Source organism: Electrona antarctica (assembly GCF_951216825.1).
Source record: "Electrona antarctica genome assembly, chromosome: 3".
Classification (NCBI taxonomy): domain Eukaryota; kingdom Metazoa; phylum Chordata; class Actinopteri; order Myctophiformes; family Myctophidae; genus Electrona; species Electrona antarctica.
In genome coordinates this window covers 18769541-19013333 of record NC_136808.1, presented here as the reverse complement: position 1 = coordinate 19013333, position 243793 = coordinate 18769541, and the positions used below count along the sequence as shown (strand labels likewise).

At 41.9% G+C, this 243793-nt stretch overlaps 10 protein-coding genes and 1 pseudogene across 18 annotated transcripts in view; 6 read left to right on the top strand and 5 right to left on the bottom strand.

Moving 5' to 3' along the window:
- Positions 1 to 333: 333 nt before the first annotated feature.
- Positions 334 to 8049, bottom strand: LOC306920933 (uncharacterized protein). Of its 3 annotated transcripts, none has more exons than XM_079497925.1 (7): positions 7914 to 8049; positions 6718 to 6857; positions 5463 to 5619; positions 4914 to 5097; positions 4633 to 4699; positions 4428 to 4541; positions 334 to 2218 (listed from the first exon to the last, which is right to left on the bottom strand). In XM_079497925.1, exons 2-7 carry the CDS (start codon positions 6762 to 6764, stop codon positions 1831 to 1833), a joined length of 957 nt encoding a protein of 318 aa, XP_079354051.1. In that variant the 5' UTR covers positions 6765 to 6857; positions 7914 to 8049; the 3' UTR covers positions 334 to 1830. The 3 variants fall into 3 exon arrangements, with proteins under 3 accessions (XP_079354051.1, XP_079354050.1, XP_079354052.1); XM_079497924.1 differs by lacking the exon at positions 7914 to 8049 and adding an exon at positions 7568 to 7829; XM_079497926.1 differs by lacking the exon at positions 7914 to 8049 and adding an exon at positions 7039 to 7057.
- Positions 8050 to 9370: 1321 nt separating this feature from the next.
- On the top strand, positions 9371 to 10738 carry LOC306920092 (26S proteasome non-ATPase regulatory subunit 12-like; the record flags this gene model as incomplete). The annotated part of the gene is made up of 1 exon (XM_079496717.1): positions 9371 to 10738. The coding sequence occupies one exon, from the start codon at positions 9371 to 9373 to the stop codon at positions 10736 to 10738; it is 1368 nt and encodes a 455-aa protein (XP_079352843.1).
- Positions 10739 to 11629: 891 nt separating this feature from the next.
- Positions 11630 to 12295, bottom strand: LOC306919674 (GDP-fucose transporter 1-like; the record flags this gene model as incomplete). The annotated part of the gene is made up of 2 exons (XM_079496229.1): positions 12115 to 12295; positions 11630 to 11975 (listed from the first exon to the last, which is right to left on the bottom strand). Exon 2 carries the CDS (start codon positions 11942 to 11944, stop codon positions 11630 to 11632), a length of 315 nt encoding a protein of 104 aa, XP_079352355.1. The 5' UTR covers positions 11945 to 11975; positions 12115 to 12295.
- Positions 12296 to 14667: 2372 nt separating this feature from the next.
- On the bottom strand, positions 14668 to 22392 carry LOC306920426 (uncharacterized protein). 3 transcript variants are annotated; one of them, XM_079497172.1, is made up of 7 exons: positions 22257 to 22392; positions 21052 to 21191; positions 19797 to 19953; positions 19248 to 19431; positions 18967 to 19033; positions 18762 to 18875; positions 14668 to 16552 (listed from the first exon to the last, which is right to left on the bottom strand). In XM_079497172.1, the coding sequence occupies exons 2-7, from the start codon at positions 21096 to 21098 to the stop codon at positions 16165 to 16167; spliced, it is 957 nt and encodes a 318-aa protein (XP_079353298.1). In that variant the 5' UTR covers positions 21099 to 21191; positions 22257 to 22392; the 3' UTR covers positions 14668 to 16164. The 3 variants fall into 3 exon arrangements, with proteins under 3 accessions (XP_079353298.1, XP_079353297.1, XP_079353299.1); XM_079497171.1 differs by lacking the exon at positions 22257 to 22392 and adding an exon at positions 21905 to 22153; XM_079497173.1 differs by lacking the exon at positions 22257 to 22392 and adding an exon at positions 21376 to 21394.
- Positions 22393 to 23725: 1333 nt separating this feature from the next.
- LOC306920416 (26S proteasome non-ATPase regulatory subunit 12-like) lies at positions 23726 to 25093 on the top strand (the record flags this gene model as incomplete). Its single annotated transcript, XM_079497166.1, has 1 exon — positions 23726 to 25093. The coding sequence occupies one exon, from the start codon at positions 23726 to 23728 to the stop codon at positions 25091 to 25093; it is 1368 nt and encodes a 455-aa protein (XP_079353292.1).
- Positions 25094 to 27815: 2722 nt separating this feature from the next.
- On the top strand, positions 27816 to 58014 carry ext2 (exostosin glycosyltransferase 2). Its single transcript, XM_079497179.1, has 15 exons — positions 27816 to 27968; positions 32706 to 33048; positions 33166 to 33389; positions 33943 to 34032; positions 35259 to 35375; positions 35932 to 36127; positions 36962 to 37101; positions 37307 to 37400; positions 43188 to 43319; positions 47949 to 48138; positions 53063 to 53229; positions 53958 to 54101; positions 54857 to 54985; positions 55572 to 55654; positions 56114 to 58014. The coding sequence occupies exons 2-15, from the start codon at positions 32734 to 32736 to the stop codon at positions 56250 to 56252; spliced, it is 2160 nt and encodes a 719-aa protein (XP_079353305.1). The 5' UTR covers positions 27816 to 27968; positions 32706 to 32733; the 3' UTR covers positions 56253 to 58014.
- A 3507-nt stretch (positions 58015 to 61521) lies between these two features.
- Positions 61522 to 80611, bottom strand: LOC306920382 (homeobox protein aristaless-like 4; annotated as a pseudogene). Its single transcript has 3 exons — positions 80272 to 80611; positions 64095 to 64223; positions 61522 to 61842 (listed from the first exon to the last, which is right to left on the bottom strand). The product of its transcript is annotated as a homeobox protein aristaless-like 4 (transcript).
- Positions 71391 to 125769, top strand: LOC306920383 (uncharacterized protein). Its single transcript, XM_079497126.1, has 5 exons — positions 71391 to 71511; positions 108807 to 108918; positions 113364 to 113465; positions 125397 to 125451; positions 125575 to 125769. Exons 1-5 carry the CDS (start codon positions 71477 to 71479, stop codon positions 125733 to 125735), a joined length of 465 nt encoding a protein of 154 aa, XP_079353252.1. The 5' UTR covers positions 71391 to 71476; the 3' UTR covers positions 125736 to 125769.
- A 9709-nt stretch (positions 125770 to 135478) lies between these two features.
- Positions 135479 to 157222, top strand: caprin1a (cell cycle associated protein 1a). Of its 3 annotated transcripts, XM_079497732.1 has the most exons (18): positions 135479 to 135654; positions 138849 to 138983; positions 139175 to 139237; positions 140914 to 141000; positions 141948 to 142189; positions 143427 to 143509; positions 143899 to 144057; positions 144916 to 144968; positions 147208 to 147291; positions 147399 to 147566; positions 148072 to 148183; positions 148638 to 148699; positions 148955 to 149041; positions 149307 to 149438; positions 155055 to 155214; positions 155641 to 155829; positions 156063 to 156169; positions 156577 to 157222. In XM_079497732.1, exons 2-18 carry the CDS (start codon positions 138849 to 138851, stop codon positions 156661 to 156663), a joined length of 2010 nt encoding a protein of 669 aa, XP_079353858.1. In that variant the 5' UTR covers positions 135479 to 135654; the 3' UTR covers positions 156664 to 157222. The 3 variants fall into 3 exon arrangements, with proteins under 3 accessions (XP_079353858.1, XP_079353860.1, XP_079353859.1); XM_079497734.1 differs by lacking the exon at positions 149307 to 149438; XM_079497733.1 differs by lacking the exon at positions 156063 to 156169.
- A 1482-nt stretch (positions 157223 to 158704) lies between these two features.
- On the bottom strand, positions 158705 to 172399 carry nucb2a (nucleobindin 2a). 2 transcript variants are annotated; one of them, XM_079497757.1, is made up of 13 exons: positions 172260 to 172399; positions 171776 to 171919; positions 171408 to 171515; positions 170304 to 170436; positions 165833 to 165936; positions 164316 to 164501; positions 163607 to 163697; positions 163445 to 163503; positions 163251 to 163343; positions 163051 to 163140; positions 162761 to 162931; positions 161490 to 161550; positions 158705 to 160528 (listed from the first exon to the last, which is right to left on the bottom strand). In XM_079497757.1, exons 2-13 carry the CDS (start codon positions 171917 to 171919, stop codon positions 160335 to 160337), a joined length of 1434 nt encoding a protein of 477 aa, XP_079353883.1. In that variant the 5' UTR covers positions 172260 to 172399; the 3' UTR covers positions 158705 to 160334. The 2 variants fall into 2 exon arrangements, with proteins under 2 accessions (XP_079353883.1, XP_079353884.1); XM_079497758.1 differs by lacking the exon at positions 172260 to 172399 and adding an exon at positions 172084 to 172195.
- An 8018-nt stretch (positions 172400 to 180417) lies between these two features.
- plekha7b (pleckstrin homology domain containing, family A member 7b) overlaps positions 180418 to 243793 on the top strand; it is a gene marked incomplete at its 3' end in the record, with an annotated part of 142727 nt that continues 79351 nt past the window's right edge. The window contains exons 1-3 of the mRNA XM_079497735.1: positions 180418 to 180548; positions 180681 to 180757; positions 180866 to 180923. Coding sequence (XP_079353861.1) covers positions 180466 to 180548; positions 180681 to 180757; positions 180866 to 180923 — 218 coding nt within the window. The 5' untranslated portion in view covers positions 180418 to 180465. The remainder of the gene's footprint in view (positions 180549 to 180680; positions 180758 to 180865; positions 180924 to 243793) is intronic.

The window sequence follows — 243793 nt, the reverse complement described above, 5'->3', positions numbered from 1 at the left end:
AACCGAGTTAACGGTGCCTTCGGCCTGGTGGAGACAATATAGAGGCTAACTCTCCAGTGTTTACGCAGCCTGGACAAGTACACAACATAAAGCTATTTAACAATTATTTTAACGAAAGAAAATCACTTAACCACTTACTTTCACTTCGACTTGAACAATTTTTAATTGTTTAAGCTAGTTTTGTTTGGAACATAACCTAATTTACTCTTGGCTGCTGCTTTCAGAAGCAGCAGTTTCTGTCATGAGTTTCAGCCACTGTAAATTCTGGCAAAATGAAGGCTCTACAGTTATGCAAATAGTTACGCCTGGCTGCCACAATAAAACCTGTTCACCAATAATGCATTTTTTTCTTTAGCAACACCTGGTGGCATGAGGGATCTATCCTCCTAAAACGGTCATGGTGGGGACCTGCCACGGGTTTTGGGGGTCCCCAGATGACAGTAAAATGACAATGTAAGGAAAAAATAATAAATTAAATCGAATCCGCGACATGCCGTCAGGCTACATTAGAGCTACAGTATAGGCTCTAATGTAAATGTAGGGAAGTCAAGTATTTGCTATTTCCGCCTATAATAAGGCCTTATATAAAAGGCTGCTGGTTCACAATAAAACCAAATATTGCCATACTGCTTACTTAGGGCATGGGTTTTCAACAGGTGGTCTGTGAAGGTATTGCCTGTGGACCCTGACCATGCATTTAGTAATGTAGGATTTTTTGTATTTTTCTTTCCACTAGTGTGAAGTGTGAAACTGGTGAATGACCTGGTGACCTATGATGACCGTCCAATTTACTGACAAGTTGGAGGTCAAGAAATTCAACAGAAAAGGGGAGTTGGAATCTCAAGATGGGGAAGTGCACCGGATGGATTGTCTGGTTGAGTCATTATTATTAGGAAAATATTAGTAGTCAATGGACCATTGGTTGAGAAACAGTGGGGTGTATTCGGTATTTAAGTCCGACGTCATTTTGTAGTCCTACGTTACGTCCGGGTCCAAGTGGCACCAGCTCCCGTCCGCAACTCATTGTAAATAGCAATATCTAAACATGTGAATCTTTTTACAATGACGTTATTTTTCAGAAAGGAAGCCATTGAGCGTTAAAATGGGTCTTAATGCTTCCAACTCGAGTAGAATTATTAATGTTCTGTACAACAAGTTTCCATGACAAAGAAAATATATGATGTGGAGACAATAAAGACTTTATTATTGAAGGTGGTAACACAATATTTCGGGGGCATATTTAGAATGTGTGCAGGGTTGAGTACGTTGAATCTATAGTTTGCATTAATACGATCTCTAATGGAGGATTTAGTTGACACAATGAAATAAAATGGCGATGGTATTCAGTGTGGGGCATAGACAGTCTGTCACAGCCAGATTTGGGAGACCAGTAGCTTTGTTGTTGCAAGGAAAGCGGTAAAATGAGACTTTTGTTTTAGTCTCAGATTTAGTCCGACGGAGGGACACAGTATAACTCTATGGGGACACAAAAGCGACACAAAAGTAGGACCCGGAAGTATCTCTGGAGGGGGCACTTACGTCACGGCTAAAATACTGAATACACATGGGATGCATAGCAAGTGTTACAAAAGCATTGCTTATTGCTGGCCCACAATAACCTCCCTGACCTGGCGGAAATATCTCTGTTTCTCATTAGTAACGCTTATAAACAAATTAACAAAAAGATTATCTTTTCAGATGTACACGTATGTTTCTCCTCACAGGGATCCAGAAGACACCAAAAAAAAATAAAAAAATAAAAATAAAACCTGAATGATCTCACAAGCTCTCTACTCGTACTTCTCGATCGTACTTCTCTTGTACAATGCCTTAGCAAATAACTCTCTGAAACTCTCCCTCTTTGCTGCATTTCGTTTGGGTGGGGATGTTGTCAACTGGTAGCCTGATTATCAGACGGGATCTTTGGGCTGGATCCAGGCTAGTCAACTGGATGGTTCTGTCATAGGTTAGAGAAGTGGGGATGGGGATCACCACAAAGTATTCATCATTAGACCCTTCCTCCTCAATGCACTTAGGTTTGCTACTTGAGCTGATGCTGCTAGTTGGTTCATGGCTGTCACTGTAAAGGCCGCTGTCATCTAAGCGTGGCTGCTTGGTGAGACTCCTGTCTTGACCAACGTCTCTGAACAGGTTTCCGTTGCTCTTCCTTGCAGTCGTCCTCCCCCTTTTAAAGGCCACCGTACACCACTTAAGGTTTCTAGAATTAGAGTGACAAGTTGGTATTTAGTTCTGTTCCAAGAACACCATTTTACTTTTGCTTTGTTTGTACATGTTTGTCCGATATTGGTGAATATATATCCTAATATTGGTACATCAAAATTGTAAACTCAAGAGTAGAATACCGGTAGTTAATACCACAAGTACAAAAAAGGTTCAGGGTTCCGAAAGGGGCTAGGCGTATAGTCATACACCTAGCCCCTTTCGGAACCCTGAACCTTTTTTGTATTTGAGACTCTTGAGATGATGGTATCCAGGCCAGGGTTCCTTGAATGTTAATGCCTTCTCTCAGTTACCCACTGGTACCACTCTCTGGTCACGTTCAAATATAACGTCTCTAAAGTTGTGCATAGAGATTTCAAAGATACTCTGTCTGAATTGCATTAGGGTCTGTGTAGAAACGTGTCGGTGCTAATTGGCATTGCCATTAAACATGTTTAATCCATATTATAAAATGTAGCTTTGCTATGTCTCGTGCTCCATGTCCTGCCTCCTCTGTCTTGTGATTGGCTGGACAAAGTGCATCTAGCCACTGACAAGACAGGGGAGCCGGGGCATTGAGCGCGGTAGAATCAAAACCCTATCAAAGGATAACTAACTACGCACATCAACTTCATGTAGAGGAGGTAGAGCACTCAGCACACAGACCAAAATAATGGAAAACTAGAAAAAGTGCCCTTCTGGGCACAGGTCTCCACCAGGAGGATAGGAGTGTGTGTGATGTTTCGCAAAATGTTTAGGAGTAATATAAACATCTTTGTGTTTGTTTGTTTTTTGCAACAATTTTCTTCATTTTGTTGAGGAAATGCAGAGCCAGATCACTCATAGCATCTCTGAGGATAGAATTCTGGATGAGCAGGACATTTGCAGCATTTCGTACGAAACGGACCACTCCTGAAAACTTTGGAAGGCAATCTTAGCCAATCAGTGTAGAATCAGAGAAATCCAACAGACTCGTCTTGATCACATGACTACAGAGATCATGTGTACGGATTTGCGACAATTTTGGATGAAATCTGTGTTTTGCAGAAATCGGCCTCATGGTGGCACTATAACCGGCAGATGTGGCGGGATGCAGGGAAAATGTTTTTCCATGGCCTCTAGGGTTATATGTACAGTTATAGGTAAAAACAGGAATTGCCCTGTTATAGCACCACCGTGAGGCTGATTTGGAAAAAGATTAGTGGCATGTCGTCCTGGGCATAGTGGAAATGTTTGTGTATAATTTCACGGAAATTGCACACTATGTTTGTGATTTGTGGCATTTTGTTCGAAACAGACCAATCATGTGAGCTTTGGAAGCCAATCTTAGCCAATCAGGATGGAAGATGGGAAATGGTGCAGATCCGTGTTGATCACATGACTATGGAGATATTGTATACCAAATTGTGTGATGCATGGATAAAATGTGTACGAGTAATCTACAGAAATGTGTTTTGCCAAAATCGGCCTCATGGTGACGTGGAGATTAGCTGGTAAGGGACGGACGGACACAGTGCAAAACATACTCTCCCCATGCCGTCGGCCTGGTGGAGACAAATATTTATTTTAGGCAATGTAACGTTTCTATGCACTGTGGATCTTCTTCAGGTCTTTAAAAACAAACAACAGAGCTTGAAGAAGATCCACAGTGGATCAAAATTTTTGTCAAAAAGTATTTTTCCATATTTTCCATAAGTCTGTGGACTTTTTATGTTTGTCTTATTCATGCCCCCCAGCATTTTTAAAAGCATGTACTGAAACTGAGAAATATAAAAAAACATTATGTGTGTTTGTTACCCATTTAGGAAAGTGTGTTATCTGGAACAGTTTGTTTGTCTGTCTCTACTGTTTCATACTGAACATATAGAATCCCATATTTGTTCTTGTTAAAGGAGAATTCCGGATTAACCATTTTCTTACTGATGTTATTATCTAAGTGGTACAGGTGAAAAATTACATAACTCCATCCAGAGTGCACTACAGCACCAAAAGCTTATTTTGATCGCTTGAAAATGCTTTTTCTACATATCTGTCTTTCATACTGACCAAATATACTGCAGTGTTTTGTCCCAAATGGGCTTCCGTAAAAAAGGTGAAAGAGCCCGAGTAAAAAGACCCAGTGCACATGCTGTGAGCTGTGGTGCGCTCTGAATGGACTATTCCATTCTTCACCTGTTGCAGGTTCACACATACTATAGACATCATACCTCTTTAGGAAAGTGTGTGGTCTGGCACAGGTTGGTTGTTCCTTCTCTCCCGTCTGCTGTTTCTCTCTGAATATCAAACACTTTTTGATGTGGTGGTCCAGCTCCCAAGGTGTCCTGGAAAAAAGTTAATAAAGCTGCTGACGATGAACCAGAAATCGACCAACACCAATCCCATCCCACACTTATTTCTAGTGCACATACTTACAATTTCAATTTCAGTACGCTCCGCTTTTTCTGCAGGACCCACTGGTCACATGTCAATGAAGTAGGATCTGGTGAAGAAATCAGAGCCCAATTTAACACCATGTAATTCATACAAAACTACACACTTTTTTGTCGACAGGCTGGTGTAAACCCAAAACATTCCAGACACTTTAGTATAAACGGCAGAGAAAATGGCCCAACAAAACTTTTACCACTATTTGGCTGAGGTTGTCCCCAGCATTCTAATATAATACTGGGCAAAACAGTGCTCATCAAAGTCACCATTATCCAATAGTTTGTTTTTGAGCCGACGTTTCATCTTGGCTGTTTTGTACAACTTTTGGCACTCAGAACACAGGTCCAGCGGGGGACCCTGCATCATAGAGGAGGAAGCTTGTAGCAGTTGCTCTCCAGTGTCAACCACCACCGTTGTTGCGTCTAGCAAGTCCCTGGTCCCAAGTGTCACCTTTGAAAGAGAACATGTGATGTGTTGATTCATTATTGTCTGCCTGTAAAATTACATTAAGATAAAAACTTAGTGCTTACATCTATGAAAAGACAATAAAAAAACACTTTTACCCCCATTTTAATATTTTATTAGTTTGGCTATTCTAACATTGATTTACTAGCTCTTGTCATATTGAAGGCTTGTAAATCGGCTATTTCCCCAAACATTTGAAAAGAATCTTGCAAAACTTTGGACTAAATTTGTAAATGTTTAACACAAACCTTGACAAAATCTTTTCAGAACCACTGTTATATCCTAGCAGGACCTCTATTGCTGGATTTCTCTCTCATCTGCCACTCTACAATCCATTCCTTTCTTCTCACCTTGACTTTCTTCCTCCCACTTCTTCTCAGCTCTCCTCTGTCTGTATTCCTCTTTCCTTCTCTCTTCTTCTCTTCTGTCTCTTTGTGTTTCCGCATGTACTTGGCGATAAGTTTGGGACAGTTCAGGTGTTCTTCTCGTTCCCACGTGTTGTCCTCACTGCACACACGAAAACAGTACTCTTATAGAAACCAAGTTTCATCTAGATCCCGGTTTGGGTGATATCAACCATTATTTAACATTTGCGGATGACATAGGTATACGCAATTATGCAGACAATGTGTCCCAATTTTAACCACTTTCAACCTGGTGTCCCTAATTTGGGGACTGACTCCCTATCTTCAAATGAATGCAGTGACTGAGTCTGATTAGTCCAGGGCTGAGTGTGTATGGAAGTTTGACTCAGGATTTACTACAAATATTGGTAATTTAAATACCAATAAACTATTTTGTGAAATGTTTTATTTTATTTTACTGACTGTAAGAGCCATGAAATGGTTTGGTTATGTTGACTATACATTGGTCAATGAAATGAGTAGGCTGTCACTGGTGTTAATGTGGATGATTGACGGGCATAGGGGCGGACCCAAGGTTACCTTTAACATCACCTGTTCACTTGCTGTGGACACAGAGAGAGAGGGGGTGTGTGGGACGCCATACCTTTTGTTGACCGCTTTATTTTGCTTTATTTCATTTACGTTGATTCTATGGTTACTTTTGCCTTATGTTTCGAGCACCCTTATGAGTTTTACACTGCTTTAATAAACCCCTTAAACGCAGTTCTTGGTCCCATCGAATTCCTTTGTATGCGGAGCGGAGCGCGTCTGACAATAAGTCCCATTATGATCGCCTCTCAGCGATTTATAGTTTAATCTCATGTAGTCGCTTTACACTGACTGTATTAAAAATACATACTCATTAATTATTTTCAAGGACTTTGGCAAAGGTCAAGAGGCCTAGTCTCTAAAATGATGAAATTCCAGGCCTGACCGCAATCTCTCGAAATCCATCAACAGCGATCACAGGACGTTCACGAGATCTGATGTTCATGTGGAGTGCCTGTGCCCACCTGGGCGACTGGAAGGGTGTACCATTTTGTACTATTGCGAGGCATGGAATTGGCTATCTTGACAATATATCAAGGAACTTTGCTTATGCAGTGTATTGTGTATTGAGTGGGTCGATAAGACAGGAAGGAGTTTGTTCCACACAGAGATAGTGCTTATCATGTGAGGAGAAAAGGAGGCTTGGACTCACTCTGAGAAACCTTTCCATTTGAGGAGGTATTTCACCCTTCCATTCATCACCTGTCGATCCAACACCTCCTCCACCACATATTCCTCCTCCAGCTTCTTTGCAGCTGTGGTCGCCAGCTTGGCTATGTGGTGTCAGCACCTCTAATGGACAGGAGAGGGAAGTACCGTTTGAAATTGTTGCAGCGTGACTGTTAGCCGCAATTTGGAACACTATATATTATTGTTTTTAATGGGTTGAATCTAGAGTTGCAGCAACACCAATCATTGACAGCCCATACATCCAAACAGAAAAGTGTCTGATTGTATCAAACGTTAAACTCACCATTATCGCAGCTGTACAAAAAGCTCTTTCTATCTGCAAAGTCTTTGTTTCATAAAAATCCACCAAATGTGATGAGCTACTTTCTGTCAAGAAATTCTGTGCAGGTGATTATGTGTTGGAGTTTGGAAGTGCTCATTTTCAACAAGCGCTTTCCAAACTCAAACAGTTTGAAAAATGATCACCTCATTCACCTGCATGGAATGTATTGACAAGACATAGCTCATAACATGTCTATGGTGGATTTGTATTAAACAAACGCTTTGCAGATAGAAAGGATAATTCAAGCTTTTTGTACAGGTGCAATGTTGGTACAATCAGATACGACTTTTCTGTTTGGACGTATGGGCTGTCAATGGCTGGTGTTGCAACTCTAGATTTAACCCAAAATATGTAGTGTTGCAAATTGCGGCTACGTGACTACCGTATGTTCCAGTTGCATTTAAGAACATTTTAATACCAATTAGAGTGGAATATATAAGACCAATTTCACCAGTGATAAAAGAATGACTGGAAATGTAAAGTCTCTTACAGTAATTGCTTAATGGAGGTCAAACTTGAGTTCATTCAGCACTTCAAAAGCTTAAAAATAATAAGTTGACACTGAATTTTACACAAAATCTAACTAGAATATGTTGATGTCTTGACAGAGACAAAGGGATCATAAAACCAAGCAATCCATACAGGTACAATATTGGCAAGTGTGTCGTCATATACTATGCTAACGCTAACTAATTAGTTGCTTGTGTGTAAGCTTGAGCTAACTAGGGTTTGTTTACTAAATCGAATGTCCGCATTCAGAGTCGCTGCCCCGGAAGCTATTAGCTCAATGACCCGGAAACTCCACATGTGAAAACAAAAACATTACATCCACCTACCGGATTGTTAAGGTGGTTGCACCATGGGTTGCACCCTCTATGGGTTGCACAGAGGGGCTCCACCGGTTCAATTTTAATGCACGCGGCGCGTCTCCGTCAACGCAACGCAACGCGGGCAGTGGAGCCACCCTTCATTGATTAAAAAGGGAACATTCCGGTTGCACACTGCATGGACGCGTTTTTCGGAAAACCGATGGAGAAACGCCGCTAAAAATCCGAAAAACGCGCTCTGTGTGCTTAACCTGTCAGGTTAACTTGAACTAGTAATCCTAGAACAAGTGATTCTCTCTCTCTCTCTCTCTCTCTCTGCATACACACGCACCACGCACGACTACAAGTTAAACCTGTATGGCTACAATAACTAAATCAAGAGCAAGCAACGAATTACATTTGGAACTTTGATTGATCGATTGAATGAACACTTTTAGACAGAAATGTGAAAACAACAAGAGTGGGCCTGTCAAATCCTTTTCTAAAAGGATACCACCAAAAAATTTGGGTCCTATATGTATTCAATTCATAAACAACTTTCTGCCCAATCATTGGTTGATATTTTTCTTTCTTTTTTGCAAGGTTGTCATGCTGATTTGCTGAAGATGTGATGATCTATACCGGCTACTTCAGAAAAGCAAGCAAGTGTATTTTTACAGCAGCAGGCAAAGCCACTGGACTGTTGAGTCCAAACCCCATATCTGTAAGAAAGCAAGTAGGCCTACTACCCCTGTGATTTTAACAAATAGGAACATGTATTCATTTCAGTTTAAAGGGCTACACATAGTGACCAGTTACAACTCAGTCTTTAGACTCTGTGTCACTTATGTAGGCCTACCGTATTTTATTTTTTAATCCTATTTTCCTCACACATTTGTCACAAACCCCTGGTTGAGAAATCCACATGACACTCTTTTGCCTTTGGCTTTGTGTGTCTGTCCATATTTGTGACTTTCCAAGCAACATTTGAAGGCTGACCACACTTCTCTCTTTGTTGACGGTTTATTCTGGTGAACATAGAGTCACCTTTCGGGCAAAACATACATTCCCCAGCAGTGGCCGAACGGATTGCGGAGCGGTCTTGATACCGGAAGGTCGCCCGTTCGAATCAGCGGTCCGACACGTTAAAATTACCACCGCTGAAGTGCCCTTGAACAAGGCATTGAACCACTACGATGAAATGTGTTCTATGAGCAGGGCCTGGCTGGAAACAAGTTCTTGAGCTTAGCCCAGATACCCTGGGTAAATATAGTAATAATTTCATTTCATTTCATAGCAGCCCTTGCAAATGGAAACCTGTTGCACACGGCAACGGTTTAAAGTTTTGGTCAGTCCATATAAGGTGTTGTAGGCCTTTAAGTTGACTTCATCAGAGGACCACCTAAAGAGAAAGGCATGGACAAGAGACACAGAGAGTAAGGTATATAAAGAGAGAGAGTTGACATATTTACTATTCAAATTTCACCATGTCTGAGGGGCGATCAGAGCGGTCCGATGGGACGATGGTAAAGATGGAGGTGGACTACAGTTCAACTGTAGACCAGAGGCTCCCTGAATGCGAGACAATGGCTAAAGAGGGCCGCCTGCAGGATGCTGTCGAAAGCTTGCTGTCACTGGAGAAACAAACCAGGACAGCATCAGACTTGATGTCCACCACCAGAATTATGGTAGCAGTAGTCCAGATGTGTTATGAAGCTAAAGACTGGGAACGTCTCAACGACAACATCATTCTGCTCTCCAAACGAAGGAGCCAACTTAAACAGGCTGTTGCTAAAATGGTCCAAGAATGTTGCAAATATGTGAACGCAGTAACTGACATCATCATCAAGCGGAGACTCATTGATACTCTGCGTGACGTGACTGCTGGCAAGATCTATGTAGAGATTGAAAGGGCCAGGCTGACAAAAACCCTAGCTACTATGAAGGAGCAGAATGGAGATGTCAAAGAAGCAGCTGCTATCCTCCAAGAGCTGCAGGTGGAGACATATGGCTCCCTGGAAAAGAAAGAGAAGGTGGAGTTTATCTTGGAACAGATGCGGCTGTGCATTGCTGTGAAGGACTATATCCGTACCCAAATCATCAGCAAGAAGATAAACACCAAGTTCTTCCAGGAGGAAGGCAGTGAAGAGATGAAGATGAAGTTCTACAACCTTATGATTCAGGTGGACCAGTACGAGGGATCCTATCTGTCCATCTGTAAACATTACCTGGCCATCTATAACACGCCTTGCATCTTAGAGAACAACTCCAAGTGGCAACATGCCCTGAAGAGTGTCGTGCTGTACGTCATCCTTGCTCCACACGACAATGAACAATCCGACCTTGTGCACAGAATCAACAGAGACAAGAAATTGGAAGAGATACCTAAATACATGGACCTCCTGAAGCAGTTCACCACTATGGAGTTGATGCACTGGACATCACTAGTGGAGAACTATGGCAAGGAGCTGAGGGAAGGCTCTCGCGACAGCCATGCCACAGGTGTTTTCTCCTACTCTGAGGAGGGTGAGAAACGGTGGAAGGATCTGAAAAACAGAGTGGTACAGCACAACATCAGAATAATGGCCAAATATTACATTAAGATCACAATGAAGAGAATGGTTGGACTCCTTGATCTCTCTGTCGATGAACTGGAGGAGTTCCTCTCCAACCTGGTCGTAAACAAGACCATTTACGCCAAGGTGGACCGGCTGGCTGGCATCATCAACTTCCAGAGGCCCAGAGACCCCAACAACCTGCTCAATGATTGGTCCCACAATCTCAGCTGCCTCATGTCACTGGTCAATAAAACCACGCATCTCATTGCCAAGGAGGAGATGATCCATAACCTGTAGTAAAAATAAATGGAGAAAAAAGAAAAGAAAAATATGGGATAATATGGCATGGCTTTCCTGTGGATTTCTGATGTCATCTATATTTGGAGTTCATATCCATCTCCAAATATGGTTTTATGGCAGGACGTTGGATCTGACATTATGAATAGTGGGAAAATATTCAAAAAGGGGGAAAAAACTATACAATCTAATATTGGAACAACTGGAGCAAGCAGTTCAAAGTTCAAGGTTGTACTTTATTGTTACATCTTGAGTACAGGTACATAAGCTTAAAACTTATTTTTGTTTGGCTTCCTTCAGACAATGCAGCAGCATAGATAACATCAAACATCAATCAAGCACAGAAAACAAAGGGATGAAATAAAGAGTGCAAGAAAGAGCAAAAGAGAATGCATTTGACAGACAAACTTTTTGAGGGGCGCTAGCCCCTCCTTTGCCCAGCTTTGTGTGTTTGTACCACGGACATGATTTGATTGGCTGAGAACGGAATGTGATGTATGATTATGTATGATGATGTATAAGACTTGCAATCTTGCAAACCACTGAACCCGATCAGCATCATATTTCTTGTGCAAGTAGCCAGGAAGTATCTCCCCAAATGTCTGCTCTCGCAGACACTCGCAGGAGGAACTAGAAAAAGTGCCCTTCTGGGCACAGGTCTCCACCAGGAGGATAGGACTGTGTGAGATGTTTGGCAAAATGTTTAGGAGTATAATATAAACATGTTTTTTTGTTTGTTAGTTTTTTGCAACAATTTTCTTAATTTTGTTGAGGAAATGCAGAGCCAGATCACTCATAGCATGAGGATAGAATTCTGGAGGAGCAGGTCATGTGCAGCATTTTGTACAAAACGGGCCACTCCTGAAAACTTTGGAAGGCAATCTTAGCCAATCAGTGTAGAATCTGCAGCACCTCCCGGGACGTCTTCAGGTCGAAGCGGACCGAGGGGAAGTCGATGAGCCCCGGACACAGCGCGGACAGCAGCTGCATGGCCCAGCACAGCGCCACGGTCACCAGACACTGGAAGAACGTGACGAACAGCGGCGCGTCCAGCTCGTGGTTGTCCAGCAGGTAGTTGTTGAGGAACACCATGGTGATGGAGATGAACCAGTACAGCGCCACCACCACGCCGATCTTCACGGCTCTGAAGACGAAAGTCTCCCCATCGGGTTGCTCCGTGGAGCCGGAGGAGCCGCTCAGAGCCATTCTGAGGATGTTGGAGCGCTTCAGTTGGATCCTGTTCATGACAGAGAGATGTTGTGTGTGTGTGTGGTATAGATTTAGAACGCTTACATTCAAGCACGACGTTAAACGCTACATCTGACTTCAGTCACAACAACACTGACTTGAGTTAACACTTCCGCGAACAAACGTACCAAGGATGGGTCGATGACGTCCCACAAAGACACCCATCGTGTCAAGCGTTTAATAATATACCGGTATTATCAATAATAAGATATTCTTACAGCTTACAGGGATCAGGGATGCAACATTTGGCAGAACTTGAAAATTTTTGTTCTAGCGTCGTGATTAAACCATGATCAGATGAAAGTTGAAACACGGGACAACTAACTTCCATTAAATGACGCTAGGTTATGACATCACTGATACATCCTTCCGAAAAGGAATACTTACTTCCCCGTCTAGTGCCCATATAATTATAAAGGGGTCTGCCACAAAGGAAGGCGTATATCATATGTCTATGAGGTCACTCACACGTTTCAGGCAACGATGGTTTGATTGATTGATTGATTGATTTATTAACAGTTTGCAGAATTACAGTACATTTCAAGTACAACTCAATACACAAAACTGATGAGGAAATCATCATAGGAGGTAAAAAAGGGGGGGAAAACATATACAGTGAAGGGGGAAAGGGTGGGTGGGGGATTCAGATTTTACGGGGGCCAGTTTCGAATTGCAGCCGTCCGTAGGTGCCATTTGAGAGCAGTTTTGAAGGAGTCAAGGGATTCGCATGTCTTAATGACTGTTGGTAGGGCGTTCCACATTTTGGTGGCATAGGAGCGGAATTAATTTAGTCCATTGTCGGGAGCCAGGTGGGCATGCTTTATAAACACCATATTTTAGTGATTGCGACCCATGTCAAAATGTCAAATAATCGGTTCAGCGCATAGTCGTAGGCTCAATTTGACACAGTCAGTAGATCCCGTGATCTTTTGTGGCCAGATGTAATTTCTTGGAGTGTAGTAGGACTATAGTAAATAATAAATGTTCAATATACTCCTTGGTCTGCGCTTAAAAAAAAAGGGGGGGGGGTGTTTCTGTTTTATACATATAGTTTAGAATTGACTAGTAAACTAATACTATTAGGCCTTCTATAATAATTACGAACTCAGCATTATCAAAATCACATTCACCCTAGCCTTGGTCCAGTGCGTCAGCGAGTTAGTGAGTCAAGTGAGAGACTGGACCAGGGCTACATTCACCCCACCAACCAATTAATAGTTAATTTGGACTTGCCTGGTTATTTGAGCCCTGAGGTGCTGCCACGCGATATGCACTGCTGCCACTTTGAATGTCAGTAGCACAAAGGAAGTAATGTGGTGTGATTGTATTTATTGTACTCCTCCCATCACGTAAGGCTACTTTAACACAAAACCTGATTTTCCTGATATTCAACATCAGTTCCACCAGCAGATGGCGGAACAAAAGGTTAAAGCTCTATATTCTGATATATTCTATTGAGTCTCTTTAATAAAAATAAAATACATTTTCAGGTAGGTGACAACATTTCAGCCAATCAGGAGAGAGCAGAGTACCCATTTATTACCTTCATTTTTTATAGTGCTGCAGTTCCAATTTTGTTTAATCTGTATCCTGCATGTCTGAGTTCTCTATCTTGATTGGATAATATTGGTATCCCGACCTGAACATGCATTTTCTGTTTAATAAAGAGCTGGAGAGACATGGAGACTTACTGAACACACACTCTGTATAGCAATGAGTATTTAATTAAATTCTAACTTTACTCCAGACACACAGGGCAGGGGGTACAAATAAAGTACAAACTAGATAAAGTGCCCCTCGGGGCACAGGTCTCCACCAGGCCAGGTCAGGTTGTGGCCTCCTCGTGGCACTATAATAGGTCAAATGTGAAAAGGGTGCCATTTCTTTTTACGCCTTGGATGGCAATTGGATGATTTGAGGCATATTGTTCCAAAAATGTGTTTTGCAAAAATCCACCTGTTGGTGGCGCTATAACAGGCCAATGTGAAAAGGGTGGGGTATATTCCTCAGCCTAGTAGGAAAGTCTGTGAAAGATTTCACGTAAATTGCACGCTGCGTTCATGATTTGAGGCTTTTTGTTCAAAACAGGCCAATCCTGCAAACTTTGAAAGCCAATGTTAGCCAATTTGGATGGAATCTGAAATATCGGACAGATCCGGCTTGAACACATGACTATAGAAATTGTGTGTAACGATTTGCGGGATTTTTGGACCTAATCTGGAGTAATATAAAAAAATGTGTTTTTCAAAAGTCGGCCTCCTGGTGGCGCTATAACAAACCGTTCTTGAAAACTTGGGGCAGAGGTTCGTTGTTGGCATCCAGGGAGTGTATGTGCAAAATTTGGCATCAACCGAGTTAACGGTGCCTTCGGCCTGGTGGAGACAATATAGAGGCTAACTCTCCAGTGTTTACGCAGCCTGGACAAGTACACAACATAAAGCTATTTAACAATTATTTTAACGAAAGAAAATCACTTAACCACTTACTTTCACTTCGACTTGAACAATTTTTAATTGTTTAAGCTAGTTTTGTTTGGAACATAACCTAATTTACTCTTGGCTGCTGCTTTCAGAAGCAGCAGTTTCTGTCATGAGTTTCAGCCACTGTAAATTCTGGCAAAATGAAGGCTCTACAGTTATGCAAATAGTTACGCCTGGCTGCCACAATAAAACCTGTTCACCAATAATGCATTTTTTTCTTTAGCAACACCTGGTGGCATGAGGGATCTATCCTCCTAAAACGGTCATGGTGGGGACCTGCCACGGGTTTTGGGGGTCCCCAGATGACAGTAAAATGACAATGTAAGGAAAAAATAATAAATTAAATCGAATCCGCGACATGCCGTCAGGCTACATTAGAGCTACAGTATAGGCTCTAATGTAAATGTAGGGAAGTCAAGTATTTGCTATTTCCGCCTATAATAAGGCCTTATATAAAAGGCTGCTGGTTCACAATAAAACCAAATATTGCCATACTGCTTACTTAGGGCATGGGTTTTCAACAGGTGGTCTGTGAAGGTATTGCCTGTGGACCCTGACCATGCATTTAGTAATGTAGGATTTTTTGTATTTTTCTTTCCACTAGTGTGAAGTGTGAAACTGGTGAATGACCTGGTGACCTATGATGACCGTCCAATTTACTGACAAGTTGGAGGTCAAGAAATTCAACAGAAAAGGGGAGTTGGAATCTCAAGATGGGGAAGTGCACCGGATGGATTGTCTGGTTGAGTCATTATTATTAGGAAAATATTAGTAGTCAATGGACCATTGGTTGAGAAACAGTGGGGTGTATTCGGTATTTAAGTCCGACGTCATTTTGTAGTCCTACGTTACGTCCGGGTCCAAGTGGCACCAGCTCCCGTCCGCAACTCATTGTAAATAGCAATATCTAAACATGTGAATCTTTTTACAATGACGTTATTTTTCAGAAAGGAAGCCATTGAGCGTTAAAATGGGTCTTAATGCTTCCAACTCGAGTAGAATTATTAATGTTCTGTACAACAAGTTTCCATGACAAAGAAAATATATGATGTGGAGACAATAAAGACTTTATTATTGAAGGTGGTAACACAATATTTCGGGGGCATATTTAGAATGTGTGCAGGGTTGAGTACGTTGAATCTATAGTTTGCATTAATACGATCTCTAATGGAGGATTTAGTTGACACAATGAAATAAAATGGCGATGGTATTCAGTGTGGGGCATAGACAGTCTGTCACAGCCAGATTTGGGAGACCAGTAGCTTTGTTGTTGCAAGGAAAGCGGTAAAATGAGACTTTTGTTTTAGTCTCAGATTTAGTCCGACGGAGGGACACAGTATAACTCTATGGGGACACAAAAGCGACACAAAAGTAGGACCCGGAAGTATCTCTGGAGGGGGCACTTACGTCACGGCTAAAATACTGAATACACATGGGATGCATAGCAAGTGTTACAAAAGCATTGCTTATTGCTGGCCCACAATAACCTCCCTGACCTGGCGGAAATATCTCTGTTTCTCATTAGTAACGCTTATAAACAAATTAACAAAAAGATTATCTTTTCAGATGTACACGTATGTTTCTCCTCACAGGGATCCAGAAGACACCAAAAAAAAATAAAAAAATAAAAATAAAACCTGAATGATCTCACAAGCTCTCTACTCGTACTTCTCGATCGTACTTCTCTTGTACAATGCCTTAGCAAATAACTCTCTGAAACTCTCCCTCTTTGCTGCATTTCGTTTGGGTGGGGATGTTGTCAACTGGTAGCCTGATTATCAGACGGGATCTTTGGGCTGGATCCAGGCTAGTCAACTGGATGGTTCTGTCATAGGTTAGAGAAGTGGGGATGGGGATCACCACAAAGTATTCATCATTAGACCCTTCCTCCTCAATGCACTTAGGTTTGCTACTTGAGCTGATGCTGCTAGTTGGTTCATGGCTGTCACTGTAAAGGCCGCTGTCATCTAAGCGTGGCTGCTTGGTGAGACTCCTGTCTTGACCAACGTCTCTGAACAGGTTTCCGTTGCTCTTCCTTGCAGTCGTCCTCCCCCTTTTAAAGGCCACCGTACACCACTTAAGGTTTCTAGAATTAGAGTGACAAGTTGGTATTTAGTTCTGTTCCAAGAACACCATTTTACTTTTGCTTTGTTTGTACATGTTTGTCCGATATTGGTGAATATATATCCTAATATTGGTACATCAAAATTGTAAACTCAAGAGTAGAATACCGGTAGTTAATACCACAAGTACAAAAAAGGTTCAGGGTTCCGAAAGGGGCTAGGCGTATAGTCATACACCTAGCCCCTTTCGGAACCCTGAACCTTTTTTGTATTTGAGACTCTTGAGATGATGGTATCCAGGCCAGGGTTCCTTGAATGTTAATGCCTTCTCTCAGTTACCCACTGGTACCACTCTCTGGTCACGTTCAAATATAACGTCTCTAAAGTTGTGCAGAGAGATTTCAAAGATACTCTGTCTGAATTGCATTAGGGTCTGTGTAGAAACGTGTCGGTGCTAATTGGCATTGCCATTAAACATGTTTAATCCATATTATAAAATGTAGCTTTGCTATGTCTCGTGCTCCATGTCCTGCCTCCTCTGTCTTGTGATTGGCTGGACAAAGTGCATCTAGCCACTGACAAGACAGGGGAGCCGGGGCATTGAGCGCGGTAGAATCAAAACCCTATCAAAGGATAACTAACTACGCACATCAACTTCATGTAGAGGAGGTAGAGCACTCAGCACACAGACCAAAATAATGGAAAACTAGAAAAAGTGCCCTTCTGGGCACAGGTCTCCACCAGGAGGATAGGAGTGTGTGTGATGTTTCGCAAAATGTTTAGGAGTAATATAAACATCTTTGTGTTTGTTTGTTTTTTGCAACAATTTTCTTCATTTTGTTGAGGAAATGCAGAGCCAGATCACTCATAGCATCTCTGAGGATAGAATTCTGGATGAGCAGGACATTTGCAGCATTTCGTACGAAACGGACCACTCCTGAAAACTTTGGAAGGCAATCTTAGCCAATCAGTGTAGAATCAGAGAAATCCAACAGACTCGTCTTGATCACATGACTACAGAGATCATGTGTACGGATTTGCGACAATTTTGGATGAAATCTGTGTTTTGCAGAAATCGGCCTCATGGTGGCACTATAACCGGCAGATGTGGCGGGATGCAGGGAAAATGTTTTTCCATGGCCTCTAGGGTTATATGTACAGTTATAGGTAAAAACAGGAATTGCCCTGTTATAGCACCACCGTGAGGCTGATTTGGAAAAAGATTAGTGGCATGTCGTCCTGGGCATAGTGGAAATGTTTGTGTATAATTTCACGGAAATTGCACACTATGTTTGTGATTTGTGGCATTTTGTTCGAAACAGACCAATCATGTGAGCTTTGGAAGCCAATCTTAGCCAATCAGGATGGAAGATGGGAAATGGTGCAGATCCGTGTTGATCACATGACTATGGAGATATTGTATACCAAATTGTGTGATGCATGGATAAAATGTGTACGAGTAATCTACAGAAATGTGTTTTGCCAAAATCGGCCTCATGGTGACGTGGAGATTAGCTGGTAAGGGACGGACGGACACAGTGCAAAACATACTCTCCTCATGCCGTCGGCCTGGTGGAGACAAATATTTATTTTAGGCAATGTAACGTTTCTATGCACTGTGGATCTTCTTCAGGTCTTTAAAAACAAACAACAGAGCTTGAAGAAGATCCACAGTGGATCAAAATTTTTGTCAAAAAGTATTTTTCCATATTTTCCATAAGTCTGTGGACTTTTTATGTTTGTCTTATTCATGCCCCCCAGCATTTTTAAAAGCATGTACTGAAACTGAGAAATATAAAAAAACATTATGTGTGTTTGTTACCCATTTAGGAAAGTGTGTTATCTGGAACAGTTTGTTTGTCTGTCTCTACTGTTTCATACTGAACATATAGAATCCCATATTTGTTCTTGTTAAAGGAGAATTCCGGATTAACCATTTTCTTACTGATGTTATTATCTAAGTGGTACAGGTGAAAAATTACATAACTCCATCCAGAGTGCACTACAGCACCAAAAGCTTATTTTGATCGCTTGAAAATGCTTTTTCTACATATCTGTCTTTCATACTGACCAAATATACTGCAGTGTTTTGTCCCAAATGGGCTTCCGTAAAAAAGGTGAAAGAGCCCGAGTAAAAAGACCCAGTGCACATGCTGTGAGCTGTGGTGCGCTCTGAATGGACTATTCCATTCTTCACCTGTTGCAGGTTCACACATACTATAGACATCATACCTCTTTAGGAAAGTGTGTGGTCTGGCACAGGTTGGTTGTTCCTTCTCTCCCGTCTGCTGTTTCTCTCTGAATATCAAACACTTTTTGATGTGGTGGTCCAGCTCCCAAGGTGTCCTGGAAAAAAGTTAATAAAGCTGCTGACGATGAACCAGAAATCGACCAACACCAATCCCATCCCACACTTATTTCTAGTGCACATACTTACAATTTCAATTTCAGTACGCTCCGCTTTTTCTGCAGGACCCACTGGTCACATGTCAATGAAGTAGGATCTGGTGAAGAAATCAGAGCCCAATTTAACACCATGTAATTCATACAAAACTACACACTTTTTTGTCGACAGGCTGGTGTAAACCCAAAACATTCCAGACACTTTAGTATAAACGGCAGAGAAAATGGCCCAACAAAACTTTTACCACTATTTGGCTGAGGTTGTCCCCAGCATTCTAATATAATACTGGGCAAAACAGTGCTCATCAAAGTCACCATTATCCAATAGTTTGTTTTTGAGCCGACGTTTCATCTTGGCTGTTTTGTACAACTTTTGGCACTCAGAACACAGGTCCAGCGGGGGACCCTGCATCATAGAGGAGGAAGCTTGTAGCAGTTGCTCTCCAGTGTCAACCACCACCGTTGTTGCGTCTAGCAAGTCCCTGGTCCCAAGTGTCACCTTTGAAAGAGAACATGTGATGTGTTGATTCATTATTGTCTGCCTGTAAAATTACATTAAGATAAAAACTTAGTGCTTACATCTATGAAAAGACAATAAAAAAACACTTTTACCCCCATTTTAATATTTTATTAGTTTGGCTATTCTAACATTGATTTACTAGCTCTTGTCATATTGAAGGCTTGTAAATCGGCTATTTCCCCAAACATTTGAAAAGAATCTTGCAAAACTTTGGACTAAATTTGTAAATGTTTAACACAAACCTTGACAAAATCTTTTCAGAACCACTGTTATATCCTAGCAGGACCTCTATTGCTGGATTTCTCTCTCATCTGCCACTCTACAATCCATTCCTTTCTTCTCACCTTGACTTTCTTCCTCCCACTTCTTCTCAGCTCTCCTCTGTCTGTATTCCTCTTTCCTTCTCTCTTCTTCTCTTCTGTCTCTTTGTGTTTCCGCATGTACTTGGCGATAAGTTTGGGACAGTTCAGGTGTTCTTCTCGTTCCCACGTGTTGTCCTCACTGCACACACGAAAACAGTACTCTTATAGAAACCAAGTTTCATCTAGATCCCGGTTTGGGTGATATCAACCATTATTTAACATTTGCGGATGACATAGGTATACGCAATTATGCAGACAATGTGTCCCAATTTTAACCACTTTCAACCTGGTGTCCCTAATTTGGGGACTGACTCCCTATCTTCAAATGAATGCAGTGACTGAGTCTGATTAGTCCAGGGCTGAGTGTGTATGGAAGTTTGACTCAGGATTTACTACAAATATTGGTAATTTAAATACCAATAAACTATTTTGTGAAATGTTTTATTTTATTTTACTGACTGTAAGAGCCATGAAATGGTTTGGTTATGTTGACTATACATTGGTCAATGAAATGAGTAGGCTGTCACTGGTGTTAATGTGGATGATTGACGGGCATAGGGGCGGACCCAAGGTTACCTTTAACATCACCTGTTCACTTGCTGTGGACACAGAGAGAGAGGGGGTGTGTGGGACGCCATACCTTTTGTTGACCGCTTTATTTTGCTTTATTTCATTTACGTTGATTCTATGGTTACTTTTGCCTTATGTTTCGAGCACCCTTATGAGTTTTACACTGCTTTAATAAACCCCTTAAACGCAGTTCTTGGTCCCATCGAATTCCTTTGTATGCGGAGCGGAGCGCGTCTGACAATAAGTCCCATTATGATCGCCTCTCAGCGATTTATAGTTTAATCTCATGTAGTCGCTTTACACTGACTGTATTAAAAATACATACTCATTAATTATTTTCAAGGACTTTGGCAAAGGTCAAGAGGCCTAGTCTCTAAAATGATGAAATTCCAGGCCTGACCGCAATCTCTCGAAATCCATCAACAGCGATCACAGGACGTTCACGAGATCTGATGTTCATGTGGAGTGCCTGTGCCCACCTGGGCGACTGGAAGGGTGTACCATTTTGTACTATTGCGAGGCATGGAATTGGCTATCTTGACAATATATCAAGGAACTTTGCTTATGCAGTGTATTGTGTATTGAGTGGGTCGATAAGACAGGAAGGAGTTTGTTCCACACAGAGATAGTGCTTATCATGTGAGGAGAAAAGGAGGCTTGGACTCACTCTGAGAAACCTTTCCATTTGAGGAGGTATTTCACCCTTCCATTCATCACCTGTCGATCCAACACCTCCTCCACCACATATTCCTCCTCCAGCTTCTTTGCAGCTGTGGTCGCCAGCTTGGCTATGTGGTGTCAGCACCTCTAATGGACAGGAGAGGGAAGTACCGTTTGAAATTGTTGCAGCGTGACTGTTAGCCGCAATTTGGAACACTATATATTATTGTTTTTTTTAATGGGTTGAATCTAGAGTTGCAGCAACACCAATCATTGACAGCCCATACATCCAAACAGAAAAGTGTCTGATTGTATCAAACGTTAAACTCACCATTATCGCAGCTGTACAAAAAGCTCTTTCTATCTGCAAAGTCTTTGTTTCATAAAAATCCACCAAATGTGATGAGCTACTTTCTGTCAAGAAATTCTGTGCAGGTGATTATGTGTTGGAGTTTGGAAGTGCTCATTTTCAACAAGCGCTTTCCAAACTCAAACAGTTTGAAAAATGATCACCTCATTCACCTGCATGGAATGTATTGACAAGACATAGCTCATAACATGTCTATGGTGGATTTGTATTAAACAAACGCTTTGCAGATAGAAAGGATAATTCAAGCTTTTTGTACAGGTGCAATGTTGGTACAATCAGATACGACTTTTCTGTTTGGACGTATGGGCTGTCAATGGCTGGTGTTGCAACTCTAGATTTAACCCAAAATATGTAGTGTTGCAAATTGCGGCTACGTGACTACCGTATGTTCCAGTTGCATTTAAGAACATTTTAATACCAATTAGAGTGGAATATATAAGACCAATTTCACCAGTGATAAAAGAATGACTGGAAATGTAAAGTCTCTTACAGTAATTGCTTAATGGAGGTCAAACTTGAGTTCATTCAGCACTTCAAAAGCTTAAAAATAATAAGTTGACACTGAATTTTACACAAAATCTAACTAGAATATGTTGATGTCTTGACAGAGACAAAGGGATCATAAAACCAAGCAATCCATACAGGTACAATATTGGCAAGTGTGTCGTCATATACTATAATAACGCTAACGCTAACTAATTAGTTGCTTGTGTGTAAGCTTGAGCTAACTAGGGTTTGTTTACTAAATCGAATGTCCGCATTCAGAGTCGCTGCCCCGGAAGCTATTAGCTCAATGACCCGGAAACTCCACATGTGAAAACAAAAACATTACATCCACCTACCGGATTGTTAAGGTGGTTGCACCATGGGTTGCACCCTCTATGGGTTGCACAGAGGGGCTCCACCGGTTCAATTTTAATGCACGCGGCGCGTCTCCGTCAACGCAACGCAACGCGGGCAGTGGAGCCACCCTTCATTGATTAAAAAGGGAACATTCCGGTTGCACACTGCATGGACGCGTTTTTCGGAAAACCGATGGAGAAACGCCGCTAAAAATCCGAAAAACGCGCTCTGTGTGCTTAACCTGTCAGGTTAACTTGAACTAGTAATCCTAGAACAAGTGATTCTCTCTCTCTCTCTCTCTCTCTCTCTCTCTCTCTCTGCATACACACGCACCACGCACGACTACAAGTTAAACCTGTATGGCTACAATAACTAAATCAAGAGCAAGCAACGAATTACATTTGGAACTTTGATTGATCGATTGAATGAACACTTTTAGACAGAAATGTGAAAACAACAAGAGTGGGCCTGTCAAATCCTTTTCTAAAAGGACACCACCAAAAAATTTGGGTCCTATATGTATTCAATTCATAAACAACTTTCTGCCCAATCATTGGTTGATATTTTTCTTTCTTTTTTGCAAGGTTGTCATGCTGATTTGCTGAAGATGTGATGATCTATACCGGCTACTTCAGAAAAGCAAGCAAGTGTATTTTTACAGCAGCAGGCAAAGCCACTGGACTGTTGAGTCCAAACCCCATATCTGTAAGAAAGCAAGTAGGCCTACTACCCCTGTGATTTTAACAAATAGGAACATGTATTCATTTCAGTTTAAAGGGCTACACATAGTGACCAGTTACAACTCAGTCTTTAGACTCTGTGTCACTTATGTAGGCCTACCGTATTTTATTTTTTAATCCTATTTTCCTCACACATTTGTCACAAACCCCTGGTTGAGAAATCCACATGACACTCTTTTGCCTTTGGCTTTGTGTGTCTGTCCATATTTGTGACTTTCCAAGCAACATTTGAAGGCTGACCACACTTCTCTCTTTGTTGACGGTTTATTCTGGTGAACATAGAGTCACCTTTCGGGCAAAACATACATTCCCCAGCAGTGGCCGAACGGATTGCGGAGCGGTCTTGATACCGGAAGGTCGCCCGTTCGAATCAGCGGTCCGACACGTTAAAATTACCACCGCTGAAGTGCCCTTGAACAAGGCATTGAACCACTACGATGAAATGTGTTCTATGAGCAGGGCCTGGCTGGAAACAAGTTCTTGAGCTTAGCCCAGATACCCTGGGTAAATATAGTAATAATTTCATTTCATTTCATAGCAGCCCTTGCAAATGGAAACCTGTTGCACACGGCAACGGTTTAAAGTTTTGGTCAGTCCATATAAGGTGTTGTAGGCCTTTAAGTTGACTTCATCAGAGGACCACCTAAAGAGAAAGGCATGGACAAGAGACACAGAGAGTAAGGTATATAAAGAGAGAGAGTTGACATATTTACTATTCAAATTTCACCATGTCTGAGGGGCGATCAGAGCGGTCCGATGGGACGATGGTAAAGATGGAGGTGGACTACAGTTCAACTGTAGACCAGAGGCTCCCTGAATGCGAGACAATGGCTAAAGAGGGCCGCCTGCAGGATGCTGTCGAAAGCTTGCTGTCACTGGAGAAACAAACCAGGACAGCATCAGACTTGATGTCCACCACCAGAATTATGGTAGCAGTAGTCCAGATGTGTTATGAAGCTAAAGACTGGGAACGTCTCAACGACAACATCATTCTGCTCTCCAAACGAAGGAGCCAACTTAAACAGGCTGTTGCTAAAATGGTCCAAGAATGTTGCAAATATGTGAACGCAGTAACTGACATCATCATCAAGCGGAGACTCATTGATACTCTGCGTGACGTGACTGCTGGCAAGATCTATGTAGAGATTGAAAGGGCCAGGCTGACAAAAACCCTAGCTACTATGAAGGAGCAGAATGGAGATGTCAAAGAAGCAGCTGCTATCCTCCAAGAGCTGCAGGTGGAGACATATGGCTCCCTGGAAAAGAAAGAGAAGGTGGAGTTTATCTTGGAACAGATGCGGCTGTGCATTGCTGTGAAGGACTATATCCGTACCCAAATCATCAGCAAGAAGATAAACACCAAGTTCTTCCAGGAGGAAGGCAGTGAAGAGATGAAGATGAAGTTCTACAACCTTATGATTCAGGTGGACCAGTACGAGGGATCCTATCTGTCCATCTGTAAACATTACCTGGCCATCTATAACACGCCTTGCATCTTAGAGAACAACTCCAAGTGGCAACATGCCCTGAAGAGTGTCGTGCTGTACGTCATCCTTGCTCCACACGACAATGAACAATCCGACCTTGTGCACAGAATCAACAGAGACAAGAAATTGGAAGAGATACCTAAATACATGGACCTCCTGAAGCAGTTCACCACTATGGAGTTGATGCACTGGACATCACTAGTGGAGAACTATGGCAAGGAGCTGAGGGAAGGCTCTCGCGACAGCCATGCCACAGGTGTTTTCTCCTACTCTGAGGAGGGTGAGAAACGGTGGAAGGATCTGAAAAACAGAGTGGTACAGCACAACATCAGAATAATGGCCAAATATTACATTAAGATCACAATGAAGAGAATGGTTGGACTCCTTGATCTCTCTGTCGATGAACTGGAGGAGTTCCTCTCCAACCTGGTCGTAAACAAGACCATTTACGCCAAGGTGGACCGGCTGGCTGGCATCATCAACTTCCAGAGGCCCAGAGACCCCAACAACCTGCTCAATGATTGGTCCCACAATCTCAGCTGCCTCATGTCACTGGTCAATAAAACCACGCATCTCATTGCCAAGGAGGAGATGATCCATAACCTGTAGTAAAAATAAATGGAGAAAAAAGAAAAGAAAAATATGGGATAATATGGCATGGCTTTCCTGTGGATTTCTGATGTCATCTATATTTGGAGTTCATATCCATCTCCAAATATGGTTTTATGGCAGGACGTTGGATCTGACATTATGAATAGTGGGAAAATATTCAAAAAGGGGGAAAAAACTATACAATCTAATATTGGAACAACTGGAGCAAGCAGTTCAAAGTTCAAGGTTGTACTTTATTGTTACATCTTGAGTACAGGTACATAAGCTTAAAACTTATTTTTGTTTGGCTTCCTTCAGACAATGCAGCAGCATAGATAACATCAAACATCAATCAAGCACAGAAAACAAAGGGATGAAATAAAGAGTGCAAGAAAGAGCAAAAGAGAATGCATTTGACAGACAAACTTTTTGAGGGGCGCTAGCCCCTCCTTTGCCCAGCTTTGTGTGTTTGTACCACGGACATGATTTGATTGGCTGAGAACGGAATGTGATGTATGATTATGTATGATGATGTATAAGACTTGCAATCTTGCAAACCACTGAACCCGATCAGCATCATATTTCTTGTGCAAGTAGCCTGGAAGTATCTCCCCAAATGTCTGCTCTCGCAGACACTCGCAGGAGGAACTAGAAAAAGTGCCCTTCTGGGCACAGGTCTCCACCAGGAGGATAGGACTGTGTGAGATGTTTGGCAAAATGTTTAGGAGTATAATATAAACATGTTTTTTTGTTTGTTAGTTTTTTGCAACAATTTTCTTAATTTTGTTGAGGAAATGCAGAGCCAGATCACTCATAGCATGAGGATAGAATTCTGGAGGAGCAGGTCATGTGCAGCATTTTGTACAAAACGGGCCACTCCTGAAAACTTTGGAAGGCAATCTTAGCCAATCAGTGTAGAATCTGAGAAATCCAACAGACTTGTCTTGATCACATGACTACAGAGATCATGTGTACCGATTTGCGTGACATTTGGATGAAATCTGTGCGACTAACATAAGCAATATGTTTTGCAGAAATCGGCCTCATGGTGGCGCTATAACCGGCAGATGTGGAGGGATGCAGGGACAATGTTTTTCCATGGCCTCTAGGGAGTGCGCATACATAAGTTGTATACAGATCGATGCAGTTATAGCTAAAAACAGGAATTGGCCTGTTATAGCGCCACCATGAGGCTGATATGGGGAAAAAATTTGTGGCATGTCGTCCTGGGCCGAGTGGAAATGTGGGTGTATAATTTCACGGAAATTGCACAGTGTGTTTGTGATTTGTGGCATTTTGTTCGAAACGGACCAATCATGTGAGCTTTGGAAGCCAATCTTAGCCAATCAGGATGGAAGATGGGAAATGGTGCAGATCCGTGTTGATCACATGACTATGGAGATAGTGTATACCGAATTGTGTGATGTATGGATAAAATGTGTACGAGTAATCTACAGAAATGTGTTTTGCCTAAATCGGCCTCATGGTGGCGCTATAACAGGCCGTTGAGGAATATTTGGGGCAGAGGTTTGTCGTTGTCATCCAGGGAGTGTGTGTGCAAAGTTTGGCATGGATCGGGCCAACGGTGCCGGAGATTAGCTGATAACGGACGGACGGAAGGACGGACGGAAGGACACACACACACACACACACGGACGGAGTGCAAAACATACTGTCTCCCCATGCCTTCGGCCTGGTGGAGACAATCAACACAAAAATACACCCCTCCAAATAGGCCTACACCCCTCCAAACAAAAATAACCCTAAGCAGTGACCTCTTCGTCTTCACTGGTCATTTTATCGTCTACTCAGGCTTATGTGAACACCCCAGACAGTTTTTAAGGTGCTTATATATATTAGTATAATGTCAAATCTGGGAATACATTTCTTACCAAGAATTTTCTTCACTAATGTGTTTGAAAAGGTGTCTACTAATATATCCCACATTGGTTTATATTCAACCACCCTAGGGGAAGTTTTAACAGCTGCTGAAAGTTGGGGTACCATCAACAACCATAATTTATGGCAAAATGTTCTAAATTTCACATGCTTTAAGTAACATGTGACGTGTCAAACTAGGGGGTTTTCATCATTCTGAATCCATTCCAAGCATTAGTTTTGCACGAAGAACACTCGGGCTAAACACGACCATAACAAATACATTTAAAACGTTAAACAGAAATACCACAATGAGAGGTTTTTGTGTTTCGATTGGGGGTGTAACCATGGGTGTAACACTGGAACAATTTGAGGGATGAGCAAAAACAATGTTCTAGCATCAATCTGTTTAAAGTAATGTATAAAAATATGATTTTCACAAAATACAGGGAGGAGGAAAATGGATAATTCCAGGTGTTTGTTTTTAAAATGGATATTTTTGATATGTATGATATGGATATGTATTGAATTTATATATGTTTATACTATTTATATGTGTCGCATTTTATGTATATGCGTTTTTTTCTAATATAAAATTGAAGAGATTAATTTTGATAATGAGTAGTTTAAGTTGAAGCACAGAAGTCAGCGAGTAATAATTTAATTACAGAGGGGTGGGTCTTCTCACTCCTTTTCGGATATGCTTAGATTTTTTTAAATTTGTGTCGTTTTCTTATATTTTAAGTTATTTATTTTAATTGTTCTTCCTTGTAATTAGGAAATGCAAATAATTGTTTCTGTTTTATTTTTATTGGCATATTCGAAATAAACATGACAACACGAACGTCACTTCCGGAAATCACAGCGCTAATGTTAGCCAGCTACTGCTAGCCAGGCTTAGGTTCTGTAGACAGAAACAGAACAATAAAATACAAAGCTTTTTTTGTATTATTTTCTATAGAGGTGACTATGAATTAGCACCAAGCTGTCCACTTCACTTTGATCAAACGTGCAGGTAAGCATATGTGTGTAGAATACTATGTTTAAGCTGCTCTTTTGATTGTTAGCAAAACAATGCAACGCAGCTAACGTTAACCTAGCATGAAATCCAAATACTGTATAACTGTAGCTGTTTACAATTTGCCTGTAGGGAACATTGGCTAGTTAGTTTTTGATATTATATATACGTTTGCCAAATCGTAGCTAAATGGCCACCTATAAAGACAGAACCGTTGTGGTGTTCTCAAAGTATTCCTACTGTGCTCTGATTGTACAATGTTTGCATTAAGCAAAGAGTCTAAATCCAGATGTGCCAGTTGAGAGTAATAGTCCACAAACGGGGTAAGTGTTCAACTTACTGAGGCTTGGTTAAGGAATCAATAGCTGGACATACAGACTCACTGGGGAGGAAGGGTTTATCCTACCCTAGCCCCTTTCGGAACCCTCGGTTACCGTTTCTGAATTTTGGCCGACGGTAGCCCAGGGTACCTGAGGGGTTATTCCACTCTCCATTGGATGCAAAGCAAAGCAAAGTTATTTGTTTACCCAGGGTGAATGGACTAAGCTCGAGATGCTTGTTTACAGCCAGACCCTGCTCAGAACATTTCATGGTAGGGGTTCAATGCCTTGCTCAAGGGCACTTCAGCGGTGGTAATTTTAACGTGCCGGTCCGGGGATTCAGGTCGCTCCGCAAACCGTTCGGCCACCTCTGCCCCCCATGCAGATGTACATACCCTCCGTTCACGGAGAGCCGTGCCGCCACTTGAGTGTTGGTGAGATGTTTCAAAGATGCATAAAGCGGCTATCTATTATACATTTGAAAAGGTGTGCCCAAGCCCACACCAGGAAAATAAAGTCATAGCTACTACGTCACTGACACGCTGCAACACGCTGCAACACACACTGCAACAACACACTAACACGACACAGTCTTACCCTCCGCGTCGATCCACGGCTATCTCCTCATGTCGCGCCGCACGGCCACACTCAACAACACCCGCGTAAAAACTGTCATTGCACTGCCACTACAGCCGCCTCCCGTCCACACTCACAAACAACAGCAATATCAATAATAAACACAAACACGCCACAAGCACCGACACCCCCGCCTAATTTGTTGCCACGTCTATGAAAACAAGCACAGAAAAAATGCCATTCAACACGCTACTTACAACTCGCTTACAATTCGCAGACCTGGCAACACTGCATCCCGTGATTCCACTCTTTTCATTGGCTGCGCCGCCAACATTGTCAAACATTGTTGCCACGTCTATGTAAACAAGGCCGCAAACCCTGACTTCCTACAGCCTACAGCCTATACTTTCACACACTACCACTCGCTTACAATACGTGGACCTGGCAACACTACATCACCCCTTCCCAATGGCTCAAAACCCCACCACGTGACCCACGTGTGTTTCGTGTTACCTTTCACACTTCCGGAAACACTACCGGAAGTTACACGGTACACACACACACACACACACACACACACACACACACACACACACGTGCGTGCGTGCGTGCGCGCGCGCGCGCACACACACACACACACACACACAGTGTACAGCCTGCCGGAAACCAAAAGTAGAAGAAGACGAAGAACAACAACACAGGTTCTACACTGATTCTAACTTGGATGGAGAGCGCCGCGATTACATACACAGTTACAATCATGCAAACACGACCGCGTCGACACCTGGCGTGGTACAATCGGGACGAACCGAGGCGCATATATGGATAACAACAACAACACTACACGCACACGCTGCAACAACGCGCTGCAACACAAAACGTAAGTCACGTATGTAACTATGGTTCTATGAATCCTGGATGACTGCTTAACACTGGATGATTGGCGTCCAGTGTTAAGCACTGCCTCTGGCAGTCAGTAAGGATGAAATAGAACAGCTGTGTACAACGCAGTGTCACTGCAGACACGTGTGTGTGTGTGTGGTGTGTGCGTGCGTGCGTGCGTGCGTGCGCGGGGGGGGGGGGGGGGGGGATTTTGGATCGCCTCGCGATGCAGCTGAAATGGCACACACACACACGCCACAAAACGCTAATAATAATAATAATAATAATACACAATTAGAACACTACACTAATCATAACAACAGTACAGAACAGTACAGTACACATGAGTACAGTACAGAAAGAAAGCTCACATCAGAATATTAATCCATGTAATAATAATAATAATAATAAAACATAATAACACAACACTAATAACTATAATATCAACAGTACAGAGAACAGTACAGTACATCAGAATATTAATCCATGTAATAACAATAATAACAATAAATAAGCACACAACACTAATAACAGTACAGAGAACAGTACAGTACACATGAGTACAGTACAGTACAGTATACTGTTCCTGCGCCTTGCCATGCTCTCTTTCAATCATAATAATAATAATAAATAACAACACTACACTAATAACAACAATAATATCAACAATACAGCGAACACTACAGTACACATGAGTACAGTACAGTACAGAAAGAAAGCTCACATCAGAATATTAATCCATGTAATAATAATAATAATAATAATAATAAATAATAACACAACACTACTAACTATAATATCAACAGTACAGAGAACAGTACAGTACAGTACATCAGAATATTAATCCATGTAATAATAATAAAAAAACACTAATACAACAGTACAGAGAACAGTACAGTACACATGACTACAGTACAGTACAAAGACTTACAGTACAGTACAGTACAGTATACTGTTCCTGCGCCTTGCCATGCTCGCTTTCATACGCACATACACAAAACCAAACAGGGCCACTCAGCCAGCTTGGCAACTTTGCGCTTTCCAAGCAAATGCATAAATGAAAACATCATGGGTTGCCATTGCCTTCTTCCCATTTGCGACGCATCGCGTTAGGATGAGCGGGCCGAAGGCCCGCGAAATTCTAGTAGGAGACAATGGAAACGTGGGAGCAACTGCATTAACCGCCGATGCCGTTAAGTATTGGCTAGCTGTCCTAGTTACTGCCTCTGATTGGCCGACCGCGTGCATGCAGGATGTTTATAATGCTGTTGTGTCGTGGGAGGCAGGACATTGGGAAGTGAGGAAGAGAGAATTTCAGAGAAGCCAAAACTTTCTTAACAGCATCGGCGGTTAATGCAGTTTCTCCCACGTTTCCGTTGTCTCCTATAGCCACTTTACGCATCTTTGAAACATCTCACCAACACTCAAGCGGCGGCACGGCTCTCCGTGAACGGAGGGTATGTACATCTGCATCCCATGGAGAGTGGAATAACCACTCGGGGACCCTGGGCTACCGTCGGCCAAAATTCAGAAACGGTAACCGAGGGTCCCGAAAGGGGCTAGGTTTATCCCCAGATGTTGTGAAGTGATCACTGAAAGTCTGCAAGAGTCACCAGGCTGTTTTGTCAATCGGAGGCCATAAGAGAGCTGTGTTAAACATTTTCAAGGTTTTTCCAAATCTATAATCTATAGATTGGCGAGTATAAACTAGAGTTATAGTGGTTAAACAAGTTTTGAGGGGCGCTAGCCCCTCCTATATTCAGCTATTGGTGTAGATTTCCATCTTACACAAACATTAAATTCCCATTGACAATGAATGGAGAATTTGTCATATGTGGACGAGCAAATCGGTATTTTTGTCCAACACAAAGATTCAATTCCCATTGACAATGAATGGAGAATTTATGTCATATGTGGACGAGCAAATCGGTATTTCTGTCCTACACAAAGATTCAATTCCCATTGACAATGAATGGAGAATTTACGACACGTCATATGTGTCTGAGGAAATGATAATGATGTACGATGATAAGAGCGCCCCTCACTTCACACGGGTGTGATACATTAACTATTTTACTGGGAACCAACTGAGCATGAGCTGTAAGGCAGGCATGCAGCGATGCACTCTTCGCGTGAGCATTGAGCAGATAGGACAGTGCCCACTGGCCAAATTACCTGGTGTAATAGGCCTATCTCACAGCCCGCTTTCCACGCCCACTTCCAGTAAATAGTGGTACTGGTGTCATTTAACATTAGCATTTACACGTTTTTTTCTCTGGAGAATCTAAGTACATTTTCTAATGTAAAAATGTGACGGACCAATATTATTATGAAGCAAACAAGATGGTAAATCAGCTCGAACAGATAGAACAAACCTTACCTTGAGAAAACAAAAGTTGTAGACTTCTTAAATTACCTCGGTTAACATGTAGCGTCTATGGAGTGACGTCACGCTATCACCACTAACCCCGAAAGGGGGCGTATTAAGGGGGCGGGGAAATTCTGTGAGATAGGCTTATGGGGACCCCAGGTTGAGGGGAAAATGTAGGGGGGCAAATACTCACCCCGGCGAATCCAGTCAAGAGGAGCTGAAGCAGGTACAGGGTGATGATGATTAAGTCACTATGGGTCAGACCCTGGCCAAGTACCAAAATTGTGCGTGCTCCACTCGGAGAGTTTCAAATTACCTAGCAGGCTAGCACCTGGTGGAGACAGACATCTTACAATAAATGCTTGTGCCGGATTTGAAGTTGGTCGGTCGAACGGTTCTCGAGATTTGTAGATTACAGACGTACTGTATCATTCGTACGTACAGTACATATACAGTGATAACCTGCATTCATGCCAGATTTATCAGGGGTGAAACTATTGCAAAACTATAATTGCCACGATATAACTACCAAAGAATAATGTAACGTTGCATAATGTAATTTTCTTTTTCTTTATTTTTTTATAGTGGTTGGTTGGAAAGAGTGGAGTCAGGCATGTGTGCATCCGGTAAGTATAGTTCCCGGGGCCCTGCTCTCATCCCGCGGATGAAGACTAAGCATCGGATATACTACATCACTCTGTTCTCTGTGGTCCTGCTTGGACTTATCGCCACGGGAATGTTCCAGTTCTGGCCCCACTCTATCGAATCGACCGCTGATTGGAGCCTGGACAAACGCAGCGTGCATGATGCACCTCTGGTCCGCCTCCCAGTTTCCAGTGCCATCCCAGAGAGGGGTGACCTCAGCTGTCGCATGCACACTTGTTTTGATGTGTACAGATGTGGCTACAACCCTAAAAACCGAATCAAGGTGATTATTACCTCTCAGGGCTGTGTCTTTACTCTTTATCACAGCAACCTGCAAATTAATGTATTTTTGTCTGATTTCTGTGTTAATGCAATCATTGTTCCCATCTTTGTGTTGTAGGTGTATATTTACCCTCTGCAGAGATTTGTGGATGAGGTGGGGGTTCCCATCAGTAGCACTGGACTATCAAGGGAATACAATGACCTGCTCAGTGCCATATCTGACAGTGACTTCTACACCGATGATGTCACCAGGGCATGTCTCTTTGTACCTTCCATCGATGTACTGAACCAGAATTCCCTGCGCATCAGAGAGACTGCACAGGCTCTGGCCATGCTGCCTAGGTAAACAGCACCTCTAATACCATAGGACAGGTCCATTTCTGAAATATTTGGTCAGGCCATGAGCCCTTGACCTTTCTTTTTAACCAGTGTTGAACCCTAGTGTCCCTATTTTAATCTGGGCATGTCATAACATAATATGCGAACATTTGGCAGAACGTGCAGCAACGTGTCGAGTTTGTAGATTGTTCATTTTCAGTGAAGAGATTTGGTGTAGAGGGGGAAAAAAATCACACCCGTGTGAAGTGAGGGGCGCTAATAATAAGTCTAATTCATGTTGATTAGGTGATGTGATGTAAAACAAACGGTGCAAGCACAAACATTAAACGCCATTAACAATAAATATGACGTAAACAACATTATGAGGTAGAATTTCCCTTTATTGTCAATGCGTTTACTAAACAAACTTTGAACTAAAGACAAACATTAAACCTGTGTATAGGAGGGCCTAGCACCCCTCAAAAATAGGGAGCCAAGGGAAGAGCCCTGGGGGACCCCAGTCAACAAAGGTACATAGGGTTTAAGCCAGGTCATGTTATATGTATGTGTTTTGTAGATGGGACAAAGGAATGAATCATCTGCTGTTCAACATGTTACCCGGAGGCCCTCCAGACTACAATACAGCCTTGGATGTACCCAGAGACAGGTATTTGGATTGTATTTGTATCCTTTGTTGTTCTTAAAGAATTTGATGTAAAATGTGTGATTTATGAATAAATCGACAACATTTTGTGATTCTCATTCAGACCACTAGAGGGAAGCACGGTGTCATGATATATCAGTGCTTTCCCATTTGTTAGAACAAAGCAAAAGTTTGTCTTTTGTCCCTTTGGATTTTGTTGTTATTTTCCACTCATATTTTCATATTTTGTGCATCATTTCAAATTATATCTGGTGCATGGTATTCTTAGCACATCTCCAGCAACATATTATTACAAACCTAAAATTATATTCACAATAAATGGCAATAACACTCAATATGATCATTACATCACATGAGCATTACATCTGAGAAGAGATTACATCTGAGAAGAGATGAGCCTAGACCTCAAGCCAATGTGTCTCAGCCTCACTTGTGATTGGACTGTTGGTTCTGGTTGGAAAATAAGGGTTTTAGGAACACCCAGTGTTCAGACAATGGACATTTATCTGGAGCTGTAGGGAATTTCCTGGGCTCATCCAGCTGGGCTCCATTTGGCACAGAGTCTCATCAGATCCAGGTGTGTGTGTGTGTGTGTGTGTGTGTGTGTGTGTGTGTGTGTGTGTGTGTGTGTGTGTGTGTGTGTGTGTGTGTGTGTGTGTGTGTGTGTGTGTGTGTGTGTGTGTGTGTGTGTGTGTGTGTGTGTGTGTGTGTGTGTGTGTGTGTGTGTGTGTGTGTGTGTGTGTGGCGCTTGACATGAACTTAAATGGATATTCATCTTGCTATAGGTTTGAATTTGTTTGAAGTAGGTGTTTTTCATTTGATCATTTAAAATGGCCTTTATTGGTTGACGCAGCAGCAGAGGTACAAGGAAAGCAACAAATCAATACTACAATTGTTATTATTTATTAACTCATAATAATTGTAATATTATGTATTTACTCATAATTAATGAATGTGATTACTGTAGTACATCATACAATCTTTAGCTATGTTGATGACAAAGTTGTTGATTAGAAAATGATAATAATAATAATAATGATTGCATTGCGAGTGATTACTCAAAGCGCTTTACAATGGTCCATTCATTCATACAGTACATAATAAAGTGATTTTGAAGGCACTGTGAAATGTTGAAGTTTGGCACCTTCTCTTTGTTTATCTGAATTAAGATCATTTAAAGCAATTAGATTTTTTAAATAACCATTGTGTACATTTTGTGTGTATTTTAGAGCACTGCTGGCCGGTGGAGGTTTCTCCACATGGACCTACAGACAAGGCTATGACGTCAGCATCCCAGTGTACAGTCCCCTGTCTGCAGATGTTGAGCTGCCTGAGCGACAGCCTGGGTGAGCTCATCACCACTTAACTGCATCACTCATCGTCTTGTCAAGGGGTCACATCATGACTAGATTACAGTCACTACGTCTTATTACTGTAGTGACAATGTTCTCTGGAGGTCAAATGAGGCATCGTGCTATTTTCATGACTGCATCGTCATTGCTAAACACGACTGAATACAACAAAACATATCGTCGTCACTGTATCTATCTCAGTTTAAACCGTTTTTCTTTTCTTTATTTTCATATACTGCACTTTGTCGTACAAAATTGTCACACAAAGATAACAAAAATAGCTGATTTACAAGCTCACAACGCATCGCAACATGTGATCCTGTAGGTGTACAAAATAGGTTGTGAGCTTGTTGTGAATTTCGAAAAAAAATCTAAAACTAATCAATTTCAAGTACATTGGATCCATTGCAATTATTTTTCCCATATTCTGAAAAGTAACGATTTTTGGACATACAAGGTTTCTGCCAACAGCAACAAATATCTTTTTTGTAAACAAATTGCATGATGGCTCAACTGTAAAATATAATTGGTGACATTTCCATTCCTCCAGGCCACGGCATTACTTCATTTTGTCATCTCAGACAGCCATCCACAGAGAATACCGTGCCGAACTGGAGCGTTTGAAGGAGGAAAATGGAGAGGCACTGCTCCTTCTAGACAAGTGCAGTAACCTCTCTCAGGGAGCGGCCTCTGCACGCAAGCGCTGCTACAAGGGACAGGTGTATGACTACCCACAGATCTTGCAGGTGAGTGATATACTCGGTGCATACAGTAACTGTTTATGCAGATCTAAACATTCCTGTGTGTGTGTGTGTGTGTGTGTGTGTGTGTGTGTGTGTGTGTGTGTGTGTGTGTGTGTGTGTGTGTGTGTGTGTGTGTGTGTGTGTGTGTGTGTGTGTGTGTGTGTGTGTGTGTGTGTGTGTGTGTGTGTGTGTGTGTGTGTGTGTGTGTGTGTGTGTGTGTGTGTGTGTGTGTGTGTGTGTGTGTGTGTGTGTGTGTGTGTGTGTGTGTGTGTGCGCACACACACACACACACACACACACACACATGGATTAGGTGGTGCACAATAAAACTGACCTGAACCAAGTAGGAAGTTCACGGTCTGAAAAATGTATAATGAATGCTTAAGTTACTTAAACTTGCATTTTCTCTAATGCTCAATGGAGGCGGCTCCACTGCTTGCAAAACGAAATATTATTGTATAGAAGTCTATGAGAAAAGGACCCCTCAATCAGCAGTTTCAAGTCGTCTTCATTTTGTAAATTATGGTCCCATTTAGAGTAAATTAGACAATAAAGCAAGTTATACTTTAGACCATGGCTACGTGATTGTTATGGATCTATGGTAGCTTTGCTGTTTTTGGAACACAACATGGCGCACAAGCAAGTATATATATTATTTATTTTCTGTCTACAATAAAATTACATAAATTAAACACCACCATAAAAAAAGATGAAACTAAAAAAAGATGAGAGATTATTTCCATTGCGTTCCCTGGACTCTAATCAGGGATTAGACTCCTTGATACTATACAATGTAGAATCACATACTTAGGTCTTATTCTTGTTGTGTCTCTGCAGGAGTCTTCATTCTGTGTTGTCCTGCGAGGGGCTCGTCTGGGTCAAGCAGCGCTTAGTGATGTGATGCAAGCTGGCTGTGTCCCTGTGATCCTAGCTGATTCCTACATCCTGCCCTTCTCTGAAGTTCTTGACTGGAAAAGGTACACTTATGGCACAGATCAACTGACCATAGGAACATGAACGAATTTCTAAAAGGTCTGGACCGAACTGTTTGCAACAAGGCATTCAAAACTAGGGCAGCAGTGACACCCTGCAGGAACTTTTTCATGGCCTGACTTTTGGGCTATACAATTCCCAACACGTGTGTGTGTCTGTGTGTCTGTGTGTCTCCGTGTCCGTCCGTAGGGCGTCTGTGGTTATTCCTGAGGACAAACTGTCAGAGATGTACACCATTCTGAAGAGTATTCCTCACAGACAGGTGGAGGAGATGCAGAGACAGGTACGACTCCATCTTACAGGTGTATTCAAATAATGTATGTAGCATGGCTTTAGTTAAGTGATTTAGCAGCAGTGGAAGAGTTGTGACTTGAGCAGTTGCTTTTCAGCTCTGAGATACATGTCTTTACCTCACTCAGCAGCCAAACAAGCATGTCTGTGTGCTGTAGTACCATTACAAAGCCTCTCTGATGGGACCAATTGACAGGCTCTTGCAAAGCACAGACACTCCACTCTGCAAGATTGAATTTCCTCCTTTATTTGCTAAGTTGTGGCAAAAGATCTTCCTCTGAAGACACACAACTATATTGCTTTTAGTTATGGTGAAATGGATGGCAGACAGCTCGCTCTCTATCTTTTTTTACATTTAATAGCCACGTTGAACCACAATAAACAAAAGTGAAAGCTCCTATGAGAGAAGTGCACAGGTTCAAGCTGTTTCTCATTCCCTTGTATCAACGCTGGTCCATTTACCAATTATACTGGCCAAACAGACATCTTAGACCTAGAGCTCGGAGACTGGCTTGGAGTTGAATTACAGCAGACGAGCTGTAAAACATGGCTCCCTGAGGGGGGTGTAGACTCGCCTCTCTGTAGCTCACAGCTAGCTTAACGGTATAGATATGATTTTCTAATCTACTGAGTGACCACAGTGTTCCACTGTCTGCTGTCTGATGTTCAAACGCTTGCTTCAAGGTTATCCTTGGTGTCCCTCTTGGGATACATTTCTCCATAGGAGAATTCTAGAATTTCCATTGGTGCACAATAGGATGGCCTTCTTAGCTTTTTGCACAAACTAAACTAGAAAATACTTGATTAGGCTATGTATTTGTGATGGGTAGCTACTTGATTTAATTATTAAAATGCATATTGAGAATAGAATAGGAATTCCACAGGGTTGAGAAGCTTCTCCTGTATCTTGCACAACTTTGTATCTTGTACAACTCTGTATCTTGAACTTTTTTGTTTGCCACAGTGTTTAATGTTGTTCATAAGTCCTAGTGATTGAATCATAATTTACACAAATATCACTATTACTTACTTGTACAGTAAAACATCACACCTGTGTGAAGTGAGGGGCGCTCTTATCATCTTACAACATCAATTCCAACGTAATGTTTGTTTTAGTCCTCAACACAAACATTACATTTCTCTTTATTGTCAATGGCGTTTTTAAAACAAACATTAAACCTGTATATAGGAGGGGCTAGCGCCCCTCAATAAGTAATTGGAGCAGTGTCTAAAGGCCTATACTGTCAAAGAGCATCTTGCCTAACTGAGTTAGGCAGGTAGTTATACTATAGGTATTTTACAGATTTCTATCTCCCTTTAAATGATACAGTAAGCCAGTGCAGGACAGGTACACGGTTGTCTTATCCACAAATCCACATTCAATTTCCATGTTATGCAGCACACCTGGGTAGTTGTATTACCATTTAAAGTTAATACCCAACTTCAAGTATGATGCAAAGTCGTGGATAAACCATTACTTACAGATGGTAACACAAATACAGTATTTGAAGCAGGTGTCCAGTGTGACGTGTGGTAACATTGTTGGGGCGGCTGTGGCTCAGGAGGTAGAGCAGGTCGTCCAATGATCCCTGGGTCGGCGGTTCGAATCCCGGCTCCTCCTGTCCACATGTCGAAGTGTCCTTGGGCAAGACACTGAACCCTACATTGCCTCCAATGAGTTGGTCGGTGTTAGCTTGCCACCATTGGTGTGTGAATGTGGGAAGTGAGGACGCTGGCGTCGACTGCGCTGCTTCACCTCCCAATGTATGAATGAATGAACCATTGTAAAGCGCTTTGAGCACTTGGAAAAGTGCTATAAAAATGCAATTAATTATTGTAGGACTGCAAAAGGTTTTTGCATGTTCCAGACCAAAACAGCATGTTTGCCTGAGCATTGTGGATCTAATTGTTGTGATGAGACAAAAATGGAAACCTAGAAAATCTTCTCTCATTTTCGAAGGGAGGGGGAGATCTTCTAGGATCTAGGTCTTCAGTGAAATGCAGTGCACCTAAGTGGCAGTGTGAAGAGGATTGGTGCTGCTGGCTGATATGGATTTTATTAAATAATTGTTATTTTAAAATGTTCTTTTTTTTAAAGACTGTCTAGTCTTAAAAAAAGACATTTAACAGTATAAAGCTTAAGTGATTAAAACCATGAAAGGCAACACTCATGCCATATCATCATATGATATGCAATATCTCAGATGATATGTTGTCTCATATCACGATACAGATAAAATATCGATATGTTGCCCAACTTGCCCAGTCCTAGATAGGTTATACCGTAAAATCCTGGACCCAAATGGAAAAACATTGAGAAATCTGTTATTTACATTAATTGCTGTACATGAACACTGAGGATTTTACTGCGTAGTATCGGCTTAATGTACAAAGGTCTGTATGCGCTCATTTGTACCACGGCCTTTGTTGTTGTGGATTTATATACCTGAGCCTGTCTGGACTCTGGAGAGGCTACTCACTCACCCTGCGCTGAGACACACAATATCCAGCAATCCCCAGGTGGAATAGATGGAGGGATGACTTTCTAGCCTCACAGGCTAGAAAGCAAGCTCAAGCACATTCATTCCGGTGTTCCTATATTTTGCATATTTTCACTAAAATATTTTCACTAAAAAACTAAAATGTACTTCCTTTTTCAATAAAATAAATAAAAATAAACTAAAGATAAAAAAAATGACAACTTAAGAGAACTCTAAGCTCACAAAGCATTGTGAGCTTGTTCTCCACCTGTAGATCTTCTATTTTCACTATTGTCTGAGGTCAGGTTGAGAGAGGTTAAGAATGAAAACGTCATCTGATACTGTGTTATCTTAAAAACTATCTTGCTATATTCTAGAAGTGCTGTGTCCATTACTGGGTTTTCAATAAGTGTTTCTTGTTTTACTTTCTTCATGGATATTGGTAAGCTAGTATTTCCCAAGTTAAACCAACAGAGGGCTCAGCTGTCATGCTTCATAAGGAGATGCTATATGTATATGAGTTTGAACACTGTTCAAACTCATGATGTGAAATCTACTACTGAATCTGATATGTTAAACTTATTAATGACTAATTTAGAAATCTGCTACAAGAGCTACAATTTGTGCCAACCGACGGCATCAATTCAGACCACAACCTCATTGTCAAATTTGGCTTGATGTACAGTAGTGTCAATTTAGGTCAAATTAAAAGGATGTGTTAAACAGCTGTGAGATGTTAACGGTATTCAACTGAAGCTTCTTAGTCTATTCTGCCCTGTTTATCTCCCTTGTGCCTAACTTGAGTCAAACCCTGAAAATAGACTACAAGTACATGACAGGCTTTATTAGATCAGCACAGTTAAAGACAGTAGTTTTTCATCAACCATGTCCATAATGACGTCTGAAGTGAGTGCACCATTCACAATTGGATGATTGGAAATTGATTAAAATCTGTACACAACTTTTGACGGTAAAAAGCAAAAGTATGTATAACTATCCACCCAGTAAGCCTCTGAGTATTGTTGAAAAAGATTTAGTCTATCTTAACCATACTCCTTTGTTCTTAGATGCTAAAAGCAATATGTTGGATTGTCTCTAGCCAAGCAGTACTGGTCTGTTTGTAAAGCAACTAACCAAGGACTACATCAGAGGATGCAATGTCGAATGTTCGAATTCCGATCCCGACGATCTTTGCTGCGTGTCAATCTCGATCTCTCCCCATTTCCTGTCAGTCTACTGTGTCCTATCAATAAAGACATAAAAGCACAAAAACAAATCTTAAAAAAAAGACTACATCAGACTGTGGTCTAGAAATTTCAATCGTTTATCAAGAGTTGACTGACAGTTAAGGTCTAGATGTTTAAGCAGAGATGGACAGGGTCAGTCTCGGGGCTTAAGGATGATGTCTGTCTTAACCTTTTATGCAGATTAGCGTTTCTGGCCTGGGCCATGGCTCAGTGGTCCAGGCACCTTGGCTGGTAATCCAGTCTGGCAGTGTGCCGCGGTTTCGACTCCCGATCCCGACGGCCTTTACTGCATGTCTTCCCCCCCATCTCTATCCCCATTTCCGGTCAGCCTACTGTCTGTCCCTCCATAAAATATATAAAATAAAGGCGAAAGCCACAAAAACAAACATTTAGATTAGCGTTTCTACATTAGGTGAGCCAGGCCATGGTAGCCTTTTTATTGGTGTAATTTCTATAAGCTAGTTGATCAAAAATATATTTTGGTCTTGGTGAATGATCTGCCCTTGTGAAAGGAGCCGTAGAATGACCTGAAGATGAAGTGAAAGGCTTCGCTGCTGTCAAGACTTTTCCTTCTCTGCAACGCAGTCTCTTCTCTCCCCCCCCCCCCCCCCCCCCCCCCCCCCCTCATAAAAATTCCTACAGGCGCTGGGAGGGGGGGCGGGGAGGCGGAGGGGGTCGCAGCGGGCCTCTCAGGGCAGCACAGTTTGCTTTCTGCCGTCTCCCGGTCGGAAAGGAAACTTTCATCACCGACTGATTTATGGGCCGTCGGCGTCCCCCCGAGATTAGAAAGTCTTTTTGAATTCTCCTCACCCCCTCCATGAAAATAAAAGCTGTTTTTGTGTTGTTGTACATCGCCAACACTAAGGGGCTGAGACGTGGGGGCGTTTTGGGTGGATGAGAAAGGGGGCTACGTCAGTACTCTGCACATGTACCACGAAGGCTCTCTGCAGACCATATGACAACCAATGCACGAGTCAATAAAATACACTGGTGCACTGTATTTGGACATGACAGAGGACACATCATCACCACAACACTGACTAACCCACAGGCACATACATACACATTCACCATTGGGATTCAGTGCTTTGCGGGTAGTCTACAGCAGTGGGCATTGTCAGTCTTACTTATAATTGTTACAACTCTAAGACTTACTCTTTAGAGTTGATCCCTTATCCACTTTCAACCCGCCATCCCTGTTTTGGGCATGCCGTTAACGGTTTGACTACATAATCCGTGTTCCACGCTATTTAATCCATGTTCTTGCCCTGCGTAATACGCTAAACCCGCTATTTTATGCGTTTAATTCGCAGTTTTTTAATAATTAAAAATAAATGGCGGATTTGCCGCAGACCTGGTGACGAGGCCGTCACGTTATGATTACAAAACCAGAAATCTGCCCGCACTGGGCTGCAAGGGCTTCTGGGAAAATGAGTTCAATGCAAGTGAACGGTGGTTTTGACTGAAAATTCTGTTGTGTTACACACCCAGCCAGCACAGAGACGCCCAGTCAGTTTAGCTATGTTTGCCATTCGATGTACAACAAAGTATACAGGGCTTAACTGAGTCATAATTCACATTAATTTGGGTCTGCATAGTTAAATTGAGAACTGTGACTCCAAGTCATTCACACATACTGACACACACGACCTCTAGCACTGAACAGCTAATAAAGGGCAGTGTCTGCTCTCTGGGTCAATGAGGAGCTGGTGGGATGGAGTCAGGTCAGCACGCCATGGCGCCTCCTGGCAGGAGACCATGTTGTTTGAAGCTTCATTAACTCTTACTGGATGCTCTCCCCTCTGAACTATCCCTTGAAGTCTCTTAATAGATTAGGGGCCAAGCAATAAGACCATTTTAGGAGTTCGGTATGGTGCTGTTAATACTAGTTCCGATATTCGTGAATGGGTTGGGGTCAATATTGGATCCTGTGGAGTGGACTAGAGACCACTGTTGTGTGGTTTCCATTCCATATCTGTGAAATGGGCAATGCAATGCAAATCTTCCAAGCTTTTGTTTGTAATGTTTGTGTGTGTGTTCTGTCTGTCCTAGGCTCACTGGTTCTGGGAGGCCTACTTCAGCTCTATGAAAGCCATTGGCATGACAACACTCGATATCATCAACGACCGCATCTACCCATATGCTGCACGTACTTACGAGCAGTGGAATAATCCGCCCGTGGTGGTACGTAACCTGTTTATGCCATGACATTAATAATCCGCCCGTGGTGGTACGTAACCTGTTTATGCCATGACATTCATCAGTGACAAGGGTTGTGGATTTAAAAGTGCACTAAGTTATAGTTCTTTGTTAAAATCGCTATATTCTGATAGTAATCATTGCTATAGAGTTTTTGTTTTAGTAACGGGGGGTCTCCCTGTCACTCCAGCTCAGTCTGTAGTAAGAACATACATTTTCAGCCCGGGATATCAATTCTATACAATCAAAAGAAGAGAACTCGTATGATACAGGATAAACAAGTGAATTTGGAACAGCAGACGCAAGGAAAAATTGGAACTAGCTGATAAATGGGTACTCTCTCTGTCTCTGTCCTGACTCCTGATTGGATGAAATTAGCAACCCACAACAAATGTTATGTTAAAGAGCAGACAGGGAGACTGCTGTTATTGAGCAAACACTATACCAATGCATTTTATCAGAATATAGGGTTTACCCCTATTGGAAAAATAGCAGATCTACAAGCTCGTAGCGCGCCACTCGGTGGCGCGCTATGAGCTTGTAGGTCTGCTATTTTTGAAAAACCGAAGAACCACTGACATAGAAACAGCTTTTTCAGAAAACTGTCAGGATGTAGAAGACATTTTTAGAATCTGATCTCAGGTCAAAATGGGTTAAACAAAAAACCATTTGTTTTGACCAAAATACATCACTTAGCATACCTTTAATGTGCCTACCTTTAATTTGATTTCTTGTTCTCCAACCATCCATCTTTCTCAATACGTTTTTATTCCCCACACAGTGACTGCTCAAGTTCAAAAAAGAAATTCTTGCACTTTGAACTTCAACAGTGTGGATAACGGTAAAAAAGATAAAGTAGATGTAAGATAGTAATATCATTCTAGGTGTGATCGTGTTATACTGTGTTTGACTACTGGGCTGACATTTTGTTTTCTTCTTATTGTTTGGGGTCTGTTTACTGCCTACCTACTAGTGCTCTCACTCCCTCCAGCCCTGGATAGAGCTCTCACCGCACAGAAAACCACAGTGCCACATATGACACTGTTTACCCCTCCGCGTTTTTACACTCTTTCCCTAGTAAATGTCAGCCACAGATTGGCTTCCTTTCTTCTCTCTCAGGCTCCCACACGTGTAGTGCCTTCACAGTTTTGGTAAACACCCAGCCAGCACAGAGACACCAAGTCAGTTTGTGTCAGCAGTTCTGCACTGGGAGGATGCCTCCAATGTGGTGAAAAATAAGTTCCTGCATGTTTGAGTCACTATGTATGTAGACAGAATACTGTGGGGGGGGGGGGGGGGGGGGGGGGGGGGTGTGTGTGTGTGTGTGTGTACGCACGCACGCACCACATCACTGTGGTTGTGCGAGTGTGCGGCTGCAGACAGCCTGGCTGAGCGACCATCTCTCAGGGGTTGTTAATCAGCCCAGTCTGATCTTCCAGCCTCCTTCCTCCACCCTGTGTGTGTGTGTGTGTGTGTGTGTGTGTGTGTGTGTGTGTGTGTGTGTGTGTGTGTGTGTGTGTGTGTGTGTGTGTGTGTGTGTGTGTGTGTGTGTGTGTGTGTGTGTGTGTGTGTGTGTGTGTGTGTGTGTGTGTGTGTGTGTGTGTGTGTGTGTGTGTGTGTGTGTGTGTGTGTGTGTGTGTGTGTCAGGCCTACTCAGATGCCAGGGCTTGTGAGTAAGGCAGCAGTCAGGTTGTGTCGGTGTAAACATGCAACGTTGATTTCTCATGACAGTTCGCATTTCTGTGTGGCTCGAAGCCACTCAGCTTTGCAGGATTAACGTTTAACTGCTGAATCGTGACCACTGTTGTGTGGTTTTTCCCCCCCCTTGCATCGGTAGATTATTAACCACTTAAGCCCTATTAAAAAGTGTTCAAATATAGCTGATTTACAAACTCGGGAGGCTGTCTGGGCTTTTAGATCTGTTATTTTGTATTGTTTATTTAAATGTGGGTTGTTGAGTGGGGGGGGGGGTTGGGTTGAAAGGTTTTTCGTTTTATAATGACATGCCAAAAATAGGAACGCAAGGGTTAAAGGGGTTAATCAACAATTACACTTGACTGTCAGAAGATTTGGTCAACTTGTCCACCCTGGCTTTCTTACCCATCAATATCAATGGTGTCTCGGGGCTCGTCCATGGTCCTCCGGAGGTTAATTGTGTTGGGGTTCAGACCTCCTGACCATTTCTTCCTTTAGCTGGGAGATGAAATGCTCTCTTGACGGATTGGAGAGACGGTGAGAAGAACTTGAACAGAGCACTAAATAAATCAGCCCCCACCCCGTTCTCCCCTCTCCTGTTCTGTAAGCTGAGGGCTGGTAATTGAAAGCACATTTCTTGGGCTGTGCGGGTGCTTTTAGAATGGGTTAGTAGGGAACAGGCTGTTTTCTGTTTTTTGTGGTTAACTTGCAGCTCTATGGCATAGTGTAAGCCAGGTTTTAACATTTCGTGCCATAAGGCATCTTTGTTTAGTTTTTTGTTTTAGTTTTTTTTGCCACGTCAACATAATGGTGGATATTGGATAAATGTCTTTTTGAACTTTAACCGCATTTTAACTAACCCTGTCTTTCATTTTTGGTATAATTTAGAATCTATCCTAAACAAATATTACACTTTTCAGCTCATGGTTTGTGTGTGTGCTAATGTACTGTACATGTTATAGTCATGTGCATTTTCTTAATAATAAAGCCGTGTTAAAATGGCTTTGGTTTGCTTGACACATTCTAGGCAGATAAATGCATTTTAAGTAGTTAACATATCTTATCTTGGGAATAATTTGTCCACCTTTGATAAAAGTCCCAAGAAGCTGAATTGCCCAGAACTCAAAATCAGTTAAAAATATTCAAGGCCATTTAGATATTATCCTAGGCCTGTGGATGGGTGAACTCTTCAAATCAACACCGTAGCTCCACAGAATCTGTTTGTGTTTAAATAACGAACGGTAGCAAAGCTGTAAAACTACAGTTCTCTTTTCAACACTTTTTAGGTGTGGCTTTCGTTTCATCTAGAAATGTACTGAGACAAATGACTTAAGTGGTCTCCGCTCTCTTTTATTCGTTCTAACACTTCTGTGTCGCAGTGCTGGTTTAATTATTTCCCCTTCTGCTTGTATGACAATGTCAGAATGACCACATGGAAGTTTCCAGTTGCCAGTAAAGTGAGTTTTTATTGGTTGAAAAATGACTGATGTGTGTGTGTGTGGCAGTAACTAAGTCTCTGTAACAGACTTGCATGGACGCTGTGAAAAAAGCCACACAACCACCAGCGTGTGTTTGTGGCTACCTGGGGCCAGAGAAGAAACATGCGCTACACATCCTTAAAGAAGCCCGAAGATTTACTATGTCATATCTGCACTCCCTCTCCACTCCTTAGATTGGATGGTGAATCACTGTGACCAGAATGAAACACATGATGGGAGGAGTCTTTGGAAAAATGTTTATTGAAAGTGAACCACAAAGCTCCCTAATTTGTAATGTCTAGTCGTGTAGCCTGGCATGGCATTTAATGAGCAATTCCCATCTGTATTTTAAGGCAGTGTTTACCAAACACTGTGCCGTGAGTCCACGTGCGCCTTGGGATTTTGTGACAACCACACTTTAATATTGCAACTATACAAAACGTTATGAAGTTGGAGGCAAATTCTGTAACCTAAAGGGCTTTTGAAAATGGCAAAGATTGTGTGCACGCAAAAAACCTTTTCGCCAGGAGTATTAGTTTACGGCTTTATCATTTTGATGTAAGCTGGAGCCAGTACATCTTACAAACTGTTTTAATGCAGCGCCAGGAAAGAGCAGCCAAGTCGCTCATTGGCTGTAGATGGCCACTGACGCCCATATTCCCCACTAACTGGAATACTCGCCAATCTCCCTGGTGTTCAGTCGCTGCCCTCCCCTGCTGTTTTTTGCCTTATTGCACATTCCCCTTTTCTTTCCCCAAATGGCGCTCACCTGGATCCCTGCTGCACTTAAGCTATACAGTAAAACACTGCTTGTGATTACAGTACATCAGCAGAGCAGAAGATAAATGAGTCGTTCTGTCCTAATGTTTAGCTTCTTCTTGCTTCTCTCTGGCTTTTCCTTTCTTTCCCACTCTCACTTTTCTTTTTCTCTCGGCTTCTTTTGTTCACTCTGCTGAGGATTTGCGCCTCAAGTTATTCACTTACTGCATATTCTTTTATGATTTACTTGGCGTTCAGGGCAATTTTCACTGGTTGCCTGGCATTCTCTGTGCCGACTATTAATCTCAGAGAAATTATTTAAATTAATGCTCCATAGTAAAGCAGTCATCTGGAAATCGCTGCTGGTGACCTCACTGGCCAGTAAAGCTAAATTATGGCACCTTAAATTATGGAAAACCAGACAGACGGGGGCAACGTAGGAAAGACGTGTGACTGGCAATAACTTCTCATCTAGAGAGAGAGGAAGAGAGAGACTGGTCAAGCCCTTGGTGTATTATACACTGTATAATATCCTTAAACACCAGGGGCTATTTGTCTATGACACTGTTGTGCAACAAAGTATAAAATAAAACGCAAGTGATTAATCAATTCATTGAGACACAATTATTTGATTAATAAAACTAAGTTGCAGCGTTTCTCTTTTGCTTCTTGTCCTCTGTAGAAGTGGTCCAGTGTCAACAGCCCACTGTTCCTGCCCCTCATCCCACCCAGAACACCTGGCTTTACAGCAGTGGTGCTGACCTACGACCGCATTGAGAGTCTCTTCAGGGTCATCACAGAAATCTCCAAGGTCCCCAGCCTGGCCAAACTGCTGGTGGTGTGGAATAACCAGAACAAGAGTCCTCCGGAGGGTAAAACGACAATTATTATTAATCATATTCAGCTGTTGAAATGATAAAATATTTTGTTTTCAGTCGTGTATTGATGAATCCCGGTTGTTGGTTACAAGCATAGCCTGTAATAAATAGGAATTAACAGAATTCAACCACTTAACAAGTTTTATTTAAAGAGTACCGTGATTTCTTTTCCCACCCTAAAACATGATCATCAGGTATTATCATATAGGAGGGAGTATTTGTTAAAATGTGTTCATTAAGTATACCTGGTTTCCCTAATGGGTGGTAACCGGTGATCCACCTGAACGGAAGCCGCACCCACAGCTGTTGTATGATAAAGAGTGAGGAGTTAGGGGAGGGGATGATATTGTGATGTCACTATATCACAGTTTTTCTTTCATTGGCACGTTTGACTGTCAAGGTTTCAGCCTCCAGGAAGAAACCCTAAATAATACAAAGGCAAGACATCATTGCACATAACAACCACACCAAGGGGTCTAATGAAGTCACCTCATAAACACGTGGAAAAACTGGAAAAGAAATACAAAAATCACTCCATCTTTAACACAAAGCAGTACCCACCTCATCGAACCAAATTCACCTTTGCTAGAGCCCTGTACAATCTATCAGTCAATCAAACAGTCTGTTTGTCCCCTAAAATTCAATTTCAATCATTTTTACCATTTTATGTTGTTTCTGGATGTAGCTATTTACTGATTTTTTTCCCTCCCCCACTTTTGATTGATTTTCAGGCAATGCTCATTGCTCTGCCTTGCCTGAGGTGCAAGAATGATTTATTTTCCTCTCTGGTGGAATGTCGCCCTCAGCTCTCATTCCTGTCTTGCATCCGGGATGTTTTTGTCCTGATTATCATTACTTGGTTCAATTTCTATGCCCTTCCATTTGTTTGTGATGTGTCCTTTTGATGTGTGATCTGGACTTTGAACATAGTCTTTGCAAATGCCCCTCCATTTCAGTCAATTATATGCTGGCTGAATTTGCACAACAGCTGTTGCCTTGACTCGTGGAAACCATTTTGTGAGATGTTCTGTTATATATTTTGAAGCCGTTTCTTAACTACTTAAACTATATACTTAATTGACCCTAATGGTGTCCCCCAGGGCTCTATTATTTCTCAATCGACACCAAATCTCTTCGCCAGGATGATCTACACTCTACAGGCTCACAACGAGTAGCAACACAGCGTGTTGTGAGCTTGTAGATCTGCTATTTTCATAGATTGTTCGCCCCCCTGTATAGGGACACTAGTTCATTGTGGTTGACCATCTTACAGTTATCATCCCACAGCAAATATGTGCATCTTTTTTGATGCACTCTTACAGTAGAAGAAAGTACACGTCAAACCCATAGAAGCAGACGCTGTGTGTGTACGTGTAAACGCACCATTAGTCTATATGGTAGTTAAGAATTATGTCGTCCCCCCCCCCACTGTATATTCCTCCAAGCACATACTTTACGTACATATTCTTTTACCAAAGGGTTGTGACGTGTCAGCCATTTGCACCACTTCTGCAGCAAGTAAAGGTTTGATGTCTTCCTCCACAATGTTTTGACAGGGATGTTAGAGAGCTCCAATCTGTAACCTTTATGGTTTTCTCATCTCCAACCTCAAGCCCATAAGGTTTACATCCATTACTCCTTACACAGGCCTACCTACTTGATCTTTGCGTTCATGTGATTTACACAGCATTCTTGCTTAAAGCTTACAATTCACTATAGACATCTGTGCTCGGTATGCATTTAATGTTCATAGATGGGAGTTTGTGGGGCTTTATTTGTTGTCCTTCCACAGGTCTATGCTTTCCAACATCCTTTTTCATTATGTTGAGCGTTTTGCTAAACTTGGCAATTGGAAGCATCCATGGAATGATAGTGGCTGAGCACACCAAATTAAACTGCCAACTTGATGCGAGTAGGAGAAATGTTTTTTCTTCCCTTTTCATGGCACGGACTAGAGATACAGTATATCTCTATCCATGCCATTGGGCTTTATAGGCTCAGAATGGAGCTCCTGACATACAACAGATGAGTGATAACAGTAAGAGCAGCCAACGCTTGTTTTTCTTGCAGAAACACTGAGAGGCATGACATGCTCCTTTCCAGAGCCAAAGCCCTGCAGCGTTTCCTCCACACACAGAATGAGAAAAGAGCAGCAGCTCTGTGGCATGTTGCCCTTGTAAAGAAAGTGGTCAAATATGTCTGAAATTGGAACGTTGGTGTCTGTTATACAAACACATCAATGCACTTCAAATCAATTTCACCTGAACACATCAGGTGTCCTAGGTCCTACCTGATGAGAAAGAGCACATACTACTGTATCATGCTACAGTATCATGTATATAATGTATATGCCGTATGCCAGCTTGGTCTTTGTGCCGTTATTTTGTCTTGAGCTTAATTAATTTACACTTTGTCCCAGTCCCGCAATTGTACGTCGCTGAAATCAGATTTTGCATTGCATTGCACATTGGCTTTAAAGCGAGTGACCTTGCGCCAAAATATAAATTAGGCTTAAGACTTGCGCAGGCTATTAGAGATGTGGCGGAGTGAGCTCGTATTAGCGTTATTTATTATGTCTCTAATTATTCCCCTTTACTATGCAATTAGGTATGCGACGGTTTATGGAGCCTTATCCCACTGACAGCTCAGTTTTCAGAACGGGGACCAGTCTTGACCGGGAATTAAATCTCTCCTCCTCCTGTAAGAGCCAGCCAATGTAATGAAGCAGTGAAGCCACTTTGAAGTGCCCCCTAATGGCCCAGTGCTGGCTTTTGATTAGAGGCGTCAGCGGCGCCTGGCTGGAGCTTCGTGACCCATTAGAATTAACAAGGGGCCATTGACAGGTCAAACTCCTGAGGCTCAGCTCAATATAGGAGAATGTAATTCTTCCTCGATCGCAGGCTGAACACACCAGAGACCCAATGATGTATTTGGTGTTTTCAAGTTGCTCCTTTGCTGCTGACAAAAGAGCATTGAATTAAGTTAAATTATTTAACCTTGAGATCTAGCACTTTAATAACTTCACCATGCATGTTTTTGAGTAAGAAACCATGAGTGGTTTATAGTTAATTGTACATTGTGTCACATTTGTTGTGTGCTTGTAGATCTGCTATTATTGCGATTTTTGAGGGGCGCTAGCCCCTCCTATATACAGCTTTTGTCCCCACACGTCTCAATATTTGCCATTGACAATGAAAGAATAAATTAGGTCAAACGTCTGCCAAATATGACGTAAATCTTGTCCCCACAGGCCCACACGTCTCATATTTGCCTTTAAGAATGAAAGGAGAAATTAGGTCAAATGTCTGCCAAATATAACGTAAATCTTGTCCCCACACGTCTCATATTTGCCATTGACAATGTAAGGAGAAATTAAGTCAAATGTCCGCCAAATATGACGTAAATTTGTGGCAACACAAAGCGCCCCTCACTTCACACAGGTGTGATTTTTGAGGGGCGCTAACCCCTCCTATATACAAGTTTAATGTTTGTTTTTAGTTCAATGTTTGTTTTAAAAACGCCATTGACAATGAAGAGAAATTAATGTTTGTTTTGTCCCTAACACAAACATTAAATCCCATTAACAGTTTAGAGGCCCCAGACGGAGATCACCGTCTAAGTTCGGAGATTGATAAACGGGACGGAGATTAATTATATCAAAACCGATCGCATTGCTCCACAGCCTAGGAGCGCTTGTTGCCCAATCCTCGGTGTTGCACAACAGTGACACGTCATCGAAAATGTTCCCTTGCCTGTTTAGCGGACGAAAACCTTAAAACGTTCAGAACTCGCGATCTAAATCATCCTGTCTAATTCTGAAAAAATATCCTGTGTTAGACGGTGCTACGATGTCCAGTCGCTAGTCGCGATAGATTTATTCTTACCTCCCGTTGTTGTCGATCGACTCTAGAGTGGTGTGGCTATTGTTAGCTGCTACACAGACATTCACAACAACTTCCGGTGCCCCGGTAAAAGTGGTCCGGGCGCTATAAATGATGGGCACATTTTATTAATGGATTAAATAGGTCCGGGCCCTCAAGGTGTTAACAATAAAGAGAATTTAATGTTTGTTTTGACAACATTTGTTTTATCTCATCATTACATCACTCCAAGCTATGCCGAATTCCCTCCTCGATGTTGTAAGATGATAAGAGCGCCCCTCACTTCACACGGGTGTGATCTTTGGAAACATTTAATAGTTAAATAAATTATATTGGATAGTTCTATTTAACTGTTGCACCCCTCCTTGACAGTTAACCTTTATTAAATCTCACATTTAAAACAAACAAAGATGTTATAAGAAAATACAGTCATGTGTTGTTGCAATTTTCCCAACAGCACTTTTGAATGGAGGACCTGAAGAGCCTGTCATTGTCTGTCTGGCCCAAGTTCCATCATTAATGAGGGAACACATCTTGTGTCATGTGCCTGCACCATAGTCCGTGCCCTGGATTCTGCCCAAGCTTTTTGAAACGCTCGTCTGAAAAAACAAACTCTTATTGCTCTGCCTCATGAAGAATCTGTGGTTAGATTTGCACATGCCTGAGGTTGGCGTAGCGATACAAGACGGCGAGTAAAGTTTTACTGCCACAGCCCTATTTTCCACTGCCAGGATCATCTTCAAATATCTCTCTGTGGTGAATGACATAATTCTCTCTCCACCGCCAATGATTGAAATTGGTCACATTTTGAAATATGTCTTAACTACTTAATAATGGCCTATTTGTAAAAGGTTTTGAAAACTTAAGCATTGTAATGGCATTCCAGATTTGGCATTCCAGATTTTCTTTTTCAAAAATGTTTGACGTGCACATTTTTTTTTAAATGTCTGCATACGTGCCGTGTGTGTGTGTGTGTGTGTGTGTGTGTGTGTGTGTGTGAGATATTAATTTATATCCAATTTTATCTCAACTTGTAGAGTCTCTCTGGCCAAAGATAGCTGTCCCTCTCAAAGTCGTGCGGACCAAAGAGAACAAACTCAGTAATCGCTTCTTCCCCTACGACGAGATCGAAACCGAGGCTGTGCTTGCAATCGATGATGACATCATTATGCTGACATCTGATGAGCTGCAGTTTGGCTATGAGGTGAGAGAGAACTACTTTCTGCCATTTTTATTTGCTTCCAGAAGACCACAAGAATGAAAACCTTGACCATATTTCCCCCATCTTCCATTATGGCAGGTAAAGCAGCCAGGCCTTTTAGTTTATCCTGGAATTTAAAGTAATTCAGGGAGATTACAGTCCCGGACTCCAGTGTTGTGGATTTGAACTGCATGCTGGTGGAGAGATGTGTTTGATGTATGAGGAACGATGACAGGTCCAGAGCTGATGCTGTCCATGCTCACAGATCTCTGCAACCCCACTCAACTCCACTCACCTGCAGGCATTTAGAACCCATTTCATTCAATTGTGCTCAATTTAAGGAAAATTACACTGAATGAGAGGCAGTATACCTTAGAGGAGCTGTCTGTCTATTTGGCTGTGCGGTGGTGCCTCTCGCTCTCAATCGTTGGATTAGCCGAGCTGCAGATATCAAGGCTTAGAGATCCAGCCATTGGTAGAGCAGACTGTCAGAGAGAGGACCAGAACCAGTTATCTTTGAAGAGATTCCAGTAATCTTTGGCTTGTACAAAAAAAAATATATATCCATCCCGCTGTATTTTTAAATAAAAGTTGAATGATTCTTTTGTAGGAAATGTTTCTTTGGCTAGGTTCTAATCTACCATTTCCAATGTAAGTCATCAATTCTCACTTTGGCCCAACAAAGCAGAGTGTCTCTGACAACCTGTCTCCTGCCCTGACATTGTTTCTAGGTGTGGAGGGAGTTCCCCGACAGGCTGGTGGGATATCCTGGCCGGCTGCACCTCTGGGACCACGAGATGGGGAAGTGGAAGTATGAGTCGGAGTGGACCAATGAGGTGTCCATGGTTCTCACTGGAGCTGCCTTCTACCACAAGGTATCCTGGGAGTCCCTGGTTCAATTTCAGTAGTCTTCCTTGCAGTCCTTTATCCATGTGCAGCACATGGTTGCAGAAGTCATTGCTTTGAAGTGATGTCACACTAATCATTTCACATTACATTGGTCATAATGTCTGGCTAAAATAAATAATATTGTTTCTGCCAATATTCCTGCAAATGGCTCATGCCAGACCTTTGTCCTTGCTCCTCTCCCAACAAAGCAACAAAATTAGTTTTGGAGAAAGGTCTGGTTGCACACATCCCTCTATATCTCTACCTGGGGAGTGTTTGAGGCAGGAACACTAGTGACTGAGATTAACGAGTACAGTGTCATAGGTGGACCAAGGTTATCGCACTGTCACCAGAAAGTTCATCACATCAATTCAAAGCACACTCCAGAGATGGAGTCTTTACTTGCTAAGGTCAAAGATTAGACTCATTTAAGTGTGTGTGTGTGTGTGTGTGTGTGTGTGTGTGTGTGTGTGTGTGTGTGTGTGTGTGTGTGTGTGTGTGTGTGTGTGTGTGTGTGTGTGTGTGTGTGTGTGTGTGTGTGTGTGTGTGTGTGTGTGTGTGTGTGTGTGTGTGTGTGTGTGTGTGTGTGTGTGTGTGTGTGTGTGTGTGTGTGTGTGTGTGTGTGTGTGTGTGTGTGTGCGCTATATATATGAGTTATTGTGCATAATGAGATGTTTTATTTAATGTGCATATTCTTGCAGATTTTATATTTAAAGTCATTGTGTGTCTGATTCCATTCCAGTACTTCAATTATTTGTACACATACAAAATGCCTGGAGACATCAAGAACTGGGTAGATGCTCACATGAACTGCGAAGATATCGCCATGAACTTCCTGGTGGCTAACATCACTGGCAAAGCCCCAATAAAGGTACAGTCCAAAACACTTTGTCCTGACTGCTCTTGACTATAAAACATGGCGAAAGCAAGAAAGCAGTTGTTTTGTCAAACATCTCTGTGTCCGATCAGTTCTCACCCTTCTGTTCCACCGCACCCCCGCCGGACTGGCTGTGCCCAGGTGCACTAAAGCCCAGCCTTAACCTCCCTTATCTGGGTGTCATTCACTGACACTCCCCTTTTGAGTATGTTTTCCTAAGCTCACTGGGGCTCATGTGCACCCTGCCATCAAATCATGGACCACCACACCCTCCCCTGCACTGGCCCCACATATCTCACACATGCTCTCTCACAAAACACTAATGCTCTTCAGAGCCAGATTTGGCAGTAGTCAGGCTTGCATTGTGATTGGAATTCTACATCGCCGGAAATATGCATATGAGCAGTGTAAAGCTATTTAGAGCAGGAAAACAACATTCAGAGACAGGCCAAATGTGGACACAGTGATGTAATCTCTTAAACTCCATTCTCCCATGATCTGAGCTCAAAACCTGTATTAAAGTGACAAGTGTACTGTAACTGTGCCCCAAGTTATTTTGTCATCGTCTGTTTCTAATTAGGTGACCCCCAGGAAAAAGTTCAAATGTCCCGAGTGCACTGCCATCGATGGTCTCTCCCTGGACCAGACGCATATGGTGGAGAGGTACAGTGGTTTTCATTTTCATTTCTGTTACAAAACTTAGTTATCCAAATGAATTGCTATAAAACTAATTACTAGGACAAAGAAGAAGAAAAAGAAAGAAGATTCTATAACTACTGTGAAAACTTGTTTTCATACAAATTAGACCATACATACCATCGCTAGGGACACACGCATCAGTAAGCAGGAACTGGGGATGGCAATGAAGGACCGGGAAGCCCGGCGTGGCATTGTGAAATCCATGATCTCGACCGCGGGCGAAATATGATGATGTTTGGCTTGGTGTCATCACATATTATTTAGCAAATTTGCTAATTAGACCATGCACACCTTTTAGCTTGGTGTCATATATTGTCAAATGTTAAAATCCTTTGACAGCTCCCTGAATTGTAAAGGACCTAATGTAAGTGTTCAGGTGTAAGCCTTCATTGGTTATTTATTGAGTTGTGTCTTCATCCCTAGGTCTGAGTGCATCAACAAGTTTGCATCAGTGTTTGGTACCATGCCTCTGAAGGTAGTGGAGCACCGCGCCGACCCAGTGCTGTACAAGGATGACTTCCCAGAGAAGCTGAAGAGCTTCCCCAACATCGGGAGCCTGTGACCCGGCTTTGATTCCCCCTCAACTTCCAATCCAGACATCCCTATTTATATCGCCACCATCTTTGCCTTCTTTCAAGTTGCGTCTTGACATTAGAAGACTATGAAGTAGTTTCTGCTAGTATTGTAGAGCGAAGCTCCAGTGGACTGGTGATGGGAGGATTCACAGACAGAACCTGGTGAAAGCTACAGATGGTGGTCAGTGTTGGGGGTCATTTACACATGTACTATTGCAATACAGTGATAAAATTATTTGATGTCAGTGCCTGGCATGCATTGATTTGTATATTTTGGTTGACAAAGTGACTATGTCTAATGTATAGACAGACATTGCTGCTGTTACATGAACCGCTTTGAACGACCAGACCAAACCAGACGATTGAGATATCGAGAGACTGATTACATAAACTGTTTTGGAGCCTGAGACCCCGTGAGCTCTGGCTGCTCTGGTTTTGAGGACTTGGAGATTTATAGCAATGTGAGAATTGTAGAGTTATACAGTATATGAACGTTTTTCTTTTGCGTCTATGTACATTATGCTTAAATACTATTAGGTTATTATAAATATCTATTTCTTAAATACTATTAGGTTATTATAAATATCTATTGTAAGTTGTAACAGAGATACTCTGAGATTTTTAAACGGTCCCCTTATTGTATAAATGTCTATCTGATAAAGAACCGAAACATTATATATGCAGCCACAGTGAATGTTTTATTAATAGTAGATGAAACGCACTGCGTGAATAGTGGGCTCACAACTCTTCAAAATAAACATTTTCTCATTTAACAAAGTCTGATTGAAATCATCAAATTTGATCAATTTCCAATTTCATGTCATTATGGGGCTTCAGTAGTAATTTGTCACAACTATTGAAGCATCCATAATTGTAATTGATTACTAAATAGTGAGCAAGACATTGCTTTTATTTATATATATATATATATATATATATATATATATATATATATATATATATAATACACCACACACACATACATACATACTGTAGGTTGATTGAAAAATAAATTCAGTAGGCCTAATCTCACTGACGAAGCGTTGGTTCATCACGTCATTCATTATTAAATTATTTATGATGCCATGCTGCACATGACATTTTGTCCATACAGAGGTTATATTGTTGTGACAGTTCCACATTTAAGTGTGTTTAGTTTGAATTTGGATGTAAATCGTGTTATTTTTGTTGAATTTTGTGTTTAACCATGTCTTCTGTCATGTTAAAGCTATGATAGCTTTAACACAAATCAACAATTATTTTTAAGATGTTAATATTGCCATTTGTTGTTTTCTATGACTTTTTTTTTACGAGTTGTATAGTAAGTGAAGTTTCTTGTATAAATACCAAACAAATCTATATAAGACTTTGTAATAAAAATAAAAGAAAAACTGTAAACCAGACTCCTGTGCAATATTCCATGATGATAATGCTGTCCATTTCTGTTAATGTTTATGTGTGCGCGTGCAGCTGGTTCATTCTGGGATGAGATGAGGTAACATGTCAGACACCATTTCTTTGTTGTGTGACTGTGTCCCTCTGTCTACTTTTGACTTTACCACATTGGGTGTCTGTCCAAACCAGTCCCTGTGAGACAGTGGGTCCGTTCGCAGCTCCACTGTTCCTCCTCCCCTGTCACCTGTTGTTAATTTACTCTGCCTAATCCACCCTGTACAATGTCAGCAGTTCAAAAGGGCGCAGTTCGTATTTTTGTCAACTTCAATTAGTGTGACATTCTTGTGGGTTGTGCGATCTCATTTCAGCGCTTGTGTCCCTTCAAAGGGGCTGAAATGCATAGGGATTTCTGAATGTGACTACAGGAATGACACAACCATGATATTCTGTCAGTGTGGTGCACTGGAATGAGAGGGCCACCCTGAACTCACAAGATGTATTGTTCTGCATATAATCGTACACGTCTTTATTCTTAAGCCATGGACAACCAGTGTCTTGTGCTGAAACACTGCCTCAGTTCATGCAAAACTGCAAATAAGTGAAAAGTCTCAGTTATTTTGAGCTCTGTATTATCCTTCCAATGATTGATATATGTATTCATTTGTGTACTAACATCAGTTTTGGCCAGTACACAGTCATGTATCGATGTTAATTATATTGGACCTGGCTGATACATTTCAAAGGTGCAAAAATAAATATTGAATCTTCATAATCTGTAAGTGCAATAACTTATTGTACTTTAATCACACAAAACATATGAGAACAGAAAAAAACATGATATACGTTATAGCTTAGAGCCATGAAAATCTTCAAAACACTTTTGAAACCTCAATATAATTATTCGTATTTCACCTTGAGAAATGAAAAACAAAGTTCAAATAATTGAAACTCACTGTGTCCTTATAACTAGTCCATATCACACCAAAAGAAAGACAATTATACTCACAAATGGTAAACCAGTTATCTCACAAAGATAAAACAATATTTTACATCAACTTAGTAACATTTCCATGGGTCATATAACATTCCAAATCAGTCCATTTTGCATGCACATAAATTGTACATGCACATAACAGCACACAGATTAATATAATTATGTTTATACTGGTTACCTAACTTCAGTAGTATTAAAAGATGGGGGGGGGGGGGTTAAGGGTTGTGAAAGATGACATCACTTGTGTACCGGACATTTTGAAAAAATACACCTATTATGTACTCCTGTCCAGCTGTAGCTTTCTGTATTGGATTCTATGGTTGACGATGCAAGCTTCGGCTTGGTTCTACATAAGATGGACTTTACTGTGCTGTCACGAGACAAAGGATTGTTGGCAATGATGTTAACATATAAGAACACAGAAGTGTTGAATAAGATGGTAAATGATAACAGAATTAATCTTGTTTGTGTAAACCTGAGCTACTGTCTGTCCATGAGCTTTGTTCAGACTGTTATAAACTCCAGAGACCATGCTTCCATCGTGCAGACCATAACTGACCCAAGAAGACAGGCGCATAATCCCACAATCTACAGCCTCCACATGTCCCAGTGTTAATTAAAAAGTCCTCCTGGGTTGGCCATGCGGCTGTGCCCAGAGCCCTGCACCCCCAAGTGGGGGCTGAAACGTTGGGCCAGTGGAGATGAGTAGGAGAGAGCGATGAGAGAGAGCACCAGTGCACTAGTGTGGGGGCTCCTTTGAAAGCAGAGCCATGACAGCTGAGGGGGAAGCATGTGCGAGGCATGTTTGTTTTGCATTTACCCCCTGAGCGCAGCTGTGTGCACTGTCCTTTTCCCAGAACACCGGAACACAGGGGACTGATCACGGCTCTCCCTCCCAGCAACCCCCTCGGTTAGACCAGAGAGAGAGCAAAGGGGCCCCATGTTCAGATTGTACAGGAGACCAGTTTGGATATATGGACTGTGTAGTTATGCATGCGCATTAGATTTGAACTGCAGAGTAAAAACTGGATGTAATTTGGAAGACCCCACGTTGATCCACTGTGCTGACAGGTTATACCCTGCATCCTGGCTCACATATACCTACCCAGGAGGTTATGTGTGGAGTGAATGTGGTTCAGGTTAAAGCATTAGAAATGGTTCCACTGCCTTAGGTGTAGATACAAAGTCTCAGGTTCCTTTTACAAACTCTCGAGAGCCTTTTGTTTTGACTTAGGTCTAAATCAGATCTGGGGAAAAAATGTAAAATATCAGTATGCCCAACTGATAAACCATATCTATGTCATTGCCAGAACTCTTGCCAAAGTTTGATGGCAGCAAAGGCAGCATTACATCTCCTTTTTGTCTACCCTTCTTTCTCTCATGTATACAGACATGTCCTGAGAGGCAAATGCGAAAAGGTTGTATAACAAGGGAGGAGACAGGGAACTTAATAACGCTTATAATGCCTTTAACTGTCCATGCTCCGACCCCAAGACGAAAGAAAAATGAATGAAGCTGGGTTCAAATTTCAGACTGCTCAGGCCAACTTCCCCAATCCCCATACTGAAGCTATCTGAAAGATCCATGCATTAAGCCAATGGATGACTTCAAATGTTTGGCTTTGAATATGAAAGAAATGTGACAAAGACGGAAAGAAATACAAATACACTTCTCCTGTACCAAACCAAACCGAGTAGACCACAAAATAATATTCACACAGCCCACGAGACCGCCCGACTGCCTAAACATCAAAGATGGTGACATGTAAGATTTTCTTTTTTAAAGCTGCTGAGAGCTGACATCTTTTCAGTGTTTTAAAGTGTCAATATTAGAAAGTATAACCTCCCCCAGGTCAGTCTGCTGTCTTTCTAGGCTGTTCTGGGTGTTATTTCTGGCAGGCTGACTGACTGGTGGGCACTTGTCTCTGTGGAACCTTCAGAAAGTGGAAATGCAAGGGGTACGGGCAGGTCCACTTTGAGCTTGTCCTCTTGAAAACAGTGCTGGCTGTGTTTGGAGGCTGGTGCTCCCAGGCTCTGCAGCCCTGAGAGCAGCAGGCCTGCTGTGTCCCTCGCAATACTCCCACACATCACTTCCTCCCCTCCCTCCATCATCTCCTCCACCCTTCCTCTCCCTGGCCTCCAGAGGCCATGTGTGGCAGGTAGATCTCTCCCTCTGCCCACACTCAAAAACATATTTCCTTTCTTTGACTTTTAAATACTGAAAGGTAAAACCAAATAGTGCTGCATGATGTGTACAGCAGGGGTGCAGCTCCAGGCTTTGTGTTGTAGCTGAGAAAGTTCATAATATGAAAATGTTGCTGTCCTCTTTCTGCTTTAAAAAGCAGTATGGAATAATGATCTCATATTATTTTGAATTGTTTTGAGGATTATTAAACGCATTGTTTGGGGAATAATATTAAGTGCACGATTCATTTGAAATAATTCAGCTATGATTTGTGTTTTACTGTTTTCCTTTGCCTTGTCTACACAGTAATAAAATCCTCAGTTTTAATTTATCCATTTGTAACTCCTCTCTGAGTCAAATTAACACTGAGCATTTGACTTTGCATACTACAGCATCAGCATGAGTTATATTACAGCACTTGAACGCAATTATGGTTCTTGTTGCTGTCTCTGGCCCGAAGAAAGACACATCCAGCGATGCTGTGTCCATCATCCTTTTTGTGGTCTCTTCATGGGTCCATCCGTGTTTTCTGTCCTCATTTCCTGTTTTTTAAGGTAGTCGCTCTTTACATGTCAGCTATACATTTTAGTGCCCACTCTCCATATTGGGTTATTTTGTGTTGTTTGGGAGGGTTTTGTGAGGAGGGTGGGGTTAGAAAGTGTCTCCCAGTCAGCATTAACATATCATGTGGCCCAGGATATGGCTGCACTGTGCTCCTTGGCCTTCATGCGCAAGGCAGCAATGCTGGAGGATTTGCGGTCGGGGTCCATGTTGAGATCGTACCCGTTGATGCCCGTGCCCACACCAGGTGGGCCCCCAAATAGACTGCCCATGTGTGTCTGTCCCATGTGACCCCCTGGGCTTGGCACACCCAGGTAATCAGACACCCCTCCGGCAGAGTGGGGGTGAGGGCTCATGCATGAGGTCACAGTGTCACACGGTACAACACAGCCTGGCACAGGAGATGCTCCGCTGCCGCCACCAATCCAAGATGGATTCTGGATCTGTGATAAAAAGATAGAGGATGTACATTTGAGTTATATAGTTATATATAGTCCATGGTTCCCAAACCTTTCAGCCCGTGACCCAAAACAGAAATTAGATATTCGCCCGGGTCCCAAACTAGTGAAAATAGCAGATCGGCTATTTTCACTACTTCTTTGTTCTAATTTATGGAATTTCTTAGATTTCTTTTTAATTTCTTCATGACATTACTGAAAAGAATCATTGGATTTTGTTATTAATTCATAAAAAGTTTAGCTTTTTTGGGAATGTTTTTTGAAAATGTTTTGAAATAATAATAATTAAAACCTAAATGTAGGAAACAAAAACTAAGGGGACCCATAACAATGTGTCTGTGACTCACAAATGGGTCCTGACCCACTGTTTGGTTCTTACCAGGGGGTCCCCATAAAATGTGCCTATTGTTAAACATCAGCATTACTTCATCCTTTATTGAAATTGCCAGCGTTGGGCTGTCAAGCGTAACATGCACTGATGTATGACACAACAGAAATTGTCAAATTGTTTTTTTGATTTTAGCATGTGACCTAATTAGCCATAATAGGAGAATGTTAAAGAAATGGTTATTTTTGTATTAGTTTGCCAGAGATTATCCAACAATAAAATATGATATATTCTAAGATTTGCGTCTGAGAAACTAAATTAGTGTCATTGATAAGAAAAGGCTTGAGAACCACTGGTCTATAGAAACAATATAGAAAATTCCACTTTCTGTCTGTATTGGCCTGTTTCAGCCTGTATGTGTATTCCTACAATTCTAACCTAATATAATTCCTGTCCTCAACACAAGTTGAACATACTGTATAGTCTAACTTCTTGAACACCTTGATAGTATCCTCTGACCCCTGCCCTTCTCTGTAAATATACCTTATAATTTATTCCTGATGAATTGAGTACAATGGACCACAATGGAAACAAGCCTCTGGGGATTTTCGTGTTATCCTTTTAGCCTAACCTTTGACTGTACTACTGTACCTGTACTGTTCATAATCACTTACACATTATTTTCTGATGTCATGCTCACTATTTTGCCAAAAACATAGTGAACAAAGACAAAGTCACGACAACCACTAAAGGTACAAGGTACAAGGTACAAGGTACAAGGTACAAGGTAGCAGCTAAAAACCAGGAAGTATGTGTTGTTGTCTTTTTAGTTTTTTCTTATTTTTGAGGGGCGCCAGCCGCCAACTCCTCCAATGCATGGCTTTTGAAGATTACGTCATATGGCAGCCAAGTCTATGGGATTTTTAATGTTTGTTTAGAGCACTTATGTCGTAAATCATTTGCCAGCCAAGTCTATGGACTTTGAGGATATTACAATGTGTGTTTAGAGCACTTAAAAGCCAGCCAAGTCCATGAACTTTATTGTTTGTTTAGAGCCAGAAAGTCCATGAACTTTATTGTTTGTTTAGAGCCAGCCAAGTCTATGGACTTTAATGTTTGTTTAGAGCACTAATTAACGACGTAAGACGTCATGTGGCCGATAGTGGGCGCCCCTCACTTCACACAAGTATGATTTTCAGCTATATTCAGCTATAGTGTAGATTTTTGTCCTAACACAAACATTAAATGCCATTGACAATGAATAGAGGATTTACGTGAGGTCATATGTGTCTGAGCAAATGATGATGATGTACGATGATAAGAGCGCCCCTCACTTCACACGGGTGTGATTTTTTTAAAACTTTAAGTTACAGTGACTTGTAGTTTTCACATTCACAGAGTTCACTCCTGTGCATTAGCTCCCCATGACTGTCTACTTAAATATCCATGCTTCCTGTTTCGATTCCCTCACTCCAAGGCCCTTGCTCAGGAAGCTGCTAGGGAGCTGTGTTTGAGAGGGGTGTTTTGGGGGGTGTATGAGACAGGGGCAAGGGTGCTGGGGGCCCAGGCTGTCATCGTGATGGCCAGATGTGCACAGAAATTATTTGAGAAGAAGTACTAGCCCACTACTCTACTGTGCTTTGTCAAAGAAGACAAATACACCATACACACATGCATACAGTTTGTCCTTCAACTTTAAAGCCTAACATAATGAAGAATGCTGTCTAATGCTTAATTGATGTTCTCTGTTGTACTATACTATGGTGAGTTGTGTGCTGAGAATAGCTGATGCTCACAACAAGCTCGTAGATCTGCTATTTTTGATCTGGCAAAATCAGAAATGTTTGAAACATTAATTTGTATGTCTCCCAAACATCTCATCCCCTGCCACCGTTCACTGTAGGCCTACCTGTGCATAGTTCTCAGGTCTGGTTAGAAGAGGCAGCTCGTATGCTGTGGAGAAGTGTGTTCGGACCTGTTGCATCTGACCGAAACGCTCCCTCTTTCTCCACTTGGCTCGACGATTCTGGAACCAGACCTGCTGGGTGAAAGAAAGTCAGGATTTTATATGTATTTCATTTCTGTGAGAGCTACCATCAAAACCCTGTCTTGATTTTGCAGTGTCTGGGTTTGATTCAAAGATTTCCCAGATTCCAGGAATCAGGACCACTTCTTGGGTTGACTGTGTGTGTGTGTGTGTGTGTGTGTGTGTGTGTGTGTGTGTGTGTGTGTGTGCGTGCGTGCGTGCGTGCGTGCGTGCGTGCGTGCGTGCGTGCGTGCGTGCGTGCGTGCGTGCGTGCGTGCGTGCGTGCGTGCGTGCGTGCGTGCGTGCGTGCGTGTGCGCGTGTGTGCGTGCGTGCGTGCGACCGTGCTTGCGTGCGTGCGTAAGAGAGAGGGGGGGGGGGCTGTCTTGCCGTGTAAAACTGAATATATTTCACAAGATCTCAAGGAAATACATTACTATTGATGCCAGTATTATTTATACAGGTATAATAGGATTGATTTTAAAATTATTTTACTTGTTTATAAACCTCTTACATTCAATTGGTTTCTCACACTTTTTATCTTAGGCTCCTGACAATGTTTTACTTTCATTCAACTGCCCCAACCCCCCCCCCCCCCCCCCCCCCCCCCCCCTTTTACTAAGGAGAGAATTAGGGAAATTGAAAAGTGATACGGGATTCTAATAAGATCTTGTTTTCATTTTCTGTTTAATTTCCTGAGGCCTAAAGCTCTTGGCTTTGAGATGCTGCCCCTCTAGCATAAAGGCGGGTAAGATGATGATGGATTATTATTTTCTAGATGTTTTCAAGAATTTCCGGCTCTCCCTTCCCCTCATTTTATTCTACTATATTTCTTTGAATGTTATGCACTGTTCACTCTGTTGTACTACTAATCCCTACTTCATACAAAACATAGAGCATAAGGTTGGAAGGTGTCTAGTTTTGCAGTCAGTGTTGACAACGTAACTAACAACCAACCAGACACTTCTGTATTCTTATCTGATGGACCTTTGTTTAGAGCAGAGTCTGCTGGCTATTATAGGGAAAACATATTTTGTGCATACTCAGTAGTGACAGTAATTGGCAAAGACCTTGACAGCTAAAGTAGCTCAGAGACTTACAATGAGGCTTTATTTATGTTACAGCCCAGAGAGAAAGAGCAGAGAAACGCCAAACTGGCCCCAGCAGGAGGGCTGTTTGGGGTTCAAAACACTTTGAAGTTAGAGACCCGCTTCAAGGATTGATAACCTGCCTCTGCTGTCACTCATGTCAGCCTCCACACCACAGCAAAAGAAGCCAAGTCTAAACCTGGGGTTGGTTCTCTCAGAATTATGTAGCACTAACAAGGTCTTGAAATCTCTTTTGAAAGATGCTGCCATTTTTTGTTTTTCCTGAAAGCCACTGGCTCAGGAGTGGTCGCTTGGGAATCGTAATCTTCCCAGTTCGATCCCCGGCTCCCCCTTTTAATTAAACCCCATGTATCTATTGCGCATTGCCACGGTTTTAGCGCACGCAACCCTTATTTTGAAGAGCCAAATATCCATAACCGGATGTTACAATGACAAAATGCTGTGTGTGGTGTCTTTACCGGTTGTTGTTCTCTCGGTCGGTGATGAAAAAACCCGACCGCAAGTATCACAGCGCCTGCTGTCGGCCGGTTGAAAAACCTTGTTTTCACCAGAAACGACATTCATTGCGCCGATTTGGAGATACAGGCCATGGAAAGCAGCACATAGAGTGCAAGTGTATGCACGCGCCACGCGCATCTTCAAAATGGCCGCGGCCACTGTCCCACATTGACTGTTATGCTAACGAGAGGCAGCTACCGATGCGATCCGATTAAACATGAATTAAAGAATATAAACCCTGGAAAACGTAGGCTACGGTTCTGGCAGGCTAGACGATTCATTTAATCCTACGGTTACTACGGTTCTGGTGGGCTCCGTGTTAACCCGGTCGATGCCAAACTTTGCACACACACTCCCTGGATGTCAACAATGAACCTCTGCCCCACATTTTCCAGAACGGCCTGTTATAGCGCCACCATGAGGCAGCTTTTCACATTTTTTACCTATAACTGCACCAATCTGCGTGAAACGTTGCATGCACACTCCCTAGAGGCCAAGGACAAACCTTTGACCTGCATATTTCACATCTGCCTTTTATAGCGCCACCAGGAGGCCGACTTTCGTAAAACACATTTTTTGATATTACTCCTCCAGCTTCTGTCCAATAATCTCGCAAATTGTTACACAGTATCTCTATAGTCATGTGCTCAAGATGGATCTGTCCGATATTTCATATTCCATCCTAATTGGCTATAATTGGCTTTCAAAGTTTGCAAGATTGCCCCGTTTTGAACAATTGGCCTGTTATAGTGCCACCAACAGGTGGATTTTTGCTCATTGCCTCAAATCATCCAATTGCCAACAAAGGCGTATGAATAAATGGCACCCTTTTTCACATTGGCCTATTATAGCGCCCCCAGGAGGCCACAACCTGTGCCCCGAGGGGCACTTTTTCTAGTTTACTGTATGTTTGTCCATTCCTCACTACCTAGATGAAGGCAGGTGTGCTGCAACACTTGCTATAAATTAGCCATACAAATGAAAGCTCTTCACTTTTCCATAACAAGAGTTATTATCTTTTTTGCATCAACCTATGTAGTTATTTTTTTATTTAATTTCACTTCAGTTCAACATAGCTTGATGCCAATTTGACCATGACAGAAAAGCATAATGTATAATGTTTGATTTCCACGTTACTTTATAGGCTATTTACCATGTTAAATAAAACCCAGCTAAGTAAACTTCCCTGTGTTTAGAAGTATATTTGAGATGTCTTTGAAATAACAAACTAATTTGTCCTAAATTCCTTCTTTTTTAAATTAGAAAAACTACGAAACTACGACGTTACCACTTTCAACCTGGCATCCCTATTTTGGGCGGGTAGGTGAAGATCATCAAAAAAATCAGGAATTTTCAAAAATAGTGAGGCGTTCCTTTTTTCTTTTTCTTTTTTTTTTCTAGTTTTGAAATAGGGCTTAAGTGGTTAAATGGACTACACAGACATAGCTTCAGTCACCAGTTTGGAAGTGTAAGCTCATATGAACACCTGTGTTTGCATGCTGAACTCTACTTGTCAAAGACCATCTTGACTCTCTGAGCTTTTTAGACTGACAGAATGGTGAGCTTGAGAGACGCAATGTTGTTGAAACCCCTGACCCGTGAACCCTGACCTTCCCGTGTATCTGTAGTGCATATGACTCAGAGCTGAACTTACTCTCTCCCTTTGAAACCAGAAGACAGAAAAAGCAAACATCTCCAGGGCTAACATTTTAAATAAAGCTCTCTTGTTCTGTCACACCAGAGCCACCATACAACGAGGTATGATATCACCATCTGTACCACAATACCAATGTTGTAGGTACGTCAACTAAATCAACTCAAAAACCAAAAAGATGTTATGAAATCCCCACCTCCAAACTCCCATTGGGTTTGTCCACTTACAATATAACCCAGAGATTCATGAGCTGTGAGCGCATCTTCGTGTGAATGACCTGGATAAAGTGCTGCGCAGCCCTGCTATTTGACTGACGAGGCATCTTGTCTCTTTTATCTTTTTAACTTGAGTGTTTTAAGAGGGCCGCTGGGAAGGCTAGGGGCTGTAAAGCCAAGACCAGCTGAAAGCAGGCGGTTCTGTGTGATAGCGAGAGGAGCACAGCAGAGAAGCATACCTTCAGAGTCTGAGTTATAACCCTCTGGCTGCAGACACTTCCTGTGTTTCACTGCTAGGCTTTTTTTCTGCATGGTCACTGTTCCAGCACGTCATGTAAAAGACTGGATTTAATCTGGGGGTAATTTCACTTTTTCCTCTTTTCTCTCCCACCTCGTACCCAGACACGGCACTAGACTAGACACTAGTCGCTCCACAAAGAGATGCGTGAAGATGTTGAATCTTTGTCATGTGATGGCAATGGGGAAATGCTTCTCGAAAAAAGTTGTTTAAAAAAGTTGTTTATGTTGTCAAGCTCATGATCAGAAAGAACAAACGCTCAGCTTGCTTAAAAAGCTCATGGGAAGGTTTTTCACACCTTCACTGGAGACCACAGCGGGGACACATTCCTCTCTGAACAGGAAGTTAATGAAAGAAAAACACAGAGAATCCAGGGGCTTTTAGTTGTCTCTGGTGCTGGTGCACACACTTATGCACATGCAAGCTTACGCACACACATATACACACATATGCATGCACACACACACGCACGCACGCACGCACGCAGCCTCATAGTCTGCTGTCCAACGAAGTTGGAATGCAAGGGTGGTCATGAAAGGATTATATGCAAATCAGCCAGGAAGGTCACAGGAAGGTTTCAGGTCTCGGGGTAGGATGCCGCAGGGCTGACTAGCTGCTAGCATAACTGAGCTCAGGTTCAGGTGTAGGGTAGAGAACATGATGGAAGCTGGAGGAGAGTAGAATGTGTCTCCTAGTATGTTAATGACAAGTCTGCTCTCTTGACAATGAACATATGAGGCCCAGACAGCCCAAACCTCAGACCCTCTGCCCCTCTGCCCCCCCACCTCCCCCCGCCCTGTCTTGGCTCTCACTCCCTTTCTCTTTTTCTCCCTCTACTCCCACACTAGCAGATAAATCTCTCACGCTGTTCCATGAGTGACGTTATCTCTGCAGAGCTGCAGATGTTGATGGATCCATGAGGTTCTGCTCTCCAAATATTGTCTGCTGCTCTCTGATGGAGAGCTTGTTTGATTTACTGGAAGGCACAGCCATGTGGATGTATGAACTCGTTGCTTGATTATGCTACAATTGTTTTTATTCCTTACTCTGTCCAGCATAAAAAATTGACATGTGTCGGTTTTATTCAATGCTGTGTATATTAGATATTTAATTTGTTCTCTCTAGAGCTGTAGACTTGGCTTCAAGTCAGACTAAAGTCATGAAATTCAGGCCTTCGACTTATCTTGTACTCCTCTGCTGTGAGACTTGACTTGATTTACTTGTGACTTGACTGCTTTAAGACTTGACTTGAGACTTGAAAGCAAAAATGTAATCATATTTGATCCAGTAAAACCCTGAAGCAATAGCTTTTTTCAAAGAATGCAACTTCAAATATATCTCTATCACAGGTCCGGATTAACCTACTGACTTGAACTTGTACAAAGAAGACTTAAAAACAGCTCTGGTTGTCTCTTTGGTTTTGTAACTATTATAGCCAACAATCATGTTCAATTCCATATGACTAAAAAGGAACGTTTTCCTAAGCTAGTCTCTGGCTCTCGTAGAGGGCTAAAATATCAATATTTTATCTGCTGTCCAGGGCTGCTTAAAAACCTCAGCCAGGCCTGGGCCGTGGCTCAGTGGTCCAGGCACCTTGGCTGGTAATCCAGTCTGGCAGTGTGCCGCGGGTTCGACTCCCGATCCCGACGGCCTTTACTGCATGTCTTCCCCCCCCATATCTCTCCCCATTTCCTGTCAGCCTACTGTCTGTCCCTCCATAAAATAAAAGTCGAAAGCCAAAAAAAAAAAAACCTCAGCCACAAAAACACAATCGATGACTTATTTTAGAAGTATGTATTACACTGCACCTGCACGCGGGCTTCAGTCAGGTCAGTCCTCAGTGCCAGCTGCTCACGGGCATACACATCAGGGTAGTGTGTTTTCTGGAAGACCTTCTCCAGCTCCTCTAACTGGTAACTTGTGAAGGTGGTGCGGTTCCGTCTTTTCTTTCCTTTGTTGCTCTCCGCACCGTCACCTTTATCCAGTGGGCTCGCCAGGTCGGTGCCTAGAGGCCTATCAGAAGCCACCTTGGCGCCCTGGTCTTTTATGCCCAGATAGCCTACGTCCATTCCCGGAGTGTCAGAGGTCTGGGAGGTCAATTCAGAGTCTGGGAGACCTGTGCTGTCTTTACCTGGCAGAGACACGGGGGGAGAAAGACCATTAGAAGTTATTTTGATTGTGAATCGTGATAATTATAAAAAGGTAACAATAAAGGAATGCATGAAAGGCATCAGATGCACTAGCAAAACAAAACAAAAACAAAAATATAATATGACAGTTTAATTCTTTATTAGACGTATTGACATTGACACAGCATGTCATGTTCACTGGATATAAATGAAAGAAAATTAAGATAGATGTGTAGAATCTATGGTATATTATGCTCTGCAGCGCCAGGAACAGATTCTTCTTTCTCTGAGTTATGTTGTGTGACAAACTGTTGTGAAATCTGTCAGGCTGTTTGTCAATCTGTGCATGGGTGTTTATCTAGATCTCCTGTTGCAGTTCATCAATAATACTGCTATCTCATATGGAAGAGACGCTGGCTACAACTGCAGTCTGATAAAGAAGAAGAAAACTGCTGCAAACTAAACTGGCAAGTGGCAACTGGCCGTCAGCAGAAGTTTGTTGGACAGTAATGTCTAGGCATGTTCACATGCACACATGTCCACACACTGATTATAAATTCCCATAATCCTCTGTGTGCCAGTGTGCTTTTCTATGTTGGTAACTCTTTGTGCTCTTTTCCACAAGCTTAAGATCATCATCAAAAGCCTCTTCTTTGAACTCTTCATATGAACTCTCTATCTGAACTTTCTTTTACCCACAATGTGAATTGCAGTTCAATTTGTAATATTTTATTTCAGAGGATATGGTATTTGAAAGGGTTTATAGAACAAAGGTTTCAAGTTTATAGCTTCATGATGCTTTATGAGACCACAGCCACCCTGTCAGGAAACTCTCTCTGGCTCAGTCTAGTGGTGATTCTAAGCACTGCATCATTTCCTAGCTTGCCTTGATTCTCAAAGATCAAGATGTGAGGTTATTTTCAGGACCTGTGCATCTTATATCTCTGACTTGGTTAAATCTTTGTCAAGTTAGAGCCAGGAGATGTGTGTGTTTATGGACTCCCTGTGCATTTCTCAGCAGTCAGCACTCAGCACAGCAACACACACACACACACACACACACACACACACACACACACACACACACACACACACACACACACACACACACACACACACACACACACACACACACACACACACACAAATACATATTACAACAATTATGTATTTAACTTATAAAATAAATAGATGTTGAAAAAGGTGTTGAGTAATATGGGTGTCTGTTGCTTAGGTAGTAGGAACCTTTGTAACAGGCACTGCGTGACACAGGAACATGTTAATGGTTGCACCTCTGTTTACATTTGAGCTGCAGAGCATGTTGTAAACTCATTTAATAAACTATTGCCTGGTTGGTTAAATTCATGGGGCAAGGCAAGGCACTTTCTCCCAAATATAGGTAAGACATCTACATTATTGTTTATTGCTGTTGCTGCTGCTTCTGCCGCTGTGCAGAAATGGTGTGTTAAAATGTGTGCTTGTCATTTGTCATTGACCGTCTAGCCCAGGGATGCCCACACCTTTTTACTTGAGAGCTACTTTCAAAATGACCAGCTCGGCAAGATCTACCCACCAAATCAATTATTATACCATTGCTGAAAATAGCTTAAATATGTACCTGAGGGGGCTTCGGAATAGTAGAGTTTGTGTTACATTCTTTACAGTATAAGACAAATGCACTTGGAATGGGAAATAGAGGGGGAGAAATGTTTTTTTATCGTTTTTTTCCTTCAATATATTTAAATGAAATACTCTTTAGGGGCATGTCATGTGATCTACCTGCACAGCCTTTGTGATCTACTGGTAGATCGCGATCTACCTTTTGGGCACCCCTGGTCTAGCCTCTAGTGATTTGCATAATACACAGTCTCTTTCATTTCCAATACAAGTAACTGAAAAAAATCCAACACAGACTGTTGGTGAAATAGAACAGTCTTTGTAGAACTGAAGTGTTTATGCTTTTTATGCTTACCTATTATGTTGAATGCTGAATTTAAATAGTGTTTTTGCCTCAGACAGCCAATTCAGTGAGCCAATAAGACTTCAGTTCTTGAAAGAAAGTCTGGAACTAGAATACTAGATCTATCGGGCAGAGATGCTGCCTGTTCCTCGGTCCTAGTAACTGGGTCTAAGGAGTAAGGACCCATGTTTGGGTGTGTAATAGCTCCAACATTGCTGTGCTGTCCATGACTGACACATCCTGTTAGTCATGAAAGGATCAAGTGTGTTTTATCCCAACCTAAATATTTTCAAGTTATTTCACCATATTCCCCTGGCCTGCAACCATGGCTGCCACAAGGCAGGGCTGTCAAGCTGTTTGAAATCAGTAGCTCCGTCATGATCAAAGGCTCTTGTTTATGTCATGTCATTGATGGGTTGTTGGCAGGCACAGTATTGTGACAATCTCCTGCTTGTTATCCCTGCGATCAGGCATGGCTGCAGGCCTCTCCATGGCCCAAGGTGCACAGCAGTGAGCCCTCCCTGAGGTCAGACCATATGGAGGGGGAACATGAGAAAACCTTCAAGGTATCCCTGTGGAACGAGTGAAGAAGGGGAGTTGGGAGGCCTTGCGGTGGAAAACATTGCCTCTCTCAGACATTATGAAAGTATTATGTGCTTAAAGGTTTGAGCCAAATTACATGATGTAGTTCATCAGTTATACTAACTAGCTAGTAGTGCTAGTTAGTATAGTTCTTGGTTCTGGTGTAGACCCAACACTTGACAAAAGTAGGCTGCAAGAATCGACCTCCCAAACTCAAGACTTTTCTTGCAAGTGTGTGTTTTCTATTCAAATTAATATGCTGTACAAAATGTTTTGAGATGCAACCACAGAATGTTCCTTTTCCCTCTCGCTCCAATGGATTCTAGATTCCTCACCAGTTACTGCTGACATGAAAGACATGAGAAAACGTTCCAGGGTGTTTTTTTTGTTTTTTTTTGTCTCACACACTGAGGCTGGAATCAATATTACAATTGTTTTCTCAATGTGTAACTGAAATAATTCCCCATCCCTATGTAACCTACAGTAGGCTATCTCAAAAAGTGTGACAGCTGGTGCAGTTTGGTGCCGTTAGTTTATGTGCTGAGAGAATGTTCCAGAAAGACCAAGCAAGTAAAACATATAGAGTGTATTTCAAAACAAACTCAAATTTGGCTGTGAAGAGAAATGTTAAACTAAAGGACCAACTAGTGTTTAATGTCGAAGAGTCTTTGCACCTGACCTGTCAGCAGAGTGAGAACGGGTCTTGTAAACTCCACTTTACAGGTTCTACATTTTCGCTTTAAAATCACCACTGAGTGTGTGTGTGTGTGTGTGTGTGTGTGTGTGTGTGTGTGTGTGTGTGTGTGTGTGTGTGTGTGTGTGTGTGTGTGTGTGTGTGTGTGTGTGTGTGTGTGTGTGTGTGTGTGTGTGTGTGTGTGTGTGTGTGTGTGTGTGTGTGTGTGTCCTACATGTACTATATGATATGTAAGTAGGCCTACTATATAGTACTTGGTTTCTGGCATGGTGCCTTTGGGTAGAAGTTGGCGTGGGTCAGATCTTTTGGGGTACAGCCATTATTTCTTACTTAAAAATGAGAGGGTCACATCAAAGTGTAATTTAATTGGCTGGTAAAGCATCAGGGTGCCTTCCTATACTCTACTGGCTGAGGTAGCTGGGGTCAGCTCACAGTGTTTAAAAGAAACATTATAAATTAGACACCCCACAGCGGTCAAAAGGGATCGACAACAAAACGTTTCTCGAACTGTGGATGGGAATAGCCAAATACTAACAACAATTAGCAGGAGAGAGATGGACAGAAGGGAGACACACGGTGCACATGAGGCTAAGGACAGAGAAAGGTGGAGGGAGGGAGCGAGGGAGAGAATGTCTGGAGTCTTTTAGCTAGCTGCAGGAAGCAGATGAAATGTGTGCGAGCTAAGTATTTATTTGTAGCTCTAATTGAGTTTGTTTTTACATCTTATATGGAGTGGGCTGTAATAAGGAGCTTTGTCCTCTGAAATTCAGCCAACTCTGAGGCTCACTTGTTGTGAGGCTACATATAGGCTGACTAACTGATACATAAGCTGAGTGGACTGAAGCCTTGTATATTCTCATCTTTCTCTTTCTCTTTTAAGCTTCATCATATGACAGTTGTCCTCCAAAATAAAGTTTTTCACCTATAATGCATGCCCAAAATAAGGGTTAGTGATCTGTCTTTGGGTTTTAGCATTAACAATAGTTTAATAATAACTACATTGGATCCATTGAACACAGGTTCCATTTCCTGAAAAGTAACGTTTTTGGAAATACAAGGTTTGTGCCTGACGTGATGCCCCCGGTTTCGGATTGTGAGTAATGACACCACATAGAATTGGCATCGGCAGTGGCTGCCTGTCAACACTGCTGTATGCAAAACCAGAGCTAATCACAAATTGATGAGCAGATGGAGATGGAGATGTAGTTTCAGTTTCAATGTTTCTGTTCCTCTTAACTGACCTTGTCTCTTGTGGAAAGCACAAATGACACCACTATGAATAGCATAACACGTGTGGTGTCAGTTTCAGTCATCGAAAAAGTTCAGGATAAAATACACACAAGAATACTCACACGCATGCTCTTAGCCTACACACGCACAGCACATTTGCTCATATCTGCAATATTGTTGCAAGGACGGCGCATGTGTGTACGCCACAGACACAAAACCCATGTGTACTTGTAGCAATTTTAGAGCAGAACCTGCTGGGTACCATTCACTTTGAAATTCAACTCTACCGACTGCATAGAGAGAAGACCTATCCCAGCAGGCTGCTATAAAGTGCGCAGACCATTAAAACAAAATATATAGTGCATCCAGAATACATATAAATCATCTCTCTCGCTCTCTCTCTCTTTCTCGCTCCCGGCTCCTCTTTGTCCCTTAACTTCTTCAACTTCTTTCTCTCTCTCTCTCTCTCTCTCTCTCTCTAATCCCAAATATTTGTCTGTTTGAAAGAGATTGTTGCATTCAAGTGGGTGTTTTCTGTGCCAAGCATCTGAAATGAAAACCCCTTCACAGTGAGGTTCACTGAACATTCAAATTATTTCCCAAGGATCCAGTCATTAAAAATACCATAATGGATTAATACACAGTTTACGCATGTGTTGAAATAGCATATTCTAGAACAGATCTGCTGTTGTTCCTCATATAGCAGTAAACACCACAACAAAGAACCCAAGTGAGAGTTATATTGCAGAGGCATAATACATCTGAAGTGTTAATTGAATACTGAGATGGTGAACTGTGTCAGAGTTAAATCACTACTTTTTACTGAGCACTGCTGTGGGCGACTCATTTTTTGTTACAAATGTTTATGGTTTTACTTGAATTACACCACTATGTGGTCCTTTATACTTGGGGCAAATGCATCCTATTCAAAACAACATCTGAAATGAAATGTCCTGAAACCTGTACAATATTGTGACACAATACATTTAAAAAAAAAAAAAAGATCTATCACGCACGCACATTATACATACATTATGGCTCTCTGTTCAGTCTGCACAGGGCCTGGATTCTATACGAGCCTTTTTGAAGCTTTGATTTTCTCACTGGGCCATGCAGATTGAGGCTAATGTAAATTGCTGTGCCAAAACTTAAACTAAATGGTAAAACGATCCTGAGTCCCTGTCACCTCCACTCATGTCATCGACCTGCTGAAGTGTGCCCTGGTTGTCTACGCTTCATGACTGGTTCCCATTACTCCCTGCTCAAACCAATCAGCGGAGACGGCCATTAAGAGCGACTAAAATGGTTGTGCTATACAGCATAGACAGCAGCAGAAGAAAGAATTCACAAGAGTGACACAAGCACATTGATAATAATAGTGCTATTGTATCCAATAGAGTGACACAAGCACATTGATAATAATAGTGCTATTGTATCCAATAACCACCTCTAAACAGTCAGTGTTCATTTAGCTCTGTAGAAATGCAACCAAATGGACCTTTTTGATTGATTGATTGAAATATTTATTAACAGTTTGCAGAATTACAGTACAAACTCTATACAAAGACTGTTAACTGTGAGTGGACGACCCAATTAAGCATTACACTTGTTTACAAGAGGGTCCACCATGTTCAATTCATCAATAGCTACATGTTTACACTCTCACTGTTAATGGATAAATGAACATTGAAGATCTTACTGTTTACAACAAAGTAAAAACACAATTGGGCTACAATTGCAAGACAGGAGAATTGTTCAGCAAAATGAGTGTTACTTTAACTTTCGTCCCAATAATAAATGAATAAGATCTACTATCTAGTTTCTAGTATGATGAATTGATGATAGAAGTGCTGCTTCTTTGATCTTTGATTGGTTGCATGTTATTGCTAAGACCAATTTGCACATCTTGGTTTACGTTGCAAAAAGAGAGTATCAAAACATGCTCCAGCTATAGTTACAATAGATTCCAATAAACACTTAGTTAAATTAACATTTATTACAAATAACTCTGAGCCAAATATAACAAATGGCACCGCTTTGATGCCATAGGTTTACTAACTGATTTCCCCTGGTCTGTAAACACAGAGGACCTGTCCCCACCCGTCCCCCCCACCCTGATGGCAGGAAAGTTAGCAGGTCAGTTCCTATAAGAGACGACACTGAGACAACAAGTGGTTCCCAACCTTTTCTGGAACAGCTACAGGGCCTATATGTGAACATGTTGAAAGCGTCCTCGCCGCTCCTTGGCCCACCAATGTGACGAACCCAGCTCACAATCTAAGATGGGTGGGCCGTGTGCATTTTCATTTATTTGATCAATCAATCGATAAATCGATTGTGTTCCAGATCAGATTGATGCAAATTATGTGTATAGGCTACACTTTTATGGTCCTATTTATCAGTATGGTGACACATGTTTAGGTTTTAGCCTCAAGAGAAAAAACAAGACATTTTATTACATTCATTTTTTCCCCCCAATATCAATGTTATATTATCATTAGAATCTTAGTGTTTTACCAATAATTTTCATATAACCACTTGGGTTTCACTGCACTATATAGAGGAAACGGGTTGAACTGTCCACTAATGTACACTAATGAATGTCTCAGTGAATTAATCAATTACTGAACGTTCTGCAAAAATATAGCAGAATCTACAAGCTGACAATGCTTAAAGAAATTGCCTTTTTTATTGCATTTCCCCAAACCATAATCGCCACTCCATTCTGTCACATGATCATCAAGCTATGGGCCTATTTTTCTTTCCTCATTGTTTGGATGGATGCCGTTCGATTTAAAGTCACGCATCTCAATGAGGAGATTATTAGGCCTGCATTGCTCCATGAATCGCAATTAAATGAATGCTTAGAATTTATAAAACGAAGCCACAAAAGGAACATAAATGAGTAGGCCCGCCTAGCATGCATACATTTAAAAAGAAAAGAAAAACGAAGCCTGCTGAAACTGTGCATAGGCTAGAGCACATGGAGGAACACAAGAGTATATATTCATTGCCTAAACAAAAAGTAAATTTGCCCGAATAGCCATACGACTGCGTTTGAGACGTATATAAATCATGTTGAACATGCAGGGAAATAGAGGTAGGTCTATCGCTGACATCCGAGTCGCATTGTAGCCTAATAATGCTTGAGATCTCTTTAATAGGCAGATCCGTACATTTTCATGCTTTATTATTTCTACACTCGCATTAACTCCCTTATAATTATTGTCACTGATGCTGTTGTAAGTGCGGCTAAAACCTATTATTGGCCTATATCATCATGTCTATACTTCGCGCAGTAAGCTAGCCTACGATGGTTTGGCTGGCCAAAAAGAACAGATCTGTAAAGCTATAGATCTGCGCGTCATATGGCGATGCCTTAATGGCTTAATAGTTTGTATCTGTTCTTTTTGGCAAGCGACAGCATCCCATTCCCACGAATGGAGATAGTCTATATCTAAATTATAATCTAACAGATCGGGCCCAAATAAACGCTGGGTTAGCTTGCCTATATCTCCCCCGCACTGTTTAATATTTCAATTATCACTTCTAATAAAATAGCATGAATTTAAGAAAACAAAAACTAGAATATATATAGGCTAATTTAATTAGCCTAATTTATGACTTTTTCGTCGCGTAACTTATTGCTGCATGCAAACTGTCCCTCTCGAATTAAGGCTATAGCTCATGCTTCTTCTGCATGTTGTTTAAGAAACGTATATTTTTATTCTATAACGTTTAGTTTATACATGGCGTTCCTGGTATAAAGCAACCATTATGATGTGCACAGCATATAGCCTATCCTATAGCCTACTATATTTTCATTTTATTTATTTTTTATTTTATTTTAATTTTACCAAATCAATATGCCTGGCCTCGAGAGCGGGTCGAATGGTCCGGGTCGAATCGTCCTGGGTCGAAATCTCTGGTGACCGTATAGCCGATACCGTCGTAGGCTATTATCAAAATGTTTGAGGCTCAAATATTGTTAAGATAACTGTTAAGCTCTTTGACCTATAAAGGATCAATCACTATATATTCGTGTCATATATGATCTGTCAAAACAGCATTATTAAAGCCTATACATGTCTTCCACTAACAAAATAATTACAATTTGCAATGCAGGGCGTTCCAAAAAGTGCATGTTTCTGTTAGAATTATTAATAATTAATTAATGACTAATTATGACGGTGGATATCAGAGGCCGTTCTTATTGTTGCTAATAACATTTAAGTAAGTAATCATTTAATTATTACTTGCTGTAAGCGGTATATGTTGATGCTCGTCAAATTTGGCTTTGAAAGTTAAACTTTACAGGCAGCTTTGCAGGCATTAGATATTATTTATACAGTCGAGCCACTTGTGTCTTATAGTCTTAGCCGATTGTACTTATTATGTTGGATACTTGGAGACATTTATTTTACAACAGGCTAATGTGTAGTATCTATTTATTTATTTATTGGCCCTATGCAACAACATTTGATGAATATGTCAATAAAGTCCAATAGTAGGCCTACTCTTAAAACAAATGTAAGGAAATTGAAACATTCGAAATTGTGATGAGACGTCCTGGAAGGAAAAGGGAAAATAAAGGGGGACGAAATGCATAATAATAATATCTTAAACCACAATAGCCAATAGCCTGTATATATACTTGAGTCACTCTGATGAATGTCTGGTGAGAAAAACGAAGAACATCGATGTGACGGCAGTGTTGTCGATGAAACCGACGAATATGGATTGAATGGATATGAGCACTCTTTCACTTATAGCTCATATCTCTGACTGTCGGTGGATTTTGCACCTCCAACGGGCTCATTCATATGACCGGAGAAAGCAATTACACTGAGTTAAATTTATAGTCGGCCAGATACATTTTATATTCAGTTTAGGCTATATGCCAAAAAGAGAACATGTCAGAAATTGGTTCCACAATTGCATTGTTCAATTATCCTATAATTACACCGTTTGGGCATCTGAAATGGGTTCTGAATTATTTGCCTGATATTTTTGGTTATATACTCTCACGTATAGCGTGTGTGTGTGTGTGTGTGTGTGTGTGTGTGTGTGTGTGTGTGTGTGTGTGTGTGTGTGAGACGTGTTCGTTCATGAGTGCGTTGGTGCGCGCGCGCGCACACCTGCTGCTTCATAATGCAATTGCATCTTGTTTTTGCATAATGCACGTATAGCTTATATACTAAGTCCTGATGGCCATGATTGCAGTGATGGCAGGTCACGTGTGTAGTTACAGAGCTCACTAGGCTATCTGAAAACGTGTTAATTCAATTGTCCGATTCAGTCCCAATATTAAGGATTGTAATGAAGATTATCGCATTACATGTGTCCTAATTTAATTCTGTCGACAACGGGAAAATCTGATAGTCGAGAAGATCTATCCCAGGGGTTGTTATTGCCCTAATATTGGCAGTAAGTTGTGAAGTCCTGTGAATTAATTGTGTAAATACATACAGAAGCAAGTTTGTAAAAGCTCAAGGAATCAGCTCTTTGAAAGGAACACAGCTGAGCACATGATGAAATCTAATCAATCAAAGAAAAACGGACATGCCGAAGATTGAACATCTGCTTTTTCATTCAAAACACAAGCAGCAGAGTAGAAAACATTAAACAACGCGATAGTTTATGCAAATAAATAAAAAAGTTAAGTATTTTTAATGTATTTTTTTTGTACTCACCATAGCAAGGGGTGAGCGCTCCGTTGTGCAGTTTGCCTTCCTCGGGTGGTGTTTTGCAAGAAGACCTCTGCTGTGTGAAGATGTGGTATTTGCTGAAAGTGCCGTCCCCAGCAGTGGCATCCAATGACTGGCACTCCTGTTGGAATGGGCTCCGGGACTTTTCTCCGTAAGCCTGACCTTTGTTGGGCAGGAAAGTGGGGCTGTATTTGGTGTCACTCACTTGGAATGTCCTAAAAGGGTTCGATGGGTGATGATCCCTACTACCTTGCGTTAGAGAGGCGCTGTAGTATGAATCCATGGATGTCATATCGCTGTATGACACGCAGGTCTCCGCGTTCATGCCTAAAAAAAGTCAAGGGAAGGAAAAAGACGTCGAAACTTTTTTCTTTTGTAAAAGGGAAGCAAACTCTCTCTCTCTCCCTCTCTCTCTCTCTCTCTCCCCCTCTCTCTACCTCATAGAGATGAACGCACAGAAATACGCGCGCCCGTGCACGGACCGACTCACACACAACTGTTACTCAACATACACCAGAGTACAGCTGGAATTGGTTATAAAACCATTCAGATCTTTTCCAGGAACCACTGTCGTTGTCGACCAAGCACTCAAAACTTCTGCAAGTTTAGAGCATGCTGCACTGTGTGTCTCTCTGGCTCTCTGGATGATGGTACCAGATGAGCCGTGTGACTGCAGACTGACTGACTGACTGTCTTCAAGACCTCTCTCTCTCCCGAGTGATTCTATTGATGAAATGAACGGGTGAGGTCAGACCTTCGCTGTGTGAAGAAAAAACGTTTTGTAGCAAAAATATGTGGGGGCTTTAACACATGTGATAGGATATGAATTATAGCATATAATTGATAGAAGCCTACTGTGAGGCAGAGGACATAATTTTCCGCTTCATTAGTGATGGTTCGTCGAGGGGAAGTCATCCATCTGTTTTCTGAATGTCAACCACCAGATAGTTAGACCGTGTTTGGCCTCCTATGATAATAGGCCTATATTGCATATAGTAGTGATTCGTTCTGCTGCCATTCAAGTATAGGCCCATAGGCTTGATTTATGTTAATAATTGTTTTTCACGTGAAAAATGTAAACCAAATATAAAAAACTCACACACGTTTAATAATTTTGACACAAAATCATGGAAACGTCGTAGGCTGGCTATAGCTCATGTTTCCAGTTCTGTCGAGAATAATATAACAGGACTAATGTAAAAATATGAAAACATACACCTCTCTGTATATGTACATTTTTCACCAAACTCAAATGTAGACATTTATAGGCATGGGCTATGCGACACTATAAAGAGAGCTACACAGCAAAATCCCAATCGTTATTTTGCTGCAGGACCCAAATTATATCTTTTCAGTAGGCTTATATGCGTGTGCGTGCGTGCGTGCGTGTGTGTGCGGGGGGCCATAAGTCATTCACTGAATGTTTGCAATTAACGAAATAACAGAGGGCATACTATGTTGATCTTGGCTGGATTCTCAATTCAGAGTTAATTTTCAATGCATATAATAGGCTACACTTTATAATAATAATAATAATAATAATTAACTAATAAAGTATAGAAATATGCCAAGATATTTTCATAATGGGCTACATTTCCGTATTTTCAGGCTAAGTTATAAAGGCTCCTATCCACCACAGTGTGTTAAATTAGTTTTTTCCACGTTTAGATTAGGCTAGTGGAAATTTTAATTTCAAATCATTGTGTCTAATTTCTGTCCCATTTGGTTTGACATGCTATATTCTGAACACTGCTGTCCCTAAGTCCCTTACAACTAAAGTGTACAATTTAAACTCAGTGGTTCTGCTTTGTTCATCACTCTCTTTGAATATTATATTGGGATTTGACTTAACATAAAAATAAGATGTGTGTGTAATATTCTAATAATGTAAAAAACGTCCAAATTTGGTCCATATCCCTTTACTCCTTCAAAACCGCTCTCAAAGGGCACCTATAGCTGCAATTCGAAACTGGCCCCCGGAAATTAAGTCTGAGTCGTCATACTTTTTCCCCCTGTACATTGTACACATGTAGTCATGTACAGTGTATATTTGTACGTCCCTAAATGTTCTGATGAATTGAAAATGGTGCATGGACCATGTTGTAAACAAGTATAAATGCTTTATCATGGTTCGTCCACAACAGTTTTTATATTGTATTTTGTATTGTGCTTTTGTTTGAAATGTACACATACATACTGTGAAATAAAAAAATCAATCAATCAACAATCAATCAATTTCATCACCCACCGCAGACCCTGCACTGCAGTTGTAGCCTCTTGGTCACCGTCCCATACTGTACATGCTGCCAAGCAGACATGATGTCACCTTGGATTGGATGTTTGTTATGTTGTATGTCAGGGCCCACAGTCCCACACAGAGGTACAGGTCTGCATTTCAGGAGAAGTAGTGAATTTGTTAGTCATGCATAGAAACAATTGGGCAAAATACCCAAATTCAACGGCCATATACATTGTGTATACAGTAGTATGCAAATAAATTCACACACTTGTGTTTCCATGATGCATTCACACATTCGTAGGCTACTGTAAGTGCGTGAGTGAGTGAGTGTGAGTGAGTGTGCGAGTGCGACTGTGCGTGTGAGTGCGAGAGTGAGTGCGTGCGAGAGAGACAGACAGACATACATGAGGCTACAATGAATAAGTCCTCTCTTTGCATCTTTTTACAGTTCCAATATATTCCTATATTTGTAGTTCTCATTAATGTTCTTTAGATTAAATGTATAAGAGATCATGGTTGAACTTAGATTGCTTTTAGTTCCATGTCTTGGTTCAACAACTTGTGGCATCACACATAATTACTGACTGTCATTTTTCTGGTGTACAGTAGAAAGTAAGTTCCACACAAATGACTCCTCACCAATTGGGAGGTTTAGTCAAACTATATAAACCCTGGAGGTTTAGTCAAACTATATAAACCCTGGCAAAACAGAAACTGTTGTATGTAAGCTGTATGCCTTGTCCAGTATGTGTTACTGTTGCTCCATGCAGTCTATGTCTGTCTCTAGTGCACGTCCAGGAAGTCTCACTGTATTATCCCTGTAACTGCTGTAAATAAAGATGGAACATAGTGTGTTTTATATTTCCATTGGCATGTTTAGAGGGTGGCTCATGTATTGGCCCAGAAGCGTGATTTGATCTCCTTTCATTTCATGGAGAAAAGCGTCCCCAGTCTCACTTACTGTAATTGTTTTATTATAAAAACCATGCACGCCTTTTGTACAGCAGCAGTTCAGGATAGATCCAGAGTATGAGCGTGAGGCACTCCACTGAGCGATTACGTCCCTCACTATTGAAAAGTTATTAACGTGTCAGTTTTTTGGCATGGCTATTGAAAGCTTCCCACTGACTATAGGCCCACCTGCATTGAATAAGGCAGCCTACTTACTGAGTGTGGCATTAAAGCTTGCACACTTGTGTGCCTGCATGCATGCGTTCACAGACACAGACACACACGCATTCGCACACAGACATGTCAGAAAGAAAAAAAAGTGATATTGTGCCGGCAGATACATATTCAGTCCTGTTATTAATGTTGTCATTTCTGTTGAAAGTTTTGCAGAGACAAATTATTACTTGTTTCTGCATGTGCTTAAGTGCCCGGAAATATTCAAACCCAATGATCACAATATAAAGTTTCATATTTTATTATTTTATGTAATATTATTTTATGTAATATTATTTCTCTTGCAGTGGGAGAAGTCATTGTGATGCAGCAAATTGCATATATTTAACTGTGGCGTCAATATACATAATAAAGAAGCTATTCTACTCATTGAAATTGAAAATAATACCCTTCACTGATTTTGTTCTTTTGTCATCATAACTAATAACTGCAAAGTTTTAATGCAGATGGTTTCATGTTTCCGAGGGCAATCCGTCTCTGTATATGTCATCCTATAATGAATGGAATCTTCAATTACATGGAAGGTTAATAGAATTCAAGATACCAAGCATGTGCATGCCCTGCAGATTTAAAATAGCAAAAATAGCAGATCTACAAGCTCACAACATGTCATATCGCAGGGTGGTTAAATATCCTAAATTATGGTTTGCGACTAATTGAGTGGGAAGCCCTGTATAACATATTATTTCCTGTGTGTCAGTGCAACACATTATCCTCATGGCACTGTTGGCACAATGAATGGATAAGATTGTTGTCACTGGACCTTGACTTGACCTTATAATGCCCCTCAGCGTATGAATTCAGATGATCCTTCCACCGGCCAGACATGTGCGATATTTTGCAAATCGAGACGTTAAAGAAAATACAAGGATATGAATGAGGCATTAGCCCACATCCTCACTTTGTTGACTGCATTAGACTTCAGAATCTCTGTTTCGGCTATAGCCTTTGGCAAAAACAGCTTGATTGAGGCCTTTGATGGCCATTAATTCGGCGTGGAGACGCAGCTTTGTTCAAGAATGGAAATGAACATAAAACGGAAAGCAGAACAGGAAGGGAAGAGGGCCATAAGCTGATCTGATTTAATTTTACATAAAAGAGACATTCCATCTTCATGAGACACTTTGACAATCCAACCTTTCAATATACAGTATGGGCGATGTTAATTCTGGCACGAGACCTTCGAAAACAGTTATTTACTGTCTTAGTAGAAAAAACATATCAGATCAACAAAGTATAAATCCTTGTCTAGGAATTGGTCTGCCTGACTCCTTCTGGGTTTGGCATGTTGTACTGAGGGGGTAACTGAAAAGACCCAGCTGGGCCATTGAGTTATGGAGGTGAACCCAGCCCTGCCCATGAGCTAAACATCTGTAATTAGTCTGGACCACATTTGACATATTTTCAAATGAACTACAAGATGTGGTGAAGTGTTTCGTCTTGGTGTCATTGATATATGCACAGTGTATTTGACACAATCCCAGATTACTCTCATGTCAGATCTCATTTAATATTTTTCAGCGTGACAACTCTATAATGCTTATATTGTTCTATATTGTACACTGTGATGACCATAGACAATCAAATGAAAACAAATGTGATGTGTGCAATAATACAAATGAGCCCCATCATGTTATTGTTGTGATCTTATGCCATGTCCCAACGCGGGAAGCCTTGCCAAGCCATGTGGCCCATATAAGGCAGGAGCATATCTCCGGTTTTTATAGCGTGAGGCAGCTTGATGTACAAGTATTAATTTATACATCCCCCAGTCATAATGTACAAGTACACCCCTGGACAATGTACATGATGCTATGTCACAGGGACTACACCTATCCAACCCTTGATGCTTAGTCCCCATGGGAGAACTACAGACTAATTATTATTTATTATAGAGACTATTAAGAAAGGGACCTTATATCAATAAACCTGAATAGAGCTGCCATTAGAAGACCCAGATTTAGGTCTTCTAATTCACAATCATCCAAAAATGATCAACTCCAGGAACTTTATTGGTTGATTGAATACTTTATTAACAGTTTGCAATTTGTACAGAGGTACGGTTTGATTGTTAAAAGGAAAACACAAAACACTAATACAGTCAGCATGCTTCATGAACTTCAGATCAACTTCAGCTTCAACATGCACGCACGCACGCACGCACGCACGCACGCACGCACGCACGCACGCACACACACATACAGTAAAGTGCTCATAGGCTTTCATTTTATTTATAAATCTGAGACTTATCAAAGCTCATGAAAGCTTAACATCTCATATAGGTAATGATGCTCTTTAGTCATTACCATGCCATTTTCACACTGAGATATGAGAAATGCATTGTTGTCTATAGGCCTATGAACACAACCTCTGTTTGAAATCCACCTTACAATCTCTGACAGGTTATAATTCGGACTTGAGAGATATATTTTAAATACATTAACAGTTACTTTTAGCTTTCGCACGCATAATGTGTTGGTTATTTTTGTCCTCCAAATATTCAGAGAGATGGCTCAAATTACATATTAACTGTGACCAGAGAAAAATGAGAAAAATGGCCTCTGACGTCAAATAAGTGGTCGCATGTGAGCTGAGCCCACTGCACATCTAAAGCAGCTCACAATGTTCAGTTTAAAGTCAACCCGTTTTGATCGTATCCTGGTCATATTGTGCACCTATTTAATAACATGCAAGTAATAAAAGAAAATAAATCGCAGTTGTGTGAAGTGAGCAGCGCTCTCATCATCATCATCATCATACATCATGCATCATCATACATCATCGTGTTCAGCCAATCAAAGTCATCGATTCCGTGCTCATACGGACAGACACACATACACACAAAGCTGTGCATATAGGAGTGGCTAGTGCCGCTCAAATATAAATCTATTTGAATTCTTAATATCTTATTATTGTGGGGCGCTAGCCCCTCCTATATACAGCTTTTGTCCCCTCACGTCTCATATTTGCCATTGACAATGCAAGGAGAAATTAGGTCATATGTGCCTCAAATATGACGTAACTTTGTGGCAACACAAACATTAAATGCCATTGACAATGATGGGAAAATGTATGTCATATAGCAAATCGGCTAACCAATCACATAAATTCAGTTGTTCATGAGATGATGTATGATGATAAGAGCGCCCTTCAGGTGTGTTTTTATTAAAATTGTCTGACTCAGACATAACCATAAACAAACCCCATACACCCATATAGGCAGGACCACGTTAATCTGACTCAGACATAACCATACAAACCACATACGCCCATATATAGGCATGTGTCATTATGACTTTCACATACCCATATAGTCGAATCCACGGAGCAGTGCCTTGTAGGCCAGGTGCAGCTAATCAGTGCTGCTGTGTAAAGCTGCGCTTAATGGTACACTGCAGCTATGGCCGCGCCCAGGGCACCCCTCTGTGGATTTGTCTATACTATAGGCATGTAACTATATGACTCTGACATAACCATAAACAAATCCGATATGCCCATATACAGTACATGCATATATGGAGATCTGGTCGCACCAGAGCTACAAATCCGACTGCTATGGTCATGTGCACGCAATATATGGGACCAGCCAACTTCAAACTCGGCTCAAGTAAGGGCAAGGAATCGAGGGAGTGCGGTGCCCACCGCCGAGTTGTTCTGATATGCGGTGCCCACCGCCGAGTGGTTCTGATATGCGGTGCCCACCGCCGAGTTGTTCTGATATGCGGTGCCCACCGCAGAGTTGTTCTGATATGCGGTGCCCACCGCAGAGTTGTTCTGATATGCGGTGCCCACCGCCGAGTTGTTCTGATATGCGGTTGTCCAGAACCACCAATCCGACCGATATGTCCATATATGGGCATATGGATATCCAGTTGTCCAGAACCGCAGATCCAACTAGATAAAGCGATCTCTATCTCCAGATATGGGCTTGACAGTGTGCTTGACAGAGGGGTACAACTGGTACTTGCGCCCGACACTAATATACCCGAACTCTAGATGTGAGGGCTACTCTAGATGTGAGGGCTACTCTAGATGTGAGGGCTCCTCTAGATGTGAGGGCTCCTCTAGATGTCAGGGCTACTCTAGATGTGAGGGCTAGATGTGAGGGCTCCTCTAGATGTGAGGGCTACTCTAGATGTGAGGGCTCCTCTAGATGTGAGGGCTCCTCTAGATGTGAGGGCTACTCTAGATGTGAGGGCTCCTCTAGATGTGAGGGCTCCTCTAGATGTGAGGGCTCCTCTAGACGTGAGGGCTCCTCTAGATGTGAGGGCTCCTCTAGATGTGAGGGCTACTCTAGATGTGAGGGCTACGCTAGATGTGAGGGCTACTCTAGATGTGAGGGCTACGCTAGATGTGAGGGCTACTCTAGATGTGAGGGCTACTCTAGATGTGAGGGCTAGATGTGAGGGCTACGCTAGATGTGAGGGCTACTCTAGATGTGAGGGCTACTCTAGATGTGAGGGCTACTCTAGATGTGAGGGGCTACTCTAGATGTGAGGGCTACTCTAGATGTGAGGGCTACTCTAGATGTGAGGGCTACTCTAGATGTGAGGGCTACTCTAGATGTGAGGGCTAGATGTGAGGGCTATGCTAGATGTGAGGGCTACTCTAGATGTGAGGGCTACTCTAGATGTGAGGGCTACTCTAGATGTGAGGGCTGCATAGCGGCCCGAACCTGAGAATAACCATGACATCTACCCACCAATCAATCTCCACCAGGCCGAAGGCATGGGGAGAGAGTATGTTTTGCACTCCGTCCGTGTGCGTGTGTGTCTCCGTCCGTCCTTCCGTCTGTTACCAGCTAATCTCCGGCACCGTTAACCCGGTCGATGCCAAACTTTGCACACACACTCCCTGGATGCCAACGATGAACCCACATTTTCCAGAACGGCCTGTTATAGCACCACCATGAGGCAGCTTTTCACATTTTTTACCTAAAACTGCACCGATCTGCGTGAAACGTTGCATGCACACTCCCTAGAGGGAGGACAAACCAGCGCCACCAGGAGGCCGACTTTTGTAAAACACATTTTTTGATATTACTCCTCCAGATTCTGTCCAAAAAATCTCACAAATCGTTACACATTATCTCTATAGTCATGTGCTCAAGTCGGATCTGTCCGATATTTCATCCTAATTGGCTATAATTGGCTTTCAAAGTTTGCAAGATTGCCCCGTTTTGAACAAAAGCCTCAAATCATGAACGCAGCGTGCATTTACGTGAAATATTTCACACGTTTTCTTACTAGGCTGAGGAATATATCCCACCCTTTTCACATTGGCCTGTTATAGCGCCACCAACAGGTTGATTTTTGCAAAACACATTTTTGGAACAAAATGCAAAATGCCTCAAATCATCCAATTGCCATCAAAGGCGTATGAAGAAATGGCACCCTTTTCACATTGGCCTATTATAGCGCCACCAGGAGGCCACAACCTGACCTGCCCTGGTGGAGACCTGTGCCCCGAGGGGCACTTTTTCTAGTTCTAACTGTAATTCTCCATGTTTGTTATGACATGCCCAATTTTCAACATTCAAACCAAATTCCTCTCAACACTATAGTCCCTGTAAATATACACTATAGTCCATCTGCCTATCGTGTTTCACTTGGAAATGCATCATAATATGGATGTTAGATGCCCCTCATTTCACGTGGACTTTATAGGAATCTATCACTTCTCTTTACGCTGCAGTCTTACAGGACAGGCTATCTTTACACTGCAGTCTTACAGGACAGGGCTATCTTTACGCTGCAGTCTTACAGGACAGGGCTATCTTTACACTGCAGTCTTACAGGACAGGGATATCTTTACACTACAGTCTTACAGGACAGGCTATCTTTACACTGCAGTCTTACAGGACAGGGCTATCTTTACGCTGCAGTCTTACAGGACAGGGCTATCTTTACGCTGCAGTCTTACAGGACAGGACTATCTTTACGCTGCAGTCTTAGAGGACAGGGCTATCTTTAGGCTGCAGTCTTACAGGACAGGGCTATCTTTACGCTGCAGTCTTACAGGACAGGGCTATCTTTACGCTGCAGTCTTACAGGACAGGGCTATCTTTACGCTGCAGTCTTACAGGACAGGGCTATCTTTACGCTGCAGTCTTACAGGACAGGACTATCTTTACGCTGCAGTCTTAGAGGACAGGGCTATCTTTAGGCTGCAGTCTTACAGGACAGGGCTATCTTTACGCTGCAGTCTTACAGGACAGGGCTATCTTTACGCTGCAGTCTTACAGGACAGGGCTATCTTTACGCTGCAGTCTTACAGGACAGGGCTATCTTTACGCTGCAGTCTTACAGGACAGGGCTATCTTGCTAATAAGCCTCATCACCAATGGGATAATAACACACATAAGAGGGTAAAATGGACCCAAATGTCAATTTCAGAAACATACTCCACATTTGTAAATATCAAAATGTGTCTTTTCCCCCTGAATGTTTGACAAGAATTTAAAAACATTGTATAAAGTGTTGCTCATTTTGTCAAACAAAAACAGTGACAATATAGCCACACACTGAGGTAGACATTTGATTGTCGAAACCGGTCTGTGGCAAATTATGCTTGAAGTTTGCCAATTTGAAGGGATGAACTTGAAATGTTTGCAGAAAACTATAATAAATGTGCGTTTGTGTATTTTTCTCGTAGATAGTGTGAACATATAACAATGTAGGTAGGAAGGTATAGATAAAGAAGCCCAAAGCTAGGAATTAAATCATGTTTAACATGATCTCACAGTCACAACTGTTCTTATATCTATGAACACACAAATGGGAATTCCATTATCTTATCATTCTGAATCTAAAGTGCTACACAAGTAAACACTGATGTCATAAAACTACACAACATGAATGGCTGAAACAATAACTTGTCTCTCGCCATGCCACTATGTTGTTTTCCTGGGAGGAATAGTGATTTGGTTATAATTTTGATTGCCTTGAGAGATTGTTGAGATGCTGATGGCATGTGTTTAACAGATGCTAATCAGTGTGTGTGTGTGTGTGTGTGTGTGTGTGTGTGTGTGTGTGTGTGTGTGTGTGTGTGTGTGTGTGTGTGTGTGTGTGTGTGTGTGTGTGTGTGTGTGTGTGTGTGTGTGTGTGTGTGTGTGTGTGTGTGTGTGTGTGTGCGTGTGTGCGCGTGCGTGCGTGCGTGTGCATGTGTGTCTAGTATGTCTACTAGCCTCGGCCTCCTTTTACCACAGTACAGAGATGGTTTGCCACCATGATCGTCTTTCTTAGGTCCTGATTGCATGACGCAGAACAAACACACCGCTCTCACTAATGCCTTGTTTATTCTGCTCTACATGCTGATCTGTGTGGTATTCTGTTGTCACTCCTTTGTCATATGTTACATACAGTGTAGAGTACTGCTGGAAGTGTTAAACCTAATTCATACTTGCCTGTCGTGTCATGCTTTCTGAGTAGTCTATGATAGATGATAAAGATTGGAATCAATAATGTATAGCAGCTATACATTATTGATTCCAATTGCGTGCGTGCGTGCGTGCGTGCGTGCGTGCGTGCGTGCGTGCGGACACTCAGAGTGGCTTCTTGGTGAGGATGAACCCGGTGGTAACTATATGAGGAACTGTCATGCATATTATGTGCTGCTGAAATTGGTTTCACATGACTGGTAGACAAACTGCGTCAGCAGAGTTTCTGATCAAATTAAATGGAGAAAAGGGGTAAAGTTGAAAAAAGAAAAGAAAAAGAAAATCGTGGTTGCAGTTATCTTGAATTTAATTGAAGGGGGCGGACTGATGAAGTAGAGAGACTAAACATCTTCTGTTCCTGCTTTCTTTGCACTCTGCCTTATACACCCTCAGTTGGGGTGTAGTTTGTGCAAAGCGTTATGTATCTCTGCTGCACAAAAAGGTGCATAATGCCATTCTGCCTGTGTCAGTGAAACATCTGCTTGACTTCCTGTGGAGGCCCTTTAAACATCTGGCACCTTATGTCAGACACCTGGGGTTTAAAGATGGAACAGGTAAACTCCCCATGTACCACAGCATTCCTGGATCATAAGCACAGAAGTTTATTTCCAGATGTTGTCGCATATGCTTCAGCAAATTCGCACAAAAATAGTCACACATTTCATAATCAAATTATATTACATCTTTTTTACTTTTCGCACGCACGCACGCACGCACACACGCACGCACGCACGCACACACGCACACACAAGCATGTGTATGCACGCCACGGTATAATTTTTCATTCAGCATTTGTTTTCTACCGGTCCGCCTCAAAAGCACCTTCACTACTATTGGGGTTTGTGAGATTTGTAGGCGGCCTAGAACTGATGCCCAACCACCACCTCCCCCAACCCTTCAACATACACACAATCTGCAGATGAAAGTTTATTAGGATTTGGAAAAATGCATCCCATATGTGACTACCCGGAGAGTCTGGTCTTGATCTTGGGATGGCTCCTTTTGTGATATGATCAGTTGGGAGAATTATCCCACTTCATCAAATTCAGAGCACACCCAGCCAGCATGCGCTCCACACAGGGGGGAGTGTGGTAAGGGCGGGGGGGATGGGTGCCTGGTGTGTTCATCAAACCCGTGCCTTGTTTAAGGCACTATTCCCCCTGCAGAGTCTGTATATTAGATAACAACTTGAAGGAATTACTGATCAAACTGAAAGTAGTAATTCAGCAGTCGGCGTCTGTGTTGTTTTGGGTATGGGCTGGCTGGTGACCTGGCTAGTGTGGGACCACCAATGAATTACAAAAAGAAGGTAAACCGCGTATACTGTATATGGTTTTCTTGTTATCCGTCCTGTTAATGCACATCGTGCTCACAGTAATAACCATGGTCTTAGTGGGAGCTCTTATCCTGCAGTTGTTTCTGAACGCTTCAGTGCAGTGCAGCATGTCTGCCTCCAGAAAATAAAGACACGCTCACCAAAGGGCTATTTAGGATGTCGGAGACAAAATAAAGACAACCATTAATCATAAACTTGCCCATTTAGCAATCACCCGCTGGTATTTAAATAACTAATGATTTGCATGTTTGGCAACCTCTCATGCCTAGTATGCATCCCTACATATAATTTAGTTTGAGAAAGCAGCCATTCTGGTCTATGGGTCAGAGGGCTTTTAGGGTGGTCTTCAGGATATCTTAACCATCTTTGGAACCCATGACCACAAATACGTTCACAGGGTTCTTCATAGGATAATGACACTTGAGCACCGTGCTTGCAGACTCCCTAGTGGTAAAGTGATGGCAGTCTTTCAGATACGGCTCATACTGTATGTTTTTCCAGGACAAAATGCTGATATTTGGGGGCATGCTTATGACCTGATAACAACATTTGTCCTTTAATCCCTCATTCCATTTCGTGTACATAACTGTTGGGTCTAAAGTTTTGGAGAGAGAACATGTAAAGCTTATTCTTTGTACTTTCAATAGAAGCCAATACACTGAATTGATTAATGTTTTACACCACCAGTTAGCAGCAGAGACCCGGTGAGATATATGCACTTCTCTCAAAAGATTAGGAGACCTAAGGGAAGCACCTTCACAAACTACTTCTCAGAGACTGGTTGTGCAAATAGGTTGCAGGCGGCAATTGAGATGGCCCAGTATTCTGAATAAATTACACTTTAATGTCCAGCAATTTGTTGACTCCGTTCACAACCACTACCTCCCCTTCTTCGCAAATATCCAGATGCTGAATGCTGCACAGTGCTGGCTTTTAGAATGTAACTGGACTTCTTCTCCTGTTTGTTCTTAAACACATGTATACATTATACAAAAAGGCTTTTGCTTATATACTTGTAGTGCATTCTGGAAGACCGAGACTAAAACCGAATTACTTGCACAAAGTAATGTACAGTATGTGCTATCTTCATTTGTTATTCTCAGTCAGAGACAGCAGATGAAGACTCATGTCTTGACCTTGGAATCAGGACACACATTTGTACTCTAGGCCCTTTGAGCAGGATATTTTCAAGATTGCTGGCTCACGATATATAAAACTCTGTCTTGTCAGTAATATTTTTGTATCTCACCATGCAAATCAAAAATAAAAGTATGAAATCTTGGCTCCTGGGGGGTTTTTACATTCCTTTGACCCAAATATAAATATAGCTTATAAAATCATCAGTTCTTCTCTGATTGAAAAAACAAATGCAACGAATGAAAGCTGACACTTATGGAGCATAGCCTAACCAAAGACTGATTTAGAATGTGTCGGTAAACGTATTAAACAGATGGCCTAAATTCCATCTATCAACACTTTAAAGTGCAAAATGCTTAACTGGGCTCAGTGTGTCTCAATCCATTTGAAAGTTAACTAACTACCAGGAAACAATGAATGACAAAATAATAATTATAGCTTCACACGAGGGTGTCTCTTTCGAACATTTGGTGTTCAAGTGTTCAGCAAAAGTACAGCAAAAGTGTTTAGCAGATCTAATGTATTTAATACGTGTGGACAACAGATTCCTGATGCTGAGTTTCTGGCTGTGTGATTTACCTTTTCAACCACTGTGGTGCAGAAAGTGTGGAATGCAGGGAGGAGAGAAAAGTCGTCTTCCCTACTGTACTCCTTCTTACACCCCCCCCCCCATCTCTCCTGCATATGACTACCATATGGAAGCACTTGCAAAGAAAATTAGGTACAAATCAGAATGACTTGACAGCACTATTTATAGCCATAGCAGGCCAACTTGTGCATCTCTTGAGCATCCATTCTCTCCCGGTCATATCTGGTGTTCCAAGGATGTTTACAGCTGTTTACTGTATTCCAGATCATTACCATACCATTATCAAAGGTTGTTTAATAAGCAATCAAGCTGTTTAAAGAAGTATTTATACTTGTTCACATTTTTAATTCATACATTATATATTTCTCACGCATCTTATGCATATTTGATTGGGTAGAGAGGCAGAGGTTGTCTGGTAACCAATAGGGCTTAATGGTGGTTAATTATCAGTAATTATTGTCCAATAACATCTGAAATGGGCACTCTGCATAATGAGTAGGCCTACTCTTACTAAAGTATATTTTGATGCTAATACTTTTGTACTTTTACTCAAGGAAGATTTTGACTGCAGAACCTTTATTGAGCAAGGTATTTATTTTTACACTGTGGTATTGTTACTTAAGTAAAACAAAAAACCTGAGCACCTCTTCCACCCCTGCACATTCTCATGGAACAATGTTGCTGGGATGAAAGCAGGCTGTGATCTCCCAGCTCGGCCTTTGACCCCCGGCAGTATTGTGATTAGACGAGGCAGGATCCTCTGCATCCTTCGTGTTTTATCTGCGAGATTGGGTCGGGGCTGGACGTTCAGACGGACGGGGGATGGGGTGTTAGGAGGGGCGGGGCACTCTTCTAACCCTCACCCTCCCATGTTTATTTTGATGGGTGGACAGAACTCTCGCAGCAAGGTGCCCACTGTCAGCACTGTGACCTCTGAACCCAGGCTGCCGGACATCACCCAGACTCCAGAGGAGAAGACCACAGCGCCCCCTGGGATGTTCACCCAGAGGGCAAAGGTCATGGCCGCTGGTGGCCACATGCACATATGTCAGGATATGGACCTATTCTTTATTTGTTCTTTACTTGTCTACATATCTATAGGCCTACATATCTACATACATACTCACATGACGCACGCACGCACGCACGCACGCACGCACGCACGCACGCACGCACGCACGCACGCACGCACGCACGCACGCACGCACGCACGCACGCACGCACGCACGCACATGCGTGCGTGCGTGTGTGTGTGTGTGTGTGCGTGTGTGCATGTGCATGTGTGTGGGTGGGGGTGTGTGTGGGTGTGTGTCTGTGTGTAAGTCTGTATATATCTCCTCAGCTCCCCATTTCGCTCCGTCTAAAATGGCTCAGTATAAGAGCTTGGCTCTCTTGTTGCACAAACTCTAATACAGTTCTATTTGACCATTAATGCCAACACAGGGGATATTACATGTTATATACTGTAATAGCTCTATAAAGCAGACTATAAGAAATATGAGAAAGCTGTCTTTAATTTATCAAATCAGACGTTGAGTACTGTAAGTCCAGACAACCATCTTTGATCCGTCTGGGAATGCTCTGTAGATGCATGTAGACAGAATGACTTACAACCTACTGAGAAGGCTTGATGTTTGTTGAATTGTTTTGCGGTACAAATGTCTGCTAAAAGTTTGCAGTGTATTTTCTTCCCCCAGTCATGGAGTCCCAGACCCAACGCTCCAACGATGATTGGCTCATCTGAATGTTTTAGAGCAGTGCTCTCAACCTTTTTCTGGATCTGGGCCTGCTATAGGAAATTGTTCGCGGCCCACCCATCTGACACAGCGTACACATGTTCATTTTAATGATCAATTAATGGACTGATTTATTAGTATAACAATGAAAAGAACATTTGCAAGGTTTTAAAGATTTTATTTAATGTTATATTATCAATCAAATCAAAGCGTTTTGGCAATATATTTGGGGGCCCACTTGCAATATCTTCACGGCCCAAGGGTATTTTTTGAGTTGCAAACTTATACATAATTACCTGTATTAGAAAATGTTTTCAAATACCCAAGCATAATTAATTAAAATGTCCTGCCACGGACGGTGTTCATTTCTGCATTAAAGTCCGATAGTGTACAATAATGTAACCAAATAGACGCTCATTTGGTTACATTTATTTTGTACACTTCCAGTGTTAAATTAACATTCAGAATTTTATCATAGCAGATAATGGATATCCATATCCCTTCATCGTATATTCACCAGTGTTCTTTGTGTTGATTATTTTCACAACATGCTGACAGATCTTCTGCATGCATCATTTATTTGGAAAGAAAAAAACGAAAGAGAAAAGTGGCAATCTCATCTTACATGTGTTACTTTCCACATAAAGACCTTGGGTGATGTCAATGAGGGGACTCTGTATTTATCAAAGGCTTTGACATGGGGACCCTGGAGCCCTGGTGTTTCCATAGACTGTGTACTGCTTTCTTTGGTTTAACAGAAATGTTACCACATCACACACTTTACAGGGCAATGACATGGATGTGCTTGGCCTCACTGAACATGTAATGGAGCAGGAGTCATTTCAGGAATAGACTCTGTAATTAGGATGTTCTTCTATCAGCAAAATAAACTTAACCCAATCGGTGCCAACCTCGAGATATCTCGTGAATAGCTATTTAATTCATCTGTGCCAACCTCGAGATTACAAGAGCATTTATCCATGTATTTGTATTACCTTTTTTCCCACTGCTGGACCCCATCTCACTCCCATGGTAGAAACAGCCTACATCCCGATCGTCGGTGCACGCGCCCATGCACGTGGTTATTAGTGTTTTTTGTCAGAATGGGATAAAGTACCATGTTAAGACTCAAGAGCTTAATAAAAGATTAATCCGAGGTCGCGCTAAGAATATTAGGCTGTATTATTGTCTCCACCAGGCCGAAGGCATGGGGAGAGAGTATGTTTTGCACTCCGTCCGTCCGTCCGTTTGTGTGTGTGTCCGTCCGTGTGTCCGTCCGTCTGTGGACAGCTAATCTCTGGCACCGTTGGCTTGATCGCAGCCATACTCTGCACACACACTCCCTGAATGCCACAGCTGAACCTCTGCCCCAATGTTTTCACATTGGCCTCTTATAGCGCCACCAGGAGGGCGCTTTGTGCAAAACAATTTTTTGGATAGTACACCTACAGATTTTGTCCAAACATCACGCAAATTGGTACACAGTCTCTCTAGAGCCATTCAACGAAACTGGTCTTTCATATTTTTCAGCCTCCATCCTGATTGGCCAATATTGGCTTCCAAAGTTCGCAGGAGTGCTCAGTTTCAAACAAAATGCCGCAAATCATGAACACATTGTGATTTCCGTCAAATTGTGCACGTACATTCCCACTAGGCAGAGGAAGAAATGCCACTTGAATATTTTCAACTCCGCCTCATGGTGGCGCTATAACTGGCCGATTAGTGGTGTACAACTTTGTATGCACACTCCCTAGAGGCCAAGGAAAAACCTTTGCCTGGAAATTTTCACATCTGCTCTTTATAGCGCCACCAGGAGGCCGACATATGTAAAAAACATTTTCTAATATTACTCCTTCAGATTTTATCCAAATTTCATGCAAATCGGTACACATGCTCTCCATAGTCTTGTGATCAAGACGGGTTTGTTTGATTTCTCATAATCCATCTTGATTGGCTACGATTGGCTTCTAAAGTTTTCAGGAGTAGCCCGCTTTGTACCCGTTTTATACAAATCGCCACAACTACTCAACGCAGCGTCCGATTGCGGTGAAACTGTGCATGCATATTCCCACTAGGCCGAGGAAGAAATGCCACTTGACAGTTTTCAAATCAGCCTCATGATGTCGCTACAATAGGCCAAGTCGCAACACACACAACCTATCCTCCTGGTGGAGACCTGTGCCCAGAAGGGCACTTTTTCGGTGGCTCAGGGGTAGAGTGGCTGGATGGTAATCGCAAGGTTGCCAGTTCGAACCCGGGCTCCCCCAGAGTTAGTGTCGAAGTGTCCTTGAGCAAGACACTGAACCCCTAATTGCTCCTGATGTGCTGGTTGGTGCCTTGCATGGTTTCCGCTGCCATCGGTGTATGAATGTGTGTGTGAATGGGTGAATGTAATGCACAATCTATGTAAAGCGCCTTGGATAAAGGTGCTATATAAATGCACCATTTACCATTTAATTTTAGTTGTAAATAATACAGCCTGGAGCGAGGCTAGACTACAGATATGGAGGGCAATCACTTCTTCTTTGCTTATTTCATTTCAACGATCCTGCCTAGAGGGCTGGGCAGTACTGTACCTTTATTGTATTGAGTATTTGTAGCTTTGGATACTTATGACTTTCTCGCCACTACATTTCAAAGACAAATGTTGTACTTTTGACTCATCTACATTTCTATGAATTATGAATTAACCACGTCACCCATTTTCAACCAAAACTTGGCCCTCGCTAATGCTCATTATTAAGATGGCACCTTTGTGTCTCAGAGGAGGGCTGTGTACAGTTCAGAAACATGCCTATCAGTAGGCAGGTTTTTATTTATGCAAGAAGAAGACTTTTATTTCTGCATGCTAACCTTCTAGGAAGAGAAATGCTGTAGGTTCTATTATCTTGGAATCCCCATAAATGATGTCATGGTAGGCAGGTTTGTGAATGTCCATAGCCCACCTCTGACAATCTACAATTACAATTTAGGCATTTATAGCAGACACTCTTAATCCAGAGTGATTTACAGAAAGCAAGAACAACACACGGTAATACATCAAATACATATAAATAGTCATAATAGGATAGGATCATAATCAAGCTAAGAACATATAACATTCGTCTCAGTAGAATATCTGTATAATTAACCTGTGAGTATACACTAGAGTGATATGTCTACTTAAAATGCTATCTAAATTACATACATTTAGCGTTTGCATATAGCCCTGTAAGGTCGTCAAGGATATAGTGCAAGTTCTACGGGCTAAAATGAAGTCTGAAGAGGCGAGTTTTCAGACTACGGCGTAACACACAGAGATACAGAGCGAGTAGATGGAAATCGTGCCATCTTTGAGCATTAGTGAGGACCAAATATGAAGATGTATCGCAACACTTTTTTTTTTGTTGCTATTTTGCTTCCTAAACATGTTTTCTTCCAAACTAAAGCAAAATAAACATTCAAAACACAGATTTAGATGTTTATTTTAGTAGTTTATTTTAGCCAATGACAGCTCGTTTTGCTGGGTGAAAATCCACCCTCTCAATTTTCATGATTGGTTGTTGGTACAAAGGAAGTGACCATATTTGGATCAAACCACAGTCAGCTCGAGGTCCAGACCTTTCCAATGATATATGGCATTATATGTTGTTGCCAAGATTTGGATGAGATATTTTGTCTCAAAATAGTGGCTTCAAATAAAACGTTTTGGAATTTTACAATACAATTCTTTAAAGGCCGTTTACTCAAAATGAGTTTTCCTCATACCTGGGACAAAGAATCTCCACTTCAGTTGCACTCACATACACCAAACTTTCCAGTCTTATTCATAACTATATTCTGCAGATATTTACAGATGGGTTTGTTGATATATCATTCACAGCCTGATTTACATCACATTTTATACCTAAAAACCGAAAATTGGGTTTTTTTATGCCTGTTGACACTATTTTCTGATTTGTGGAGTGATAATTAGAGATATCTAAAATCCCTTCTGTAATTTTCTTTGTCTCTAATATGTCAACAAAATGAAACAATCATTTTGAACCTGGCTTTATCCGATCTTCAGATTTATCGTCCCGAAATGTATGCAAATTAGCGCATATAATGCCTAATCTGCATATTTAAACATATCATTTCAGAAAACTTGTAATACAAAAAATCTTAGTTTTAATATAAGTAATCAACTGGAGAAGTTTCATTGTGATAGCTATTAGTTATTTTTTTCTCTATTCACCTACCATGTCTCACCTTAATTTGTGGGTATGTAATCTAATGTTTAAATTCTAATACAGTGCATTGATATTAAAAATGTGTACTTTTTAAGTACAGTAATTTGTATTTTTTTATACTTACGTACTTTTTACAGCATGTAAACAGGATATTTCACTTTCAAACATGTTCGAAGGTGAAATATGCCTAAATATAGGGATATCCCTAGTACTCAGTACTTTAACTCATAAGTACAAATGTGAGTAATATGACCAGGAGTGTCTATATCTCTATACATTGACTCAAGTACTGAGGCTGAGTACTTTGTCCAGCACTGCAGGTATCTCAACAGGACTGACCTCTCTGGCTGAGGTCATCACAGTCACACAGGGGAAACAGAGGGACACTCATTGGCTTCTAATACGTAGGAATGTCCTGGAAGCTACAAGAAAGGAGTCCTTTCAAAAAAGGGCCTAATAAGAGTCATGTTCTTGATTCAATTTGAGAGGACACTTGCTTAAAAGTGGTCAGATGTCCCTTTTCACAGCTCATACATTTGCTTGGGTTGGGCAGCCGGAATCGCATAAAAGGATGAATTATTGATATTTTTGGCTACATTTATGTGTCTGTCTGTCTGTCTATGTCTGTCTTTCCTTTTCTTTAATCCTTCCTTCCTCTTTCCTTCCATCCATCCCGTGTGTGTGTGCCTTTGTGTGCGTGCGTGCGTGCGTGTGTGCATGCGCATTGGTGTATATTTTTTATTTATAAAATCTAGCTTTGAAAAGATCCACATTTAATAGACATGCAGAGACAGTTGAAATTGAAAGTTAGTTATATTAACTTAGGCATACACATCTGTTATGTCATCAAGTTCAAAATACAGAAACATGATTTTGTACTATCTAATGACATCTCATTTGATCTAGGGCCATTTATTGGATCTATAGCACATAGTACTTTCACAATATAGTACATGAATATGAGCTTCTATGGATATGCATGGATAATGTGTTTCTCAGTCTCCACGTAGCATTTGTCACTGTTGATTCATAAGTTAAAAGATTCACACCTGTGTGAAGTGAGGGGCGCTCTTTCTTATCACCTTACAACATCGAGGAGGGAATTCGGTATAGCTATGATTAGGTGATGTAATGATGATGTAAAACGAATGGTGTCAAAACATTGCCACCAGGGGCGCGCTTATCATCATACATCATCATACATCATCTCATTCCGGCCAATCAGAATTTGCGTACTCAGCTTCGTCTTCAATGTTTGTGTTTACGCAATGTTTGTGTTTACACAAACATTGCGTAAACACAAATAGTTGTAGGCGTTAATAGGCCTACAAGTTGTCCTGGGAATTGGGGGTTCCCTGGTGAGTAGAGTAGTCTGAAGTCCTTACCACAGCTGGCCTGGTGAGTAGAGTAGTCTGAAGTCCTTACCACAGCTGGCCTGGTGAGTAGAGTAGTCTGAAGTCCTTACCACAGCTGGCCTGGTGAGTAGAGTAGTCTGAAGTCCTTACCACAGCTGGCCTGGTGAGTAGAGTAGTCTGAAGTCCTTACCACAGCTGGCCTGGTGAGTAGAGTAGTCTGAAGTCCTTACCACAGCTGGCCTGGTGAGTAGAGTAGTCTGAAGTCCTTACCTGGTGAGTAGAGTAGTCTGAAGTCCTTACCTGGTGAGTAGAGTAGTCTGAAGTCCTTACCACAGCTGGCCTGCCTGGGTTTGAATCTCACCTGAGGCATGCCTTTCCTAGCCTGGCTAATAAGCCAGACTCAAATCACACTGTCGTGTGGTATTTGAGTCTGGAGATGCTGTGTATGGATCTTGTTTCCTGGGGGGCGGGTTCAAACATTTTCTCTTTGACGCAATTGGTCAGAGCTACTGTCAGTCAAAGGTCTCAAGCATTGAACGTCACTGTACCAAAGCCTGCCCATATTGCATACCGTGTCCCGATTGGCCACACCAGTTCTCTGGTGTAGGAAATGGGCGTACAATTGAGCCTCTCCAGACCGTAATCCGCCGGCAGGCAATTTATTTTTTGCCAACGGCTGATTCGGTCTGGCTTATTAGCCAGGCTAGAGTAGAGTAGTCTGAAGTCCTTACCACAGCTGGCCTGGTGAGTAGAGTAGTCTGAAGTCCTTACCACAGCTGGCCTGGTGAGTAGAGTAGTCTGAAGTCCTGGTGAGTAGAGTAGTCTGAAGTCCTTACCACAGCTGGCCTGGTGAGTAGAGTAGTCTGAAGTCCTGGTGAGTAGAGTAGTCTGAAGTCCTGGTGAGTAGAGTAGTCTGAAGTCCTTACCACAGCTGGCCTGCCTGGGTTTGAATCTCACCTGAGGCATGCCTTTCCTGCCTCTGCACACTGTCTCTGTAAATATAAAGCAGAATTAAAAATAAAATACATATAATTTAGAACAGGCTGCCTTGGTAACTTTTGCCAATTCTAACAAAACAACATGCCTCTCTGTGGTTATCCAAGAGATCTTAAGTTTTGTTTCTGATAGCCTACAGTATTTGTCATCTTAACTTTTCATTTTGTGTATGTTCTCATAATCTTTCCTTCTGAAGGGATTGTTCGATTAAAAACTTGACTATAACTTTTTATTATCCTTCTACCGTTCGGCTTCTCCTACCACTCCGTTAGCACACATCTCTCCATGCAGAAAGAAATCTGCATGCCACAGGAATTCTAATGCACTACATTGCATCCCTGCAACTGCCATATTTACTGTACAAATATTTCTATTGCTCAACATTTCGCTGCGATGCAAATTACATCACCATTTCCACAATCACCGACCCCTCCCCATTTCACTACACAACCACACACACACACACACACACACACACACACACACACACACACACACACACACACACACACACACACACACACACACGCACGCACGTAGCTTGAACAGGAGTGTGCACATGCCCTCTAGGCCGCACACAGAAGCCTGTGTGCTGCCTAATTGGCAATTTTTTTAAAAATGATGCATTTAAGTGGATACAAATGTACTATAGGCTACATATGCAAAACATACAAAAAAGAAACAGATAAATTGAAAAAAATAAAAAAATAATAAAAAACACTCAAAACTTACTGTAACTATTATGAGGGGTTAGCATGCACTTATTGAAGTGGTGAACGAAGGATTGACTGATGAAACATTTTAATCAGTATTTCCTGAGATATTACCCAACTGCATATAATACATTTTGTAGATGTGGAACATTCCTATGTTTCCTGTGGTTCCGTCCACCTTGGACACATGTCAGGATGTGCAAGTGCTGCCATGCTGCCAACAAAGCCCTGTTCATCCTGCCTCCAGGGATGACCAAGTGATTCCAATTACAGCTGCATGTGTTGTTTACTGAAGACTGGGGTCGTGCAAGTCAAACATGAGGGAGTCAGATCTTACAAGGAGAGAGACGAGAGTCGCTCTGCGACTACACTGAGAAATCTTGAGTGTAAAATTGTGCATGTAAGGGTCCATTTCATGAGTTAACCATGCAGTTGAACCCCAGCGTCCATTATTATGGGGGGGGCACGTTACACAGAAATTCACTTGTATACACTTGCAGATTGGCTATTTTGGAGATTCCAAAGTACAGTCCAAGTACAGAGCCAGGTCTAGACGGTTTACAGTAACCCTTTATCGGTTTACATTGTTGTACGTCAAAATAGTGAAGCTCGATCTCAACAGATGCTGGGGAGCATGTGGTTAAATGAACACTCAGGGTTTTACAGTCTATTTACAAACACTGGAGGCCATTATCAAGACCAGGTTGCAAGACCAGTCTCTGCTTATTACAAATATTCAATTATTGTTATTCGTTCCCTAATAGATTCCGAACATCAACATTTGTGTACACGGATGCGTACATCTCAAACCAAGTGTATCCAATAATGTCATGTACACACAGTAAAATCCACAGTCTTCATAAAACTCTCAGAGTTAGGATTTTACTGTAGTTAGTAGAAAGTTCGCACTGAGTATGTAGAACTGCTATATAGGCTCAATTAAGGACCACTTTGAGAACCACTATCCTAGGCAGCGTCAAGGTTTCTCGACAGAAGAGCTGTTGTTCCTTAACCCTGTACATACTTTGCTCTGATATGCAGGCTGAAAACTCCCAAACTGCAAATAAACAATTTTGGCCAATTAATCAGATTAACATGGAGACAACTAAAGACAAAGCAGGAAGAATCGATTTGCTTTAGTGTATTATGACATCCGCTGACCTAAAGGCATTTGCCTGAGAGGAGAGAGGAAGGGGAAGTTGGAAGTGGAAGTTGGAAGTGGCGTGTGCTGTGCTGCCTGAGGACATGCACCCTGAATAATGGGGCTCTCATATACTGTACTACATTGTCACATTGTACCCAAGTCCTAATTCCTAACGCAGCACAATTTTTAGCACCATCTTCAATGGTCCAAGTCTAATTTGACAATTGCATGGTTGTGTATTTAAAATAGCTGTAATAACACTCCGGCCAGTAGCCTAATGAATTTGATGGTCATTATGAAACTGTCCTCTGGGTATGTTTCTAATGTTGGAATTTTACTATTCACTTAATAATACCATAGAATATTACGACATAGCATGACAGCATGCATGTCATTTACTTACATGCATGCAAAAATAGTGCTCATATTATATAGCATTATATAGCATGATAGCATTTTATAGCAACCATTTGGGTATTGGGTCACCCCTATTTGTACAAGTTGTGACTCAACTTCATCATCTATTTGTCAACCACATTTACCACATTTAATTTAATTACAGCAAAAACATTTTGCTCTCATATAAGACTGTAGATTAGCCTATACTGTATGTATTGTATGCATAATATTTGGGAGAAACTGGTTCATGTTTACAAACATATATTAAGAGGTAAGCTATGAAAATGATTTAAATATTTACAATATTTTTTCTCAGTCTTTTGTAGCTTATTATTTTTATTTTCTATTCTCCTAACTCTTCAATAAATAATATAATTGTATTTTAATATCCATGTGTTTCTTTAGGACTTTGAACTGTAACATGCTAAGAAAATAACTAACTAAGAAATAACTAACTAAGAAAATAACTAACTAAGAAATAACTAACTAAGAAAATAACTAACTAAGAAATAACTAACTAAGAAAATAACAGTAACCAGTCTAATACCAAATCCTATTTATTATTAAATAGTCTAGAATTCCTTGTAAGCCCTTTTGGGTATATTATGTGTTAATTTGATGTTCAATGTGAGGTTTAAAGAGATGGTACGTTGAACTAGTAATTGGTCTGGGCTTAATTCTGAGAAGGCTCATGGTCCATGTTGCCTGTTGGCCATGTGTCTCTAAGAAAATCCAACTCATGAATTATTTATTGTGTGCATTATGTGACCACTGAGTGATATGTACTGGGTGCTATATGTCAAACACTGTGTTATCCACCATGTTGCTCACATGGTGGATAACAGAACTGAGCGGAAATCCACAATGTACTAAAAGGGAATTCTGGATACATCTGAACTGAACTGAACCGTCTGTACTCGGAGAGGAACAGATTTGAATAGACATCCTTTTTATTTCATGCTTTACATCCATTTGTTATCCCCATGCTGGTGATTCAATTTCAGCTAATCAGTCAAGTGAAATCACATGTATTCTTTGAGTAAGTAAATAACCTATTCAAAGTCTTATGCACCCAAATACATTTTCTCTTCTTTGGTTGTATTTGAAAAGAGTGGATTGTGGTTTGTCTTTCCAAGTCCATTATCCCATATTTAGCACCTCTAACTGGACATCTTGTAGTAAAGATACTGATGTCCTTACTGAGATATTGAGGTTTTTTTGCGTGTTATTCATTGACTTACTTGCTGCAATCTGATGTGTTTTTGTCAGGTGAAACCTGACTAGTGAAAGCTCATGAAATGTAGAAGACCTAGTCATACAGGAGTCATACAGAGGACCTAGTCCTGATTGGTTGCCACACACGCTGCTGTCATGTATAGAACGTCGCAGTCCCGCCCCCTTTCATGACGCCGAGAGACCGGAAAATAATTCACCGTTCATTTTCCTCATAGACTTTTCAAAAAGTATTTATTTAAAGACGTTTACGCTGCGGACAAAGCCAACTCGAGTTGTGACAAATCATGACAACATGCCAATCAAATCATTTGTAAGAAGAAAAACAAAACAAAAAGTATTGTAACCTGCCTTTTTCTTCTTCTTTCTAATTATTTGATTGGCCCAAAACATTGTGTTTATTGTCATGATTTGTCACAACTCCAGTTGGCTTTGTCCGCAGCGTAAACGTCTATGAGGAAAATAAACAGGGAATTATTTTCCGGGTCTCTCGGCGTCATGAAAGGGGGCGGGGCTGCGACGCTCTATTGGTTGGAAACAGGTAACAGGAAGCCGGTAACAGAAATCTTTAGAGACACCCAATGTTATGTAACAAATGTTATGATTGAGACCGGCCGGTTGAGAGGAGCGTTCGTTACTAAATAAAGAAACCAGCGCTTCTTTCACCTGACAAATATCACTATGTGATCATTTCTTGTTTTTACTATTGTTGTATTATTCATAATACATTTGCCAATAGCAACCTACCCACTTTGGGTGTTGGCTAGATTGAGGACACTCCCTGATGACTGGATTGAGTGCACCTTTGTCCCAATCTCTATAAATGTGAGTTTTCTATTCCTAAAGTGGTCAGGAGGTGCACGCACATCCCAGGCGAATTCAAGGTTAATTAAATAAGTAAATGAGAAAAAGAGGTTGCGCATCAGCAATGATTTTCAGTGGAGTGCCAAACCCAAATCCAGTATACATCAAAAAGTAGGAATTTAAAAAAACTCCAAAAAGGTAGCACATCCAAAAATTAAATAAATGGCGGACAAAGTACTCACATTTCCATTTCTTTATTGGCACACACCAAAAAGGAACCCTTATGCACCATTTATTTAATTTTTTGATGTGCTACCTTTTTGGAGTTTTTTAAATTCCTACTTTTTGATTTGTTAATTTGCGTATGGTGGACTCCATGTTGCTCCCTGGAAGGAAAGAAACATGCGCAATTGAGACCAAGGAAGCTGAACACGGAAATGTTGGCTGCATATATATCCCATTGCGCATGGCATGTTTCTTTCCTTCCTGGGAGCAACATGGAGTCCACCGTACAGTCTTCGCTTCCTAACCTTATTTAATTAACCTTGGGCTAATTCACCTTAAAGCCACGCCCTCTTCCACTTAGACACTCCCACTTGGACACTTTCCAGCCAGGCTCATTCATTCCAATGTAAATATCATGGATTTTGCACATTAAATACTGGTTCATTTTTGGAACCAGACCTTTAAAATCTCTTCCAAATCCGTCAACAAGGCCTGTCATATGCACTGGATAAATATGTGAGTGACATTTCTTTTTTAAAACAATGTTTTATCATATAGGAAAACTATTGGTGGAGAGGTTTGTTTAAACCATGTTATGCTTAGCTGTGATTGGACCATAGCAGTTTGGGGAGGGCCTTAGCTATAGGTCAATAGGGAATGCACTGACGTCACAGTAGGCTGTCACGCCTACCGGCGCCATTTTTAATGTGATGGCCTACATATTAGATCTGCATCAAGTGTATAAAGTTGGTGTTTGAGTGTTTAGTGCACAGTGTAGAGCTCTTTCAGTTCTCCTCGAACAAAAAGAACAAACTGCAAAAGAAAGAATAAGTCTGCACACCGTTTTGAAGTTTTCTATTCATGTCATACCCTCTCATACGACAAAAAATGCTATCCTCAGAAGGATTTTTTTGTCGGAACGTTGGTAAATTTCTAAAATAAAGTATATTTGCATTGTGACTACGAGCTGTGCGACCTCTCTTCTCTGTCCAAGTTTATCTCCCGTAGTCAGCACCTCCGCACTATTGGTGGGGAGGTATTCTCCTACCTCTTTGTTTATTCAAAGATTCATGAAATAAGTAGCCCTAATAATATAGTTTAATGTAAGTAATATTGATGATTATTATCTCCCTGTGCACTGTCTAGCATTTATAAAATAATGCCAAATCATTTAATTTAAATTAGAATCAAATTCAAATAGATTTCTGATTTGTTTGTGTTTTCTCTTTCTCTCCTCACTTCTCTTCATCGCAAAGGGGCCTGTAATAGTCTCGCTGTAAGGAGCAATGGAAGAAGTGAGGGGAAGGAAATAGAGTCTGGCATGTTGACTCAAGACTAAATCCCCTAGGAGCCCTCAGTGGACAGCTATTAAAGTTTAATTGCTTGCCTTGACTATCGAGAAAGTGCTCAGAGCACTGTTGGGGTACATTTTTTAGCTACCGGGGAGAGGAAATTGTTCAATAACACTCATCATCCTTATTAAGGGCTCTTTTTGGTCCTCTCCACACACCTGTACGAAGAGCGACGTACATGGACACTGAATTACATGCTCACATTACCTATTGGCATCAAGAAAGAATGAATAGATATGTGAGAGACAAACTGTGGATGATAACAGTGCTTTAGTTTAGATTTCCAAAAAACAGCCCAATTTTCCTCTCTTCACAAAAAAAAACAAAAAAAACACAGGCAATATCTGAGCTTTGTTTCTCTGTTATTTGCATAATACACTTTGATGGGTGGATACTCATCTGCAACCCTGGTTCTTTTCTATCTCCAGATTACAAAAGGACTGTTTCCAGCGCCACGCAGGCTACCAAGAGGGGACTATCAAAGGGAAGGAATGGGCTTTCAAGTCAGGACCCTTCGATTGTGTTACAGATTGGTTCCAGGTGAGCCAGCTTTGGGAAGTTCAGCCGGGAGAAAATTGCCCCTCCGTGCAGTGCCTTGGAGAGGCAGGGAGGCTTCACGGTTGGCATGGCTCTCCGGAATTCCAATACTACTCACGTTCGGTGGGATTTTAAGGGATGAATGCCGGGCCTCAGAAATCTTGTTGTGGTTGATTGCAGTTACATTAAAAGCTAAGACCAGAAAAAGGGGCTACACAGTGTCTGGCTATTTCAAAAGAGCATGGTGTATTGCTGGATAGTATAGCCCATCCACAGACAATAATTGCCACCATAAGGGTCAAAGCATCCCTTTGATTCCTTCATGAGATAAGTCCAGGATTTATTTGTCAAAACAGAGACATTTTCCAGCTCCACTCTGGTGTTAACATTATTTTCAAAATTAGAGGTTTGTCTTCTTCTTTTCCACAGATTATAATGCCATGAAACTATCTCAAGGACTCTTGGCAGCTAAGTGTGGTCCAGACTTCAGCAAACAGTGCTTCTATATTATACCATAACTGTTGTTCATAATGACTCCATTTTCCTTTTTGCCCAGACTTTTACTCGATGATTTTCAGTTCCTTGTGGCCATACTCTTTGGTGAACACTGTACTTTGTCTGTATTAACATTTCACCACCTCTTGATTTGACTCACCACCACTAACTCATGTCTCTAAGGCAGTTCTCAAACATTTTCATGTCAAGGACCCCCAAATTGATATGTATTAAGCCATGGACCCCATTTGACAAGATCTTGTGCCAGGACCCCCATAACAGAAGATTTGTGTTGTTCGATTAGATTTAGTACAGCATTCTACAAATGGGGAAATAAGAGTGTGGAGAGTGAAACCTAACCTCTCATTGGGTAATGTCTTGCTGGTGAAATTATAGTGAAATTAAACTGTTCCTCATTTTGCTGAGGACACCCTGAAAGACCCCTGGCTGGGGTCCACTTTAAGAACCACTGTTCAATGTGAGCTTCAGCCTTCTAAGAGAAATCCTTGTTTTTTACATGCAGTTCATAGCCTATAGAGCAGTGGTTCCCAAAGTGGGGTCCAGGGACCCCCAGGGGTCCCTGAGGGAGTTCCAGGGGAGGCTGTGGCTCAGGAGGTAGAGCAGGTCGTCCAATGATCCATGGGTCGGCGGTTCGAATCCCAGCTCCTCCTGTCTACATGTCGAAGTGTCCTTGGGCAAGACACTGAACCCCAAATTGCTCCCGATGTGCTGGTTGGTACCTTGCATGGCTTCCGCCACAATCGGTGTATGAATGTGTGTGTGAATGGGTGAATGTAATGCACAATCTATGTAAAGCGCCTTGGATAAAGGCGCTATATATAAATGCACTATTTACCCCAACTAAATGATAGTTTGGAACCAAATGGACCCTTATGAGTCTGTAAACGGGTCCATTTGGTATTTTGGTTCCATTTGTACACTCTCAGAGTTAAATTAACATTTATTTTACAATATAAATTGGGGTCCCAGAGATAGAAATGCCATTAAATGGGGGTCTGTAGACTAATATGCATGTCAAACTGGGGGTCCTTGAAATTAAAATGGTTGAGAGTCACTGCTAGAGACATAAAAATCTTGTCTTATGGGGGTCCCTGGAGTATATTTTCTAATGGGGGTCCGCGGGCTAATGAGTGTCAATTTGGGGGTCGTTGACATGAAAGAGTTTGGGAACCACTGCTATAGAGGAAACTGACAAATTATTTATTATTTATTAATTATTTGTTTGATATCTGTTACAGGACGGAACTAACTTACATATTGCCAGCGGATCAGAACCTCACCGTGACAATGTAGTACTAGTTATATACACAGCATCATAGCTGCTATATCAAATTGTTATTGTTCACTTGACGCTACGTCACTGTAAATGAGGTAACCTATGTTCCTTCCGAGTATGAATAAAGGTTTGAATGAATTGAATGAATGAAAATAGGTTATCATGACATCTGCCATCAGTGTCGTTCACCACTTGCAAAAGAACAGTGCCCAACAGCCCAACACTGCCAAATCTCAAATCCAGCACATGCACATTTAAACACATCTTAAAGCAGTCCTCCGGGGAAACTCTAAACAGACCCTGAAGTGTTTTGCGTGAATACTACTAGAGAATGAATCTGTACGTCTGTTACACACACACTCTGTCAGCTCTGATCTGAAGCAGGCAGTGTGTGGGAAGGCCAATTAGACTGAAACAGAGCTGAGGCATGTCTGGGTGTGCCAAGCCATGGCATTCTGCATCACTCACCTGCCTGACCAAATGAACTCAGACAGTGAGACATCTGCTGGTGTTTTCTAACCGGGGAGACTGAGAAGAAACTGCCCTCAATTATGTGTCTTACTTTGTTCTTCAGTATTTTGAAGCAAGGGAAAAAAGGAATGAAAAAGTTCTACATTCTATTTTAGTTTGTTCTTAATCCTCTGCTGGGAAGCATTATTTTTCTCCAAATCATTAAAGCAAAAATTATGCTTTGGCAGATGTTTGATATCTCTTAAATAGTACAGTGAGATCAAAATGTATACGGTATGTGCATGAAGGTACTATATACACCATGGTTGTGTTGTAAGTTAAATAATTATATTGCCTGAATATGACTGTGGTATTTGTATATCGTACTACGCCGGTCGTCTAGATTATGATGTTTATCGAACATTCGACAAACTTCGATGTTTGTCGAATGTCTATATCTGTAGAAATGGATTAGGGCACTTTTTTGTGCCAAAATACAGACGGTAAAGGGCATAAGAAAGTGGCACCCGGGGACGTATTATGGCTTTCCCTGATTGACCAAGCCAAGCCGAGCTTTGGTATCACATTTGTGCCGCTGCAAGCCTGCACCAATATTTGTGGTAGCATGTACATTACACAATAGAACCCCATTATTTTACCGGGAAATGCACAAAATGTCTGCATCTATCTGTCTCCAATTCGTTTACGTCATAAACACTACGTCAGCAGTTTTTGATGACATCAGGTATCCTGTATCTCCATATTCAGTCGATCAGTGGTATGGTAGTGCCCAGTAACAATACCCAGTACCGCACTGGGTATTGATTGCATAAACAAACCGACTTGTATTGTTCCCGAGTAGGTCAGTGCCCGAAGGGGACTACAAAAATACACTTGATGTTACAGACACTGCCCTTGCCGTCCAGATTTGCATCCTGATATTGAGTGATATAGTGATCCACAGACACAGTGGAGAACACTGACGTCACCAAATTTGGAGCGATATGCCCCTCTGCACTCTCTGTTATTGGTTAGTGAAATTCAAGGTTCACTCCCACTCCTAGACCAGATTTCCTGGCTCATTTGCCCAGGCTGTGATGCCTGAGGCTACTGTTGATGATATTGTAATATTAACCTTTAGAGTGAAGTAGAAATGTTTATTAAAGTGTCAATATACCATGATACATAGTACATACAATAGCAAAAAGAAGGAAAAATATTGTCGCAAGTTGTTGCACAGACCGTATAAGGCAGCTGTGGACCTGTTTAAATGACTTTAATGATCCATTGTGCACACTGCCTTTTTAATATGGCAGCTTTCAGCAGGGTTTACACATCACTGCTGATAAGGTAACGCCCTAGAAAATGTATCTCAAAGCCCATTGTACACAAGTGGGAAGCTCCTTGTTTGAGAACTGACAGTAAAAGCACAAGTGAGGGTCAAGTGGGCAACTTCAGATCACCTGAGATAGCTCACCTTATTAAACTCAATAAGTCTATCGTCTAATCACTATCTGCTTTAAGTATATCATTCACTCACCGACACCGTCACAATTATAATGGCATGATGGTTGATTAATTTATATTTTACATCAAATAAGACTGTAGGTGTAGGATACTTTACTGTATGAATCTTAGTTTTTGGAAGAAAATATCAGGACTTTGGTATAGACTAGTTCTTTAATATGTACTGTGAAATATGAAAGAATAAAATATTAAACAAAATAGAGAAGAAAGTTCACTTGTTCCCCCCACTGATTGAGTTTAGACCCAGAGGAAAGTTTGTTTCCGCTCTTGCCGGAGGCTGACCTCAACAGCAAAGTAGATCCAGTGGGCTTCGGTACGGACTACAATTACCCCACCCTCTGCTGAGGCCAGACAGAGCAAATAAGCAGTTATTCCACTGTTGTTTGAAAGGATTGTGAAGAGATCGGTGCTGTAATGAAAAGAAAATAGAGGCGATGTTCCCATGACGGATATGGTAAACCAAATTGAGATGGGCTGCACCGTCGGCTCCGAGTTCACACCTCTCTGGTCCCGCCGCATCCCCCCTCCTCCTCAACGCTTGTCCCTCAGACCCACACTGACTCACCCTTTCCAAAGAACCTGATCCAGCCTGAAGGCCCAATGTGCTCACGTCCTGTGGAGGATTTGTTGATTTCTCTAATCACTGTTCTAGCTCTGCTCGTCTTTGTTTGTTTTGCAGAACAAACAGCAAAACACAGCCCCACTTATGAGACGGTGCGTCCCGCGGAACAAAGAGAAGCTCGGACTGCTGGAGGAGGATGCTGAGCCCTTGATTGCATCAGTAAGGTCATAGTAATTATTTTGTCCATGTGCGTGTCTTTGTCCTCAAGTACACCATAGCAAAATTATGTCAGGAGTAATTATGAATGAGGAATGAGCAGGGTGTTTCTTTACCACCAATCAAACAGTGCTTAAAGTTGTATTATACGAACTGAGAAGTGAGAAGCATATTCATAACAAGTTGTTTATGGCTAGTGATTGGACTGTTTTATGTCATCATGTTTTTGTGGTCATTCACAAGTGGACATCACCTGGTTTAGCTGTGAGTGTGCATACAATACAGTATAGCATGCGCGCGCGCGTGTGTGTGTGTGTGTGTGGGTGCGTGTGTGTGTGTGTGTGCGTGTGAGACTGCGTGGGTGCGTGCGCAACTGCGCATGCATGGGGGGGGGGGTTGGCTCTGAGAATGAAAGCCAGGGGAGGAAGTGCTGTATTTCTGCTGCTAGTAATGGTCTCTCCTCACTGACCCTGCTGGCTATGTGTATTCTGGTCCCTGAAACCCCTCTCTAGACCCCCACTCTAGCTGTTCCTGTGTTTGAAAACAGAACCAGGGGCTCTGTCTCTCCCTGTCCTTGGGAACCCTGATGAATTTCCCGTGGAGGGAAATGAATTGAATACTGGAGTATAGAATAAGTCTGTATAGCATAAGAAAAGAGTTTTGTGGTTAGATTAGAACTGTCTCTACTGTTCGTGGGGTGAGAGAAACCTATGCATAGTCTTATTTTCTTCTTATTCATTCTGAATAATCTTATTCATTCTGTCATTGCAGTGATGAGATAAAAGTAGACCTTTAAAGCAGTTACCATTATACTTATAAGAGTGTGCACCCTAGCTGTGCTTATCAAGGTCACAGAGAGACGGAAAGATGTCTCTATAGTGTCTGAAAAAGTAAAGACACGTCAGAGCTCTCCAGGACAGACGACACCTCTGGCCTGTGCTTCAAGGGGCGCCCCGACCAACGGACTGATATGATCGAATCCGAATTCGTGATATAACAGGTCGTGTCTGCTTTCATCCATATTCATTTGCTGTTCATATTCACGTGGAACCATCAGATTAAAGTGTCACAAGTAGATTGTCACAGTTGATAGGAAAATTCACCTGTTGAACATAATTGTTGGGCGTGGTTGATTAAAGTTCAGCAAAAGCTGCTCAGCTTGATTTAGTGGGGACGATTTGAAAATGTATAGATCTCTCTTCAACAAATGGGAGCCAGCGGCAGGCTTTTTCCAATTGCAGTCCTTTTCATAATTCAGTGTTTTAGGCAAAGCGATGCAGGCCTAATTATTATGTTAATTCCATACCAAAACTGTGTCGCGTGTGCACATATGTGTGTATGTGATTCTGATCTGTCATCTCTGCGTGTGACACGTGTCACGTGAACTGGGAAGAAGAACTGGGAGGCGAAGGCGCGAGGGGTGCGCTGCCCAGAGCAGTGTGGTAACCAGGTCTTCGCGGAAGACTATCATACTGTGCACATGGATGCATAAGCCCTTGTGGAAAAATGAGACCACAGCCACGGAGGAATTAATATGAAGGTTTTCGGACAAAACCCCCTTTCCTCTTTTTCTTTCTTGTGGAAATATTTTAGGGTCCTATTCTCCAAAAATGATTACCAAATTTCCAAGCTTGCAGGTGGGAAGTACAGTGCCATGTCTAATGCCCACTGTACTGAAGTACTATTGATCATGCATTATAACTAAGCCTATAAAGCTTAACCCCTATACTAACATTTTCAGACTATGGGTAGGTATATTGGCCGCCCCCAGAAGTACCGCTTGGGCTATTCAAATTACGTGGAAAGTGGGAACCCCACAGACCACAGACCATGGCCTACAGGTAATCACATTTGCAAAAGACCTGCTGACCAGTTCAATTAACTATGGTTCACTGCATTTTTGTATTTTTTCCCAGATAAGTCTTAATTGCACAACTTATTAATATAATATTATGATAATTTCATTAATAGTTTATAACAGAGACTTTTGGCAGGGCTCAGTATCGCTCAGTATCTGACATGGTGTGATTTGGGGGTTAAAGGTTAGTATGAGAATTGCTTTAAGTTCTATCATTTTTGTTATTTCCATAGAAAAGATAGATGGGGGGGAAAGAAGAAGGGGAGGGAGGGGGCAAGGGTGAAGAGAGATCAATGAAAGAAACAAACAAATATCTACATATTTACACCTGAGGTATAAAGATGAGTGAGCATGGGTCAAGGTCAAGAAGGTAAAATAACACATTGTCAGTTTTAACATCACTGAGGGCATCTGTTGGTGAACCACATGGCTCAATATGCATGCACTCCTTTCGTTTTGAGTAGCCGACAACATTTCAGAAACCACATTTAGACAAACTACATAGTAATGTTTTTCAAGTATATCGTCAAAAATGTTAAGGCAACTTATTCCATGGAACAAGTGCAACTCATTACAAAATAATTCATTGTGTTTCTGGTTATCATGGTATATTATATTGATTTTGTATGTACTTTATGGCATATTTTAATGCATAACTTGCAATTTAGGATAATCGTTGGTCTTTGGTATGTACATGAATGTGCATACTGTAGGCTATTTGCTCTTTAATTGTTATTTAAATGCTAAAAATGTTTTACTATTTTTGTATTGCTAAATTTTGTATTTATTATAATGTATTGTAAAAGTTTTTAATTCCTGACCCCAAGAATAGTCTCTGCTGAGGCAGTGACTAATGGGGATCTAATAAACAATAAACACAGGTATGTATACGTACGTACAGAGACTGTCCAAAGTACACCATTTGAACCAGTAACCAAAAGATTAAGTATCACAAAGTGATGTGATAATTTTCAGACTTCAGTGACTTGCACACCCCCCACGCACGCACGCACGCACGCACGCACGCACGCACGCACGCACGCACGCACGCACGCACACACACACACACACACACACACACACACACACACACACACACACACACACACACACACACACACAGCCAAATGTGACTACATACATACATCACCAAAAACACATTTTTACACAAACACAGAGAGACCTCGTTGTCATGGAGCATGGCAGATGTCTAAAGTTTGTCTTGATCACTTTTGACCTACAGTGTATTCTAGGCTTCTGGTGGCTGCGGTATTATCCTTTGCGTGCCAATGTCTGTATCTGCACCGGAGTCCTGAGGTTCTGGTAAGTTCCACAACGCCCACACTCTGACACACACGCCTGTTGTGAAATGTCAAAGTCTGCCTTCCCTTGAAGGGTCCTCAGGCTCAATCTGGAGCCTGACCCCAGATCATTCACAGAGTACCTGCCACGTCAGTCCTTCATCGTCGTCATCATCGTCCAACTAACAACAACTCTCAGCAGGTCTAGACATAGCAGGGCAGGACGGAATGGGACGCAACACTTAGCACTAGGATAGAGAACAGAGGGCAATGGACCTTACACACACACACACACACACACACACACACACACACACACACATACGCACACGCACAAATGCACGCACGCATCATGATGCACACACACACACATGTGCGTATTCACAGACACAAACGCCAAAACACATGCATACATACACATGTTGCACATATTCTGACACACACGGTCACACATATACAGTATGCACATATGCACACACACACACACACGCACACGCGCACACGCATATCAAGAGTTTCAGGTTATTCCTGTCATTTAGAATAGCAATCAAGGTTGATCTATTTAAGCCAGTCTGTATAATTGAGGTCTCTAAGGAAATTCTGACAGATTCCAGATATTCGGTCTCTCTGAGACAGAGACGGCTCACCACAGAAACACGGGGAATTCTGGGATATACAGGAGTCACGGCAGAAACTCTCCCTGAGGATGTAAACCAGACATCATCGGCTTGTGTGTCCTGACCTGATGTTGCATGTATGCTTATACAGCAGGAAACAATCACGCACAGTACCTCAGTACATGCTCATTACAAACACTCACGCGTTTGTCATTGAGCAGGTCCACTCGTGTTTTTTGCTCAACCAATTTGGCATCTGACCAATGTGTACTGTGTCATTCACCTGTCATGTTCCAAGGAGGTCACTGTGTACTCCACTTCCTGGTTCACTGGCCTCTTCAGATCCATTACATCACAAGCACTGAGGTTCTATTTAACGTTTACTGTCATTCATTAGCGCGCCCTCTTTTGCTAATCCTGTCATCTAGAACGTCTCAAAACATATTTACCTGTCAATTATGTCAATGATTAGATTTCATGGATGTACAGTAATATATAGTATCTTTACTCATGGTGGGCATGATAGTTCAAATGTCTTCTTTATTAATAGGCTACTATTCCATGTAGCATTTTCTTGCTCCACTGGTTTTACCTAGGTTTTATGCCCTCATGTTTTAAATGTTTTGTTTCTGCTTCTGCTTCTTTTTTACAGTGGTGTGATGGTTTTCATGCTTATTATTCTTTGCACAAATGAAAAGCGTTTTTGAGGCGCTAAACATACTAAAAAAGTTATGCAACTTTGTACACACATCACAAGTGGCGAAAAAGTCCGTATTTATTTCGCCTCAAAAAGGGGCATGGCTCAATAGTGCCCCCTACAAAAGGAAGTGAAAATAGCCGATGTACAATGTCACGGTCCTTGTTCCAGGAGGGGCGAGATCATTTAACGACTAACGACAACGTCGTTATTTTCATCGACGTGCCTCGACGCGCGGTGAGTTCTTCATTGGTGTTACTTAGCTCCGCCCCCTCTCTTCTGATTGGTCGATATTTCGCAGTTTATCATTTGCCATCACTTTTGAACAGTTTGTCGTACAGACTTGTGAGTTGCGTCACTTGATTCGGTTGAGAGTCCTTGACCTACATTGGTGTAACTTTGCTTCACCCCTTCTCTGATTGGTTGATATTTGTAAATTCCCTATTTCCACCATAACCTTTTACCTGCTTGTTGTAGTCACTTGTGAGTGTCCTCATTTGGTTCGGTTTAAAGTCCTTGTCCTTCATTGGCGTTACGTTTGTCCATTGCTGTAACTTGGCTCCGCCCCTCTTCTGATTGGTTTGAATTATTTAGTTCTTATTTTTTGCCATAACCTTTGAACGGTTTGTCGTACAGACTTATGGGTCGTGTCTCTGGACTTGTCCATCATTGGTGTTACTTATCTCTGCTCCCTGTTCTGCCTCTAACGTGGACAGGGCCCGGTCATCGCTGCTTGCAGCTTTAATTACTGTCCTTACTATTATTTTTATTATAACACTTTGAGATTTTCCCAAATGTAAAGTGCATTATAAATAAAATTATTTATACTATATTATTTATACTTTTGTTCGACATCAGTGACGGAGATTTTAGCCATTAAAGGACGACTTCAACCATTTTCAACCTTTCTTAATATATTTGGTCCTCACTAATGCTCATGAGAAAATGGTAAAAGAAAATATACTCAATCAGTGTCTCAAAAGAGGCCTGTGGACACTTCAGAAACCTGCCTACCAGTGACATCATTATTAGGCATTTTTTATTATTTTCAAACGAGATTATTATTATTTTTTTTTAACGCAAGAACAATGGCTTCCATAATAGCATCATGCTAATTTTCCAGGAATAGAAAGCCTGAAGTTTCTATTAGCTTGGATTCCCCATCGACGATGTCACTGGTAGGCAGGTTTCTGAACTGTCCACAGCCCTCCTCAAAGATAGGTTGAAAATGGGTGAAGTCGTCCTTTAATGGTTGGTGTTCTTGGGGGAGACATCCAAGCATGTTTCTAGTTTAGCTTTCTTAGATGAAACTTCCAAACTGTTATCTAGAGACAGATCAGTTTTTTGTTTTAGTTTTCCAATATGGATATATTTCACCCGAGGTAACAGTGGAAGTCCAGAATACATTACACAGGACTACAGTTCCAAGTTTAGGTTTGGATTGCCATCCAAATTGATTTGTATCTAAACTCGAGTAAACATGACACATTCCATCTGCTTGAATGTGAAATGAAATGATCTTTGATGATGTGAAATGTTTTGAAACTGCATATATTTCAGCTCAGTTCAGCACAGTCTTGTAACCACCTATTCTGATTTGTTTGAGAACCATGCTGTGTGGCTCCCATGGGGATTCCTTGGCAGAACCTGTTTTAACCTATTCTTTTATTTCCCACTCCCTCGAGTCCTTGCCGCTGCACGGCACGCACCAAGTTTGACATAGCTGGATGATAAATAAATGTTTCTCGCAAAATAGTTATATATGTATATGTTTATAATATCAAGTAGAAGGGTGGAAATCTTTCTTCTGCATTCAAAATATAAAAACAAATGTATTAATGCCTGATAATATAGATAATATATAATTTTGACACTTTCCAACAACTATATCTACCATATTGTTTGGACAGTCATTGATTTACAGTAGTCAAATGCATTGAACGTCACCCTTTTGAAGTTCAGATCATTGGTCAATATTTTCTAAACAGAATAAAATGTTAACAAGTTGACCTATACAGCCTGTAACAGGCAGTAATTGGACCATAAACCGCTACCTGACCAAGTTGATTTGTGCTGACATCGCACCTGTCCATCCGTCCAACAATTCCGGTTTTCATACATGTCTCACGTGTCACGTATATGGAGATCTCTCCTTGTCCCTTTTATGCCCAGGAAATCCCTGATGCCATCATTATATGCCCATAGGCTTCCCCCTTTTGTGGCCACCTATGGAGCTGACTGATTTGTGCCTGATGCAGATTAGACAACACACTCCATATTTGGGCACAACTACATTGGGAACTCCTTATATATATGTTTATGGCATAGTGATATGAGCATGATGACGTGGTCTGCCCGGGTGGTTCTACCTAGAGCCAGACAGAGTTAACTCTGTCTTACTCTATGGCTCTATGGAAGTGAACAGAGTTGTCGTCAACAACTCCCTCCGTTCACTTCATGTCTTCTACATAGACTTCTTTGGAATGGGGACAACCGAAAGTATTGAATGGGGACAACCGGAAGTTTACGGAATGCATTGGAGTATATGGGCTCGTGCGAGTACATGACCACATGACCAGGCAGTTTTCTGCCCCCTCAATGTTGTAACTCTGTCATGCTCTATGGCTCTGGTTCTACCATTAGGCCTATCCAATTTTAATATACTAGCAGTTCAGGCCGTTACGCAGCCCTCACACCTACTGTACGTCGCACTGCTGATCCAATATGTCAGAGTCATTGTTGAGATCTCTGATGTCATCAGTACATGCCCATATATGGGCATGCCCCCTTTTGTGGCCATCTACGGAGCTGACTGATTTGTTTGTGCCTGATGCCATGACACATTGAAGTTAGAAACACACTCCATATTTCGGCATAGCTGCATCGGGAACTCCTTATATGGTTATGGCTGAGTCACAGTGACATGAGCATGACTACGTGGTCCACAGGTGGCAGGCCCGCCCAATGCCCCCCACTGGCCGGTCCTCCCTTAAGCCAATTTAAGCCAATCACAAAATATTCAGGGAAGAAGCTGGATATTAATATGGTTTGTCTTAATTTTATTTATTGTAATTTATTACAAAACTCTAGCAAACATTTGTATGCTTGTTCATGCATCGTTCCCTTTTTAATTCCTTACTTGCCTTAAGTAATGCCACATTAAAAGACTTCTTTTCTATTCTATAATAGTGTGGTAGTAGTATACATCTCTCAACTGAACATTGAAAACCCGCTAATCTTCATTGACAGATGATATTCCAGAGCCTCAGAGGTGGTCACCAAACTATGAACCTCTGTTCCCATGAGTTCTCTTGATGCCCTCTGGGCCTGGCTCTGTGGGACAGAAGTGCCAGGCCTGCTTTGGTTTCATGCTGCCAGATAAGATCAGTTTGTGTGTGGATTCCTGTCACTGAGCAGACCAGGTTAGTGTTGACCCAATAGCAGCTGCAATAAGGCCTGAGGTTTGGGGTTCTGACTGGAGCCAACACCAGTCACGCAAGGCTAGAATAGGAAGACATGGGTCACAGGTCCATTCACCTTCTCGAGTACCTCCCTTGCACTGCACCGTGTTAGCATACCATCTGACAATTCAACAAAATAAATGCTATATATTTTTGAGTGGTGTAAACCACTCCAACAACTGGCTTTGTACCCGTGTCTGTTCGTACCAAAAAAAGCTATGTACCCGTGTCTGTCCGTACCAAAAAAAATTAGAACGTTTTCTATGATTTCATTACGTCAGACATTACGTCAGACCACTGCTGATCAGTCTATATAAGACCTTACACCACTCAGTTCACACGGGTGTGATTTTTTTTCCAACAATGTATTTATTGATTTTCCTTTTTCCCACACAAATGACAATACAAATATACAAAAAACAACAATGAACATTACAAGACAATTACTCATATAAAGAAAGCGAAACAATAACCAAAAAAAGAAAAACAACAGCACTGTACTCCTCTTCAGCTTCATCCAAATTACTCATAGAAAGAAAACAACAATGACCAAAAAAGAAAAACGACAACAGCACTACTCCTCTTCAGCTCCATCCATTAAATGTGACAAATTATTGTTCTTAATATATCTTATAAAACGGCCCCACACCTCCTGAAACATTTCTTGTTTGTCCTTTGTTTGTTTGTCCTGACAATTCCTTGAACCACTGTGTAATACTTGGTTTGTCCGGCCTCTTCCAGGTCAATGCTATCACTCTTTTAGCTTGTAAAAGACATATATCTATAAACATTTGTTCATTACGCTTTATCTTGTGTCCCTCTGGATATAGACCGAGCAGGAAGAACTTTGGTTCTGGTACAATATTTATTGACAAAATCTTCTGTATTTCCTGCCTGACCTTCCCCCAAAACTCCATCAATTTTGGACAGGACCATAGACAGTGTAACAATGTACCTCTATCTTCACCGCATCTGGTGCATACATCCGGAATATTACAATTATACTTATTAAGTTTAACTGGTGTGATGTACACTCGCATAAGCCAATTGTATTGTAGAAGTTTTAGACGAGTATTCCCAGTCTGGGATTGTGCAAATAAATGCTATATGGTTCACTGAAGCATAGAAGACAAAGAGGATTGAAGGAGCTCGAATTGTACCGTATTTGTCTGTGCATTGCTTCTCTCTTAGCGTTAAGATAACTGCATACATGTACTTCGCATGCGAGTGAGAAAAAAAAATCATTCCATAGCACGGCAACTCTGCAAGAGTTTAATCATATTGTTGATTCATTCTATTATCAGTGACACCGCTGTCTGAGCCATACAATTCAATTCAATTCAAAGGAGCTTTATTGGCATGAGAAAACATACGTTTACATTGCCAAAGCATAAAGCAGGTGTTAAAATATAAAAACAGTTGAATATGGGGAAAGTATAATACAGTTGGAGGGGGTACCGCATTTTGTAAACAGAGCTAAACTAACTAATTATATGTCACATTGCATCGGTATATACTGTACATGTTATACAGGATATAAAGCCATACATTGTACTGTTTGCTCATGCTCACAGAGGGATAGTTGTGCATGTGAACAATATGTTTAAATTGTCAGCCTCTGACACTTGGCACCAGTAACATTGTGTGACAAATATGTTGAGGAGCTGTATGCTTATTTCACACCACAGAGAGCGTTCCATGTGTTTGAAAAAAAACTTTCTGTTAGCCATATGTCATCAGTCAATTTTACTACCAATTGGAGATTGCCTCATTGTGTGTGCCATTTCCGCCACTGAATGAAAATAAAGGACTGAATTGTGCTTTTATTCTTCATGTATCAGAATTATGAGGCTTTTTCCCCCTCACAATTGTGCAATCCAGAATTATTTATTGTTAAGAGAACAAAGAAACCTCAGAATTTAGGTCATTTTATTTAAACTGAGTGAAATTGGCTTCCACAGTGAGGGGTTGAGGTGGTCTTCCACAGTGAGGGGTTGAGGTGGTCTTCCACTGTTATGGGCTGGCTGTTTTTCTGTTTTTTTCCCTTTTTCCCTATATGGTCTGGCATGGGCGTGTGACTGACTTCCTGGGCTGTGACGTGCTGTATCTGCCTCCTGTGGAACTGCACACCTTGGGGTCATCACCTCATCAAGCCCAGCTGATAAAAGACCTGGCTCGTCACTCCAGCCCTTGCCAGTTTGTCAGTTGCCGATCGGTAAAGTTACCTGTGCCTCTGAGCTCTACGTGTTTTGCGTGCAAATCAACTTTATTCTAACTCCTCGTCTCCTTGTGCCCCCAGTGTTCTACGCCGCCTGCCTGCCTGCCTGCCGACCAGCTCAACATAGCCCAACACAGCCCCCAGCTTATTTTTGTTTTTTCAACTGTTTTGTGAATAAATACCTGAGTTTGTATTCATCTGGTTCTGAGTTCTGCTTTTGGGTCCTATCATACTAAACCCTAACATCCACAGTGAGGGGTTGAGGTGGTCTTCCACAGTGAGGGGTTGAGGTGGACTCATGTATGAAGGACTGGCTTCCACAGTGAGGGGTTGAGGTGGACTCATGTATGAAGGACTGGCTTCCACAGTGAGGGGTTGAGGTGGACTCATGTATGAAGGACTGGCTTCCACAGTGAGGGGTTGAGGTGGACTCATGTATGAAGGACTGGCTTCCACAGTGAGGGGTTGAGGTGGACTCATGTATGAAGGACTGGCTTCCACAGTGAGGGGTTGAGGTGGACTCATGTATGAAGGACTGGCTTCCACAGTGAGGGGTTGAGGTGGACTCATGTATGAAGGACTGGCTTCCACAGTGAGGGGTTGAGGTGGACTCATGTATGAAGGACTGGCTTCCACAGTGAGGGGTTGAGGTGGACTCATGTATGAAGGACTGGCTTCCACAGTGAGGGGTTGAGGTGGACTCATGTATGAAGGACTGGCTTCCACAGTGAGGGGTTGAGGTGGACTCATGTATGAAGGACTGGCTTCCACAGTGAGGGGTTGAGGTGGACTCATGTATGAAGGACTGGCTTCCACAGTGAGGGGTTGAGGTGGACTCATGTATGAAGGACTGGCTTCCACAGTGAGGGCTTGAGGTGGACTCATGTATGAAGGACTGGCTTCCACAGTGAGGGCTTGAGGTGGACTCATGTATGAAGGACACGAAGAGTGTGTGAAATTATATTGTTTAAATGAATTGCTACCACAGGCCGCATGCCAAAATGCAAATGGGAATGTGTACAGTACACTGATGGATGGTATAGTTACCAACAAGGATGATCTTGCCCACTCCCAGTCCCAAATTAGTTGTCATCTAGTGAAGTTTACTCTCAAATAAGACAGCCTTATATCAGACCTCATGTGTCTCAATGTGATATTTATACATGATATGGCTCTTTTGAAAAGACAATGACGTTGTTTACAAGTGCACTGAAGAAAATAGTGCATCTGGTGCAACAAAGAGAAGGAATGGTTGTGAGAGGCTTCAGTGGAGATACTTATCTCTGTGGCTTCAGTCGAAATACAATTGTAAAATAAATAAGTCCTAAACCACACTCAAAAACAAAACCTCTGTCTTTGCATGATGATGCATACAAATCCACTGTCTGTAATAATGATAATGATGGGTAGTTAAGTACGGATGCTTGTAATCTGCCTGTGAAACGTGTGGCCCATGAATTATTAATGTTGACCAACTAATTGAAGGGCTTAAGACGAGACAACACATTCCTGTCCAAAGTCTGGAAAGAGCCAATGATTCTGCTCTTTTTGCTGTGAGACATCATGTTCCAGTACCAGTGCTGGGCACAGAAAACTGAGAGTGTGTGTGTGTGTGTGTGTGTGTGTGTGTGTGTGTGTGTGTGTGTGTGTGTGTGTGTGTGTGTGTGTGTGTGTGTGTGTGTGTGTGTGTGTGTGTGTGTGTGTGTGTGTGTGTGTGTGTGTGTGTGTGTGTGTGTGTGTGTGTGTGTGTGTGTGTGTGTGTGTGTGTGTGTTGGCCTTCAGGGTTGGAGTAAGAAGGAAGTGAAAAAAGGTGAAGAGAAAGGAGTAGCCGGTGACGGTGAGTTGCAGTTGAAATCCTGTACGAGCCTTTGGCTGCACGAGGAGTGGTCTGGGGGCTAAAGTGTTTGTGGGGCCCTTGTGGTTTTTCAGCCAATAAATCCTCTGCACATATTTAATCCAGTCAGATGTGCTGCAGCGGAGAGAGGAGCACTGAAGGACGTACGGCCATTACTCAGGAGCCCACATCAGAGAGAGGAGCTGGAAATCCAAACACCCGCCCACCTCCCTGGTTGTATGCACACCCAGAGAAAGCCAGATGCAGGGATCACAAAGGAGGTGTGAAGAGTTTTGGAGCTCTGAAGGCTGATAATATCCATGCTTTCATAGGCTGTTCACCGTATGATGATGCAGTATGTGAGAGATCCCAAATCCCGTGCTCTGATCTCTCTAAGAATGATCTCTCTGGGGTTTTCTACTGCACTACGATAAAGAGAAAAGAAGAGCAAGACAGAGAAGGGTGATTTATAGCTACATGCTTCAAAATAGTCCATCCGACGTCCAAACCTTTTCAACTGGCCTGTCCGAAAATGCGTCGGACAGCGCAACCAGTTTAACTCACAAAACCAAAACTCGGGCCAGAGAGAGATTGTGTGAGACAAAGACAGTGTCTCACACACACAAGTAGATTAGATTCAATTTATTGTCACTGTTGTCTAAGTATTTGTATACTCTGTACAGTGACAATAAATTGAATCTAATCTAAAAAAGAAATCAGTGGCAGAGTGAGTGTGAGTTGGTTTAAAGTTTAAAGTTTAGACAAGATAGAGCTTGATTAAAATGGTCTTCCCCCTCTCCAGTCAGCTACTGGTGCACCCTGACAATATGGAAATTTTATTTGCATTTCACATTTCATACCAGGTGATGTGCTTCACATAAAAAACAATTATTATGCACAAATATAATGTACAGCTACCATGCCTCCATTGCTCCACCCACACACAAATAGCATTTATAAACATTTATAAACACGCACGCACACACACACACACACACACACACACACACACACACACACACACACACACACACACACACACACACACACACACACACACACACACACACACACACACACACACACACACACACACTAACTAGTGAAAGGCCTGGGAAAATAAGGGCCCCTACTACTACAAAAAGCATCTGTCATACTTTTTTAAAGATTACACAATTGGAGAACATCTTAGGTAATTTGGAATGTTTTTCTAAGTACATTTAGGAAACCAGTACCAGTTCTGATCGGTTTAAAGGTAATGAGCAGGTCAGATACGTATGTAGGAGTGAGGGCATTTAAAGCCTTTGTGTTCAGCGTACACTGGTGGCAGCATTATACAGTAAATGAGCTGAAGCCTTCCAACATATTTTTTGGAAGACCAGTCAAAAGGACATCACAGCTATCTCACCGTTTGGAGACGAATGCATGGACCAGTTTTTCAAGAGCCAGACTGAGACAATGAGCTTCTTACTTTGGAGATGTTTTTTTAATGATAAAACGCTGTCCTATGTTAGTAACCTCAGACAACAGACAAGCCATTGAAGCCAATTAGGAATAGATTTCCTGCCTTTGACGCTTACAGTAGCACTTACTTACTACAAGGATCTCAGTCTTTTCTTTGTTCAACTGTAGAACGTTTTTGGACAGCCGATGCCGTCCATGTCAACCCATGTGAGAATGGTGTTCATGGGGTACAGCTCAACACCGTAGTCCCCCTCGGACCTTACACCAAGCTCAAGAACCTAGGGTTCAACCCCAGCCTGTTCAAGATGGATCCTGGACTTTCTGTCAATGACAGCAGGAGGTGAGGAGGGAATCTAAAACCTCTACCTCCCTGACCCTCAACACAGGAGCCCCCCAGGGATGTGTCCTGAGCCACCTTCTCTACCCCATGTACACCTATGACTGACTGGCAGTGACTTCCAGTTTGCTTGAAAAGATGTTCTGGGGGCCACCGACACTTCTCCCTGCAGTCAATCAGACATATGAAGAAGCTAGCCAAAGTAAAGCAAAGTAAGCTTGGGAAACACAAATACCCAAGCCTATCATCGTCTACCATCTCTCTGTGGTACCAAGTTGGAGAATATAGTCACTATCGGGGAGAAACCTTGTACAGGCATGCAGGCATAAATGTTTTATTTTATACCTCATTGTATGACAGTGTCGCACAAAAGTAGCAGAAATAGCTGATCTACAAGCTCACAACACAAAACATTTTCACCTATAATAACATGCCAAAAGGGATGGAAGGTTGAAAGTGGTTAAGTCTGTCTGTGGGTTTTATAAATATTTAACCAATGAAAAGTAATAACAGCGATGAGACACAGAGAAAGTCTATTCATTAATATATAATGATCTCTGATCTGTATGAAAGGCTGCACTCAGGTCTAACAACTCTAAAATGGCCACTGTTTAGTTTAGTTTATTTGATAATCTTCACAGTATTAATACAATTATCAACATAAGGAAACTGTTACATAGTTAAAGGTGATCACAAGAATAGGCTGAAGCTGAAAGCTTATAAGTGCCTATCCTGCATACAACAAAAATATAATTTTAGTTAGCCTACTCAAAATAAGTAAAATCATTGAAAGTTCTGCAAAAATCTGTCTGAACAAAAAATAATGACCAGATTCAAAATACACAAACCAAAGACAAAAATCAATCCTACACCTTGTCACTATAAAGAACGACCAGGATCGATATAAGGTTTATTTAAACTGTAATCATATGATCATTAACTACTTTGACGAGGGTTGTTTCAGTAATGTGATTAGTTCTACAATCAGTTTGGTACACACCACACAGATTGTGAAGTGTGCAATTGTTTATAGACAACCTTTTCAAATATTTAGCTTGGGAAAAAAAGGTTGGAGATTGGTCTGTAGGTGCTAGTTAAACATGAATAAAGGTTGTCCTTAAGTAAGTGTGTGGTACATGAAAGTAATGGGACATCACCCTACTGGGAACCATTAACAATGTAGATCATTTGATGGGATATGGGAGACACTGTTAACTTGTTTTAGGGGTCAAGAGAACAGGAAGGCAAGCTGCTCTATATATCATCTCAAGATCACTGGGGCTAATGGGGAGAAATTACACAAGGTACACAGGTAACGGGGGAGGATGTGTTGACATGAGAGATTCAGATATATATGATTTTCTTGGGAAAAGATGGCAATCTCATACATGATTCATGTGATGACAAATTTGACAATGTGCGATTACATGATTGCAGAGAGCTTCTGGCTTGGACATTGGGTCATATATTCTAATAAATAACACATGCTGTTTGGTACTTTGGTTACATACTGTAGATTTGGTTGTATTTGTGTAGCACAACTTGTAATCAACATGTTGCTATGGTTGTTTGGAAATATTAATACTAAACTATTTTAATGAAAAGCTTTTGAGCCACATAAATTAATTCACGGGTTATGAATGCTCTCTCAACAGATTTTGCGATTTGATATACATATTAGCATCAAAGTGGATAGGAAGTGAGATGAATGAATATGATGTGGGATGTTTGTGGCATTACGTTTAATCTCATTACCAGTTAGTTGTTTTCATAGCACATAATAGTTTGAACACTCATCATAACATGCACTGATTCATTATTATATTACAGATAAGATAATCAGAGTTTAGGTTCTAAGTACGCCTCAGTGTTCCTGTGTGAAAGAAGGTGATTAAAATGATGCACTGCAGCCACTTATTCATAATGCCTGATGTTATATCCAGTATATTGGTATAAATCAATATATAGTAATAGTTTAAATAAATAGTATTTGTTTTATTGTTTTGTTCAATATTATTTATGTGAAACAGTATTCAAGGGTATTATTATTCAAGTATTTTTATTGAAGTTTGAAAACAGTATTCAAGGGTATGAGAGATTTCTGATAATAGAGTTAAATCAAATCAAATTGGAAAACAATCTTCAAAACTCCACAGATGACAAAGATAACTCAACAAAACGTTTTAACACCAACATAAACACCATTTGGTTCAACCGCTTGGTCAACACAAGTGGCGCTCCATCGCAGTAGCCTATAAGTCTTTCAATAAAAGGGAGATGTGCGCCACCTTCTGTTCATTTTTGTTGTTTCCTGCTTAGTAGATTCAGCAGTTCACTTTGTGTTGTTACCGTTGTCTCATGTGTTGCTTGATATTAACCGATGCAACTGTGATGCAATATTGAGGCTTTTTGTTAAATAGCTTCTGCTCTATGTCTCAACACCATGCCTATAGTCTCTTAGGCCTATAGGCTACAGGTTCAGCTCCATGAGAGATCAAAGATTGGAACCAGATGGCCCTTGTGACGTTTATTAAAGGTTTACATTCTGTTTATGCTCTGGATGCTATGATGAAAAGGTTTGCCTTTGGAGCTTTGACAAAAAGCTATGGCAGGTTGCCGGTTGGCAGGTTTTATTTGGGGCAGACATCTGTCAAAGTGTTGCACTTGTTCAGCATTAATATTACCTAGTCTTCAAAATAAACCTAGAACTTTTTAGTGTGCTAAAATGTTCAAAATGTTACTTATTTTCTTGACATGTTACTAATCCCTCAAAGCCATATAATACATAGTTTACATACACCAGTAAAAATCCTCATTGTTAATTTATCCATTTGTACTCTGACTGTAAATTAAACAAAATGGACCCGTAAGAGTCAATGATTAAATTATTACTATTAACACTGAGGATTTTACAGAATATCGTTGGAGAAAATCGTCCAAATCATCCTCACTCCCTCACCTCCCTTCATCCATCAGTCATAGTGGAGAATTGTTTTCAGCCATGTGTGCCTCACATCTTTTTGCTTAGTGTTGGGCAATATGTTACCTATCACTTCTTTAAAAAGTAAGAACATTATATTACTTATTACTTTGTATCAAGAGTAATAATTACATTAGATATTATTACTATATTACTTTTATAGTTTGAGGGGTGCTAGCCCCTCCTATGCACAGCTTTGTGTGTGTATGCGTGTCTGTCGGTCTGTCCGTTTGAGCACGGAATGTGCTCAGCTGAGCTGATTGGCTGAGCACGGAATGTGATGTATGATGATGCATATTCCATATTGGAACAATACTAAATATATACAGGAGAAGTAAAAAATGAACTAAACAGCAGAACTAAACACATTGAAAATAGCCGATCTAGGGGGCACGGTGGTACGGTGGGCAGTCGGTAGTGCTGTCGCCTCACTAGAAGGTCCTGAGTTCGATTCCCACTGGGGGTGCTGGGGGCGTGTTCTCTCCTCCGCGTCATCAGTGCCCATACCCGAGGCGGGGTTGGCGAAAGGGCCTTTCTGTGTGGAGTTTGCATGTTCTCCCCATGTCCCCTAGGGTAGGTACCCTCACAAAAAACATGCAGTAATCCTAGTCTCTAAACTACCTCCCCCTGTTCAGCCGGGGCGCCTAATGGAGGGGAAAGGAACTGGTCGGAATAACGTGTTCCTTCCACGTGTCCGGCCGGGGAAACTCTCCCCTGTCAGGTGAAAAGAAGCAGCTTGGACTCCTCATGCATAGAAGGCAGCATGAGGTCAGTCTGCTGCCCCCCAGGTTGGCAGAGGAAGTGAGGAACCTCCCAATGTATGAATGAATGAACCATTGTAAAGCGCTTTGAGCACTTGGAAAAGCGCTATAAAAATGCAATTCATTAAGTGTAGCGCCCAGGATTACATTAGATAATTGACACTGGGTGAAAAAATGGGTTGCAAAAAAAAAGAAAGAAAAAAAACGATCTACAAGCTCAGAAAGTTTTTTTCACCCCCAAATCAATTCCGATAACACCCTACAGGACTGACACACGTCACCAGCTCATAGACAATACAGCCGAAGAGAAATCACTTTTATCTTGGTTAGAAACTAAAACAAATCACCTTCAATGTAATAAGTAAATCATCGTTATTAGATCAGTAATATGTAACAAATAATATTACTTTTTTGGTAGAGTAAACATTACAGTTATACTACTCATTAAGTAATAATATTACAGTAATATATTGACAGTCAGACTTAATTTTTTGTGAATACAGAAAGCCCGCATACAATAACACCTTTCTTGGAGATTCTCCATCAAACAGGGACAGGTCCCCCAAGACTTCAAACTGGCCAAAGTAACCCCCCTACACAAGAAAGGGAGCAAATTAGACCCCGGCAACTACCATTGATTGATTGATTGATTGATTGAAATATTTATTAACAGTTTGCAGAATTACAGTACATTTCGAGCACAAACTCAATACAAAGGCTGTTAACTGTGAGTGGACGACCCAATTAAGCATTACACTTGTTTCCAACAGGGTCCACCATGTTCAAATTCATCAAAACATTTAGAGACGTACCACCTAGAACTAACTTCTATTCTAAGCTCCATCTCGAAAGTGATGGAAAAAATAGTCTATGAACAGGTTGAAAAGTATCTTGCCACAAAAAGAATTATGTACGAATTCCACTGACACATGCCTACTCTATTTGAGTGACCACATCAAACAAGAGGTGGATGCTGGCAAAAGGCTTGGATGCTCCAAAAGGCTTTTGACACTGTGAACCACTCCATGCTGGTAAACAAGCTGAAAGCAATTGGTTTTGATAGCACATCAGTGAGCTGGATGCAATCCTACCTGGAGGGGAGAGAACAGATGGTGGAGGTAAACGGAACACTGTATCCTCCCCTCCCAGTGAGCTGTGGCGTTCCACAAGGAAGCATACTAAGGCTCCTAATATATGTTAACGACATGACATCAGCTTGTGACTGCAACTTGTTCCTGTTCACAGATGACTCAACACTGCTGGTCTCGGACATGAACAAGCTGCAGGTTGAAAAGGCCCTCAGCTCTGAGCTCGGTAGAATCTGCACCTGGCTCGCTGATAACAAACTATCTTTACACCTGGGAAAAACTGAATACATTCTCTTTGGTTCAAATAGTAATCTCAGCAAGGCTGATGACTTCTTGATTAGAGTGGGTGACAATATTATCACACGAAAAGATGAAATTACCTACCTAGGTTTAGGAGGCAAATCTTTCCAGTGATAAAATGGCCACCAATGTAATCAAAAAAGTCAACCAAAGAACAAGATTCCTTTACAGAATCTCCTCACTTGTCAACAAAAACACCTTGAAGACCCTAACATGAGCCCTAGTACAAGGTTTCTATGACTATGCATGCACGTCTTGGTAACACAGCACAAAGGCCCTTAAAACAAGGCTCCAGACTTCCCAAAACAAACTGGTCAGGTTACTACTTGGCCTCACTCCTCGAACCCACCTCACCCCTGCCCATTTTTACATACTGGAATGGCTTAGAGTTGGCAACAGAGTACAGCATCTTGCAATGGGTCTGGTCCACAAGATTCGATACAGCACCAAGATACCTATGTACGTGTCTAAATACTTCCTTAATGTCAACCAAGTCCACACCCAGAACACCAGAGGGAGCTCAACAAACCATGTGCAACCCAGTTTCGGCACAAACAAGGGACTAAATTCTTTTCGCTCCTATGCCACCAAAATGTGGAAGACGTGAATCCCTTGACTCCTTCAAAACTGCTCTCAAAGGGCACCTACGGACGGCTGCAATTCGAAACTGGCCCCGTAAAACCTGAATCCCCCACACACCCCCTTTTCCCCCTCACTGTATATATGTGTGTGTTTTTTCCCCTTTTTACCTCCTCTATGATTTCCTGATTTTAGCTATATAGTATATTACAACAACAACAAATACATCGCATGGATATAGTATATTACAACAACTAAAAATACATCGCATGGATGCACCTGGGACGTATCCTCAGTGATGTTTCCTGAGGTCAACGGGGTTTCGGGTCTACCAACATCATACATACCTCACTCAGGCGACCCAGCCGGGGTTGATCAAATCCCGACTTACGTCCCAGTAGCTACCCTCGATCAGTCCATCAGGGAATGAGCAAGGCCACACAATCCGTTGCTCCGGAACTACTCTGCCGGGACTGGGAGAACCAAATTCTGGCACGTGGAAGGACTAGGCTCTGTGGGTTGACTCCTGTCCGGGCCCCTCCTACGTCTCACCAGGTCCACTCCTGCTCTCACCAGGTCCGATTTTTTATAACCCATCCTGATTGGCTAAGATTGGCATCTACAGTTTGCAGGAGTGGGTCGTTTTGAACAAATTATTAATGCAGTGTCCAAATGTCGTGAAACTTCACATTGGCCTGTTATAGCTAATGTTATAGCACCACTAGGTGACTTATGAGGGCAAGAAAGGATACAATGTGCTAGTGGGGGTGGGGTGGAATCTGAAGAGGTGAGTCTCTTCAGATTCAGCAAAAAAAAAGAAAAGAACAAGAAACGAGGACGTTTTTGCTGGTTTAAGACCAGGCGTGCTGCAGCATTCTGGATTCTGGGGGGTTTATATAAAGTGAGCATACCGGAGGGCCAGCAAGGAGGGAGTTACAGTAGTCAAACTTTGAGATGACTGTCAGGCCTGCCTGGATAGAGCTGGGAAGACTCCTGGGTCCTGTCAAGGAAGGGTCTGATCCTTCAGATGTTATAAAGTGTAAACCTACAGGAATGAGTGAACTCTGCAATGTGTGCCTCAAGGGACAGCTGGCTGTCCAAGACAGCAGCCAGGCTCTTGATAGTTGGAACAATTAAGCCCCCAGGGAGTTTATGAAAATATTGAGATCCTGCGTGGGCAGGACTTTAAAACCTAGGAAGAGAAGCTCAGTCTTATCTGTGTTGAGCTTGAGGTAGTGGGAAGATATCCACTGTGAGATGTCAGCCAGGCATGCAGCAATGCACTCTTCAACTTGGAACCTTACCTTGGTGCTTTCACGGAACCGGTGGCCATTTTTTTGTTCCAGTTCCGAACCAACTTTTAGGGTTCTGATTTCTGAACCAATTCATTTTCAGTGGAAACACTCTGAACTGGTTCGATATTAGGTGGTAACTTAACCAGTTCAACCCCAGTGGAAAAGGGGTCTGAGTGTGGCTGGGTGGGGAGGAGAAAACCACTTGAGTCATCAGTATAATAGCAATATACAGACACCTGGGGGACCCCAGACTGGAGGCTATGGGGAATGAAAGCAAAACTTTCCAAGAAACCAGAGCCATAAAGTACGACATTGAGGGGGCAGAAAACAGCCTGGTCACGTGGTTCATGTACTCGCGCGAGCCCATAGACTCCAATGCATTCCGTAAACTTCCGGGTGTCCCCATTCAATATAAGTCTATGTAGAAGAGCCTGGCCCCATGAAGTGAACAAAGTTGTCGTAACTCTGTCTTACTCTATGGCTCTAAGGCTCTGCAAGAAACCTGCTAGGTTTACCAACCAGTCAGGTAGGTGGAGAACCATTTTGGTACCGTCCAGAGTAGACCCATGATGCCATGGTATCCTAGTTTCTTTGAGGCTCTAAATTCTTCTCTCTACTATGTGAGTATTTCTGTTGTTTATCCTATTAGCCCCACTGTGGAAAGTACATTTTCAGGTTCACCCAGCTGATGTCTGCTCAGATGGCTATCATAAGCAGGGTGGGGGGCTATTAGTGTCTTGCCCATGACACATAGACCGGGGGGCAAACTGGTGACCTTCTGATTACAAGACGGCCTCTGCTAAGCTCCGGCTGGCCTAATAACATGGTAACAACCAGCCATGTAATCCCATCCACACCACCTAGACCCTGTCACCTCTTCAATTGACCCAGTGCCCCCCATCTGAGAGGTTCCTCTAATCTGCTTTCTTGTTTGGCCATTATTATTATTTATTATTATTATTATTATTATTATTACAATTATTATTATTATTATTATTATTATTATTATTATTATCCCATTTTACAATGTCAGTACTGAAAACATGTAACAGTACATTTTCCACAATAAACAAACACAATAGTACTAATATAATTATAGGAATGTATTAATAATGAAAATCAACTAAACGCTGTGTAGTTTTTAGTCAACAATTCAGAAATGGGATTTACTGTCAGGCCATTTTAAAACAACCAACGGGGTCCTTCAGCAGTTACCGTTAGCATTGAGCTGGAGCAGTTAGCTCTATGGTTAGATCATAGGGTTAGATAGCTGAAGCTAGTCAGCTATTGGTAGACACGAGCATCAGTACGTCTAAATACCACTCGATTTACACGAAGCACATTGTACCTTAAACAACCCAGTCCGGTGACCAAAATCTCTTTGAGGCCAAAGAGTAAAAAGGTATGAAACTATTGATATTAATTAGAATGACAATTTCTAACAAGAAATATATGTAATAGTCGTCGTAATGTCCAGTCATCTTCTCCCGTGACGACCGGACAGGCGGACAAAACCAAAGTCGAACCTGTAAGTTTGCAGCGTTTCAGAGGAATTACGTTAACCGTCCGAGGCGAAGTGTGTATTCGTTTTAGCTTTAGCTCGAAAACCAGGAGCCTTTGTGTCGTGGTTTCATAATAATAATAATACCCAAGCAGAACCACTATACCTGCTTAGCTTGCAGGCTAGTTAGCCTGCTAACAATGCAACATGGGGGATCAGAACAACAGGGGACGTTACCTGCTTCTGGACTGGACTTTAACAGGGATACTAACGTAACGGAGCGGGGATAACGTTACTTACCTGTCAGTATATCTGGACTGTAACCAGGGGTAACGGTACCTGCTTCTGCACTGTAGGGGGTAACAACGTTACTAACTACTAACGGGCAGTGATGGAAAAAGTACTCACATTTTGTACTTTTAAGTAAAAGTATCAATACTGCAATGTAGAAATACTGTTACAGTCCGGAATTCTAAATTTACTTGAGTATTGGTATCAAAATGTACTTAATATAGAAAGTACTCATTATGCAGAATGTCTCAATTAAAGTTTTCAAATGTGTAAAATATTTAGAAAATAGCAGATCTACAAGCTCACAATGTGTCTCATCGCAACGCATTGTAGATCTAGCTATTTTCAAATGGCCGAAATGTATAAAGAGCTGAAGTGGTTAATGTATGTTTTGTAATAATAATCCAAATTTGCAAAGTAACTAGTAAGTAAAGCTGTCATATAAATGTAGTGGAGTAAAAGTACAATATTTGGATCAGAGATGTAGTGGAGTAGAAGTAAAACTATTGGAAATTGGAAATACTAAGTAATTGTACTTAAGTACAGTACTTACTTGGTTACTTTACACCACTGACTCTGGGTAACGCTTGAGTGTAACGAACTTGACGTTACCTGCTTCTGAACTGTAACGGAGCACCATTAGTGGTATCGCTACTAATTTGCTTTTGTATGATCAATTAAACATCAGTTAATAGCCTCAACCTTTGCCGACACTGAGCTTTGACAATAAGGCCAAAATATTTACCCAGGTGCTGATTTGAGATTTTGAGTCGATATTATTGTTTATGGATGTGATTGAAGGGATATGTGTGTCTGTCTCGTAGGAATGTAAGAATTTTACATACATATATTGTTGGAAACAAACTGTTAAAGCACTGTCCTGAAATCTCACTTTGTAAATAAAAATCACACCCATGTGATGTGAGTGGTGCAATTCCGTGTGGGTTACTTCCAGACCCACAGGAACGTGGCCAGGGTGCCGGGCCTGCCGGCACTGTTTCGGCAAGCCGGCCCGTGTCCAAAACGGTTGAGAAATGACAGCCTTTTGACAGTTGCCGTGTAGGGGTCCCCGGGGGGTTCCCGTAACATCCAGACCCCCAGGAACGAGCCCAGGGGGGCTGCCCGGTTCCGGTGAGCCGTCCCGTGTCTGAAATGGTTGAGAAATGACAGTTACCGTGTGGGGGTCCCCAGGGGGTCCCTCTACTGTACTGTACCAAATCATCATATATTCAGTTAATATGTGTGTGTGTGTGTTAGGCTGCGCAACAGTGACACTTGGTTGTGAAAACCAACCAAATGCTATTTTCGTGCTCGGACACGGGGACACAGTCTATAGCAGTCATTGCACCACTCAAAAAAATAAATGCTTATAGGATGTTTATATAAGACTTGGTCAATTGAGTTTATGAAAGACACAAAGACGTAAATTATTCCCTGGACTTGGAAATTGTAGTGGACAAACCCTTTCTGAATTGTATGGAGTTTATTTAGATGTAGGATAAGTACAGCATTACAGCATTACAGTAGGTATGGATTTAAATTATTAAACTGTAAGGTTAGAACAGAAGGCCAGAGACCTGACGATTCTGAAAAATGTCATCACTGTTTTAAAAAATAAATAAAATAATAAAATGTGATTATCATTCCCAAAAATCTAGTGGATGATCCCCTACCAATCAATTTCTTTGCCCTCAATAAAGAGCTTTGTTCTAACTGAAAATATGATGACTGTTGTAACAAGGTTTGCCTCACTAATAAAAGTGGTTTGAAATGTTTGTGGGAAAGAACCAGATTTCTGTCATCTAAGATTAAAGATTTTTACTGCAGTAAAATGATTACTATAAACAAGAAATAATAAAGGACCAAGAATTGGATTTACAGCTTTTAGCAGACATTGCTCTCTATCCATATTCCAACATAATAATTATTAATACAATTTATAATATAGTTATTTTGAACAAATTTCTTTGAAACCCATATCTATAAAGATAATACATTACACATATCTAAATAATAATTTATTACAGTGTCAAAAGATCCAGAAAGGTCCAGAAAATTTCCTGATGGCATAAGAATTGGCGATTTTGTCACAGATCTATAAGGGCAGACTTGCGGAATGAATTTCTATATATTTGAATTGTTAAAACATGGAAGGATTGAAATGATACTTTGTAAAAGAGCTCTGGTTTTCACATCTGAATATAGGATGACCATTGCTAACTTTAGGACTAGGAGCAACACCACTGTACACCAGTTTTTAGGGAAGTCCCAAAAATGTAAGTTAGTGGGTCAATAGGGTCTCACCTCTTTCACTAGACCTGTGCTAATTTCATCATGTCCTGGTGCTGAATCTGCACCAGGACATGAGCAGTTGATATTTCTTTGTTGAGACAAAGAAATATCAACTGCTCATCCAAGTCCATAATTTATTCTGACCCCTCCACAAGAAGGCCTATCTGTCCTGACCCATTATCCATAATTTATACATTTAGTGGACTTAGACTGTTATTCATCTCACCTGCTCATTAACATGTTCTATAATGTTTACCACCTCTGGTGTCGGTACGTTCAAACATTCACATTCATTTATGGTATTAACTTAAATGTGATGTTAAAAGTTAGTTGGGTGGCTGTTTGTGAAATGGATGCACACGTAGTAAAATCAGTTAAAATGAACTTCTTAAAGTGTAGAAATGGGTAGGTAGATTACATTTTTGAGTTAATACTTGAGGATTTTACTGTGATTGTAGCTTAATTTTAACTGTGGCATTGTTTCTATTGATTACATAATGTCTTCTCTTTAGATGCCTTCAGCAATGGTTGGCAACAATGCTGCCCAGTCTGCCAGTCCAGAGTTGGGTCCTGGGAATCATTCTGAGGCCATGAAGCAGATTCTAGGAGTGATGGACAAGAAGGTTCGCAACCTGGAGAAGAAAAAGGTAACAGTTCATTGCTAACATTTATAATGCAATTCATACACAATCTTTCCTTGTAAAGATTCAAATGTGTTTGTGTGTTTTGGGGAAAGATTACTACACTTCGAGACTTATTTTATAACTCTATTTGTTATCGGATTGAATAATTAACTTGATTGATTTTATTCTGTTAATTGCTTGAAATATTCCTACAGGGTAAACTGGATGATTATCAAGCTAAGAAGAATAAAGGGGAGGCACTGAATCAGGATCAGCTGGTATGTATGTATAAGACATTGTCTATTAATTTGGTTAGTTCTTCTATTTATGGTGACTCATAGGAATAGACTGACAACCAGGTATAGTCTGGTGACCACCGGAGAGACGGGTGATACCTGGAATGTAGACGGCACCCGGGTGAGCAGTATGGGTTAGCGCCACAGCCTGTGTCCTCCGTGAGGACACAGGCCTTTAGGAGGGCCATGATTCAAGCAGCAAGCGGAGCCCGCAGCACCACCTTCTTGCTCGGGTGGAGTCTGCGGAACCATTGCCCACCACTCCTGAATGAAGTGTCTGGTGCTGGGACTCTGGTGCAACACACAGGTCCTGGGCCTGGTGAGAGCAGGAGTGGCCCGGAGAGGAGTCAACCCACAGAGCCTAGTCCTTCCATGCGCCAGAAGCGTACCGCCCAGCCCTGGCAGAGTAGTTGTGGAGTAGTTCCAACGGATTGTGTGGTTTTTATCTAATGGGACTGATTGAGGGTAGCTACTGGGACGTAAGTCGGGACTTGATCACCCCGGCTGGGTCGCCTGAGTGAGGGGTATGATGTTCGAGAGACACGCAGCACCACCTTCTCACTCGGGTGGAGTCTGCAGAACCATTGCCCACCACTCCTGAATGTGTCTGGTGCTGGGACTCTGGTGCAACGCACAGGTCCTGGGCCTGGTGAGAGCAGGAGTGGGCCTGGTGAGACGTAGGAGGGGCCCGGACAGGAGTCAACCCACAGAGCCTAGTCCTTCCATACGCCAGAAGCGTACCTCCCAGCCCTGGCAGAGTAGTTCTGGAGTAGTTCCAACGGATTGTGTGGCCCTGGTTTTTCCCGGGACTTGATCACCCTAGCTGGGTCGCCTGAGTGAGGGGTATGATGTTCGAGAGACCCGAATGACCCGAATGACGATGACCTTGGGATACATCACTGATGATACGTCCCAGGTGCATCCATGCGATTTTGTTTTTGTTTTGTTATTATGGTTATATCTAATCTTTTATTATTTGCACTTTTATTTGTTGTAGCTACTTTGTCCTATAATTCAGAAGTATTTCATTTTGTAAAAATTCATTGCCTTATTATGCTTCTATAGAAGACATGCCTACATGCTCATGCCTATCTATAAGCTCTCAATGCGTCGCTTGCAGATAGGCTGTTTTCGCCTTCGGTTATTATTTTAAGCATTTGTAGTGCTCAATGTTATGTTTTATGTTCCATAAAATCGTAATAGTCTCGGATATTTCATAGTTATGTATAAAAGTATTTGCTTTTGATTAAAGCCTCAGTCTGTGATTTCTTCACCTGGTTGGCTGTATGTAAAATAGAATGACTAAAACATCATCATTTTACATATTGTTTTATAATGGTTTATAAAACGGCACTATTGTGGGGGGCTCCTCTTCACACTGTTTCACAAATCGCATATTAGGAGTGTGTGTGTGTGTGTGTGTGTGTGTGTGTGTGTGTGTGTGTGTGTGTGTGTGTGTGTGTGTGTGTGTGTGTGTGTGTGTGTGTGTGTGTGTGTGTGTGTGTGTGTGTGTGTGTGTGTGTGTGTGTGTGTGTGTGTGTGTGTGTGTGTGTGTGTGTGTGTGTGTGTGTGTGTGTGTGTGTGTGTGTGTGTGTGTGTGTTATTTTTCCTCTTAATTAAACACTACATTTTCTTCTCTCCATCTCTCCCTTTTAAAGGAGGCGTTAGCAAGGTCCCTGGAAGTGGTCCACAACCTCGACTTTGCTCGGGAATTGCAGAAGTGCTTTCTGTCTTTGGGCCAAGAAGTGAGTACCTGCATTATGCTTGTCCCTGTAGCTTACGCTTACTTATTTGATGAGATATAATTCATCCATACGTTTCAAAGACTGTCGACCCCAAACTATAGATGCCTCTAAGACAGAGATGGCAACTCGAGTTAAAGACTCCTACTCGAGTCGCACACAAGTCGCCACAAAGACCTCATAGACTCCAGACTCGACTCGAGTTCAATGACTCTCAATGACTCATGGACAATCGAGTAATTTTTTTCCCACCCATTAATGAATGAAATGCCCCAGAAAAAATAATTCCCATCCCTTTCCCTTCCCGCAACGCAATTGCGCAAATGAACCCCTGGTGCGCAGAGCTCTGCTGATTTCCTACCCACAGACATAGCGAGTCGAGCACACGATGCTGCATGGTGGAACCTTTCATCATAACTTAAATATTAAAACAGCGAAAGTAAACAAATGTTAGGCTCTGCATCAGCTATCTAACATTTAACTTTGCTTTGTTTAATATGTTGATAAGATGATAGGATTCAGTGAAGGTGTTTGTGTTTCATGCGCGCTGCGGCTGCTGGCCTCGTTAAACACTACGTAATTACGTAGAATTAATGTTCTACGTAATTAATGTTGACCACCTTAACCATGCCCACGTAATGTTACAGTACCTACAGGCTTATTTGGTTACAAAAACACTTGTTGTAGCTTGTAGTTGTAGCCTATACTCTGTCGCGCATCATTGTGTGCCCAAAATAACAGATCTGCAAGCTGTCAACCCCATGACATCAGTGGAAACTAAACCCCGTTACTTCAGTGAAAACTAGGTAGAACTGGAGATCTACCTACTTCAGAGACGTTTAGGCTATTCACTCCTGTCCCGGAAATGGAACCATGAGAAGGTTGGAACTTTAACAGCCAATGTGAGTAGGTCTAGTGAGCACTCTTTTCTTACTCCCCTGTGTGTACAGCTCCAAAAGGCAGCGAAGAAGTCCACAAGACGGGAGCAGCTACAACGGGAGGAGATGGAACAGCGGAGGCTGAAGAGTGTTTTGGAGCTGCAGTTCTTGTTGGACCGGTTAGGAGATGACGGTATCAGACAGGACCTCAAACAGCCTGACGCCAGTGGTTCCCCCTTGCTCACTGTGGCAGATCTCACATCGCTTGATGAGTTCTACAAGCTGGTGGGACCGGACAGGGACTATGAAGTCAGGTATGAAAATGCTTTGTATTTTTAGGGGTTAAGGTCGAAACGGGATCGCTAAAATATTTTTTGGGGAAACGGCCGTTGCTAGGCAGCTCCCATTCACTTCCTTGTTTACGTCCCGACAAACGGCCCTATTTTCTCTAAATCCTCCGAGCTGATTGATCAGAACACCAATGTTCTGTTCTAATTTCTGACTTCATCATGCATCTCGGTTACAATATTAATGCTACTAAAGAGAGATCAGACTTACTATCGCGATGTAGTAATGGAAGATTTCGCTTCACGTATTTTGAGGAAAGGGAAGGTGGGCGTTTTCAGAATAAAATCTCCCTCATGTGCTTGGCACTCTATCGCCTTTATTCTGAAAGATTCTCCAGCACCCAAATAGTTAAGATAATGAGGAAAGAAAGAAATGTTGTTGTCAATTTCCCTCCGTCTGTGTATGTGTCTGTATATACATGGATGTCACTGCCCTGTCACTGCCAATCCCCACTTTTTGCTCTATGGGAGTCTGTAGACAACTAGACATGCAAAACGTTTGCACGGGCACGCACATCCAAATGATAAAATACAGTTGCTGGACAGAACACGGTAATAGAATCTGCACTCTCATGCTCCCTGAGGTATTTATTTATTACATTACCACCCAAGGTGATGGATGGGCAGGCTAGGAACTATACCCCTGCACCACCCAGATGGCCAGTTGTAGTAGTCATCAATATCATTCAGCTCTATGGTTGCTTCTGCCAACCTCACTGGCGGTTGAAGCGATCTTTCTTTGTTGAGAAATGGATTTTCTGCTACAAGAAATCAGAAATGTGATTATCCCCCGGCCTAAAATATAAATTACTACTAGGGTAGCTAAAATACATTTCATATAGTTGGTGTCGATCAAACAATATGATTGGCCAAATATATATTTTGGTACTGGGTGATCATAAAGGCCACATGCTTGAGAGGCAATGGCTGCATCCATTAGTGCAGTGGTTCCCAAAGTGGGGTCCGGGGACCCCCAGGGGTACTTGAGGGAGTTCCATGGGGGAGTGTACAAATGGAACCAAATGGACCCTAACGGGTCTTTTGTGAAAGAATAATCATTGCACCATTATGGCAACTAAATTGCTAGTTTGCAACATACAAATGTCAAATTGCCAAAGGAGAGGTTCATAGGTAATTAGTTGCATCAAGGCCATAACTTGCATTATGAAGTATGAATTGATGGATCTTCTTGTTTGACTTGCAGGTTGACTGAGCAGTATGAAGGAGCTTCACTACACCTGCTGGATCTGCTAGAGGGTCGAGATAAGGCTGTGGCAGGAACTACGTGTAAGTTGTCTCACGTGGTTATTTAGAGTTACCGGTCCATAATGTATTGAAAATGTCTGGCATTGTCATTATGCAACATATTTTGGTGTTATGGTGTGGCAATATAATCCACCTGTCACGTCGGGAACCTTTGTCATTAACCTGTCTCATCTCTTCTATTTATTTTCTGCATATATCCAGTGCTATGGGACTTTAAATTATTTGCGTATTGCTGTAGGCTACTGTATTTACCAAGATTGTTTTTACCGACCCGTCTGAAGTGAGTTGTACTGTACTGTACTGTACTGTACTGTACTGTACAAGCCCTCCTCCCTGGCCTGTGTGTTAGGCTGTGCAACAGTGACACTTGGTGGTGAACAAAGCTATAACAAATTGTCTTTGTTTTCCAGACAAGGCACTAAAGGACACTCTGGACAAGGTGCTGCTGAGTGGCTACTTTGACCGAGCGCAAACGCATCAGAATGGAGTGTGTGAAGAAAAGGAGGACGAGGAGGAGGAGGAAGCTGTGGTGGTTGAATCCAAGCCTGTGGAACCAACATCAGAACCTGGTAGGTGCAGTCACACTGCTAACACACATGGAAGTACTGGTTCTTATACGTTGTCTTGTCAAAGACTCCCAAATTGAAATGTATTTGGCTGCGGACCCCAACATATTTTGTCTCAGGGACGCCCATACAAGATTTATGTTGTTAAAATGGTTTAAAAAAATCACACCCGTGTGAAATGAGGGGCGCTCTTGTTTATGTTAGCGGGCTTTTGACATTGCTACATAAGGTACATAAGGTGGTCCCTTATTGGCTTAGCGCTCCCACCAACATGTGATTGGTTAGCCGATTTGCTCGTTTACATATGACGTAAGTTTTCCATTGACATTGAAGGGAAAACTTGCATCATATGTAAGAGCGGAATTATCAGATCTTATCATACAACATGCATCATCTCATACTGGCCAATCGGAATGCCTGTTGCCTGTGATTGGTTAGCTGATTTGCTCATTTACATATGGCGTACGTTTTCCCTTCAATGTCAATGGCGTTTAATGTTTTGATGTTTAATTTACGTCATATTTAGCGGAATTCTGACGTAATTTCTCCGTTCATCGTCAATGGCAAAACTTGAGACGGACGGGGACAAAATTTAGCAGACATTGGCCGGAATTCTCGTACCGTGGTCAATGGCAAATCTTGAGACGTGTGGGGACAAAAGCTGTTTATAGAAGGGCCCCTTAAAAATTACACTTGTAGATTGCCTATTTTTAAATTAAGTGGTTAAATGTACTTTTATGCCATATTAAATAATGTTGTTGGGAACCCCACTGGGGGTCCCCAGACCTCACCCCACTTTGAGAACTGCAGATTGTAGACGATTGAGACTGATGTGTTTGTGATGGTTTGTTTGCTTTCCAGAAGGAACGGCTACTGAAGAATATACAGAGACGGTTCAAGTGGAATCCACAGAGGTGAGGTTTCCATGGCAACTGATGGTGTTCTAAAAGTATGTGTAAAATGGAATGTGTTTGGATCAATAGACGTGGTGGCAGCATTCACTTCAGGGTGCTGGGCCAGGACACTAGTTTCAATGTTCACTTGAGTTTGTGAAGCAAGGCATGCAGTCTCAGGCTTTCATCGGACTGTTGCTATAGCAGTGAGATAAAGAACAGCTGAGGGAGGGTGTGTGATCAACTGCTCTTAGGCTGACTGGCTAAATTATTGATTTAACTGGATTGTGATGGTTTTACTCTTTGTATGTTTTTTGTATACCATATTTGTTTAAATCTGAGTGTTCTTCAGTACTGTACTACCCTTGTATGGATGTTTGTCTGTTTTCTTAAAGTCACAATTGCTGCAACAACTGAACATTTATTCAAAGATTGTTGGTCAAACATTGAGACTAGTTTATGCATCTACATACAGTGTTGGGCAATATTACTTAGAGTAATATGTTATAATATAGTAATAATACTGTTATTACTTATTACTCCTTAGAAAAGTAATATTATTACTTGGAATCAAGGGTAATATTATTACATATTACTTTTCCACCCATCCCACCCGCAAAAGAACACAATCTGTTTACCCAGCTCCTTTTAGAACTGAATCCAATTCATTGGAATAATAAGTCTCCAATCAGCCAAACTGAATAATTGCAAGGACATAAAACAAAATAGTCAACAGTCTCTCATCAGTCTTTTTCTGCTGAATATTCCACATTTTGAATTCAACAATCTGAACAATCTGAACTGCATGCACACACTGGCTGCAGCATCTCAAACGGACAGTATGTATATTGTGTATATACAGTATATAAACAACAAACAATGAAATAAAGCAAGTCTCTGACCTTTTTGAGGCAGCCTGACATTGGACCTCACAGGTATTTTGATGGATGAGGGTGAATCAACTGGATACGGGTAACCTCTCCTCTACAGTGAGTCTAGTTTACACTACACCCAGCGACGAGCTTCTTCAGATCATTTAACGTGCCAGCGGCATCTACTGAAATCCAGTCTGTTGTTTTGCCTGGCTCTGTGTCGTTTCAGTCATTTAACATTCTTGTGCGTCTTTAACCCATTTTGACCTGAGATCAGATTCTAAAAATGTCTTCTACATCCTGACAGTTTTCTGAAAAAGCTATGTTTCTATGTCAGTCGTTCTTCGATTTTTCAAAAATAGCAGACCTACAAGCTCGTAGCACGCCACTCGGTGGCGCGCTATGAGCTTGTAGATCTTATTTTTCAATGGCTAAAGCATAACATAATGCTAACACCAAAAGGGGTTCCTGCCCAAAATGGGTTAAACACATGCTTCAACAAGTGAGACATATTTTTCGCTGTGGAAAGTGTTTTTTTGCCCACGCAAAGTTTACAACGGACATTAATATTGTTGGCATCTTTGACAGACAAGAATTCTAAATAATGCAGATACATTTCTCCGTCATGTATGTTCCACCACTCTCTGATCTTTCTGTTGTTTAGAAGTGGAAGTGTGAAACTGGAACTGATCGCATCGGTCGTATATGCTACGTCATAACTGTGCAGGCTGCGTGCGGCACGTTAAAAAAATAACAGATCTACAAGCTACAGTGCATCTGTTAGCTGTTAGCTTGTAGATCTGTTCTATTTTCGCAAGACAGTACAGTAAATGAATGAATGAACACAAACAAATCACACTCATTAGTAACGAGTAACGCAGTGTTTTTTGGCAGAGTAATATGGTATAATATTACTGTTTTGGCAGAGTAATTCGTTACACTACTCGTTACTGGGTAAAGTAATATTACAGTAATATATTACTAGTAACTCGTTACTGCCCAACACTGTCTACATATATAATAATGGTATACAAGGAATGTTACTTCAAACGCTAGCCATGTTTTGAGTGGAGACTATACACACTACCTTTAAAAAGAAAAGGAGATATAATGTTCCAAAATTCAATAAGGTCAGACTACAGAAGTCCTTTGTTCATCAGTCAATTTTGAGGCTAAATTCAGAACCTGGCCACGGGCCAGTAGAATAATGAAGGACATCGCTGCTTCAGTCTTTATGTATTTATGCATGTATGTAATTCATTTGTTCTTCTTTCATCATGTCCAATGTGTATATTATGTGTTGCATATAGGGCTGCTATGTGACTGTCGCAAGACAAATTTGTAAACTGATAAGTAACATTGTTTGTGCTCTTGTTCTTCTTTTGCAGTTTGTAAACCGACAGTTCATTCCAGAAACATCGTACAGCGGCACAGATCAAGACCAAGTGGAGGAGTGGGCAGTGGAGGCCCAGGTATGCATTTGATTTACTGTCGGTTATCCACATCAGTCAGGGTTTCAGTAGATCCCTTTTTTGTATCCCTCCTGTACCTGCCATTTACTGCTGTGTGTTGGGGACAGATGGTGAATTCCCTACAGCACCAGCCCCCTGCCACATTGGTCCAAGAACCACCCCACACTGTGAACCAAGCCGACCCTGGCCAGACTCCAGGTGCAGACCCAGTGGTCAGAAAGCAGGCGGTGCAGGACCTCATGGCCCAGATGCAGGGGACCTATAACTTTATGCAGGTGAAAAACCTATTCACAAGAAGGGCCTGTCACAATTATTCCACTAATCGCAATTATTTGAGATAATCACAATTATTTTGCATAAACGTTTCCATTCATAGGTGCAAATATTAGCTGTTGAATCACAGCAAGTTGTGAGCTTTTAGATCTACTATTTCCGCCATTTCAGAAAAATGTTGACGACGGGTAACATTATTAAATGCATGGCCTGTTGGGTACCAGTCATTGACAGTCATTTCTTTGTATATTTGTTTTTGCAATTTCTTACAAAGCCCAAAAGCCAAATAGAAAGGCAATTTATATTTACCAATGTTACCAGCCAAATAAACAAATCACAATTATTTAAATGACAATGGTCAACTAATTTTTCATGATCGTGCTGCCGTACATTAAACTTTTGTGTGGTTACACAAGGCACATTACAGTATATAGTGACACTTTACTTCATCTACTTGGACACAGCTGACCTATGACCTAACATGAAATATTGTCTTTGGTTCTTTAGGACTCCATGTTGGAGTTGTTTGATGGACCAGCCCTCGACCCAGCCATTGTGGCTGCCCAGCCCATGAAACCTGTGCAGAAAGTGGACCTACAGCAGATGGGTTGTGCTTCAGGTCATTGTCTTTACTCTGCATTCTTATGAAAATATTTTGTTCTTTGACTTGGATAATATTTTTTTAACCCATTTAGGCCTGACCTCGAAATTTAAAAAAAATCTTCTAAATCCTCCAGTTTTCTGAAATAAATATTTTCACAATTTTTCAAAAATAGCAGACCTACAAGCTCATAGCGCGCCACTCGGTGGCGCGCTATGAGCTTGTAGATCTGCTATTTTTCAATAGCTAAATTATAACATAATGTCCACCAAAAGGGGATCCTGCCCAAAATGGGTTAATTAGGGCCCTGTGTTACATGTAGGATCCTTATAGCAACCACTCTCTGTCCGCCCATAAATAAAGCTTAGTATTATTGTTGCTCTGAACTGTCATTTAGGAGACAAACGATTGGGCAAGATGGCTTTTAAATGTGTCTTTTCAACTTACTGTCAATTTATTTCCTCCTGAACAGCCCACTCGGAGCCTCGACTACCCCAAACAAGCACAGTTTCTGGAACGCAAGAATCATCCCAAGTAAGTATGATGGAAGCAATGAGAGAGAGTCCCGTAAAAACTGATGGAAGACGATTACAGTAATCTAATTTAAAATATAAAAGTAGATTAGTACATCCTGAAGAAAGCCCATCTGTGTATTAGTCAAAGTTTTTCTTTGCTATCTCTTGGCCCATAAAGTAGACTTAAATTAATAAATAAAGGCAGAGTGTCTGGGTTTTTTCTACCTTGCTTAGTTGTTCCCCTCGGCTCACAATGTCCCTTCGTTTCTCACAGGGCTCCATGGCATCATCCTCACCCCTCCTCTACCTACCCAACACAACAGAGCCCTGCTCGCAGACAGAGCCAAGCAATCCCACCCAGGTAAACCCATTGCTTATCTCAGGGGGGGGGGGGGGCTTGCTGGGCATTGCTTGTCTGTAGACATGTGCCTGTGGATATGGTACATTAAAAATGAGAGGTAGACCGTAGATGTTAGTCAACAGGCACTCATCAGAGCTGTCCTTAACTGTCTGAATGCTGTTGGTGTTTACCATGTCTGTTTCCCCTTGCCATCTCCTCAATCCTTCTTTCCTTCCTTCCTACCTTCCGTCCGTCCTTCCTTCCTTCCTCCCTCGTCCGTCCCCAGGCTTCGATGTCCCTGTCTTCTGAGCAGCCCCCTGCCCCGTCCTCCCTGCCCCCTGCCTTCCCACCTGTCTCCAAACCGCCCCACAGTGGAGGCATCAATGTGAACGCAGCACCATTCCAGTCCATGCAAGCGGTAGGCTTTGTAAATGGATTTAACAATACAACACTTACAACCAGCCGGGTTCCATGTTCAAAACACACCACAAGCCAGGTTCCATGTTCATTCTAACGTGCCATGGTTACCAATTTATATTACTATCTAACATTGAACACAATACATGAAGAGCAACCGATAATTAGACAGTTATTTCTCCCGGTAGGCCACTGCGTCTTTCACTTTTCATCTCCTCCTCCTCCACTGAATCCCCCTCTTTTCTTTCTTATGACTACAGTATATAAAGCTTCAGAATCAACTGCAACTGGGAATTTGCAGTTTTATGGCAAAAATGTCTACTCACCCTCATATCAGTTGAAAAGAGTTTATTTTTCCACAAAACAATTGTTTGCTAGCATAGTAGCACTGCTCTGTAGCAACTTTCTCCAAAACAACGAAGCCAACGGTGATCAGTCCTTAACTCATTGATGCATTGTGAAATGAGGAACACAGCTGAATGTGTACGTACTGTACTACGTAGCACCCCACAAACATTTTCCCAAATCCCAAATATGCTTCTGTTGGTACTCGCTCTTGTTTTGAGTGACCTGTCAGTGGCTGGCACCTGAGAATGAGCCCTGCTGTAACTTTGAGTTTATGTACTGTATGCTCCAAGCAGCAACACAGCCCCCATGGCAATATGCCACGTCCCTTCAGGATAAGGCCCATGACATGGAGCAAGTGGAAGCTTCTGTTCCGTTATAATGGCAGCATTTATTGGTGTCAGCCCTGTATGGACCAAGTAACGTGAGACTGGTGAAGTCAAAGGAAGCATACACCCAAAGAAGACCGGTTCCTCACCATTGCTTCACTGAGGAACCATAAGCATAGAAAAAGATGTGACTCTGAGCACAGAGGTTACACAATCTATCTATTGTTGTGTGAATTATGAAGTGCTTATTTTCTATTAATGTACTGATTTCTTTGAGTTCTATAAGAAGCCATGTAATTTTCTTATTTTGGCTGCTGTGCGTATTATTTCTGTGAGTTGGGCAGTGACTGGAAAATCCCATCCAAGACTAACCCTGCCCATGATTTGCCTATAGACAAATCCATGGAGCATCGCCCTGTGGGTCAGGTGTAGAACGGCTGAGGTGTGCTTAATGGTACACCTCAGTTATGGCTGCACCCAGGGCACAGCGGAATGGAAAAATCACCCTTCAAGGGCTTCTGCTAGAAATATGGGGCAGTGGCTTCCGCATGCGGTGCCACTCAAAGTGACTACTGTGTTGGGCTGCTAGATGCAAGGGGTTGGGCTGTTATGTCATAGTTGAGGGCACCCCTCTGTGGATTTGTCTATAATCACGCTAGCCTGATTTAGTTGATTGGCACTTAGAAGTTATGTGGCACCTGGAGAGGGTGACTCTGGCAGGCCAGGTGTGTAAAACAGAGCCAATAGAGCAGGAGTAGCCCCTTTCGGGACCCTAGTTTACCTTTTCTGTATTTGGGACGTCCTAGGGTCCCTTGAATGTCAATCCACACTCCATGGTACGCAGCACTACCACTGTCTGGTCACAGAAAAAATATAACGTCTCTTGAGTGTTGGTGAGATTTAAAAAAAAATGCAAAAAGGTGCAGTAGGCTGCCGCGGAAACTTGTGTGAATCGGCACTAATCTGTGTTGCTTTTTTTTAATTAATATTATTTAGCTTCTCTCAAATTCTCTCGTCCTTGACTTCCCCTGTCCCGCCTGCCGCACCACGATTGGTTAGCTGCACGCTGCTGTATCTGAGCATGTATCTTAAATTAACAAAGCTAAAGATTGGGCCATAACAGGAGTTATTAAATAGACCCACGACACGGCAGCATTAAATACATCCACCACACTCTATTCTAAAGCATGTACAAGGTCGGCCAATCAGAGGCAGTAACTAGGACGTGCAGCTAGCCAATCACAGTGTGGGAGGTGGGACATGGGAAGTGAGGAAGACCCTGGACATGGGAAGTGAGGAAGGCCAACATTTCAAAAATGGATAAAATATACTTACTGCAATGCCGATTAGCGCAGACACACGTTTCTGCGGCAGCCTACTGCACGTTTATGCATTTTTGCACAGCTTTGTGTGTTTGTACCACGGAATGTGATTATTTGATTGCCTGAACAGGGAATGTGATGATGTATGATAAGAGCGCCCCTCATTTCACATGAGTGTAATTTTTGAGGGGTGCTACTGCACTGCTAACCCCTCCTATACTGTATAGTGTAGATTCTGTCTGAACATAAACATGGCGATATGGTCATATGTGTTTGAGCAAATCAGCAGGGTATGTATGTCGGTGGCACCCCTTGTCCAATAAGGGACCACCATTCTTGATGTACGATGATTAGAGCGCCCCTCACTTCACACGGGTGTGATTCTTTATTTATTTTTATCTCACCAACACTCAAGCAACATTATAAACTCGGCAACAAAAGTTCGGAAACTTAACTTTGGTCCATTATTTCTCCACTTGTATAATACCAATTGGTATATATCGGGCGTTCGTGGAATGCTAAACGTGTGGGTATCGCCTCCAAAAGATTTGCCAAAATGGCAAGTGCTTGATATTCAACCCTTGCTTTGAGTTGCTTAGTGGATTGGATGATTGCACTCTCCCACAGTAATAAGGGGTGGAAAACATTTTGGCAATTTGTACACTTTAATTTTACACTCAGTGTTAGGCGCGATTCATACTCCTATTTTAGAGCCGAATAAAAGTCGGTTCGGCTCTGTAGAGCCTACAATGTGACGTCATTTGAGGTTCGGGGGGGCGGGTACCGTCCTAAAGTCGGCTCTTCGGTGCTACTGAAAATTTCTGACGAGCCGAAATCATTTCGGCACTACAGCGCCGAAACAGCGGTAAAATAGGAGTATGAATCGGCCCTTAGGGAACTCTGTAGCGGGTGGAACATCCGAAAGCAACTGCAACCAGTGACGTATCTCTGGCTTACAACCCAGGGGGGACAATTTTTTTTTTTTAAGATTTTTTTTGCGGCTTACGCCTTTTATTGGTTTTTTTGAAGGGACAGACAGTAGGCTGACAGGAAACGGGAGAGAGATGGGGGAAGACATGCAGTAAAGGCCGTGTCGGGCTCGGGAGTCGAACCCGCGGCACACTGCGACTGGATTACCAGTCGGGTGCCCAGACGGTTACGCCACCGCCTGGGCGGGGGGACAATTCTTCAGCGGACGCACACGCGCAGCTCTTCCGTGGTTCTAGAGCAATTTGGCCTGGTTTTAGAGCGGTTTATATCATTTACTTAGTAGGAACGGGAGGCATACTATGGTCTGACGGAGCATTGGTTCGAGATGCGTCCACATCTCGGACTAGCGCCTGCTCCTGTGCTTGCGGTTATGGTTGGGTTAGGGTTTGAGGTGGGTTGTTGGACCAATGACTAGTCGGACCAAACGCATGCACTCAGTAGGAACTGAGAAGAGTCTGGGTTCAAAGTATGGGTGACAACAACAACATCAATAAGCCTATCCATGGCATGGTCACCGTCTTGATAAGAACATACTGGAAAATACATAGCTCAGCTGTGGGTGCCACATCCTACTACAAGTACATCATATCGGTACTTTCTGTAAAATTCTTTACTGATTTGGTCCGACCATAATGTGTGCACTAGTAGAAAGTTTAGAAATCCAAGCATTGTTTTATCGCTGGCATTATTGCTCTCTTCTCTCTGTTCTTCACCACGACAACAAACACATGGGATTATTCCATGTTATATATTTCTTTCTCCATTAAGTCTCGCGGCCCATAAGGTCCGTCCGTGGCCTACATAGGGTCATCAGCCCACAGGGTACTTGACTGCTGTGACCCCCCGTCTCCTACGTCCCTGGCTGCATCAGCTTGGCACCATGCTGGTCACGAAACCTAGCCACATTTTGCTGTGGGATGGCATCCCATTCCTCAACCAGGTTTTGTTGCAAGTCATCCAACGTGGTTCTGTTGGTCACTCTAGCACGTACAGCACGCCCAAGCTGATCCCACAAGTGTTCAAATGGGTTGAGATCTGGACTCACGGCAGGCCATCCTATCCACTACAAAATGATGCAGGTAGGCTACTCTGTGAACATCCTGGCTCTGTGGGGGTGAGCGTTGTCATCCTGGAGGATGGCGTAGTTCCCAGATTCTGAAGATATGGGATCGCCACTGGCTCCAGAATCTCATCCCGATATCTCACTGCATTGATTTTGCCTTCAATGATGACAACTTCAAGTTCTGTCTTGCCTGTGAGACAGATACTGCCCCATACCATGCCAAATGTTGTGGCCATCTTCCTTCCGCTACCAAGTTCCCTAACACTGAGTGTAAAGTTAATAAAGAGTAAAAATGGCCAATATGTGTTTTTTTCCCTTATTACTGTGGGAGAGTGCAATCATCCAATCCACTAAGCAGCTCATAACAAAGGGCACATTTTTTGGAGGCACTACCCACACATTAAGCTGTGTTGCTCATTCCACGAACGCCTGATCCTTACAATCTATACCCCGTAAAGATGACTAATCAACGATTAAAATGATATAAAATACAATACCAATTGGTATTATTAAAGTGGAGACATACTGTAATGGACCAAAGTTAAGTTTCCAAACTTTTGTTGCTGAGTTTATTTGTCCATGACCAGACAGTGGTACCAGTGTGTACCATGGAGCGTGGATTGACATTCAAGGGACACTAGGGTACAGACATCCCAAATGCAGAAAAGGTAAACTAGGGTCTCGAAAGGAGCTAAGGTTATGGGTTCAGTGGAAGGGGGTTGAGTTACATAACGGCATTATAACACATCTTGCCTCCCGGTCTCCTAAAATGCTGAATGTCACGACCCTCGATGTACTCTCATCAAACTCAAACACCATCTCAGTTTATTTTCTTTTTGATATTTTTGGGGCTTTTTGCCTTTATTAAAGGACGACTTTTCAACCTATCTTCATATAATTTGTCCTCACGAATGTTCATGATAAAATGCCACAATTTTCTTCTACTCGATCCGTGTCTCATAGGAGGGCTGTGGGCAGTTTAGATTTGTATTATCGTGAGAACGATGGCTTCCATTTTCGTATTGGAACTATTCAGGAATAGAAAGCAGTTTCTATTCGCTTGGATTCCCTGTGTGTGTTATATCAATCAGCTATGGAGTCCTTGGCCTGAAATATATTGAAGGCCCTCACTTAAAACCTATATAGCCTACTTTGTTGTATGACAAATGGTGAAAAAAGCCAATCTAAAGGCTCTCAATCGGTCCCATCCCGAGGTTGTAATGTAGATGGACTATTTTAGCTATTAAAAGAGAGTTAATCAAATTAAATGTCACAGTATAATGACATGCCCACATTACAATAGGGACGCCAATGTTAAAGGACTGGTCAAAGTCGGCTGAGTTGTTTTGGAGAGTGCTCCTACGAAGCTGTGCCGGCAAACTGTCAGATGTTTTACAAATAAACGTATCTGTGTTTCAACTGGCATGAGGGTGAGCAGAATCAGATAAAGGTTAAAATCTTCTGTTAAAGATATGTAATCTTTGATCTAGCTGCTATTGGAAAGGACATTAATTTGCATGTGTGTTATTGCATGAGCATTTGACATTTGAATGTTTCTTCTCCCATAGGTATTTAACTTGAACGCCCCTGTTCCTCCAAACACCGACGGTCAAGCAGATTCCCTGAAGCAGCCGGGCCAGTTCCCTAGTGGTTATGGTCCAGGATTTAGCAACCAAGCAGAACATGTTGTAGACCAATCTGACATCCCACAGGAGGCATTGCAGTCAGGTGAGGGAGATTGTCCTTGATTTCTAATAGTTAGAATAGATTGAGTTGGGGACTAGAGAAATATAAATGGATTAACCCATTTTGGCCTGACCTCAAAATAAAATAAAAAAATTCTAAATCCTCCAGTTTTCTGAAATAAATATTTTCACGATTTTTCAAAAATAGCAGACCTACAAGCTCGTAGCGCGCCACTCGGTGGCGCGCTATGAGCTTGTAGATCTGCTATTTTTCAATAGCTAAATTATAACTTTAACTTTAAAACACCAAAAGGGGTTCCCACCCAAAATGGGTTAAACTCCACATTATGGAACGAGAGATAATTTAAAACCTTAAAAATAACCGCTGCTTTTGGATTAGCATAATTAAACATCAACTTGCTCCACAGAATTGGAGGAAATACAGTAATTTCTGTTTGCTCTTACTCAGTTGTAGGCGGGTTCCAAACCCAAGACCAGGCCATGTCCCCGGCAGCTGGGCACCAGCAGTCATCACAAGGTCCAGGGTTTAACCGTTCGGGCCAGTCCTTCTATAACAGCAGGGCCATACCCAGGGGCGGACCACGGAATGCCCGTGGCATGATGAATGGCTACCGTGGCTCCTCAAACGGTTTCAGAGGTAGGACATTTTCGACGGGGTCAATGTGACGCATAACGATGGCTACATTCCCATACATTATACATTCGTCAGAAAACTACCACAAGGTGTTAAGCACTGCAGCACGTGGTGCCAGGTGGGCTTGTATCACTGCAAAGTATAAATCAAACCATACTTGTGCATAGAAACATTTTATACAGTATTTAGAAGATGGCAGAATGGCATGAGTCAACAGATTTTTATTTTGTCTGCAGGGGCATATGATGGCTATCGCGCTCCTTTCTCAAACACTCCAAACAGTGGTTATGGTCAAACTCAGTTTAACACGCCCCGCGACTATTCAAATAGCACCTACCAGCGGGTAAGGATTCCATTATCACTTCTTTAAACATATCTTTAGTTCCGAACTTCCGACACACTGTACCATATTGCATACCTTCCAACAATAGACTGACTTAGTATTCACCGACTTAGTATTGTGGGCTAGGCTGCATATCAGTGGGATGTGTAACAGTAACACCCATGGGCATGCTCACTTTTACCAGTAGAGTCTGGGTTGAGTTGTCCAAAAGTAGGGATATTTTCAGGAGAAATTACAAATCAGAACCTCTGCAGGAGAAAGGGTTTATTCAGATGTGTTGGCAGCGATGTCTTATTGTGCCCTGTACCATGTTGTCATCAGTTGACCTTCTCCGTTGTCATCTTCAAAAGGCTGTATAAAAATTCATCTTGAGGTCATTTCTAAATGTCCTGTTCTGTTTCCTAAAGGAGGGCTATCCACAAGGCTACAAACGGGGAGCTGCCCAGGGACCTCGAGGTTGTTCCCGAGGTAATGCTCAAGCGATGAGATCCTAAAGGATCTTAAAGACTGTCGAGTTCAGCCATGTTGAACATTCAGAATTTATGAATGTGTTTGCCCATGAATACACTTTTATAACAAGTTTTTTGTTTCCCATTGGTCAAATTTATTTTTTATTTTTCATTTATTTTTGGGCCTCCTTATCAGAGTCAGCCTGCTTTGGTATGTCTTGATATTCGTACATGTTTTAACACGCACTGCAGAACTTGACATCCACTTAGATTTATCAGCAAGTCTGTGTGTTTAAAACAAATAGATATTCCTGTAAACTTGAAAGATTTCATTAATTTATTTTTTGTACAAAATAAATGCAAAAAATACCCTGCCACTGTCGGTCCAATCCCATGAAATCTTACATGTTTTCTTTCACAACCCCATGACGTCTCCCCCCTTTTTTTTCTTTTCTTTTTTACTTTTTTCCTCTTTTTTTGATGCTTTTTGTTTTCATAGCAGCTCTTAATATTTTTATTTTTTCACTCGCCCCTCCTAGCACCATCACCTTTGTAAGCTGATGTTATCAGTTGAGACTGTTTCAATAAAGATGTGTTATATTAACTACTGTCTGCTGCTAGTTTTCTTTTGGTTTGGTCCTGCGTTGCGTCCTGTTATTTGGCTGCCTTTGGGGCTTGCTACATTGGAAAGCCTTTCTGTTCTTTGGAGCTGAAGTGGGTTGGTTCAGTTGGAGAATTTAGTTGATCATCAGTCCTGTCTGCCTTTCTCCCCTCCTTACATGCTGACCCTTGCATTCCAGTAAGAGTACTCTGTCTTCTGTCATTGGGGCATATATAATAAAGATTTAATGCTAATAGTTAATATGTGATTAGCATTTGAAAAATATTAAAAAAAAACAAATTATTCTCAAAGCATATCGATGTGTGGATGGACTTCACTTTGGCTCCATTTGGCAAAAGACACTATTTTGCATGTTAAGCCCATACTGCTGAGCTTGAGAAAAATATGATGCAATAGGATTTTATTTTTTATTTTTTTTACCTGGCCAATGAATTCTCTTAGATTTATTTTCTTTTACCTCAAAATTGACTGATTTTTAACGGTACCACCTTTGTCTCGTGTAGCCAGACTATCAGATCTCTGCCTACCGATAACGTCTTGTAACATCTAATTTCAATATGGTGGCTAAAAGCACAACTACATTACAGAACAATTTCAAAGTCTTTAGGGTGGCACTTTATACTGGATTTTTGTTTATACAAAGCAGTTGGTTTGTTAGCAGCGTTTTGCTGCTGTTTTAGCCATTACATTAAATTGAGATGTTACCAGACTCATCAGTACTGGACTGGTATGCAAGGATTTCCGATTGTCTGGCAACATGAGATTACTACAGCCATATCACAAATCTACATGCCATGCCACTAGCTGCTTGCAGGCAGAGCTGTAATGTTAAAACCCAGCCAAGGATTAGATGCAGCAAACCACCTAAGCCTGGATGCCACTCATTTCTTCCACTGTCCAACTGTAGTTATATCTAGCCAGACTCCTGGATTAACTTCGAAGTCACTTACTGTTCTGACTTATTGGGACCCTGAAGCAACAATGCACAATATTTTCCTACCTTTGCCAAGTGGAATGCTTTTGTGTAGTCTTAACATCTGATAATGCTAGAGTTTGTGTGCCTTTGCTGTTGGGCTACATACAGTAGTGTGCCTCAGTACCTGACAGTTACCTACAGTAGTATTAAGTATGAAGACGGTAAAATATAGAATGCTATGGCATGGGATCCATCCAAACCAAGTAGACCTACGCATGCTTGACTCTTGGTTTTAAAAGGAAAAAACACTTTGAAATAAACAGAGTCCAAATGTAATGCATTTGAACTGTTCACTTGGTGACTGCAGGCATGATGTAGCTTTGTCATTCAAGCTGATAATTAAAACATGTCTTCTTTACCTCGTCTGATTTATTCAACCTGTTGGCATGTTTGTATTCAATGGGTGAATGGTCAACTGATGCAGAAACATGTTTGTATTCAATGGGTGAATGGTCAACTGATGCAGATACATGTTTGTATTCAATGGGTGAATGGTCAACTGATATACAGCATTTTATTTAAAAAGAAACCAGCAATCAAAATCTATACATGTGCAAAATATAATGAAATAATTGTGAAATGAAAATGTGGCACACAATTACAATTGTTGGGCAAAACAGTAATTTTCTTGAGTTTGGTAGAACGTCAAACGTTTACAGTAGTTAAGTAGTGATGAATGGTGGTATAAACCATCAACACCTTTGTTTGCCATGGTCATACTCTGCTAGCTACATGCAACCACCCTCCTTTTCAACTAAATTAATTTAATCTCAGGAATCGAGTTTAAACCCAGAATAATTTTCTCTATTGAAGTAATTAGCGATTACCAGATGTGTACAGGACATAGGTTTACTCAAATGTAATTCATCATTGGGTACAACAGACAATGATACATTAATACAAACGTTGCAATAGTGGCCAACACTGCGGTTTATACCTAATTTGTACATTACGCTTAACAACCAAATTCATTAAAACGTTTAATTATAATCAATCCATAAACATTTCTCATAGTTCTATGAACAGAACAAAACTGAAATTCTTCGCAGATTATTTAACCCTTAAATGTTTGTCATACTGTAAGTAGCAACATAAATTAATAAATTCAAGTGTTCCCTGTTATCAGACTAACAGCATCTATGCATGTGCAGGACATTTAAGGCTGTAAAAGAAAATGGTGATATCCTGGGTTGTGTGTGTAGAATTGATTACACGTCAGAAATATTCCCTAAATGATGATGGCTAAAATGGCATGAGGGAAAGTTGTTCTGGGACAAGCCCTTCATATTGTGTTCATGGGTTGAACTCTTATTTGAATCTACAAAGAAAACAACCCAAATACTCATGCACTCAACTCAAATGAGTGGTTCTGTCCACAGAAGAATTCTACACATTACACCGTATGCCATTAAAGGTGACATGGGGTATCTCACAGAAATGGCATTTCAGTTAGTAAGATAGGCCCCCCTTCGTTCAACTGGCATGAGTGCATACATAAGGCTATAGTCTCTTTGTTGCATGAGGCTCTTTGTTGCATGTCATCCTCTCCTGCTTTCCTGTCTCACTCGCCATCAGAAATAAAGCATACATGCCAAAACAATCTAAAAACACATTTTAAACCTCGTCAAACCCTAGTTAAAATAGATACCCAATAGGCTTGTTTGTAAAACATTTAACAGGGTATAAGATTTCAGCTCTGTTGTTGGCGCTGAGAAATTAGGTCATATTTTTCTTTGATAAATAGAACCTCAAATTTATGATGTAAACCAGAAACATAACTGCAGTCTGCGAAAAGGCAAATACGCACATTTGGAGGTACCGGGTGTGTTACAGCCGTTTTATTTTACAGTCATTATCCAACACCGGTATCATTCCCAAAGAGGGTACTTATTTGTTCTTCTGTCCCCTGACATCTTCCAGTGAGATTTAGCAGTGTCAGGAAAATAGGAGTGACAAATATGTGCGACCACTCTTCTGCATTCAAGGGTGCAGGTCCAGCCACACAGCTACTGGAAAAGTCTGTCTTTGTAGAGTCAAACGTATCCATAATCCCAGTCCTATTTGCCAGCTAGAAGATTCTTGTGTCCTAACAGGAGCCTTAAGGCATGTTATGTTGTCCTACAGTCCTTGTAAATCTTCTTGGTGGCCTGGGGGTAGATCGTGGTGAACAGGTACTTCATTGTGAACCTGGGGCATGTCCTGATGTGCTTGAGGTACAGGCTGATGGTCTTGGGGTTGGTCTTGGTGGCCAGGAGGAGCAGGAGGTATCTGATTGTCCAGTCCATGAAACTCTGGAACTGCATTTCCTTCAACTGTAAAAGAGAAGAACATTAGTACCAATATGTTAGAGGCCAGCCTACAGTAGGTGCCTTTCCATCAAGAATTTTCGAAAATAGGAAGCGAGTAAGCAAGTAATTTTTCTTGTTTCCTTCTTTTGGAGATATTAAATAAGCAGTAGATGGCGCTATTTTGCCAGTCAAGTGAGACACGCAGAGAGGCGCATATTATCTGACATTTATTTTACCATTTGATGTTTTGTTAAGACACTCTGATTTGTGCTTCACCTTCACCACGATGCATTTGACGTTCTTTTAGGCTATAAAGAAATATTATACACGGACTGCCTGGTTGGCGAATGGTCTGCATGAAGTCCGCTGTCCAGAAGCTGTCTTTCAATCAGGCTGTCTGTTAAATAAATAGGCGTGTGTTGTTGACTTGACAGATAGTTTCGTTTTCAAGTACAGGGACAAGGGACCCCTGCCCTGCAACTTGACAGTACATTTCCATTTTGGCCGTGTTGATGTTGCTTCTGTTGTTGACTACTAGTCTCCCCTCGTCTGTTCCGTTTCCGAGCTGTTTAGGAGAAATATCACCGATCTAACTTCATGATCAACGCACTCACCGGGGGAGAGCAAGAGCCTCAGCCTGCAGACAAGAGGCTTCGAGAGTGTGTAAATGTATGTATCCACATCCCACCCACCCTCCCGTTCACTGTTCAAAAGCGATATAATGCGAGTTCAATGCTTTCTAATTAGAAATCTTTTCCGCAAGTGTTTCCATACCCCAATTTTCGATATAGCCCAAAAATCCACCCCCTGCAAGCACAAAAGTGTTTTTGCGAAAAAGGAAGATTTATTCGCATTTTGTGGTGTTTCCATTCAGGATTTTATTCACAAGAGCCTTATTGCGCAAAACCTCTGCTTTTTGGAAACATGCTTAGTGTGAAACAGCTGTGTACAGCTTAAAGGGGAAAAGTAAAATGAGAACACTTACTATGAACCTCTGGAGGGGGTTCTACGTTCTGTGTTTTCAGCCTTTCCATGTGTTCTACTGCCTGAATAAATCAGAATGACATTGGATTGAGATTAGCGTTATTTTCCCAGTTGCACAAAACTCCAGTAGTACTCAGTATCCACCTTTTTCCTGTAACCCATAAGTCTTTGCGTTTGTGTGTGCATATTGCATAAGTTCCTCTTTCTCTTGCTGTGTTGCCAGTTTTGCAAGGTCTATGAAAACGAGCATAAATGAAAATAGCTGATCTGCAAACTCACAGCGACACATTGTGAGGTTGTACATCCGTTATTTAAAAACAACAAACTTAAATCCTACAGGATGAAAAAAATAAATTGATAGTTTTTTGAGCATTCTTACAATCTGTGGACCCAGAGTCCACAGATTGTCTTATATCTAAACACCAAACATCTCACAAGAAAAAAGAGTCAACTGGGGGAAAAAAAGTGTTCCACTCAGTAGGTATTCCTGCATAACTTCCGGGTTTGATGATGATGTCACGCACATACCATATATATATATATATATATATATATATATATATATATATATATATATATATATATATATACACAGATTAGTAAGAATGCTCAAAAAACTGTCAGTGGCTGCAGACTGTTCTAGAGAAACTGGCAGTTATTAAAGATCTAGAGAGACCCCTGTTACTGAAGAACCACTCTATAGCAATGTGTACGGAATATAGAGCTATTTAACACTTATTTTAAGCAAAGAAAATCAGTGATCACTTACCCTACCTTTAGTAATGATTGCAATAATGTGCGCAATCTAAAACAAAACGTTCTGATGGATTTAGGAAGCTACCATCATGTGGTAAACAATGTTATCCTTTTAGCCCAAATGTATGACTGTAGTCACTGTAACTAACCTTGTACTGTTTGCATTTCTGTCTAATAAAGCATTCAATCAGACCATTTTCTATCCAATACTTCTAGCACGTCCTCACATTTATCCTGTATTATAGTGGATAGTATCAAAATGCCATGAGTTACTGTAAATAGTGTACATATACAGTATGAATGGTTCGGATGACACATTAAAATGGCAAGATGGGGAGTTACATGTGTCATATATTAACTCAAGCTAATAACCACCTTGGGCTTGTGTGTAAATAATAGGCTGTGGCAACCATTTTTGTGGTCTGAAGGAGTTGCTACATACAGCCTGCTATAATAAACTTAACCAGTAATCACCAATTGCAAATAATGGGCTTTGGAAAGTGAGCAACTTATTACCTGCTGCAGTTCTACTTTCTGTGCATTCAGCTGTTCCTGCTGTCTCTCCAACTCCTGTCTTTGTTTCTGGAGGTCAACGGCCTTCTGGTTGAGGTCTTGCTCTTGCTGAACTAGATGCTCCTCAAACTCTCTCATCTCCTCATCTGTGTATGCCTGGTTCTGTTCCAGAGTCTGAGGAACACAGGGGACATTTATGTGGCACTGCCATCTTGCTTCTCGGAATAAAAAAAAAGGACTACAGCACATTTGAGTGACAAACAAACAGAATAAGATGGCATATTCTGTCTCACCTCCCAACTATCTGGCTCTAGGAATTCCTTTTTCTTTGTAGCGACCAGGAACTCGTCTAAGGAAACCAATCTGTCTTTGTTGGAATCTACCTGATGGGAGCACAGAGCTGCATGAATCGGTGCATCACTGTTCACTGAGGCTAAAATTCATAACAGATTTAAAGCGACAAAGCAGCAATACAAGAGCGAGCGGCATCTACCTCATTCATAACATGCTCCCTCATGCGTAGCCTCTCCTCCTCCATCTCCACCATGTCATCCTCTTCATTGGTGGGATCATAGATCTTCTCCAGCTGAGAGGACACACACACACACACACACACACACACACAGTCACTAGAAACATCATTCATTTTTATGGTACTGTCAGTAGTCAACAACGTGCCAACATTACCTCCTTAGTGAACAGAGCTTCCAGTTCCTGTTCGTCAAAGAAGCCATCTCCATTGGCGTCTGCACGATCAAGAAAGATATAAGTCAAACCACATTGGTGGTGCTATGTGGTGCTATGGCAGGACAGAAATCACCTGCTCTTGTCTATGATAGCAGGGCTTACCGTGCAGGTTGAAGAAAGTCTTGGGGTCAAAATCTTCAGGGTCCAAACCATCAGCTTCCTCCCATACCTCCTTGAGCTGATTCTGGCTCCCCTACACGTAGAAACACACTTTTAACACTTCCGATGCTAAATGACCTGTCCACAAGTCCTCTCAAATAAAACCGCGGGGTGCCTCAGACATGTGGACACGTCTTTAGGTCCTTTTTAATGATATAAACGCGATCGCTAAAATGATTTTTTTGACAGCGGCCGTTGCTAGGCAACGCCTTGCTCGTCCGTCCTGGAGCTGTTTTGCTGCGCACGCAGCCATTCACTTCCTGGTTTACGGGCCACCTAATCTTGCTATTCTCTCTAAATCTACGGCGCTGTCCGTGGTTTTGATCAGAACGGCGATGTTCTGTTCTGTCCTAATTTTGGACTTCATCATGCATCACGTTTGGAATATTAAAGAGAGATCAGACTTATTAGCACGAGGTAGTAATGGAAGATTTCACCTCCCGGCTTTGGGGGGGAAATGGAAGGCGGGGCTTTTCAAAGTAAAATCTGCCTCATCTGCTTGGCTTGGCACTCTAGCGCATTTATTCTGAAAGATTCCCACGCAAAAAAGTGTTAAACACAGTGCACATGAAGTTATGACATTTGTGTTTTGAACTACTGGCAGTCAACAAAATAATTAACACAAGTGTCCATGCACGTCCATCTGACTTACCGGGTGATTGACTTTTGGATGGTCAGCGTGCTTCTTCTTCAGCTCATCATAGTGCTCTTCCTCTTTTTTTCTCCCATCCTCATCCAGTGTCTTCAAGTGTTCCTGTCTGTCGTGCTCCTTCATCATCTCATACCTCTTGAACTCCTCATGTCTATCTTTGTCAAAGTTCTCCAAGTCATTAGTGGCCTTGATTAAAACAACATGTGTAGGTAATATTAATGTGATTGATTGATTGATTAACAGTTTGCAGAATTACAGTACATTTCAAGTACAACTCAATACAAAATAAAACTGTTAACTGTGAGTGGACGACACCATAAAGCATAAAGTTTACAATAGGGCCCACCATTTTCAATTCATCAAAACATTTAGAGACGTACGAATATACACAACTATATAGTCAAAACAGGAAATCATCATAGAGGAGGTAAAAAGGGAAAATAAACTACAGTATATACAGTGAGGGGGGAAAGGGGTGGGTGGTGGATTCAGATTTTACGGGGGCCAGTTTCGAATTGCAGCCGTCCGTAGGTGCCCTTTGAGAGCAGTTTTGAAGGAGTCAAGGGATTCGCATGTCTTAATGACTGTTGGTAGGGCGTTCCACATTTTGGTGGCATAGGAGCAAAATTTATGTAGTCCCTTGTTTGTGCCGAATCTGGGTTGCACATGGTTTGTTGAACTCCCTCTGGTGTTGTGGACTTAAGGAAGTATTTTTTTTTAAACTTACATTTTTATCCCACGATTTTGTAACCCATTTTTTCACCCAGTGTCAATTATCTAATGTCATCCTGGGCAGCGGACTGACCTCATGCTTCTTAAGGAAGTATTTAGACAGGTACATGGGTATCTTGGTGCTGTAGCGAATCTTGTGGACCAGACCCATTGCAAGATGCTGTACTCTGCCGTCAACCCTAAGCCATTCCAGCCTGTGAATGACATACTTCACTTCAATACAAGCTGAAAAAGCCAATGTTCCAAGTGTGGCGTTCTCAAACATTTTCAAGTCAAGGTCCCCAAAATTGATATGTACAGCGGCGGTTCCCAAAGTGGGGTCCGCGGACCCCTAGGGGTACGCGACGCATAGCCAGGGGGTACCCGAAATAATTCCCAATTTTTTAAAACTTTTTTTAACATTAAAATTATGTTTATCTACGTGGTCATTTCTGCCAAGTTGCGCAATAAACATATTTTTTGTGTTGTTCATTGTGTTTCTCCCATGTTTGCTTTGGGCCAATAGCTGACATGATTACTAAAACTACAACATCAGTCAACCTGTCGTGACCCCAAACAGTAACAGCAGGATGCATGCTGCAGAAACAACAAAAAGACTCAGGACACTTGAAAGGTTTCTGCGGCCGCTTCAGATGAGGGGGTAACTGGAAAAATGTCTACCCCAAAAGGGGTACCTGGTCCAAAAAACGTGTGGGAACCCCTGATGTACAGTATATTAAGGCCCTGGACCCCCATCTGAAAAGAGTTTCTGCTTAGTTTTATGTTGTAATGTAGGCAAAACTCACTGATTTGATGAGCCGGTCCAGATCGTCCACTTCAAAGGTATGTGGATTCATGTGGTTCAAGTACTCAAATTGTTTCAATAGAACCTGGTGATCCACTGCCATGTCTGTATGGTGGGGACAATACAGTAACATATCAATGCACTGCCATGTCTGTATAGTGGGGACAATACAGTAACATATCAATGCCATCATTATCTTAACAGATTACAACTGTATACTTACTATACAGATCGTAGATGTGCTATTTTCACTATTTTTCAACAGAAAAATGTGTACATATTGTATGAATGGAACTATTCTAAAGATTATGCTAAATAATTGATTATCTCAAAGAATTATGATGATATTATGTAATAATTGGTCTATGGACATTGACAATATGTGTAGAATCAATCACACACTGATTAGTTCCATGTTACTGTTGAATCCCACAAGCCAGCTAGGATATACCGGTAACCACCTCTACTTTACATACACACACACCTAGTGTGTGTATTGTAAAGTCATGTAAAGTCATGACCTGACGAAGATGTGACTGATACATCGAAACGTTGTCGCTGTTTTACTTGCACCCTGATAACAAAATAATGGCTTAAACTGTCTGAGTTGCTCCAGTGCCTCCTGTAACCCGTCCTGCCTCTGAGATGCACCAGACTGGCCTGCCATAGGCTAGAGGCCTCTGAGATGCACCAGACTGGCCTGCCATAGGCTAGAGGCGCGGTTGGAACTCCCTTCTGCCTACACACCCCAGCCAAACACGCCCATCTTCACCCTCGACGGGCACTCATTAGCCATCGTCCCTCACTTCACCTACCTCGGTAGCACTCTGTCACCATCCTGCACCATAGACAATGACGTCCAGGCTCGCATCGGCCTGGCCTCTGCTGCCTTTCGTAGGTTAAGGTCCAGGGTTTTTCAGAACAGGAACCATACCATCTCCACTAAGGCAACTGTGTACAAGGCAGTCTGCCTCTCCACACTGCTCTACAGCTCGGAAACCTGGACACCCTACCAGAGGCACATAAACTGTCTAGAGGCTTTCCACATCTTCTGCCTCCAAAGGAATCTGGGTCTGACCTGGGCCGACATTAAAATCTATGACCGGACCAACACACCCAGCATTATAGCACTCCTTGGCCAAAAAACATCTCAGATGGGTCGGGCATGTGATCCGTATGCCAGCCCACCGCCTACCCCGACAGATCCTGTATGGCCAGCAGCTTCAAGCCGGTCAAAGGGCTGCTGGGGGTCCAAAAAAGAGGTACAAGGACCACATCAAAACCCTCTTGAAGAAGTGTGACATCAAACCACCAGCACTAGAGTCCCTGGCTGTTGATCGCCACACCTGGAGCTCTACTAGCTATATACCTGTCACCAGGGAATCACTCGTCTTCAGGAGAAGCTCACAGAGGAGAGTACTTCAACTTCAACTTCAAAGAACTTTATTTTTCCTTTCGGAAACTTCTTTTGTGCAGTGGTACAGCGGCATGCACAGAGGCACCAACGTGCCAAAGTCCTCCTGTGACAATGTCTGTGGATCACGTCGGTCTGAACAGCCACCTGGCTAAGTGGCAATGCAGAGACGAGAGACACAACAATAATCATCTCATAAATTAAATTTGGAGCAACGTCATCATCGACATCGATGGACTGATCAGCAAGCAAAGCAGCTATAGCTAAGATTACGAGGCGGGCATATTGCATATCATTGCTGTCAGGCAGAAGTCTCGTATGTCCATAAGTAGATCTGTCACTGCTGTTGTATCCTACTGACTGACCTGGCAGTAAGGAGAATGGTGAGGACGAAAAGCCTCCGCCCTACTCCTCCCACCACAACACGCCCTGCCAGTCCATATTAGTACATGCAGTGAGAAATATCACCCTAGTACCCTACCCATCCGGCTTCACTTCATTGCACACGGGCCAATTCCGTTCGCACAGACTGATGCACTCAGTGCCTGGTGGGCAGGCACTGAGTGCCTTAGATCTACTAATTATTTTTAAGTGAAAGTGGTTGTGTTTTAACAAGAGCTTGTGACAAAATAATAACTACATTGGATAACAACTTATTTTTGCCCATTTCCTGAAAACAAACAGTTTTGGACATACAATTTTTCCACCCAATAGCGACGACGATATGCATACTTGAACTGTTCTTTATTATTTCTTGCTTTTCTTCCATTACGATTTTGTCATTAATTATTCTGACAAACTGGAGGCGATAGGATTTGATAGTACATCAGTACGCTGGATGAAATCCTACCTTGAGGGAAGAGAACAAATGGTTGACATAAATGGAACCATGTCCTGCCCCCTCTCAGTGAACTGTGGGGTGCCCCAAGGAAGCATACTAGGGGCGCTATTATTCCTATTATACATTAACGACATGAGTGCTGCCTGTAATTGTAAATTGTTCCTGTTTGCAGACGACTCAGCACTCATGATTTCGGAAGAAGACAAAACACAGGTTGACGAGTTCAGAACTCACCAATATGGGCTATACAGATAACTGGGCTTACAGATAACAAACTCTCATTGCATCTTGGTAAAACAGAATCCATTCTTTTTGGGTCCAACCATTCCCTTTAATAGGGTAAATGTAAAGGATTTCAAGGTCAGTGTTAATGACATAGTAATCTCTAGCAAAGAAGAGGTTACATATCTGGGCTGTATCCTGGACAATAAACTGACGGGTGAAGGCATGGCAACAAGAGCGATCAAAAGAGTAAATCAAAGAACAAGATTCTTGGGCAGGATCTCCTTCTTTGTTAACAAGAGGGCTCTCAGGACAATAGGACATTAGCTGGAGCCCTTATTCAGCCATTATTTGACTATGCCTGCACCTCCTGGTTCTCCAACATCCCAATGTCACAAAATAAGCTCCAGACCTCCAAAAACAAACTAAATCAGACTTTTGCTAGGCCTAGAGCCCATGACCCACCTCTGTGCAACGCTGCAACGCAATTTGATAGCATTGGTTGGCTCAGTGTAGAAGACAGAGTCAAGCAACTGAAAATGGGATAGCATTCAAGATTGTAAATTCAGCTCTACCCTCCATGCCCTCAGTGCCCATTTACTTGACTGATTACCTTTAAAAAGGTGAGCAACTCCCACAGCCATAATACTAGAGGGAGTGTAAATAATGATCAGGTGCCACCCATTTTCAGAACAAATATGGGTAAATTCACCTTTCACAGCACTGCCACTCAAGTGTAGAATGCCCTGACTCCTTACCTCAAAACAAGCAAATCACTGGTTTCCTTTAAAAAGGGTCTGAAAATTCACCTGCCACTGTCATCAGGTCAAAGGGAGAGAAGGTGCACTTGCCCCACCTCTTTACCCCCCCTCCTTCTTTTTTATCAATGTATTTCTATTCCAACCTGTACATGTAGATTTAATGTGTTTGTTGTCACTGTTGTTATTGTGAATCAGGAATCAGCCCAGCTCCTAATCCAGACAACAGTCTTGTCAAAACTTGACTATTGTAACTCCCTCCTTACTGGCCTACCGGCATGTGCACTTAAGCCTCTCCAACTGATCCAAAATGCCGCAGCTCGCTTGGTCTTCAACCAGCCAAAATTCTCACATGTCTCCCCCCTGCTCCGCTCCCTGCACTGGCTCCCGGTCGCTGCCAGCACAGAATACAAAACTCTGATGCTGGCATTCAAAGCAACCAAAGGTATGGCTCCCCCATATCTTGCAAGCATGTTTGAACCCTACAAACCCTCCCGTGCACTCAGATCAGCCAACGCAGGGAAGCTGGAAGTACCCTCACTAAAAACGCCGGGACAACGCTCCACACGTCCCAAACTCTTCTCCCTTCTGGCCCCAAAACTGTGGAATGCACTTCCCGTTGCAATCAGAACTGCAGCATCAATCCCAATCTTCCGCCGTAGTCTGAAAACCCCCCCTTTCAGACTCCATCATGGCCCATAGCACTTACCCTACTCCCTTAGATAGCATTTGATACAGACTTATAGCATGTCATGTAGACAGCACAATAATTGCATTGTATGTAGTCATAGCACTTCATAGTACATATGTATAGCATAGTATAGTATATATGTATAGTTTAAATGTATAGTTTCATTATATAGATATGTTCTAGTTACGTTCTTAGCTTACGCAGGCTTCATGATAAATGCTTTTTTATATATGTGATGTATTCCCATGCTTTTTTGTTCTTGCTTAATGTAAATCGCTCTGGATTAAGAGCGTCTGCTAAATGCCTAAATTGTAAATTGTGAATGAATGCATGGGACCCGAATGGAAACAAGACCGCAAGGTCTTTCTTCGGTGCTGTGCTTTTGGACCAATGCTGTGCTTGACTGTACCCTGTACTATTTGCATTTTATTGTCTAGTAAGATTATCAATCAATTCAAATGTATATATATATATATATATATATATATTATAATTATAATTAATTAATATATAATTAACACCAAATCAGGAGACGGCATACTGTACCATTCCCTCCTTCAATGTCTTGCTTGGCCTTAATCAGAGTCCGGAGTCGGTTCACCTCCTGCCTCTTCAGCTCATCCAGTTTGGTTCTGACATGATGGCTGACAAAGTCCAGCTCTTTGGCTAGCTTGCCTGCCTGTAATAATTAATATTAAACATTGAGTGTAGTACATACTCAAATCCAATCAGTTCGATTGGATTTGAGGGATTATTCTCTGTACTATAGTGTGCCACGTTCCCCTAGCCCGTCTCAGGACCCCCCGGTTGAGCTCTTTTCATCGTTCACCCGTAGGGTCCCTTACCATCGGTCCCAAGCTATATGGTATACAGACGGACTTGCCGTCGGAGACGCCCGTGCTGCGCTGTTTGAGAACTCGTGATATGTTTCAAAAGAAGCATATAGGAGCTATAGGATACAACGGAAACCTCAACGAATTTTCCTTTGGCGCAGAAGCCGTTAAGTATTTTTAATCTTTGCTTGACCGTTTTGGCAGCTCTGAAATTCTCTCTTCCTTGACTTCCTTATTGACATCCCATTGTACCGCCTCCAGCGCCGGAACTGGCTAGCTGCGACAGAGCAGATCAGAGGCAGGAACGTAGGGACGCGCAGCTAGCCAACCTGGCGCTGGAGGCGGAACAATGGGATGTCAATAAGGAAGTCAAGGAAGGAAGGAAGGAAGAGAGAATTTCAGAGCTGCCAAAACGGTCAAGCAAAGATTAAAAATACTTAACAGCTTCTGCGCCAAAGGAAAATTCGTTGAGGTTTCCGTTGTCTCCTATAGCTCCTATATGCTTCTTTTGAAACATATCACGAGTTCTCAAACAGCGCAGCACGGACGTGTATACCATATAGCTTGGGACCGATGGCAAGGGACCCTACGGGGTGAACGATGAAAAGAGCTCAACCGGGGGTCCCGAGAGGGGCTACACGTTTCCCATACTCTTATAGGCCACAGCGTCTAATAAAGTTCACACTACCACTAACAAGTGTTACCAATACCAACATTTGTACGTTTGTATGTCAAAGTGGTCTTGTCATAGTTGGCTATGATTTACTTTTTCACCCTGCTGGCTGCTAATAAAACTAAACAAAAGAAAATGTATTACCTTTATATCTTCCATGTCTGTGTTATGGAGTTTTTCTCTGAAATGTTGATCTTTCTCTAGAAAATCGATGACTTCCCTGAGGTATCGGTCATAGTGGAGTCCAGTGTCCTAAAGCAGACAACATAACATTACTATAAACATTGGTCCATGAAGATAAGACAAAAAGCACTAGGACAATGAATTTTTCCCTCCGTCCATCCATTTATGGGAAATGTTTGGGGAATTGCTCAACTCTGCTGTTCATAAATCAAGACTGAACAATCTGTCTGTCAGTTTAAGTAGGGTGTAATGGGCAATAACTCTATTCTATTTGATGGTGAATAGACTATTTAATGGACATTAGTTTTAACAGGGCCGTAATTTCTTACCACATTAGCGGGGGCTTCAGCTTCAGCTTTCGGCTCTGGTACTACAACCTTTGTCTTGTCCATGCTGATGGGCACTGCATCTAGCAACAGCAGCTGGATCAGGAGCAACAGCCAGCTGATCGGGAGCCTCGGGTTCCAGCACATCTGGAAACACACAGTGAGTGAGCGTCGTGACTCGTGAGTGAGTGAATAATAACAAAGCTTCTCTAACATTAATCTGTTATCCTAAGTGGACACTGACACTGGGGCCCGTGTATGTGGCCAGCAAAGCTATTTTTAGTCAAACTGTCAGTTACATTTCCACCTACGTTCAGCTCTAGCAGGCTTGTATCATGTATCTCTCTCGTGGTTCATGTAGGGTGAGCTTTAGCACTGACAGATCAGTCTGGAGGAAAATCATGTGTGCTTCCCATCCGCGTAAATTGACGTAACGTGTACGTTAACAATAACATAAAGTAAAAGCCTCATAATATGTGATACTCACTTTGATTAGAATCCCGAACCCTCTGGTATTCTTTTTGCCGTTTCTCAGCTGATGTATTTATGTATGTGGGGTAACGTTAGTTAGCTTACTGAGTAGCAGTGTAGATTGTCCCACGTGATGTAATTGGGTTAGATTGTTAAGTCCCGCCTTCTAAATTTTCACTTTAATATCGCAGTGGTCTCCTCAACTGTCCGTCAAGCGTGGGTGGGGGGAATCGGGTAGCATGTTGCGTTGCATTCACTCCACTCTGGTACGTGGCGAGATGACTTTACTGCAGGTGGGTGGCCCTTTGCATCTCATTACACGGAGGGCCAACGACCTTTAGCCACATATAATAGTATGTAAAGTGGTTTTGCTCCTACCAGTCTCTTTAAACTATATGTTTTTAAATGACCATCATACATCATATTTGATAGAAAAAGTGGTGCTGTATGTCCAAATTTGACTACTATTTAATGGTATTTGTGTTTTTATCTATCAGCAAACATGAACTGCAGTTAATAGGTAGTCAACCAGTGAATATGTTACTTTTCATTATTAGTTTTCACGTGCTCTCCTTTATTTACATAATATTACATTACTTTTGTAATGCGGCCCTTATTAAAGATCAGTTAAAGTTATCATCATGTAGCCTACAGTAATGCAATTTGTTGTTGTATAAATATGTGCTATTAAAATAGCTCTGATAGCAAATCATTAGGCTACTAGACTAGAGCATGGGTCTTCAACAGGGGGTTCTCTTATTTACATGTGTGATTATAGGAGCAAAACGAAAAAACATAGTGCTGTCAAACAAATCTAAGAAGGTATCAAAGAGCAGCATCACTTGATTTTTGAAGTGCACAGCCACAAAAACCTGTGGAATTGAATTATATACTTCCAAGCTAGTATCAAATCCCTCAATGGTCAACAGACAGTTTCTGAAGAAAATGCTGCAGACCCCTGCTATAGAATGTTTGTTCAGTTTTTCCAGCTCTATAAACAGAAAACAAGACTGTTTTCAGGCCGGTATACTAATCCAATCAGGACAGATAACTAATACACCTAGGATAAGGATCAACAATTACAATTGGAAATGAAACAATATAAACATTGAAGCTGATAATGATCTTTGTGAGGTCTATCTCCTTATTGGAGAAAATTGGTTGGCTATCTCGACCTGAATATTCTGTATTCTAAAGAGATGGGAAGGGAGCGTACCTATGTTCCCCAGGTTCTATGTTCCCCACCATGCAAAAAAGGTTCTTTGTTCCCCACTTAGAATAAACCTAAACCTAAAACAGAAACCTAACCTAGTAATTTTAGTAATTCTAGTAAGACTAAAAGTATTTTAGCAACTTAGTCTTACGTACGCACGCACGCACGCACGCACGCACGCACGCACGCACGCACGCACGCACGCACGCACGCACACACACACACACACACACACACACACACACAACTGCCAACTCCTGTTGGTTTGGGGAGGGTGTGGATGGACAATCACTCCCTCAACACACTTCTTTTTGTTGACAGTGAGGAGTTTCACTGGGAGGGTGTAAGGCCCAAACCACACCAATACAAATAGTCGCAACTCCTTGCAACAAAACAGTTTTAAGGACATGTAACACCAATGCAACTCCTTGCGACTGCCATTGGGGATAATGGTTGCATGCAAATACATGCAACTATACTCGCAAACTTGGTTGCAAGGAGTTGCATGGCGAATCATTGGTGTGGTTTGTGCAGGTGTGGAGGAACACACTATCCCTCTGCATTGTGAAGGCTTGTATTATTGGCCATATGCAGACCGCGGCCATCTTGCCAGCAAGGTGGTAAGTTGGTAACTAGATGCAATGTCCCATTGACAGTGTTGGAGTTTGGAAGCGCTCGTTTTCAGTAACCTCCTTCTGCCAATTCATAACATGTGGCACGCAGGGCCATTGAGTGATATCCAAGATAGAAAGAGGATAATTCAAGCTTTTCGTACAGCTGCAATGTTGGTGAGTTTGATGTCGTTTAAAACAACCAGATAGTTATTTTCTGTTTGGATGTATGGGCTGTCGGTGGCCACGGTGTGCATATGGTCATTGGATACACCCCTTCTATGGGAACGCCTATGAGGCTAAGCGCTGGTTTTCTTTCACTCAATGTCCCACAGCATATATTGGGAAAGGGAACACTTTCTCATATGCCAATTCTATTCCATCCACCACAGTTTGCCAACTTGGATAGCAGGTGTATCGAGGCCAAACTGTCGGCACACCTTCCTTGTTTTCCATTAATATATTAAAACATTTTGATTTAAATTAATGAAACTATCTCAATGTAATGTTATAAATATGGTTATGTATGAATTATGAAAAGTTGTTCGCATTGGCCTGGGGCATACCTTATAAGCTTACGGAAGAGGGGCTATCCCTAAGTGCCTCAACACTGAAGATGGATTTTTGTGACTACAAGCCACAAGCGGAGCCTGCAGCACCACCGTTGCAGAACCATTGCGGCTCAAGAATCTACCACTCCTGAATGAAGTGTCTGGTGCTGGGAGTCTGGTGCAACGCACAGGTCCTGGACCTGGTGAGAGCAGGAGTGGACCTGGTGAGATGTAGGAGGGGCCCGGACAGGAGTCAACCTATGGAGTCAACACACAGAGCTTAGTCCTTCCACCTGCCAGATTGATCTACCTCCCAGAGTCCCAGTCCCGGCAGAGTAGTTCCGGAGCAACAGATTGTGGTCCCTAATGGGACTGATCGAGGGTAGCTACTGGGACGTAACCTGATTGACCCCTCACTCAGGTGACCCAGCTTGCGAGACCCGAAAGCCGAAACCCTGATGACCTTGGGATACATCACTGGGGATACGTCCCAGTGATCCATGCGATGTTTTAAATTCTCTCTCTCTCTCTCTCTATATATATATATATATATATATATATATATATATGTGTGTGTGTGTGTGTGTGTGTGTGTGTGTGTGTGTGTGTGTGTGTGTGTGTGTATATGTGTGTATGTATGCATACACATACATGTGTATGTATGCATAGTGCAAATAAATAATAAATAAAGCAATGATTTGAAGCAAAAATAATCTGGTCCTGAGCATCTCTGGAGTGTGCGGTCCCTTCCTCTTCTAAGGAAGTTTTCCCTGGTATATATATATATATATATATATATATATATATATATATATATATTATAAGAACTCTTCGTCTCTGATTTGAATGTAAACCCAACCCTGTTTAAAGTGGGTTGTTGTACAATGCCAGAATGTATCATCAGGGGTTTTTAGTAGGCCTATAGAAGGAGTGTAAGGGATATTGTTGGACTTTATTCTGAAAGCTTTACACTTCTTTGTAATGGATGCAATATTACACTGGCATATTGGAAGACAGAGTAGACAGCAGTCCACCACAAGATGTCACTGTCAGCATGTAATGCTTTTGAATGATTTAAACAAATACACTTAGTTTGTGTATGCTGAATGCTGATGCTGACTATTTGTTCATTTGTTTGATCATTGTTGCTACGGTATAGAGTGATTGTTCAGTAACAGCTGTCTCCCCATCTCTTCAGCAGGAGAGAGAATTCCACAAAGAAAATATCTTAACTTCAATTTTGTAGTGTTGCGGTTATGCTAATTTGTAATGATTAAGCTTTTTTACCCCTTCTATTGTTTAATCACTTCCAGTTTCACATATTTATCCTGTATCCTGTATGAGTTCTCCTGATGCAATTTGTAGCCTGACATTCACTGAATTTAATTCAGCTGGAGAGATGTGGAGACAACTGTTACTGAACAAACACTCTATGGTTGCTATCAGGATATGCTAACACTTATCACACTTATTTTCACAAAAGGAAGTATGGCTTACCCTTTAGTTTAACTTATGTATATTTATGTATTTATTGTAATATACCTTTAATAATATTTTCATGGAAAACGGATTACTTTGAACCTTAATGAATGTCCATTATATACATAGATTTTGTAGAATCAGGAAGTGGAAAGTACCCCTTACAATGGCAAGATTAGCATGTACACATTTATATTGACATATCTGCCATATCATGGGAGTCATTAGTGTACAGTGACTGCATGAGTTTGATCCTGGCACGTGTAGCTCTCACTGAAAGGAAAGACTGTTGGCTTCTCTCCCTCAAGCTGCTACTCCATCGAATAGGTTGAATCCAGCCAGAAGGCAGCAGTCTCTGATTAATGGGCCCATGTCCACCTCTCACCCCAACCCTGCTCACTGGGCTCTTGGGGAGATTTTGGATAAAGCCATGGGGCTGTACTTACAGCTACTATACACCTCTCAACACATCTTTGATCTTATTACTGCAATAACTGCATGGCTCTTGAAGCCAGACTTGGCCTTATATCTCCTGCAGCCCTACATGTGAATGAAATGAATAATCCCTAAGAGTAATTCACACAGCACTGAATCAAAATGGAATCATGTCACAGTAACTGCTTACTTTTTACAGAATATAAAGGGCGGGGGGGGGGGGGGGGGGGGGGAATTGACCATCCCACGTTTTGTGATCTCATTTCTATGCTGTCTATATCACATTGTATTGTTTGTGTCCTTTCCTCTCTGTAAACACTTTACTTATTAAATAAGTAAAGTGTTTACAGAGAGGAAAGGACACAAACAAATGGGGATGCTGTGAAGGGTCAAGGCACTGAGGCACTATACTCACAAATTTTGTGAGTATAGTGCCTCAGTGCCTTGACCCTTTAACCACAGCATCCCTATGGTACAATTCTGGCTTGGCAATGCTGTATTACTTCACTACCTCCACAAAGGATAAGGATGAGTGCTTTCATATCTGCACCGGCTTTTGACAGTGCAAAAGAGATTATTGTTTTTCAAAGGATAATCAGTAAAAACTATCAAGAAAACCTAATGCCAAGATTATTTATTAATATGAATAATTTGAATCAAGTGCCTCCTACTGCCCACGGGGTCTTAAGCATCTGCTTGGGCCAGATCAAATAGAAGCCAACATTTGGTTTCTTGGGTGACATGAAAACATTTGGCAATAATGCTCCATTAACTTAATTTGGACTGGTACAGACAGTGAAGCATTCAGACAAAATTGCATATTTATGACCAAATAGCACCTTTGTTTCTGTTAATAGATTAATAGCTCGGTGTGTTGAAAAGCAATTAATCTTCACTGCTGCTCCATGTAATCTAGTAAAAGACGAATAATAATAATAATAATATCTCTCCAAAAGTTACCCAATAATTCAGGAGACATTTGGATTCCGTACACACATATATATCATGTCCAAAACTGTTACTTTTCAGGAAATGGAAAAAAGAGCATGTGTTCCAATGTAGTTATTATTTAGTCACAAGCTCATGTTAATATATTTCATTTTTTACTCACAGAAAGACTAACAACTTTCACATTCTCTTTTAGAATTGCTCAAATATAGCAGAAATAGCAGATCTACAGAGCTAGTAGATTGGCTATTTTTACTAATTTTATGCTGTGTAGCACTAGTATGATCAAGTCTGGCATTCATTTACAAAAAACTAAAAGTTGAACATTGGAGATACAAGGTTTCTGCCCGTGCCCGACAGCAACAATATCTGACTCCTCTGAGATGAAGGGATATTTTGAAAGAATGTGTCGCAACCAGATTGATTTTCGGTGTAGGCACAGGCACAGTTAGCTTGAATGCTGGTTATTGTACATCAACATAAATACATAACCCATCCCTATAAGTGTTAAGAAGTTATTGAAGAGAATGAAATTGAGTTATTTATTACATTTTCTGCATGCAGAGCCCCTCTTCCATAAGGCGTGATTCAGCGTGAGCAGGCTCTCTGAGGAAACAACGATAACATTGAGTCACCTTGCTGCATTGTGAGCCTCTGGCGGAGTGGAGAGAGGCAGGAATCAGCAGCAGCACAGACCATGCTGCATAGCTGCACTGGACTGCGCATCAATTGTGTGCATGTGTGTGTAAGTGAATGTGAGGATGTGGATGGGTGAGGGGTGGAGGGGATGATAATAAATTGTGAAGCAAGGTCAAATAACAATTAATAGACAGAATCTCAGATGATTACACTGCACACGCCATGGTTCATTTATTGTGTGTGTGTGTGTGTGTGTGTGTGTGTGTGTGTGTGTGTGTGTGTGTGTGTGTGTGTGTGTGTGTGTGTGTGTGTGTGCGTGCGTGCGTGCGTGCGTGCGTGCGTGCGTGCGTGCGTGCGTGCGTGCGTGTGTGTGCAACTGTGCATACATGTGTGTGATTTAATCTAATAATACCCAACCTAGATATTTGTGCACTGATTGATGTCAACCCATGAGATAATGTTTTAATCTGGTTGTTTGAATATTTTAAAGTTATGGGATGTGTTATTCAACATTTGTCCTTGGAGTTGCACATTGGATCACTCACCATGACCTGGTGAAATTGTCTCCATGTGTAACTATTTGTTCTGATCAGAACAGTGCTTCATAAACTATATGGGGGACATCCATCCATCCATCCATCTTCAACCGCTTATCCGTAGTCGGGTCGCGGGGGCAACAGCTCCACCAGAGTGCTCCAGACTTCCCTCTCCAGAGCAACATTAGTGACTTCCTCCTGGGGGGAGGAAGTCAGTGCCAGTGAGTCGATGTGTTTCCTCCAACTGCGCCTTGGTCTGCCCCGGGGTCTCCTCCCAGTGGGACGTGCGTAGAGGACCTCCCTAGGGAGACGCCCGAGAGGCATCCTAACCAGATGCCTGAACCACCTAAGCTGGCTCCTTTCCAGGCGAAGGAGCAGCGGTTCTATGGGGGACATGCAGAGACATAACAAAATAGGGAGGCAGGTGCGACATGTCCAATCAAGGTTTTGTCTACCTCAATAAGTTTGAGGTTGAACAAGAATCAACAAATCGTAGAGGATGGCCATAAATATTTACAATAAATTTGGTCCCAAATGATATGTAGTGTCTTGTGGAGACAATAATAATATAAAATATGCTCAAAAGAGCTTAACAAAAGAAATGTATAATGTTGTTTAATGCTGTCTGCTCGGTGTAGTGTGTTGGGATATATTTGTTCTACCAAAAATACTATATAATACACTATAGGCAACATGATAACACCCATAGTTGCCCTTAGTACACAGTAGCCTACTGTACAACTCTGGTATTTGCGGAGATGGAATTCTCTCTCAAAACTGCTCGTAAAATGCTGCATCAGCAACAACAATAGCATGTGATGGAAACCAGGAAATACCAAAAGCTATTGGTTCCTGTCTTTTGTGTGCTAATGAGTGATACAGCTACTTATGGCACTGTGACATTGTGCTTTGCCTGCCTACACCATCAAGCAAAATTTATGGGCAGCCTCACAAAATTGGGCAGGTCAGCTGTTTGATGCAGTGTAAGCATTATTGTAATGTGTCATGGTTGGGAAGGCACTCTGTCCTCAAGGTCTTGACTGCAGTGATGTGAAGCCCATAGTTCAATAAACTCTATAACAAGCCTACTACTTGTACACAGATGCTACAATCTGTGGCTTATCCCAATGGTTATTATATTTGTTCAATGATTTATTTTTTCACGCTTCTTAACTGCTCAACTGTGATTCATATTTAGCTGTTCTTTTCTAAATGCCCTCAGATATATATTCCTTTCACTTACTTAGAGCCCAATAATCATATTCCCAGATCAAAAATGTTATGATAAAATCATGAATCAAAGTCATATGGTTTTCGCAAAAAAAGCAACATTGTGCAGCAACTTAATTAGGGTTAGACACATTTCTCAGGAACCAGGGATCTCCTACAGACCTACAATGTTATCAAGTGTAGTCTGATGTATCCATGTCACACGACCATTGTCCCTGGAATGCGTTAAACTTCAAGGAACAGTGCCTTAATTCAATGCATTCCTGCAGGGCTAGGCTACACCCCGTTTGCCGCACTGGGGCTGGTGAATGGTGATGTTGAGGAGCTGTAGTAGATAGATGTCAGAGCTAGTTTGAAGCAGCGCAACCTAATGTGTGCTGCCTGCTGCCTGCATGGGAACGAACGAAACACTCGGATTGTGCTGTTTTCCTCGGCTGATAGTGGAACAAAAACGCTGTGTCGAAGTTTGCTCTTGCTTCCCCTTTAAAACTATGCAGCCCTAGCGGCGGGGCAGTGTTCGGTTCCCTGGAAAGTCTGCGGAGGGACAATGAATGTAAGCTACTGAGCTACAGACGGGATCATGGCGGCACCTCTCGCGCGGGACACTCTACCTGACCACTGGTCGTACGGAGTTTGCAGAGATGGCAGAGTCTTCTTTATTGAGTGAGCTTCTTGGTTTTGTGTTTGTTTTGTTTGTTTTCGTGATGTTATGTTGCACGACGTTTGTCATAACAAAAGCGTACGGCGTGAAATTTGCCTTAATCTTTCGTTCAGTAACAGGTGTCTTTCTTGCAGTGATAAAAGTCATACCACTACTTGGCTACATCCTCGCACTGGTGAACCTGTCAACTCCGGACACATGATAAGATCAGGTACGCGCACAGCAGGGTCATATCTGATTCTGGATTTACATTGAAGTTTTCTGCAGTCCTACTCCTACCTGTGTTCTTCTCTCTAGCATGTTTGTGTTCTTGTTGTAGATTTACCCAGAGGGTGGGAAGAAGGCTTCACGGACGAGGGGGCCAGCCACTTCATCAAGTGAGTCGCGTTTCATTTGAGAAATCCCAAAGCAGTCTTGTCAGTGTTTTTGTGCATTCTCAAGTCAAGTGTCCGAGTGACTGACTGTGCGTGCTTGTACGCGTGGATGTGTGTAGTATGCGTGCTTATTATATGGCTATTATGATGGCATCCCTTCTACGACACGTCTCATTCCCTGCATCATCAGGCTGCATGACATGTGTGCAGTAGGCTACTGCTGCATCCAAACTCATTTTGGTGCTGCCTGAAGGCTGCAACAGACTGTGTATTGAAGTAAAACCTGCAATGACACACACACACACACACACACACACACACACACACACACACACACACACACACACACACACACACACACACACACACACACACACACACACACACACACACACATTTATGGCCACACAACTAACTTACTCTTGTTTTGCCTGCATGTTTTAGCAAGGAATTGACTTTGTCAGTCAGTCAGGACAGTAGGAAAAAGCAATTGAAATTCAGCTCACATCCTCCTTGCAGGACATCTACTCTCTCCATTAGATAGCAGTATTAGTGTTTGAGTAGCCTATGTGTGGGTGTGGGGGGCACAGAAAATGAGAAGCTGTACTTGAAAGGGGGCAGGAGAGTTATTTAACTGTGTGGCCGTATGGTGACAGAGATGTATAGCGTGATTACATTCTTCAAGCAGAGGGGACAGAATTCCCAAAGTCACACGTTTCGGCACAGTACTATTGAGGGGGAAAAGAAGAAGAAGAGAAAACGCCTACGAATGTCCCTTTCAGCAATATGGCTTACCTGAGCTTTTAGTATAGAGAACACATGCAAGCACAGTGAGCACTGTGATTTTGTTTCAGTTATTTGTTTAAATGTAATCTGCATTACTGCTCTCTAAAATGTACATTTTACATCCCATGTTATTATATGCTAAGCATAAAAAGAAATTCCCCCAAAATCATTTAGACATTTTAAAAATGTAAAACAAAACAATGCCGATCTACAAACTCACAATACATCGCTATGTGTTTGAGTTGGTATGGAGGGCCAGGCGATTTTCACTATTCAACAAGTAAGGCCTAAGTGGCTAAATTAACGTAATGTTACAGACAGTGCAGGGATATGTTCCTTTTAGTATTTGTTAGGAGTCAGACTCAGGCCTGTAGCTATTTGTTGATAATAACAGCTGGATTGCTGTGAGACAAACCCAAGAGCAGCTAACAAATCACATTAAAAACCCAGCTGATAAATCAGGCTAATCATGACAAATGGCAAAGCTACTGTAAAACAAAGTGGAGGCATAAATTCTGGATCATTGTGTATTAGTAGCTACAGCAACTCTTCCCTGGCTGGTTTTGTTTTGTTATCCCTCTACCCACTGTCCCATTGAGACTGCTTTTAGTGCCCCATTTGTCCAAGACAGAAGGCCTGTATCGAGGGTTGTAGTGGTTGATATTGACAGTTCGTAATAAGAGGGCATTGCTCACAGAGATACAAGCTGCACTGCGGAAACACAGAGCTTACAGATGTGAATTTAACCCATTCAAACCGGGAAAGCATCCGATCTGTGTCTTTTTTTATTTTAGCTATAGCAACATAAGTTTTTCAGAAGGTTTAGGTTTAGAACAGTGGTTCTCGAAAATGCCAGATATACAAGCTCACAGCTTGTAAAGCTGAATATTTTTTTAACATTTTTGAAAAATCTTGAAAGTGCATTTTGGGGATCCATGGCAGAAGTTGGCACAAAAAAGTTTGAGAAGTACTGATTTAGAAGGCATTTGTAGAATCGACCTCAGGTCTGTCCTGGATTTTAAATGAAAATGTAGATAAAATAATAACACCTTAATAACTTGTATTATCATATTATAAAATGGTGCATTAAAAGGATTAAAAGGACTCTCAGCACCGCTCCTGTACTCAACAATTTTAAACAAAAATCTTGAACCAGAAAACTGACATAAAAAAGATGTTGGATAAGATTTACAGTAAAAGAGAACATCAAATAATGTCAGAAATGTGTTAGTGTCACTGACATGTTTGTGTGTTGAATGAAAGGGGACCTTGTCTCTTCTGGCTCTGCCGTGGGAGAAAAGAGAATGACCTGACAGACAGTGCGAGTAGGAGATATATGTTAGCCTAAATGTCAAGGCAGTTAAATCAGTTGAACGATTGTTGTCCAAATGACTTGCTGGAAGGATCCTGTTTAGGTTCCGTTCTCTGCCTGCCGTCTGTGCCTTTGTTAGTTTTGTCTTTGCTGTTTTCACATTAGAAGGTGAAGGTGAAGGCAGATGTCAGGTATCTAGGCTAATGTTTAATTTATACTTAGTAACGTGCCAGGGTCACGCACCAAAAATGTCAAGAATAGCGGCTCACAGTCGCAACGTGTCACCATGGCATGCAGTATAAATCAGACTTAACGGCAAAGACATGCAAGTCAATGGTCTCCTACCATTCAGTGCACTTAAGTTTATCTTCAGCCCAACTTATACACAGCAAAATGTACAATGAACCGTTACGGTTCCATTTTTACACTCTTGAACACCTGATGGACATTGAGTGAGATAAAAGAGTTCAATGACAATCTTGCAGAAGATTGTGTAGAAATAATCCCAGTGTTCATTTATTTCCAACAAATCTGGTAATTATCTGGTCACAGATCTCAAATGAAGGCTTTTACTCAAGCATATTTTGATTATGATTTTTGTCATTAAATAAATTATTATTTCAGCATGGCTTCTGTAGAAAAGTCTGGAAGAGCACCTGTGTGTGTCAGTGGCTAATCTCACAAACTACTGTACTGATAAGTACCACATTTCTTGTGCATGCTGCCAGTAGACCAATTCACTAAATCCCAAATTTTACATTTATTCTGAAAGTCTATGGAGAGGCAAATAACTTCATATTTAGTCAATATGATCTCACATCGATATGATGTCACGGCTCACTGTGTCAATATCACATCATATCAGAATAAAATCAGTGTAACATTTACTGGTGTTTATTGCAGTGTAAATAAGTGGGTGAAATTCATTTTATGCTAGATCCAGCATTCATAGTTTTAGGATAAGATCTGATGGTAGCTGGGTGGAAAATGTTCAGAAATCTTGTGGTCTTGCCCTTGATGCTGTGGTAGAGCTCCTTTCCTGGACGTGGTGGTAGCGGTGTGTGAACAGAATCAGATTGTGGCTGGAGTGGTGAAGGTCCCTGATGATACAGTGTGTTTGACTACCCACTACGGTATTTCTCAAACAGTGAGCGAAGGAAGCTCACCTCCAACTCTGTGTTAGGCCGTCCACAGTCTCCTCACCACTCTCTGTGGGGTTTCCGTTTTTGGCGGTACAGTTCCTCTAGCAGGCCCCTAGGGGACACAGCCTGTCAGAACAAGAGACCTAACATCAGAAATCCACATGGAAACTACGTATTTTTCTTTATCACAGACAATCATTTAAGGACACAGGAATCCAAATTAGTCATTGGCTTCCTACCCAATTCAGTGAAATTATAAGTTTAACTTGAGCTCAAGTTAGTGAAATACTGAGTGCTCATTTAATTTGCAGTGAAACTGGACTGGTAAGGGTTCACTTCATTTTAATTAACCGATAGATATGATTCCCTGTGGACATGGCGTGGGAATAAAAAAGAACTATCAGTGCATTTACATGAATCAGAGGAAACAAAATAAAAAAAACATTGAACCCTTGAATAAACTACAGCACCTGAATGGTTAGATGACTTTGTACAATATGTGACTGTGGGTGTCCCTGTTGTGTATTAATAGCTTTGTGGAAGAGTTGATGCTACTGTAGTCGTGAGATGAGCATGGCCTTTTTATTACAACTTTCACCGACATCCTTTCATTTCTGCTTATGTAGCTGTTTATTATTTCCAGATAATAGCATGCTGCCAGCCTCTCATTGTGGACACTCCCTCTCAGCAGTTTATTTGATTTATTGGAGGAAAGTTGATGCCAGGTCTTCAATATTTTCCCCATGTGTGTTTACTGTAGATGGTCATTGAATGCAAAGTCCACCTGGCTATTCCCTCCAGCACTCAGCTAATTATGTTATGATAGGACATAGTGACACAGAGCTGCTTTATTGCTACCATGGTCTTTTGTAAACATACATTTATTTGACCAATATGAGGAAGAGAAACCTTGTAGCCAATATCCCATCAAGACTAAATACTCCTGGAATTCATCCACTTCTGCCATCTACCACCACCAGCAGACCATGTATTGTACTTTTCTGTTCTTGTCTTTGCAGACTGTCAATAAAGTATTCAATCAATCAATCTGAAGGATCTGCATAAGATTTATGATATTGAAGGATGAAGGCTTTGTCATGTGATTTATTTTAAAATCAGAATGGTTTTCTTTTTTAATATATTCATTAGTCCATTTAGTCAATTCCTTTGACATTTTGCCAAGACGAGAGTACAGCAGATTATCTTAACAATAATGGTCAAACAAACTGTAGGAAACAGGCACAACACATACAATACACTATGAGAGAGAGGTATGATGTTTGTGTGCAATTATGTTCTGCTCCATTATCCTGTTATTTAGACAATTATATTCAAGAAGTTGATTGGCTGGCAGAAATTAAATTGGAATTATGTCTGGGGGATATGATGATAACTGGGATAAGGCTCAATGGTGTGATTAATAGATATGATGTGCAGCTTTTGTTAGTTTATTTTTAAATGGTGCAACCACTTCATTAAGTACCTTTGTGTGTCTGTGGGTGGGTGGCTGGCTGGGTGGCTGGCTGGCTGGCTGGCTGGCTGGGTGGCTGGCTGGGTCTGTCCGAACACAAAAACAACCAAGTGTCACTGTTGCGCAGCCTATAACACACAGTCAGGGTGTGATTTTGATATATTCCTATATTCAGCTAATGGTGTTGATTTTCCTCTTACACAAACATTAAATTCCCATTGACAATGAATGGAGAATTTCACGTCATAGTGTCTGAGCAAATTGGCTTAGTGTATAATTTGTCCTACACAAAGATGAAATTCCCATTGACAATGAATGGACAATTTTACATACACAGGTGTGATTTTTGAGTGGTGCAAACTGCAAACCACTCCAACAACTGGCTTTGTTAATACCTGTGTGTGTGTGTTTGTGTACCTGTCCCTCAAAAGAATGAGCATGGTTACTATGGTCACTGACATTACGTCAGACCACAGCTGATCAGGCTATATAAGACCTTGCACCACTCAGTTCACACGGGTGTGATTTTTTGGTTTATAATGAGGCATTAGCCTATTTCCATGCAGGCTACTGAAATCTTGCATGCAACAGAGTAGCCTTAATTTATGCCAAGAAGCCAACAGCCTCATCTGCTGACAGGTTATGCATTAAAATGTAAAAGTTGTTTAGACTTACTAGACTAGTAAATGGTAATCAATGTAGCCTACTGTTGTCAATAACCTGTAGTTCAACGGCAAGTTTGATCATTTGTTTGATTTCCTTTAGGTAAACTAAGCCAATAACAACGTGTTTAGTTGATGGGTCTCCATATAGGGCCAGGCACCGTCTGATCAGGTATGGCTTTAAGTACTGCGAGTGCGGACGGGTGCAGTTTTCCAAAACAGGACCTGTGCAGGACTCTGCTTGGGTTATTGTGTGTTGCTAGAGGGACCAACAAGGGAAGGATTGTTGAGACTGTGATGCTGTCAATCTCCTATTCATTTTAGCTTTACAGTTTATTCGAGGGATGACTTCCGCACACCCGGTTCAATTTTATAGCAGGTGCGTATAGGTCCTGGCAGTACAGCAAACGTTATGAGGAAGGAGGAGAGACCCGCACACCGCCACTTGCTGGTTCAAGAACTTTATTTCAGAGTCATAGCAACGTTGCTATGACTCTTTAAAATAAAGTTCTTGAACCAGCAAGTGGTGGTGTGCGGGTCTCTCCTCCTTCCTCATAAAGCTTTACAGTTTACACAGTAAAATGTATAAAATTACCACTAAAATAGTAATGTAGTGGTCATTTCAAATTACCACTGAGGACTTTGCTCTGGCTGTAGGCTGGAGACCTGAACTGAACCTTGAAGGCACTCAACAAGTTTCATGTCAATCCGACCATTTTGTGTGCAAGTGGACTTTCTGGCCCAATAGTGGCGCTATAGTCATCACTAATCACCAAATCTATATATTACTATTAATAGTTTATGTTAAAACCTATATAATTATTTAGATTAAACAAGAGATACACAAGCTTAAAACATGCATTGCTTGCAAGTCAACACATTGTAAGCTTGTAGATCTGCTATTTTCGCCTAGCATTCGCCCCAGAATAGGGATGCTAGCGTTCATGTGATTAAGAGAAAAAGAAAGCGAGAAAAGGTGGTAAATCAAGGACAGCGACAGCAAAATTCACAGCAGAATCAGTTGAACTGTGTGCAAGCCTGTGTTCCAGAATCCAGACTGTGTTCCTCATGTTTGAGCCTGTGTTCCAGACTGTATTCATATGATTGTCTCCACCAGCCGAGTGTTTTGCACTCCGTCCGTCCGTCCGTCCGTCCGTCCGTCCGTGTGTGTGTGTGTGTGTGTGTGTGTGTGTGTGTGTGTGTGTGTGTGTGTGTGTCTGTGGACAGCTAATCTCTGGCACCATTGGCTTGACTGCAGCCACACTCACACACTATATATTACTATTAATAGTTTATGTTAAAACCTGTATAATTATTTAGATTAAACAAGAGATACACAAGCTTAAAACATGCATTGCTTGCAAGTCAACACATTGTAAGCTTGTAGATCTGCTATTTTCGCCTAGCATTCGCCCCAGAATAGGGATGCTAGCGTTCATGTGATTAAGAGAAAAAGAAAGCGAGAAAAGGTGGTAAATCAAGGACAGCGACAGCAAAATTCACAGCAGAATCAGTTGAACTGTGTGCAAGCCTGTGTTCCAGAATCCAGACTGTGTTCCTCATGTTTGAGCCTGTGTTCCAGACTGTATTCATATGATTGTCTCCACCAGCCGAGTGTTTTGCACTCCGTCCGTCCGTCCGTCCGTCCGTCCGTCCGTCCGTCCGTGTGTGTGTGTGTGTGTGTGTGTGTGTGTGTGTGTGTGTGTGTGTGTGTGTCTGTGGACAGCTAATCTCTGGCACCATTGGCTTGACTGCAGCCACACTCTGCACACACACTCCCTGGATGCCAGAGCTGAACCTCTGCCCCAAATTATCCACTCATTGGCCTGTTATAGCGCCACAAGGAGGCTGCTATAACAGACATATAACACATATTTTGACAGTACACCTACAGATTTTGTCCTAACATCACGCAAATTGGTAAACAGTCTCTCTATAGCCATTAAACAAAACAGGTCTTTGAGACTTTTCAGACTCCATCCTGATTGGCTAAGATTGGCTTCCAAAGTTCGCAGGAGTGCTCCGTTTCGAACAAAATGCCGGCAAATAATGAACATGTGTGATTTCCGTGAAATCTTGCATGCACATTCCCACTAGGACGAGGAAGAAATGCCACTTGAAAATGTTCAACTCAGCCTCATGGTGGCGCTATAATTGGCCGATTCGTGTTTTTACCTATAACTGTCAAACCTTGTATGCACACTCCCTAGAGGCCAAGGAAAACCCTTTGCCTGGAATTTGTCACATCTGCTCTTTATAGCCACCAGGAGGCCGACATATGTAAAACACATTTTGTTATATTACTCCTTCAGATTTTATGCAAATTTCACACAAATAGGTACACATGATCTCTACAGTCATGTGATTGAGACGGGTTTGTTGTCTCCACCAGGCCGAAGGCATGGGGAGAGAGTATGTTTTGCACTCCGTCCGTGTGTCCGTCCGTCCGTCCGTCTGTGTACAGCTAATCTCCGGCACCGTTAACCCGGTCGATGCCAAATTTTGCACACACACTCCCTGGATGCCAACGATGAACCTCTGCCCCAAATCTTCCAGAACGGCCTGTTAAAGCGCCACCAGGAGGCCGGCTTTTGAAAAACATTTTTTTTGATAATACTCGTCCAGATTCTGTCCAAAAATCCCGCAAATCGTTACACACTATCTCTATAGTCATGTGTTCAAGACGGATCTATCCGATATTTCATATTCCATCCTAATTGTCTAACATTGGCTTTCAAAGTTTGCAGGATTGGCCCGTTTTGAACAAAAAGCCTCAAATCATGAACGCATTATGCAATCCGCCTATCTCACAGAATTTCCCCGCCCCCCTTAATACGCCCCCTTTCGGGGTTAGTGGTGATAGCGTGACGTCACTCCATAGACGCTACATGTTAACAGAGGTAATTTAAGAAGTCTACAACTTTTGTTTTCTCAAGGTAAGGTTTGTTCTATCTGTTCGAGCTGATTTACCATCTTGTTTGCTTCATAATAATATTGGTCTGTCACATTTTTACATTAGAAAATGTACTTAGATTCTCCAGAGAAAAAAACGTGTAAATGCTAATGTTAAAGACACCACTATTTACCGGAAGTGGGCGTGGAAAGCGGGCTGTGAGATAGACTTTCCTACTAGGCTGAGGAATATATCCCACCCTTTTCACATTGGCCTGTTATAGCACCACCAACAGGTGGATTTTTGCAAAACACATTTTTGGAACAAAATGCCTCAAATCATCCAATTGCCATCCAAGGGGTAAGAAGAAATGGCACCCTTTTCACATTGGCCTATTATAGCGCCACCAGGAGGCCACAACCTGATCTGCCCTGGTGGAGACCTGTGGCCCGAGGGGTACTTTGCTAGTTTGATTTCTCATCCTGAATGGCTAAGATTGGCTTACAAAGTTTTCAGGAGTACCCCGTTTTGTACAAAATGCCGCAACTCATCCGATTGCTGTGAAACTGTGCACGCATATTCCCACTAGGCTGAGGAAAAAATTAACATTTTTCATCAGCCTCATGGTGGCGCTATAACAGGCCGAGTCACGTTACATATAACGGCGTAAAACGTTGTATGCACACTCCCTACAGCCCAAGGAAAAACATCTGGCCTGCATTTTTCAATTCCGCCTTTTTGACCACCACCACTTTTTTATATTAGTCCTTCAGATTTCATCCAAATATCAATCCTGGTGGAGACCTGTGCCCTGAGGGGCACTTCTTCTAGTTTCACTGTGTTTTAGTCTGTATTCCAGAATGTGATGATGATGATGATGATTTCCGAAACGGTTGGCTGCACTTCCCTGGTTTCCCACAGTATAAGTGTTTGCCAACTGTAGCCAATTCTCTGGCACTACTAAATCTCACGCATTTCATTATAACCCATCCATTCCATTGCATGCCCATTTTGATATGGGAGAGATGAATGCTCTTTAAGTGGCCGCCAGGATTAATTAATCTATTTATCGCGCATTGCCAAGGTTTTTCCCCTTTCAACCCTTATTTTGACAGCGCCTGCTGTCGGCCGTTGAAAAACCTTGTTTTCACCAGAAACGACATTCATTGCGCCGACTTGGAGATACAGGCCATTGAAAGCAGCACATAGAGTGCAAGTGGATGTGCGCGCATCTTCAAAATGGCCATGGCCACTGTCCCACTTTACACTATGAATGGGAGAGAGCTATCGTTTCGATCCGATCATAACATGGATTAAAGAATATAAATCCTAGAAAACGTAGGCTACGCTGTTGGCGGGCTGCCAGACAAAAGTAATTCTACGCTTTCTACGCTTCTGGCTGGTTGTGCACAGAACTAGTTGTTTTCCCAGTCCCCTCACCCCCTCCCCACCTGAGCAAGTGGATAGCTGGTACAGCTGACGTGCATCAGAAATGTGCAACTCTATAGCTCCCTTAGGACATCAGGAATAAATCAGTTACAATGGAGTCCTGTTGAAACACAGTTCGCATTGTTGTATGAGCTTGCAATGCTGTGGGACGAGAGAAAAGTGTTGGATATCCATGTCACCAAAAACCCACACAGACTCCACCAAACACTAGATTTCATATTCATATCCCCGTGCTGCCTTTGCTCTTCTGGGATGATAATGTTGCTCCATCAATCCTTTATTATTCTCTCAGATCTCAGTGGAGTGTTTACTTACCCCGCCCTCTCTTTCTAATTGGCATTATCCGCCAAAGGCAGAACAAGTTAATTATCAGGGACATTTTTCATGAGTTTGGAAATATGAAACATGACAGATTAAAGGTGGCTACTATAGCCCAGTTTCCCTACAGGCTCTTAGCTCGAGGCTTGTCTAATGAAGTGCTCTGTTTCTAAAGACAGAGCATATTCAGTCATGATGACTGCGTGCAGAACCAAACTGGTCAAGTCAGATGGTGCTACAAACCAACATTGTGATCCTATAACTGACCTAATGCACTTTCATTTCCTTTCATTTCCTTGATCCTTTTAATGTGAGAGGTGTTCATGTTGATTGCTGGGTTATTTTCCTTCTCTACTAGGATACTGTAGGTCCTTGAATCAGCTTCAGAATTTCATTAATCTAGTAAAGCACCTATTATTAAAGCAAAGTTACATTTCAATAGTTGCACTGTTGCACTGATTAGAAATTGATAATCCAAAATAATCTCTGCATAGCACAGTGAAACTGGTTTCAAAGTCACTTTTTAGCCATTACAAACTATTGTAATGAAAACGTCAACTTCTTGTGTGTGTATTAATATTTGAATAAAGAATTACATCCAGCCTGGATCCGTAGATCCGGATTGGAACCAAATCTTCAAATAGTAAAATGAACAGGAAGTTGACATTTTTAAAACAAAAACAAGAGAGAGGGAAAAAAAGAAGCTGTGTCGGGTTTTGTAATTTAATACATTGTCAGAAATGAATCCCCTTTGTTGTCTCTTCCAGGCCCTATCGTGCACCCTGCACTATCCCTTGGCACTTTGCGCTATCCATTAACTATGCACAATGTAGCTGGCGCTGCCCCTAAACGATATTGTGCGGCAGCCAGCCTTACATTATGCAGACTGCCTTATTTGCACCTGGAGCTGGAGGTGTGTGGTTGATGGAGGTGTGGTTGATGGACGTGTAGTTGCGCTATCCATGAAATTGCTATCGTGCCCACATGTGTATGGAAAAGCGCAATGCGGATCCTCAGACCACCCACCCATCCATTTGGTTGTTTACAAGAGCGTTCCTGGAACTGGAAATATCGGCTGCAGAGGCATGCAAAATTCGGGTGCGGTCATCAAGTATTTTTGTTCTTTCTGTCACCCTCTCTCAGCGCAGCACACTTTCACATTGTCCCCCTCTGGCCAAAAATATCTGATTTAAAAGCTCAATGCATCGCTGCTATGTGTGAGTGATAATGCTGTTTTAAAATATTATTAAACTTTATTCCAAGGCACTCAATGTCGGCAAAGGAACGCCCCTTGCACAAGGCTAAATCCTAAAATAGTGGGTAGCGTGGCTGGGGCGCAAGATAGGCCCCCACGTTTACGCTCCTGTGTGTCTGTGTGTCCGCCTGTGTGTGTGCATGAAAATTTGTATGCACCCACTCCTTGTAGGCAAGAGAAGAACCTCTACCCCAGAGTTTTCAAGTCTGCCCCATAGTGGCGGTACCAGTAAGACACCTTCGCCTAAGTGACAGCAGACTGCTGGGCAAGCGCTGGCGCTTTGGCATGGTGGGTTAGATCAACATATGGAATTAATTCTGTACTGGCCATATATGGAGCGTGCTTTGAGTGTACAGGGTTTGATGTGGTCAGATCAACATATGGAATGTCAGAACAGGTCAGCTCCATATAAGGAGATCTAAGGGTGGCAGTGGGGGCAGAGTCTTGAGTGTACAGGGTTTGATGAGGGCCCAGTTAGGCCCGGGCCTTAATTTTCGGAAGGATCAACATATGGAATGTCAGAACAGGTCAGCTCCATATATGGAGATCTAAGGGTTTGAGGTTTGAGGTCAGATGTACAGTAGAGTTGCTGTCCAATATTGACATCAGGGATCTCCATATATGGGCATTCCCATATTAATGATATCATCCCTGATGATGTCACGTGATGTCACGAGGCCTGGGGTGACGGACCAACCAACTGACGGGAAATGCACGTTTTCATAGTAATGGCTGGGACCTATCTATGGAGACAGATTTGATGTATTCACCACCTCAGCATTGAATGTTTTCACAGACACACGCACGCACGCACGCACGCACGCACGCACGCACGCACGCACGCACGCACGCACGCACGCACGCACGACATAATTATACTGTACTCCACCAGCAGGGGAAAGGAGGAGAATGTATGGTAGAAAATTGATTCGTTCTTCATCAATTCTGTGTAATGAGAACTTGAAAATCAGGGGATGTGTTACACACGTGTGCAGACAGGTACACTGTATTCGCATACACACGCACACGCACACGCACAGACAGTCACACACAGTCACACACACACACACACACACACACACACACACACACACACACACACACACACACACACACACACACACACACACACATAATGACTTATATTAAGGGCCTTGGATATGACATTTAATTTAATCCTCAGTGTCACAAAAGCGTATTATACTAGTGTGATAGGCCTTACGTACATCAGTCTAGTCTGCATGCTGAGCACTGCATGTAAGACAGTTTTGACTGTATTGGATTTGCTAAGCAACCACATGTTTGCACCAAGGACAATGTGAGGGAGGGTTGATTCGGCATCAGATACTTCTGTGTCAAGTGATAAAGGAGAGTCATAAGACACATGTCAGTGAATACTAATCAGAAAGCTCTCTTGCCCCAGCCAGTGGACAGACTGGAGAACTGTTAGTCATACTACAAGTACTGTAGTATCTTGAAGAGATACTTGTAAATGTCTGCTTACTCCTGCTGGCTTTTTATGTGTGGCTAATATATTTTTTCCTTTGGTTTCATTATTTCATTTTCACTTAGGCCTACCTTACTTTATGAGACATCCTAATTTAAAAAAATCACACCCGTGTGAAGTATATTAAAGTCTAACTCATGTTGATTAGGTGATGTAATGGTGATGTAGAACAAACGGTGCCAACACAAGCATTAAATTCTCTTTATTTATTGGCATTTAATGTTTGTGTTAGGGACAAGATGACATACATTTTCCCTTCATTGTCGATGGTGTTTTAAAAACAAACATTGAACTAAAAACAAACATCTGGGCTACTGGTTCTCTTGATGTTTGTAGGACATGTCGCTTGAATTGACTTTTTTTTTTTCACTTAATTTTTATTGAAGAAAGAACACAAAAAACCAAAAACCAAAAGACAAGACAGGAAAAAAAGAACAAAAAAGAAAACAAAAACAAAAAAACAAAAGATATTTCACTTAAAAAAAAGAAAAGAAAAAATTAATGGAAAAATCACGGCCCCCTCACACACTAGAATGTTATTCTGAAGGGTGTCCATTACGTTTTTAATTAATTTTTTAAAATATTTATTTTAATGTTTATTTTATTTGAAAGTGAAATATCCATTTAACTGACCTGGCCTTGCTCTGTTTATTTTTCCACTTTTATCTGGTGTCCCTATTTCGGGCATGTCATTAGAAGCACACTTAAACTAGTGGGGGAAAAAATGCAGATCTACAAGCTACATTACGCATAGCATCACAAGCTAATCTATTTTCGCTATACGTCGTACAGTGTGACAAAAATATATAGCTTAATGCTCACACATGCTCACTTTTCTGAGCTTTTGTTTAACCCATTCTAGACGGGAACCCCTTTTGGTGTTTTAACTAAGCATTATGTTATACTTTAGCTATTGAAAAATAGCAGATCTACAAGCTCATAGCGCGCCACCGAGTGGCGCGCTATGAGCTTGTAGGTCTGCTATTTTTGAAAAATCGTAAAAATGCGGCACAAATCTTTCTCTGGCTAGCTGTTTGTTGACGCAGTGATATGACCTTCAGCTGACTTGAAGTATTCTGACTGAGACATATAGGCACTGGTAGATATTCCCTCTGCTGCTTTCATGTCTGCTGCGTGTCCTCACACAACACATTATATGTACTGTTACTGTAGGGCTTGTCATTTTTGTTGTGAAGCTTCAAAGGTTGTTTTCCGTTCTGTTTTGGTCCCTTTGTCATCAGGATAAACTCCAGGGTCAGCTGTGAATTCTACCAAACCATCTGACATAACAGTGTTCCGCGGCAGTGTTTAGTTCCTTCCACAGCAAGGTCGATCATGGTGACACTTCATCATGTGGTGGAACTTCAGCTTGCGCTGATTGATCATGATCTGGCCGTATCAGCCCTAGGCCTCATAACTGTTATCTGGCTGGTATAGCTTATCACCCGCTCAGTCCTTCTATCCTTCCACTCTTCTCACACAGGTTATACAGTAGCTTTTATCACTCTCTTCATCCAGGACAAATGAAGAAGGCTGGGTATGTGACAAAATGCTTTATTGCAAAAAAAATTTGCTATACAAAACTTTGTCTCTTATGACAGAAATAGAATAGCAGATACAGAGATCTCCATATATGGGCACAAACGGGACACAGGTGGTTAAAACGGGTGCTATATGACAACGGGTATTGCATACTAGGCTCCCAACTTGCATTGTTCCCAAGTAGGCCGGTGGCCGAAGGGCACAGGTCTAGTATATCAAACATCTCCTGTCTCCCCAAACCCAAGGATATCAAATGTAGATAGATAGATGAATGCAGGATGAATGAATATATAAAATACATTACATAAATAGAATGCAGCTAAATCTACAGTATAAGTTAAATGAATTGATTGATTGATTGATTGATTGATTGATTGAAATATTTATTAACAGTTTGCAGAATTACAGTACATTTCGAGCACAAACTCAATACAAAGGGCAGTATTATGCGTGTCTTAAGTACCAAGTCTTATGACTTAACTTAAGACCTGGAGGCGTGGTCAATGCTGTTTGGCCACTCAGAATAGCCAAATGGCATTGATCACGCCTCCAGGTCTTAAGTTAAGTAATAAGACCTGGTACTTAAGACACGCATAATACTGCCCAAAGGCTGTTAACTGTGAGTGGACGGCCCAATTAAGCATTACACTTGTTTACAACAGGGTCCACCATGTTCAATTCATCAAAACATTTAGAGACGTACAAATAGACACTTCTATATAGACAAAGAACAGAACAGGAATTCATCATAATGGAGGTAAAAAGGGAAAAGAAACATATACAGTGAGGGAAAAAAAGGAGGGGCGGTGGGGGGGGGGGATTCAGATTTTACGGGGGCCAGTTTCGAATTGCGGCCGTCCGTAGGTGCCCTTTGAGAGCGGTTTTGAAGGAGTCAAGGGATTTGCATGTCTTAATGACTGTTGGTAGGGCGTTCCACATTTTGGTGGCATAGGAGCGAAAATTATTTAGTCCCTTGTTTCTGCCGAATCTGGGTTGAACATGGTTCGTTGCACTCCCTCTGGTGTTGTGGGTGTGAATTTACAAATTCTAAGTAGAAAAACATAACACAGTTAGAAAACACCACTATAACTTCATCAATATAAATTAGCCAGTCTCCCGAAGAAATATGTCCCCTGTCCCTTCCTGTAAAGACAGTCTGTGTTTTCTGACCAGTCCAGTTTGTAGTCAAGCTGCACCCCAAGTACTTTTATGTCTCTACCACCTCAACCGGGGAGGGAGGAGTATAGTACGAAGGCTCAACGTCCTCCTGGTGGGGGCTTCAGTGGAGTGGGGGAGTCAGTAGTCAACGTCCTCCCGGTGGGGGCTTCAGTGGAGTGGGGGAGTCAGTAGGATACAACACGTCCTCCCGGTGGGGGCTTCAGTGGAGTGGGGGAGTCAGTAGGATACAACACGTCCTCCCGGTGGGGGCTTCAGTGGAGTGGGGGAGTCAGTAGTCAACGTCTTCCCGGTGGGGGCTTCAGTGGAGTGGGGGAGTCAGTAGTCAACGTCCTCCTGGTGGGGGCTTCAGTGGAGTGGGGGACGTCCTCAACGTCCTCCCGGTGGGGGCTTCAGTGGAGTGGGGGAGTCAGTAGGATACAACACGTCCTCCCGGGTGGAGGCTTCAGTGGAGTGGGGGAGTCAGTAGGATACAACACGTCCTCCCGGTGGGGGCTTCAGTGGAGTGGGGGAGTCAGTAGGATACAACACGTCCTCCTGGTGGGGGCTTCAGTGGAGTGGGGGAGTCAGTAGGATACAACACCTCCTCCCGGTGGGGGCTTCAGTGGAGTGGGGGAGTCAGTAGGATACAACACATCCTCCCGGTGGGGGCTTCAGTGGAGTGGGGGAGTCAGTAGGAATGTAGGATACAACAGCAGTGACAACAACACAGAAATGTATGTGGGGAGGAATCAATTGCCATAACGATTAAATTGGGGAGAAAAAAGCAACCAAAACTGACCGAGACTGAACTTCATCCATTTCTTCATCATCTTCATCTGCTTCTGAAATTCATTGTCTCTATCCTCATCATGTTCCTCTTAATGTTCTCATAGTCATCTAGAGATGCTCCGATAATCGGCAATTTAATCTGGAGAAACCTATAATATTTTGCATTTTTGTGACCGGCCTAAACATTCTCCCCTTTCTCCCCACCCACAGGAACAGTTTTGACTTGGGTTTTGACATATAATAATTTTGGAAATATCCAAATTCGCTCCTTACGCACAAGATCGGTATCGGACCTATCGGTATCGGCCGATCATGAGAAAAACAATCGGGATCGGTCCCAAAAAACCTGCTCGGAGCCCTTCTACTGTGCTTGGACCCTGTTAATTGCTGCCTGTGACTATATTTACTATTACGTTGTATTATTAAGTAGTACAAGCAAGGGTGTAGATCTCATTACAACATCATGGTAGGGGGGGGGACCTCAGACTTTTCAAAGAATTTTCAAAATCGCTCACTGCATAAAAAAAGGAATAAAAAAATGCATTGTATTTGGCTGCAAACACAGAGGCAGCCTTTTCCATTTGGAAACCCGTTTAAGAAACCAATTTGTAGCACAATGTTCTCTTTTGACACATAATTACATATATGTGCCCTATAATCACAGTGTATACAGTAGATCCCTTACTCTTAAGCACCATGGACAGCAACACCATGGGCAGCAAATTACTATGATATACTTTAGACAAAAAAAATACAGCAGGCATTGTTTTTCTTTTTTATAAGATGGACATTAACAATAAATCACCTGGTGTGTGTGTGTGTGTGTGTCCCTCTCTCTGTCTCATGCAGGAATGTGAATGTAGTGTAGGCAGTGAAAATCCAACACTTACATTTCAAATAGGAATTATGTGCGGGCATTTACAAGTCAGAGGGCATGCGTTGTATGCGCATGCTGCAATGCATTTTGTATTATAACATTGTTGTACATGGTTGTGTATCAATCACAGTGATTGATACATAATGTTTAAGGTTGCAATATTAAAATACATACTTACTGTATAAGATAAAAGCCATATGACCCACGTGCAAAAAGCATTGTGTGTTTAAAAAGTATGAATGATTTAAAAAGTGAAGTCGGATTACATAATATTTTTTCAAGTACTCCATTTATTTGGAAGTAATTAATGGGGGAAACAACTTCATGTCTTCATGAGTTGGATAGGACTTCCAAGAAAAGTATATTAGTGAATCAAAAACACAAGATACATAAAACATAAAAAGGTAGGTCACTGTTGCTTAAAGGACCACTTCACCACTTTTCAACTTCTCTTCCTATAATTGGTCCTACTCCTAACTAATGTTCATGATAAAATACCACCATTTTTTTCTACTCAGTCTGTGTCTCATAGGAAGGCTGTGGGCAGTTCAGAAACCCGTCCACCAGTGACATCATCGATGGTGAATCCAAGCTAATAGAAACGGCAGGCTTTCTTTTCCTGAAAAGTTGCAATGCAAAAGTTGAAGCCATCGTTCTCACGATAATAAAAATCTAAATATATTTTAAAACAAATCTTGTTTACAAAAAAATCTGCCTAATGATGATGTCACTGGTGGACGCGTGTCCGAACTGCCCAAAGCCCTCCTATGAGACACAGACTGAGTAGGAAAAAATGGTGGTGTTTTATCATGAACATTAGTGAGGACCAATTATATGAAGAGATGTTGAAAAGTGGTGAAGTGGTCCTTTATAAACCTTTCCTGAATTAGCCTTCAGATCGATTGCAAGGCTATTCCATGCGTTAATAATTAAAGTAATTAAGTAATTCATTAAATGTAATATTAATTAAAGACAGGAGTCCATGGACCTGAGTGATCTACCTGTAATATATCTTGGCAGCATGCAGTAATATTCTCTGGTCCAGTGCCATGAATGAATAATAATTAAAAAAAACATACCAATGAGCTTATAAAGGGTTTGGCTCTGCAAGAGTACATACTGTATGACGGCCAAATTCAACAACCGCGGGGCAAATCATCACAAAACTTGCAGGATATGTACTTTAATTCATATTTATTAAAAGATAGTTTCCATGGATCTGAGTCTGCTACCTGGAGTATATCTTGGCAGCATGTCAGTACTCTGGTACAATGCCATGAATGAATTTGAAAAAACCCATCAACGAATCTTGATGAAATTTTCCACAAGAGAGTTTGATTGATTGATGAATTTATTAACAGATTGGAGAATTACAGTACATTTCATGCACAACTCAATAAAAAATCACACCCGTGTGAACTGAGTGGTGCAAGGTCTTATATAGCCTGATCAGCTGTGGTCTGACATAATGTCAGTGACCATAGTAACCATGCTCATTTTTTTGGTACGAACACGTGTACACGGGTACAAAGCCAGTTGTTGGAGTAAAAAATCACACCCGTGTGAACTGAGTGGTGTAAGGTCTTATATAGACTGATCAGCTGTGGTCTGACATAATGTCTGACGTAATGAAATCACACCCGTGTGAACTGGGTGACCATAGCAACCATGCTAATTTTTTGGTACGAACAGACAGACAGACAGACAGACACGTAAACTAACAAAGCCAGTTGTAGGAGTGGTTTACACCACTCAAAAACTGTTAACTGTGGTCGACACCATAAAGTATTAAACTTGCTTACAATAGGGCCCACCATGTTCAATTCATCATAACATACAAATATACTCTTCTATATAGTCAAAAATCACACCCGTGTGAACTGAGTGGTGTAAGGTCTTATATAGCCTGATCAGCTGTGGTCTGACGTAATGTCTGACGTAATGAAATCACACCCGGGTGAACTGGGTGACCGTAGCAACCATGCTAATTTTTTGGTACGAACAGACAGACAGACACGTAAACTAACAAAGCCAGTCGTAGGAGTGGTTTACACCACTCAAAAACAGGAAATCATCATAGAGGAGGTAGAAAGGGGAAAAAACAAACATACAGTGAGGGGGAAAAAGAGGTGGGTGGGGGATTCAGGTTTTACGGGGGCCAGTTTCCAATTGCAGCCGTTCGTAGGTGACCTTTGAGAGCGGTTTTGAAGGAGTCAAGGGATTCGCATGTCTTAAGTGTTCTTTATCGTCATTAATGCATGCCTGTGATGCTGCAGGAACTGCAGATAAGATAAGATATTCGCCAATTTTTTTTTTAATGACAGATGTAGACTCTACGACCACAAATGTCCCAAGAAACTAGCTAGCCTATAGCCGCCGAATCTGCTGCGCTCTGGGAGAACAGAGCAGGTGTTTGCTTTGTTTTGATTAGGTGTTCCAATATTGTGGTTTAAGCACGGCTATAGAAAGGTGTTTCAACCTACAGTATCAGATTGCTTCCTCGAACGACCTGTTGTATAATATCTATTATTAAACTGGAAGTTAAAACAGAAATGATGTGGCTGCTCTTTCTGGTTCTGATCAATATATTTGGATGAATCTCCTTGACTAGAATTGAAGACATTTACTGCCATTGCTGTCTTCCTGTCATCTTTTGTGTGGCCTTGCTGAAGCTCTTATTGCAGCTCTATTTATTGTGTGTTGTGTTATTTAGTGTGTCAAGTTCAAGGTGCAGAGCAAGGCAATGACAGCCCATTTATTGTGACAAGACTTCTTGATGATTCTCTTTGAAACAGTTGCCAACTTGCTAGTGGTGTGTTAAACTATTTGGAAAGCTTTCTCTCTATCTCTCTCTAACTGCCATGGATCTATAACGACGCAGCTGCAACACAGTATTGTTTACTTTTTAATTAGGGTAATTAGGATTTGTTGTTAAATTGTTTAGTTTTTTTGTCAGTTTTAATTAAGGGACCAAGCCCGCCCAAAGGGACGTTTGTCCCTTATTAAGGGACCAATGTTTTTGTCTGTTTTTAAGTGGTGCAACCACTTCATTAAGGAGCTATGTGTGTCTGTCCCTGGCTGGTTCCCTGGGTCCCTGGCTGGGTCTGTCCAAGCACGAAAATAGCGTTTGGTTTGTTTTCACAACCAAGTGTCACTGTTGCGCAGCCTAACACACACACACACACACACACACACACACACACACACACACACACACACACACACACACACACACACACACACACACACACACACACACACACACACACACACACACACACACACAACTGTATATACAGTATGATGATTTCGGGTGTGACAGTAGTCACAGTACAGTACAGTACAGTACAGTACAGTACAGTACAGTACAGTACAGTACAGTACAGTACAGTACAGTACAGTAGAGGGACCCCCTGGGGACCCCCACACGGTAACTCTGACATTTCTCAACCGTTTTGGACGCGGGGCGGCTCGCCGGAACCGGCTCGGCCCCCTGGGTGTGTTCCTGGGGGTCTGGATGTACCGGGGAACCCCCGGGGACCCCCACACAGTAACTCTGTCATTTCTCTACCATTTCGGATGCTGGGCGGCTCGCCGGAACTGGGCCGGCACCCTGGGCACGTTCCTGTGGGTCTGGAAGTGGTGCAACTCCGCCACACGGAGTTGCACCACTTACGTCACACAGGTGTGATTTTTTGTGATGTTGTTTTGTGAAAACCCTCAACCATACTTTACAGTATGGTTGAGGGTCATGCCAAATAGCACTGAAACCAGTCTTACTCCAATTGGCCAAAGGGGGCGCTATAGCAATTTTTTGAAAATGAAACTTTTGAACAGGCATATGTCATGGCACTTGTTTCCACATGTTTCTTGACTCATGGTGAACACATCTGTCACTTTGACAAGTAAGCTCTGCCCTCAGATTTTCCGCCATTTTGAGCAGTTTGGAAAAACGCTTATACCTGATTTTCTGCCTGGATTTTTGAGCAATTTGGGTGAAACGTCCTACACAAAATCTATGGACCGTTATCTGAAATCCCGGTTGAAGAGAAGTTTGTACGTAAAAACATGAACATCGAACACACTGTAGAAATGGATAATGACATGCCCAAAATGAGGACACACATACTTGTTACCAAAACACTGAATGATTTTACTGTTTACAATGAAACAACTGACTGTGTTCAGATAGCTCAGTTGGTTGAGCTCTCACCTTTTGACTTCAAGGTTGTGTGTTCAAATCCGGGTACCGACAACTCAGCCCATGGTTCTTATTTGGGCATATTGTTCTTATTGTGTATTGTCATCTTTCTTGGTCCCGCCTCATCGCTGATTGCAGCTATATTTCTTTATTGTTTTAGTAATTAAAAATATATTAATCCTGCTAATTAATTATTTGTATCTTTATTTCACATACAGTGTCTTTTAGGAGGAGGAGGAGGAGAAAGTTTCTGAGAAAAGAGCGTGCAAAGGTCACGACTAAAACAGAAGCTAATGGCTATGGAGAAACAAAAACCGTGCAGGCTGGGCCCTGGCAACCGTGCATAGCAACCGGAGCTGTTCCAAAAATGAAACACAGCGAGGCAATCTTATAGCGATATCAAACGCCTTAAGACGAGCCTACTCGTCATGAGTACCCAGCGTAATTAATTTATAGGACGAGTATACCTGTCCTAGGGATCCAATGTGTTAATTTACAAACTTCTCAACTAAACAAACACAAAAATAACTATTATAGTATTTATTATTTAGCAAAATTAAACTACAGGTCTGTGTAGTGAGATCCCCCTGTGTATCTTCCAATTGTGGGTCACTGTTGGAGGACAGCATTGTGTGTGTGCCCTGTCTTTTGATATTTTGGGAGGGAAGGGGATTGGCCGAAAGCCTATACTTGCCTGGAGATGTGAGTGTGACTAGAGTGCTCTGTGATTTTCTGACTTGAGGAGGTTATGGTGCGTGGGTGAATAGGTTGCCAACCAGTATATGAGGCCGTGTCTCAGTAGTAGTTTGGTGGTGTTGGGCTGTGCCTTTTTCAAAGTTTTATACAAGGTTTAAAATGCTTATTTTGGCTTGTTGCCTTCTGTCCTTGTCCAGTCTGCAACATTGGCACAAGGCTTAGATGTTACGCTTCATCAAGTTCATCATCTGGCAATGGTGGTGTGGGAATTGGCTCTTGTAAAATGGACTTCAGCTGCTCCCCAATGTCTGTGCGCCTTGTCTTTTGTAGCACATTATTCCACTGCTGGTGTGGACCTAGGGGGTCTTTACTTCTCCCCGGAGGGTGTGGGTACGGGACATGATGGGGCCGGACTTCACCAGATGTAGTCCTTTGTATGTTGTAAATACCAGAGTTATTACGATTGGATAGTTCCTCAGATCCAGATAGTGATAGTGGCGTACCAGATCTCTCCATGTATCTGCCATATCCACTCTTGGTGGAAGGTGCTTTTATATATACTATACTATATACTATATTACTGTATATATACTATATGAAAACAAACAACAATTTGCATAGGAACTTATACTGTATTATATATTTATCATCTTTCACCATCATTGCATTGTACCATGAAAGTTATAGTGTTGCTGTCAGAAATAATACTCTATATGACATTGTTTAAGACTTAAATAATTTGATACAAATTATATATGTTTAAATATTTAAACCTTTGCTGTAAGGTGGGCAAAAGGAAGGACTATCTTAGAATACTTCCATTCCTTTTGAGTGTCAATACATTTTCATCACTTATTTGTTCCATTTGAAACAAAGAAGAGAGAGCGCCTATGGTAACGGGAGGGAATGTGTTAAACTGTATATAGTTCATTGACCCCAGGGTCCCCCGGGGGTCTATACTTTATCCCCTCCTTTTTTCCCTCTACACCAAATGTCTTCACTAAAAACTAAGCGTTGTCACATGGTGACACGATGGTGTTCATGTGGTTAATATAGCGTGGCCTCCCAAACCACTTTCTGAAGCCGACGCCGTTAATCAATAATTCACAAAAGCAAAAGACTGAAAATGCAGTTACTTCCAAGACAGTATATAATGTGTAATTGCACATGCATAAAGTCAGTGGCAAATGTAGAGGCAAAGTGAGTGGAAAAGTGAATTTAACGTAGTTTAACGTCATTTAATGTAATCAAATAGGATTTTTCTGTTTTGATGTATGGGCTGTCAAGGCCATATTGTCGCGTTTTGCCACCCAGTAGGCGTTCCCGCATAACTTCCGGGTTAGATGATGTCACGCGCATACCCTCTATTAGATAGTAGAGTAGATACTGTAGATAGTATTTGAACAGCATTGAAACTGGGTAGTTGGTATAGAAATTAACCCTATCTCTAACCCTAACCTAAACATAACCGCAAGCACGGGAGCAGCGCATGTTCGCCAACCTTAATGCATGTTCGGACTAACGGGACTTCGGATCTATGGGCAGTCCCCAAATTAATAACATAGCTAAATAGCATTTTCTTTTTAATTCACTTTTATATTTCCAGAAATGTAAAACAATGTACATACATTATGGTTAAAATAAGACATACCACTTCAAAGAGATTATTATTCAACGCTACCAGAGCATCAAATCTCGCACCACCCGTCTCAGTAACAGTTTCTTCCCCCAGGCAGTCAGGCTGCTGAACAGCTGACCTTGAACTGTATTGCACTGTATTGTCACTTCACTTGCACTTTTTTCTGTGTTTTTGTCTTTTTCTTTGCACTATAGATGTTTGTCTATGAACTGTGTATGTAAGACTGAGATTGCTCTGAGCAAAATAATTTTCATTGTATTTATACTGTATCTATACATGTGACAAATAAACCTGAACCTGAACCTGAACCTGAATTACAAGAACTACTTGAAAAGCATCTGCACAACATTTTTCTTAATATCGCAAATAATATCTTACATCTTGTCTTCTGAAATTCAAGGTTGCTGAATAGTTCATGGGTTTAAGGTCGTTAACTACAACATTTATCTTTACAAGTACTTGACTGTTCGAGTCGCAGTCATTAATTATACTACTCTACTCACCTTTCACTCCCCAAACTTCTGCATTTAAATTCCACACGTTTTCCACACGAATGGGCCCCCATGAGGATTATGAAAATAATTCGTCCCTGAGCACATGGGTCTAAAGCAGTGGTTCTCAAACATTTTCATGACAAGCTCCTCTGAATTGATACCTATTAGGCCACGTTTTGAAAGGATTTTGAAAGGGATTTAGTAAATACATTTGCAACTGTATATACTGAAGGAGGGGAGATAGCAGTGGGGAGAGTGAAACCTGATAGTGAAACCTGATACATTATATCATTGAGTTGACCTATAGCCGGATAAATAATAGTGAAAATGATCTCCCCTGGGACCCCCCTGGGGATCCTACAAGTGCCTTGAAGGTCCAACTGCCCTTTTGCTAGTTAAATGGTGAAATAAGGCACAACGTGCAAAGGGTTGTAATTAATCTCTTAATTAATTATGGTTGGGTTTGGGTCATGTCCCATTGCCTTGAAGAGAGAGGTGCGCACATGCCTGTACCTTGTGCGTTGCTATTAAAATAGCAAATTCAGCACGTTGGACGAGAAGCAAATGATTTTGAGAAACCAGGTCAGCTTGTGCGCATTTCGGCATTGTCATGATCAGAATGGCTGCACAATTTTGAAAGTGGAACAATGATGCCAGGAGATAGGGAAAACTAAAGCTTGCCAAAACATCAAGTGGAAACGGGAGGTGGTCCACTCTCAGTAGTCGTGCTGTTGTTGGCATATTCGGGCATTCTGTAATTTGTCCTCATTTACTTAAAAAAAATAATCTGTTACTGTGATAGTTATTAGGTGCTTTAATTTAAGCACAGCGCCAATAAAGAAAAATAAAACCAGAAAGGGTTCACAAAATTGTTCAAAGACGAGAGGTCCTTGAACATTTTTGATCAGTAATCAATTGTAGCCTACTTATTGAAATGAACAGCATCTCTCACCTCACCACTCTCCTGAAAGACACCACTGCTATTAATAATGTATTCCATTTGTTTTAACCTCAATGATGAGAGATGAGTCTCTCAGCAATGTCATCTGCCATGTTTAACATGAGCGATGTGTTGAACGTGATGGGTGCATATCTTTGGTCCGACTCGACGTACTAACAGTACAGAGTGTATGTACGTTGTGAACCCACTTATGTAGGTGCATCTTAGTAATCACTTTCTGCTCCCTTTAGATAGCAATGCGCCTGGCCACACCTCATTTTAAAACCAACACACCCAAGGGCATACAGATGATTGCAAGTACATTTGCTTCACATGTGGACCCTGTGAAAAGGACAACTGCAGTGGATTTTAACTGTAGCAATGGCATTGGTTGTGCTTGGCTGTGCTCCGTTTTGCACCAGGGCCTCTTGTGTTTGTACTTGTAATTGTCAGGGTTCAGGGGTTTTGATAGGCATTCTGGACATTTCCTGTTCTCAACTTGTGTTTATTGTTTTTGCCCACCTCCTTGTTTCCCACCTCACCTGTACTTTATCCATGATTGCCCTGATTGTTTGCCTGTCTATCTAAACCCTGTCTGTTCCTCAGTTCTCTGCTTAGTCTTTGTGTGAACCTTGTGTTTGGCTCATGTTCTTTCTTGCCATTGTGTTTTTTGGACTTTGTCAAAGACTTTGGACTTTGCCCTTTTATTTGTGATTTTTGACTTGAGGATGTTGTGTTGGACTTCTCACCATTTAAAGGCCTTTTGAGTTTCGGACTTTTGTTTTTGTGACTTTTGTCAAACTTTGATCTTTTGGGATTTTGAAATTAAAGATTTTCTTCGTTGAAATTATTTTTTGTGCCTCTGCACCTGAGTTATCACCCATTTTAAGAACACTTTGGGTAGTTTTTTCCCTCAGCCTGCCAGTGCTGAGGCTGGGTTTTCTCCCTGGTCCTGACAGTAATGGTTTATTTTATTAACAAACGGTTGTTTCTTTTTATTTTGTTGTCATTTTTAATTGACCAGATGCTCTATGCCGTTCATGTGTTGACTTATTGCCCTGCTAAATCTGCTTTGTGCAACTTGACAGAGGGTAACTAACTAGTATATCCTTTGGAAACATCAGCAATGTGCTACATAACACGTTGCTTTAACAGCAGGCCAGCAGCGCCAAGAGATAGTGAAACTGATTCATGAAAGAAGAAAGACAGAATAGGTCTATTTGTCCTAGACAGGAGTTACATTTCATTATCAGTAAGTCTTTATGTCATGTGATTGAAATAGCTTCCCAGGTATTTCATAGCATATATATCTCCCTGCCTGTGACTTTCCCTGGACCTTCAAGGCGACAGTGTTTAGTAACAAAGCGGCCTTGTCCACAGTGACCGATTATACAAGAGTCATGTCAGTTAAACAACATATTGTGTTTTGTTAAGTGCGAATTGTCTTGGCAGACAGCTAAATAGAGGAAGTGAGGACAAAGAGTGGATTGAAGAGCTGATTCAATGGGTGCAATGCACGGGGAAAAGAGGCATTCCATCAGGCCTCGTCCAGACTTGTGATGTCTAACCCCGGAACCTGCAAAGAATGAATACATAAAGAGCTGGCAGGAGGAGACGTGCTTCCTGTGATGAATCTGATGATACATACATTATCTAGAATGGGCCAGTCACAGACAGCCAGAGCTGGAGCTGATTGCACAGCCAGAGCTGGAGCAGGAGTCGGAGCAGACACAGGGAAGGGGACATGTCACATCCAGGATGGGGATCAGCTGCTGTCGTTGTCTGCCTCTCAGCCTGCGGCCTGAACACCTGTCTGAGCATGACGCCGTGCTGGCTGTTACTGTTGACCTGGAGCCCTCGGGGACAGAGAGGGAAGGGAGCCATACTGACAGAAGGTAACACCACAGAGGATGAGTTGGCCTAAATATAGAACAATAGAGTGGGGTTGTTGTCTTTTGGGGGGTAAAAGGGACAATTGTGTATCGTAACATTAGGCATTTCAGGATGCATGTTATTATGCCATGGTAAGGTTTCGCTGAATGTTGGTATCTATGCAGAAAACAGCTGACCTGGATTTTTTCCCCCAACTTATTTTCAACACGTATTTATCACTCCTTTCATGTCAGTAAAGGGAAGTAGCTCTATGTACACCCCCCCCTCCCATTTTTTTTTCTTCAGATGCCTCAGGAGTGAAAATAAAACCGTGTGTTCCCTCCCCTCTGATTGAATTCAGATGATGTCTCATGCTGCCGCATTCTGCCATAGCCCCAGTGTGACTTGAGCCACTGCAGATACGAGCAGGTTCCACACAGCTCTCGCCACTACAAACAAAAGGGAGGTGATTGGTCGGAGTTTACAACCTCATAAAGGCATTGTATGAAGAAGGTGCTCACTGCAAATAAATGGCGAACAGATCACTGAGCTTGGCAGCTTGCCTGAGATGGAGATGTGTGTTGTCCATGTCCGGCAGTCTATACAGTGCAGTGCATAATAAACACAAATGACTTTTGATTACAGTTAAAAACAGAAAAGAGAATGCAGAGTATAAAATTAGAATAAGCTATATAAAACTGAAGAAAAGTATTCAGCTTTTATTGTGTGTTTTGTGGTATTTAGTTGTGGAGGCACCTGTGCGTGCCTGAAAGTTAGTATATTGCCAATAAAAACCGATTTTTCCTCAAACCACTTGCTTAAGTGACCACATTGTAAGGGAATAAGTTTACAATTTATGACAAAAGAAAAGTTAGTGGATTCTGAATTTATCCTTCATATACAGTAATCTTGAGAAAGTGCCCAACTAGAACAGTTTGAGTTGTGCCCAGGCTGAACACACACACCCTGGCTGTCATCTCCCATGATTCATTGCTTTGACTTGACCATGCATTGCATATGATTTACTACAATGTATTCCAATAGTATTATGGCTAATGCCAGCTGGTGCTCTTTCATTAAAGTTCTTTGATTCAGACCGGAATGCTCCAGCTGGTTTCAGTGCTCTGCTGTTCGGGTCTTCTGCCTCTAAAGTTTAAAAGTTAAATTTCCATTTTTTACTTTCCAATGTAAATTAGGTTGGCTTACTGATTTTTAAAGTCACCACGGCGAACAGCTTTGGCTGAGACATATTTTCGTGTTGTCTTTCCATCTGTCTGTCCGTCCCAACCTTGTGAATGCAACCCACTTGGACTCAGGAATGGAGTGTGCCGCGGGTTCGACTCCTGATCCCGACGGCCTTTACTGCATGTCACCCCACATCTCTCTCCCCATTTCCTGCCAGCCTACTGTCTGTCCCTCCATAAAGAAAATATAAAATAAAGGCGCAAGCCACAAAAAAAACATAAAAAAAAAAAGGAATGGACTGATTAGAAGTAGGTGGTCAAGGTCACTGTGAACTCACAAAACACAACAAAGATCAATCTATGCCACGGGGAATGTCCCCGGATTATAGTGCCCACTATGTTTTGGATTATATTGGCCCTGCCAATCCTGGGCGGGAACCCCTTTTGGTGTTCTAACCCTTCTGGACGGGAACCCTTCTTGGGGTTCTGTACAGTATGTACACTATTCAAAAATGTAACTTTTTTGATGCTGCTATATAAATATTTGAAGTTTTCCAGAAAACTTAGGTCAGGATTTAGAAGGCGTTTTTAGAATCGGCCTCAGTCCAAAATGGGTTAAAGGACCATTTCACTGTCAATACATTTCATCATTTTATTTACAACTTTCGCCATTTATAGTACAGTAGAGTTTGGTTCCAGATATGACCGATATCTCCATACATTACAGATATCCAGTTGTTCAGAACCGCCGATCCAACCGATAATGGCATTCCCATATACAGTATGGGCATATAACGATAACAATAACGATATTTTCCCCTCCATTGTCGTGCCTGAATTGCCAGGTGTGTAATGACACCAATCTGAAAAAATGGCTCCCTTTCTATACGACAAGGCTTGGACTATATCCACAGAGTTTCCACTGAAGTGCCAATACATCCACACCAAGCTAGACAGGAACGCCCACAAATGTCACATCCGGTTTTAGCCCGGGGTAAACAAAATGGTCTTCCCCATAGAGTTATAATAGCGTACGATCCTTTGGATCACTGTCAGAGCGATTTGTTGGATGATAGAAATATTGACAGCCAAGAAAAATCCATCAGAAGGACATCTGGAACACCATAGTTCACATGGCGCTCGTCTGTCATGGCGGAACTTCAACCTGTTTTATGTACTTTTCCCATTTAGAACGTTAACGTCTACATACATGTTCAGATTTCAAATATAAAGTGCTCGCCCCAGAGCCACGGATGTTACAATCCTCCTCGGGTGGGTAAAAGTACCCGTATCTTCCACATTGTTCAATAAAAAGCGTTTTAATCCGATCGGTAGTCATTTTATCAGAGTTATAATGCACCAACCGATAGGGGCGCATAGTTGAAAGCGCATGGCCAAAAACGGATTAAACATTGCTTTTTATTGAACAATACGGAAGATACCGGTACTTATTCCTGCCCTAGCAGAATTGTAACATCCATGGCCATGGGGTGAGCACTTTATATTTGTAATCTGAACATTTGTGTAGGCGTAAGCCGCCGTAAGAACTGTAAATGGAGAATGTGCGTAAAACACATCAGTCCAGGCCAACCATGAGCTCACAGCGCGTTGCGACGCGTTGTGAGTTTGTAGATTTTTGGTTTATGCTGGGGACCTGGGGTTCAAGTGGTTTATAGTCAGAGTATCCTTATCTCTTTATACTTTATTGCATGCGTCAAGTTGCACAAGCATAACCACCACTGAAATCGGACATCAATCTCCCTGTTACAAAACGAAAACATTGTGTTACCGCGGTGCAGTGTTTACTCGCCTGGTAGAGACACTCTATCTATGATCACTTAAACTTAACATAATAGTTTTTTGAAACCAACAGCCATTAAGTCCTCAATAATGTTTATAGAACACATTGTAGTGAATTCTAAGTAGTTTAGAGACAGTTGGAACTTGGCACGGAGCCATCGTTGTGCGGTCGAAACGAATGGTGTCGGTAGCCTACTTGGAATTCACTAAAACATGTTCTATAAACATCATTATGAATTAATGGCTTTTTAAAATATATATTATGATAAGTTTCAGTGATCATATCTATAGAAAAGTGTCTCTTACCATGCGAATATATCAGTCCATTGTGTTGTGTGTGTGTGTGTTGGATCATGTCCATGCAGTCAAGGAAAACATTCCAATCGGCCTCTAGCTTGTTTCATTTTCTAAAGTAGCGTTCCTTGTCGAGTGGCAACAAGGATCTGTGCCTGTGATCTGGCAAGCCATGACGCCTAATTTTAAATTAGTAGTATTTAAAGCATCTGCGTTTGAAAACCCAACACTCCACTGTTTATTCCGGTTGGGAGAACTCTGAACTTTCCCCCGGCTCCACCCCCCAGCTATATTGACGCCCCTGTTGACAAAAGTTGGTGTCGGTGTATGGCAGGCTCTTTGAAACTTCAGCATGTCAATTAATTTCAATTCGTTTTATTTATTGGCAAAGAGCTATGCCACATTGCGTTGCTATATGTGTTATATATGCACAGGGTATAAAGCTTTTTCAAACAAATAGCACCAATATTTTGCAGCATTGTTATTCTCGAAACTATTAAATAGTATACAAAAAAAAGACTCAGATTATGTATTTAAAGGTTTTCACATTGTTGTATTTCTCCCAATATGTAAGAGTGTTTTGTCGTTGGTCATGTGTGTAATCTGTACCTACTGTATGTAAAGCAAGTTTCAAGTCTTTGCAAGTAGATTTTCATATCATTCTAAAATTATTGGTATCCTATTACTTCCTTGGTTACTTATCAGTAATGTTAACATGCCAGACCACCATTATACACCTTTGTTAGTTTTGGGGCTTTTATGTATAGTGACATTTCTTTATAAGGCAATTTTTAGCTCGCCTAATAGTTGGGATCCCCCAGGAGGAAGTCACTAATGTTGCTCTGGAGAGGGAAGTCTGGAACACTCTGGTGGAGCTGTTGCCCCCGCGACCCGACTACGGATAAGCGATTGAAAATGGATGAATGGATGGATGGATGGATGGATGATAGTTGGCTATGTCAGTTAGTCTGTCAGTACGTCCATCACTTTGGTCCAAAACTAGATCTTGAAAGGTACTGGCTGGATTGCCATGGAATTGTCATGCTCCATGGATGATGATCATCCTCACACCTTCTCCTAGTATAGAACCTTACACAAAACCTATTTTTTTTGATTGATTGTTTATTTATTTTCGTGTCCTGCACACAATGTGCCCAACCCTCATGGGTTTATAAGACACCATTTCACAATTTCATTTACAGCATGTTTACATTAGATAATTCATTACATTACAATTCACATTACATTACAACATTACAAATTTATACAGAGTACTCTGTCTTCTTTCCCAAGCTTGACAAAACATATCTCAAATTCTAATGGGTGGATTACCATGAAACATGTTGAGGGTATTCATACTCGGAGGATGAACCGTAACCATTGAATGACCCGATGACCTTTCCTATAGCACCATCCACAGGTCAAAATGTATACTGTATGTCCATTTAGCATACAGTGTATCTTATAATCTAATGTGATAATATCTGTATGAACCCTACTGATTTGAGACCCCAGTACCGATCTCTAATGCCACCCTTAGGCCAAAAGGAACTTTAGTAATTTATTTGATCTGTGCCATCTTGTCATCTACAATATGTGTTAATATTTATGTTTAATATCCATTTATGGTGACTAGGTAATTATCTAAAATGTTCCCTTTTCCATTTCTACTTGGGAACAGTGCCCACTCAACCCCTCCGATGGCCCTAGCGCTACACCAAATCAAAAGGCCCCATGCACGCGCGCTTCATGATTCGCGTAACACAATCAAGAACGACACTTTTAGCGCTTGCGCGCCCATGCAGTAAATGAATGCGCGTGCGTTCAGCGCACCGCCAAGCTACGACTATGGCCACTGCTCCCATAGAGTTATAAGGCTGCTCCCTGACTGGATCTGCTATTTCTGAGTTTCCTCCCACCGAGTGGTTAAGAAACTGTTGGACGACCAAAAACACTAGCTGGGGTTCCTGTGTTGCGTTACATTGAAATCGGTGACCTATGAATACGGTTTTGACAGAAGCAATGGCTGTACCTATTTTAAATAGTCTCGCACAGGGCCCTGCAAGCTGCGGGCCCTGGCGCTTAAGCTCCAGTAGATTCCATTGTTAATCCGGGCCTGCAACCCAGCATATGAAGTAAATGCAAAATCATCACTGTGTCAATTTAGTCAATTACTCATATAGTACTTTTCAATTCAGTAGTTTTATAGTCAGCATCAGATGAAGTTTGTGGACTGTGAAGGGTGTTACTCTTTGTGGATTACGTGAATGAATTAGCTTGCTCCCATTAAAAGGATATTGAGTGCGAAAAAGACAAATGAACACCCTTGTCTGGTCAATGGTAGTGAGAGCATATCTGGTGGTCAGGGCAATTTCATTCGCTGCTTTATTCATTGAGCACATCGACCACATAACACAGAGTTTTCACAATTGCTCCATTTTAATTTGCTTCAGACCAAAGACAAAAGCTAAATTGTTTACTCGTGATCCAATTGATTTCTCCAATGTGCTGCAATGTGAGGCTGGTCGGTCTTGTAATTTCTTATTATTATTGTCAACAGTGTTCTCTTTCAAGCAAAATGTAAGAATTCATATCATTTCTGCAGACTACAGAGTATGTATAGTTGTAAATTTTGATGTTTTACCTGTGTTTCAAACATTAGGATTGTGTCACCCATTTACTGAACATGAAAGCAATCTAATCACCAGCCAGAGACACATCTGTGAGTATATCACTGTCCTGTTCAGAGAAATACCCAGGAATAATAACTAAGTAATACATTAGACAAAGGCTTCAGACTGATCAAACAATGGGCTTTCTATGCTGGGGTACACAGTGGCTACATTTCTTGTGGCTAGTTTCCCTCTGGCGTCGGTTATAACTCTGCTCCTCCCTAACTCACTGAGATGTTTGCGGCCAGAGGACAAATAGCACAGAGTTGGGGCTATGGCAGTGTCCTGGGACATTAAAGACTGATGAAATATATGTGGAGGGAGAGTAAAGTGAAGTCATCTGGGGTGACTGTGGGTCAAGAGGTAGAGCAGGTCGTCCAATGATCCATGGGTCGGCGGTTCGAATCCCGGCTCCTCCTGTCTACATGTCGAAGTGTCCTTGGGCAAGACACTGAACCCCAAATTGCTCCCGGTGTGCCTTGCATGGCTTCCGCCGCAATCGGTGTATGAATGTGTGTGTGAATGGGTGAACAATCTATGTAAAGCGCCTTGGATAAAGGCGCTATATAAATGCACCATTTACCATTTACCATTTACCATCTCTGTCTTTATGAATCATCCTATAATGAGTTGTAGTATGTGCTTGTGTACTGCAAAAACTAAAAAGTGTTTATTTACTGTCTCAGTCTCAGAGTGTACAAATACAAATAGACCCTTGCTGCTCCATTTGGTTGGTTGCATTTGTATACTCTCAGTTGCAAATACTGTAGATAAATTAACAGGATTTTAAAGTTTGTACCGTACATATTGTGCAGTATGCATCCTCTAGGTATTGCTGTTGAATCTTCAACCCCTTCCATCTTCTCTGGTCATTTGCACATTACATCATTGACATCAGGTCAAATGTTGTCAGCATCTTCAATGAATAAGTGACGCAAGCACCAACATATCTATTGCTGAGCTAATTCAGATTATCACATGTTCTATTTTTATACTGCTCAATTCCAATAAAATTTACTTTTTGAGTTTTTGGACATTATTTTAAATTAAATATTATAATGAGAAATGTCTATGTGAATATGCCCCATATTCTTGAGTCATAGTTGAATAATCAACTCATCTAAGATATTTTGACCATAGTCTTAAAACACTGACCAAACAGCAGCCTCGCCCACTCGTTTCCTGTCATCTATAATGTCTGTCTGTAGCCTATTGACCCAGTGCCTCAGCTCTCAAGTTCAGTCTGCCATAGTCTCCCATTCCCGCTCTCCATCCTTTTGTGAGGAAGCACAGAAAAAAACGTCAACTTCTACACTGTCAGAGTTAAATGAACACCCAGGGTCTCCTGGGTGGAGGGCTCCGGTCGAGACTGGCGAGTTCTAATTGCATGTGGAGACCAAGGTCAGCACTTTTTGCTAATTTGACAAGATAAGGTGAAGACGACCGCCGGTCTGTGGTAACTTGAGAGGCACGATGGGGGCGGGGTGGATGGCTGCTGGACAGAGGATGCTGCTAACCCGTCCCTGTTCCTGCTCTTCCATCCTCCACATACAGTAAAACAATGGATCACTATCATTTGCCCTTCCCTGCAGAGACCCAGCAGAGCTCAGTAGGTGCTGACAGTGTTACGTATAGGGAGACAGAGAGCAGAGAGAGTGGGCTGAAACGGCAGTAATATCCTTTTCTGATGTTGCACTCTGCACCCTTGACACAACAACACACAAAACCTAGCTTTCTACGTGCAACTCAACACATGCAGGTGCTTCGAGGCAAGCGGCGTTGGACAGTGCTATTGTGTATTCCTGGTGGTTGGTCTCTCCCCTGATAGCCATTGAGATTTCAGACCGAACTGGATATTTGACTGTTTGAAACCGTCTGAGTGGCTGCTTACATGTGGATGCATTCTGGTGAGTAGTGACCTACAGGCTGGGATGTTGTACAGGAGCTAGCTAAGCCAGGATTATGAGGTCTGTAAAGTAGGTGAAGTACAGGGATGTGAGAAGAGGAGATGGAACGTACCGTATTACCTATAGAAACAGGCAATACACACATTTTGCCAAGTGACACAGTTGTACAACAAAGTATGAATTAGGCCTAAGAAGTCTTTGATTTGGTAAGGGCTATTTTGCAATACGATATTTACCGGTAAATACTTATTTAACATATACTTATTTAACAACTTTAACTCTGGTGTCCCTATTTCAGGAATGTCATTATAGGAAAACCAAAATCGCAGATATAAAGCTCACAACCTATTTTTCAAACATTTAAAAAAAATGTACAGTCACGCTTGCACATGTTGTGAGCTTAGATTGGCTATTTAAACATGTTTTGATTTTCTTTTTCTTTACATTTGGAAAATTGTGCTTAAAGTGGTTAATACCGCAGTGCTTGAGAGGTGAACGGTGTGATCATGACTGATTGTGTTAGCATCTGTGTTGTACTCATGGATGATAGATGGCCAATGCACAAAGTAGCCTCTGCAAACAGATCAATAGCGATCATATTTAGAGAGTCATGTTTCTGACTGTGGGCATGTTCCCATTGATCATATTCTCACATTTTGAATAGTTCTTTGTCAAATGGCACACTTAAGGTCATTTGTAGTCTAAAATGAATTTACATTTTCTGTATTATGGCTATTTATTAGGATATGGCAACATCATGCATTTGCAAAGAAACTTAATATTTTTAATTCGTGTCAATCAAATATATTCTAGGCTTGAGTTGATTCCAACATTGTAGCTATTTTTAGTGCTCAAATGTATCTATTCTACAGCAATAGAAAACCTCAGACCATCACCTGTTTCTGTTAAGTGGGAGATGTAGGAGGTCTGAACAGCCATTTAAGAAACCTTTAATGACATGCAAATTAGCAGCAGAGAAGAAGAGCACTTCTGCTGAACTCCCCCTTCTGTCTGCCCCCCCCCCCCCTCCCCCCCCTGCTCTCTCTCTCTCTCTCTCTCTCTCTCTCTGTCTCTCTCTCTCTCCGTCATTGAAAGCAGTTATGAAATGACCTTCAGAATGACATTTTAGTATGTTGGGAGTACCTATATGGCCTGGACAGATGGGCAGGAATGAGGGGAGTGAATGGATGACTACTTTTTACCACTAGCACCAAAATCGTTTTGAGGCTGTGATGTCTGTTACATGTCTGATGTTGTTTGATAATGACATGCATTAATCAATGCCTCCGAGAATATGCTGATTTGCAATTGCACAAAATGAACAGTTTCCTCAAGTCCTGCAGCCTCTGCGCCACAGAAGACAAATGGTCTAATCAGAGCGTTTGTCGTCAAGCATATTATTTGTTCTTCCCTTACACATTAATTCACTGCAAATGGAAACGCTGCACTGCAATGTCATTTTTTAACCTGGTATATCTGGTATTGGTTGTTGCGACTGAAGGTTGGTTGTAATAATCATACAAACACCTGCGGGGCCTGATTTATTAGTTGGATATATACTATATAGTAGCTGTGCTCATCTCTCAGTTTTGACAAAGCAATCTAGTTTTAGTTTCGTGCATACAGTAGGAAAGCCTGATTCACAATTCATTGCATGACAGTGTTGCTTGTAGAAAATAACAGATTTTCACCCCCCAATTTTAGTTTTTATCCGGTGGCTCTGCAAGAAGCTGGCCATCAATGAGAGTGTCTGTGTGTCTGAAGCTTATCTCATAAACTGGCACAATGCCACAAAAGTACCTCCACAATTATTCCCCCCCCCCACATATTTTAAATATTTTTAAGTAGCCTATTACATTAACATTTTTATAATGGAAGCTCTGCTCGGGCAGAGACCTGGCCCAAAGTTGGAGTCATACTGTTGTTACTGATGTCATGATGACTGACAGTCACAGTCTGAGACATTGGTTCTCAATAGCGTCACAATCATTTTAACCACTTTTTCCGTTTATACATCGGCTATTAACCCATTCTGGACGGGAACCCCTTTTTGTGTTTTAACTAAGCATTATGTTATACTTTAGCTATTGAAAAATAGCAGATCTACAAGCTCATAGCGCGCCACCGAGTGGCGCGCTACGAGCTTGTAGGTCTGCTATTTTTGAAAAATCGTGAAAATGCGGCACAAATCTTTGAATATATATTATTTCAGAGCGAACGTTTTTTTTTATTTCGATGTCAGGCCTAAATGGGTTAAAAAATAGCAGATATACAAGCTCACAGGGCGTGTATATATTGTTTAACATAAATCTTCTGTTCTGTAGGTCCCTGGCACAAAACATTTTCAGCTGGGGGTCCGCGGCCAAATATATATCATTTTGGGGGTCCTTGACACAAAGAGGTTTGAGAACCAATGGTCTGAGATCCACATTGCAGTCAAGTCCAAGATCCATACAGTTCCCATGTGTATCCCAAAAGCCACACGAATTGATTTTTTTAAAGATTTTCTTTTGTGCTTTTTTATGCCTTTATTGATAGGGTACAGTGATTTCACAGGAAAGGGGGAGAGAGACGGGGGGAAGACATGCGGCAAAGGCCGACGGGCTCGGGACTCGAACCCGCGACACGCTGGATTACCGGCCTAGGTGCCTGGACCGCTCAGCCGCGGCCCAGGCCACGAATTGTTATTTTCTACGAACGACAGCGTATAGTTAGGCTTTAATCAGCAGAGCAGGAGCCAGGTAATAACTGAGGGTAAATGAGGATAGGTGGGGGTTAAACCCGGAGAACAGAGTCAAACTGGGATAGCCTACATTGTGCAGTATTAAATAGGATGAATGTGTATGACTCATGGGATATGCTAATGAGGTGTGGTGGACCGTGTAGATGAATGAGGAGGCACAGCAGAGGATGAGGCTGGTGGGATGGGGGCGCTGCCAGCTGGATATTTAACCACATTAACCCCTGACATCTCTGATTTGGGCATTATAGGCGGAAGGGGCTTGGGATTAACCTGCATGAGATGGTGTGTGTGTGTGTGTGTGTGTGTGTGTGTGTGTGTGTGTGTGTGTGTGTGTGCGTGTGTGCGTGTGTGTGCGTGTGTGCGCGTGTACATGCGTGTGAAAAGGTTGCGTAAAGGTTACTTTGGAGTGTTATTCTCGTTTAAGAAGCCATCGGCCACCTGTATCCCATTCCCAGCTCTCTCTTCACTCTTTCTCATGTGTTGATATGATGACCTGGGCTGGTCATCAGTCTTGTGCAGTGCTACCAAGTTCCGTTTGGTTTGTCTCACGACCACACTGATCGACATACAGTAGTGTGATGCATTTTCAGCAGAACAGTGTTTCACTGTTTTCAGTTGAAAATGTGTCATCTTTATAGAGTAAAACTAGACCCAATAGAAATGGGTCTTTTGAGGACATGAAGGATTGTACTTCCTTTGCCTTGGGCCACACCTCACCCAACCCCATCTAGCTATTTCCCCTCAGTCTAACCTTTCTTTACTCTGAGCCCTTCAATCTCTCTCTCACTCTCCTCTTTCCCTCGCTAATTCCTCTCAGTCTCTCAGCACTACCTCCCTTCCCTTTTGTTTATTTTATTTGTGTGTGTGTGTGTGTGTGTGTGTGTGTGTGTGTGTGTGTGTGTGTGTGTGTGTGTGTGTGTGTGTGTGTGTGTGTGTGTGTGTGCGCGCGTGTGCGTGGGCGTGCGCACACGCTTGTGAGTGCAGGCGAGCGAGCGATGTGCGTATTGCCTCCCTGAGTGCAGCAGGGATGGAGCAGAGAGGATGCCAAGCCCAGGGAAGGGGCTCTGACGTCACAACTTTGCTGAGGAATGCACACAGCAGAGAGGGGAGGAGTGCAGGGGAAAGGGATGGAGAGAGAGAGCGAGAGAGAGAGAGAGAGAGAGAGAGAGAGAGATTCGGGGAAGCAAATATGTGAGAGAAGAAAATGAACAAGGGCATCACAGGTTAGTACTTTGGCTTGTTGTGCGTCCTTACAGCGTTTCCCTGTGGCTGTTTCCCTTTGCTGCAGTGGCAGAAGTGTCTGTGCTTAATCCTGCCTTGTCACACGCCAAGCCCAGCCCCTGCCGATACGGGGAGCCCTCTCTATAGGCGTTCCGCTGTCAGGTATGGGCTGGACATTCGTCTTTTAGGCCCGCCCTCTGGTTTTCCCTCTCAATGGATGCGCCCGGTACGGCGGAAGCGGGAAGGGAGATGTTTTGAATGAAGCAACGCCACAGGGCTGGGAGGAAGACGTCAGCTGCAGCAGCAGCACTTTGAGCCAGGAAGCATAGTGTGCTGCACAGCACAGCACAGCACAGCACAGAGCCCAGCTGATTGCAGACCTACAGCTAACTAGCATGTGGGGCCAGCGGGGACCCTCCTCCTCCTCACACGCCCCTCACAAGAGGCAGCCGGTCTACTGTGCAGCTCCCAGGTGTGTATCCCTGCAGCCCCTCTCCCCGAGGACCCTCATATTGTTGTATTACATTCAGTAGCTGCTCTAAACGCTGTGTTTGCTAGAGTTTGACGCCTGCTGCAGGGAAGAATGACTGCTTCATGCAGATTACTGTCAAGTATTTGCATACAGGAAATTGGCAGAGAGCGACATTTATGCGAATGCCGGTGTTTTATCGTACTTTCTCATGGCAGAGTAATATAAAATGGGCTATTAGTGGTTAAATGACTGTGGAAAGATCCTTAATTATAGTACAGGGAACAAGAGAGAGAGAGAGAGAGAGACAGAGACAGAGACAGAGACAGAGACAGAGACAGACAGAGACAGAGACAGAGACAGACAGAGACAGACAGAGACAGACAGAGACAGAGACAGAGACACAGAGAGAAAGGGGGAGAGAGAGGAGAAACTCATGATGCTTCATCACAGGCTGCTGTGTTAATGTCAGAAGAACTGTGCTTTCTTGCTGATTGTGCTTGTTTGCATTGAACAGTATTAGAGCGCTGCCCAGAGGCCCAGGCTGTTGTTTCACAAAGACAAGTTGGAGTTAGGGATGGGAATTATCGATTAATGCATTGATTAATTGATAGTTGTGATAAGCTTATCGATCGATTAACCGGCTAGTTCTTTCAATTTCTAACATAAAAATCTACATTTTTCTGATACACAGAAATAATACAAAAGCCATATTATATTCCTTAATCAAATATTTATTTGACCATTGACGATACAGGGCCAGGCAATGGCATCTTTGTATGTGCTATCCTCGGCCACACACCCAATCATAGAACCACAGACTTTTCAATGAATTGCGATTCATTATTAACTGTTACATTTAATTGACTAATTTCTTAAATGTATTAACATCCCTATAGTTGGAGTCTGGCAGCTTACCTGGGTCAGCTCTGTACAGCTCAAAACAACTTCTGACTCACTACAAACTAAAGAGTGTTAATTTAACTCTCAGGGTTAGATTAACCCATTTTGGGCGGGAACCCCTTTTGGTGTTAGCATTATGTTATGCTTTAGCTATTGAAAAATAGCAGATCTACAAGCTCATAGCGCGCCACCGAGTGGCGCGCTACGAGCTTGTAGGTCTGCTATTTTTGAAAAATCGACTGACTGACATAGAAACATAGATTTTTCAGAAAACTGTCAGGATGTAGAAGACATTTTTAGAATCTGATCTCAGGTCAAAATGCGTTAACACTCAGGATATTACTGTCTGGCCCACACACACACACTACTGTATTTCACGCTTTCCTCAATCCTCGTACACTAATGGGATATTTTATTACTCTGTCTGCTGAGATCTGTTCCTTGCCTCATTGACTTGAGTGATGCCACTTTTCATCTCTCCCTCACCAGGTGAGTAGAGTTGTTGGAGCATAGTGAGGTGTCCATCGTTAACAGTACTGTTGTGGGTTTAGAAGCAGTTAAAGTTCTAAAATCTGCCATTATTGGGGGTATGAATTATGAAATTAATTTGGCAGCTTGTTATCATTCTGTCAGGGCCTCAGAGTCAGCCATGGTAATAAGGTTATTTACTCCATGTATCATTCCTGCCAGTGCTTCTCTCATCTGTCAGCCCCCCTGTGAAGCGCCCCCTCCATAGACAGTCCGTGACAACGCCAGACCACAGATTCTGACCTCCAAGCAGCAGATGACAGGCAACGGCTGCTCAGCCTGGCTTACAATGAATTTAGATGATTTTCACTGCAGGTTATATAGCTGCTGTTGTTCCCAAACACGTTCTAGATGGACATAACCTCTTGGGAGGTTAATCCTGTCCAGTATGCCATGCATGTCTGTTATAAATGTGATAAATGGGGCCTGTTTGGCCCTCTGTTATGGATAAGGTCTGATCTGGCCCCAGCCAACCCCTGGCCCAGCCAAGACCAGTCCATCTCTATAAGGTCTGATCTGGCCCCAGCCAACCCCTGGCCCAGCCAAGACCAGTCCATCTCTCCTTTGACCAAGGGTGACATGAGCGGCTCAGAGCCAGAGCTGTTCATTGGTATGCTTCGCTTGTCATGGTATGCGCATTTTTCTGATTGAAGTGGTCTGGTTTGAGTCTGTCAAAACAGCAGTTAACAAAGACATGACCTCCCTCTGTACCTGGTTAAATAATGTAGTGAGTTCATGTCTGTTTTGACTGACTCAACCACACTTCAGTCTGGAGAATTAGAGTGCATGGTACTGTACAGTACATACAAAAACAAGGCCCATATTTCCGTGAGACGTATGCCTTTCCAGGGAGTATTCACTTCTCCTAGAATAGCTGTGATGATTACAGTATATCTAACAGTGGATTGAGGCATTTGCAAAAAGGAGTACTTTTGTTGATGACCTTTTAAATGCCCCTGATTGTGATTTAGATGGACCTTTATGGGTGCGGGAGAGAATTTCCAAGAACGAGATTGTTCTCTTAATATTTCTGGCCAGTTGGCCTTCAGGGCCAGATGTGCCCTATAGCTTGCTGCTTCAATGCCTGACTTTAAAAGCCTCTTAACTTTTCCTCAGCCTTATCGGTGCGGGAACCTAAAATAGCCTCTGGATATAACACTACTAGCCAAGGGAATGTTAGCCTCTGCTTCCTAATTTACTGAACCTATCTCTTTCATTACCTTGATCAAAGTGGCATGTAATAGCCTGTGTATCCTAGCTCCACAGAGGGACACAGTACAATACTGTATGATTTATCTATTGTGAATGTCACTGTGCAGGTGCGCTGCACATTCCATTAGAGCAGTGGTTCTTAACACATTAAAACTGGGAAAGCATCTGTCATTTTCAATGTTTGCATTGGCTATTGAAGAATAGCAGATATACAAGCTCACATTGCACTGCAAGCTTGTACATTTCTTTCTTTCTTTTTTTACATTTTTGAAAAGTCTTGAAAATGTGAGGGGGTTCAGGGACCTTAAGGTGTCCTTGAGGAGTTATGGATCTAAACAGTATCTCTGAAAGTGTACAAATGGAACCAAATGCACCCTTTAGCGATTTGTACACTTTCTCAGTTAAAATTGGGGTCCCAGAGATAATAATCTTATCACTTGGGGGTACATAGACTAGTGCATATCAAACTGAGGGCCCTTGAAATGAAAAAGGTTGAGGATTAGTGTATCAGAGGATTAAGACATATATTAGTCACACAAGGAACATTTCTAGATAGGGCCACAGCCATGTGTTTTGAAAACTGTGCTGTTTAACTAAAGCAATCCCCCCCAGTGCTAATACTCTGCAATACATGTTTAACTAAAGCAATCCTCCCCAGTGCTAATACTCATGACAAACAGGAGTATGTGCGTTTAACTGCATCCCGGAACACTTTGTACACTGGCATGCTTTTCTGGGTACTGGCCGGGTCATTAGGTCCTGTGTGTGCATTCATGTGTGTGTGTGTGTGTGTGTGTGTGTGTGTGTGTGTGTGTGTGTGTGTGTGTGTGTGTGTGTGTGTGTGTGTGTGTGTGTGTGTGTGTGTGTGTGTGCGTGTGCGTGTGCGTGTGCGCGCCTGCGTGCGCGTGTGTGTGCGCGTGCATGTTTTATTGCCATTGAGCATTGCAGTAATAGAGTAGAGCGTCGGCTTAACCATACATGTGTAGTGCAGTGCTACCTACCTCCCTGGGGTACATGTGTTCAGAGACTGGGCTCGGTGGTCTGTGTCTGCTCAGGGACGCTGTAATGAGAACTGCAAGCTCACTCCCAGCTGAGAGCTCATCTCGCACGCACGCACGCACGCACACACGCACGCACGCACACACACACGCACACACACACACACACACACACGCACGCACGCAACTCAAAGGACTGACTCAGTATGCACGGCCGGGACAGGAAGATTGGGGAAGAGAGGAGAGGAAAGTGCTTCGGATAAAGACAAGAAAGGAAGAGATGAGTGCGAGATGCAGTGTCTCAATGTGGAATGAGTTATCAAAGATGAGTGTGCATGAAGTGACGTGGACATGAGAAAAATACACAGTGTTCATTTAGCCAACCTGGTCTCCCTGCAGTATTTTGTGCATGTCAGAGGGCATTTTGGCATTATAGGCAAAGATGAAATAATAGCAGATCTGTGAGCTTGTAGATCGGCTAATTTTGCTATTCAGTGCATGACAAGTAAGTAACCACATGAACCCACATGAACCCTAGCCTAGCGTAATAGGCGAACATTCAGCAAAAACTGGAGAACATTCAGCCAAAGTAGACGATCTACAAGCTCACAACGCCTCACAATGCGTCACAATGCATATAGATCAGCTATAAGCTAAAATAAGCTATTTTCGACAAACAGATTTGGTGGAGACGTAACTGTGTGTGTGTGTGTGTGTGTGTGTGTGTGTGTGTGTGTGTGTGTGTGTGTGTGTGTGTGTGCGTGTGCGTGTGCGTGCGCGCGCTGGGGGGGGGGGGGGTATTATAATCTGCTAGTCTGAAGTTGTAGAGATGTTACCTTGTTTATGTGTGTGTAGGGGATGTTATACAGTAGATTCACAGCGAGGCGACAATAGGTGGTAAAATAACAAGTATGCTGCAGTAAACTCTACATGGAAGAGAAAGCATGGAACATTATACAGGCTCTCTCCCTTGAACATGGAGCCTATATACATAACAGTTCCTCTGGGAAGTTCAGCACAAAGCAGCAGACTAATCAAGTTTTCCTTGCATTATGTGTGTTTCTCTCAAGTGCGAGGACCTTAAAGTGCACAGCTTGTTTAACGGAGCCTGAACAATATACATTAGGCTAGGAATGTAATTATGGTTCTTGAATACGTTTTAAGCCTTTTCTCCCAAAACTGTGCGGCATGGGCTATCCTCCACACATACACACACACACACACACACAGACACATTCGGGAGATTTATCGTTGAAATAATCATGCTCTGAAAATGCCCGTCTGCCTTGGCCAAGCAATTTGAATGATAAAGTTGTATACTGATGAACTCTGGTCTGTGGTAGACTTTTGCACTGTCCTGTCCACACACACACACACACACACACACACACACACACACACACACACACACACACACACACACACACACACACACACACACACACACACACACACACACACACACACACACACACACACAACTTTGTGATCCTGAAATGAAATAAATATGACTAGCTCTCTCTTTATGAATTAATGCAAAAATAGCCACATTTTAGACAGATGTAAACCCATTTGAGTAGTAAATATGTCTTGTCTATGTGTGTGTGTGTGTGTGTGTGTGTGTGTGTGTGTGTGTGTGTGTGTGTGTGTGTGTGTGTGTGTGTGTGTGTGGGCAGTGCTCCATGAGTGTGAGAGCAGAACCAGATAATGTCCTCCTATGTTGTAAGGGGATATGGTGTTCCACGGCATGGAGTTCCTACTAGAATGAATGATTGTTAGGGGATCGAATGGTTCTTCTTTATCTCCCCTTTTCCCTGCCTGAGGACATAAGTGTCAGCTAGTAGCATGCCAGCCGTGAAATGCTATTGGAAAACAGGGATTACCTGAGATATAGATAACCCCTTTCCTTGGCCTCAGGCACAATACAATGAAGATACCCCCCTTTACGTGCCTTGCCATTGGTTGAATCTGTAGAGGGTTGGGTATTAAGCTGGATTTATACTTCATCATACGCTTGCGTCGCATGCCGAGAATTGCAGATGTACAAGCTGTTGTTGATGTACAAGATGTACAAGCTGTAATGCGTTTTGAGCTTGTAGTTCTGCTGTTTTTGCCGCACTGGTATAGGAAATGGAATTAAGCCTTAAAAATGGGTTTGGTTGTTCGCTGTGAGGCATTTTAACTGTAATGGCATGTTAGATTAGAATAGCTACTAGCCTTTGACAATGACGCATTGAGCAGAGCACAGCACCGCTGTCGGGCAGAAACCTTGTATCTCCATATTTAAACTTTTTATTTTTTCCCCGACACTTTCAGCAATGCCTTAAACCATCATACAGTTGGAGGCCATCGATATTGTCCTTTTCTTTTTGCTGAGGTTTGCGTGATCTGCGCAAAAGGACAGTTAACCAATTTTGGGCGGGAACCCCTTTTGGTGTTTTAAACATTATGTTATAATTTAGCTATTGAAAAATAGCAGATCTACAAGCTCATAGCGCGAGTGGCGCGCTACGAGCTTGTAGGTCTGCTATTTTTGAAAAATCGTGAAAATATTTATTTCAGAAAACTGGAGGATTTAGAAGGATTTTTTTAAATTTTGAGGTCAGGCCTAAATGGGTCAAATGATAAGGGACAATATCGGTGGCACCCAACTGTACAAGAGTTTCAAAAAGTAGTGAAAATAGTCAATCGCTATTTTCACAATGTTCGTTCCATTTCCTGAAAAGTAATGTTTTTGGATATTTGAGGTTTCCACCCGACAGCGATGACAAGCTGAATTGCTTTCTAAAGGATGTCTTATCATCCCACATATGAATGATGTGGGATGATAAGAGCCGAGGCTGCATCATTGTGTCCCCTGAAGCCTAATTCTTACTTTGCTTGAATGAATATAGCTAACTGAAATAATACATAATTCATGCGAAAGGTTACAAATGGTAGTGTCACGAGTGACAAGGCCAGAGCCCCATGGCTCACATATGCTCCCCTTTTACAATATAACAACAGGACAGCCTCTTAACAGGCTGCTCTGCCATGTGAACCTGTGCGCTTCCTTTATTAAATAACATCTCTAACCTTCATGTTAAACCCACTCCACTACACATGTTAGTGATGGTACGGTACATACGGCACCAGCGCTTGAAGATACACCACCCATTCCCAACCTGTGGGCCAGGGCCCACTGGTGGGCCATGAGGATAGTGCGAGTGGGCCCCCAAATAATTGCCCAAACACTTAAGATATTATGATAAAAGAAATGTCCTTCAGAACAGAGATTTAATTGTGATACCAATACATAGGAACTTAAAGTTTACTACCTTCGTTCTGATCCAAGAACACATTCGGGAGATTTATCGTTTAAATAATCATGCTCTGAAAATGCCCGTCTGCCTTGGCCAAGCAATTTGAATGATAAAGTTGTATACTGATGAACTCTGGTCTGTGGTAGACGTTTTGCACTGTCCTGTCCACCTTAGACCTGTGCTGCATGCACACCCTGCTGTGACTGGTGCTATTGGACTGGCTGCACCGCTGTGAGGAGGACCATTGATTACATTTCATTGACCACACATCAGTTCCATTTGTCTCTGGTTTCCCTCATTCTCCAGCCAAGCATAATGGAGGAAACAACTTTCCCTTACTTCCATTACATGACCTCTGCAGAAAGTTTCACTAATCCTTCGGTCGAGTTGAGGGAGAATATAGATTAAAGCTCTATATTATAATAGTAATCATTGCTAGGGTGTTTGTTCAGTAACAGGGGTCTCCCTGTCTTTACAGCTCTTTAAACAGAACATATTTTCAGGTGGGACAGTCACACCAATATCATCCAATCAGGAGAGAGAACCAATTTGTCATCTTCAATTTTATAGAATTCCTCTTGCAATTGTTTAATCAAAGTTGTATCCTGTATGAGTTCTCTCTATGTTGGATGAACTTGATATCTTGACCTGAAAGTTTATTTTCTGTTTAATAAAGAGCTGGAGACACCTGTTACTGAACTAACACTGTAGCAATGATTACTATAATTGGCTTGGCATATAGAGCTATTTAATACTTCTTTCATCTTTAAAAATAAACACAAGCAGATGTCCAACATGCTGTTGTGTTTAGCTTCATTGTCTCCACCAGGCCGAAGGCATGGGGAGAGAGTATGTTTTGCACTCCGTCCGTCAGTGTGTGCGTGCGTCCGTCCGTTCGTCCGTCTGTGTGTGTGTAGAGCTAATCGCCGGCACCGTTAACCCGATCGATGCCAAACTTTGCACACACACTCCCTGGATGCCAACAATGAACCTCTGCCCCACATTTTCCAGAACGGTTTGTTATAGTGCCACCAGGAGGCCGATTTTTGTAAAACACATTTTTTGATTTTACTCCTCCAGATTTTGTCTCAAAATCCCGCAAATCGTTACACAGTATCTCTATAGTCATGTGCTCAAGACGGTTCTGTCCGATATTTCATATTCCATCCTAATTGGCTAACATTGGCTTTCAAAGTTTGCAGGATTGGCCCGTTCATAACAAAAAATATGAACGCAGCGTGCAATTTACGTGAAATCTTTCACGCACTTTCCTACTAGGCTGAGGAATATATCCCACCCTTTTCACATTGGCCTGTTATAGTGCCACCAACAGGTGGATTTTTGCAAAACACATTTTTTTTAACAAAATTCCTCAAATCATCAAATGCATAAGAACAAATGGCACCCTTTTCACATTGGCCTATTATAGCACCACCAGGAGGCCACAACCTGACCTGGCCTGGTGGAGACCTGTGCCCCGAGGGGCACTTTTTCTAGTTTATTATATATTCATTTTTACTGTACTATATTAATATTTGATATTATTTCAGTTAAAAAAAAATCTTCAGAACAATACAATATAAATGTATAAACTTAAAGTAAACACTTAAACTGTTTACTGGTAATGAATTGGGTGTGAACTCTCATCAGCTTATTCCATCCAATGCTAAAATGGTCTCAGCCTGTGCCAGCAATGATGGCACAGGCTGATGACCGTGACTGATGACCGTGACTGTTCAAGGTTATATTTCTGTTCTGTTGCTGTTTTTGTCTGAGCTTGTAGATCGGCTATCTTCGCTATTCATCACTCGACAGAGTATTATAGGACTTAAGTGGTTAAGATCAGCCTGAGTTATGCTTGCAGGTATTGTGTTGTGTGTTCATTCTAGAGACTGTTTATGTAAATGCAGTACTTTACCCAGGGTGAAGGATGAGAGAGTCATGTCTGTGACAGATCATTCATTTGGTCCTGTGTACTACCCCCTTGCAGTGGAGATAGCATTCATTTGGTCCTGTGTACTACCCCCTTGCAGTGGAGATAGCATTCATTTGGTCCTGTGTACTACCCCCTTGCAGTAGAGATAGCATTAATTTGGTCCTGTGTATACTACCCCCTTGCAGTGGAGATCGTTGTTTTATGCTTGAAGACATGCACTAAAATGCTCAGTCGGTAATAGCATTGGCAAGTGATGGCTGCTGCACGGGATTTCTACCGACAGCCTTCAGGTTTTGAACCTTTGTTCTGATACATTAATGTTCTATTATTCAACATCACATTTATAGGGCATGTCTATTGAGGTGTTATGGATTAATGCTGACTGCTCAGTCCAGGGAACAAAGATGTTGTAAGCGGTTCTGCTGGGTTCTAGTTACCATGACTGAAAGTGATGGCCCTTTTCACTGTTTTCACTGCATTGAATTCTTTAAAGCACTTTAAGCACTTACGCAAAGGGCGACGTGCTGTGACTGCTTTTTAGATTGTTTGTTTTAATAATTCTTTGAAATGTTTTGAAATTCTTCGATTTTTGGTTTGAATTTCATTTCATTTTGCCTATAATGACATATGCCCCAAATATAGAGTTATAGACCCCTTCCATTCAGAGATGAAAGCCTTTAAGTGACTTGCTTTATATTCTGTAGGAAATGTCACCTCTGTGTGACATCTGCGCTGCCACTGCCAGGGCTGCTGTTGTGAATATTAAGGTGGCTTGGGCCTGTTATTTCCATGTTAGAAGCTCAGGCAGGTGTAGGAGAAAACTATCGCACACCTAGCAATCAGGTGTATGCACAGGTGCGTAGGCCAGTGGACATCAATGTCCACTGGCCTTTGATGTCTGAGGTTATACCTTCCTCAGGCATAACACATCATTTTGACAGAGTTACTTATATACAAACATTTGAAAAAGAATCAACCAATCACAATAGACAGTCTAATTAAAGGAAGAGATACAGCTTGTGATGATCCTCAATTTGCTGACATCATTTAAAGGCACACAAGGACCCCAAATAACTTTTACATCATTTCAGTTACATTCTAAAAATCATTATACGAGAAAAGATGTAAAGACTAATGGTTGTACAAATACATTAGGAAATCAACATAGTCAACAATAAGAGACAAAAGTCACTAGGTCCTGCTCTCATGACATACAGACAATGAGAGTGGAAAAATACATAGAATATATATATATAGTAACATACACAAACCAAAGAAGCCAACCCAACCCTCCAAAGAGGACAACCCTCTCAACATCTGAACAGCAGTATAGGTAGGTTTATGTCCCACCTTGTTGTGTAGAGACGTGCACCCTGTGGTGAGCTGTGTGGTGGACAACCAACTCCATTAGAAATGTATTGAACCTGCTGTAAATCTGTTTTAACCCGAGGACCATGTTGTGACAGGTCTGCCTGTGTTTTAATCTTAATGTTCCTCTCCTCCTCATACTGTAGTGCTGACTGTACTCTGGCACTGATCAGAGAAGTGGAGAGAAACATATCTAATCTGATGAGATGAGCAGAAAGAGCCTGGTCTGTACTTGCTGCTGCGCACATGTGTGCGCGTGCGTGCGTGCATGCAAGGCTGTGTGAATTTGTGTACACATGTATTTGTGTGTGCCTGTCTGAGAGCTTTAATACTCGGTTGATGCGATAAACATGTTATAAATACAGATGTCTCCTATTTCATTCCGATTGGTTATGATTGCCTTCAAAAGTTTGCAGAAGGCATAAAATCATGAATCATGCGTCCGATTGCCCCCAAATTTGAATCACTTATTGGGGGCGATTTCACTTAGTGCCACAGTGATGCTTAATGCTATGAATATCACTGTGTTTTTAACCAATTAAAGTTGCATGATCTCAGGAGTCATGTAACAATGAGTGTCAAACATGTTTTTGATCTTCCATAGTGCTTGCCTGTAATTTGCTTCCAAATTAAGTTGGATGGGTCTATTTCTTACCAAATAGAAAACAACAATCAACCCAAAATTGGAATCACAGGGCTAGACTAGAGCACCTCCAAAGTCCAAAAGTGCTTTAACGTCTTCGTATAGGCCAGGGTCATGACATGTAACCCATGACTTACACAGCCCTGGCTATTTTCTGATTCTGATTGGCCGGAATGAGATGATGTATGATGGATGATGTACGATGATAAGATCGACCCTCACTTCACATGGATGTGATTTTTAATGTTTGTTTAGAGCACTTATGATGTAAATTGTTTGCCAGCCAAGTCTATGGACTTCAATGTTTATTTAGGGCACTAAAAGACGATGTAAGACGTCATGTCGCCGATATAAATACAGTGGGAGCCCCACACATCACACAAGCGTGATTTTTGAGGGGCGCTAGATACAGCTTTTGTCCCCACAAAATGTCCGCAACACAAACATTAAATGCCATTGACAATGAAGGGAAAATGTATGTCATCTTGTCCCCACACGTCTCATATTTGCCATCGACAATGAAAGGAGAAATTAGGTCAAATGTCCGCAACACAAACATTAACTGTCCTCAACACATTCATTAAATGTCCGCAACACAATCATTAAATGCCATTGACAATGAAGGGAAAATGTATGTCATCTTGTCCCCACACGTCTCATATTTGCCATCGACAATGAAAGGAGAAATTAGGTCAAATGTCCGCAACACAAACATTAACTGTCCTCAACACATTCATTAAATGTCCGCAACACAATCATTAAATGCCATTGACAATGAAGGGAAAATGTATGTCATCTTGTCCCCACACGTCTCATATTTGCCATCGACAATGAAAGGAGAAATTAGGTCAAATGTCCGCAACACAAACATTAACTGTCCTCAACACATTCATTAAATGTCCGCAACACAATCATTAAATGCCATTGACAATGAAGGGAAAATGTATGTCATCTTGTCCCCACACGTCTCATATTTGCCATCGACAATGAAAGGAGAAATTAGGTCAAATGTCCGCAACACAAACATTAACTGTCCTCAACACATTCATTAAATGACCGCAACACAATCATTAAATGCCATTGACAATGAAGGGAAAATGTATGTCATCTTGTCCCCACACGTCTCATATTTGCCATCGACAATGAAAGGAGAAATTACGTCAAATGTCTGCCAAATATGACGTAAATTTGTGGCAACAGGCAATTTGATTGGCCAGTATGAGATGATGCATGATGATGTACGATGATAAGAGCGCCCCTCACTTCACACAGGTGTGATTTTTAGTTACACTTAGACTGAGTGTTGTTTTTGTAATATTATACCTTTCATGTCTAAGCATAATGAAGATAGTGTACACTATGTAAGTAGGCCTACATCATTTGTGTTGGTTGAGAGTTGGTTTCTTTTTCTACCTCAGGGTTCTATCTGTATCTTCTGTGCTTGTTAAGTGCATGGTCTAAATCTCAGGCTTCATCTTATCTTGTTGTAGCAGAATATAGTCTGATTCTGGGACTCAGTGTTTCACTGTCAAGGTAAATCAGATTGTCAAAGCTCCAGATTATATCTTTGCGTGTTATATTTCAATACAGATCAGCCACAGATATGTACTGTGATCAAAGCCTATATAATCTCAGGGTATGGAGAAAACAAGACTTTGATCCTCTGCCTCATTTCAGATTACTGTATTATTCTGAGTATGGTCATTATTCATATTTATGTACGGTATATGACAATGACATTTTGTTTAGTGGAGGCGATAGATAGGCGGGTGGCTGTAACGATCTGAGACAAGATGTGGCTGTCACCTCATTGCACTGGCAAATAAAACCTGTGCATCAGCCTATCTGATTGGCTGACTGGAGAAGATCACGTTGTGCCACATTTCCCAATTACAGGCTGCAAATAGACTGCAATCAAGATGGAGTGGCCCATCCAAGTGAAAGAATTGAATTTTGGAGCATGCAGTGAGCTAGCATGTATTCCTTCCATTCCAGAGTGTCTGTAAGGAAGGCTATGTCAGCTGAAGAAAGGCCAGGCAAGCAATTATAGTGGGCTGAAAGAGAAAGGAATTACACTGATGATGGTACAGTATGGAGAATAGGCAACCACGCCACAGTGCATTGCATTCTGGGTAGAGGCGCCTTGTGTTGTGCACGTCACAATCCTAGAATCTATACTAGGTTGTGGTATACATGAGCACAGAAAATGTATAGGTGTCTGAATTACAATGTCTGCTATATTGAAATTAATAAGTACACGTTCATTAACTCTGGTTATTCTCAAAGGGTGTATAAACCCATTTCAGTTTTATGTATTCTACAAAATATTTCTGTTTCATTCTAACCCAGTTCTCCCATGAGTCAAACCAAACAGCTATTGCTCATCAGAAAGGGCAATCACCCTAGCCATGGGATATGTTATGCTCGGCCTGTTTGGCCTCCTCACCACCGGGAAACTTGAACCGGACAAGTCCCTAATGTGACCACCTGGATTCGAACTCTGGTCTCCCGTAGGAAACAAGGCATCTACCGCTCATCCAAAGGGGAATCCTCCTGGCAAATATTAGTTGTCTGATCTTCAGTCAGGGCTATTACAAGGGCAACATGATCAGATGTAGCATTTGCCTCACCCCTTTTGTAAATCCTTTATGCACAACAGCATTAAAAGATTTATGACATTATGGCAGAAATATGATGATCATCATTTAAGATTGTGATAATCCATTCATTCTTTATATTTAAAATGTTATTCATTTAGTTGTCAGTCACGTACCTGCATACACCAACTAGAAATGCACTCTGTCGAGGTGCCAACTTGCGCCTTGCACACAAGTAGGCCATACATGGCAGCAGAGCGCACAAGTACTGCTACTAACTGCTGCCAACTAATGTTAGTTACGCCACCATCAACAGCCAATAAGGAACCACCATTCTTCCCCACGACATGTACTGTATACATACGTACGTACGTACGTACGTACGTACGTAAGTAACTAAGGTATGTGTGGTGATCGGCTGGGTATGTACGTATGTACGTATGTACGTATGTATTTATGTACGTACGTACGTACGTACGTACATACATACATACATACATACATACATACATACATACATACATACATACATACATACATACATACATACGTACGTGCATACGTACGTACGTACGTACGTACGTACGTACGTACGTACGTACGTACGTACATACATACATACATACATACATACATACATACATACATACATACATACGTACATACCCAGCCGATCACCAAACATACCTTAGTTACTTCCTTAGTTACAAGAATGGTGGTCCCTTATTGGCCGGTGGACAACACTGACATACATACATACCCAGCCGATCGCAGTAGTTTGACCCACCCAACATTGAAACATATCTTAATTACGTCACCATCAACAGCCAATTAGGGACCACCGAGGACAGCCTACATACCATACATACACAGCCGACCACAGTACTTGCGTGCTCTGCTTGCGCAAGTAATGAGCATCATGGTGCGTCACATGTCAAAGCTCATTGAGCCTCTGGGGCTTGGAGGTCAAAGGACATGGTGTTGGTTTGGCAGAGACAGGTGGTGATTGACTTGGGATTGGCTGAGCCATGAGTTTGGTGTTAACCTGTGATTGCTTATAAAGGGCCACACTGTGTGTGTGTGTGTGTGTGTGTGTGTGTGTGTGTGTGTGTGTGTGTGTGTGTGTGTGTGTGTGTGTGTGTGTGTGTGTGTGTGTGTGTGTGTGTGTGTGTGTGTGTGTGTGTGTGTGTGTGTGTGTGTGTGTGTGTGTGTGAGAATGACTGAAGCTCTATAATGAGCCTTGCTCTGTAATCAGTATTGATCTGCTGATCACAGGGTGGTGGGGCAACAAGCACTAGATGGGCAGTTGGCTGATAGAGGAGAAGGATGACATGTGACAATCGCTCCAAACACCCGTGACGTCCATGTGATCGGTTGAAGATTAATGCTTGAATTTGCATACGTTTATTTTACATATGCATGAGGGCACAGGGACATGTCCTCAATAAATTAAGGGACTGTTCATTTAGCAGACGCAGTAAGTGCATTCACCACTTTTTTAATGTCAACAGCACACTGTATGTGGAACACATTCTCAGGTGTACGATGCTTCTGCTGATGAGGTTCTTTTAGTTGCAGAACGTGATGAGTTTGCTAATCCAAACCTTTAGCCCAGCAGTCAGAGATGCTGGATGAAGTGTGAGGTGAAGGGAACACAAGGGGAAGTGGGCATTGGGCAACCGGACAGAGAAGTGTAGCTGCAGGAAATGTGGAGTTTAATTTTCCATGCTGCTGAAAGGTACATCTGCCACGCTGGACCAAGAGGTCATCAAAGTGCTCCAGCAAACTCTGCTCCTGTGTTGTGAGGCTTAGTGGTGATGGGGGCTGCTTTCTTCAGCAGTTATCTTTGGGCTTGTTGCCAACACTGCAGTTATTGTACAATCGCTCTCGATTCTTCCAGGAGATATTGTTTTCTTTGAGACTTACAAGATATTTAAGAGAGCATAAAAACAGGTTTGTTTGTTTGCTAAATGCCTAAATTGTTTGTTTTGTGAGGGTGCCAGTGGTGGCTCAGCCAGTTAGTGCACTGACTATTGTATCTTGTGAGTTGTGAGAACCCGTTTGAATTCAACCCCTCTTATGACTGGCATGTCTGCAGACTGCATGCACTCTCTCTGCCCTTGGTTTCCAGTCTCTAAACTCTTCTTCTTAATCTAAATTAAGCATAAAATGTAAAAAGGGGGGGGGGCTGCTCTTATCATCGTCCATCATCCATTCATTGTCAATTTGAATTTCATCTTTGTGTAGGACAAAAATAGCCGATTTGCTCGTCTACGTACAGTATGACGTACATTCTCCATTCATTGTTGAGTATAGGCGCCCCTCAAAAATAACGAAATGTTTTTCATACGTTGGTATCAGGGATGTAAAAAAAACAATGGCATTTAATGTTTGTGTTAGGACCAAATAGCAGATTTGCTCGTCTACATATGAAGTAAATGTTCCTTTCATTGTCAATGGCATTTAATGCGTTTCCACAAAAAGCCGATTTGTTCAGACACATATGACGTAAATTCTCCTTTCATTGTCAATGGCAAATGTGACAAGAGTTCAGGACAAAAAAGCTGTAGATAGGAGGGGCTAGAGCCCCTCAAAAATAGAAGCTGAAAAAAAATCGTCTTTTTTGAGGGGCGCTAGCTTTATGATGATGTATGATGATAAGAGTGCCCCTCACTTCACACGGGTGTGATTTTTTTTAAATATACAGTGCCCGGCTGTAGCGTACCGAGTCGGTAACGATGGGAGTTGGAGATCCATACCCCACCCGGCTATGCAATACCCGTTGTACCCGGGTCTGACAGACTCGACACCGGGCACTGCACTCCCTGTGGGGGTGTGGAACACGTGTGTCGAATTTGAAGTTGGTGGGGCGAACGGTTCTCAAGTTTACAGACGTACGTACTGTATGTACGTACACACATACACACACACACACACACACACACACACACACACACACACACACACACACACACACACACACACACACACACACTTGGTGCATTTATAGATATAGTTTTTGTAATGGCTTTTTCAAAAACATTATAAACGTTACTGTAATGTAAAAAATGATCAAATGTATTCCAAATGGTAAAGGGAACTATACGAGTGTGTATCTCTGTGCACACTGCATGTCTCTCGTTGGCGTTATTATAACTCGCCGTGGCACAGTTATGGATTGGATCCCACCGCAGTCCATAGTTATAATATAGCTAGAGAGCGGATCACAGCCCCACTGTGATTTGCCAGTAGTGAGCTGCTTGCGCATAGTGTGCGCAAAGTTGACGGCCAAGATGGAAGACGGAAGCCTTTCCCCTCGATCATCTTGGCACACTATGTGCATTGCACATGCGCACGCAGGAAGTAAACAACCACTCACCTGGTCCGCTCTCTATCCTTTTTAACTGGCTCAGTCCGTCTCTTCCTGGCTACAGTTGCAGCCTGCACTCTCATCATCAGTCCACTTGATTCCTCTTGCTGCCTTTCCCTCTCACCAGCATCCTACTATCTCATATTTTGTTTTTCTAAGTAATAAGCTATACAGCTTCATCTTTGGAATGTGGTAACAGACTAAATGGATTGTTTCATGCGGTTCATCATCAGCGCTGCTACATGCTCGCGCGCGCGCGCGCGCGCACACACACACACACACACACACACACACACACACACACACACACACACACACACACACACACACACACACACACACACACACACACACACACACACACACAGTGTAGGCAGGCAGGGAGAGTGCTGGTAGGGTGAGACCGATTCACTGATTCAGTGAAGAAGATAAAGTTCTACTTTTTTAACCACAACGTACCCATAATGTACGTACAATGTACGCACAGTACCCATGGTGGAGGGGCACCAAAACAGCCTAATGATCATCATGCACCATGACTGCGACTGTGACCTTGTGAACCTTTGGAGTTTGGAGTCAACATTGTTTCGGTGTCGTCTTGTCATCGGCTCCGGCAGTATCATGACACTATGTTGGTTATCAGTTTGATTGTCACAACCAAAAATCAAGTGCTCTGCAGCAGCCTCGCCCAACCACTGGTTTACACAGGTTGTTTAAAGGGGACTGACTGCTGATCGTGTTGATTGGCCTTCAGGAGGTGAATCATTAGAATAAGGCCTGTTTTATCTGTGGCATTAAATATTAACCTGCAGCTGCAGATCTCTTCATTGATTTTGTCTACCCACCCGCTAAAGTATGTCCTCCTCTGAAAACGTCCTAACTTTTCTTTTGCCACAGCAAATCCTAGTGTCTATTGATCTCTGAGATAGGTACCTTTGAAAGCTCCTTTATTGTGATGGTCGGGGGGGGGGGGGGTAGTAGTTTCTTTCTTTCTTTCTTTCTTTCTTTCTTTCTTTCTCTCTGTAGTTTCTTCGATGAATTATAATTTATAAATGTTTATTAGTTGGCTAATTCTGTGCCAATGGAGTAATAGAAGTGCTGATGTGGCGTACAGTATATCTTTTCTACGTCCGAGCATAGACAGGGTAATGCCCCGCCTGCCTCTGATTGGCCTACCGACACTGCCGGCCTTACCAGAGCTTCCTCCGAGGTGGAACATACATGCTGGATAGTCTGCTGCGAGGTTACTCCGTGGTGGGAAATAAATAAATAATACAAGTACGAATGACAGCTTGGCACGCGCGACAGTAACTTTTATTTTTGTAGAAGAGGCAAACTAATATTGTTTATGCCGTTGGCCTGTTTATCCTATTATACAAGTGAAAACATGTCCCCAACACACGGATAAGGGACCCAAAGTCAACAGCTACATCATGACAACACCGCCATACACCGCCATCCTACACACTACACTCACACTACACTCACACGACAGTGACGTCACAGACTTACCCTCCGCGTCGTTCCACGGCTATCTCCTCATGTCGCGCCGCACGCCGACACTCAACGAAGAAGCACAACACGCACACAGTCCCACACAAACACTGATTCGGGCTTGGATGGACAGCGGCGCGATTACATACATACACAGTTTAATTCATGCAAACACGACAATTGCACGGCCCGTTTAATTAATGGAAACTTGACAACTGCGCCGAGCCCTGCCGCGGTACCAACGGGACGCACCGAGGCGCATATATGGATTCTGTGTGTGTGTGTGTGTGTGTGTGTGTGTGTGTGTGTGTGTGTGTGTGTGTGTGTGTGTGTGTGTGTGTGTGTGTGTGTGTGTGTGTGTGTGTGTGTGTGTGTGTGTGTGTGTGTGTGTGCGGGGGGGGGGGGGGGGATTTTGCGAGTGAGTGTGTGTGTGCGTGTGCATGCGTGCGCGCAGTACACATACTATTTACCCAGCGTGTGCGTGTGTCTACGATGTGTAGCCATCCGTTACATGTGACACAGCTGAAACATGAAGTGGAGTCTGTCAAATCCCGCAATTTGCTTCTTCCCATATTGAGCTGCAACGTAACTCTAGGATGAGCCGCCCGAAGCGCGGCGAAATTCTAGTTTGTATACATGTGTAAACTTGAAACATATACTGTAAAAAGGTCTCTCTCTTTTCCCTTGATCTTTTTTAGTATAATAGTATTAGTTTACTATAATTAGATTAATACACGATAATCAACACTAACACTTTAATTTAGAACACAGCCAAATCAAATCATAGTAGGCCTACATACGTGTTCAATCAATTATTCAATCAAAGAAAACAGCACAAACAATATTAGTTTGCCTCGCGTGTTGCCATTCTCTTGTACTTCCCACCACGGAGTAGCCTTGCATCTCGGAGGACAGGCAGTGTCGATAGGCCAATGAATCAGAGGCAGGCGGGGCGTTACCATGTCTATGCTTGGACGTAGAATAGATATACGTGCTGATGTGCACACCCCCTTGTAACCAGGAGCAAAGCGTCTCTTCTGTCGGCTTCTTAGGTAGTGAATCTCAGTTATTATATTGAACAGATGTGGACATTCATTGATTTTTTTATATTGAGAAATCAAAATTAGAACAAGATTGGGAAAGCAGAAGTTGGGAAATATTTGAAACTTTAGAAAAAGTTTAATTATGCACATGGGGCGAGCCATAAAAACATCTCTCGTTCCAAGTTTTTGTTGGGCTGAATACAATTTTGACCATGACCTTGAGTGTGACCTTGAGTGTGACCTTGAGTGTTGAACTGAAACTGTTTCATGAAAATCTGCCAATCTGTTGTTGTTTTCTAATCTAACTAGAACCGCTCTAGAAATGTATTTGAATTTGTCTTTGCTACCCCAACCAGAGCCAGTCGCTCCTTCACTAATGAGTTCTTAACTTGCTTCTGCTTTTTGCAGAGCAATAGTTCTCAAACCTTTTAATTTCAAGGACCCCCTGTTTGCTGGTATACATTAGGCCATGGACCCCCATAAATCTGATATTTGTAACCAAATGGACCTGTCAGGGTCCATTCGGTTCCTAACTATTAATCATTTAGCTAGTAGGAAGTTAGGAACCCCCTTTAACCCCCTCAAGGTCCTCTGGGGGTCTTCGAGTCGGAACCCACTTTGAGAACCACAGTTGTAGAGCACGGCATAGTGGTCAGAATGACCCATTAATTGGTAGCATAAGCGTAATCGTAACATAGGGTCATAATGTGTGGCCGCATGTGTGGAAGAACTGAACATATTGATGCTGTTAATAAGGCTCTGTCTCTCTTCATGTGCTCAAAAACGTATTTCTGCCAGGGATAATATAATTAAGTAATTTAATTACAGTATAATAGACAACGACAACGCCCACTCCATCTGTTTGGTCTCAGTAGAGCACGTTAAGACCTGTTTGGGTCACTCTCTGCCCAGTGTGCTCAATACTTGGCTTACTAGCTTTAGAGGTACATGGAGTTCTTTGGCTGCATGGTTGCTAGGTCACTCAAGAGAGCAGTGGTTCTCAAACATTCTCATGTCAAACCTGGACCCTCAAATTGAAATGTATTTGGCCACAGACCTCCATTTGTAAAAAAGTCGTGCCAGGGACCCCTGTAAGAGAAGATTTGTCAACATTTCTCAACATTTTGCGAAAATAGCCGATCCATAAGCTCACAACATGTCACATCACGCCGTGTTGTGAGCTTGTAGATCGCCTATTTTTGAAGAGCCAAAGAATAAAATGAGGTTTAAGTGTTTTAGGTGAGAACCCCCTGGGGATATCCACCTTGAGAGCCCGTGCAATGGATGGATCAAAGTGCTTCCTGTTTAATTTTAAACCTACATTACATGCATTTTTAGAATGTAGTGGATTATATGAACTTCAGGATATTACAGATTCTATTGCTGACTGTAGGCAACATCCAAATAGCAGAGCATTATCACACACACACACACACACACACACACACACACACACACACACACACACACACACGCACATGTATGCACACCACGCACACAAACGCACAACCATATTTTTCACATAAAATGCCAATTGAATTGCATGATACATTATGGAGAGATTGTATGGATAATTTCACTGAAAATGTCAGGCAAATTAAGGAAAGTTGGCTGTTTTTAGAAAACACATCAAGGTCATGTACAGTATATGTCGCATGTTTAGAGACTACTGATCTTATTAATAGCTTAGTACAGTACTACTTTCTTACAACTTGTGTCAAGATATACTGTTCTCTGGATTGTCAGTGTAGCTAAATTCACATTACAATATGTTTCTAGAAGTCCATGCATGGTAGCTCCTTTTGACTGTGTAGGACTGTTTAAGGTCATACGCTCACCCACCCATTCATACATGCTTAATGGTCTGTCATACAGAGATGACAGTCATAAAAGGGCCTTCCTGGCACCTCATTTGCTCTGTCAAAATGTCATCTTATTCTGAGCAATGCTATTTTCATTTGGTTTCACAATAATGTATCATGGAACATAGGGGGGGGAGGGGGGGGGGGGGGTTGATTGATTGATTGAAATATGTATTAACAGTTTGCAGAATTACAGTACATTACAAGCACAAACTCAATACAAATACTCTTAACTGTGAGTGGACGACCCAATTAAGCATTACACTAAGGTGGCATTGGCTAAGGAGGTAGAGCGGCCTCCTGACATTTGGAAGGTTCCTGGTTCTATCCCCAGCTCCTCTAGGTGTTTCTGTCGCAACTCGCAAGACAGTGATCCCCTAATTGCTCCCTGTGCGCGCCGCGGTGCAGCTCCTAATAGGATGGGTCAGATGCACAAAAGTAATTTCCCCCACAGGGATCACTACAAATACCCTTTAGATATTCCATCATTTGCTCTGCAAGTCCAGGGCCTAACCTTACAAAAAACCCCGGATTGGATCAATTTCCTAACCCTAATGTATATAAAATGATTGCCACAGTGTGTTCAACATTGACAGTTAGTTAGGTGGTACTTTATTACTCTGTCTGTTCAGCTCAGCTCAGCACTGCACAGAAAGGTGCACTACAACCTACACTGTATGTCACCACTATTACTGTGTCACAGTGGATTCAGAGTTTAATGATTTACACAACCCCATTTCTGTTTCTGTTGTGTATGGTAAAGAACAATCTGGGAACCCATCGGCAAAAAAATGGAAAAACAGCACCCTCTGCTGTTTCGGAATCTGTTCTTGAGAGATTAGGTAAAGAAAGAAAGATGTCTTGATAGTTCAACAATTAATAACAGCATGTGACATGCTGTTATTAAGAACATTATAGTCGGGATAATTATGTATGACATACATAATTATCGCGACTACAATGTTCTTTAATGTGTGTGTACTTTGTAGACAGTCCTGATTGATATTTCACGAATAATTTTACATAATGAAGAGCTTGCACCAAAGTGTTCTTCTTGGTTTGTGATCGGGTGTTATGTGTCAGCTTCAATATTTACCATGGGTCAGTGTCAATACCACAGGTTCTACTAGCATTCCGTATGTTTAGTTTAATTTCTTTGCCCTGTTTTATACTCCCAAACATTTAGCTACAAGCTCACAACATGACACAATGCAACACATCTTGTAGATCTGTTATTTTTTTTAAAGAAAAAAGGAAGCTAGGTTGAAAATGGTTAAACATTTAGTCGACATTTATATGTGACCTGTCCTTAACAATGTTTCACTGAAAGGGATTCAGAGACTTTCCAGAAAGATAAAAGTGTTATGTACTAAGTTGAAAAAAATACCCATAGTAGCCTACAATTTGGACCAAACTATTGGATTGTCTGGTGTGTAACCCTGATCCATTGGTCTGGTGTGTAACCCTGATCCATTGGTCTGGTGTGTAACCCTGATCCATTGGTCTGGTGTGTAACCCTGATCCATTGGTCTGGTGTGTAACCCTGATCCATTGGTCTGGTGTGTAACCCTGATCCATTGGCATGAATAGAATTGGGAAGCAGCTGCATGCAGTGACTCAAGAGTAGGTATGCAAAAACTGCTGACAGTTGCATCATGTATGTGAGCAACAGTTAAAGGAAAGTTACCTATTCAAAAAGTGAATGGTTCAGCAGCCAATCAGCCTGAGCCTCTCGTTTCTCATGGTGACATCTCCATGTCAAAGTTCCCTTCTGTATTCACCTGCCTTAACTTCCAGGCTTCCACTCAGAGACAACCAATGTTACCCACTGCACAACCTTACCCTCTAACAACCTAGAGTAAAGGAAAGTCATAAAACTTGGCAATGAATATTATTTGGTCAGTTGTTACTTCTTACTTACTACTTATTTATATCAGTATAGGCCAGAGATGGAAGACTTACCAGTAGGCCTAGTGGTCCTACCCGACCACAGGATGTAAATGTTTAAATGGAAGTTATACCACAGGTCATTTCGAGGAAGCAATCTGATTGGTTGAAACAGCCTTCTAGCCGTGGGTTAAACCAGCACCATTCACCACTCGGTGGCTAGGCTAGCTAGTTTCAGCGATTTTCTTAGTTTTAAGGGTAACTGTTGTATAATTGCAATATTACACTCGAGGGTGTGGTTTAACGTGATTATTGCCACTTCAGTGATGCTTGCAGAACTCGACTTCGTCTCGTTCCTTACTGCATCACTATCGTGGCAATAATCACGTTAACCCACACCCTCTCGTGTAACATTGCTTAAATTATATTACTCCGCT

What these genes read in the sequence shown, in the direction of transcription:
- LOC306920933 (XM_079497925.1), bottom strand. Translation starts at nt 6,764, where the DNA reads ATGAATGGAAGGGTGAAATACCTCCTCAAATGGAAAGGTTTCTCAGA. An exon ending in AAACAAACTATTGGATAATG is followed by an intron (nt 4,700 to 4,913) that starts GTGACTTTGATG and finishes TTTCTTCACCAG; the next exon opens with ATCCTACTTCATTGACATGT. An exon ending in CCACACACTTTCCTAAAGAG is followed by an intron (nt 2,219 to 4,427) that starts GTATGATGTCTA and finishes CTCTAATTCTAG; the next exon opens with AAACCTTAAGTGGTGTACGG.
- LOC306920426 (XM_079497172.1), bottom strand. Translation starts at nt 21,098, where the DNA reads ATGAATGGAAGGGTGAAATACCTCCTCAAATGGAAAGGTTTCTCAGA. An exon ending in AAATGGAAAGGTTTCTCAGA is followed by an intron (nt 19,954 to 21,051) that starts GTGAGTCCAAGC and finishes TCGTGTGTGCAG; the next exon opens with TGAGGACAACACGTGGGAAC. An exon ending in GTGGGAGGAAGAAAGTCAAG is followed by an intron (nt 19,432 to 19,796) that starts GTGAGAAGAAAG and finishes TCTCTTTCAAAG; the next exon opens with GTGACACTTGGGACCAGGGA.
- ext2 (XM_079497179.1), top strand. Translation starts at nt 32,734, where the DNA reads ATGTGTGCATCCGGTAAGTATAGTTCCCGGGGCCCTGCTCTCATCCCG. An exon ending in TTGGATGTACCCAGAGACAG is followed by an intron (nt 34,033 to 35,258) that starts GTATTTGGATTG and finishes TGTGTATTTTAG; the next exon opens with AGCACTGCTGGCCGGTGGAG. An exon ending in CTGCCTGAGCGACAGCCTGG is followed by an intron (nt 35,376 to 35,931) that starts GTGAGCTCATCA and finishes CCATTCCTCCAG; the next exon opens with GCCACGGCATTACTTCATTT.
- LOC306920383 (XM_079497126.1), top strand. Translation starts at nt 71,477, where the DNA reads ATGGGGCAAGGCAAGGCACTTTCTCCCAAATATAG. An exon ending in GTGTTACAGATTGGTTCCAG is followed by an intron (nt 108,919 to 113,363) that starts GTGAGCCAGCTT and finishes TTTGTTTTGCAG; the next exon opens with AACAAACAGCAAAACACAGC. An exon ending in CTGAGCCCTTGATTGCATCA is followed by an intron (nt 113,466 to 125,396) that starts GTAAGGTCATAG and finishes GTTGGCCTTCAG; the next exon opens with GGTTGGAGTAAGAAGGAAGT.
- caprin1a (XM_079497732.1), top strand. Translation starts at nt 138,849, where the DNA reads ATGCCTTCAGCAATGGTTGGCAACAATGCTGCCCAGTCTGCCAGTCCA. An exon ending in GGCTGTGGCAGGAACTACGT is followed by an intron (nt 143,510 to 143,898) that starts GTAAGTTGTCTC and finishes TTTGTTTTCCAG; the next exon opens with ACAAGGCACTAAAGGACACT. An exon ending in AGCCAAGCAATCCCACCCAG is followed by an intron (nt 149,042 to 149,306) that starts GTAAACCCATTG and finishes GTCCGTCCCCAG; the next exon opens with GCTTCGATGTCCCTGTCTTC.
- nucb2a (XM_079497757.1), bottom strand. Translation starts at nt 171,919, where the DNA reads ATGTGCTGGAACCCGAGGCTCCCGATCAGCTGGCTGTTGCTCCTGATC. An exon ending in CAGACATGGAAGATATAAAG is followed by an intron (nt 170,437 to 171,407) that starts GTAATACATTTT and finishes TAATTATTACAG; the next exon opens with GCAGGCAAGCTAGCCAAAGA. An exon ending in TAGAGCCAGATAGTTGGGAG is followed by an intron (nt 162,932 to 163,050) that starts GTGAGACAGAAT and finishes TGTGTTCCTCAG; the next exon opens with ACTCTGGAACAGAACCAGGC.